Here is a 261006-nt window from a genome sequence, read left to right on the forward strand (position 1 = left end):
CTCTTACCATTTCTATTCAATATTGTACTGAAGATTCTAGCCAGGGCAATTGGGGAATAAAAACAAAGTTAGAGGACTCTCACTTCCCAATTGCAAAACTTACCCCAAAGGTACAGTAATCAAGATGTGTGTGGTACTGGCATAAAGATACAAATATACATTGGTGAAATAGAATTGAGAGTCCATGAATAAACCCTTGTATTTCTGATGAGTTGATTTCTGACATGGATGCAAAGATCACTGAATGAGGAAAGAACATTCTCTTCAATGAAGGGTGCTGTGACAATTGTATATCCATATGCAAAAGAATGAAGGTGGACTCCATACCATATAAAAAAGTAAAGTAGATCATAAACCTAAATGTAAGAGCTAAAAATATAAAACTCTTAGAAGAAAACAAAGAAGTAAATCTTCATGACCCTGGATTAAGCAATGGTTTCTTGGATGTGACACCAACAACAAAAGCAGCACAAGAGAAAATAGATAAATTGAATGTCATCAAAATTAACTTTTGTGCTTCAAATGATGCCATCAAGAAAGTGAAAGGACAACCCTTAGAATGGGAAAAATATTTGCAAATCATATATCTGATAGGGTATTCAGAATATATAAAAATACATAAATATAATTATGACTCAATAGTAAAAAGTCTAATAACCTAATTTAACAAATAGGAAGAAGATCTGAATAGAAATTCTTCAAAGAAGATATATGAATGGTCACACTCACTAGGTGACTATAATCAAAAAGACAAAATAAGAATGTTGGCAAGAATGTGGAGAAATTGGAACCCTCATACATTGCTGGTGGGAATGTAAAGTGGTGTAGTTGCTTTGGAAAACAGCCTGACTGCTCCTCAAAAAATTCAACATAGAGTTACTATTAATATATGACCCAGAAGTTCCACTGCTAGGTATATACCCAGGAGAACTGAAAACATGTCTACACAAAAACTTATACATCAACATTCATAGTAACATCTTCCATAATAGCCAAAAGTGTAAACAGCCCAAGTGTCCACCAACTGATGAATGGATAAATAAAATCTTATGTATCTATACCATGGGATATTGACAATGGAAAAGAAAGAAGTGTTAATACATGCTATAGCATTGATTAACTTTGTAATCATGCTAAATCAAAGCCACTCCCAAAGGTCCACGTATTCTATGGTTCTATTCCAAAACATGCAAATCTATAGAGACAGAAGGTAGATTAGTGGTTGCCTAGGGCTGGGGCTGGGGTGGAAGTGTGTTGTGGGGGAATGAGAAATTGCTGCTAATGGGTGTGAAGTAAGCATATTGACTATAGCCTGTGTTATCATGTGATTCATGACACAAAATGTGTTTTGTACATATCCTGAACATTGTAGTATGTTGCCAGTTATTTTCCTTCCAAGAAGTCATGCCACTGAAGTAAGAAATTGGTGTCCTCAAGCAGTTTTTTTTTTCCAGTTTTAATTATAGGAGTCTCCAACTGCTATATCCAAAGGTTCATTTACCATGCTTCAAATATATATGTATATATGTTTTAGACAGAGTCTCACCCTGTTGCCCAGGCTAGAGTGCCGTGGTGTCAGCCTAGCTCACAGCAACCTCAAACTCCTGCCTCAGTCTCCTGAGTAGCTGAGACTACAGGCATGCACCACCACACTCAGCTATTTTTTTCTATTTTTAGTAGAGACAGGGTCTTGCTATTGCTCAGGCTGGTCTCCAACTCCTGAGCTCAACTGATCCTCCTGCCTCTGCCTCCCAGAGTGCTAGGATTACCAGGTGCTAGGATGACAGGCGGGAGCCCCACGCCCAGCCATACCATGCTTAAAATATTTTTAACAGTGTTGATTAAAAAAAAAAATCTCTACAGATGCTGCTCTTAACTGTAGTCGTGAAAAATAAAGAACAAACCTTTCTTCCAGTAGTAATATTAGATGCCAGGTTGTCTATAAAGAAGAGTTACTGCATAAATTAGAAGCTGCAAGTTTATACATAGAATATAATTGTAGAGACTGTAATTTATGATTTCATAGTTAGGAGTAGGAAGAAAACTGAGATGATTTAGTCCAGGAATCAGCAAACTTTTTCTGTAAAGGACCAGATAGTCAATATGGAGACTTTGTTGGCCTAGACTTTGCCTTTGTAGTGCAAATGCAGCCACAGGCAATACATAAACAAATGACAATGGCTGTGCTCCAGTAAAACTTCATTTATAAAATCACCTTCAGATGCTGGCCAGATTTTGCCAACCCCTTGCCTATTCCAATCCCCTCATTTCTCTGTTTAGGAAATTGAGGCACACGGGGGGACATGTCTACCTCAGCCAATTTTTACAAAGTTGATCAATGGCAGAGCTAGGACTAGAACTCAGGTCACTTCTTTTCACTATGCCATGTTTAAGTGGTCAAATTAGAGGTGACTGCTTTATCCCAGTAATCTGATCATATTTTCTCCCAGTCTGAATTTATCATTTTTCAACTACTCAAGTAATTGGAATGCATAATTAACTTTTTTTCTTTTTTTTTGTTACCTTCTCCTGAGTCTTAGAAATTGATGTATATTGAGTTAGTAGTGTCAGAGTATATAGCATATTTTAGGCTTAGAGGGTACATATTAATGTTTAAGAAATGAATATAGTATTCCTCTTTCAGGGAGTTTGTAGTACAATAGGGAGTGTGACAGAAATCATAGAGTATCTTTTAAAGCCAGAGCAAAACAAGTCCAGATAACTAGCACATGTATAAAAAAGAAAATGACTTTGTAATTCAAAGATCTGTCTTAGAACACTAGCTCTTCTGCTGGCTGACTGTGTAATGTTGGTCTAGTCCCTTAGCCTGACCTGGCCTCAGTTTTCTCATCTATAAAATGGATATAATAAGCTCTTTTTCATAGATTCTAGTGAGGCTTAAATGAGATCATGAATGTGAGAGTACTTGCAAGTTGTGATGTATTAATAAGTATGCATATGAAAAGACAATTGTTTCCTAGTCAATGAGGAATAAGAGGCCTAACTTTGTGCTGTCTCTACCCTTACATATGTTTTTTTTTTTTTTTTTGAGACAGAGTCTCACTTTGTTGCCCGGGCTAGAGTGAGTGCCGTGGCGTCAGCCTAGCTCACAGCAACCTCAAACTCCTGGGCTTAAGCGATCCTCCTGCCTCAGCCTCCCGAGTAGCTGGGACTACAGGCATGCGCCACCATGCCCGGCTAATTTTTTCTATATATATTTTTAGTTGGCCAGATAATTTTTATTTCTATTTTTAGTAGAGACGGGGTCTCACTCAGGCTGGTCTTGTACTCCTGACCATATGTTTTTAAGAGCTAAGCAGAGGTATACCCTTACAGGTACTTTTCTGAGTTGACACCAATTAATGTAGCTACTAAACAAAGAAGTGTTCAGTGTGAATTTAATTATGGAATTAATAATGACCAGTGTGCCAGAAACTGGAAAATGGCATGAATAGATGCTATTAATTTATAGGCTAAGAGTAGTAATTGGTTTGGCAAGATTCTTAATTGTTTCAGCCAAAGTTAGGCCATTTGACCCCTCGTAGGTATTATAAAAAAGTCTGACTCTTCTTCAATTAAAACATTTCTTCTGAACGTGGCAACTACCATCTTCAGGAGTTGAAGGCCACGGGTTATAATTGTTTCTGACTTTAGTGTACCCAAAGGAGGGTTTAAGGAGAAAGCATGTTGGGCTTTCAGTAATAAAAGAAATATAATGTATTTCTGCTGTCCTGTCATGTTTGAACCTTGTGAGAGCTTTCAGGTATCATACTAAAGTAGCAGCCCCCACTGCTGTCACCATTAATCTTAGACCCTGTAAGAAGAGGAGCCATGTAAGGTATTCCCACGTACCACTTAACTGGCATCAGATCATTAATAATGCAACCTAGACAACTGATTTGTATTTACCTACTGTTGATGAACCTATGTAATGCCACTAAATGTTACTTATGAAGATCTTTGTACTGTGAATATCTAAGAAGCCAGTTTCTCTCCTTTTCCGCTAATTAAATTTAGTCTCTGAAGGTGGTTTTCCTATCTTCATCTAATGCTTTATTCTCAGAACATATTCTGATGTCCTTTCTGTAGAAAACCGATCCAAATACATAATGCTTCTAAATACTTCATAGTCCTGAAAGTTTCTGATTTTTTCCATATTTATCCTCCTTAATTTAGCTTGTAAGTTTTCTGGCCATACATGTTCTTTCCTTCTGTTTATTTTTCTTTTAATGGAACACCTCAAATTCATTTATACAGCAGTAAATAGCACTAGAACAATGAACCATCAACTGACTTCATGGTGGTCAAGAATTCTCAGAAATACATGAAATCCATAAATAATTATTAAATCCCATTTCACCCTTCTACCTACCAATCAGATTCATTAACATATAAAAATTGATTACTTGCCCTTTCATTCTTTTATCTCACTTTAACCCTTTGGTAGAGAGAGAGCAGCAAAATGACTTCAAATCCAGAGGAAGAAGAAAGTTTAAGGATTGATAATCTGGAAGTCAAATTTCTACCTATGGAATAATTAGGAATTAACTAAGTGAACCCTTGGTTGAACCGGTTGGTTTCCCAGCTGACTTCCCTTGTTGGTAGTAAGACTTTATTAAGCAGATACAATCACTTTGTTCCAAATGTGATAGAATTCTTGGGGTTGAACACTCAAAAGAAAATGCAAAGAACAGCATTCTAGATTTTTTGATGATTGTCCTTTCAGAAGTGATATTTCAGTGCAGGATTTTGGTTTCCCTATGGTCTTGCCATTTCTTATTGTCTGTGTTTAGGAAAAAGAAAAAATGAAAAGTATAATAATATGATATATTCAAGAGAAACCTTCATATTAATTTCAAATGGCACTGTGCCCTCTTTAAAGTCTCAGAGGTATTCTCTTCATATTTTAAGATCACATAAAATGCATTAATGTTTCTTTTAACCTGTAGTTCAAAATAAAACTTGTTTGTATGGTCTCTGTATTCATTTGTATAACCATTCTAATGTAATATTTGAAATTATAGTTAATGTTCTAAGACTCACATCTTAGATTGACATTTGATTAGCATTTGTCTCCTAAAAATACTTGTGCAAATTAAGTTTCATACTAATTTTATTGATCAGTTCTAACCCAAATATAATAGAGATTTCCAATAAACTCTTTCTGATTAACTATGAAAAGTTTTCAGATCCTGGTAACTAGGGTTTATGTGAAGGATTTCATAGTAATATCACTACTCAATAAATACCGTGGGGGGAAAATGTGAAAATGTGAAGACAGACACAGAGAGATGACCACCAAGTGATGATGGAGGCAGAGATTGGGGTGATGCATCCATAAGCCAAGGAATGCCTGGGGCTACCAGAAGCTGGAAGAGACAAGAAAGGATTCTCCCCCTAGACGCTTTGGAGGGACCATGGCCCTTTCAACGCTTTAATTTTGGAATTCTAGCTTCCAGAACTATGATGAAATGGAAGTCCTGAGTAGTTGAGCAACAAGCCCAGAGTCAGCCATCTAATACAAAGCAGAGTTAGGATCCACTGCAAATCTCAGCTAACCAATGGATCTTCAATTTTGTGGGAGTCAAAAAGCGGTTTTCAACCTCTTTAACCCTGGCTGCATATTTGAAGTACCCAAGGAGAGTGAAGAACCCAGGCCTAATAGGTGATGATTTCCAAGGATGTGATTCAGGGTATGAGCAGAAACCACTTGAGGATTCTGTTTTCAGTCCATTCAGAGGGCATCATACTACAAAGCTAATTAGGTTACATAATGACTAGAGTAAGAGACCATCAATTGAAATGGGTTATCTAATGTCTTCTTTTGGGCTTTATTACATTTAATATTTTGATCCAATCACTAGTCTGTACAATTTATCTGTCCTAAGACAATAAAGCTAAAAACAAAACAAAAACCTTGAACTTCCAGATGTTTAAATGTGTTTTCACAACTTCTCTTATTAAGGCTGTGTGGGAACTACTTATTCCTATCTGGCTTCACAGGGTCTTAATACTAGGTCCAAGAATTACAATAAGGACTCATCACACTATGCATTCGTGGAGGATAAGAAATTTATAATAAGATTTACATTTTCTAATTAGCCTAATTAATCCTAATTGGCCACTTTTATGTTCAGGTTTGAATATGGCTTTGCTAACCAAGCCTGTGAGATTTGTTTCTGGGAGTCAGGGATGTTTCCCAGCAGTGCTTAGCAAATTAGGAGCCAGAGGAACAAAATTATGAAAATTATGAAATAAATTATGAAAAAATTAAAACCATTGAAACTCAATATCCTGAGTTATGAATAACATATATAATCAATTCTTTCATTCAATAAATATTTTGAACACTATGCAAATTACATATTGAAGTATAAAAACTGATAAGCAACAGATCCTCAAAAACTTTACATTCCCATTCTTTCCTTTCAACCTATGCCCTATTTGTGGATTGTCAGCAATGCTTTTAAGAGGATTTTTAGCCTTTGGAAAAACTTTGGAAGCATTAATGAATAATTGCTCTATGTCTTATGGCTCCCCACTGATTAGAAACAATAAACTTATTTCTATTAAAAAGCCATTAGGCTAGCACAAGAAACCTGAAGAAGAGCAATGCAAATCCCAATATATCAACAAAGTAAGACATTATTCAAAGGAAGTAACAATAATGCTATCTCGTAAAGGAGGAATGTACTTTTATAAAACTTACTATATACTTTATTATCCACAGAAAAGAAGTTATGCTCATAAAGGTCAACATGTGCTAGTGTCTAAATATCAATGAATGGTAAATGTGAAAGCATTAGGATGAGTTCCATTAAAATTTTTTTAAATGAGCAGGAAATAAAATCAGTACGCAAAATTACAGTTTCTTGCCTAAAGTGCCATTCAATTAGTCACACTTTGAGACTTTATTTCTCATATGTCATGGGATTTTTCACTAATAAAAACCGATAATATTAAACTCTAGAATGGTGTTTTGAAGAAGGTGGTAGAAAAATCTCTGTCTCTAGAGATTTTAAAGAATTGGACTGACATTCATCTGTCTTAGGTATTTTGGGTAAATTTACTACAGTAGAGATTTTTATGAGTTGACTTGAATTTACTGTCAGTGTTAGAAATTTAAACTAGATGACACATGGTAAAGTCCATTAAAGTTTAACAAGTTTCTCTTAAATGTGAGGATTGATCCATTCCTGGGAGAGGAAATATCATTGCTTCTTCTAAAGACAAACTTCTAAGACCTCAGGGTACTTGAAGCACATCATCAGTTATCAGAAAGAACATTTTTTGTTTTATAAATGACCCTCCCCCAAAAAACTGCTTATGATAAAAGACATCCCAGTAAGTCAGTTGTATGAATGTCTGTTGTAGGAATGCCTGAATTCTAGGTTTTCTTTTTGTCTTTATGACAGAAGGAAGATCCTTTGCCTTTTAGAAATATTTCTTTTGCTAGTGTTTGCACACTAGATATTGCTTTTGTTAGTTTCAATGCACTGCTATTAGCAATAGAAATTTTTAATTGTTCATGGCACTTAGGAACATTTTTCTGTAGATTATTTTTCTGTTCTATAATAGAAACTGGTTTGACAAGTTAGAAGGAGGGAAGGATTGGGAACTCTGTGTGTTGCTTTGGGGAGAAAATGTATAAGCTAGCTTTTCTGTGACTGCTCTGCTCTCATTGATAATTCACTTTTAACTAGAAGCTAGGGATGGCACATCACCAAATTTCAACTGAATCAGAAGCATGTTCTAATGGGAAATAAGAGTAAATAAACCTAGGGAGGCTGATGAATAATTGTACTGTTCATCATTCACCTTCCCATCTGAGATTTCTAAGTAATTTCAGAAGATGGCCCAGTCTAATCTTCCTTCATTTTGCCAATGAGAAAACATGTAGAAATTGATGAATCAAGTGACTCCATGTCATACTGGGAAGTAGGAAGTCTAGATTAGAAGTTCTCAGAATAGGGTGGGGGAGCAGTTCCTGAAACCCTTTCAGATGAGGTCAAAATAGTTTTCATAACTATACCGAGATGTTACTTGCGTTTTTCACTCTCATAGTCTCACAAGTATACCATGTTGTTTTCCAGAGGCTACATGATATGTGATGACATTATTGTTCTGACAGTTAATGTGTGTGTTCTTGTGTTTTTGAGAATTTTAGATTTAGGGTATAAATGTGGAGGTAGATATATATATATATATATATACACACTATATATATATATATATGGAGGTATATACACACACACACATATATACACACATACACACAACTCTGTTCTCAGTACTTCTACTATTTTCTTACTAGCTATCAATAATTATACCTGCTATAATCTTTTAACCTTGTTACCCACTAAATCAATATTTAAAAATTCTAGAGTTTCCCTCATGCCTGTGTGGAGGCACAAGATGTAAGTACACTTTATTAGTCTTCTTTTGCAGTAATTTTTTTAATTTTTCAAAACCTTCTGTTTCTATTTTATCTAAAACATTTTAGAATTTAATATTTTATACTAACAAAGTTTTATTTACAATTTTTTTATATTTAGAGATGGATCACTGGCTTACAAAAGGGAGACTAGAACAATCACTTGCCCAACCCACAGCCGCACCAACCATCTCTAAAGATGCTGAAAATCGTTTTCATCTTCAAACTGACATATCAGAATAGAGTTCTTTGACTCAAGGGAGGGAGGAATATGCTCCAAAGAAACTGGGCAAAACTGTAAACTAAATTTTAAAGACTATCTTTCTTTCAGGTTTAGAAATGTTAATAATTTACCCTATTGTGTCTTATGCAACAGAACATTTTCAGATAATACTATCTATGATGCCAGTTAAATTGCAACATTATATTGAGGTTAATCTCTCAGCAATTATAGAAAAAGGAGTTGACTATTTTAAATATACATGAACAAAGCTGTTTAAAGCCAAAAATTGTTTGTTACAGCTTTACAAACTAAAAATAATGCCACCACAGCAACTTACAGGTAAATTGTCATAAATAGGCTGGAGAAACACACGATAACTAAGAGAATAATGAAGCCTTGTACAGTTGACATTGTTGAATGAATGCCTACTGAATGAAAAGTCAGTGAAAGAAATTGTGTCACTGTCATTTTCCAATGATATAATAATTCATATAATTAAATATTTAGCTGCAAATATGGAGAATGACTTCATATCATCCACAGAATTATACTTTTGCCTTGCAAATATAAAAAACTATAAATGTAGCTGAAGTTGCTGTGAATGCTTGGGAACAAACACAAGTGTTGGTGAAGTATGCAAAGTGTTGAATAACTTTTTTGAATCTCATAGTTTATCCTGGAACAACTGTGTTGACATTTGCACTGGTGGTGCAAAAGCAGTGGTAGGTAAAACTGCTGGTAGCTCCCTTAGTCAAGACAGTGGTGCCAAATTGTACTACTAGTTGTTGCATTCTTCACTGTCATGTACTTACAGTAATATTTAGAAATTGATGGTTTCATTTAATAATATCCTTAATAAAGCAGTAAAAGTTATTTTATTAAATCTCAACCTTTGAGTACACATTTAAAAAAGATTCTGTGGAATGAAATGGAAAGCATATGTACAATATTTGTGCTGCATCCTAAAGTATGATGGTTGTCTCAAGAAAAAAACACTTTTGTAGTTTTTTAAGAGCTGAACTAGTCACTTTTTTTCATGGAACACCAGAAAACCTCACTTAAAAGGAGGACTGACAGAAGAACTATGGCTATTCAGATTTGAGTATTTGACAGACATTTTCTCAAAAATTAATGAAGTGAGCATGTCACTTCAAGGAAAACAATGGACAGTATTTGTTACTAATGATAAAATTTGAGCTCTCAAGAAAAAAATTAGAATTTTGAAAAACTTATATCCCCTACTGTGAGCCTGACAGCTTTCCAGTACTTAGTAACTTTTCTGAAGAGATCAGTGGTAATATTAACAAATGTGATAGACTGGATATTTTATAATGGAATGTGACAACATTTGGAAGACCTGCATAAATCAGTGAATCAATATTTCTCATATAACCAATGCATGATGTTAAAAATCCTGCATGGGTAAAAGATCCATTCAAGCTGCAAGATAGACCGGTGGATTTTGGTGTAACAGAGTCTGAAAAATTCATTGATTTAGTGTCAGATTCCACATTACGAACTTTATGACACTACCACTTATCAAACTTGTTGTAAAATCAAAAAAGAATATACACAATTATTGAGAAAAGCTATTAAAATACTCCCCCATTTTCCAACTATACATCCATTTAAGGCTGAATTTTCTTCAGCCAAAACAACATATCACAACAGTTCAGAAGCAGATATGATAATCCAGCTATCTTCTATTAAGCCAGACATTAAAGAGATTTTCAAAACTGTAAAACAGTGCCACTCTTCTTACCAATTTGTTGTAAAATATTGTTATTTTTCATTAAAATGTTATATTATGTAATATTTTTATTATTTAAACTAAATTAATAAACAGATATATTAAACATTTTCTCAGATTTAATTTCCAATACAGGAAATATTGATAGATATAACCCATATGAACAAAAGCTATTTGGCATCTTCAGTAATTTTTAAGCATAAAAAAGGGGTCCTTGTACCAAAACATTTGAGAAATATTCTATATGTAGGATGTGGATTCATGACTTGAAGCTCCAAGTCTTATTAGAAATATGGCCTCTTGTCAAACAAGGGAGTTGGTTTCTGGGCAGAGGGAGTCACAGTCTCACCTGTGACTCAGAGTGAGCTATAGGAACTCTGTGAAAATTAAATTAATCCTTGAAAATAAGTATGGGAAAACAAATTGTTGTATGTGTTACCTTTGGACAATTTAACATTATACTCTTACATTTTTACAATGTTTTGCCATTAGCAAAGCATTTTCATATCTATTATCTCCTTTCTTCAAGATTAGAAGTATTTTTAAAGAGCAAGTTCCGCACTTTCATTTTATAGATGAGAAAATTCAGGCTCAAGAAGAGAGATGACTTATTTAATGTCACACAGTAATGTTAACCATTGCATTCACGGTAACTAGCACAATGTAGACACTCGAATGAATGAATGAATGACAGAGCTTGGAGAAACCAGAACTCCTCATTCTGAGTTCTGTATTTTCCTACCCTTACACAGCCTCCTCATATTCATGCAGAAAAAGTGTAAATGGAAAAACAAGTACCACGTGTACTCACCATTAAATTGGTATTAACTGATCAGCACTTAAGTGCACATATAGTAATAAAATTCATCAGGTGTCGGGCAGGTGGGAGTGGGGAGGTGGGGATGGGTATATACACATCTAATGGGTGCGGTGCGCACCATCTGGGGGATGGACACACTTGAAGCTCTGACTTGGGTGGGGCAAAGGCAATATACATAACCTAAACGTTTGTACCCCCATAATATGCTGAAATAAAAAAATTAAAAAAACAGTAGCAGGAAAGATTTAGATTATTCATAATACAGAAATTTTTGGCAATTTAAGGTTTATCCTAAGCTTTTATCTTAATTGAGATATCCACCTCTTTTAAGAACAAGAGGAAAACACAGGAAATTTTATACTTTATCCTCCTAGTAATCCTATTGGTCTTTCTTACTCAGAATTACAGATTTTCTTTTATATATATATGTATATATATATAATTTCAGAATATTATGGGGTACATTTTGGTTACATATAATGCCTTTGCCTCGCCCAAGGCAGGACTATAACCATGCCCTCCCCCCATACAGTGTGCTCCACATCCATTAGTTGTGAGTTTACCCACCCACACCACCCCCCTCCCACCTGACTGGCACCCAGTAAATATTCCTTCCATGTGAGCACCTTAGTGTTGATCAATTAATATCAATTTGATGGTGAGTACATGCGATGCTTGTTTTTCCATTCTTGTGATACCTTACTTCGAAGGATGGGCTCCAGGTCTATCCAAGATAATACAAGTGGTGCTAGATCACCATTGTTTTTTGTGGCTGAGTAGAACTCCATGCTACACATATACCACATTTTATTAATCCACTCATGTATTGATGGGCACTTGGGTTGTTTCCACATCTTTGCAATTGTGAATTGTGCTGCTATAAACATTCGAGTGCAGATGTCTTTATTATAGAATGTCTTTTTTTCCTTTGGGTAGATGCCTAGTAGTGGGATTGTTGGATCAAATGGTATTTCTATTTTTAGCTCTTTGAGATAATCTCCAAATTACTTTCCACAGGGATTGTACTAATTTGCAGTTCCACCAGCAGTGTAAGAGTGTTCCTATCTCTCCACATCCATGCCAGCATTTGTTGTTTTGGGACTTTTTGATAAAGGCCATTCTCACTAGAGATAAGTGATATATCTCATTGTGGTTTTGATTTGCATTTCCCTGATGATTAGAGATGTTGAGCACTTTTTTATATGTTTGCTGGTCATTATTCTGTCTTCTTTTGAAAAGTTTCTGTTCATGTCCTTTGCCCATTTATTGATGGGATTGTTTGGTTTTTTCTTGTGGATTGTTTTAAGTTCTAGATAGATTCTTGTTATCAGCCCTTTATCATATGTATAGAATGCAAATATTTTATCCCATTCTGTAGGTTGTCTATTTGCTCTAATGATAGTTCCCTTGGCTGTGCAGAAGCTTTTTAATTTGATCAGGTCCCATTTATTTATTTTTGTTGCTGCTGTGATAGCTTTGGAATTACAGATTTTCAAGTAGAGCTACCATTATGTCAAGTTCATCTTCCACCTGTGTTACAACAGTAAAATCCCATTTCCTCAGAAATAACATTTCAAATGTACTTTTATAGGTATACATATATATGTGTGTATATATAAGCGGGTATATACACATATACATATCTGTATATATGTACACACATGTACATATGTGTGTATATATATACACACACACATATACACACAAAAATTGTAACCATCCACTCACCACATTCAAGAACTTACAGCCTAAAGAAAGGATGGGTCAGTGTTCAGTAATCCAGATTTACATTCCCAATGCCTCTCTGCCTATAGGTGTCCTGTCCCAGTTGTCATAAGAAAGGATGAAATTCTAATTTATGTCATGCCTAGTACATCATAGGAGCTCAACTTATTGTTTGAATGGTTAATCTTGTAGAAATTTGACTAATAAGGTAATCTGGGCGTGATAATTCCCTATATCAAAATGGGCTCCACTTTATTAGGGAAAGCAGCTGCCAAGCTCAGTTTTTGTCCTGCCCTTTGGTGAATTCACAGGTAATATCACACACCTCAGACTTTAAAAAGTCCCTGTTAATGGTGGGACTTATTGGGAATTCAGTCTACAGTCTCTGCCAAGTCTACAGAGACTCAAGAACCCATCTTCAGTAAATTCCAATGCAATGTCTTTTAAATGTTTCCAGGGATTAAGATTTGGGATAAATAAAAATGTCATAAACAAATTATAGTTGACAGTTCCTAAAAGAGAAGATTTTACTTAACTTTTTGAAACGTAACATCTTGGGAAGAAGAGGAGTTTAAACTAGTGGAGTTTAGAGTGGGAATTAGGAAACCTACATTCCAGTCCTGGCTCTGCTATTAATTGTTGTTCAGGGACCCTGCAAAGATGACTTACTGCATACTCTGGATGATGTCTGTATCCCTGTGCCTCACAGAAATGGTATAAGAGAGTAAGAATGTATGTGAAAACATATTGAGCTCCTTAATATAAAAATTATATGCCACAGAAAGATTGAAGAATAAAGTTATCTTTTATTTTCCAATCCAAAATGCCCCATTTCCACTCCTTCATATACGCTCAGAGCTGTTAAGATAAACAAAGTATAATGTTTAAGATGTGTAACAAGTCATGAATTCTGGCCAAAAAAATCAGGTGATCCAATATAAAAACAAATGTGGAATTTTTTCTTACCTCTATTAAGGCACCAGCAACCCTTCCAGTTAGTTACCTAGACTTGTACTCATTCTGACTTTTTTTCTTCTCTATGCCACATTAGACTGTAATTACGCTCCTGGAGAGCGAGGACCATTTTGTCCACCTTTGTAACTTCTACAGCATTTAGTAAGGCCCTTGATTATGGCATTCAGTAAATATGTGTTAAAGGTATAAATTTTCAGTGTAACACTGGTTGTAGAGCTTCTTACCTTTAATTCTTGTAATAGCCTTTTAAGTGGCCTCCCTACTTCCAGTGAACAAATAAGACTCCGAATTATTTTTTCTTTCCTATAATTCTCTTTCCATCTTGTTCTTTCTATTACTTCTTACAAGTTTAAGAGGTCATCAGCCTTTTACTGTCATAAATTGAACTAAGAAGCTGTTCTATAATGGTATTTGACCATTGTAGGAAAAAAATTCTCCATGTGTAACTGTAAGATGAAAGATTCAAGGGAAACCTAGGAAGTGCCCAACTTACATTAGTGTGAAGCCTGTCTTATTTTAAACTCTAGCATCTGCTGTTCCTCCACTGATTGCCTGAAGACCTGCTCAGAACATATCTGGAATTCCCAAAGCGACATTTTGCATCAGATATATGAATGATTCACCAAACAACTCCTTCCTTTATTCTTTATCATGATTACAGTCAGCTCTGTCATCCTAGTCTTTAGAATCCCTCAAAAAATATTTTGTCAAAGTTCATCAATTTACCTTTGCTTATTCATTCAAACAGACATTTGCTCCTAAGCTATCTCCAGGTTGTCCTTTCTTCTTCATTCTCATTGCACCTTCCTATTTTAGGCTCTTATTACCTGAAACCCCTACCCCCATTTATTACTTGCAAATGGAAAATCGTAACTCTCAGAAGCGGTCTGTACCTCTACTTTCTTCTCTCTTCCAGTCCATTCCTTCCCTACTCCCCCACTGTTTCAGAGTAATCTTCCTAAAACACATGTCTAAGTTCGGGCTTCCTTCTTAATAAAATCCTAACTCCTCAGCCTGGCATTCAAGGCCCTCTACAATTAAGCCCCAATTTTTACCCCAGTATCATCTTCCATTTCAGACTGAGATGCACCAGTCTTACATGTACATTCCTTCATTGCCATCACCCAATTTTTTTTAACTTTTACCTATGACCCCTTGTTTGAGTTATTACTTCTGAATGGAGTGCTGTAGTCCCCCATACCTGGAAGTTTTATCCATTCTTCAAAGAAGCCTCAGCTAAAATCCTGCATCCTTCAAAAAACTTATATTTCCCATCTCCACCCTCGGTTGAAATTCATCTTTCCTGACTCCATATTCCCCTCACACTTTGGACTTGTGGACATAAGTAATTGTGTCATTCTCTGCTTTACTGTAAGCTTGTTAAGACATTTCCTTACTTAAGATTCCTCCACAACACCATCCAGCACAATACTTTGAACCTAATATAGATGGTATCATTAAGTAAATGTTTATAATAGCAGAATAAAATTGGGGTGAAAAATAAAATTCAGACTACCAGTCTAGCAGTTCTTGCTCATCAATACTGGGATTATATTGGTCAAGATGATTATATTCCAAGTAAATGGATAATGCTTGCCACCTCAGGTTATTTTGGGAAGATGAAAAGACCTAAAACACACATTCTTAGGGAGTACTACTAAAGTCCTTAGGCATATATGGGTCTCTAAATAGCCAGTGTTTTGTTTGTTTGTTTGTTATTATTAAAGTATAGAATCTTCAAAAATGTCTCCTCCTGCATGTTTCCCGGTCCTAACACATGTGTTAGTAGGACTTGACTTGTGATATGCTGAGTTGTGCTTTACCCATATCTCCAATTTTTCCCACAGATAGGGATGAGGCTGCCTATGGACTTTGTTCGAGTTACCCCTTCCCACCTTATCACTCAGTATTCTAATTTCCTGCTTAATAGGAACAGTGCCCAGATTCTACCCATCTCACCTGAGTTATTAATATTATTCTAAAGGTTTACATTCATAGACTCCTTTTCCCTCATTGCTTCCGGAATCAATAGCCCATAAGTAAATAACCATGGCTGAATTCTGCTGCAAATTGTCAGATGTGTACATTCAAAAATATCAATTAAGCATTTATGAAATTTCTGACCCTATTGTAGGTGATGGAGGTTACAGTGCTGGATAAGGTAGAGATGATTTTTTGGGGGCGGAGAGGGATGTATCATTGATTAGAGAGGCAGATGGAAAAGTACAAGTAAAAGATGCCAGATGAATTATTTTCTTTTAGCATAAGAATAGAAAGAAGCAATCATTTTGGTCATATTCAAACAAAACTTACTTAGAACCCAAGTGCGTGTAATAAACTCCAGTGTGGAACAGCCAGCAGGGAACCTAGGTACAAGTATAACAGTCCTTGTGGGTTCCCCAGCAGTAATAAAAACAAAAAGTTCATTAGGCAGCAGAATAACCAATAATAATTACATACAATGGGGAGATATACACAAAAATATGGGAAATGTCAATATTGAAATGAGGATAGGCACAGTTCATGAGTGGGGAACAATGGGCATTGGTCAGAGAAGGCTTTCTGAAAGATACTGTTGCCTGAAGCATTAGTAAGAATTGCTCATGAAGAAGGAAACATTACATACAACCAAAATGCAAAACATGAAAATGAGAGTGGAAAAGAGCAAGCAGTTGAGTTTATGGTTGGAGTTCAGAAGGAGAAAGAGAGCAGTGTATATGGAGAAGTAGGGACAAATCTTTGGCCACTCTTATAAGCCATGGTACAATATTTGAATTTCATTCTCAGCATCAGAAGCCACTAAAAAAGCTTTTAAAAGAGGGTTATTTTAGAATGATTACTCTGATTTTGGGAAATGATTATAAGGGATCAAGTCTGCAAACAGACCACTTTTTGAGGCTAATGTGGTACTTCAGGGGGAATCGTTAGATCATGTTTCTTCATCGATTCTGCCAATCTCTGCCTTTTAACTGAAGAGTTTGATTTATTTACATTTAAAATAGTTACTGATAAGGAAGGACTTACTTCAGCCACTTTGATATTTGTTTCCTGTATGTCTTATACATTTTTTATTTCTCAATTTCAACATTACTGCCTTCTTTTGTGTTTAATTGATCTTTTGTACTATTTTTATTCCCTTCTTTTTTCCTTTTCTGTATATTTTTAAGCTATTTTCTTAGTGGTTACCCTGGGGATTACAATAAACATCTTAAATTTATAACAATCTGGTTTGAGTTAATACCAACTTTGCTTCAGTCATGTACAAAATCTCTTCTCCTATACAGCTTCTTATGCCCCATTTATGTTGTTATTATCACAAATTACATTTTATACATTGTGTATACCCATCAATATAGGTTTATAATTATTGTTTCATGAATTTTTCTTTTAAATAATATAGGGAAAAAATTCCATTTTAGCTGAAGTATAATGGCCATCCCACACACAAATTTTGGGTAGCATGTTTGTATGTATTCTAGCTAGCACCTTGCACATTCAAGACTCCATTATATATCACAGTGACCTTGTCTAGAATAAACAGACATCAGACCTAAGTTCCTAAGCACATTTCATATTGGTCTGAGTAGCTTGTTTTGATTTTCCTGAAGTACTGAAGTTATGTTCCTGACCTTTTCATGTCAAGCACACATAGGAAATTCTAGTATTTATTTGCACAGCTTCCTGGGGTATATCACCAAGGCAGCTCACAGCTTGAATCCACTGGGCTTAAGAAATCTTGTCACTGTAGGATCTGACTCATCATCTCAAGGGCTGATGGAATCAATATCTGGTCTTATTACCTGTTCTTGGCAAACCAATTGGGAAGCTATGCTATATTTCATTCAGACTTCATTCTGGATGGAGAATAAACCAGTGAAGGGATTTTTTTAAAAAAGGAAAAACAGCATGTCCTGTTGTAGGCACAATTTTAAGATGTCCCCCAAAATTCCCCTCCCCCTGGTGTGCATAGTCCCCAGGACTGTGCAGATGATGCATTTTACTCCTGTGATTAGGTTATATCATGTGGTACAGCTGATCTGAAGATAGGGAGATTATCTAGTGGACCTGTCCTAATCACATATGTGCTTTAAAAGTACTTTTCTTCAACTAGGAGTAGAAAAGAAAGTCAGAGAGATGTGCTCCATCTGGCCTGGAAAACAACAAACACACATGTTGTGAACTGCCAATGGAAAGAGGCAGCCTGTAGGAGCTGAGAGCATTCCCCAGCTAACAGCTAGCAGAAAAACAGGGACCTCTGTCCCACAACTTGAAGGAAATGAATTTTCCAACAACCTGAATGAGCTTGAAAGTAAATTATTTCCTAGAGTCTCCAGAAAGGAATGCAGCCTGGCCAACACCCTGATTTCAGCCTAGTGAGACCCTGAGCAGAGAAACTCAGCTACACCATTCTTGGACTTCTATAGAACTGTGAGATACTAAATGGGTGTTTCTTTCATCAGCTAAGTTTGTGGTGATTTGTTACATAGTAGAAAACTAATATAGTCCCTTTCCCTGATGAGATCAGATCTATAGAGAAACCCCTCTTAGCGATAAACCTGTGAGAACAGGCACTGTAATTCAGAGCAGTACTGTGGTTACTTTATGGTAGTATATAATGAGGGATCTTAACCAGGCTTTATGTTACTAGTATATTATTGCTGTCAGGGTCTCACCTAATGGATGAGAATATTAGTTGTGTCCATCACCAATCAGTTGTGGATAAAACGTCAGATGGGAAACCATCACTGAGTAAATGACCATATAGGGTTGAGGGTGTGGGTACTTGATGGAAGAAGGGAAAGGAAGAAACAAGCATCTCACAAGTAACAGGAAATACATTGATACCTACCATATGGTGACTTGGAGAGTAACAGCCAAGCTGTCTGGGAAGTTGTATTGGTCAGTACCTGGGGGCTGAAGCACAAGTATCTAAGGAGGCAGAATAAGGCGTGGGATAGGGCTTAAGAGCCTTGTAAAGCAAGTTAACTAGTGTGGACTTAGAAACAAGTTATTTGGAAGCTTGATTTTTTTGTGTCTTGTACTTCTTTATTTTCTTGTGTTCTTCCTTCATACTTTTTCAAGTCTTTAAAAAATTTCAACCTTTTACAGCTGTGCTAAGGGAAACCAGGCAATGAGGAAATTGTTCACACTTGTGCCAGAGATTTAATGGGAAAATAGTGTTCCTCTGAAGGTCAGACGTGGCAGTTTGAGCTGGAAGAGAGGCTTCAGGGAAGTATTTCCTGACAGAGGCCATTTTAGAGAAGTTAAAACTTAGTTAAAATTGAACACCCCTAGTGTGATTGATTATAAAATGGTAGCACAAGGGAGCATCTTTCTGGCGATGGAACAGCTTTGTATTCTGATGGTGGTGGTAGTTATTTACACATGATAAAATTTCATTTTAAAAATACCCCCCCTAAAATGAATGCATGTAAAACTTGATGGAATCTGAATAAGGTCTATAGTTTAATAGTATTGTACCAATGTAAATTTCCTGGTTTTGATAACGTACTATGGTTATATAAGATGTTATTATTGGGGAAATCTGGGTGAAGGGTACATAGTAACTCTCTACTATTTTGTAATTTTTTATGTCTTACTTCAAAGTAAAAAACGTTTAGTTGAAAACACATCTGAACACCCCTAGATTTCTGAAATTGATTCCTGAAATTGCTAGTCTGATCCAGACTATGAATTAAATAAAAGTGTTTTTACAAAGTTGTAACAACCAGGTATAAGGAAAAATGCATTTATATAGGCAACAGGTTTCTTAGGCCAAACTAAGATGACTGCCACAGTGTTTTTTCCAGCTCGGTCCCCCAGCTAGCCAGCCTTCTGGGGAGACATGAGTCAGCACACTTACGTAACCAAGATGTTATTTCCTGTGTGAACCCATATAATCATGCTTTCCCATGGCATGTTGCCACTATTGTTCAGAGCCACATATAAGCGCTTGCCATGTTCTCGGCCATGCTTTTCACCACTGCCATATGCCCCCGACAATAAAGAGCATATCTCACCTGCCCACTGCCACACTGCCACTCACCTTTTCTTCCAATTTCCAAAGACTGTGTCAGAACACATACTAGCCACAGAGCTTCCTCTTCACGCCAGGAGACACTCGGGAAACCTCAGCCCTATGTCAGAATCACAAAGCACCTGGATATGAGAGGCTCTGCCTCAGGTCAATATCAGGGCTGCAAACACATTCTGAAGAAATACTAACCGTGCCTCTCAATCCTCCAACTCACCCTTCACCTTCCATCCCTAAACCAGCCAAGTCTCCTATGGGAATTTATACACAGAAGTGAGAAGCAGAAAGTGTTAAGAAAAGGTCAACGGCATCATTATTGAGCTAATTTTAAGACAAGGCCCTCAGGCCTATGATTTACTGTCCTACTGGTACATGTCATGTACCACATGACTTTGCTTATTGTCATTTCTCTTCTAATCATCTATGTGACTTGATAGCATGATGCACTGTCCCAAAGGCTAGTGCATGATGTAGAAACAATGAGAGACCCATATAGCAGAAGCTTCTATCTGCACTAAGCACCTGTTCATCAAGGTTACTTCCCTCCACTGAGAGAATGCAGGCACCTAACATATTAGGTGTTCCTGTTTTACCATGAAAGCACGCTACTTTTTGCAGATGTATGCATTTTTCCTCCCTATCTCCTTTTATATCTTCTTTAAAAACTCATCCTTGTTCTTCTTCAAAATCAAGGCTCCAAGAGCCCCAGCAACCATGTCATTCACTCCTGGTTTAAAACAAAAGGAAATGAAAATGCTTTTTAGAGGAGGACAGAGGTGATATATGTAAGAACTTTTGCCTAGGCTAGTATTGGTGTAAGGTAGGGTTTTTTTTTATTTAAAAAAAAAAAAAAACAGCTTGAGTTCTAAACTTAACCAGATGGAAATGTGCCTGCTGAGAGTTGGACCTTATTCAGAAAAGATTGTTAGCCAATAGATGAGCCAATTTAGACCAGCATATGCCAAAAATGGTCAGTCAGGTTGTCCCAAGTGTGACTCCTCCATAGCAGATGTCACTGTCTCTCTAAAGGCTTTTAAGTGTCATTCCTTAGCATGGAGGTAGGTTTAATACGTGCGCACATAGACATAAATAGATCCTGGGCCTGTAGCCACCCTTCATTTTATAGTACTATGGCCTTATCACTCTATCAGCAAAAAGCATAAGCCTTCTCTTAGGGCTTTTAAATGAACACAGATTTTGCAAATCAAACAAAAGCTATGGGCACACACAATTAATTCCAAGCAACTATCCTGATTTTTCTCATCTTTTCACATCTCTCTATTGTAAAAACAACAGAATTGTCTACATTCTCATCACCTAATAAAAGTCAATATTTCAATTTGTCCATGTTACCATCTGTTACTTGCCCTTTTGCTTATTCAACTTTGACATTTTTAATTTTCTTTAATATGGATCAGAAATGGAAATTTGCCCTCCTAAAAACAGGCACACTCTGAAAGGTCTCTGCTTTCTGAAACCTGGAAAAATAAGGGATACCCAAAATGCAATGATGACCCTTACAGTACTCTAGAGTTCAAAAGGCCTCGTCACATCCATTGTCCCATTACATCCTCATGAAAAGCTTGCAAGGCAGACAGGGCTCCAGGACACTAATAAAAATATAGGTTCTCTTACCATACCCCCTCCCTGGCTAAACCAGAACAAAAGGCCTTCCTGGGCAGAAGGTCAGTGTGAAAGTTTCAGAAGCACAGAGGTGGTTGAGGTCACTTCTAAGTGAACTGAATGACATTTGAACTGGATCTTAAAGGATGGGAACATTTGGACCTGTGGAGATGGCAAAGGAGGGAATAGAAGGCATCACAGCCAAGGTAACAAATGAAGAAAGCATATGACATATTCAGCAAACTGCTGGAGTGAAAGATACATGAAGATGAATTGTAGAAAACAAGGCTGGAGAGATAAGCTGGGGCCAGATCATGGAAGGTCTTAAATGTCGTATTTAAAAGTTCAAATTGTTTTCAGCAGGCAGTATGTTTTTTAAAAGGAAAAATAAGTCAGAGAGATTCCTTGCATTATTTGGGTTCTGTTACCCTCTAATCATGTGACCTTGAGCAAGTTAATATCACTGTGCTTAAGTTTTCTCATCTGTAAAATGGGTATAATAGTACCTACTCCAGAGGATTATTGTGGGGATTAAATGAGATAATGCACGTCAAACACTTAGAACAGTGCCTGGCACATAGTAGGCGGTCTGTAAATACTAGCTGTTATTATTATCATCATAGCAATTCATCTCCATCATCAGGCTATTTCCTCAACTGTAAAATGAGGAAGTTGGATTATCCCAATTTAATTTCTAAAGAAAGCCCTTTGACATCTTCAACACTGTTTATCATCATCATCTTCTTGCTCCATCCTGTACTATTCAAAAACCTCATCTCTGAGCTTGTTAGAATTTTATCTTTTTATAAAGAGAGAAGTTAGAAAAAGTGATCACCAGGCCTTAAATATTTTATCACATAGTCAAATTACAAGTCTTTTTTCCCATTTATTTTTTATTTGTATATATTCATGGGATAAAAGTACAATTTTATTACAATAATATATTGCATTGCAGTGAAGTCAGGGCCTTCAATACATACATGACTGAAGCAACACACATTGTACCCTCCAGACAAACTCCCATCATAGACCCCCTCCCACCAACCCACCCCTACAAGTCTCCATTGTCCATCATTCCACACTCTCCTTCTATATGTACACATTATTTAGCTCCCACTTATAACTGATAATATATGATATTTGTCTTTCTAAGTCTGAGCTGTTTCAGTTAAGATAATGGCCTCTGATTCCATCAACGTTGCTGCAAAAGACATGATTGCATTCTTTTTTACAGCTGAATAGTATTCCATTATATGTATATACCACATTTTCTTTTCTTTTCTTTTCTTTTTTGGTTAGGATATTAAGGAATTACATTTATGTTTAATACGAAACATTTATGCACATTTTCTTTATCCAGTTCTCCATTGATGGACATTTGGGTTGATTCATGTTTTTGCTATTGTGAATAGTGCTGCAATAAACATAGGAGTGCAAGTATCTTTTTTATATATTGATTTCTTTTCCTTTGTATACCCAGAAATGGGATGCTGGGTCATATGGTAGTTCTGTATTTAGTCCTTTGAGAAATCTCCATATTGTTTTCAATAGAGGTTGCATTAATTTACATTCCCACTAACAGTGTATATGAGGTCCCTTTTCTCTGTATCCTCTCCAACATCTGTTATTTTTTTGTCTTTTTAATAATAGCCATTCTGATTAGTGTAAGATGATATCTCATTGTGGTTTTAATTTGCATTTCTCTGATGATTAGTGATGCTGAACATATTTTCATATGCTTGTTGGCCATTTGTTTATCTTCCTTTAAAAAATGTGTATTCGTGTTGTTAGCCCACTTTCTAATGGGGTTAATTATTTCTATTGAGTTGTTTGAATTCCTTGTAAATTCTGTGTATTAGTCTCCTGTTGGATGCATAGTTTGCAAATATTCCCTCCCATTCGGCAGGTTGTACAAAATCAATGTACACAAATCAGTAACATTCCTAAACACCAATAACCGTAAAGCTGAAAGTCAAATCAAAGATATGCAAATTAAAATCACAATGTGATATCACCTTACCCTAGTCAGAATGGCTTTTATTAAAAAGTCCAAAAACAACAGATGCTGGCCTGGATGCAGAGAGAAAGCAATGCTTATACACTCTTGGTGAGACTGCAAATTAGTACACTCTCTATGGAAAACAGTATGGAGATACCTCAAAGAACTAAAAGCTGAGACTTTGCTGAATTTATTTGTCAATTCCAGGAGTCTCTTGGTGGAGAATTTGGGGTTTTCTAGATATGAGATCATATAGTCAGCAAAAAGCAATAGTTTGATCTCCTCTTTCCTGATTTGGATACCCTTTACTTCCTTCTCTTGCCTGATTGCTCTGGCTAGAACTTCCAGTACTATGTTGAATAGAAGTGGTGATAGCAGACACACTTGTCTTATTCCAGTTTTTATTTGGAATGCTTTCAACTTTTCCCCATTCAGTATAATGTTGGCTGTGGTTTTGTTATATGTGGCTATTATAATCATCTGATATATTCCTTCTAGGCCTAATTTTTGAGGGTTTTTATCATGAAAGGATGCTGGATTTTGTTGAATGCTTTCTCTGCATCTATTCAGATGATCACATGGTCTTTATTTTTGCTTCTGTTTATGTCATGAATCACATTTATTGGTTTGCATATGTTAAACCATCCTTGCATTCCTGGGATGAAGCCCACTTGGCCATGATGGATTATTTTTTTGATGTGCTGTTACATTTGGGTTGCTAGTATTTATTGAGGATTTTTGCATCTATATTCATATTAATCTGTAGTTTTATTTTTTTGTTGTGTCCTTTCCTGGCTTTGGTATCAAGGTGATACTGGCTTCATAGAATGAGTTGTGGAGGATTCCCTCCTTCTAAATGTTATGGAATAATTTCTGCAGTATGGGTACCAGCTTTTATTTGTAGGTCTGGTAAAATTCAGCTGTGTATTCATCTGGTCTAGGGCTTTTTTGTTGTTATTGGAAGAATTCTTTATTACTTCTTCAATCTCATTACTTGTTTTTGGTATGTTCAGGAGTTCTGTTTCTTCCTGATTGGGTCATGGGAGGTTGTGTGTTTCCAGGAATTTGTCCATTTTATCTATGTTTTTGAATTGATGTGTGTAGAAATTTTCATAGTATTCACAGGTGATATTTTATATTTCTGTTATATCAGTTGAAATTTCTCCTTTTTCATTTCTGATTGAGCTTATTTGGGTCCTTTCTCTTCTATTCTTGGTTAATCTATCAAGAAGTCTATCAATTTTGTTTATCTTTTCAAAGAACCAACCTTTTGTTTCATTGATCCTTTGTATTTATCTTTTGTTTCCCATTTCATTTAATTCTGCCCTGACCTTAGTTATTTCCTTTCTTCTGCTGGCTTTGGGTTCAGTTTGCTCTTCCTTTTCTAGTTCCTTGAGATGTGTCATTAGATTGTTAATTTGTGATCTTTCTGTCTTTTTGATGTAGGCATTTTAAGGCTATGAATTCTCCCCTTAGGATTGCTTTTGCTGAATCCCATTGATTTTGATAGTTTGTGTCCCCTTTGTCATTCAGTTTGAGGAATCTTTTGATTTTCATCTTAATTTCATGGTTGATGCATAATCATTCAGCAACAGCTTATTTAATTTCCGTGACTTTGTGTAGCATTGAGTGTTTCTCTTGAAGTTTATTTCTAGTTTCATTCCACTGAGAAGTAGTCTGAGAAGACATGGTATGATTTCTGCTTTCTTGAATTTGTTGAGACATGTTTTGTGGCCTAGGATATGATCAGTCTTGGAGAATGTTCCATGTGCTGATGAGAAGAATGTGTATTTAGCAGTTTTGGGGTAAAATGTTTTGTAAATGTCTGTTGGGCCCATTTGTTCTAGAGTCCCATTTAAGTCCAGTCTTTATTTATTTATTTTCTGCTTGAATGATCTGTTCAGTTCTGTCAGTGGAATGTTGAAGCCCCCAGCAATTATAACATTGCTGTTTATCTCTTTGCTTAGATCTAGTAGGGTTTGCTTTGTGAATCTGGGCACTCCTGTGTTAGACGCATAAATATTTGGATTGTTATGTCTTCTTGTTGAAGTATTCCCTTTACAATCATATAATGACCATCTTTGTCTTTCTTTACTATTGTTAATTTAACATCAATTTTGTCTGATATAAGAACAGCTATATCTGCTTTTTTTTGTTGTTTCCTTTTGCATGGAATATTTTTTTTCCATCCCTTTATGTTGAGACACTATGAGTTTTTGTGGGTTAGATTTGTTTCCTAGATATAGCAGATACTTGGGTTGTATTTTTTCACCCATCCAGCCAGCCTGTGTCTCTTGAGTGGAGCATGCAAACCATTTGCCTTTATTGATATAATTAATATGTGGGATGCTGTTCTGTTCACCCTGTTCAGTGGTACCTTTTTGCTTTGTTTTACCTCTTATGCTATTGTCTTATATGAGCTCTGAGCTTTAGCTTTTTGGTGGTTTTACACTGGTGGGTGTCTATTGTGCTTACACATGTACAATGCAGTTCTGAGTATTTCCTATAGGGTAGGTCTGGTCTTGACAAATTCCCTCAATGTTTTCTGGTCTGGAAAAGTCTTTATTTCTCCTTCATATATGAAATTCACTTTTGTAGGATACAGAATTCTAGGCTGGCAGCTGTTCTGTTTAAGAAGACTGAAGATGAGGCCCCAATCCCTTCTGGCTTGTAAGGTCTCAGTTGAGAAGTCTGCAGTTAACCTGATGAGTTTTTCTTTGTAAATTACTTTATGTTTTCACTTCATGGCTTATGGGAGTTCCTCTTTTCCCTAAAGATGCCTCCAAAAACTCCCAGAATTGATAAATTAATTAAAGTCTCAGGTTATAAAATTAATATACAGAAATCAGTAGCATTTGTATGCACTAGTAACAGCCAAGCTAAGAATAAAATCACAGACGTAGATCTGTGGATCAGAACAGAGAACTCAGATATGAATTCATCCTCATATTGCCATCTGATCTTTAGCAAAGCAGACAAAAACATACACTGGTGTAAAGAATCCCTATTCAATAAATGGTACTGGGAACATTTGATAGCCAAATGTAGAAGGCTGAAACAGAATCCTCACCTCTCACCACTCACAAAAATTAATTCACTATAGATAACAGACTTAAACCTAAGTCATGAGACTATAAGAATTCTATATAAAGATGTTGGAAAAACTCTTATAGATATTGGCCTATGCAATAAATTTATGAAGAAGACCCCAAAAGCAATCACAGCAACAATAAAAAGAAATGAATGAGACCTTGGATGGAACTGGAAGCCATAATCGTAGGTGAAGCATTACAGGAATGGAAAAACAGATACTGCATATATTCATTTATAAGTGTGAGCTAAACAATGGATATACACGGTCATACAGAGTGGTATAATGGACTTTGGAGACTCAGTGGGGGGAGTGTGGGGTCAAAATTTACCTATGAGATACAACGTATATTATTTGAGTGACAAGTACACTACAAGCCCTGACTTTAACACTATACAATTCATCCATGTATCAAAAAAGCACTTGTAGGCCAGGCGCGGTGGCTCACGCCTGTAATCCTAGCACTCTGGGAGGCCGAGGCAGGAGGATCGCTCGAGGTCAGGAGTTCGAGACCAGCCTAAGCAAGAGCAAGACCCCGTCTCTACTAAAAATAGAAAGGAATTATCTGGCCAACTAAAATATATATAGAAAACATTAGCCGGGCATGGTGGCGCATGCCTCTAGTCCCAGCTACTCGGGAGGCTGAGGCAGGAGGATTGCTTAAGCCCAGGAGTTTGAGGTTGCTGTGAGCTAGGCTGATGCCACGGCACTCACTCTAGCCCGGGCAACAAAGTGACACTCTGTCTCAAAAAAAAAAAAAAAAAAAAAAGGCACTTGTATCCCTTACATCTATGGAAATTTTTTAAAAAATCTTGGCTGACAGTTTTTTTCTTTCAGTACTTTGAAAATGTCACTCCATTTTTCTTCTGGTCTTTAAGATTTCTGATAAGAAGTCCACTGTTAGTCTGATGAGGTTTACTTTATAGTTAACTAGATGCTTTTCTTTTGCTAATTTTAAAATTCTTTCTTTCACTTTGACTTTAGATATTCTGAATATAATATGCTGTGGTGAAATCTTTTTTGCAATGTACTTGCCTGGGGATTGCTGGGCTTCCTATATCTGGATGTCTAACTCTTGCTAGACTTGGGAAGTTTTCATTGATTATTTCCCTAAATAGGTTTTCTAAACTTTTAAAAATCTTTCTTCCCTCTCAAGAATAACAATAATTCATAAGCTTGGTTGCTTTAGATAGTGCCAGACATCTTGAAGGCTTTGTTCATTCTTTTTTATTCATTCTTCCTTATTTTTGTCTTACTGGATTATTTCAAAGTCCTATCTTCAGGTTCTGAGATTCATTCTTCTACTTGGTCTAGTCTATTATTGAAGCTTCCTAATGTATTTTGTATTTCCTTTAATGAGTTTTTCAGTCCCAGAATTTCTGTTTGTTTTTTTTTAAGCTATCTAGCTCCTTGGTAAATTTCTCATTCTATCCTGAACTGAATTTCTAATTTCTTTGTATTGATTTTCAGATTTCTCTCATCCCATTGTGCTCCTTTAAAATCAGTATTTCAAATTCTTTATCTGGCATTTTGTGGAGTTGTTTTTGATCAGGATCTATTGCTGGACAATGCTGTAGGTCCTTTGGTGGTGTCATACTTCCTTGCTTTTATATGCTTCCTTTGTCTTTCCATTGATATCTGTGCATCTGGTATAGCAGTCGCTTCTTCCAATTTTTTTTTTTTTTTTTTTGAGACAGAGTCTCACTTTGTTACCCAGGGTAGAGTGAGTGCCATGGCGTCAGCCTAGCTCACAGCAACCTCAAACTCCTGGGCTTAAGTGATCCTACTGCCTCAGCCTCCCGAGTAGCTGGGACTACAGGCATGCGCCACCATGCCCAGCTAATTTTTTCTATATATATTTTTAGTTGTCCAGATAATTTATTTCTATTTTTAGTATAGATGGGGTCTCGCTCAGGCTGGTCTCGAACTCCTGACCTCGAGTGATCCACCTGCCTCAGCCTCCCAGAGGGCTAGGATTACAGGTTTGAGCCACTGTGCCCAGCCATTTCTTCCAATTTTTTGAAATTGCTTTTGTAGGGGTGAATTTTTCCTGAAGATGTATATATATTGTTGTTTGAGTAGGACACTTTGGCTTTCGTTTTGGGTGCCTGCAGTAGTATGATCTTTATATTATTTTTTCAGCAGTATACAGAGTCAGTGTTGTCTCTGCTTTCCTCAGTGGCTTAGGATATGATTATTAGTCAAGGTTGTGGTGAAGTTTTGCTGGGGACTTCAAAGCTAGCTAAGCCAGTCTTCAGGCCCTAGCAGTGGTAATAGTAGAGAGTGTGATCCACTCACGTCTCAGTCTCAACAACAACCTGCAGCAGAGTGGTGGGGACCTTCCCAGGGTTGCATGAGACACCCCAGTCTCCTCCTCCCTCCTCAGAGCAGTGCAGCAGCAGCAGCTGTGTCTGTAGATCCCCTATATCTAGGCTCTCAGAATGGTGCCCAGAAACCCTTAGCCAAAATTATAAAAACCTGTTTTGAAGTGTGAAGCCCTGGGGATTTCCTTCTTACTATTTTCCCACATCGAGTAGCTTCTCCTGGCTTTCCATCAGTCCCCAGCCAGGCAAGCTGCTTTGAACCCTCTTCCTTACTTATGCTTCCTGTCACTTCTATAGTGAATCCTAGCATTCTCTCCCAGATGATCTGTTCAAAATGTGAGTATCTACTTACTATTCTGGCTCCTCTTCATGGAGAAGGCACATACTACCTGTGTCATCTTAATTATATCTACTCAATCTACAACTCTTTAACCGAGAATCTGCAAACTTCCTTTAGGATAATCACGATCCCAATTTATTAAAGAATATAATCAATGTGTATAAGAAACCTAATAATATTTGCAAACCATACATCTGATAAGAGGTTAATATCTGAAATATGGAAGGAACACAAACAACCCCATAGCAAAAAAAAAAAAAAAAAAAAAAACAATTTAAAAATAGGCAAAGGACCTGAATAGACATTTCTCTAAAGAAGACATACAAACGGCCAAGTATATTTAAAAATGTTCAATATCACTAATTATGGAGGAAATGCAAATTAAAACCACAATGAGCTATTACCTTATACCTGTTAGGATGGCTATTATCACAAAAACAAAAGATAACAAGTGTTGGTAAAGATGTGGAGAAAATGAAACCCTTGTATACTGTTGGTGGGAATGTAAATTAATTTAGCCATTATAGAAAACAGTACGAAGGTTCATCAAAAACTCAAAAATAGAACTACCATATGATCCAGCGGAAAAGAAATATATCCAAAGGAAAAGAAATCAGTATGTCAAAGATGTATCTGCACTCCCACATTCATTGCACCGTTATTCATAATAGCCAAGATATGAAATCAACCTAAGTGTCCATTGATGGATGAATGGATAAAGAAAATATGATGTACATATATACAATGGAATATTATTCAGCCTCAAAAATGAAGGGAATCCTGCCATTTGTGACAGCATGGATGAACCTGGAGGTTCATTATGCTAAGTGAAATAAACCTGGCATAGAAAGACACATACTCCATGATCTCATTTATATGTGGAATCTAAAAAAGTTGAACTCATAGAAGCAGAGAGTAGAATAGTAGTTGCCAGGGGTTGGAGGTGGGTGGAGAATGGGAAGATGTTATTCAAATGGTGCAAAGTTTCAATTTAATTGGATGAATATGTTCTGGAGATCTAATGTACAATATGGTAACTATAGTTCATAACAATGTATTGTATACTTGATAATTGCTAAGAGCATAGATCTTAAATGTTCTCACCAAAAAAACAAAAAAAGGATAACTATGTGGGGTGATGGATAAGTTGCTTGATTGTGGTAATAATTTCACAATGTATACATATATCAAAATATTATGTTGAACACCATAAATATATTTAGTGTGAAAACCCAATAACTATTAGAGACCCTGGGCTAGAGAAGACCAGCTTGCTCTCAAAAACAAACAAAACAACCCCTCAACCCACATGAACTTACACAATTGTATGGATTATAAAGCATTTTCGCATTTCAGCCTCACACCGACTCTGTGAGATTAATGTTACTATCCTCATTTTCAAAGATGAGGTAATGAAAGCATAGAGAAGGAAATATCTCTCCTAAGGTCACATAGCTGCTTAGTGGTAGAACCAGTACTCAAACCCAGTTTTCCAATACTGTGCTTTTCCTTACCACCACAAATCACCACCTCCATGATGTCATTCAGAGAACTAGAAACTTGTCAGTCTGCCCAATTTAATTCAAAGAGGCAAACTGAGCCTGCCAGAGAAATGGCAGCTCATTTGGCTTTCTGTAGAAATACCAGTAACAATATGTAACAATAGAACTTTCTGGGAAACCAGTTGAAACCATTACCAAAACTAAGACTTTTTGCTTATATGAGAACTTTCTGACCTTTCCAATTTGCATGAAAACTGAAGATGGACCTAAGCTGTTTTCACTGAGAACAAATAGATAATAGAAAGATTCTGGATCCTCAGTTAAGATATATGGATTAATATTTTAAATTCATAAAGAAAATTTGCTACATTAAGAAATAATATTTCAAGACATTAGAAGATATTGACCACACTTTGTGCTAATATATTTGCACTCAGCACATTGGGCCTTGCATTTTCTTATCTCAGAACTTACTGCACCATAGGCTCCTTGAGAACAGAAAGGGTATCTTCCTCATTTGGGTCACCTATGGTGGGAGTTTGCCTTGGACTTTGCATCTAATAGACACTAGATAAATAACTACTTGTTTAGTGAATCAATCAGTGCTTTTATTGATTACAGCTTAAACCAGTGATTCTTATGCTGTTTCCCACTTTTGTTAAGTGAAATGGGAAGGCCCTCTTGCCCCTCCCATACTGAAAAATCAATCATAGAGAGAAATTAAATTTGTAAATCTAAGTGGACAGCTAAAATCTCTAGCAACCCTCATTGGATGACAATGTGATCTTTATAAGTCTCTGCCCTTTTTTGATTCTATTTAAGAACAATAAACAAAGGTATATGGAAAAGTTTAAAAATGAAGATGTTTTTAATTGAAAAAGCTACATGGTGAAAAATTCAAGCAGCTCCAGATATCAATGATCATTTGTAGTCTAAACCCTAATAATAATAATTATTATTGATCACATTATTTGGAAGAGTTATCTCACTTTTTCCTTATTACAACCCATTTTATAGCTGGGAAAACAGCTTCAGTTAATTTAAGGAGCTTGTATAGGGTCCTGAGGAATCTGAACCCCCAAGACTGACTGATATCAGAACCAGTGACCTTGACTACCTATGTTATATTCCTCTCAAAGCCTTGCTTGAAGTTTTCTACATGTGAGAGAGCCACCATATGAGAAAATTGGCCCTAAAAGAAATCATGTAATAAGGAATGATCTTTAAATAAAAATGTGTTCTGATTATATTGAAAGAGATTATAACTTTAAATTATATACAGTTCAAAAATCCTTGATTAATTTTTCTTTTGAAAACCATAGTTTTTGGTTTTAAAAGGATATTTACTAGAGGCACTTAGTTTCTGATCTGTTGCTCATTTTTCCAATGCAAGGTACTCTTCATGCTTTTTGATTTGTATTGAGAATTATTATTAACACTTTATCACAAAATGACCCGTTTTTCCTCCTTTAACTCTGTCATTTTAAAAGAGTCCACAAAACCTTGAGTATGTGCCTTTAAATTTGTCATTTGATCCCAATTCTTCCTATTATGGAAGCCATCTCTGGTTTTGTAGTGAAAGACGTTGGTAATATGATTTGATTAACAAATGCACTTTGTGGTAAGGCAGATTTTATTTAAAGTCAATATATTTAAATGACAGGTTAGGAAGACTTGATTTCATAGAACCATAAAATATTGGCATTGAAAGGCAAATAAGAAGTCATTGAGACCAACCCTCTGACTCATGAATCAGATTATTAACTACAACATCCTTGACATTTTTTCATGGAAAAGTGCTTTCTTGTTGTTTGCTATAGCCTTACTGCAGGTTCTTCAACTCAGCAGTAGATGTAGGCTTCATTTTAGAAGGCATGCACTAATACACTTTAAAGCAACAACTCATTTTTTTACTACTTTCAGATTAATTTTGCATCTACATGAAGAAACTAAATAATAATTTTTTTTATTTGCCAAAGCTAGTTGAAATAGATACTTGCAAGGTCATTGGGAGGCAAGTCATCTACTATTGAGTAGGTTAATCATCAATATTGTTTACTTATTTTTCACCAGACTGTATTTAAAAAAGAGATTGATCAGGGAAATGCAAATCAAAACCACAGTGAGATATCACCTAACTCCAGTGACAACAACAGATGCTGGTGTGGATGCAGAGAGAAAGGAACACTTATACACTGTTGGTGGGACTGCTAACTAGTACAATCTCTATGGAAAGCAGTATGGAGATACCTCAAAGAACTATAAGTAGACCTACCATTTGATCTGGCAGTCCCATTACTGGGTATTTACCCAAAGGAAAAAAAGATATTTTATTAAATAGACACTTGCACTCAAATGTTTATAGTAGCACAATCCACAATTGCAAAGATGTGCAATCAACCCAAGTGCCCATCAATACATGAATAGCTTAATAAAATATGTATACCATGGAGCACTACTCAGCCATAAAAAATGGTGAACTAATACCTTTTGTAACAACCTGGATGGAATGGGAGACCATTCTTCTAAGTGAAGTATCACAAGAATGGAAAAACAAATACCACATGCACTCACTATTAAATTGGAACTAATCGATCAACACATATGTGTTTACTTCCATATGTACACATATGGAAGTAAAAATCAAGAGAAATCAAGCACGTGGGAGGGGGGCGGAGGGGATGGGTAAATTCACACCTAAAAGGTACAATGCACACTATCTGGCTGATGGGCACACTTATAACTTTGACTCAAATTGTACAAAAGCAAATCATGCAACCTAAATGTTTGTACCCCCATAATATTCTGAAATTTAAAAAAAGAGATTTAAAGTGTTTTATGTTAATAAAACCAACCAACTTATTCTGGAGTTTTTTTCCTTTGCTAAAACATATATAATTATTTTAACAAGACATAAATATGAATACTCAAATTGTTTACTTAGTGATAGGTATATGTGCACTAACTATAATTTTAAATGAAAATCAAGTCCCTTTTCATCCAAAAAATATTTTATGTAAAGAATTCAGTTTTCATTTCCAACTTCCTATTTGTTTGTACACCTAAAGAGAAAGGCTAATATTCCTTTGAATATTTTTTAAAATTCTCTCAATTAAAAATGAATTTGGATAATGGGAAAAAATATTCCTTCTCTATCTGTATAAGAAGCTTTCTGGTATTAAAATCAAGATCCATCACTGTGGGCACCTGAATTCAGGTATTTATGAGGTTTCTATTCATTTGCCAATGTGACTTTGCTGAAAGCCTCAATAGCAAGATTATACTGTTGAAAGACTGATCATTGAAAAATATTTTCTGAATGCCCGTTTTGTACCAAGTGCTGTGCTAGGGGCTAGGGATATAAAGATAATTCCAACCCAGAAGGGATATAAAGATAATTCCAACCCAGACCCAGTACCTAACCTTAAGTTTAGTCAGAGAGCCAGAGATGTAAAAAAAAAAAAATACCGCAATACAATGTACACAATGTAGAGGACAAATTGACTACCTTTGCCTTAGGAAGTCAGGGAAGTCTTCACAAAGAAACTAACTTGTGAGTTGGACTGATGGATAAATAGAAGTTCACCAGGCATAGAGAGTGGGAAGGGCAAAAGAGAATAAAAAGAAGCAAAGAGAATAAAATGTGCAAAAGCATAGGGGTATGACTGAGCGTGGCATATTAGGGAAATTTTAAGGTTAGTATTATTGGAGAGTACATGTGTGGGAATTAAGTGGTAGGAGATGAGGCTGAAAGAATCAATCAGAGGATGCTTTGCCTGTAGGCATTGAAATGCCATTAATGGTTTTTCAGCAAGAGAATAATAAGATCAATTTTGCATTTTTTAAAAGATCACACCAGCTATGATATGGAAGATTAAATAGGGTCAACAAGACTGAAAGTAGAGAAATTGGTGTGGCTCTACAATAGTCCAGAATGAGGGTTTGACTTAGAGCAGTGGCAGTAAGAACAAAAAAAAAAAAAAAAAAAAGGAGGGGATATATTCAAGAGAGATTTCTGAGGTAGAGTAAATTTGGATGAGGGACATGAGAGAGGCAAGTGTGACTCTGAGATTTCCAGGGAGCAGGGTGGAATTGTACAAAAGGTAACAAGTTCAGTTTGAAGTGCCTGAAGGATAGCTAGGTAGGTAGGGCATGTTGGCATATTTATTTAGTTCAGAAATATATTATAGGCTGGGTGTGGTGGCTCACGCCTGTGATCCTAGCACTCTGTGAGGCTGAGGTGGGAGGATTGCTTGAGCTCAGGAGTTTGAGATCAGCCTATGCAAAAGCGAGACCCCATCTATACAAAAAACAGAAAAATTACCCAGGTGTGGTAGTGTACACTTGTAGTCCCAGCTTCTTGGGAGACTGAGGCAGGAAGATTGCTTGAGCACAGGAGTTTGATGCTGCAGTAAGTTATGATGACACCACTGCACTCTAGCCAGGGTGACAGAGCAAGACCCTGTCTTAAAAAAAGAAAGGAAGAGAAAGAAAGAAAAGAAAGAAAGAAAAAGAAAGAAAGAAAGAAAGAAAGAAAGAAAGAAAGAAAGAAAGAAAGAAAGAAAGAAAGAAAGAAAGAAAGAAAGAAAGAGAAAGAAAGAAAGAGAAAGAAAGAAAAAGAAAGAAAGAAAGAAAGAAAAGAAAGAAAGAAAGAAAGAAAGAAAGAAAGAAAGAAAGAAAGAAAGAAAGAAAGAAAGAAAGAAAGAAAGAAAGAAAGAAAACAAAAGAAATATATTCTAAATAGGGCATGGCAAGGTGCTTGTGGACATTTATGTCAGATTCTGTCTTTCGGCTTTGGCTAGGACTAATTGTTGAAAATTATTTTATAAAAAGACAGAGCCACATGCTCTAGTATGAAGGTACTTTGTAAGCCTCTGCTATCTGTTGATCTTCTGAAAAAAACTTTTCTAAGCTGTTTTACTCTAGGTAATTAGAGTAAACAGAGTAATCATTTTTATTCCATGTGAGTTTCAGGATACATTCAATGCACATACATTGGTTCCTGGGTGCTTATTGAATAAGTGCCTACTTTCTAGGGCAGGCCCTGTGTTAAATGTTAGAGGTAGCAAGATGAGTAAGTTTTAGTCCCTGAGCATTTTGTGCAACATAAAATGCTCAGGGACTACTGAGAATTATGCAGAGACCTTTCTGGGATTCCCTTAAACATTGAAGTCATCTCCCTTTTCTCCTGGATTTTAACTCTGATTCAGTAAGTAAGTTTTGAAAAGCAAAGATCGTTGTTTTTCTAACTTAAGGTTATGCCAAGATGAAATTTTCACACATAGAAACTTCAGCTTCATAAGCCATTGCTTTGAAATTTCACCAAAAGAAATTGATTATTGGTTTGGATTTAGAAATGTTTGTGTCATATAGATTTTTACCTTCATTTTGGAAGAACAAAATTCTACTTATAATAGCCAAAATACCAAGGTCATTAAGTCACTTAATATCCATCACACTGATTACATTAATATTTTTCTTTTGCTTTTCTTATTTTTCCTTTCTGTATGAGAAATGGGAGGTCTGAAAGCAAAGAGATCTTCAAGAAGGTGTCTACTGAGTGACTTCAATTGTTATGATTGTTTTTATAGCAAGTAGTGTCTCTTTTTTCTTTTTTTAAAAAACATGATATTTAATTTCTTATATTTCTTGGATTTTTTATTTCATCTTAATTGATACATAAAAAGCATTTGACAAAATCCATCACTCTTTCATGATATAAACACTCAATACACTCAGAATAGGAGGGGATGTCCTCAACAGTGATAAAGGCCACATATAAATAAACCCACAGCTAACATCATAGTCAATGGTAAAAGTCTGAAAGCTTTCCCCCTAAGATCAGGAACATGACAAACATGCCCACTTTCATCACTTCTATTGAACACTGTAATGGAAGTTCTAACCAGAGCAATTAGGCAAGAAAAAAAAGCATCCAAATTGGATGAAAAAAGTAACTATCTCTATTCACAGATGATATGATCTTATAGCCAAGAAACCCTAAATAATCCACACATATAAAAACTATTAGAGCTAATAGACAAATTCAGCAAAGTTGTAGGATACAATACCAACAAATAAAAGCAACTCATATTTTTATATGCTAGCAATGAACAGTCCAAAAATTAAGAAAACAATTCCATTTATAATAGCATCAAAAATAATAAAACACTTAGGAACAAATTTAACAAAAGTGTAAAACTTATATTCTGAAAACTATAAAACATTATTATAAAAAATGAAAGAAGACCTAAATAAATGAAAAGCTATCCCATGTTCATAGATTGAGAGATTAAATATTGCTAAGATGCCAAAACTCCCCAAATTGATTTGTAACTCCCTATCAAAATCCCAGCTGAATTCTTTACATAAATTGACAAAATGATCCCAAAATTCATATGGAAATTCAATAGATCAAGAATATTGAAAACATTTTTAAAAAAGAAAAAAGTTAGAAGACTCACACTTCCCAATTTCAAAACTTACTACAAAACTACATAATCAGGGCAGTATGGTATGGTTTAAAGATACAAATATAAATCAGTGGAATATAACTGATAGTCCAGAAAAAACCTCATACAGTTATGTTCACATTTGCTTTTCAAGAAGGGTACCAAGACAATACAATAGAGGAAAGAATAGTGTTCTCAACACATGGTACTAGGACAACTGGATATCCATCTGCAAAAGAATTATGTTAGATATCTACCTCACAGCATATAAAAACATTAAATCAAAATTGATCATAGGTCTAATAAGAGCAATCAGGCAAGAGAAAGAAATAAAGGGCATCCAAATTGGAAAAGAGTCAAATTATTTCTGTTTGCTGATGATATAATCTTATACCTAGAAAACCCTAAGGATTCCTCCAAAAGATTCCTAGATTTGATAAATGAATTCAGCCAAGTCTCGGGTTACAAAATCAATGCACAAAAATCAATAGTATTTCTATACACTGGTAATGACCAAGCTGAGAACCAAATCAAGAATGCAATCCCATTTACAATAGCTGCAAAAACAAATAAAAAGTAAAATACCTAGGAATATATTTAACCAAGGAGGTGAAATATCTCTACAAGAAGAACTACAAATCACTGATAAAAGAAATGATAAATGACACAAACAAATGGAAAACCATCCCATGCTCATGGATTGGAAGAACTAATATTGTTAAAATGACCATACTACCCAAAGCAATCTACATATTTAATGTACTTCCTATCAAAATACCAATGTCATTTTTCACAGAATTAGAAAAAAGAGACTGGGCACAGAGGCTCATGCCTATAGTCCTAGTACTTTGGAAGGCTGAAGTGGGAGCATAGCTTGAGGCCAGGAGTTTGAGGTTGCAGTGAGTTGTGATAATGCTACTGCACTCTAGCCCAGGTAACAGAGTGAGACCCTGTCTCAAAAAAAAATTCTAAAATTCATATGGAACCAAAAAAGAGCCCAAATAGCCAAACAGGATTCCTAAGCAAAAAGAACAAAACTGGAGGTGTCACATTACTAGACTTCAAATTATACCACAAGACAAGGCTACAGTAACCAAAACAGCATGGCACTGTCATAAAAGTGGACATGTAGATCAATGGAACATAATAGAGAACCCAGAAATAAAACCATATACCTACACCAACTGATCTTTGACAAAGCAGAAAAAACATACACCGGGGAAAAGACACGCTATTCAATAAATGGCACTGGGAAAACTGGATAGCTATATGCAGAAGAATGAAACTGGATTCTATCTCTCACTATATACAAAAATCAACTCAAGATGGATTAAAGACTTAAACGTAAGACCTGAAACTGTAAAAATCCTAGAAGAAAACCTGGGAAAAACTTTTCTGGACATTGGCTTATGCAAAGAATTTATGACTAAGACCCCAAAAGCAAATGGAACAAAAGCAAAAATAGACACCCCATTAAAAAAAGTGGGCAAATGACATGAACAGACATTTTTCAAAAGAAGATTTACAAATGGCCAACAAACATGAAAAAATGCTCGACATCACTAAGCATCAGGGAAATGCAAATTAAAACCACAATGAGATACCATCTTATTCCAATTAGAATGACCACTATTATTAATAAAATGTCAAAAAACATGGCATGGATATGGTGAAAAGGGAACACTTATACAGTGTTGGTGGGAATGTAGATGAATAAAACCTCTATAGAGATCAGTATGGAGATTTTTCAAAGAACTAAAAGTAGATCTACCATTCAATCCTGCAATCCCACTACTGGGTCTCTACCCAAAGGAAAAGAAATCATTCTATCAAAAAGATACCTACACTTATACGTTTATCACAGCACAATTCACGATCACAAAGGTATGGAATCAACCTACATGCCCATCAACTTATGATTGGATAAAGAAAAGGTGATACACACACACAACACATGCACACCTTGGAGTACTACTCAGCAATAAGAAAGAATGAAATAATGTCTTTTGCAGCAACTTGGAACTAGATGCCATTATCCTATGTGAAGTAATTCAGGAACAGAAAAATAAATGCTACATGTCCTCACTTATAAGTGAAAGCTAAACTATAGCTACATAAGAACACACAGAGTGGCATAATGGACAATGGAAACTCAAAAGGGGTAAGGGATGAAAAATTACCTATGGGGTACAATGTACACTATTTGAGTGATGGTTACACTAAAAGCCAAGACTTCTCACAACTATACAATATATACATGTAACAGAATTCAATTTGTACTCCCTAAATCTACTTAAAATTAAAATAAAATTGATCATAGTCCTAAATGTAAGCACTAAAACTATAAAACTGTTGGAAGAAAACATACAAATAAATCTTTGTGATCTTGGATTAGACAATAGTTTCTGAGATATAACGTGAAAAGCACAAGGGTTGAAAGCAAAAGTAGATAAATTAGTCATCATGAAAATTAAAATCTTTTGTGTGTAAAAGGCCATCATCAAGGAAGTGAAATGATAACCCCCAAAATGGAAGAAAATATAGGTGAACCACATTTTTGCCAAAGGACTTTTATGTAGAATATGTAGAGAACTCTTATAGCTCAATAATAAAAAGACATATGATCTAATTAAAAATGGAGAAAGGAGTTGAATAAGCACTTTTCCAAAGAATACATACAAATGGCCAATAATTACATAAGAAGATGTGCAACATCATTAGCCATTAGGGAAATACAAATTAGAACCACAATGATGTACCATTTCACACATACTAGGATGGCTATAATTTAAAATACAGATAATAACAAGTGTTGGTGTGGATGTAGAGAAACTGGAAGCTTCATGCATTGCAAGTGAGAATGTAAAATGGTGCAGTTTCTTTGGAAAATAGTCTGACAGTTAATCCAAAGGTGAAACAGAGTTTTCATATGATCCAGAAACTCCACTCCCAGACATATACACAAGAGAACTGAAAACAAAAATGTCTACACTAATGTTCATAGCAACATTATTTACAGTAGCCCCAAAGTGCAGACACCCAAATGTCCATCAAATGATTGATGGATAAATTAATGTGGTATATCCATACAATGGAATATTATTTGTCAGTAAAAAGGAATGAAGCTCTGACATATGGTACAAGATGGATGAACCTTGAAAGCATTATAGTAAGTAAAAGAAGGCAGTCACAATATTTTATGATCTATTTATATGAAATGTCCAGAATAGGCAAATCTATAGATTCAGAAAGTGGATTAATAGTTGCCTAGGCTTGGGGGAGAGGTTGTGAGTAAATGGAAAGTTACTGCTGGTGGGTATAGGGTTTCTTGTTTCTTTTGGTATTGATGATAGCATTCTAAAATTGATTGTAGTAATGGTTGTACAACTCCACGCGTATACTAAAAACTAATGAATTGTACACTTTAAAATGGTGAATTGTTTGGTATGTGAAGTATATACCAATAAAACTGTTATTTTTAACTAAAAAAGCATAACCAGTTGAAATTATGGAGAGAGAGAGAGAATGAGAGAAGGAGAGGAAGAGAAGTGTGAGTGTTTCTGAAAATTGCTGGAGTGACTGGGGTAGCTGAGGCTAGGTGGTCCTGTTGAATACGGAAAGTGAGAGAATATATTAGAGTGGGCAAAGTTCTATTCTACAAAGTAAGTTACTGGACAGGGATTGGAATATCATAAACTAATTCTTTCCAAGCATTGCCAGGAAATGTGTTCTCAAGCGCAGCTCTCTCAGCTGAAGTTTGTCTTCCACCATTTTCTCTCAATGCCTGGAACAAGATCTTCCCTGTGGTACTTAGCTGTAGGCCTCTGGTGTTTCAGAGCTGCTGCTGCTACAATGCAGCCACTGCCAACATCACCAATGTATAATACAGCAAAAATGGTGCTGCCACCAGGAGCTGATGTTGAGAGCTTTATTGTGTGCACCATAGATCTTCTTTTGAGCCAGGCTATGCCTGCATTTTTAGGATACATCTAATAAGAAAGCTCCCAAAGCAAGGCTGTCTGCTCTGTTTTTGGTGGAAGAGCTCTCATTGTTTTTCCTGCTGTCACACTCTCTTTAAAACTCAGCCTTGTGTGTCCCAAGATCTGAGACAAAGAACAAGCTGAGTGGAAGACACTGCAACCTGTGCTCTATTATAGAGTTTTACCTTTCTCTCTCACACTGTTCACTGCTATTGATCTAACTTTGTGGTCCTCTACTCTTTTTTTCCTTACTAAATTATTTCCCAGATGGCTTATCAATCTCTCATCTAAATATATTTATTATGAGGCCACCCCATCAGTCCTCTAGACATGTTTGAATGCTATGCCAAACAGTATGTGCTTAAGCTGAGACCCCCTGCTCCATCCCATAACTGACACAATCTTTATTCATACTTTATCAAGTAAGCAACTATCACTATCATGTGTTAGATCCCATTTTAGGCATTGAGAGGTGAACACAATGCAATCCCTGCCCTCAAGGAACTTCCATTTTGATGGGGGCAGACAACAAACAAGAAATTGCATGATTTATTATTTAGTTGTGCTCTATAGGAAAAATATAGGCTGCTGTGACAAGATATGATAGGGAGATTCAATCAAGGCTAGGGCAGCAGGAAAGCTTCCTTGAGGAAGTGATATTTCAGCTGCATATTTCAGGCTATGAAGGACTTAACCAGGTGAAGGAGGTTGAGGCAGAGAGATAACAGAGCAAACAACATTCATTCATTCATCCAGCAAATATGTATTGAACATCTACCATGTATCAAGCATTGTTCCAGGTGATGAGGATACAATAGTGAAGAAAACAAACAAAATCCATGTTCTCATGTTGCTTACATTTTAATGGGGGAGGAGCAGAAAATAAACAACAAAAGTGTAAAATAATTGGTATGCTAAATGGTGTTAAGAGCTACAGAGATTTTTAAAAAGCAACAAAAGGTGATAGGGAGTATCAGTGATAGGTTTAGGGGGGGTGTGGAGTACAATTTGCAAAGATCTAAGGTAGAGAGGCTTCTTAACACTTTCCAGAAGCTGAAAGTAGGAAGCATGGCTGTGGGACCAAGAATGGATGCTTATCCTGTTGCTACTACTAGTACTATCTTCTATTTACATAGCGTTGTTCTCATGTAAATCATTTTACACACTGCCCAGTCTTGCCCAGTCCTTTCCAGCACAGCATAGTTGACCCTTCTTCACCAAAAGCTTTTGATACAGTGTATTGTGGGGACAGTTTCCATGGGAACACGCCTTCAACTTTATAATGGAAGTCAATAGAGAATTAGAGAATTAGGATTCTCTTTACAGAAATGTGGTTTTTGCCAACTTTTCTGGGTTGCAAGTGTGTTTGTGGAAATTAATATCTTAGAGCTTTAAATTCTAGCTGATTAGGTCAGATAAAGGTGAAAACATGTTGGCAGAATGGCCAAATGTGCAAGGAAGAGAATTCTGATTTCCTTGGAAAGGCAATCTTCAGTGACTTCTGCAAAGCAGGAAAAACAGTGGGTGTGGATTTCATAGGAGGTGACATATAGCTGAGTGTTCAGAAGCCAAGTATTCAGAAGAACAAGTAGGCAAGTCATAAGCCCATCCAGCATGTTTGTGGAGAATGAGTCTATACATTTCCAGAGTGAGCTCCTGACACACTTGACACATTGCAAGGAAAAGGACGGAGAAATAGTGTAGGTGTTGGGGTTTAAAGTGGAGGAGAGGCCGGGCGCGGTGGCTCACGCCTGTAATTCTAGCACTCTGGGAGGCCGAGGTGGGTGGATTGCTCAAGATCAGGAGTTCGAGACCAGCCTGAGCAAGAGCGAGACCCCGTCTCTACTAAAAATAGAAACAAATTATCTGGCCAACTAAAATATATATAGAAAAAATTAGCCGGGCATGGTGGTGCATGCCTGTACTCCCAGCTACTCAGGAGGCTGAGGCAGTAGGATTGCTTAAGCCCAGGAGTTTGAGATTGCTGTGAGCTAGGCTGACGCCATGGCACTCACTCTACCCAGGGCAACAAAGCGACACTCTGTCTCAAAAAAGAATAAAAATAAAAATAAAGTGGAGGAGAGGCCAGGCGCGGTGGCTCACACCTGTCATCCTAGCACTCTGGGAGGCCGAGGTGGGTGGATCGCTCGAGGTCAGGAGTTCGAGACCAGCCTGAGCAAGAGCGAGACCCTGTCTCTACTAAAAATAGAAAGGAATTATCTGGCCAACTAAAATATATATAGAAAAAATTAGCCGGGCATGGTGGTGCATGCCTCTAGTCCCAGCTACTCAGGAGGCTGAGGCAGTAGGATCGCTTAAGCCCAGGAGTTTGAGGTTGCTGTGAGCTAGGCTAATGCCATGGCACTCACTCTACCCAGGGCAACAAAGCGACGCTCTGTCTCAAAAAAAAAAAAAAAATTAAAATAAAGTGGAGGAGAGGCCGGGCGCGGTGGCTCACACCTGTCATCCTAGCACTCTGGGAGGCCGAGGTGGGTGGATTGCTTGAGGTCAGGAGTTCGAGACCAGCCTGAGCAAGAGCGAGACCCCATCTCTACTGAAAATAGAAACAAATTACCTGGCCAACTAAAATATATATAGAAAAAATTAGCCGGGCATGGTGGTGCATGCCTGTAGTCCCAGCTACTCAGGAGGCTGAGGCAGTAGGATTGCTTAAGCCCAGGAGTTTGAGGTTGCTGTGAGCTAGGCTGATGCCATGGCACTCACTCTACCCAGGGCAACAAAGCGATACTCTGTCTCAAAAAAATAAATAAATAAAAATAAAGTGGAGGAGAGGAAGGAAACATTATGTATAGTTACCCAGCAAACAACTTTTAGTCTGGCTCTGTTAGGTTGCAACCTATATGAGCTTGAACAAGTCTGAGCCTCAATTTCCCCATTTGTACAATGAGAATGGGAATATACATTTCATTGGGTGTTGTAAGAAATAAATGAGACAATGAATTTGGAAAATGTTTCAGGATAACAACAGCTAATTTTTATTGAGATCTTACTATCTTCCAGGTGCAGTTTTAAGCATAAATCAACTCATTTAATATGACAACTCTAGAAAATTGATACTATTATTATTCCTCCTACTTTACAGATGGGGAAACTGGGGCTCAGAAATGTTAGGTAATTTACTCAAAGTCACACAGTAAGTAGCAGAGTCAGGATTAAAATTCCAGAGGCTATGCTCCTAACACTCACACTATACTGCCTAGGTAGCAATTCAGAGGGTGGAAGAGTTATTTCTCAGAAGGAAGGTATGAAATCTAGCTAGTAAACAGAAGAAATAGGATTCGAATTAGATCTGACCCCAAAGCCTGTGCTTTTTTTCACTATACAGCCTTCTGACAGCACAGTTATAATAGTAGCTATCATTTGTTGACTACCTATTTATCAAGCATTTTATGTACAATATCACTAATCTTTATAAGGTAGATAACCCTATGATGTAAATATTATTATACTCATCTGACAGATGAGGAAAATGAGCCTCAGAGAATTGTTCTTTGTTCAAAGTCACACAGCTCAGGGTTTGAATTCACATCTGCCTCACACCAAACCCTGTGTTTACTGCACCTTGCTACCATTCTTCTGCAGTATAAAGGGCAGAGGTGTTTGTTGTTAGTATTATATGGGTCAGAATATGTCACTAGAAGTATCAGCTATATGCTTTTGGGAACTCAGTTGATATTATTTTGCGGGAGGATGGTGCCAATTAGTTGTCATCTTCTAAATCCTACATTGTCTACCATCTGATTTAAGCTGTTACATCTGCCACTTTTTGATATTCCCTCCCTTCCAGATCTTTTTCTCCTTCCCATCTCCCCCTTCTTGTCTCCTTTTTCTTTCCTTCCCTACTCTCCTTTTTTCTCTTCCTATTTCTTCATCCAAATTTCTCTCCATCTCTAGGGCCATATGAGTTCAGGCAGAGGGACATGAGGACATCTTCAGGTTGTCTTCAGGGTCACACTAACCCCTGGAACTGAACCTCTTACAGAAACAGAGGTTCTGGGCAGGATGGCCTCATATTGAATGAGGAACCTGGCAATTGGCCCAGCCTCATTAGTTTTTTGATGAACTTGTTGACTGAGCCAGGCTCAAGAAAGAATGCACTGTTCTTCAAAGACATCCCTTAAAAGCATTCATCTATGGGGCAATAGCTGGTATAAGAGTGTGCATGAAATCTCATTCACTTATTTAGACATTTCATTCTTCAAATGTAAGTGCCTGGCACTGTCTGAAGAATGGAGAGATGGAGAGATAGAGAGAAGGAAGCAAGGTTCCTACCCTCAAGACATTAGGTATTCTCAGTCCAATGTGGGAGCAGATACATGCCCCAATACTTATAATACATGAAAATAAATGCTTTAATTGAGATTTATAGTATGCAAGATGCAATAGGAGCCTGGAGAAAATAGCCACTTATTCTTCCTGGGAAAGTAGGAAGTCAGGGAAGGCTTCAGTGAGGAAGTGGCATTCAAATTAGAACTTGACAGGTGAGTGGAAGATCACCAGGGAAGGTGGGAAGGCCATTCCAGGCAGAATAAAGAACTCATGCAAAGGCACAGAGGCATGAAAGAACATGCAGGTTCTGAGAACAGCAAGTAGTTCAGTATTTCTGGTAAAGACTCCACTCTATCACTTACCAGCTGTGTGACCGGGACCAAGTCACTTGCCCATCTTGGCCTGCTTCCTCCTCTGTTAAATACTAAGTATAATAATAGTGATCATTTTATCCACACTATGTATTTCACCAAGATTGCATGAAGAGTAAATTAAACAGTTAACATGGAATTCCAACAACATATGAGGGTGAGGATTTATCTATTCTTTCCAACCTTTAAAGGCTATGTGAGAGTAGATGTGGAATAACTTTGTAAATTGTAAAGCACCATATCCATGTCCATTGGTAATATTGTAAGTCTCATGGGCCAAACCCACAGCTCCATAGGAAAGCTCAAGGGTTCAGTTTCCAGTCACAGTTTTTAGCCACCTGGCTCCAAACCCTCCCCACCTAGTTTTGTGCTGGGACTCCCCCTTCCATTCCCTTACCCCCCATGGCTGCTTTTCATCAGTTTATGTAGGGGGATATGTGAGAAGACTATTTCCCTGAACCTGCCCACCCATCCTATTCTTGCCTTCTTATCTTTTTTTCCCTGGCCCCTAAATGGGGACATATATCCCTCAACTCTCGCTTCCTCATTCCACACTCCCCCCTTCATTCTGAGAGTTTCATAATTAATTCTCCTCCTTTATTCAAGCATCTTAATTTCACCATCTGGGACCCCAATCGTCAGTCCCGAAGTCCCATTCACAGTGTCTCTGGGGATTTGGAGGAGGGTGGAGTGTGTCTGGGAGACATCATGCAAATAGACCTCCTGGCAGTCTGCCTTAAACTTATAGGGTTTCAATATGGAATGAAGGTTTGGGTTACTCTTGTGTTTAAAAGGTTTGTGGTTAGACAGATAGAATAAAACAAGCATGTTTTACTCTGATCCATGAAATAGGCAGGGAATATGTGCCCTCAGTAATTAGTGTTGTATCACAGGAAACCCAAAGAACATGGATGTTTCAGAAAAAAGTGGTAGGCTTTCCTAGGTGACTTCATGGTTCTAAATTCTATTAAGGCACTAGGTTTTCTAATTTATCCTTGGCAGTAGTCCATCAGTTACACCCATGGGAAGATGATCATATCTGGCCCCATAAATGTCACGTATATGTGTCTTTCCTTTTTGGATAACTCTAATCTCATAAAGGACAATAGCTATACCTTATGGATTTATGTATCTCCTCATTATGCCTAGCCTAGTGTTTGGCACATAGGGGCTCGATTAATTGAATGAATGAATGAATGGATGAATGATAGCTACTTGAGAAAAATCACTAAATGCTGAAAGATATGCTAAGGCTAGGAGACTGGATGGGTGTACTCGGGGATTTTCAAGAAACCCTTGATGTTTGGACTATAGTACTACAGGGACTTGCAATTGCCTCCTGGCCCTGCTGATACCTTGATTTCAGATTTCTGGCCTCTAGAACTGTGAAATAATACATTTTCATTGTTTTAAGCCACCAAGTTTGTGGTAATTTGTTGCAGCAGCCCTAGAAAAATAATACAGGAGGGTTAAAGAAAGACACTAGAAAGGATACAACATTTCAACTATACCTTAAAGAAGAGAAGGATTTTCATGTATGGAGGCACAGAAAGGCATTCCAGGATAAGGGAACAGCCTGAGCAAAGACATGGAGATATGCCGTGGCAAATGTCTGTGTGTTATTTAGCAAAGCTGAAGATACTCATTGACTGCTCTGAATAGGTAGCCACACTGGCTGTGCGTTGCCTCCACATTTCCTAGATGCCAATGGGTTGGTTTATATGTAGCTGAAAAGGGTACTCAAGGAGCATTTGTTTTAGATGAATGGAAACATCTTTTTTCCTGCCATGTTCTGCATTCACTCTTGAAACACAGGTTCTATCCTGGGCAGGAGCTTCTTAGGACACATTTGCTACACAATCCCCAGTGCAATGTTCTTAGGAATTCAACATGAATGCTTATGTGGGTGGACCTGAAAATGCTAGTTCACGGAAGGTCAGACCTCAAACCAGCCGGTGCTTCTGTTTCTTCCTAAAGTATTCTCTCACTTGTTTTACTTGTATTACTTATTCCATGGTCTCAGCCAGTCATTATTCTCAACATTACACTATCACTATCACCACCATTATCAATATCAGTAGGAGCAGCAGTTATTAACAGGGTAAAAGGAGAATATCATAGGAACTGCTAGTGTATATAGAAGGAAACATACTTCCATTAATGACCTAGGAAAACCTTCTTGCAGGATAGGATATTTCAGGAACTTCTTGACTGCATGCATGAACAGACACATTCATTATATACCTCTATATGCCAAGCCTTTTGCCAGGTGTTTTCATACACCTTAACCCATGGACTTCTCACATGTTCTCTATGAGGTAGAGATTGTTACTGTTGGCCCCTTTTTATATATTAGAAGAATATGGCTTTAAGAAGACTCAGTAAACTGCCCAGGATCACATTAGTAAGGGGCAGAACCCAGTTTCATTTGATTCCACGTCTAGTGCTTTTCTATTTCAACACAGCTCATCCTCCTTTACTTTACCTGGGTTGGTGGGGGTGGAGAAGTGGGATACACTCTAAGATTTTGGATTTTAGATGACGAAGAGTCCTTTGAGGTCCTTTCCTTAAAGGAACAGAGGTTACCATGTTCATGAATCCCTGGATCAGACATTTCTAGAGCTAACTGAGCTCAGTCTGTCTGTGTTTCCTCACTTGGGGACTACTCTTCAAACCATGAGACTACATTGCAATTTCCAATAGTGTCATTTGGCACTACTAATACCTCTCATACTGAATAAGACCTGTAAGTCTATGCCTGAGAGAGAGCTCACACTGTCAGGTTGCTCTGGTGGTGCCCAACCCAGACAAGCCCAAAGCCCACATCACACACTCCATACATTATCCACAGAACTTCAGTGCCACTCAGGCCTGCAGCTGCATGATGGAAGGCTGCACTTCACTGTGGGGTCAGCTGGTACAGGCTCAGTGACCCAAAGTTAAGGAACTGAGGTCTAGAGGAAATCATTTCCATCTTCAGCTGCCAACAGCCATTGGAAAAGCCTCAGATGAAGCTGGGCGTGGTGGGAGCAGGGGTGGGGGTGATAGGGATCAGCATCATGCCTGCTGATCTCTGTCCATGGTCCTGTCCTGAGTCTGGACACATTTCCTTACGAACCCCACCCCAGCTTCCACCTTTCTCAGTGCTACCAAGGCTGCAAATATCTTTGCTTTACTGCTAGACTTGTGTAACAAGAGCCCTGTGTGCTGGGCTGTTGGGCCCAGCTTCATCTGGGGCTTTTCCAATGGCTTTTGGCAACTGAAGATGGAAATGATTTTCTCCAGACCTCAGTTCCCTAACTTTGCGTCACTTAGCCTGTCCCAGCATATTTCAAAGGCTCACCCTGAGAAGGAAAGTACTTAAGTGGCAGGAGCTGTCCCTGCCCAGACTGGTTTTGAACACAGCAGCCAAGGCACCTGAGCATGTGGGCAAATGGGGTCAGGACACCCCAGACAATCTGGATTGGAACAGCACTTTGCTCATCTGGCCTCAATTTGTGAGCCCTTCTGTTGCCTTCTTCCCTCAACAACTCAGCTCTACTTCCATAGGACAATGAGCTTAAACAACAGGTTATGTTGTTTGTTATAAGCCTTCAAGGAAGGAGGAGGGAGGCAAATGTTTGCAGCGGGGCACCTTGTTTGAATAGGTTGTCATGAACAAATGACATGATGTATGTGAAAGTATATCATAAATGTTATCTAGTGTGTGACCATGACCTTTCTTTTCACATTTATAAATTAGGGAGTAAGAATTTAAGGGTAAAATATCATAGAGTTCCCAAGCCTCCCCAGTCTGGCCCCATTCAACCCCTCCAAATTTTGCTTGCTCCATTGAAGAACCCCTTGATTCCAGCTACATTGGACATGTCACTGACTGCCAAATACATTGCTCACCATCCTCCTTCAGGACTTTTTCAGCTCATGCTCTTCCCCATCTCAATGTGCTCTTCCCCTTACTGCTGAACATAGTCCTACTTCTCTCCAGGGCCACCACACCTGGTGCATGCCGAGGAACTCCCAAACTCCTTTAGCACTCCGAAGCCCTGACTTATTTTCACCTCTCATTCAGCCCTCAGTCTTCACAGCCTAAGAGTGTTGCCTTCCTGTTTTTCTATTTCCTCCACTAGACTGTAGGCTCCTTTGAGGCAAAAAAAAAGTACCTTTAATTGTCTCTGTTTTCTCCTCCTGAGTCCTAATATAGGGCCCAAACCAAACACTAGCTGAATAAGTCATAGAATAGGGATCTACTTGCCCCTCTAAGGGCTGCTGAAAGGGAAAAAAATGAGGCATCTGTCTATTGTCAGCAGGGTGAGAGCTTTAGTTTTCTAATCCTGTTTAGGACAAAGGAGGGAAGTACTGAGCCAGTTTGTCAGTTCCACTGTATTTAATGGGAGCCCTTAACATGCTGGGTCCTGCCCCTCATACAAGAGGAACAGTGGATGATGGTTTCAATTCATTGACCTCTGAAATCTGGACCCCCTGAGTTCCTATGGGCCATTATTTGAAATTCACCAGGGAAAGGCACCATAAAGTCCCAGCCAGAGGCCATTATTATGATTACTATATAGCCTCTGGGCACAATAGTGGTACATTATATGAAAAATAATATGGTAGTTTTCTTCCTTGTATATGCATATGTACCATAATAATGTTATTTCTGTCATTCACCTTCTTTTATCCTTCTCAGTTAAGATAAAACATAAATTTGGGCTGAAAGACATCCTTTGTCTGCCCTCAGCATGATAGAAAGACACTTTCTGGGTCCATCTCCAGAATGGCAGCATCTCTTATGCCCCAGAAATTTCCAGACACTGTAGCTCTCTTCACTGGGAATAGGCTGAGTTGTCGGGTTATTAAAGAGGTGATATGGCAGGCTGAAAATCACACCACCTTTGGCTCCTGGTTGGCATCTGAAACGCTGTGGCCATTTTGCAATACCAGTTCCAGAGGCTAAGAATCATCCAGGCACGTAACATGGAAGTAATGAAGGGGTTAAATGTTTTCTGCAAGGAGAAACTCCAGTAAACTCTCTTTGATCTTTGTTATTAAGTTCTATTAGCCAGTGAATAAAGAGATTGTGCTCTCTATGTTCCCCATGGAGAAAAGGCTCAGAGTGATTTGGTGATTTGCTGAACATCACAGAGTTTGTTTAAGGCAGAATTAAGGTCAAAACCCAAGCTTCTAGGTCCTAGTCTCATACTCCCTCATTACCCCAGTCTGCTCTAATGGACATGCTACCATTGGCTGTTAAATAGCAGGAGCCAACTGCTTCCAAATGACACCTTTTTGCATTGAATTTTCATAGCGAGTCTCTCTTTTAGATATGCCTTACAGGGGGGTCCACTCTATAAGAGATTCTCTGTTATGTTTTTGGTCAATGAACCCCCAGGAAAAGGGACGATGGAGACTAAGACAGGCCTGACCTGAGTTCCACCCTTGACAAAGCAAATGTGGTGAAAATCCAATCAATGTTTTTATATTGAATGCCTCCGTTGTGCTGAGCACTGTGCTCAGACATGGACAGCTAAGTTGAAAGTATTTACTTTCTTCTCCGTAAATGAACAGTCTAGAAGGGGAAGAAAACCCATAAGCAGACAGTGTCAGTATCATGTGCTAAGTGAGCTGATTAAGGTAAACACAGGTGCTATGGAAGCACAGAGAAGTTTACCCAGGCTAGTCTACAGGTAGAGATGAGACCTCAAAAATTTTCTTGGAGTAATTATAGTTAACATCAGTGCCTGGCCCATTGAAAACACTCAATAAAAGTTAACTATTACCACTATGACATTACACATTGTCCCTGCCCTCAAGGAGCTCATGATCTAGCAAAGGAGAAAGTACCAATATACAACTATAATAATATGTAATTCACGCTATAATGGTGTGGTGGAGAAGACATACACGGATAATAGCTCATGTTCAGTGAAAGCTGCCTATGTGCCAAGCACTGTTCTGAGGACATTATGTATATTCCTTCATTTAGTTCCCACAGCTTTATGGTTAATCCCATTTTCCTCAATTATAGGTGAGGAAACTGAGGCACAGAGAGGTAAATTAATTTGCCTAAAGCCACACAACTAATGGATGGTGTTAAATAGTCACAAATGAGAGAGAAGAAAAAGCAGACCCTGATATCTAGAAGATCGCCTGGAACTCACAGGTAGGCCATGCAGTTCTCCTGTTGGACATAAACAATCTCACACAATACTGGCATCACAGTTACACTGAGAAGATGATAAAGTGAGACAAAACAAGGCCACTTTGTAATTTTGTCTAAGCACAGACAAAAACAAAAAGCCTTATCCCCACTTTAGTCTACTCTCCCTATAGATAAGATTTATTAAGATAAGTCACAGAATTGCTCTTGTTTTCTGACAGCATTCAATATAGAATGAATTCCCACTTCCCTAGACCCTCCCCCAAATCATCCAACCAAAACTCCAATCCTATGATAATTCCTTTCTACCGCCCTTTTTCTGAGACACCCCCTAGTTTCCTATTGTATTAGTTTGCTCAGACTACCATAACAAAATATCACAGACTGGGTGGTTTAAACAACCAAAATTTATTTTCTCACAGTTCTGGAAGTTAAAAATCCAAGATCAAGATGTTGGCAGGTTTGGTTTCTCCTGAGGCCTCTCTTTACTTGGCTTGCAGACATTCTTTCCTCTGTGTGTCCTACTTTCCTCTTCTTATAAGGACCCCAGTCACACTGGATTAGGGCCCACCCTAATGGCCTTATTTTAGCTTAATCATCTCTTCAAAGACAGTCACAATTTGAGGTACTGGGAGTCAGAGCTTCAACATATGAACAGGGTGGGGGTGGGGACACAGTTAAGCCAGTAACACCTGTGGTGAGTGTTCTCCCTCACTGTAACAAGTAATAAACCCAAATTGTTCAACTACAGGTGTGTTCCTAGTAGCCTTTTGCTGGAGGGCATTGACACAAATTATAACTGGTAACTAACAAGTGACTAACTTTAAAACGGAAGAATAGCATATGTGGTTAACACAGGTGAAAACAATGTGGTTTCCAACAATGGGAAAAGAGCAATGCATTCTGGCCATTGAGATCCAGCCAATAGATAGGTAGCATTTTACATGTTTAACTTGTTTTGTTTGTTTGTTTTTGCTTTTGAGGGTAGAGGCCAAACTTTATTTTTCTTCTTATTTATTCCAGTGCCTGAAAGATGCAAATGTATTTGCACAGTGGCTGGCAAATGCAAGATAAATAAGACATCATTAATATTCTCAAGATATGTATACCTAACTTGTGACCAGTTATCTCACCTGTAAAATGGGGCTAATAAAATTTTCTTTGTTGTAAGGATTAAATAAAATAGTTCATGTAAATTGCTTAGCATAGTGTCTGGAAGGACTCAAAAAATGTTGGTTATTTAGGGATGAGCTATTATTTATGGATGAGTTTCATAGATACAAAATGAGAGGGAGAAAGAACAACAGTGTTCCAAGCAGGTGGAATGGCAAAAACAAAGGCACCGAGATGAAGAGCTCTAAAAGCCATACAGACACCTTATAGCCCAGGGATGAAAAATCCATGGAAAAGTGCTTTATAAACACTTGATAAGGTGACCCAGACCTTATTGGCAATGGGATATCTAGAACTTTTGTCTCCTGTACATTGCCAGGGAAAGGGAAATAGGCCCTCCTCCTCCCTGTGCTGTTTCTGGGGAGGGGTTGTGTGACGGGCTACATAGGCTCTGTTGAGGGTGACAGGCGAGAAGTTGGACACGTCAGATCCCAAAGCCTAAGCCTTGGTAGCAAAATGAGGCTGTAGCTGTGGAAGCAGAAAATCCTGAAATTGGGTCTTGCCTGACTGGAGAAGCTCTGCTTTGGCAATGACTTGCTGAAGCAAGTGTACACAAAGTAGCTAGTTTTATCCCTTCTGTTCTAGCACTAACCTTTGGATCCCGTGCCCTGGCTGCTAGTGGTGATGACCCCCCGGGACTCAGACAGCAATCTCACACCCAGGGTTCCAAAAGTGCTACATGGTCTCCAAGATTGGAGTTGCTCTCCAATCTTTTGCTGTTTCCTGTTGGGTTCCCAGGACGTCTGAAGGGACTTGACTACCTAAGGGATTTTTCAATGACAGCAGTCAGGCAGATCTCATTTCCTTCCTGGTTCCCTTCTCTCCTTTATTCCAGAAAACACCCGTCTCCACTTCTCTGCCTTCCTCCAACCCTTCCAACATGACCCACCTTCCTGGGTGCTTAGGCCCTTAAGTTAAGGGTAGATAGAGGTTGAATGATTAGATGCTTGGTGGATGAAGCCATTCAAATATTCTTCCCCAAACTTCAGAGCGCCCCTCTCCGCACACACAACTGCCCTAAAAGGCGTGGGAGCGTGGTGTCCGGCTGCGTGTCTGCCAGAGGGAGAATGCACGAGTCGCGCGGTGGACTGGACCGGCTGCAAGAATGCGAGTGGGGGGCGGGGTGGGGGTGGGGAAGGGGGGCGCGCGCCCTTTATGACTGGTGGCCGCGCAGTGCGCGCTCCCGGGCGCCTGAGGGGAGGGAGGGACAGACGGACAGAGTCGGGGGCACATGGGGAAGGGATCTGAGAGAGGGTAAGGAGAGGGAGGGAGGGAGGGAAAGGGAGGACTGTGGTGGGGAAGGAGGATAGAGGGGGAACGCGTCCAGCAAGAACAGCGTGTTGGAAGAAACAATGGCAGGGGCAATAGCGATGGTGGCAGCCGAGGCAGTCCCACTCTGGCCACCTTTCTGAATGGGCAGGGGCAGCTCTGGGAGAAGAGGGGACCAGGCAGCGCCCGCAGAGGCTCTGAGAAAAGCGGCAGAGGGAGGAGAAGGGGGAGGAGGAGGAGGAGGAGGAGGAGGAGGGGGAGGAGGAGGAGGGGGAGGAGGGGGAGGAGGAGAAGGGGGAGAGGAGGGGGGACGAGGCAGGGGGAGAACCCGGGAAGGAAAACCAGTAGCATCAGCAGCAGCAGCAGCAGTCGCCGCCGCCACAGCAGTAGCAGTAGCGGCAGTAGCAGCATTTAGCAATAGCTTTAACAGCGATAGCGACAGTAGCAGCCGCCCTCCTTCTCTCTCCCTCTCGCGGACGGCCGCAGCCACCGCACAGAGCGGGCTCCAGGGGCCGCGCGCGTAGCCGGCTCGTGAGGTAGCCCCAGCCCGAGCGAGCGGTGGTGCAAGCGGAGCGCGGACCCTAGGAGCAGCCGGGCAGCCACCGAGGCTCTGAGTTTCAGGGCCAGAGCCCGACAGCTCTGACTCCATCTAGCACGGCGGCGGCGGCGGCGGCGGCGGCGGCGGCGCCTGAGGTAGCAAGCGAGGGAGAGAGGCGCGTCCACCTGGCGGGCCCGGCGCATGGAGCTAAGGCAGAGGTGGCGGCGGCGGCGGCAGCAGTAGCAGTAGCAGCGGCGGCGGCGGCAGCTCCAACAGCTGCGGCGACGGTGGCAGCCCAACCTTGACTGTGGCCGCGCCAGCTCCGGCGCTTGCTGCCTGAACCCGCCGGCGACGTGCGCCCTGGGAGTCGGCCTGTGAGGTGAGCACGAGCGCTGCCATCCAGCCCCCTGGCCTTCTCGCCGGCTCCCCGGCTGGCTCGGGTGGCGGCGGCAGGGGGTGGAACGAATGGGAGGAAGCCGAGCGAGGAGAGGAGGAAGGGAAAACAGAAGGGAGGACGTGTGTGTGCGAATGGCGTGCATGTGTGTGTCTGTGTACGAGGGAGCGAGGCCGCGAGGGCGCGAGATCCCGGCTCACCCTGACAGGCACTGCAATCTAGGAAAGGCCTCTGTGTTTGCGCCGGGGGTGGGGGGGGAGGGGAAGCGAGCGGGCTGGAGCCGCCGCGCTCACACGCACACCACCGGGCAGCGGAGACAGCAGAGTGCCGTCTCCTTTCAGGATGGTGCCCGAGGGAGCCTTGCCAGGGAATGGGGCACGGGCACAGCACGCTTTGGCGCGAGCGGGAAACCCCACGCGGCGGCCGCCAGGGCCAACGCCGCAAAGGTGCGAAGCCGCGTTGCCGGCGCCTCCCCCGCCCGCGGCTCCCGCGCGCGCCGGGCGGCGGTGGTCACCACAAGAGCGCTCCGGGGGCACGCGCCACTCAGCCGGGACCACGGGCGGGTATAAGTTGGGGACCCAACCGAGCCTCGCCCAGCTCGTCACCTTTGCGGAAATTGGCCCACGGCCCCTTCCCGCTCTCGGCGGCAGTAAAATTGACGCTTTCCTGCGTGGCTTCTGCGCTTCTCTGTGCCGCACCCCGCAACACACGTCCGCTCGCGTGCTGTACACCCCGTGGGGCGGGGAGGCGGCGAGCCGGCGCGGGGAGCCGGCCCCGCTCCGGGAAAGTGTGGAAACCGCGCCGCTGAGTTGGCGCCGTTCAGCTGAGGAATCCAGCGGTTTCAGCATGACTGCTTCTGTCTGTCTGATTCGTGAGGGACCGAATCACCCGCGCAAGGTTTTCTGTCTTTTTCGAAGTTAAAAAAAAAAAAAAATTGGCATCCCCATTTCGGCACCAGCACTCTTGATTTTTGTCGAGCTTCTGGCTGCATATTGGAATAAGTGGGTCTTATATTTTGCTTCTGGGTTTTGGCTCCCAGCATATTGTTGAATTCTGTGCACAGCAATACACTTAGCTATGTGGCCTTTTTCTAACGTTCCATTTTCAGACTGTTATCTGAGAACACATGTTTTTGTGTGTAGGGCTGGCAGGGCTGTTTTTAAAAAGCGTCTCAAACACTGTAATCCCGGGATTTGAATATCTCAGTTGTTTTTGGTGGAGGAGCAGAGTGTGTCGATAGTTCCTTGGAATATTTTGCTTGCTGAGAAAAGGTGCTCCAAAGGTCTTCTTTGAACTACTAAAGACCATTTGAGTTTTTTAAAGGGGGGGGCGAATCTTCCTTACATCTTTTACACGAGGTGACATATGACCAAACGTTTTATTTACAGCAGTGACGTTCCCATGGCTGAGGAGAATTTACACGTATTGAAAATATATTTTTAGAAGGGAACAAAAAAGTCCTAAGTAACTGTCATTTTACATATTAACTGGGAAACCGGCTAATCAAATAAAACTGGCTGAGTGTCTGAAACTCTATCCCAGTGAAATATGTGGCTGTGAATATAATTAACCATCTGTCTAGTGAGCAATTTAAATTTGGGCTGGTACATTTTTATTACAGTGTCTAATTTCTGGAAGACTTGTACATTTTACCCTGCAGTGACAACAAAAACGTATTTGCTTACTAGGTCAAAAATTTACTTGTGTGGTGGTGGGATCTCCCCTCCTAGCTTTCCTGGTCCCAACACTGCTTGACCTGGGAGGTCAAAATGAATCTTGCTTTTGCAAACTGCATTTTTACAATAGAGGAACTCAAACCAGCCCTGGAGGCTACTGATTAGACATTTTTGTTTCTTGGAAATACTTTCCAATATTTTACCTCCCATAAAACCTAGATAGATTGCATGCATTGGAGTTGAAAAGATATAATTTTTTGTGCACATGTGTTCAGATGGCATAGGGTGGTTCAACAAAATTTGTAAGACTTGAAATGACTCCATTTACTTCCTCTTATTCTGCCTAATTCTCTACCTAGCTCTCCCCTAGCTGTTCCAACTGCCGCTCTCGCCCCACAGACATACACTCACAAAAAAATACATGCTTTTGTCCTTTTAGCCAGTTTTTTAGGTTAACAGTATTCAGATCTGTGATTTTAAAAACATGCTGAGAAATTGCTTTTCTGGAAATCATAAGTGTAAAATACTATAACATAAAAGGAATTTGTACATATTTTAAAAATTTTCCCTATGGTGTGATTTTAGTCAGGAATTTATTACTAGGAAAAAAGGAATAGAGTTTGGGTGGAGATGAAATGGCATGGGGAAGATTAGATTTCAGAGACTTCCACCAAATAGCTATTGTTAACATAATATAATTAAAATGAACCACGGATTGATTGTGCAGTAAGCTAGAGAAAGTCATTTAAAGAAAAATACTTTTAAAACAAATATTTGCCTAAATAACAGCTCTGATAAATGAATAACAATTATGTAAGCACATGGCAGAATTTGACATATGTCAAGTCTGTTAAATAAATCAACCTGTTCAGTGAATAAATCTTCAATGCATCAATGCTTTTTAACACACATGCACGCACACACACATGCAAACCTGTAACACCCTGTTGCCGAAGTCAAACAACTGCAGACACTGCTTCTTTTTGTTTTACTCAGTCTGTCTCTCTTCCCTCTTTTTCTTTTTTCCACAATGGTCTGATTACCTGTAAGCTAGCCAGTGAGCAGAGAGAACTAAAGGTGTGGTGGTGTTGCAGAGAGATGAGAAAAATGCTAAGTGCTGAATTTAAAATAATCAAGGATGTGTTCATAGATCTCTGACACAATCACTGGAGGTCCTGGTCTCCCTGAAGTATTTGCTTAGGAGGACGGGCCTAACCAAAGAAGCATTGATTGCAGTTTCTCTGTTCCTAAGTCCAGTTCTAGTAAATATTTTTTTTCTTCTGCAAATCCCTTAGTTAGGGGAAAAAAAGAGATTCTAATTGGCCTTTGACTCTGTTACATTACCTTTAAACTCTTATCTGGTGGCATGTACATGGTTTAAGTGTTCCTGTGCACAATAAGCAAAAGGAGAGAAGGACCAAAGTGGGTGATAGGGAAGGGGGTTGATTCACTAAAGAATAGGTCATTTGGCTTCCTTGTTTTTCCCATCTTAGGGACTTTAGGTTTGGGCATTTTAATTTTTTCTTTTCTTATTTTTTTCCTTTTACCTCCTCTGAAAACTTGCTCTCCAGCTCCCTAATTGACAATGTTTCTACCAGAGAACCTTTTCAAACCCAAGATCATAGAGTTAGACACAAAGAACTTCTCAGGTTCTCCATGCTGCTTGAAAACAAAGAGCACTAGACAAGACTACTTGGGGCTACCTTTAAGTTTGCACTTTTTTGCTTGCCAAGAAAATTTCATGTTGGGTGGAGATGAAGATTCCTCTGTTCTCAAACAACACTGGCCTTGTGCACATCACAACCTTGGGGAAACCTGGTTTGGGATGTGATCAGCTGAGAGAGTGGAGAGTTGGGGCAAACTACCTTTTAGTGATGGTAGGGCCTTTGTGGGGCCAGCTAGAGGTAGGGGTGAGGACCTTCTTTGTCTTGTTTCCCTCCAGTCCCTCGCTGCCTGCAGTGATTTGCAAGCCTCTGCTAGGGAATGTTCTCTTTTGGTCTTTTTCTGTAGGTAAGTGCTGTGATCTGATATCTTTCCCTTTCTTGTTCTCTGGTGGAAAAGAAACTGAAGTCTTTGGGATCAACTGCTATGCACACAATTATAATTTTTCCAAAGGGCACCTCAATAGGTTCATCTTATCTATCCCCAATGTGATAATTTTGATATAAACAATTATCTACTGTTTTCTCAAGCACCCCCAAATCCCATTAAAAAATTTAAACTTCTCACCCTCAGTATCCCATTTCAAGTGCCACACAACTAGATTAAACAAAAAGCTACTCCTGATGTTTACCTGAAGAGGGTTTAGAGATTTGAGACCAAGATTATACCTTGGGTCTGACTGCTAGAGTAGTGCCATGCCATCCTCCATCAAGAACAGGCATAGAGATTTGTTTTATTTGAGGGAAGTTAAAACATTTCCTCTATGAAGGACCATAAGTAGGGTGATCATATGTTGTGGTTTATGCCTGTTGTTCCAGTATACTTATTTCACCCTCAAATGTGTGCCAGTTTAGAAAAAAATTCTGTGGTCACCTTACTATAAACCACCTTTGAAAGAATCTGTGCTTCTTGATTTCGGGAGATAATTGTATTTGCAAAACTTGGGGAGATGATGAGCTTTGGAGATGTGATAGACCCTTAATTTGGCTCAGCCTATCTTTTTCCTAGCTAATGGGTCTTTGTGGAGAAAAACTCCAGAAATGATTCAGGCTTTGGGCTTTCTTGACAGAATTGGATTATTAGCTCCAAAGGCATCCCTCCAAAATGCATGCATGTGTTTGCACGTACACATGCACACAAAGAGGTGCTATCTACATGCAGGAGAGCGGCTGTTCTTACTTTCATGAAAGACTGATAAGAGGTAATAAGCTTAAAGCTTATCAGGAGAAAGGTAGGTTTCTTCCTGACCATGGTAGTTGTGAGAAAAAGGGGTGTAGTACCAAGAGAAGTGTGAATTCTTTTTTTTCAGAGTATGTTTGAGAAGTGCACAGGCAACTCTCTGTCCTGAATAGTTTGCATGTAGTCTTGCCTTTCATGTATATAGTTTTCCATTTGCCTTTTGGTCAAGACAAATGGAAAGATGATATTTTAAACGACCTCCCAGTCTTAAGTATCTGTGATTGGCTTTTGTTGATCTAGGGCAGGAGTCAAATCTGGCCTGCCATGGAAAAAGAAATAATGCAGACAAGAACAAAACATAGATACATTTAGAGTTGCTTTTGCAAATGTTTTCAAGCTCCCCCTTCTTACTTGATCTTTACTTAGTCCAATGTTAAAATGACCCCACATTTCAGGACCATATTTCAGCTGATGTCTAGGTGTTTAGAGATTGTCCAGAGCCTGGTGGCATGGCAGAGGGATGACTCAAAAAGTGAAATCCACAGGTAAATTTGTTTGAGTTGAAATGTCAATAGTTACCTTTTCTTTCCTGCCTATTTCAGTAACCTAAAGTTTGTGGTGCTACTACATTCTTTCTGCCCTCCTTCCCAATATTTGCTGTGTTATTCCAGGCAGGCATGTGATTTATTAACCTGGAGGGAGACTAGCTCTCAGAAAATTGCTTGAACAGGAACCTGCTTTCTCTTTAGTTACTAAATAACTGGAACACATTTTGAAGATGTGCTGTTTACTGAGCAGGGGAGTAGAAAAAGTGGGCCATCACCATCTAGCCAGTGGTCCCGAACCTTGGCATGAACCCCTATGAAAATTTAATGAATGCCAAGGGTACTCTCTTCAGAAAAGTGTACATTTATAAATATAACACTTGCATACATTTTCAAGAAGTCCAACCATGCATTGTGAGTTAAAAGCCTCTGCACTAGCCTTTCCCTAGTTGTTACAGAATTCCTGTTCCATGGCTGTCATGGTCACAGTGGCTTGAAATGGAAGCCATGAAAATGACTGTCTCAGAAAAGCATGTTATTAGTATACTTATGGTCTGCAGCCCTCAGCTACTCTCACAAGCATTTTTCTGATTAGCCTTCCTGAGCATTTATTATGAAAAGCAACCACTTAGCACTCACTTTGACATTACCATTCTCACCAAAAACAAGTCAAAACTAGTTTCCCCAAATCCTTGACTTGTCAACTCTCAGATTCTTAAAAATACCTGTTCAGCTCTCACCTCCTACAAGTTCATCATTAATATATAACTACATTCCATAAAAACTCACTCACACTTGCCTGCCTCTAACTCTCTGTCTTTCCTCTGTATCTTTATCTTTCCATATTTCTCTTAGCCAAGGGCATGAAAAAAGTAGGGAACTCGTCCTAGTACCAACTGTTAGATATGGTGATGGGGTCAGAGAGGGAGGTGATGTCCGGATACCTTCATGGGGACCCTAGGGACTCATGAACCTTTTGGAGTATCAGCCATCCTGGAGAGTGTTAATAGATTTAATCCCAGATATCTAACATCATATATTAAAGGCAAAGCTCCTTAAGCTCTGTAAACATGAATATATGCCACATCTGCGCCTTGCAGTTGGGATGGTAGTAATAGGTGGTATTCTGACTCATGAATAAATATTTATTGCTTCTTTTCTTAGCAGTTTAGAATATTGCAGAGTATGAGAGTTAATAGGATTCTAAGGCTGGATGGGTCCATTACTGATCATTTATAATTTGATTCAGCAAACATTTGTTGAGCGTCTACTACATGCTAAGCACTGGGATACTGGGGACAGAGAAAATAATAAACGGATTTTCCTGTCTTATAGGGAATTAGCTTTGTTCCTGGCTGGGTCTTTTGACCATCTGCATGAATTTACCCCATCATTTTTGTAATTCAATGCATTTTTCTATTGTTTCTATATTCTACCCCTTGGAAAATGTCTTAGTCCATGTTCTATTGCTTATAACAGAATACCTGAAACTGGGTATTTTATAAAGAAAAGAATTTATTTCTTACAGTTATGGAGGCTGAGAAGTCTAAGGTTGAGGGGCTGTATCTGCTGAGGACCTTTTTGCTGGTGGGGACTGTGCAGACTCCTGAAGCAGCACAGGGCATCACATGGCAAGGGGGCTGAAAGTGCTAGCTCAGGTCTGTATTCCTCTTATAAAGCTACAAGTCCTATTCCCGTGATTACCCATTACTCCATTAACCTATGAATCCATTAATCTATGAATGGATTAATCCATTCGGGAGGGCAGGGCCCTCATGACCCAATCACTTTTTAAAGGTTTCACCTCTCAATACTGCCATGTTGGGGATTCATTTTCAACATGAGTTTTGGAGGAGACAAGTATTCAAACTGTAGCAGGAAATAAGTATAGATGGCCTGTTTTCCTAACACAGCAGGAAATTCCTCAGCAAATAGGTATCTCTAGCTGGGTTGAGACAAGATTTCCAGCCTCTATGGCACAAATGCTCCTGTTCTTATCCCTGCAGTGGCTTAGCAGGCCCCATTTAATAGGGAGTAACGTGTTTGTTCCCTGCAATTCTGAGGCAAGATTTCTATCATTGCTATCATTGGTAATGTGGAATTGCAAATAGCATTAGCCATGATGTATTGACTATTGCTTTAAGATTATGGTACAGAGTTATTATTGACTTCTGACTAATTAATTGAATGTACTCTGCAAAAAGCCAGTTGTCTGTCTTTGGGTTAGTTTTTAACCCCTAGTTGGTAGCTGTGTTGGTTTTCTACTATGGCTACTCTAACAAACTACCAAAAACTTAGTGGTTTGAAACAACACATTTTCTGGAGGTCAGAGGTCAGGAGTCTGTATTACGTTCCACTGGGCTAAAATCAAGGTGTAGGCAGGGCTGAATTCCTTTCTGGAGGCTATAGGGGAAGACTCTGCTTCCTTGCCTTTTCCAGCTTCTAGAGGCTGCTGGAATTTTTTGGCTCATGGCCCCCTTTCATATTTAAGGCCAGCGATAGGGGATTGATTCCTCATATCACATCACTTCAATCTTGCTCTCATCATTACATTTCATTCTCCAACTCTCACTGTTCTACCTCTCTCTTCCACTTATAATGATCCCTATAATTATGTTGGGTCTGCCTGGCTGGATAATCCAGGATAATATTCCCATCTCAAAGTTAGTTGGTTTGCAACCTTAATTGTATCTGCAACCTTAATTCCTCTTGTGCCACATAACCTAACATATTCACAGGTTTTGGGAGTAGGATGTGGACATCTTTGGAAGGCCATTATTCTGCCTACTGCAGTTACTTTTTTTCACTTTTAATTTTGAAATAATTATACATTCACAGGACGTTTCAAGGACAGAGAGGTCCCATGTATCCTTCGCCCATTTCCCCCAATGGTTATATCTTGCATAACTCTAGTATAATATCAAAACTATGAACTTGACATTGGGACAATGGATGTATAAAGTTCTATGTCATTTTATCACATGTGTATATTTGTGTAACTGCCCCTGCAATCAATATAAAGTACTGTTCATCACTACAAGAGATCTCTCTTGTGCTACACTTTTATAGTCTTTATAGTCATACTCATCCCCCTTCCCCACTACTCCAAACCCCTGGCAATCACTAATCTGTTTTTCATATCTAGAGCTTTATCGTTTCAAGAATGGTATATAAATGGAGTCGTAGGGTATGTGACCTTTCCAGGTTGGCTTTTTTTCACTCAGCATAATGCCTTTGAGATCCATCCAAGTTCTTTTGTGTATAAATAGTTAATTCCTTTTTTACTATTGAACAGTATTCCATGGTATGAATTATTACAGTTTGTTTAATCATTCACCTATTGAGAGACGTTTTGGTTGTGTCCAGTTTTTGGCTATTACAAATAAGGCTGCTATGAACATTAGTGTATAGGTTTTTGTGTGAACATAAGTTTTCATTTCTCTGGGAAAAATTCCCAAAAGTGTGATTGCTGGGTCCTATGGTAAATGTATGTTTAGTTTTTTAAACTAAAAACTAGTTTTGCAGTTTTTTAAGAAACTGTAAAACTATTTTCCAGAGTGTCTGTAAGTACATAACTTATTATAATTTATTAGTATCAACATTTTACCTGTTGGAGTAAATTATAGAGACCTTACCTCTCTTTAAGTCCCTTTACCTTCCCCTGCATATATTGCCTTAAATATTTCCTCTACATACTTTTAAAATCATTTATTATTTTTAATTTTATCTCCTCAAATTCCATTTACCATTTGTTTTTTAGAGATGAAGTCTCACTATGTTGCCCAGGTTGGCCTCAAACTCCTGGGATCAAATGGTCCTCCTGCCTCAGCCTCTCGAGTAGCTGGGATTATAGACATGTGCCACCATGCCCGGCTCTCTACATATATTTAGAACTACATCAGACTATAATTTTTGTTTCAACACTCAAATGTAATGAGAAACTCAACAAGAGAAGCAAAGTCAATTGTATTTACCCTTACTTTTACTCTTTTTGGTGTTCTTTTTTCCTTTGGAAGGTTCCAAGATTCCTTCTTTTATATTTTACTTTCTGTTTAGAGACTTTTCCTTAGTCATTCTTTTAGTGCAGGTTTGCTAGCAACAAATTCTCTTATTTTTCCTTCATCTGTGAATTTCTTGATTTCCCCTTCATTCCTGAAGGATATTTTGACTGGAAATAAGATTCCAGGTTGACAGGTTTTTGTTTTTTTTTTTTTTTTTTTTTTTTTTTCTGAAAGTGCTTGAAAAGTGTGCCATTTCTTTCTGGCCTTCATGGGTTCTGATGAGAAATCTGCTGTCATTTGAATTGTTTTTCGCTTGTAGGTAAGGTGTCATTTCTCTTTTGCTGCTTTCAAGATATTTTTTTCCTTTAGTTTTTAGAAGTTTGATGTGCCTTAGCTTGGATTTCTTTGGGTTTATCTAGTTCAGGATATGCTTCTGGAGTCTGTAGGTTTATGTCTTTTGCCAGATTTAGTAAGTTTTGGTAAATTTTTGAGCATTATTTCTTCAAATACTTTTTATGTCCTGCCTTCTTCTATTGTTTCAGGCCTCCTCTGGTGACAGAAAAGTTAGATCTTCTTTTTGTGGTCCTACAGGTCTCTGAAGCCTTGTTTATTTATTCAGTCTATTTTTTTCTCTGTTATTCAGATTGGATAATTTCTATCATTCTATCTTCAACTTAAGTGATTCTTTTATCAGTGTTCTCCATTCTGCTGTGGAGACCATACATTCAGTTTTTTTGTTTGTTTGTTTGTTTGTTTGTTTGTTTTGAGACAGAGTCTCACTCTCTTGCCCAGGCTAGAGTGCCATGGCGTCAGCCTAGGTCACAGCAACCTCAAACTCCTGGGCTCAAGCAATCCTCCTGCCTCAGCCTCTCAAATAGCTGGGACTACAGGCATGCCCCACCATGCCCAGCTAATTTTTTCTATATATTTTTGGATGTCTAGATAATTTCTTTCTATTTTTAGTAGAGATGGGGTCTCGCTCTTGCTCAGGCTGGTCTTGAAGTCCTGAGCTCAAACAATCTGCCCACCTCTGCCTCCCAGAGTGCTAGGATTACAGGCGTGAGCCACTGTGCCTGGCCTTACATTCAGTTTTAAATTTTGTTATTGTGTTTGTCATTTCTAAAATTTCTACTTGATTTATCTATATATCCTTTATTTCTTTGATGAGACTTTTTATTTTTAATTTGTTTCAAGGGTATTTCTAGCTGTATATTGAAGCATTTTTGTCATGGCTGCCTTAAAATCTTTGTCAAGTCTAATATCTCTGTCATCTTGGTTTTGGCACCTCTTGGTTGCCTTTTTTTCAATCAATTTGAGATCTTTCTGGTTCTTGGTAATGATGAGTGATTTTCTATAGAAATCTGGACATTTTTGTAGTATGTTATGAGATTCTGGATCTTATTTAAACTTTCTGTTTTGGCTGGATTTCTCTCACACTGCTCCTGCTCTAGGAGTTCCAACTCCAGGGGAAGGGAGTTGTTGTCTTGTTACTGCCAGGTGGAAGTAGAAGTCCAGATTTCCCACTCAGCTTGTTGATACCTAGAGGTCAGGGCTTCTTATAATTGCTTTGTAGGAGTTGGAATTCAGCCGCATTTCAAGTGCTTGGTAGCCACATATGGTTAGTGGCTACTATATTGGGCAACACATGGGTAGAACATTTCCATCACTGTTCTAGAAGACTGAGGTTGGGGGAGGGAGCAGTAAAGGAGCTTGGCCCTACAGTAATTGAGGTTTGGGGTTACTGTGGCACAGGTGGAATAAGACGAGGACCTAGTTATTGGATCTGAGGTCCATGGCTAGGGTTTAGGTCCAAAACCTGAGTTGTTATGAGTTCTAGAGAAATATGAGCACAGGGAACTTAGCTGATCATTGTGGACCCAGTAGAGCAGAGTTGGTATCCATAGTATTAATCAAGTTTCTTCCTCTCAACCCCGTAAGAGAGGTAGTGTGACATGCTGCAGATTCTAGTACCACTCCATTTGGATAGAGGGAAAGTCTTTCCTAATGGGGGATAGTTATTTTATTTATAGCAACAAACTTCACCTCCATGACTGAAGTAACCATTGATTGAGGAAATATTAACAGAAAAGACTAGGTCATGAAAAGGGTATTCATTTGGTTTATAGAATCTAGGGTTTATTTGGCACCTTAGTGGCCTTGATAGTCTAGTTCTTGAGGCTTTCATCATGCTCAGCCAGGTGGGGGGCATTTGTGAAGGAGCTCTGTCCTTCACAGAGCTCTGTGTTAACTTGTTGACACTGTTTGTCCAAGGCCTGGAGAGTTAGTAGATGCTGTTACACAGCTTCTTTGTACACTGGAATAACTGTTGCCTTCTCAAGTCTCTCTTTGCTTAGACTAGTGGGAGTGTACTCAGTGTAGGTTCAGTGTTCTCAATCTCCCCTTGGGGCAGTTCAGTTACATTTTCCCTTACTGGCTTTCTGTATTTGTATATACATCTCTATGTGCTTCTATTTATGAGCTGCCTATACACTGTATCTCTTGGCAAGGGACAAGGTGTACTCAGTGTCTATTGAATACGTGTTGTTTGTATGTATACAGGTCACATTGCCTTTTCCCATAGCAAGACCTATATGTGCAAAGTTGTGACCTTGGCATGTTGAGATGTTTCATAAATGACACAGTCAAATCTGTTTGTCTAAATAGGTGAAAGGAAGGGGAATTGTGCTAGTGCTATAGTGGGTTTTTCAGATCTATGTGGCTTGACTTAAAACTAAACAAAAACATACCCTCACCTGAGAAAGAAGCAGTTTGGGAGTTAGGCTGTAAAGAAAGAGTCATGCTTTATAACCAAAGACTAAGGTGTTGGTTATAAAATCCTAGACCATGGCTTACCAAGATCCTTCTGATATGTGTATATGTGGGGAACATGTTAGTGTGCCTGCTATGTTACTCAGAGATATGGTGATGGTATGTAGTGGGAGTAACCAAAATCTTGATTTGTCACTTTGTCTCTCAAGAAGGCCTAAATATGCCACTCAACTTTTGAAGATGGTATTCACTAGGTGTGCTGAGGGGCCAGAGAGTTGGGATATTGCTGAACAGAGCTGAGAAAAGGACTGGAATCAGCCTTCCTTGCCATTGATTCTACCATTTTCCTATAAGCCACTGTTTTTTGGCTCTAGTTCAATAATGCTTTAGTAGCTAGGCTTACATAGATTTAGCACCTGAATGAAGAGAAAGGTTCATTTGTTTATTGTCCAGATAAGGTGGCAATGTCATGATATTGTTGACCCCAGAAATTCATGATTCATTAAGTCCAGGTCACTTCTAGCCAACCACTGAAAGATGCTGAGAAGTACGTAGGTGAATTAATCTCTTCCCTTTGATTTTTACCTTTAATGTTCTACCCACAGGTATGACTTTGATATCTTCTAGCATTGAGTACCATTGGCTAATGGAGGCCTAAAGTGGATGCATTTAACATGAGGAATGGAATTCCTTTGTTTTCTGAAAATTCAGTTTATTAGACTAAAGTATCTACAGGCCTGCCTCAGACAGCCAGGCCACATACAGACAAGAGCACTTTCAAATTACACTTTGAAATCAAAGTCTATTTTGTAATAATGTGTGCTGAAAGGAAAAGTGTGCTCCTACGTATGCTATTTACTTTGCCTTTTGGACTGTCCTTTTGGGCTTCCTCAGCCCTTCTCTGATCAGCATGGCTCTGACCCCACTCCCAATAACCTTCTGGGAAGGAGGCCCTGTTTTATGTCGTCTACTTATGGCACTGAAATCATGGGTGCCACGTGGAGCATGCTCAGGGAGCAGCTGTTTCTGATAAGGAAAACCCCCATCTATTACTTAGCACAGCACCCACCTGAGACCCCCACCCCTCACAGAAGACCCACATTAGCATATTACTAACCTAACACCTGGCACATTAGCATATTACTAACCTAACATCTGGCACATCAGGATAACACTAAACCTATTACCTGGTGCAGACACTAAACCTATCACCTGGTGCAGACACTAACCTAACCTTTTACCTGGCGGGCATTAGTCACCTGAGACCCCTCCCCTTGGATCACCCCAACTTAATAAAAATGGGAAAAATTGGGTAGACGGGGCTCAGAATTTGGTGGCAAGACCCCCTCTGAGCCTGCTTGTGAATAAACCTTGATTCTCTGACTCTCCGTGTACCACTCGGTTTGTCCTCGGGACCACTCGCTGTAACACTTGCTGTAACATTTCTAGACCCTCAGGTAGAGAGAGTGCTCAAGCAGCTGAGACAGCCTGAGGTGGGAGAGGGAGCAGTGGATGATAGGGCAGAGAGCTGCCATCCCCACTGCTGAGACGGCCAGCTGCGGGAGACAGCTGTTATTCAATAGTCCTGAGAAAATAAAATCCTATACTGGTGTGTCTTCATTCAGGACACAGAGTTATGTTAAGGGACCACAGGCCTTAAGGCTGCCAATAATAATGCCTTATGATTCCATAGCCCCTCTCTTCTAAAGGGCCCAAAGGGCTCCTATGTTTGACTTCATTTGGTCTCAAAAACATCCTTGTGGACTTAGGAAAGGTAAATATTGATAACCCTGTAGGACAAGTTGCATCCCCTCCCTGGGCCTCAGAGTTTTCAAACTGTGAAATGAGGGTTTGGTCTAGAAATGATCTCTAAGGTCTTTTCCCACAGTAACAGTTTTTCATTGTGGTAACATTTTCCAGATGGAGGAATTGAGTATCACAGACTTTTAAGTGAGTTTCCCAAAGCCACACTGTATATCAGGGACAGAATGATGATTACAGGCCAAGCTCTGATCCCTTCCCTTAGATTTCTCCATCAGTGGCCTCTTTGAACAGTGAGGTAAGGGGAATTCTCACTTCTAAACACGTGATGCCTGTGCTTATCTCTTGCATTTTAGCACTCCCCCCACAGCTGACCACCTTCCCAAACTACCTCCTCTTACTTATCAGCAGGGCCTTCAACCTTCCCCTTGATGTTGCCTGGGATTCATATCTTGTTTAACTGCAGCTGTTTTCCTAGCATATTGTGTAGCTGGATGCAAGGTCATTGCTATCCTCAGAGAGCAAAGTCTGGAGCCAGCACTGAGGTTACATCAGCCAAGAGAGCCTGTGGTTCCTGGGTGTGGCAGGAGGTCAGGGCAGAAAGAGCCACTCAAAAACATCATATTACAAGGTACCCTCAAAAAGGAAGGAGAGTCTATAGATTAGGGCTGGGGGTAAAGGGCTGACAAAAGGGGCCATTGGGGAAATCAGGAGCCAGTGAATTGATAAAAGCAAATTGATTCAATGATCAATCCATATGCAGCAAAGAGACCAGGATGCCTGAGATTTCTTCAGAGTTGGGGGATAAACATGGCAATTGTGGCTGTGACAGGGATTTAGCTTGGGAGAGGGCAATAGGGAAAAATGAAAATCTTTATCTTCAGCAAGTTCAACTTTTGTAGTAAGACATTTAGTTTAAGAAATGTTGTGAGCTAAGTACCGTGAGGGAATAAATTCAGAGAACCATATTCCCCATATGATTCCTGGAAACCAGTAGGAATTTGGCTCAAGAAGGGATAGCAGAAGGTGATTTGTGGTGTTGTAACAGCCGCCCTGGAAGCTGAGATGGAAAATTTGTCCCTGAAAGGCTAGGCAGTTGGAGGAGACTCACTGGAAGTTTCTGTCCGGAGAAAATCAATGGAACAGAGAGGGGTTTTAAAACATATGGTGGGGGTTGAAGTCTGGAATACCCGGGAGCCCCAATCTGATAATAAGTCCATTCGTTAAATTCTTGGCTTATGGTCTAGAGTAGGAATTTGTTTGTTACTTTGGGTCAAGAAGATCCTGAGGCTCCCAGGGCCTCTCTCTATCTTATCTCAGTGACTCCCTCTTTCATTTTTCTTTCTCTTGTTACTTTTTTCTCTTTTCTATTTCTCCAGTTTTAAGAATAAATTCATTTGTCATTTATTAAAATAACCCATGAACATTTCACAAATACTTTAAAATATAGACAAGAAATAATCCAACCTTTTGCTTTAAGAAATTGTTTATGTTTTTATTTTGAGTAATTAGAAAAATACTGAAAAGCACTGAGAATCAAAAATATAAAAAACACACCTGGATCTCAGAATCGATAAACTGTTAACATTTTAAACATAAAGTTTGCTTGAGATTTTTTTTCAGTGGGAGAAATAAAACGTTACAGAGAAGTTAAATTCTGTCCCCTATTTTCAGTCCCATTCTTCTCCATCCATTTCCAGAGGCAAGCACTAAGATGAACGTGGTATGTATCTTCCATTTTGTTTTTGTACTTTTGAATAAAAGTGTGCTTCCTCTCTCCCTTCTCCCCTCTCCCAGTAAATAATATGTAGAACTGTTCTGTGTGTTTTTAAAATTTACATAAGTAATATCTTAATGTATGTGTCATTCTGCAACTAGTTTTTTTTCACTCAGCATCTTGTTTTGGGATTTATTCTAGTTTTCTTTTTACATTCTTCTTTTACACTCTGTGTCCTAGAACCAATGGCATGTACATTACTTGTTTATGATAAAAATAATATATAATCACATTGCAGAAAAACTGGAAAATCCAATCAATTGTTGGCTCTTAAAACCAGAGAGCTCAATGTCCTATTGTGGACTTCAATTTGCAAAGGCTGCAGGCAGCTCAGCTAGCCCAGTGATTCTGGAGATAAAACAATGAAGAGCAAAATTGGAATTGTCTCTAGGGACACTTCCTTACCAGTCTCCTACCCCATTCCATGAAAGAGTAAAACAGAGGCCCAGAGAAGGGAAATGACTTAATAAGGGCATACATTTATTTAATATTGTACTTGAGACTCCTGGCCCCCTGTCCCATACTAGGTACTTGAAACCTTTCCAAGGCAAAAAAAAAAAAAAAAAAACGAAAACCAAAAAAAAAAAAAAAAAACCAAAAAAACCCTAAAACTTCAATTTTTCATTATAAAAATTATCCATTTTAATACAGTGTGTAAAATGCAGGAGAGTAGAAAAATGAAGAAACCAAGAAATGCCCATTTTAATATTTTGATCTGATCTTTTTTGCTATACAAATTTTATGTTTCTGTGATTGTACCTTATCTTACTTTTTTCTACTTAACATTATAATGTCATATGCACATTTTTTAAAAGGCAGATTTGTACATTGAACTCTTACCACCAAATATTTTTTAAGGCACATGTTTGCTATTTAGCCATTAAGATGGTATAGGCAGGGACTTGAGTAGAGAAGGAAACAAGGACCATAGTATATTCCCCAGCAAGCTTGTTCCTGTCCTTTGGCCAGATCTTGTTCTTCTGAAACAAAACAACAACAGCAAAACCTAGATAGACATTTCTAGGATTCCTGCTCCTGAAGTAGTCATTCAGAGCAGTTTGGTTGCCCTCTGAAACGGCTTAGGGTGTGACCAAAGGGAGCTCTGATAGACCCCTCAAACTCCAAGGCAAGGGCAAGGGGTGCCCTTGGGGCCCAAAGGGAGCTCCAATTCTGGAGCTGCCTGGGTCAAAGAAGCCCACACTGAGGAAAAGACTGTGGTGATTTTCCCCAGTCCTTGGAGTGAGTTGGGTTACTCAGTTTTTCCAGAGCCTGAGCACAAAGAAGATGACAGTCATTAAAACTTCAGCACTTACTATAAGAGGAGAGGGATCCATTCCCCAACAAAGCCACACCACCACTACACACACACACACACACACACACACACACACACACACACACACACACACACACAGGGTTAGAATTGTTGCTCACAATTTTGGTTACATTGTTTAATTTTAATACACGCAAACATGCATTCAACCATCAAGACCTGCTGGGAGAAAGAGAGGTGATGATTTATTATTCTGGACAGTTCAACATGTTTGAAACAGTAAAGCACCGAGAGATTAAGCAACTCGCTCAAGGTCACACAGTGAAAAAGTATGATGCTGAGATTAAAAAATAAAGTAAAAAATGAGAGTGCTGTTATTCTTGGTCTTGGGTCTTGGAAAGCTGGACCTTAGCCTGCTGAAGATCACTGAACTTCTGCTTTAATCAGTTTAATTCATTGCTAGCTTGCCCTTGCTGCCTTTGATTCTCTTTGGATCGGCCAAATGTCAATCCGCAGTAGTTGTTCCGAAGCTCTTGACAGTTCCAATTTTTCAGTTCTAGGCTCTATTTTTTCTCTCAGGGCTGGAAAGCCACAAGTCAGCTAGCAGCTAGCTGCATGTCTGACCCACACTTGCTCAGGGCTGGGATGTGAGTGTGTGTGTGTATGCCTGAGAATCAGTGAGGACTCCAGGATTAGGAATGTTCAAGATTTTAAATTGAAATAATTAAATGAATTCCTCTATAAAGAGCCCTCTCCCCATGTAACCAAAATGTTTGTATCCCCATAATATCCTGAAATAAAAAAAAAGAACCCTCTCCCCTGCCAAAAGATTTTCTTTCGGGAGATAATTGTTTCTGCAATTGATTGAGGTTTGGAAATAGGCAGGTGAGGCTCAGCAAACATGCGATTTGCTGGGACATAGGGTGATCTTGCTTGCAGGTACTGAGAAGCCAATGTTGGAACAAGGTCCACCCTTTTCCCCTCCCCTAGCAAAGACAGCTGAGCTAAAGCAGCCTTTAATAAGGGGTAGCTTTGGGTGCTGTAGTAGCATTTCTCCTTCAAACTGGGCAGACAACTCTGTGGGAGTCAGAACCTGCCACACCTATCCCGTAGGCTTTGGAAAATGTGAAGTGGCACTTGCTGCATCTAACCTCCAAAGAACTTGCCTGCTTGCTGACCAGCTTGGCTATGGGAAACTTTGCCATTTTTTGCCCATCCAAAGGCCTCCACCTAAAAAGGTCCGAATGCGTGGGTGTAAGGGGCATGGGGGCTCTGCTGCTGAAAGCTCACAACTGTGCTTAGACCCAAGGAGGGTGGCAGTCCAAGAAGTCCATTACTCATCTGTTTCCACTATCTCAGGTAAGTGAAGACTGTAGTTCTCACTGGAAAAGATAAGAGGGGCAAGTAGATTAGATATAGGAGCCCAGAAGAGTTTCAGGGGATTTTAGCCACAGATCAGCTAAAATAGAGCTTCACAATCTTTTTATACCCTCCTAAACCCTTCTGTTACCCTTTTTAAGGCCCAACTTCAAAGAGTTGTTTTTCTCCTGAAAAACTACTTACTAAATAATATCTTCTCCATGTTCATATATACACATATATGCTCATGTGTCAGAGCTGATCAGCACACATAACCATGTTATTGTGCTTAGTTGCTATATTCTAGGGAAAAGCAAAGAAACTTAACATTTAGCTAACTGGAGCAGCTATATGATATTCTGTTTCCCTTAAAGTTTTGAAATATGAAACTGGCTTGAGGATCCCCTTTATTACCTTTTTTGTTAAGATGACCAGGGACCTTAGGTTGGAAACCACCGACCTGGTTAACTCTTTCTCCCCATTTTTGAGTCAAAAAGCAAGGCTTTTGGCCAAATATAAAGAAAGTTAGTCTTTGAGCTGGGATTAGAACTACCCCCTGCCACTGGGGGCCAGTTTGCATCCTATTACTTACATTCTCCTGTGACACTTCTAGCCCATAACGGACTCATCCATGATCAAATATCAAAAATGTCGTGAAGGGGACATTTGGCTGTGGTCTTTAATATACATTAAAGGTATACATGGTGGTTTGGAACTGCCTTGAGATTTGGCAATTTCTGGGAGGGGTATTAAAGGAGCTTTCTCATTCCAGCTATTAGAGGTTCAAAATCATTCATAGATATTATAACAAAATATACTTAAAGACTATCTATTAATACCAAATGTGATACTATAGCTGGGAGAAGAGAAGGGGTATGAGTAACAGTGAAGGAGTGGATTAGTAAAATAACCCCCATTTCAGGAAAACTATGTTTTATTAGGGAGATATATGTGCACAGGACTATTTCTAAGGCAAGGCATAAGATAGTGCATGCCTCTGGGAGTTGTAAATTGCATAACATTTTTGGGTAACACTTTGTTCAGCAGGATTCCCTGGGACTGAAAAAATGTATAATGAGACCAGGTAAACCAGCAACTGCGGTATTTCTAACTGCCTGCTAGGAGAAGACAAGTGATGTAAGTTGTGCCTCAGTGGTGCTTTGTGCAGCAAATTACAACAAAATTTAGAAGTGCTACCATCCTGGCTATTTGTATGTTTATCATTATACCTCACATTGACATATTGGCCAGTTGTTTTCTATGTCCTGGAAACAACCTAGGGGATATCTAAATCATCCTTATCTGAAACATTAATTACCTTTGTTAGATTACCTTACCTACATATATCCACAGACAGACAGTTACTTCCAAAGGCAATCCATGCCAGAAAGCCCATTCTTTTTATTTTATTTTACTATTTTTAATTGTGGTAAAATACACATAACATAAAATTTACTGTCTTAACCATTTTTAAGTGTGCAGTTCTGTGGTATTAAGTACATTCATTCACATTGTGGTACAACTATCACCACCATCCATCTCCAGAACTCTTTATCTTGTGGTACTGAAACTCTGTACCTATTAAATAACTCCCCATTTCCCGCTTTCTCAAGCCCTGGAAACCTGTATTCTACTTTTTGTCTCTATGGATTTGATGGCTCTAGGTACCTCATGTAAGTGGAATCATATAGTATTTGTCTTTTCTTAACTGGCTTGTTTCACTTAGCATAATGTCTTCCAGGTTCATCCATGTTGTAGCGTGTGTCATAATTTCCTTCCTTTTTAAGGCTGAATAATATTCCATTGTATGTATATACCACATTTTGCCTATCCATTCATCCATTGGTGGACACTTGGGTTCCTTCCACTTTTTGGCTATTATGAATAATGCTGCTATGAACATGGGTGTACAAATATCTCTTCAAGACCCTGCTTTCAGTTCTTTTGGGTATATACCCAGAAGTGGGATTGTTGGGTCATATGGTAATTTCTATTTTTAATTTTTTTATATACTGTTTCCTGTAGTGGCTGCACCATTTTACATTTCTACCAACAGTGTACAAAGGTTCTCATTTCTTCAGAGAAATTGCCAATATTTGCTATTTTTTGTTTTTTTCCAATAGTATGCATCCTACTGGGTGTGAGGTGATATCTCATTGTGGTTTTGATTTGCATTTCTCTAATAATTAGTAATATTGAGCATCTTCTCATGTGCATATTGGCCATTCATATATCTTCTTTGGAGAAATGTCTATTCGAGTCATTTGCTCATTTTAAAAATCAAGTTGTTTGTTTTTTATGTTACTGAGTTGTAGTAGTTCTTTATATATTTTGGATATTAATATTTTATCAGATATATGATTTGCAAATATTTTCTCTCATTTCATACATTGCCTTTTCATTATGTTGATAGTGTCCTTTGATGAACAGAAGTTTTTGATATTGGTGTAGTCCAATTTATTTATTTTTTCTTTTGCTGCCTGTGGTTTTGGTATCATATCCAAGAAATCACTGCCAAATCCAGTGTCATGAAGCTTTTCTCCTATGTTTTATTCTGAGTTTTACAGTTTTAGCTCTCATGTTTAAGTCGTTGATGGATTTTGAATTAATTTTTGTATATGGTATAAGGTAAGGGTCCAGCTTTTTTTTTTTTTTTGCATGTGGATATCCAGTTTTCTCAACACCATTTGTTGAAAGAACTGTCCTTTCCCCACCTAATGGTCTTGGCACTCTTGTCGAAAATCATTTCACCAGATATATGAGAGTTTATTTCTGGGTTTTCTATTCCATTGGTCTATATGTCTGTCTTTATGCCAGTGCCACACTGTTTTGATTACTGTTAACTTTGTAGTAAGTTTTGAGATCAGAAAGTATGAGATCTCAAATTTTGTTCTTTCTTTTCAAGATTGTTTTAGGTATTCAGGGCCCCTTGAGATTTCATATGAATTTTAGGATAGATTTTTCTATTTTGACAGGAAATTTCAATGGGTTTTAAATTTTTTTATTTTCAATTGACAAATACTAATCATATATATTTATAGACTACAATGTGATCTTTTGATATATGTATATATTGTAGAATGGTTATATCAGGCTAAATAACATATCTATCACCTCACATATCTTTTTTTGTAGTGAGAACATTTAAAACCTATTCTTTTGGCGATGTGGAAATGTACATTATTACTTGTTTTTTTATTTCAAAATATTAAGGGATAAAAATGTTTTTGGTTACATGGATCACTTTTGTAATGCTTGAATCATGGCTATAGGTGTGCCCATCACCCAAATAGTGCTCATTTTACCCATTAGGCAGGTTTTTGACCCTCCTCTTCTCCCCCTACCCCCTTCTTGATTTCCACTGAATTTTACTTCCCTCTGTGCACATGTGTACTCATCAGTTAGTTCCAATTTAATAGTGAGTATATGTGGTTGTTCTTCCATTCTTGAGGTACTTCACTTAGGATAATGGTCTCTAGTTCCATCAAAAATGTTGCAAAAGGCATTAATTCATCCTTTTTTATGGCTGGGTAGTACTCCATGGTAGACATATACCACATTTTATTAATCCACTCATGAATTGATGGGCACTTGGGTTGATTCCACATCTTTTTGATTGCGAATCATGCTGCAATAAACATTTGAGTGCAGGTGTCTTTTTGATAAAAAGACTTCTTTTCCTTTAGGTAGATACCCAGTAGTGGGATTGCTGGATCCAATGGTAGGTCTACTTTTAGTTCTTTGAGGAATCTCCATACTGTTTTCCATAGAGGTTGTACTAATTTGCAGTCCCACCAACAGTGTATAAGTGTTCCTTTCTCTCTGCATCCATGCCAACATCTATTGTTTTTGGACTTTTAAATAAAAACCATTCTAACAGGGGTAAGGTGGTAGCTCATTGCAGTTTTAATTTCCATTTCCCTGATGATTAGTGACATTGAGCATTTTTTCACATGTTTATTGGCCATTTGTCTGTCTTCTTTTGAAAAGCTTCTGTTCATGTCTTTTGTCCACTTTATTGGGGTTGTTTGTTTTTTACTGATTTGCTATTATTAATTATTACCATGCTGTGCAATAGATCTCAAAAACTTATTCTTCCTGTCTAACTGAAACTTTGTACACTTTGCTCAACATCTCCTCATCTCCTCCACCCCCTTCCCCTCAGGTAACCACCATTCTACTCTCTACTTCTATAAGTTCAACTTTTTTAGATTCCACATATAAGTGAGATCATGTAATGTTTGTGTTACTGTGTCTGTCTTACTTCACTTAACATTGTTCTCCAGGTTCATCCGCATTGTTGCAAATGACAGAATTTCCTTCTTTTTAAAGGTTGAATAATATTCCATATATACCAAATTTTCTTTATACATTCATCCATCAGTGGACACTTAGGTTGATTCCATATCTTGGCTATTGTGCATAAAATGCAGTGAACATGGTAGTACAGGCATCTCTTCGACATATAGATTTCAATTCTTTTGGATATATACCCAGAAGTGGGATTGCTGGATCACATGGTAATTGTACTTTTAGTTTTGTAAAGAACCCTCATACTGTTGTCCATAATGGCTGTACTAATTTGCATTCCTGCCGACAGTATACAAGGGCTCCCTTTTCTCCATATCCTTGCGAACACTTGTTATCTTTTGTCTTTTTGATAATAGCCATTCTAATAAGTATCAGGTGATATCTCATTGTCATTTTGATTTGCATTTTCCTGAAGCTTAGCTATGTGAAGCAATTTTTCATAACCCTGTTGGCCATTTGTATGTTTTCTTTTGAGAAATGTCTATTCAAGTTCTTTGCCCATTTTTAATAAGTTACTTTGTTTTCTTGGTATTGAGTTTTTGAGTTCCTTATATATTTTGGATATTAACCCCTTATCAGGTGTATGGTTCATAAATATTTACTCCCACTCTGTGGGTTGTCTCTTCACCCTGTTAATTATTTCCTTTGCTGTGCAGAAGCTTTTTAGTCTGATGCAATCCCATTTGTCTTTTTTGCTTTTGTTGCCTGTGCTTTTGGGATCCTACCCAAGAAATCATTGCCCAGACCAATGTAATGGAGATTTTCCCCTATGTTTTATTCTAGTAGTTTTAGATTTGTAGGTCTTCCATTTAAGTCTTTAACCCATTTTAAGTTGGTTTTTGTATATGGTGTGAGAGAAGGATCCAATCTCATTCTTCTGCATGTGGATATGCAGTTTCCCAGCACCATGTACTGAATACACTGTCGTTTTCTCATTGTGTGTTCTGGGCGTCTTTATTGAAAATCAAGGCCAGGCCTGGTGGCTCACACCTGTAATCCCAGAACTTTGGGAGGCCAAGGTGGGAGGATTGCTTGAGCCAGGAGTTCAAGACCAGCCTGAGCAACATAATGAGACCTTGTCTCTACAAAAAAAATTAAATTAGCTGGGTGCTATAGTGTGCACCTTTGAAGGCTATTTCGGAGCCTGAGGCAAGAGGATCGCTTGAACCCAGGAGTTGGAGGTTGCAGTGAGTTATGATGACACCATTGCATTCTAGCCCCAGCAACAGAATGAGACCCTGTCTCTAAAAAAAAGGAAAGAAAGAAAGAAAATCAGTTGACCACAGATGCATGAGTTTATTTCTAGACTGTCTATCCTATTCCATTGGACAATGTGTCCATTTTTATACAAGCACCATATTGTTTTGATTACTATAGCTTTGTAGTCTATTTTGAAATTGGGTAGTATGATGTCTCCACTTTATTATTTTTCCTCAAGATTGCTTGGGCTATTCAGGGTCTTCTATGGTTCCATATGAATTTTAGGATTATTTTTTTTTATTTCTGTGAAAAATGGCATTGGAATTTTGATAGGGATTATATTGAATCTGAAGATCACTTTGGGTAGTATGGACATTTTAACAATATTAATCCTTTTAATTCATGAACACAGGATATCTTTCTATTTACTTGTGTTTTCTTTCATTTCTTTCATCAATGTTTTATAGTTTTCAGTATACAGATCTTTCACTTCTTTGGTTAAATTTATTCTTAAGTATTTTATTCTTTTGGATGCTATTGCAAATGGAACTTTTTTCTTAATTTCTTTTTTGGATAGTTCGTTACTACTATATAGAAATACAACTGATTTTTGTATGTTGATTTTGTATCCTGGAACTTTACTGAATTTATCAATTCTAACAGTTTTTTTTTTAGTGGAGTCTTTAGGGTTTTGTATGTATAAGATCATGTCATCAGGAAACAGAGAAAATTTAACTTCTTCCTTTCCTATTTGGATGCCTTTTATTATATTTTTTTCCTGTCTAATTACTCTGATTAGGACTTCTAGTACTATTTTGAAAAGAAGTATTGAGAGTGGGCATCCTTGTCTTATTTCTAATCTTAGAGGAAAAGCTTTCAGCTTTTCATCAATGAACGTGATGTTAGCTGGGGGCTTCTCATTGGGTTTTTGATGGGCATTGCGCTGAATGAGTAGGTTTCTTAGGGTGGTTTGACATCTTAACAATGTTAAGTCTTCCAATCCACGAATGCAGGATGTTTTTCCATTTATTGGTGTCTTCCTTAATTTCTTTAATCAACATTTTGTATTTTTCAGTGTACAAGTCTTTCTATTTTATTCTTTGTGATGGTATTGTAAGTGGAATTGTTTTCTTCATTTTTTTTTCTGATTGTGTATTGTTAGTATATAGAAATGCAACTGATTTTTGAATGTTAATTTTGTTGAGTTTGTTATTATTAGTGGTTCTAACAGTTTCTTGTGTAATCTTTAGGGGGTTCCCTGTTTTTTAAAAAGCTTTTTATTTTAGAACACTTTTAGATTTATAGAATTACTGTAATGGATTAGCACAGAGAACTCCCATATACTCCACACTCAATTTCTCCTTTTTATTAACATCTTCCATTAGTGTGGTACATTTGTCATAGTCAATGAACTGATATTGATACATTATAATTAATGAAAGTCTATACTTTATTCATATTTCCTCAGTTTTCCCCCAATGCCCTTTTTTTTGGCCCAGGATCTCATCCAGGATACCACATTATATTTAGTCATCACGTCTCCTTAGGCTCTTCTTGACTGTGACAGCTTCTCAGGCTTTCCTTGTTTTGGGTGACCTTGATAGTTTTGAGGATTAATGGTCAGGTATTCTGTGCAGTGTCTTTTAACTGGGATTTGCCTGATGTTTTTCTCATGATTAGGCTGGGGTAATGTATTTTAAAGAAGACTGCAGAGGTAAAATGCCTTTTCATCACATTGTGTTAAGGGTATACTATCATGACTTAACACTATTGATGTTGACTATGATCATCTGGCTGAGGTAGTGTTTATCAGGCTTCTCTAGGGTAAAGTTACTTTTTTCCCCATTTCCATAATGTACTCTCTGGAACAACCCACTTTGGGCAGTCCCCACATTAAGAGTGGGGAGTTATGTGCCACCACCTTGAGGATGAGATATCTACATAAATTATTTGGAATTCTTGTGCACTGGAGATGTGTCTGTTATCTTTCACTTGTTTATTTGTTCAATGATTTATTTATGTCAGTGTGGACTCATGGATATTTATTTTAAACTTTGGTTTATAGTCAAATACTACTTTATTTATTTTGTTTCTCAAATTGTTCAAGCTTTGGCCATTGGGAGCTTTTTCAGTTAGCTCCTGTGTCCCTCTGACATACTTCCATTGTGTTGGTAATTTTTTTTATTTTGAGTCTGATTTTTGTTCTGCCTTATGCCATGAAAACTCTAGCATGTGACAGCCCTTCATATTTCTGAAAACATCCATCATTGCTCTCTCTAGTCATCTCCAGACTAAACATTTCCCACTCATTCCTTCAGACATTCCTCATGTGACAGATTTATTGACCCCTTACTCTCCTAGCTGCTTTCTTCTGGAAGCATTCCACTTTTTTTTTTCAGTTACTTGAACTGCCTCCTTTCACTTTCCTTACCCTCCACAGCAATTATAAGATTTAAGGGAAATCAAAGGTAGTTCTTTCGTAAACTATTTATGATAGTACCTAGTACCCAAGCTGTGTCACTGAATGAATAAATAACCCCTGTATTAGAATGGCGATCTCTAGGAATTAGAGAGGAAATATAATGCTTCTGTTTTGTATAGAGCTTAATATTTTTCAAAGCTATTTGGGAACCTATTCATTTGACTCTCCTAATGCCTTTGTGAAGTCCGTAGGGCAGTTAGTGGTATGCCCAGAAAAGCAAGGTTCAGAAAGAGTGCCTTATTCAGGGTCACCATATGAGTTTGACAGACTGGGTTCTCCTGACTCTTACTCCAGTAATCTTAACCTTTTCTTTAAACTCTGACTGTGTAGGCTAATATTTGTTTGTCAGGCCTGCAACCATTAATCAGAATTGCCAGTACATTTGCTTATGAGCTGAACTTTGCCTCCTGATATAATATGAGATATGAAAGGTAAGTCTGAAATGCAAATATTTAAGAAATGTTTTTAAAAATCAAAATCATTTTTGTATCCTAGTTGCTGTTGATTGGGTGGTTGAACCAGAACCTAGAAAGCATATGGTTAGCTTTGGAAATAGAAGTGTGAACAGAACAAAAATGAATGTTTTCTAATTGTCCTTGCTTGCTGCGGATATTAGGCAGCTAGCTTTGTGTCTTTTTCACCACTTATCAAATACTAATGGAAAGGTGCTGAGGTGTGGCTAATCCCAAACAGTGTATAATCCCCAAATAATTTATACAATAATATCCTGTCACACATACACACCCCAGTGCCCAGTCTCTGCTCTTCTATTTTGGAGGTTGCAGAGACTGCACTGGGAGATTTAGCAAATGGCGCAAACTTTTATTCCTGGGCTGTCTCTGCTCATTCACACATTAGTAGGAGCCTTGTCACTTATTCCTTTATATATGGGCTAACACAGAGTTGGGGAGAAAAAAGCTAAAAAAGTTTTATCCCTTACTACCTGACTACTCCCTCAATGTTAAAACCAATTTGTACAAACCAGAATTTGTGGTGTGTACAGAATATTTAAAATCACAACTCTCTGGAATAAATGGTTGCCATACCCAGAGTCTGCGGCCTTCAAGGAGTCATCGGTTGAAAATAAACAGCCAGCTATCTGTGGCGCCACCTACTGGCCAGGGTGGGATGGAAAAGTGGTCTGAAGTTTAGCTGGCAAGTGGGAAGGGCTGAATTTCAGGGCTGAGGGTGGGGAAGTATGGTATCCAGAGGAGGAGAGCAGCAAAGGGGTTGAGAGCTAAACTTTTCAACTTTGGTGACAAAGGATGGGGAGGAGTAAGTGGGCACAGACACTATTCCTACTTGGAGAGTGGGAGTTGTTGAGGAAGAGGAGCCCTCATTTATATTAAATCTTAGCTTTAATATTTTCAGGATCTCTGAAATGGAGGGTTGATAGAACCTAGAAAGCATGACTAAATAGTTGAATCTAGGCCGGGCGCGGTGGCTCACGCCTGTAATCCTAGCCTTCTGGGAGGCCGAGGCGGGTGGATCGCTCGAGGTCAGGAGTTCGAGACCAGCCTGAGCGAGACCCCGTCTCTACTAAAAAAATAGAAATAAAAATTATCTGGACAACTAAAAATATATATAGAAAAAATTAGCCGGGCATGGTGGCACATGCCTGTAGTCCCAGCTACTCGGGAGGCTGAGGCAGTAGGATCGCTTAAGCCCAGGAGTTTGACGTTGCTGTGAGCTAGGCTGACGCCACGGCACTCACTCTAGCCGGGCAACAAAGTGAGACTCTGTCTCAAAAAAAAAAAAAAAAAAATAGTTGAATCTGCTATGGGGAAATGGGAAGTGGGGCGGGCTTTTAATTATTCAAACCTCTGAAATTTATTTCTTTGCCACCTGAGAGAGGTTCTGAGGTGAAGTTAATAAGAAATGTGACTTCTGCTGATTCCTTCTAATGGAGAAAAACTAAGTCCTTTGGAAACTTGTACTTTTTAATCTTCCCTCACTCGTAGAAGGATTAGTCATTATAAATGTCATTAACATTGTCTAAGTTAATGGCAGAGCCAGGTCATGACTCCAGGTCCAAAAGGTCCCGAGTGACCCTGGTGGTTGGGCAGCTTTGCATAAATTTAGGAGACTAGAATTTCTGCAAAGGTCTGATGAGCCCAAGATGAGACTTTCAGGAAAAGCTTCCATACCATCCATAGATGTTATCTGATTGTGTGTACACGTTTGCTGAATATTTTTAAAATCTTCCAACTTGCCTGAATGCAGTCTTTCCATTTACATCTTGGGTGCCATGTCTCCTCATTCTCTTTCATCTCTTCTTTCTTTTCCATATTTGTTGACTGTGTGAGATTAAATATAATAATTTTAATGTTGCACACAAAATGAAATGACTTGCTTAGCTGTGACTTTAAGGCTAGGAATGAGACAGTGTATACCGGTCTTAGCTCCCTCATCAGAGGAACCTTTTAAATCTTTAAAAAACATGAGGGTGAAAAACAAGAAAACTTAGATTTTTCAGTCCACCATTTGCTCTGAAGCATAAAGACTGAGAACTAGGTGGCAAAGATAGACAGTAAACTAGAAGGGAAAAAAGGCCAAGTCCCTTTTCCTGCTTGTACCTTAGCTTCTTGAATGATAAAATAAGACACCTTTAATTTTCTCTTATCAGAAGTCATCTGCTTGGTGTATTATTCAGACTCTTGTTTCTTTATCCTTCAGCTATTCGGTGTCATTTCTACCAAAGCTTTTAAAAATATATTTTCTAATTCTACCAGAAGAGCAGTCATAGGGCTTAGGCATGTAGGGGGAAACAGAAAATTGTGGGGGCAAAATCACTCCATTTTCCAGTACTTTCATTCCTTAAGACCTATGCCAGCATCTTTATTTTAAAAAACAAATGTTTAGCTCCCCCTCCTTGCTCACCTCCTTTCCCATGCAGACATATCCTCTCCCTCTTCCCCTCCCTCCCTCCTCAGCAAGTCTGGTGGACAGACTAGTCTGTTGCCTCAAAAATACTCTAATTCTAAGAAAGAAACTAAATTCTGCCTCTGACATTCCATTCCCCCTGTGGTTTTAATTAGGTGTAAATTCTCCTGTGCTCGTTTGAAACATGCCTCGGGATCTTAGGGAGATGGCAGGCAGATGGGGTATTAATGCAGGGTGATGTTTCTCACTTCACAGTGCCCATGCAACATTTATTGTCATTAAAATAGTGTCATTCAAATGAGGTGGCTGATGTTGGATAATGAATGCGAAGTTGATCATTGTTCTGTGGGTCTGGGCTTTAATGAAGACACTGAATTAGAGGCAGCACTTCAACTCTGCTTATGCAATATGTATCTATGTATCTATCACTCAGTAGTGAAACCTTTGAGACTCTGACAGGAGGACAAAGCCTCTAAGACTATATTAGGGTCATGGGGATAAAAATACCTACCTCTCCTACTTTACCAGGCCGTGGGGAGAATGAGGAAAATAATATGTGTAAAGTGGCCAGAACACCTAGAAAGAAGAATGTGTATGTTTTATTAGCCCTGTGTAAGATCTTTGGTTAATTCCTCAGAGCCCTGTAGAGAGTCCTGGAAGCCCTGTAACAAATTTCCCTTTTCCCTCCTCAGGTTTTTGTTTTCCCCTGGTACTCAGGTTAAAGAGAAATTGATTCTTTTCTATCTTGTGTTTAGCTTTTGTCCCTCTGCATTGAGGCTTTCAACTGAGTAAACCTCTTTGGGTCTGTAGGGCTGTCCAATGATGGTTAGGCTTAAACATTAAACAACCACACAGAACTAATTAGGTTTTATGGCCTGTGGCCAAGTCAACAAATTTTGCTTCATAAAATTTCTGAGAGAAAAAAAAATACATATTTAGGACTTGGTAAAACTTTTCTTAAAATGTCTGTTGTAAATTCAAGTGTTGCTGACCCAGTGGAAATATTTTGTAGTAGCCCAGCTGGAGAATATGCCCCCATATTTCTGTACTGTAGTTTTTATGACTTCCCTCCAGGTTGAGCTGTGAAAAGGTGAGGGGAAAAGGAGCCATTTTAGAGAAGTAGAATAGACTGAATCAAATGTCTAGAGCTTGATTAATTCAAAACTGAAAGCCTGGCCTCCCCAGTCTCATGCTCCACAGCAATAATTTCTCCTTGGCCAGAGGCCTAAGCATCTGTGTCCAAGTCTCATACTCTTTTCTGCATGAATTCATCAAGTCAAACCTCAAGTTGCTTACGTTTTCTCTCCACCAGCCTCTAATTTAAGTTAAGCTTAAAAATGAGAGACATTAAATAGCAAAACAAACAAATGCAACAATAATAACAGAACATTATGTCCTGGCCCTCAGAGGTCAATTTAATGTGATTAGCAGCATAAAACTTCACAAAGGCTTTTGCTGGAGGATTACCAGAAACAGCATCATTCAGTATGTTGCCACGCGCTGCCATTCTTCCACTTAGTCATTATTTATTGATTGTAGGCGAAGCACAATATTTGTACCTATTAAACCTTTTAGTTTCCTTTCAGCTTTTCCTGAGTAAAAGTGGAACGGCACCATTATTGTTAAACTGTTCTCAAGGCTAAAAAACCTCCTGAATATTGTTTACATCCCTGGTTACAAAGGCGAGTACTGAGGCGGAGCTGCTCTGCCTGCTTTGATTTATATCAAGGGTAACATTCTGTGTGTGTGTGTGTGTGTGTGTGTGTGTGTGTGTGTGTGTGTGTGTGTGTGTGTTTTCATGCAGGAGAGGGTAGTAAGTGGAGAAGAGTTTTAAGGAAAGAGAGGGGCTGGAAGGAAAAAAACTTTCAATGAATTGAAACTGCATAATGAAAAGATTTTGAAATTTAATTACAAAAATGGCACTGTTTTTTCTCTCACCTCCTCTTCTCTCTCCTTTCCTCCTCCCCACCCTCCCTAAAAGCACCGAAGTAAAATGAGACTGTCAGATCGAAGCCACACACCCACTCTAGGTCTGTTTTGAGAAAGGGATTTTTCTCTCCCCTTATTTACTTTGTAGCAGTGGTAGTCAGTCTACTGCAGGATGCAGTGACAGCGTGGAGCCTTACCACTGTTCTGCTTGGTCCCCTCCCCTGTGCTATTCTCCTGTCTGGTGAGCAGGGTCAGAGCTTCAAATGATTGCTGTGGCCACATTTCTCACCATCTCTTGTGGCTTCACACTTGACCATTCAGTATCCAGTCACTGTCCCTCTGACATAATGGCCTGAAGGAGTTGGAAATTTAGTTTCTGAGTCTGGAAATTCTAAAGTGGAGGGTGAATTTGCCCCTGTGGCTGTAGGTTCTAGTTAGTATTTTTGGAAAAGGATTGAAATATCTGGTTAACCTAGGAATCACAAATACGTTTGAGAATATGTATATAATTCATAATGCATTTTAGGGCACACCTGCATTATTTAGTATTGGGATTTCCCTTTTATTTTTTTTTTATTTTTGTCTAGGACTCTAAAGAGTACCTATGCCTGAGTTCCTTAATATTTTTTCAGGCCAATTGTTAATTTCCAGCTGCTTTAAAATAGAGCATTTGGGTTTTCTTGGTCTTTCTTGGCTCCCACTCTTTTCTAGTTTGTGCTTTCTCCACAAAACAAACTTGTACCTAATTAATAAAGGTATTCAATTTTAATACTTTCCATGAAAGCCTGTCTCTTACACTCTGTCTGTTAGGAATATCATCCTCACCTGCAATACATACCTCTCCTGTAGTTGGTTGAGAGAGACATATAGGCCTAGGATCAAAGTTCTAGAATGGGATCAGGGTCACTGGAAATGCAACCAAGATGGGGACTGAGGCTCATGGGGCAAGAGTTGGAATGTGTGCTGTAGTGAGCTGTGGGGAGGAGGAAGAAACTAAGTATAGATTTGGTTGAGGTAGAGAGATATTGGGTCAGGAAGGACCTAAAACAAGCAGCCAGAGAGAAGAAAACTAAAATAGACTCAAGAGCAGTGTGTCTTTGATTATGGCTGTTCACCAAACAACCGTTATTGTTCTCTATGTTTTTACTGAGCTATCCTTTGGCTGTCTCTGGGATGTATACAATGTAGACCTCAATGTACTCATTCCTTTAATATGTTTTTATCACTTTCACAGTCCTTATTAACACTCTTTTTTTTTATGGCCTTTGGGAGCCCAGAACTAGATGTGCCACCTCAGTAAGAATTTAATCAATACTCTGAAAAGATGGATTTATCATTCTGGGTTGCATTTGTGTGTGATGCAACCACATGTACACTTAACAACTACCTTACTGACTCATACTTTATTTATGGTCCATTATGATCCTAAAATACTTTGAATGTTAATTTCTCAATCTGATTTTAACAGGGATTAAAATAAATAAGTAAATAAATAAATAGGGTTCTAAGGTTTGGGAAATACTATTATTGAAATTTAGAGGAGTTGGAGTTTTTAAATCCAACGATATTTCCTTTGTAATTTTGGTTCCCATGACTACTTGGTCTTTGCCACTTCTATGCCTCAACAAAAGAAAACCTTTTAACAACTGATGTTAGTAGTTGTTATCCATCCATCTCACTGTGGTTTTCATTTTCAAAGCTCAATAAGTTGCTTTCGCATCCTATTCCATTCTTGTCTACTGTTCTTCTTTGGCCCTAGGAATTAAAATATCTCATCCTGTCCCTTACAGCTTATTTCTGCCTCTCAGTTTTGCAGACAGGAGCACTAATAGAAATAACAAGCACCTTATAATTTTATAGTGCTAAAAATTTTCAAGGTACTTTCACATCCATTATCTTGTGTTATCCTCTCCATACATCAGTATATAAGCAGGGCTTGGATTATTACCCCCATTCTAGCTCAAGACCATACAGCTAAGGGCAGAGCCAATAAGGTTTCTAGATGAATTATTGGGTTATTAAGTATGAAATGTCCAATTTCCTTAAGTACTAAGTTTGACGGTTGATATTTCTGACATTTTGCTTTGAGGCTTCTTGTTTTATTTATTTTTTATTTTTTAATTTTTTTTTACATGAAGCAACTTTATTCTTACAGGTAGGCAGCAGAGGCAACAGAAGCCTAGGATCCATTGTAAGGCAATCCCCTAAGGCTCAGAAAGCTGTCTGGGGTGGAAGGAGTCTTGTCTGCACATGCCCCGATTGCACCAAGCTGAGGGACCCTGGAAAGCAACCTATCCTGGGTTTTATATCCCAGGGTCACATGACCACTGGGCTAAAGCGTTGAAGGATGGCCTGTTTTAATGGGGGATTGGTACTGAGCCCAGGCTGTCCAGCTCCCTCCAACCTTCATCTCAGGATGTTGTATTCCAAGCACATTCTACAGTGATTCTTGAGTACTACAAGCAAGAAAGGGTGGAGAATTGGGTCAGTTCATGGCCACCCAGAGAACTATCCTGCAGGGATGACCCTTCAGTGTTTCCCCAAGTTGGGGTAAAGAGGCCAGGACTCCATATCTCCATGCTGATTAGTCATTGGATGTGGACCACACCACGAGGGAGCACGATCTTAGGTGCAGTGGCTCTCTACAGCCAATGCAGTTCACTTAAGGCTTTCTGGTGGCAGCTCTCCCAGCAACTAGAGATTAAGTCATTCATTTCTGGAAGGGAATCTGTGTGGTTCATCTCTCAGCATCAACTACATCTCTCTCTCTCTCTCTCTCTCTCTCTCTCTCTCTCTCTCTCTCTCTCTCTCTCTCTCTCTTTATTTCAGCTCTTCATTAGGGTACAAAACCTCAGGTTACATACATTGTCCGTGTCCCGCCCATCCCCCTGAGTCAGAGCCCCAGGCGCGTCCACTCTCGAGACAGTGCGCCTGGCATACACCATGCAGTCATACCTCCATCCCCTTCCCCACCCCCCACCTCCCCGAGTCAGCACCTTCAAGCATGACCATTCCCCAGATGGTGCGCAATGCACTCATCATGCAGGCATGCATCCATCCCCTTCCCCCACCCCCGTCTCAGTCTGATATCCAGTTGGTATCCTTCCCCGATGTGCATTTAGGTGATGATCAGGGAAACCAATTTTCTGGTGAGTACATGTGATGCTTGTTTTTCCATTCTTTGGATACTTCACTTAATATAATGGGTTCCAACTCTCTCCAGGAGAACCAAAGAGATGTCGTATCATCGTTATTTCTTATAGCTGAGTAATACTCCATGGTATACATATACCACAGTTTACTAATCCATTCATGGATTGATGGGCACTTGGGTTGTTTCCACATCTTTGCGATTGTGAATTGTGCTGCTATAAACATTAGGGTACAGGTGTCTTTGTTATAGAATGACTTTTGGTCTTCTGGGTATATGCTCCAAAAATCCCAAAACAACACATGTTGGCGTGGATGCGGAGAGACAGAAACACTCATACACTGCTGGTGGGAATGCAAACTAGTGCAACCTCTGTGGAAAGCATTATGGAGATACCTTAAACAGATTCAAGTAGACCTACCATTCGATCCAGCAATCTCTCTCTCTTTTTTAAGATTTGGTTGTTAGGTTCTACTTGTTCAATTTTTTCTCTCTCTGATGCTGTTGTTTTCCCTTCAAATGTTTGGTGAGTTTAGGTTTCCATTTATATGTATGCATGAAGGTCTAGGGAGCTAATAAAACTAAGGAGCCTTTTCCCCTAATAAGGCTCCTCTCTGAATGGGGGAACTAATGGAGAGCTCTCTGTATGTGGTTGAGCCTGTAGACTGGCAAGATTCACTTTAAGATGCTCAGGCAGGAAACTATCTGGCATTTCTAAATGCCAGAATTGTTTTATTTTTATTTTGAAGGTACATCCTCATTCTTTCAAACTCTTGATTTGGCTTGTGATTATCTTTCAAAATTTTTTGAACAATTTTTGTGAAACCATGGATAAGTCAAAAATTCATGTTATTTTTGAATATGAGTTCCATTGTGGAACCAATGCAGCTCAGACAGCTCAAAATATCAACAAAGTGTTTGCGAAGGATGTGGCTAATGAATGCACAGTATGTCGATTGTTTGAAAAGTTCTGTTCTGGTGATTTTAATCTTTAAAATGAGCTGCATGGGCGACCTGAGACCAAGGTGGATAATGATGAGCTGAAAGCTGCAGTGGAAGCGAATCCATCTCAACCTACGTGTAAATTAGCAGCAAGGCTTGCCGTTACTATTCCAACAATATTGGACCATTTGAAACAAATCGGCAAGGTAAAGAGCCTGGATAGATGGGTACCACATGAAGCATCGGAAGAGAAATCTCGAAGCTTGCCTTTCTTTGCTGTCACGACATAAAGATGAACCATTTCTGTACCATATTGTCATGTGTGATGAAAAATGGATTCTTTTTGACAATTGCAAACATTCAGCACAATGGTTGGATAAAGAAGAAGTGCCCAAACACAGTCCAAAACCGAATATTCATCAAAAAATGCTAATGATGTCTGTTTGATGGTCTATCATTGGTATTATCCACTGCAGCTTCATGAAGCCTGGTCAATTGATTACAGCGGATGTCTGTGGCAACCAGTTGGACAAAATGATGAGGATGCTTGTGATTAAGCAGCCGAGATCGGTCAACAGAGACAGGCCAATCCTCTTGCAAGACAACACTCGACCACATGTCACAAAAACAACTCTGCTGAAACTACAGAGGCTGGACTTGGAAACTCTCTGTCATCCACTGTATTCACCAGACTTTGCACCAACTGACTACCACTTCTTCCCGGCTTTGGACCACTTCTTGTAAGGAAAAATATTCCATTCTCAATAAGCTGTGGAAAACGCCTTTTGCAATTTCATTAACACTAGCTCTCCGGGCTTCTTCAGTGCTGGCATAAACAAGCTACTGTTAAGAAGGCAAAACTGTGTTGATAGTTTAGGCGCATACTTTGATTAATTGTACTGTTTCTCGTTTGAGATATAATAAACTAAATGTTTGATTTTAAATCGGACATTTCATATTTAATGACCTAATAGTTTCACTACACTTAATCCACCATCAGTTCCCTGGCCTAATTCCTTTCCTGCTATTTTTTAGAAACTGAGTAAGTATATATAGGAATTTGCTTGGCAAATATGAGAATTTGCTGAGAGAGCAAATGTGGGAAATTGGCGGAGTCAATTGGGTCATCTGGTGCTTGAACACTTCGTGTGAAACTATGTTGAAAAAGAAGCCAAGACAATCCCAAATTAGACCATCACAGAGAAGACTCAGTACCAGGTGGCAGGGACTCTTTCCTGTTGCTTAGAGGGACTTCTGGTCGTGAAAACTCTGAACCACCTCTCTGACTCTGTACTAGAAGGACTAATAAGGGTAACTAGTTAATCTTACATCTTTTTTTGTAATGTGGCAGTTTGCATGCTAATTAGAATCTTTTTGGTCTAAGGCAGTGGTTCTCAAGGAGGGCAATTTTTCCATTTGGGACATTTGGCAATATCTGGAGACTTTTTTTTTTTGTTACAACTGGGTTGGAGGTTGCTGCTTGCATCTAGAGGCCAGGTATGCTTCTAAACATCCTATAATTCACAGGACAGCTGTTCCCTCCACCACCCCCACAGAGCAAAGAATTATCTGACCCAAGATGGCAGTAGTACCCAGATTGAGAAATCCTGGTCTAAGTGAATAAGCCTAGGTCCCAGAGAAGTTCTTTTGATTTGATCTCTGCTTTTTCCCCCTGTACTTAAGCATTCTCTCTCTCTCTCTCCCTTTCTCTCTCTCCCTCCCCCCGTGTATTAGATTAGAGTTTATCTATTTAAGTAAATGCAGGAAGGTTCCTCAGAGCACCTAAATAGTATCACTGTGCTATGAAGAAACAATTGTGCTTCATGGTAAACTTGAGGGGAGATTCACTTGGGGTACCAGGCTTCTCTGGGGTTGTAGGTACACATATGCCTGAGGACACAGAATCATCTGCCAACACTCACCTGGATGTGTCTCTTTGTTTCTCTGTGTCTTTCTTCTGACTCTTTAGCAATTCTCAGACTTCATGGGCATCAATTCCTACTTGTGGAGTGGGCAGCAGGGGTTGCTGTCAGTTTTAGGGCATAAATCTGGAAAGAAGTGCCTAGAAGCTGTCTGAAGAAGTACTTCGGGGGTTTGGATTGGGTCCTTTCTCTTAGATAGGCTGAGCCAAGAGGTGGAGTGGGGGATGGCATTTGTGATGATTGCCTAGGCTTTTCACCAACCGTTTATGTGTAAGAGGATATTGTTACAAACCCAGCCACTGCAGCTGTGAATGTGAGGGATCTAAGGAGAGAGCAGTGTACATGGGAAGAAGGGGTACAGCCATTTGGCATGCAGAAGAGATGCCAGAGCATCTGGGTGTGTGTTTGTAGTTTTGTATTTGAGATTCAGTTCAAGGCTCTTTCATTTGTATGATAAATAATTTCCTTTCCACTCCTTATTTCCATTGACTAATGGTGATTAACCTTTTCAATTTTGGCATTATATATAATAAATTAAGTTCATTCTTTTAGACTTTGCCACAGTGCTGGTGTTTTAAGTTTGAGTAGAAACAAAGGCTGGGATATGAATTCCTTATGTTCATTGTGGCTCTAAATTGTAAACTCTTGCAAAACCTCTCCCTGTTGTGTACAGAATTTTAAGGTTTGTAATGTAGGGGTGGGGCTCTGGGAGTTACCAAATGTTGTAACCAACAGCAAGTGTTGGTAAAGTCCTGGAAAACTGGCCCTAGTTTCCTCCATCTCTCTTCTCTTAGGCTGTCATCATTTTGTCACATGAAATTCATGAATGGCACACTGCTGAGCTATGAATTTTATTGCTGGTGGAAGTTTGTGGCCTTCCTTGGGAAGTTATGTTTGATTTCCACTTCTCCTTTGCTGTCCCTTATGAGTTTGTATGGGGTTTCTGCATTGGTGACGGAGGGGAAGTGTTTACCCGCAGTGAGTATAAGATAAGGTAATATGGAAATGTGATAGTCCTCTAATTGTAGTCTGATTTCCATAAAACACTGCCATTTGAAATAGATGCATTCAGATTCCTAAAGATCAGGAGTTATGGTTGAGCCTGGAAGTCATTAGCAAATGTGATACAGCTCAATGATGAGTACTTATGAATTTATGCATGCACACGTAATGTTGGGGATATGTTATTGGTATGTTAATTAAAGAATGAGTCTCAATATCAATATATGATCATTTCTACATTATCCATGACAATGGAGAAAATTAGTGGTACAAATAAGCCCAAGCATCAGGTGATTTAAGTCTTTTCTGTTGAGTTTCAAAGTATATTATGAATTTTTTAATGAGGTTCACCTATATATGTCAAGAGACTATGGTAAAATCAGAGTGGGGTTAAAAAGAAAATATCAAATCACTGTATCAGAAAATCCACAAAGGGAATAATTATGAATAACAAATAGTTAAATTATGTAGCATACAAATGTTATGGTGAGTGTTCAGGAATGGCTCAATATGAGACCACCATTCTAATGTCAGTACATTCTTGAAATGAGAATGCTCTTCACTATGTATGCTTTGCATAGCTTTCTTGAAATTTACTTCCAGGTGTTCTCACATACTAAGTACCACAGCTCTGACCTTTAAGTGATAAATAATTGTCTAAATATCTTAACTTTATCCTCCTTTATTTTTTCTTCACTTTATTGTCACTAGCCTTTTCTCTCCAATTTTTTTTAAAAATTTTTTTCTAATTCAGCATGTTACGGCGGTACAAATGGTTAGGTTATGCATAGTGCCTTTGCCCCATCTGAGTCATAGTTTCAAGTGTGTCCATCCCCCAGACAGTGTGCACCACACCCATTAGGTGTGTATATACCCATGCCCTCCTGCCCCTTCCCACCTGTCCGACACCCAAAAAAATGTTACTACTAAATACGCACATAAATGTTGATCAGCTAACACTAATTTGATGGTGAGTACATGTGGTGCTTGTTTTTCCATTCTTGTAATACTTCACTTAGTAGGATGGCCTCCAGCTCTATCCAGAATAATACAAGTGGTGCTAGATCACCATTGTTTTTTGTGGCTGAGTAGAACTCCATGCTATACATATACCATATTTTATTAATCCACTCAAGTATTGATGGGCACTTGGGTTGTTTCCACATACATGAAATTGTGAATTGTGCTGCTATAAACATTTGAGTGCAGATGCCTTTTTTAATAAAATGTCTTTTTTCCTTTTGGTAAATATGCAGTAGTGAGATTGCTGGATCAAATGGTAGTTCTACCTGTAGTTCTTTGAGGTGCCTCCATACTACTTTCCACAGAGGTTGTACTAGTTTGCAGTCCCACCATCAGTGTATGAGTGTTCCTATCTCTCTGCATCCATACCAACATTTATTGTTTTGGGACTTTTTGATAAAGGCCATTCTCACTGGAGATAAGTGATATCTCATTGTGGTTTTCATTTGCATTTCCCTGATCATTAGAGATGTTGAGCATTTTTTCATGTTTGTTGGCCATTAGTCTATCTTCTTTTGAAAAGTTTCTATTCATGGCCTTTGCTCGTTTATTGATGGGGTTGTTTGATTTTTTTCTTGTTGATTTTTTTGAGTTCTACATAGATTCTTGTTATCAGCCCTTTATTGGATGTGTAGAAAGCAAATATTTTTTCTCATTCTGCAGGCTGTCTATTCACTCTAATGATAGTTTACTTGGCTGTGCAGAAGCTTTTTAATTTAATCAGGTCTTATTTATTTTTGTTGCTGCTGTAATTGCTGTGGGGGTCTTCTTCATAATTCTTTGCCTAGCCCGATGTCTGAAAGAGTCTTCTGTACATTTTCTTCTAGAATTCTTAAGGTTTCATGCCTTAGGTTTAAGTCTGTTATCCATCATGAATTTATTTTTGTAAGAGTGAGAGGTGAGGATCCAGTTTCAGTCTTCTGCATGTGGTTATCCAGTTTTCCCAGAACCATTTATTGAATAGAGATTCTTTTCCCCAGTGTATATTTTTGTCTGCTTTGTCAAAGATTAGATGACAATATGTGGACGGTTTCATTTCTGGGTTCTCAGTCCTGTTCCAAACGTCTATGTCTCTGTTCTTGTGCAAGTACCATGCTGTTGTAGTTACTATAGCCTTGTAGTAAAGCTTGAATTCTGATAGACTGATACCTCCCAGTTTGTTCTTTTTGCTTTAGATTGTTTTGGCTATATGAGGTCTTCTCTGATTCCATAAAAACCACAGAATTATTTTTTCTAGATCTGTAAAGAATGATGATGATACTTTGATGGGGATTGCATTAATTCTGTAGATCACTTTGGGCAGTATGGACATTTTAACAATGTTGATTGTGCCAATCGATGAGTAAGGTAGATTTTTTTCATCTGTTTACATCTTCTATAATTTCTTTTCTTAGTGTTTCATAGTTCTCCCTGTGTATGTCTCTCACCTCTTTGATTAAGTATATTCCTAGATATTTAATTTTCTTTGAGGCTATAGTAAAAGGTGCTGTATTTTTTATTTGATTTTCGGCTTGACTGTTATTGGTGTATATGAATGCTTCTGATTTGTGTGCATTGATTTTGTATCCTGAGACTTTACTGAATTCATTTATCAATTCCAGGAGTCTCTTGGTTGAATCCTTGGGGTTTTCTAGATATAAGATTATATCATCGGCAAAGAGCAATAGTTTGACCTCTTCTGCCCACATTTGGATGCCCTTAATTCCCCTCTCTTGTTTAATTGCTCTAGCAAGGACTTCCAGCACTATGTTCAATAGAAGCTGTGATAGAGGGCAACCTTGTTTGGTTCCAGTTCTAAGTGGGAATGCCTTCAACTTTTCCCCATTCACTATGATGTTGGCTGTGGGTTTGTCATATATGGCTTGTGTCATTTTTAGGTAATTCTCATCTATGCCTATATTGTTAAGTGTTCTTATCATAAAAGGGTGTTGAATTTTGTCAGATGCCTTTTCTCTCCCATTCTTGCACATCATCTAAATAAAATAATTCTTGATGAATTCATCATAGATATATAATGTTTTTTGGTGTGAATCTCTTTGGGTATGTCCTACTTAGAGTTTTTTGAGCTCTTTGGATGCGAGGATTAATGTTTTTCATCACATTTGGAAAGATTTTGGCCATTATTTCTTCAAATGCAGTCATGCGTTGCTTAACAATGGGGATACTTTCTGAGAAATGTGTTTTTAGGCAGTTTCATTGTTGTGTGAACATCATAGTGTGTACTTACACAAACCCAGATGGTATAGCTTACTACACAGCTCGGATGTATGATATAGCCTATTTCTCCTAGGCCACAAACCTGTAGAGCATGGTACTATACTGAATACTGTAGGCAATTGTAACACAATGATAAGTATTTGTGTGTCCAAATATATCTATTCATAGAAAAGGTAATACATTGGGCTACAATGTTATGCCAGCTATGATGTCACTGGGGGACAGGAATTTTTCAGCCCCATTATAGTTTTATGGGACCACTGTTGTATATGTGGTTCATCATTGACCAAAACATCATTATGCAGTGCATGACTGTATTCTTTTGCTCCTTTTTCTCTCTCCTCTCTTTCCAGGGATCCCGTCCTGTGTATGTTGATGTACTTGATGGTTCCCAGAGGTCTCTGAGGCTCTGTTCATTTTTCTTCATTTTTTTTTCTGTTCTTTAGACTGGTTAATCTCAATTGACCTATCTTCAAGTTCACTGATTCTTTCTTCTACCTGCTCAAATGTGCTGTTCTACCCTTCTCGTAAATTTTTCATTTTAGTTTTATACATTTTGACTCCAGAATTTTTATTTAGTTCATTTTTATAATTTCTGTGTCTTTACATATATTCTCTATTTGGTGAAACATTGTTTTTTTTTCATACTTTCCTTTAGTTTTTTAGACATGATTTCTTTTTTTTTTTTTTTTTTTTTGAGACAGAGTCTCACTTTGTTGCCTGGCTAGAGTGAGTGCCGTGGCGTCAGCCTAGCTCACAGCAACCTCAAACTCCTGGGCTTACGCGATCCTACTGCCTCAGCCTCCCGAGTAGCTGGGACTACAGGCATGTGCCACCATGCCCGGCTAATTTTTTTCTATATATATTTTAGTTGGCCAGATAATTTCTTTCTGTTTTTAGTAGAGACGGGGTCTCGCTCAGGCTGGTCTCGAACTCCTGACCTCGAGCGATCCACCCGCCTCGGCCTCCCAGAGGGCTAGGATTACAGGCGTGAGCCACCGCGCCCGGCCTGATTCCTTTTTTTCTTTCTTTCTTTCTTTTTTTTTTTTGAGACAGAGTCTCGCTGTGTTGCCGGGGCTAGAGTGAGTGCTGTGGCGTCAGCCTAGCTCACAGCAACCTCAAACTCCTGGGCTTAAGTGATCCAACTGCCTCAGCCTCCCGAGTAGCTGGGACTACAGGCATGCGCCACCATGCCCAGCTAATTTTTTCTATATATATCTTTTTTAGTTGGCCAGATAATTTCTTTCTATTTTTGGTAGAGACGGGGTCTCGCTCTTGCTGAGGCTGGTCTCGAACTCCTGACCTCGAGCAATCCACCTGCCTCGGCCTCCCAGAGTGCTAGGATTACAGGCGTGAGCCACCGCACCCGGCCTAGACATGATTTCTTTTAGTTCATGAACATATTTCTAATAACTGATTTAAAGTCATTATCTAGTAAGTTTAACATTTGGGCCTCCTTGGGAACAGTGTCTATTGGTTGCTTTTTTGCTGTGCATGTGCCATACTTTCTTGTTTTTTTGCATGTCTCATAATTTTTTTGTTATTGTTGAAAATTAGATATTATAAATACTATAGTGTGGCATATCTGCAAGTCGGTTGCTTCTTCTACCTGTTACTGTTGTTAGTTTAGTGACTTTCCTGAACTAATTCTGTAAAGTCCATATTCTTTGTCATATGTGGCTGCTGAATTTTCTGTTTGGTTAGTTTAATGGTCAGCTAATGAATGGAGAGAGATTTCCTTAAACGCTTGGAACCAATAAATCTCCAAGTCTTTGTGAAGGGGCTGTGAGTGCATGTTGGGAGCATGCTCTCAACACTCAGGAAGGTAGTTGATAACTTTGCCTTGGCCTTCACTTCCTGCTTGCATAGAACCTCAGGGTCAGTCAGAGATGAGAGCTTAGGCCCTTCTTAGGTATTTCCTGGGCATGCACTCAGCTGTGGGAATGAACACAGCCCTGCACATGCATGTGGCCATTGAGACTTCTAGGAATATGTGAGTTTTTCAAATCCCCCTATAGACATTTCATTCCCCAGCTTTTCCTATTAAGCTCCTTGGTTTGCCTACTACTCACCCCATTTGTTGTGCATTGCCTTAGACAGCCAAGATGTTAAACAATTGCCACTGATTGTTTTTGACAAAAGCTCCTGGGGAAAAGGCTGTTTGCACTGGGATAGCTCCCAGTCATGTCAAATAAAGACAAAGCTTGTGAGTGAGATATTCCTGGGAACCACCAGACAAGTCAAATAATGGCAATTCTCTGACAATGGCACCTTTAAGGAGGTCCTACCCCTTTCTGACGCCTCCAGAGACTGCTGGCTTTCGTTGTGTTTCACGGCTGGTTTTCACTATGATTGTGGGCTTCTGGTTTTCAAGGCTACTGTGGAACTGAGAAGGGGAGGATGGGAATAAGGAAAGTTAAAAACACCACCAAAGCTTACTGTTCTTACTGGGATACAGCCCTTTCCTTGAATAAATTCTCTCCAAATTTCTGTAAGCCTTTGGTTAATTTCCAGAGTCCTAAAAATCTTGATTCTGATGCAGTTTGCCAGTGTTCTCATTGGTTGGATGCAGAGAATTTTCTGAGGTCCTTACTCCGGTCCTTCCTGCTAATGTCATTCTAAATTCCTAGATATATAACTTTACTTTCTTAATATTTGTGGATGGATGGGATAGTCCTTTTAGTGGGACCATTTTTTAACTTTTTATTTAGCAATAATTTCAAACTTACAGAATTTTTTCAAAAATAATACACAGAACACCTGTTTATACCCTTCACCCAGATTCACCTATTGTTAATATTTTGCCCCATCTGATTTGATTTATCATTTTTTCTCTTTCATATATTATGTATATAACCTTTTTCCTAAGCCATTTGAGAATAAATTGCATACATCATGGCCCTTTACCCTAACTACTTCAGTGTGTATTTCCTAAGAAAATTCTCTCAAAAAATTATAGTATAGTAATTAAATTCAGTAAATTTAACATTGATATAATACTTTTATCTTCTGTGTTCCTATTTTGTCAGTTACCCAATAATGTCCATCACATTTTTTTCTCCAGTTCAGGATCTGTTCTAGGATCATGTACTGCATTCAGTTGTCATGTCTCCTTAGTCTCCTAAATGGATCACCCTATTTGCTTGCAATTTCACAAGACAGAAGAGCCATAGTAATTTTTCTAGGAATAATATTTTAAAATATCAGCTTAAATAGTGGCCCAGGAAACTCTGTTACTCCTTAGTTCTAAAACCTCCCACCTCAGGTCCAAAAAGAGTTGTCAGGTTAGCAAAAATGGGGAGATATATAGCCCTCTGAATTCAGGTATATTCTGAGAGTCCTCTGAGGTACTGGCATTCTCTTGCCTCTCTCCTTTAGTTTTATGTCTCAAACCCATCTCCTTTCCTTCTGACTGCTTGCCCTTTGGTACCAAACATGTGACAGATATGATTTGCTTGGGTTTAATCCATCATCGTGTGTCTGAGTGAGGAGCATCACAAGATAGCTAGGGATCACAGTAAGCTTTCCTTTCAGAAGACCCTGTTAATTAAATTTTGTATGAAGGAGCCCAGGCAAACCAGCAAAGATCTTTTTTTTTTCTCAAGCCAAAATGTTGCAGGCATTTCCCAAAGAAACTTCATATATGTACTTCTCTGTGAAAATCAATTAGTGTTATGAATGTGTGATAGCTTTCCTTAAAAAAATTTCATGATGGTAAAGACTACACATTAACATAGAGAGAAATGCTTCTGTCTTCACTCTTTGCCCCTTAGTTCTCTTCCTGAATATTCCACACCACTACCAAATCTTTATTTGAAATTGTTATTTTGTAGTGGAGAGAAAGTAAGACCCTTTTCTTATACTGGATAACGTAGCCCTCTCACTGTTTTTTCCACCCTTCATTGTCTTACTCTTCTCCACCTCCCAGCAGACATAAACACACATTTATAGCCTCAAGGCAAGGACTGCCTTAGGTTAAGCAACTTCTGTTATCTACTTACCCATATTACCATAGCCTACCCTCCTTAACTTATTTTAACTAGTAAAACGCTAACTAAAATTGGTCCATTTTTTGTGTTAAAATGCCTTTTAAATTGTTTTAGTTTTACCTAATTTTGGTTGATTTAATACAAATTTGTTAACTAACAGAATTCTGTAGCTTGAACTTAGTGTTCTCATTTGAAACTTTCTATTTTTATAACACTTCTAAATGGTTAAATGTCAGGTATTCTGCTTTTGGACGACTTATTCTTCTTTGATCATTTTCTTGCCCTTTTCTGCCTGTTTCCCACACCCCCATTCTATTCTCTCTATCTATGGAATATCCATCTTCCATCTTTACCTATTGAAAGCTTTCCCATTCTTATCCTAGTTAACCAAATTACACACTCTGAGAAGGCAGAGACTTGTTTTGTTCACTTTGAAACTTTACATGGCACTAAACAATAGTGCCTTGATATAGTTGGTGCTAAATGTTGAACACCTGAATATTGAATAACCAAATTATATTGAAAAAATGAAATGTGTTTCCAAGAAGCTGTCCTTGGTAATGCAAATGATGCTCTTCTTGTTTGTATAAATTTCTATACTATTTTTACCTCTCAAGGTATTATATCACAAGCTGTTTTCAACTTGTTCCTATATATGTTTATATATATATATATATATATGTATTTAAATTATTTAAAAAGAATTTTTCTGAGGCCCTAAATCCCTAAGCATTTAAAGTTCTTCTAGATTGAGTCCTCATTAAAATTATAAAACATTTTATAGCAAACATATATCAATAAAATGGATAGGACTTTTAAAAAATTAGTTACTATATCTATGCATCCATATTAATTATTGCCAGGGTATAACAGGCTTAGCATCAACTTTCTTCATGTTTTTATATTTTTAAGATACAAAGGATTACAAACTTGCTCACGTAAATGGGATGGGAATGGAAATTTTGTTAATCAATGTAACCCAATTCTTTGAACTCTTTTGAAGTTAATTGATGTGAATCACAACAATCTATTAGCAAAATTTATTTTAATGATTTATAAGGTGAACATCTTCCTCAATTTTGTTGAAAGTATTAGAAACCATCTGCCTTACCAAAGTATGCATTGCCCAGTTAATAAAACAATTGACTTTATCAATGTGCACACTAATATTTGAAATTGTTCCTTTATTTAGTGCTCTGAAAGTTTTTATACCCTGGAACTTTGCACATGATTAAGATTTAGAATGGGTGAGAAGTATACATTTCTTTAGTAAAGAAGGGGAAAGGACCAGAGTGAAAGGGGACTCCTTAACCACACATGCTTTTTAAAACAGTTCAGATTTAGGGAAAAGTACATATGGAAGTTGAGGACCTGCAAATGGATTCCCTTAAAACTGCCATTACCTGCATACTCCTTGAAAACTCTTCATGATATAGGCCACAGTTTTAAGACTGCTATTCTACAGCATTTAGCATACTTCTGGGTTTGCAAAGTACTCCAAAAGAAGTAAATGAATGCCTATGTTTATTAGAATTGTAGAATGGAAGTGTTACTATTAGAATCCTTGTGTTGATGAGTCATGATCATCAAGGTGGGCTAGAGACCCCATCTTCATCCCAAACTGATGAGAATATCATATCATCTGTTCTTGAATACATCTGTAGGGCAGAGATGCCCTGGGTTTTCCGTTTTCTGTACTTATGTCTAGCGTATTCCACTCTCAAGATAATCTCTCATTGAAAGTCTATAAATTATGGGTCTATATTTTTGTTTTAAACATAATGACTGCTATGAGTTGTGCCATCTTTTTTATTGATACATAATAAGTGTAAACATTTATGGGGTACATATGATATTTTGTTACATGCATAGAATGTGTAATGATCAAGTCAAGGTATTTAGAGTATTTATCACCTCGAGTATTTATTATTTCTATATGTTGGGAAAATTTCAAGTCCTCTCTTCTAGTTATTTTAAAATATACAACATATTGTTGCTAACTATAATCAGCCTACTCTGCTATAAAACATTAGAACTTAATTCCTTCTATCTAACTGTATGTTGGTACCTATTAACCAACCTCTTTTCATCCCCTCCCTTCCCAGCCTCTGGTATCTATGTTTTGTTTTGTTTTTCAGAATATTATGGGGTACAAGCGTTTTGGTTACATAAATTGCTTTTGTACAGTTTGAGTCAAAGTTATAAGTGTGTCCATCACCCAGATAGTGTGCATTGTACCTGTTAGATGTGAATTTATCCATCCCTTCCTCCCCTTCCCATCTGCTTGATTTCCATTGAATTTTACTATTAATATCATATGTGCACGTGAGTGTTGATCAATTTAGTTTCAATACAGTAGTGAATACATGTGGTGTTTGTTTATCCATTCTTGTGATACTTCATTTAGAAGGATGGTCTCCACTTCCATACAGGTTATTAAAAAGGGTATTACCTCACCATTTTTTATGGCTGAGTAATACTCCATGGTATACATATACCACATTTTATTAAGCCACTCATGTATTAAGCCACATATATGAAATTGTGAATTGTGCTGCTATAAACATTTGAGTGCAGATTCCTTTTTTAATAAAATGTCTTTTTTCTGGGTAAATACCCAGTAGTGAGATTGCTGGATCAAATGGTAGCTCTACTTTTAGTTCTTTGAGGTATCTCTGTGCTACCTTCCATAGAGATTGTATTAGTTTGCAGTCCCACCAAGAGTGTAAAAATATTCCTTTCTCTCTGCATCTATGCCAGCATCTGTTGTTTTGGGACTTTTTGATAAAAGCCATTCTCATTGGAGTTAGGTGATATCTATCTCATTGTGGTTTTGATTTGCATTTCCCTGAAGATTAGAGATGTTGAGCACTTATTCATATGTTTATTGGCCATTAGTCTATCTTCTTTTAAAAAGCTTCTGTTCATGTCTTTTGCACACTTTTTAACTGGGTTGGTTGATGTTTTCTTGCAAATTCACTTGAGTTCTTTGTAGATTCTGGTTATTTGCCCTTTATCAGATGTATAGCATGCAAATATTTGCTCCCATTCTGTAGGTTGTCTATTCACTCTATTGATTGTTTCATTGGCTGTGCAGAAGCTTTTTAATTTAATCAAGTCTCCAACCCAGAGAGGGCTGGGGTGAGCCTCTTGCAGACAAGGCACTGGGCTCTCAGCTCCCTTGGTGCATGTCCCACCCCACAGACCAAAGCCTATCAGCAGGTGCCATATTGCTTCATTCTCCCCTTCCCCAGCCCTACCCATGGCTGCTTAGAGAAATAATTTAGCCATCACCTGGAGGCATCCACAGGGAATGGGACCTTTCCTTTGGGGGCCCTGCAGAGGCCTGAGGAGTACTCGGTTTGTGAGTTCCCTACACGCTGGCCCTCCTTGGATGGGGCAAAAGCAAGATATGTAATCTAAACATTTGTACCTCCGTAATATGCTGAAATAAAAAAAGATAGGAAAAAATAATCTAATCATTTATTTTTGTTGTTGTTGCTGTGATTGCCTTTGGTGTCTTCTTCATAAATTCTTTGCCTAGGCCGATATCTATAAGTGTTTTTCCAGCCTCTTCTTCTAGAATTCTTACAGTTTCATGCCTTAGGTTTAAGTCCATTATCCATCGAGAATTAATTTTTGTGAGTGGTGAGAGGTACGGATCCTGTTTCAGTCTTCTACATGTGGCTATGCAATTTTCCCAGTATCATTTATTGAATAGGCATTCTTTTCCCCAGTGTGTGTTTTTGTCTGCTCTGTCAAAGATCAGATGACAGTGTGAGCATGGTTTTATATCTGGATTCTCTGTTCTGTTTCATTGGTCTATGTCTCTGTTCTTGTGCCAGTATCATGCTGTTTTGGATACTGTAGCCTTGTAGTATAGCTTGAAGTCTGGTAAAGTGATGCCTCCTGATTTGTTCCTTTTGCTTAAGGTTGCTTTGGGTATTCAGGCTCTTTTTTGTTTTCATACAAAGTTTAGAATTATATTTTCTAGATCTGCAAAGAATGACATTGGTATTTTAATGGGGATTGCATTGAATCTGTAAATCACTTTGGGTAGCATACACATTTTAACAATGTTGATTCTGCTGATCCATGAGCAGGATATGTTTTTCCATTTGTTCACATCCTCTGTATTTACTTCCTTAATGTCTCCTAGTTCTCCATGTGGTGGTCTTTCACCTCCTTAGTTACATATTTTCCTAGGTATTTTATTTTCTTTGTTTCTATTGTGGAAGATATTGAGTCTTTGATTTGATTCTCATCTTACCTGTTGTTGATGTATAGGAATCTACTGACTTGTGTACAGTGATTTTGTAATCTGAGACTTTGCTGCATTTATTTATCAATTTCAGGGGTATCTTGACAGAATATTTGGGGTTTTCTGGATATACGATCATATCATCAGCAATGAGTAATAGTTTGACCTCTTCTCCCCCCATTTGGATGCCCTTGATTTCCTTCTCTTGTCTGATTGCTCTGACTAGGACTTCCAGCACTATGTTGAAGAGAGGTGGTGACAGTGGGCAACCTTTTCTGGTTCCTGTTCTAAGCGGGAATACTTTCAATTTTTCCCTATTTGGTATGATGTTGGCTGTGAGTTTGTCGTATATGGCTTTTATAATATTGAGGTAGGTTCCATCTATACCTATTTTATTAAGAGCTCTTATCATAAAACGTTGCTTAATTTTGTCAAATTCTTTCTCAGCTTCTATTGAAGTTATCATATGGTCTTTATTTTTGCTTTTATTTATGTAGTGAATTACATTTATAGATTTGCATATGTTGAACCATTCTTGCATCTCTGGGATGAAGCCCACTTGATTGTAGTGGATTATTTTTTTGATGTGCAGCTGAATCCAGTTTGCTAGTGTTTTATTGAGAATTTTTGCATCTATATACATAAGGAATATTGATATGTAGTTTTCTTTTTTTGTTATATCATTTCCTGGCTTTGGTATCAAGGTGATATTAGCTTCATATAATGAGTTGGGGAGGATTCTTTCCTTCTCTGTGTTATGAAATTATTTCTGCCTTTTTATTCTTTACCTTCATGAGATCCATCTTTTAGCTACCACATGTTAGTAAGAACACGTGTTATTTGTCTTTTTGTGTCTGGTTAATTTCTCTTAACATAGTGAGTCCAGTTCTACTTGTGTTGCTACAAATGACATGATTTGATTCTTTTTTTGCCAATTATATTCCATTATTTATAAATACCACATTTTCTATATTCTGTCCTCCATTGATGGAAACTTAGGTAGATTACTTATCTTTGCTCTTGTGACTAGTGCAATAAATACACAAGTGCAGTTTTTTCTTTGATATACTAATTTCCATTCCTTTGGATAAGTGCCCAGTAGTGGGATTGTAGGATCATATGGTAGTACTCTTTTGAGTTTTTGAGAAATCTCCATACTGTACTGCATAGAGGCTGTACCTATTTACATTCCCATCAAGAGTGTATAAGAGTTTCCTTTTTCCACATGCTCACTAACATCTCTTATTTTTTGCCTTTTTAATAACAGCCATTTTAACTGGTATAAGATGATATCTCATTGTGGTTTTGATTTACATATCCCTGACAAGTAGTGATGTTGAGTATTTTTTCATATACCTGCTGGCTATTTGTATGTCTTCTTTTGAGAAACATCTATTCATGTCTTTTGCCCACTTTTTTGTTTGTTTGTTTGTGTTTTTTTTTTGAGACAAGATCTCATTCTGTCACACAGTCTAGAGTGAAGTGGCATCATCATAGCTCACTGTAGCCACAAACTCCTCAGCTCAAGTGATCCTTCTGCCTCAACTTCCTGAGTAGCTGGAACTAGAGACGCATGCCACCATGCCCATCTAATTTTTCTATTTTTTGTAGAGATAGGTCTCACTCTTGCTCAGGCTGGTCTCAAACTCCTGGCCTGAAGCAATCCTCCTGCTTCCCAAAGTGCTAGGATTACAGGTGTGAGCCACTGCACCTGGCCCCTTTGTCCACTTTTTAATGTGATTTTTTTTTTTTTTTTTTGCTGTTGAGTTGTTTGAGTTCCTGGTATATTTTGGATATTAGTCCTTTGGATGAATTGTTTGCAAATATTTTTGTCCATTCAAGAGGTTGTGTCTTCAATCTGTTGATTGTTTCTTTTGCTGTGCAGAAGGTTTTAGTTTAATATAGTTCTATTTGTCTATTTGTTTATTTTTGTTTTTGTTGCCTGTGCTTTTGGGGTCTTAGTCATTAAATCTTTTCTAGACCAATATTCAGAAGAGTTTTCTCTAGGTTTTCTTCTAGTTTTATAGTTTGAGATTTTATGTTTAAGTCCTTAATCCATCTTGAGTTGATTTTTGAGAGATAAGGGTATATTTCTATTCTTCTGCATATGGCAGCCCAATCATACTAATGTGTTGTTTTGGTTACCATAGTCTTGTAATATATTTTGAAGTCATATAGGGTGGTGCCTCCACCTTTGTTATTTTTGATCAAGATTGCCTTGGGTATTTGGGCTCTTTTTTTGGTTCTATATGAATTTTATGATCATTTTTTGTATTTCTTTGAAAAATGAAATTGATATTTTGATAGAGATTACATTGAATCTGTAGATTGGTTTTGGTAGTATGGTCATTTTAACAATATTAATTCTTGTGATCCATGAGTATCAGATGTCTTTCCATTTGGTTGTGTCTTCTTCAATTCCTTTTATCAGTGCTTTATAGTTTTCCTTGTAGAGGTCTTTCACATCCTTGGTAAATTTATTCTTAGTTATTTTTTGTAGCTATTGTAAATGGGATTGCCTTCCTGATTTCTTTCTCAGGTAGTTCATTATTGGTGCATAGAAATGCTAATGAGTTTTGTATATTGATTTTGTATCCTCCGAATTGAATTATCATACCTAAGAGTTTTTGGTGGAGTCTTTAGGTTTGTCTAGATACAAGATTATGTCATCTGTGAAGAAGGTTAATTTGACTTCTTCTTTTCCAATTTGGATGCCTTTTATTTCTTTCTCTTGCTTGATAGCTCTGCCTAGGTCATCAAGTACTATGTTGAATAAGAATGGTGAAAGTGGGGATCCTTGTCTTGTTCCAAATCTTAGGAAAGACTTCCAGCTTTTCCCAACTCAGTATGATGTTTGCTGTGGGTTTGTCATATATGGACTTTATTGTGTTTATATATGTTCCTTCTATGCCTGGTTTGCTGTGAGTTTTTATCAAATGCTTTTCCTACATCTCTTGAGATGAGCATATGGTTTCTGTCGTTTGTTTTATCGATGTGATGTATCATGTTCATTGATTTGCATGTGTTGAGCCATCTTTGCATTTCTATGGCAGTAAATCCCACATGATCATGGAGTATTATCTTTTTGATGTGCTGTTGGATTAGGTTTGCTATTTTGTTTCGGTTTAGTATTTTATTGAGGATATTTACATCTGTGTTCATCAGGGATATTGGCTTGTAGTTTTCTTTTTTTGTTGAGTCCTTCTCTGTTTTTTGGTATCAGAGTAATGCTGGTCTTGTAGAAGGAGTTACATAGAATTCCCTTCTCTTCAATTTTTTGAAATAGTTTGAGAAGAATTGGTCTATAAGAGGGGAATTCTTTATAGGTTTGGTAGAATTCAGCAGTAAAGCCATCCAATTCTGGGCTTTTCTTTTGGGGAAACTTTTTATTGCCAATTCAATCTCATTACTTATTAATGTTTTCTCTCTTCCCAATTCAATTTTGGTAGGTTGTATATGTCCAGGAATTTATCCATTTCCTCTAGGTTTTCTAGTTGGTTAGTGTATAGTTATTCATAATTGTCTCTGATGATTTTTTATTTCTGCAGTATCAGTTGTAATGTCTCCATTTTCATTTCTGATTTTGTCTATTTGAATCTACTCTTTTTTCTTGGTTAGTCTAGCTAGTGGTTTGTTGATTTTCTTTATCTTTTAAAAAAACAACTTTTAGTTTTGTTGATCCTTTGTACTGTCTTTTTAGTCTCTGTTTTGTTCTGCTCTGATCTTTATTTTTTTTCGTCTACTAATTTTGGGTTTGGTTTGTTCTTGCTTTTCTGGTTCCTTGAGGTGTATCATCAAATTGTTTATTTGAAATATTTCTACTTCCTTTATGTAGGCATTTATTGTCATAAACTTCCCTCTTAGCACTGCTTTTGGTATATCCTATAGATTTTGGTGTGTTATGTTCTGATTTTCATTTGTTTCAGGTATTTTTTTAAATTTCCTCCTTAATTTCTTTCCTGACCTAGTGGTCATTCAGGAGCATCTTGTTTAATATCCATGTATTTGTACAGTTTCCAAAGTTCCTTTTCTTATTGATTTCTATTAATAGTTTTATTCCATTGTGGTCTGAGAAGATACTTGATGTGATTTTGATTTTTAACAATTTTTTGAGACTTATTTTGTATCCTGACGTATGGTCTATCCTGGACAGTATTCCACGTGCTGATGAGAAGAATGTGTATTCTGTAGCTGTTGGTTGAAATGTTATGTAAATGTCTGTTAGGTCCATTTGGTCTGAGGTTCAGTCTAAATCCCATGTTTCTTTGTTATGTTTTTGTCTAGATGATCTATCTAATGCTGAGAGTGGGATGTTGAAGTTCCCAGCTATTGGTGTATTGGAGTCTATCTCTCCCTTTAGATCCAATAGTATTTGCCTTACATATCTGGGTGCTCCAGTGTTGTGTGCATATATGTTTAGAATTGTTATATCCTCTTTCTGAATTGATCCCTTTATCATAATATAATGACTTTCTTTGTATCTTTTTATTGTTTTTGACTTAGAGTCTATTTTATCTGATATTATTTATAGCTACTCCTCCTTCATTTTGGTTTCCATTTGCACGGAATATCTTTTTCCATCCTTTTATTTTCAGTCTATATGTGTCTTTATATATGAGTTTAGTTTCTCATAGGCAGCATATAGTTGGATCACGTTTTTTAATCCATTTAGCCTGTCTGTATCTTTTAAGTGGAAAGTTTAAAACATTTACATTCAAGGCTATTATTTATATGTGAGTGCTTATTCTTGTAATTTAATTAGTTGATTTCTGATTGTTCATATATCCTTTGTTGTTTTCTTATTATTCTCTTCTTATTGTTCTCTCTTATTATCATTGTGGTTTGGTGTTTTTTATAATGGTAACATTTAAGTCCTTTCTTGTCTTTATTTGTGTGTTTGCTCTACCAATGGGTTTTATGCTTTCATGATGGTAGATATTTTCCTTTTGCTGCCAGGTGTAGGACTCCCTTAAGCATTTCTTGTAGGGCTGGTCTAGTGGTGATTAATTCCCTCAGTTTTTGCTTGTCTGGGAAAGACTTTATTTCTCCTTTATTTATGAAGGCTAACTTTGCTAGCTATAGTATCCTTGGCTGAAAGTTTTTTTCTTTCACCAGTTTTAATATGTCATTCCATTATTTCCTGTGTTCCTTTGGAGGTATCATATTTCATTGCTTTTTCATGTTTCTTAATTTCCTTTCATTGATATCTGTACATCTGGTGTAACAGTCACTTCTTTCAATTTTTCGGATTTGTTTTCATAAGGAGGAACTTTTACTGAAGATGTATCTATGGTGTTGGTTGGGTAGGATACTTTGGCTTTGATTCTGGGTGCATGCAGTAGGGTATTCTCTCTATGATTTCTTCCATGGTAAACAGCATCAGTAGTGCCTGTAATTTCCTCAGTGGCTTAAGATGTGGCTGTTAGTGGAGGCTGTGATGAAGTTTTTCTGGAGACAGGAATGCCATGTATGCCAGTCCTTGGGCCCCAGTTGTGGCAGTGGTGGGCCGAGCTTGCTTATTTTGGGGCCCCAGAGCAGTGTACACTGGTTATGGTCTTAGCAGGTCCAGGCAGGCTGATTCTTGGGCCTCCAGGTGGGTTGTTTGGGATCCAGCAGTCGCAGTGGTGGGCCAGGTAACTGGGTGGGTTCTCAGGCCCCTGGGCAATGGGCATGGCATGGATGATGACAGTTAACAGTGGTATGACAACCCTCTGACTTTCAAGCCAGCTGCACTGATGTTGGTGGCTGCAAAGTGCTGGGTGGGCCAGTCTCCAGGCCAGAAATTGGCATATGCAGGTGGGTGCCAGCTGTGGTGGTAATGACAGGCTGGTGGGCTCATCCTCTGGTCTCTGGGAAGAATGCTCAGGTGCCAACAGTGGTGGCTGAGTCCAGGCAATTCCCAGGCCTCTGGATAGCATGCTTGGTCAGTAAGGGGATGTAGAGCCAGGTTGTCTGGGTCTTTCCTCAGGCCCTCTGGTGGTACTTGTGGATATTGGCTATGTTAGGCAGGGGTGGAATGAACCCTAGGCCCCTGGCAGAATGCTCTGATGGAGACAGCAATAGTTGCACTGCAGCCCTACTGTTGGGGAGATCAAGGTTGCTTTCAGTGGCAATTGACAGGCAGCTGTGGAGTGTGTGCTTGGGCCTCAGGTGGCAGCTGAAGGCAGAGTAGCCTGTCCTCAGAGTCACTGCTGTTCAGTCATGCTTCAACCCTGACAGCAGCAGTGGGTACTGGTGGGGAAGTCTGTCCCCAGGGTATGTAAATGCCTTGTGGCAGGGTCACTGCCAGTGCCTTGTGCTTTGGCCCTGACAGCAGCAGCCAGCAGTGGCAGTGGCTGTGGGAGGGGGATGTTAATGGGGCTCCCAGAATGTGGAAATGCAGGGGCTATTGGGTGCCAGGGTAGGATGCAGTCTGGTGGGCTCTGGGCTCTCAAAATGAGCCCACGCTGTATCTTCTTAGTACTTGGGTGGAGTGTGGGACCCAGCATGAGCTCTTTCTCTGGAAAAATGCCATTGTGCAGTCTCCAGGCAGCTCCCTATGTTAGTCTCAGGGCCCCAAAGGGTCACAGGGTTCTCTTATAGCTAGGACTGTAGGAATCCTTGATGGGAATGTGGACTGCTGGGGGGGGGTGTCCCTCACTTATCATTTCCTCACATTGGGGAGCCTCTTCAGGCTCCCAGCCAATCCTGGCCAAGCAGGCTGCTTCACTTTCGTCTCCTTCCTTGCCTTAGGTGTTTTCTATTACTTCTCTGTTGAATTCCAGTGTTCTCTCTTAGATGATCTATTCTAAGTGTGATTATCTACTCACTACTTTGGTTCATTTTGGAGGAGGCAAGTAGAAGATGCCTCTAGTCAGCCATCTTGAACAGATTTGCCAGAAGACCAAGTTGTTGTAACATTTTTATGGGTAGATGTGGCTAAAGAGATGAAATTTGTGCCTGTCTTAGTCAGTTCAGGATGCTGTAAAAAAAAAACTACCATGGACTGGGTGGCTTATAAACAACAAAAGTTTATTTTTCACAGTTCTGGAGGCTGGAAAATCCAAGATCATGGTGCCAGTCGATTCATTGTCTGGTGAGGGCCTGCTTCATGCTTCATAGACTGTGCCTTCTAGCTGTTTCCTCATGTGGTAGAAAGGACGAGGGAGTTTTCTGGGATCTCTTTTATAAGGGCACTAAACCCAATCCTGAGGGGTCCACCCTCATAACTTAGTCACCTCCCAAAGAAAGGCCCCACCTCCAAGTACCATTACACTGGGGATTAGGTTTCAACATATAAATTTTGGAAGGACACAGACAGTGCTATCTTTTAATGCTCAGCTTTTTACCAAGACCTCCTTATTAGTTTCTCAGCTATTTTGATCTTTATAGGAGATGCTAATAAGTGTTTTTATGCTCTGAGTATTGATTGCTGTAGTGGACTGAATGGTGGGCTTCAAAAAGATCTGTCAGTGTCCTAATCCCTGGAACCTGTGAATGTTACCTTATTTGGAAAAAGACCCTTTGCAGATGTAATTAAATTAAGTATATAAAAATTTAAGAGGTCACTCTTAATTGTCCAGGTGGGCCCTAAATGCCATCTCACATGTCTTTATAAGAAAGAATCAAAGGAAGATAACAGATACACAGAGAAAAACAGGCATGCAGAGGAGGAGGCAATGTGAAGATGGAGCAGAGAGAGATGCTGCCACAAGCCAATGTCAACAACCACCAGAAGCTGTAAGGAATGGTTTCTCCCCACAGCCTCCAGTGGGAGGTGCAGTCCTGCTGACACCATAATTTTATACTTCTTGCCTCCTTAATTTTCAGAGAATAAATTGCTGTTGTTTTATGCCACCAACTTTGTGGTAGTTTGTTACAGCAGCCATAGGAAACTGATACAATTATTAATGTGTTTTAAATTTACAGTGCTTTGAGGACACAGGCCCAATATTAAGTATCTAGCTTCTCTGTCAACTAGCTTGAATTTGGTTTATCATGGAGGAGTTGGCCATTTGTGTTAATTACTTGCTCAACTAGTAGTTTTGCCAAAAATGATTATCATTTTTCCCATTCATTTTTTATTTGTATATATCCATGGGGTACAAGAGCAATTTTGTTACACTGATATATTGCATTGTGGTGAAGTCAAGGCCTTCAGTGCATCCATCACTGACGCAACACATATTGTACCCACCAGACAACCTCCCACCTCTCCAAGTCTCCATTATCCATCATTCCACACTCTGCTTCCATGTGTACACATTATTTAGCTTCCACTTTTAAGTGAGAACATGTGGTATTTGTTTTTCTGTGTCGGAGTTGTTTCACTTAAGATAATGGCCTCCAGTTCTTTCCATGTTGCTGCAAAAGACATGATTTCATTCTCCTTTTACAGCTGAATAGTATTCTATTGTGTACATATACCACATTTTCTCTATCCAGTCCTGCATTGGTAAACACTTAAGTTGATTCCATATCTTTGCTATCGTGAGTAGTGCTGCAATAAACATAGAAGTGCAGGTATCTTTTTTACATATTGTTTTCTTTTCCTTTGTGTAGATATGCAGAAGTAGAATTGCTGGTAGTTCTATTTTTAGTTCTTTGAGAAATCTCCATAGAGGTTGCACTAATTTACATTCCCACCAACAGTGTATAAGAGTTCCATTTTCTCAGCATCTTCTCCAACTTCTGGGTTTTTTTTTTTTGTCTTTTTAATAGATATTCTGATTGGTGTAAGATGATATCTCATTGTGATTTTAATTTGGATTTCTCTGTTTAGTGATGTTGAACATTTTTTCATATGCTTGTTGGCCATTTGTTTGTCTTCTTTTGAAAAATATCTATTCATGCCCCTAGCCCACTTTTTAATGTGGTTAATTGTGGGTTTTTCATTGAGTTGTTTGAGGTCCTTGTAAATTTTGGATATTAGTCCCCTGTCAGATATACAGTTTGCAGATATTTTCTCCCATTCTGCAGGTTGTCTGTTCACTCTGTTGATTATTTCTTTTGCTGTGAAGAAGCTTTGTTGTTTAATTCTCATTTGCCTATTATTGTTTTTGTTGCCTGTGCTTTTTTGCATGTTAATATTTTATTAATAACCATTAAGTATAAAAATTTTATAACAGGAATTTTAACACAGGAATAAATGATATATTCACTCTCTTTTATTACTTTACTGATAAAATATGGAGAATGTTTTGTGAGGTCCCCAATACCATCACCAGATTTGGTGGTTTACTAGGAGGACTCACAGGACTTAAAATATAGTCATATTCTCAGCTATGATTTATTACAGTGAAAGGATACAAAGTGAATTAGTAAAAAGAGAAGGCCCGTGGGATAAAATCCAAAGGAAACTGGACATAAACTTCTGAGAGTCCTTTTTCCTGTACAGTCCCATAGGACTTGATTAACTCCTAAAGCAACGAAGTGTGATGACATGTCTACAAGAAGCTCACTAAAGACTGAGACCCTACAGTATTTATTGGGGTCTAGTCATATATTGCCTGTGCTTTTGAGGTCTTAGTAATGAATTCTTTGCCTAGACCAATGTCCAAAAGAATTTTCCCTTGGTTTTCTTCTGGCATTTTTATAGTTTCAGGTTATACATTCAAGTCTTCAATCCATCTTGAGGTGATTTTTGTATGGTGAGAGAGAGGGGTCCAGTTTAATTCTTTTGCGTGTGGCAATTCAATTTTCTCAGCACCATTTATTGAAAAGGGTGTTCTTTCCCCAGTGTATGTTCTTGTCTACTTTGTTAAAGATCAGTTGACTATAAATATGTGGCTTTATTTTTAAATAAATAAAAATGAGTTCTATATTCTGTTCCATTGATCTCTGTTTCTACCTTTATTAATATACAAGTGCCATGTTGTTTTGATTACAGTAGCCTTGCAGCATAATTTGAAGTCAGGCAATGTGATGCGTCCAATTTTGTCCTTTTTGCTTAGGATTGCTTTGGCTCTTTGGGCTCTTTTTTTAGTTCCATATGAACTTTGGAATTGCTTTCTCTAATTCTGTAAAAGATGATGTTGGTATATTGATAGGGATTGTGTCGAACCTCTAAATTGCTTTAGGCAGTATGGTCATTTTAATAATATTAGTTCTTCTAACCATGAGCATGTGATGTTTTTGTGCTTGCTTTTTGTGTCATCTGTAACTTCTTTTATCAGTTTTGTAGTTTTCCTTGTAGAGATCTTTCACCTCTTTGGTTAAATACATTTCTAGGTATTTTATTTTTTGCAGTTATTGCAAATGGAATTGCCCTCTTGATTTGGTCCTCAGCTAGATTGCAGTTGGTGTATAGGGATACTACTGATTTCTGTATGTTAATTTTGTATCCTGAAACTTTATTGAATTCATTTATCAAGTCTAAGAGTTTTTGGTGAAGTCTTTAGTGTTTTCTAGATATAAGATCATATCATTGTGAACAGGGACAACTTGACTTCCTCTTCCAATTTGAATGCCTTTTATTTTTTTCTCTTGCCTAAATTATCATTTTTTAAATAGATAAGGACACATTTTTTAACCACAGAAGAAAAATCATACATACAGAATAATCATAACTTTGAATATTATTCAGCAGGGAGGGTATTTGTCTATGGGAAAGGAAAAGAAATTTGGTCAATAAGCAGTTGAGACCAGACATGAGCTGTATATCAGTGATTATAAGGCAAAGAAATAATTCAGCCTTAGAATTGATCAATTTAGTTAGAAAGAGAAAGAGTCAGGTAAGCCTCTGACTAGATTGCCTGACCATTTAGTTAACTAAAGAGTCATTTAATGAGATAAGTGAGATAAATATTTATGTTCAGCTAGTGTCTGACATAGTATGTGCTCAAAATTTAATTTTATATTATATTATCATTAATATTACTACTATTATTAATTTTTAACCTTGAGTTGACATAGGATACCTTTTAAGAGCTATGAAGAGGGTGTTACACAGTCTATGCACACTGCTATTTTGAAAATGTCCTTGCCAACAGGCCCTTGTAATTGAGATAGAAAGACAAAGTATATTGGCTTTGATTATAAGTAATAAATATTTGCTTTAAAAATCATTAGTTACGTATTGTTTCCTTCCAAATTGGTCATTTTAGAAAACTTATATTATTTTCACAAAACTGCTGTTACTTAAAAGTGTTTTTAGAACTCTTTGAGATTATCTCCAGAATCTGCAGTTTGTTGCTCAGAATCTACTTTGAGAAGATAGGTCTTTATCCTTTGAGGATGGAGCAGCTATGTCATTTGGAACCAAGTTCATGATTTCTAGGCTAAATTCTTTAAAAAATAGAACACTTGTATATATGCAGGTACTTGCGTTTGTTTTCTTTTTGTGGGGGAGGGGGAACTACATCTATTTTCTTATTAAGGAATCCACTTCTATGATTGTCATGAAGCTCAGCCTGAGTTAACAGTAACAAGTTCTAGAGTTAACTACATCCTACTCTGAATTTTCTGGTTTCAATCCCTGTCTTATCTCTTGACCTCAACTGAAACTGAAGACTCACGAGGCCTCAATCCCTGCCCTCCTATTCCTGGAAAATGGCTAAGCCAATTACATAGGAGGCTTCTTCAGAGGAGAAAATGACTTTGTCTTCCTAGAAGATAAACCTTCCACTTTGCTTTATGAGGCAGATAGCAGCCCCAGACCACGGACAAGTTGGGGCCTGTATAGGCCTCAGTAGGTTTGCTTTCTAAAGATAAATTCATTTCATTACTTTATGGGCACACTACATATATATATATATATATATATATATATATATATATATATATATATACACACACACATACATATATATATATATATCAGCATTGGAATGGGACATTCTGAATTTTCTAGTTCCGTCCTCCTCACCTAGTATGGGATCCTTGCCTCCAACAGTTGTGATGAAAACAGCTGATTACTTTGTAAGACACATTAGTCCATTGTTAACCAGTTATATTGTCAGAAAAACTTTTTATAATTAAAAGAGACAAGATGTGGGCAGATGCCCAATATAGTACATGGAACTATAATAAATGAGTGATAAATACGTATAACCTGTTTATGTAGCTCCAAAATGCACTTCCTTCAAGCTCTACCTTCTGGAGCAACAAAGGTTAATTCTTAATTATTCTTCTATATGACAAAGCTTTAGTTATTTAAAAATATATTTACTTGATGTGTTCCCAAAACATCTCTCCTCCAGGCCAAGCACCCTCAGGTCCCTCTGTCATCCTTACATATCAGGATTTCTGGACAGGATACACTTGAAACAGTTAGGTAATAATACTAGATGGTATATCATAAGGGAGAAATGAGTGATACCAAAAGCTAGTAAGTAGTCTGTAGGTAGGATATCCACAGACCTGAATGATCTTGAGAAGATTTTGTGGTGGGGATGGAATTTATACTGGGCCTGAAAATTCAAGTAGAATTTGGGTAGACTGAAAACAGATTGGAGTACATCCCTTCAGTGAGGTGAGGGGGCTTTTGACCTTGTCCTGTACACTGATGGGTATGTTTATTATTTGTTCTGTCTTCCTGGAGTAGAGGGTTTGAAAACAAACCCTAAATGAAAGGGAGGGAGACAAAATTGAAGATGGTTTCATCCTTTAAAGCTGGGCCCTTTGGCAAGAAGCTGTAGCAATTGAAGGTGATTGGGAGGAGAACCAGTGGTTTCTGGCAAAGTAGAGCCTTTAGCTTTGGGAAAGGAGATACTAATTACAATTGATGCTAACTGTTTCTATTTGAAAATTCTTGTGGTGGTTTTTCTGAAAACACTTGTATTAAGTAAGCATTAGGTGAGTAACTAAAATCTCTGTTGGTAACCAGTAAAGCATCTTCTTTCCTACTAGTGTGGAAAGACTCAGTTGCATAAGGAAATTATCTTGATACCTCCTCTTCTATTATACTATTCTTGGGAACTAATAAATGGGAATGTTTTAAGAGAGAAGGTTATAATTAGGGCTTAGGGGGTTTGGTGTGTAGTTTTTTCCTCTTTGGATTTTTATGTTTATTTTTAAGGCAAGGAGGAAAGACTCAATTTTTGTCAGTGGTCAGAAAGCTCACCATATACATTGTCCACTTGAATTATTGCATTATGTCACAAATAGGTTTGTATGATATTAAAACAGCACTGTGTATACTGGGAGCAGTAGAACTTGGTTCACTTTTTACTTAACCGGTTACATAGACCCATATACTTAGCATCTACACTCTCCCTTTCTTGCTTGCTCATTATCTCCTTTGCCAGCAACCCCTCCATATACCTTGAGCTCTTAATCTATATCTATTATATACCAACATGCTTGAATCTCTTGATTGGGGTTTCTAGTCCCTACCCCAAACAAGGACATACAATGTGAGTTATTTGAGCAGTGTTTCATTGGAGACCTTGTCTTTTTTTTTTGGAAACAGCTCCTTTATTCTTGTTTATTTTTGATCCATGTGTATCCTCCTAGTAGATTGTGCATTTACTGAAATGGGAAACAAGGCATAGCATGTTAGTGATAGAGCGAGGAGTGTGAATATTTTTTTATTCCATAGAGAAAATTCGATCATCCTCATTCATCATGGCTTCTACTTCTCTATGTCACTCCTCCTCCTCAGCACTGATTACCAACTCATGTACATAGTAGATACTCAAATAAGGCCTAATTCAGGGCTCCTATTTCCTGGAACCTAAGAGCACCAAATAGTTAACAAGTGATATATGTGCATGACCATTAATTCTCTCTACAAATGGCTGCCCTGGTTGGGTTTGTTTTAGGAACATTATTTATTTAGCTGCACCCATTGATATATATGTGAACCTCTAACAAATCAGGGCAAGCCCTGGGCCACTTAAAAAAAATTCATGTCAAATTGGTTTTGCTGAAAAAAATGGTGTTAGTTGTATTACTATATACAGTTAGGGAGTATCCTAATTCTCTCATGTCTGTATTCCTTCCCTTCTAACGCCACCCACCTCACCCTTCTCACATAGGAGGCATTCTGAAAATGCTTGTTGAATAATTGAGTTGAATTGGGCCTTAAGGGCCACCAAATCATTAGCAGCACCTCTTCCAAAATATTTTGGAGTTATGGTATAGTTATAGCCAAAAGTATAGAGAGGGTCTGTTATTATGGTTTAGATTAAAAAAAACCAAGGCTCTTTAGCTCACTTAAAGAGAAATCAGGCAAGTCATCTGTGGACTAGAAATCTCAGTCTCTTCTCTCTAGCGCCCCCCCGCCCCCCATATTAGATGTTCATGAGGCTTGCCAGGGGAGTTGAGGAGGTTTACTCCAAACAACTGTTCTTTGTTCTCTTGAGGTAAGTGGGGTGGGGAGGAAGGGGATTTGGGAGGAGGGAAGTACTGAAAACCCAAAACACAACCCATTAGTTTTGAGAATTTAATGATTAATGATAATTTAAAATCCCAGGTTGGATAATGAAAAATGTTACATTGTAAATAGTTTGAAGGCTCCCATAGTGATACCACCTAAGGAAGAGTATGGGGCTGGTATATTTCTCTCATATCTCTAGGAGAGGATCTAAATATCATTCTGAAGTAGGCATTGAACACCTTCTATGTGAAAATCTCTGCAGGGAATGCAGAGATGAATAGGATCCCTGTCTCCTTGCCACCTACTAGTTTATAGTCTGTTAGGTGAAGAGGAATAAAGGAACAATGGAAGGCAGATTATGTTAACTGTTCTAAATGATACAAGGTGCTGAGAAGAGGTAACAGTGATCTGTAATGATTCAGTGAGTAAGATTATCACAATGTAGGGGATACGTGTTTATTTTTCCAGGATAATTATTTTTAATGGTAACTGAACTTAGCTAATACTGACAATAGACTGCACTCTTTTGAGAAAAGGATGATTATTTATACCCTAAGTAAGAATTGAACAGGTTGCTAGAATTTTGCCACAAAACTATACAGAGGAATTAAAGTTATAGGTTTATACTCATGTATTTGCAAGTTTTCATTAGACTTTTGCCATTCCATATTTTCTTTATACCATAATGATATATGAGGATGATACTGATATATTAGAACTATATTTTCTTTATACACAGTTTGATGGGGAGAGCTCTGTCTCAATATGATTGAACTCTTAAGGCAAAGCCTTAAAAACCCAACAGTTTAAAGAAAAAGAAGGGACCCTGGAACAGAGCCAAAGCTGTATACCCTATCTGGAGATTTCAAAAGGCATCCATGTATTGTTGCCAAATGTTAATAGTACCCATCTAGGGAACAGCCCATTGATAAACTGGCCAATGGGGCTGACCAGGTCAAATATAAAGGAATCTTCATTGGGAGAATAATAAAACGTTAATCAAAATATATTATTCTATGTTTTAAAAACCTGATTTAAAAAACAAATTTAAAGTAAATTTACCCCACTTTCATTCAACTGTTGTAAACTAATTTTCTATTTAAGATAGTATCTAGTAACATAAGAATTTTTCTTTCTTAAAAAAGCTCAATTTAAAAATGTTTTAAATTCTGAAGTGATGGGACTTGAAAATAAATAAATAAAATATTTTTAAATTAAAAATTGAGGATTCTAAAGCCTTTGCTTTCCCCATGTTCAGGCTGGTTATATTTATCACCCAGATTGTACCAGGTTTGTCCATATACATGCTTAGTACATTGAGCATACGCATACACCTACATTAAGCCATCAGGAGTTTCTGGGCCCCATTCTTTATTTTTTTAATTAAAATTTACACTTACTAAGATTCCAGCTTATTCTGCACTGAAACTGGTTTTTCCTTCAGGTCCAAGAATTGTTAGTCTGTGGTATCTGCTATTTGAGACCTGTTTTTTTCATTTAAAAATTTTACTTATTATGAGTACATAATAGTTATATCTATTTATAGGGTACATGTGATGTTTTGATACAGGCATATAATGTGAATTAATCAAATCAGGGTAACTGGAGTATCCATCGCTTCAGAAATTTAACATTTCTTAGTGTAGGGAACATTCTAATTCCACTCTTTTAGTTATTTTCAAGTATACCCTAACTTATTGTTGATTATAGTCACTTTTTTTGCTATTAAATATTGTTCATTATATCTAACTATCTAACTATATTTTGATTACTTCTTCCATCTACAATGAGCACTACACTCTTCTTTTTCACCACTGACTTGGAAAACACACACATGCATGCACACACACATACATATTTATAGACACACAGCTGTATTATGCTGTTTAAATAAGACATCTCTGTGCTTTCTCATAAACTCAGGGTTTATTTTTTTCCTTTCAATGTCTGATTTATTTCTTCCTCTTATAAGAACTTGAGCTGGTAGTTACATATAACAGTTGTCCCCCTGGATAACTACTCTCTGATAGCCTGACCCTTTCATTTTAGGACTTGCATTACTGCTCTTGTTTTCCTTTATTCATAGTGGTCTGCTCATCTTTTATCTGGTGTTTGCAGTTCTGCCTTTGTAGATGAAAAAGAATCTTGGAAAAAATGCATAAATGGTAGGAGTAAAGGGGAACAGGACAAGACAGTGAAGAGATTCTTATTCTATTGTCCATTACCCTTCTGTTGGAGTGGCTGAACTATAGAATGTGACAAAAGCTGGAAACAGAAAAGTTATAATTATATACTCTGCTTCTATTAGGAGATAATTAATATTTACTTACCTCTTGGGTAGCTAAAATGAGAATCTGGTCAGTGTAAGAGAGATGAAAAAGACAGTTCTTAACATTTGCTGGCATATAAAACTGTTGGAATGTGTAGAAGATTAGAGGAAAATCAATGTCTGTCCTGCCTAGACCCATTATATGTTGCCTTTCCTAGATAATTGCACAAGGTAGATTCCCAGCATGTGCAGGTGTTGTCAATCATGAGTGCTTCAGTTTTAGATGCATACGAGAAAATAAGGTCCCTGATGAGGAATGTTGGCTGCTGATTCCATAGCACAAATGAAGAAAGATTACATGAAGGAAGAGTTCAGGGCCTGTAGTAAAGATGAGATTTTCCATTCTTCTTTAAGGGTAGGATAATAAAAACCTCAAAATAACACTGCTATCAGGCAGTGGCTTGTTGCCGTGAGTGACTTTAACTTAATTTATTGTTCCACAGTTGCCTGGTAGGCTAGAAGACCACTAAAACCAGAAACAATCATGAGCCATTTTATCTGTGAGATAGAAGCTATTACTATTATTTAAAGTCTGCTCTTTGTGAGAAGAGATTATATACCAAGAAGCAAGGGACAATCTGAAATTGTACAGCAAGTTGGTAACATTTATTTTATGACAATGCCAACCTAGACTTCCACTTTCTTTCGTATTGAAAGTCTTGAGTAGGTTGGTCAATTATATGGTGATCAGCAAGAATGTTTTAACTTCTACTGGATACCTGTAGCACAGCATTAGAATTGGAGTCTTTGAAATGTAGCACTTGGAACTTTGTGTGGTGCATATTCCTACAACCACTCTGTCATTTATTCCAACAAACACGCTATATACCTTCCACTGCAGTTTAAGCCCCATTTTCTTTTTCTATCCTCAGTGGAGATTATTAGCTAGCCACACTCCTACCTGTCCTTTTGTCTCATCCTAAACAGGTTAAAAACATGTCCAATTAAAGAATGATTTTTCTCTCTAAAAACCCACCCACCACTTTCTCTACTCCACAACCTTCTCTTTTCCATGCTCAAAGATACAAGTAACTTAAACCTATCTCCAACTCTTGTTTTATATCATTGTCTTTGTACTTTTCTTTCTATATTCTTAATTCCTTATTGAAGATGTGGTATGGGACATGCTGTTTTTTCCACCACGTAAGTAAGAAACTATATACACCAATTGTATGGAATATCTGTTTTCATTTGGTTCTCCACACATAAAGGCAATAAGACAAAAATATCTTGGGAATAGTTTTTTCTTTCTTACAGGGATGTGGTGGAGAGGGATCCGTTCTGATTTATTTCTGGTATATATCCAGTGGTGTATTGGAACTGGTTTGCATCAGCTCTTGACAATCAATTGTGCACATCTCTTCCCAACTTCATGTTCAGTGATTGGTAGCTTGAAACTGGCCGTGGTGAAAGTATTTAATCCATGGAAATCAGCAAAGCCAACATATAAGTTTTTCCCACCCCTCAAGCTTGTTGTTAAACATTTACCAGCATACAATTGACTGTTTCATAATCATTCTTGATCAGAAAGTCTATCTTAAGTACCTGTCTGCTTCTAGTACTTTGTGAACATGTTCAAAAAGTAGTTACAAGGAGTTACATATATTTATATCTCTATATCTATCTATCTCTGTATGTCTATCTGCAGATTTGAGTCTGGATGATATAAAACCAGGCATAAAGATTCAGGCAAGTAGGAATATAATGTAAGTGGAAAGGGCTATCTGCAACCCAAACAGTATATCTTTAAAACTGTATCAGGAGTGTCATTGGTCAAGGATAACTGCTGTTTAATTGAGCAGGTAGATATTAGATACTGACAATGAGTTAATTTTTTTAAATAAACCCCTTTTTATTACAGACAATTCAGGCACGGGTACATGGAAGAAGCTATACTGCAGATTTAATACAGGGTAGTTTAAGAGGCAGCACATATCTACCTCTCCCCCAGCCCCTCTTCCCCAAATACACACCAGCCTAGAGATCAGTCCCACTGAAATCTCTTGAGCATGCTGTCCTTGCAAACAGCATCCCACCCACCACTGTGCCCAGTGCAGCTAGGCAACCTGTGGGGTCTGAGGAAGTTCTTAGCCTCTACCCATAGTGGGACATGGGGAGGGTATCCTTTTATAGGTCAGGCTTAGCTGTGGTGCACTCACCAATCCTAAAACCCCTAACAGGGCATTGACCAAAATCCTGGGTTTGGTTCTAACCTGCAGTTGCTATCTTGCTACTAGGTTTATACCATCCACAGGTCTCAGGGCTGAGGAGCTAGATTTGTATTGGGCAAGGCCTCTGTCCCCAAAACTGAGAAGCAGAAACTACCCTAATAGTAAGACTTCCTGGGATTTGAAGACAGGTGGAGTGTGTGTGCTGAGGAAGGAAATAGAAGGAGGAGACATGGAAATGTCCTGCAGAGGTCTAAGGAGTGAGAACTCCTAGAGGATGAATCTCTCACTCTCAAACTGCCTTCTTCCGTAGCTCCAAATCTACAACCCAACTGTGTCTGGCTCTGTGGGCAACAGACTGGCTCTTCTGGGCACCTGCTTTTGGGCAATGATATCTGAACAGGTGGTACAGGATCTGAGCTGCTCTCTGCTTGGCATGGGGTATGTGGGGCACCCTAGTTGTGATACTGACCCCTCTGGGGATAGAGCAGGTCCCTCCCTTGATATTGCTAAGACCTTAGCCCACAGGGCCTGAACTTGATGGGCCATTTTTGCCACGGCCTCTCCAGCTTCAATAGGATTCAGAGTCTTCTCTCCTGCTACTACAACCGTGAACCTACTCAGGGCAGAGGTCACAGGAGGTAGGTATCAAAACTCACTGAGGAGGCTTCAGTACAAGGGAAGCTTCAGGCCAGCCCTGAGCTATGCCTGCCTGCTTTCCCAAAACCAGATGGGCTGGGGAAGAAACTCTGCCCTCCAGGGCTTCTGAGAGAAGCTAGCTGGGAGTGCTGCTTCAGCAGTTTTCTCCTTGCAACAGGTATTGCAGAGTTGGGGCTGAAGTGGGAAGGTGAGATATGAGAGACAATGGGTCAGGGTAGTTACTAATGCCCAGCCGACTAGTAAACTAATTAAAACAATTTAAACTGTTAAGAAAATTTTCGTGGTTTTATTGTATCGTGAGGCATTGAAACATCTGAACAAATCAATATCTGAACAGTGAGGCAGCTGCTTTCTCCTTCACTTCTTTGGGTTACTAGAGCAACTTGTCAGTAGATTAAATACAAGCACAACCTTTTGCATTACTTAAGTCTTTCCAAGGCATGCGCTGGTACAACACAAACTTCTCCTGTCAGATGCAGCTAGTCTAGTGTCCAAACATTATGTACAACACCTCTGTGGCAGCAGTGCACTGTACCCACTCCTACCACAGCCCTGCTTGTTTGTGTTTGACATTTGGAACATCTGGAGGAGTGTGAATAGATTGGGAAGAGGAGGAAACAGTGTGAGTGCCTGGCTAGGAGGTCAGCCAAAGTTGTGTAGGGCAAGCCTGAACATATCATTGGTGCAAACCCAAGCATCGTTGATGGAACATCTGTAGGAACTACATGATGGGGTCTTCATCGGCTGTAAGCTGGCCCACAACCATGCTGATGATGCACCTATCTGGTGTAGGCTGACGGTCCTGTTCCATTATGCTGTGCTGGATTTTCTGGAATGGAACGCTAGACAACTTCTCCACAATGGCAGCTTTCCCCTGGAACTGCTGTCCTTCCTACATAAGGCATGATGCATCAATATAAATTGCACCTAGTTGGGTTCTATCATTATCAAGTAACTGGTAGTAATGTTGAATGAAGCTGGATCCGGTCTGATCCCACATTGGCTTGTCTCCCATTCTGGAGCATCATCCAGTCTCATTGAGACCGGAGGGGCTGGCAAAATGGCGGCAGCAGCAGCGGCAACCCAGCATAGTCTGCAACTGACTGTTGAGTTAAATGTTTATAATAAGCCTTTTTTAAAGATAGATGAGCCATCTGAGATGCTACATATTTGGACCCAAAGGGTAATACTGGGAGAAATGAACCTGGTTCCATTATGATAGAATTTCTCTCCAAACTGCAGATTATGTACAACAGGCAATATGACCAGAACACTTTCTTATTCTGATGTTTGTTTTCTTGTGTCTCTGGCATTCATATAAACAGCTCCTCTACAAACGATTTTAGATTGCTATAGTACTCTCCAGAGCAAATCACTTATAATGACCTTTATTTATGCGTTGGAAATAAAGCTAGGATTAGAATATTGAACAGTGACTGTGCTGGTGGTTTGGGCTCTGTAGCTGCAACTGAGTGAAATTCTTCATTTATCTCCATGCTAGTCTCCCAGCAGAAAGATCTGTGTTTCTGGCAATCCTAGGTCCTATCTTTGCCTAGCAATATCTCGATAACTAGAATCTCTGTTGACCAGGATCACTGTTCTTCGCCCTTCCTGACAGGCCAGAAGAGTTATTCCAAGTAATGGAGGGAAGTTGAGTGGTGCTTTAGCCCACATAGCAGCAAGGTGCTGTCTGTCATCCTACTCGCCTTGACAGCTTAGCAACCAACTTCACAGTCTGAGGTTAAGTCACATGTAGAGTGAGCCAGACTAGGATGGCCAGAACCCTGAGACAAATGAAATTCATAAAGAGTATTGGGGAAATAAATAGAAACACATCCAGGTAAGGGGATAAACAGAGGTGATAATCTGTAGGGAGAACACATAACAAGTAGTGGGAAGCCACACATAGGAAGATGCAAGAACAGGACATCTCAGTTCCTAGGAGTACTGGGAGAACAAAACAGAACCTCAGTCCTGGAGAAACTGGAGTATTGGACAGGGATTTAGTCGCTGGATTTGGGACATAATAGAGATGGGTTGCAATGAACTAGGTAAGAACCTAGTTAATAGAACTAGGGCATCATGGTATATTAGAGGAACAACAGCTGGTTTGGATCTATGCTTCTGAGTTCTGGATCCTGGAATACTTATTTACCCTACCTAGGGGATGAAATGATCCGACAAGTGGGATGGAGTTGAGCCTGCATATTGGGGATTGGCTTTAGCTGTGGGAATTAGAGGGTAGGAGTGAGGTATAAATCAGGATTGACTGCATCCACCAGCAGACAGATTCTCCTGTTACATGTTTCAGGCCCGCCCTCCTTATTGATTCATCAAGCAGCCTGCTGGTGGAGGGTTGGTAGATCTGATCTTTCACAGGGACTATATATGAAATATGTAAACTAGCAGTTACCTTGGCTTTAGTGCTGGTAGGCTTGTGGTTATTTAGCTTGCTTGGGCTTTGGCTGATCTTATCAGTGAAAGGGAACAGATAGAGTGGACATTAATTTGCATTTATCTAAAAGAGATGATTTATACTAAGTGGGACTTATACTACGTGGGTAGATGAATGGAAAGTATAAGGCATAGTGGCAAAGGTATGACTTAGCTTTCTTGGCAAATAAGTCCCTGGATGTTAGGGTCCTATGTCTTTTGACTAATTTCATGCAGTACCATATTTGAAGAGGGATTTACTAAGTATATTTCATCAGGAATTAATCCTCCCAACAATAAATTTAATATTAGAATCATAACCCTTCAGAACTGAAAGGAACCCTTAGAAATTCATCTAGTCAAATCTCCTTTATTTTAAAACATGCATGGCTATATAAATCAACTCAAAATGGATTAAAGACTTAATCATAGACCTGAAACTGTAAAACTGCTAGAAAAAAATCATAGGGGGAAAACTACACTACATTGGTCTGGGCAATGATTCTTTGAATTTGACCCCAAAGGCACAGGCAACAAAAGCAAAAATGGACAAATGGGATTATATCAAACTAAAAAGCTGTTGCACAGCAAAGGAAATAATTAACAATGTGAAGAGATAACCTGCAGGTTGGGAGAAAATATTTGTAAGCCATACGTCTGATAAGGGGTTAATATCTAAAATGTATAAGGAATTCTAACTACTCAGTAGCCAGGAAACAAATGACCCAATTAAGAAATGGGCAAGGGACCTGAATAGACATTTCTCAAAAGAAGATATACAAATGGCCAACAGATACATGGAAAAATTCTCAACATTGCTAATCGTTCAGGAAATGCAAATTAAAAACACAATGAAATATCCCCTCACACTTATCAGAATGGCTATTATCAAAAAGATGAAAGATAAGTATTGGTGAAGATGTGGAGAAAACAAAATGCTGTACACTGTTGGTTGGAATGTAAATTGGTATAGTCATTATGGAAAATTGCATGGAGGTTGCTTAAAAAACTAAAAATAGAATTACCATATAATCTAGCAATCCCACTTCTTGGTATTTACTCAAAATATTTGAAATCAGTCAAGATGTCAAAGAGATGTCTGCACTCCCATGTTCATTTCAGCACTATTCATAATAGCCTAGTTATGAAATCAGGCTAAGTGTCCAACAAGGAATGAATGGATACAGAAAATGTGGTGTATATACACAATGGAATACTATTTGGCCTTGAAAAAGAAGGAAATTCTGTCATTTGCAGTAACATGGATGAACTTGGAGGACATTATGCTAAGTGAAATAAGCCAGGCACAAAAAGACAAATACTGCATGTTCTTACTTATATGTAGAATCTAAAATAATTGAACTTATAGAAGCAGAGAGTAGAATGATGGTTAGAGAAGCTGAGGGTTGTGGGAAATGGAGAGATGATGGCCAAAAGATATAAAGTCTCAGGAGGAACAAGGTTATTTTTTGAGATTGTTGCACAGGGTGGTGATTATAGTTAATAATAGTATATTGTACATTTCAAAATTGCTAAGAGTAAATTTCAAATGTTCTTACCACAAAACATAAGTATTTGAGATGATATGTATATTAATTAGCTTGATTTAATTATTCCACATTGTATTCATAAATCATAACATCACTTTGTACCCCATAAATATATAAAATCATAAATTATCAATAAAAATTTTTTAAAAAACAAGCCATATATGGATCTGGAGGCTCAGAGAGGGATGTAACTTGCCCAAGGTCACAAAAAGGAGTTAGAGACAGAGCTTGATACATATCAGTGGTTCTCAAAGTTTTGTATGTACCAGAATCACCTGGAGAGCTAATAAAGAACACAGAGGCCTAGACTTGTAGGATAGAACATGAGCTTTTGTAACCCTACGAAGCTTCTCAGGTAATTCTGATATCTACCAAAAATTCTTCTAGTCTGATCTAGAATACATTTCTTCTAGACTGATTTAGAACATGTTGATTTCTGTAAACATTTGTTATTTCAGTGCTTATTCTACCATGTCATTCATTATGTCAGTACAGGCCATAATGGCAGTTGTTTTTGTTTCAAGGATATATCTGAAACTGAGAGAACCTTGTGTCACCACCACTGCTCTGGTTGTCCAAATTAATCCTTTATCTTCTGTTGTACTATGTAGGAAGGACGCATAATTCAGTCCTGAAAGAGCTAGACCTATCCTCAAAGTTAGGAAGATGGTTAATATTAATACATTCTAAGATTGAGTGTTATATTGTATGGCATAATTTTAAAGTGCTGCAGGAGTTTGGGAGGCAGGGAGGAGAATGACCTGACTCAAGGAAATGGTACCCGATGGGTAGTTGTGGGAAATAAGGAAAAGACTATAAACAATGTTTGTATATTGCAAGGTATATAACGAAGATGCAGTGTAGGTTAGTGAGTGAGCTCTGAACTGGTAATGGTGGTTTAGGATTGGGTTCACAGCATTCCTGGACTGGCTAAGATATCTTAAGTTCTTTGTGTTCCTTGGATTTTCCATCTAAATATCTTGTAGCAGCAATCATGGTTCCCCACCTTACCCTTAGGGATGTTTGTAAATTAATGAGATACTGTCAGCTAGGCTTTGTTTAGCTCTTTCAATCCAAGTGCTCCAGACCTGTGGCATTACTATTATGCCCCACAGGTATCTTTCTTAGATTTTGTTGTTCCTTGGAGTGCTGTTGCATCTTGAACAGAATGCTTCTTATATACTCAATGTAGAAACTTGCCCCAGGACTTGAATGGAATAAGGATCAACTGGAAGGGAAGCAATTCAACTTTGGTAGAGAAAAGTGAATATTTCTCTAAATATTTAACTAATATTCTTTAAAATACAACTCTAAATGTGTACAGTTGATATAAGTGGGCTTTTCCTTTAATTTTTAAATTTTGAAATAATTTCAGACTTACAGAAAATTTGCAAGAATAAATTGTCAAAGAATTCCTGTATATATATCTTACCCAAATTCCCCAAATTTTAACATTTTATCCCATTTACTTTATCATTCTTCTCTCCTCCCATTTATTTTCTCATTCATAATCTTAAACAGTATTCATTCTGCCCTCTTCCCTTCTCTTTATCTTTCTCTTTTTGCCTCTCTTTCTTTCTCTCCCCCTTTTTTCCTGAACCATTTGAGAACAAGTAACATACATGGGACCTCTTTATACTCCCAAATACTACAGTGTATATTTCCTAAAAACAAGATAATTATCTTTCATAACCACAGTACTACTAACAAAAACAGAAGCTTCATCACTTGTCACAATAACATTCTTTACAGAAAAGGAAATCCCAATTCATGTGTAGCATTCAGTTGTGACAACTCTTTAGTGTCCTTCAACCCAGAATGGTTCCTCAGTCTTTCTTTGTCTTTTAAGACGTTTACTTTTTTGAAGAGTACAGACTAGTTATTTTTAGCAGCTTTATTAGCATACCATATAATTCATCCATTTAAAGCATACAGTGGAACAATGTTCTTTAGCAGTGGTCCTTACCCTTTTTTGGCACCAGGGACTGGTTTCATGGAAGACAATTTTCCCACAGACTGGGGCAAGAGGGATGATTTGGGGATGATTCAAGCATATTACATTTATTGTGCAGTCAAACCTCTCTGCTAATGATAATCTGTATTTGCAGCCACTCCCCCACGCTAGCATCACCACCTCAGCTCTACAGCAAATCATCAGGCATTAGATTCTCATAAGGAGTATGCAACCTAGATCCCTTGCATGCACAGTTTACAGTAGGGTTCACACTCCTATGAGAATCTAATGCTACCACTGATCTGACAGGAGACAGAGCTTATGTAGTGATATGAGCGATGGGGAGCAGCTGTAAATACAGACGAAAATTTGCTCGCTGGCCCATTGCTCACCTCCTGCTGTGTGGCCTGATTCCTAACAGGCCACAGATTGATAGCAGTCTGTGGCTCAGGGCCTGGGGACCGCAGTTATTTAGTATATTTGCAGGATTGTGCAACCATCACCACAATATAATTTTAGAACATTTTTGTCCTCAATAAAAGAAACCTATAACCCATTAGCAGTTATTCCCCACCACTTGTGATCCTAGATAACCACTAATCTACTTTCTTTTTCTATATATTTGCCTATTCTGGGCATATCTCATAAATAGAATTGTACAATATGTGGCCTTTTGTGTTTGGCTCCTTCCATTTGCCGTAATGTTTTCGAGGTTCACCTACATTATACCTTGCACTTCATTCCTTTTTATGGCTGAGTAATATCCCATTGTATGACAATACCACATGGTTTATCCATTCATAAGATGAATGACATTCGGGTTTTTAACAAATTTTGGCTATTGTGAATAATGCTGCCATGAACATTCACGTATAGGTGTTTCTGTGGACATATGTTCTCAATTGAGTGCAATTGCTGGGTCTCATGGTAACTTTAACTTTTGAAGAAACTGCCAAACTGTTTTCTAGAGCAGTTGATGACTAATGATGTCTAATGTCTTTTCATTTTTTTATTTCAGCATATTATGGGGGTACAAAAGTTTAGGTTATGTATTTTGTCCTTGCCCACCCCGCCCCCGGAATCAGAGCTTCAAGCATGTCCATCCCCTAGACAGTGCACATTGCACTCGTTATGTATGTATACACCCATCCCTTCCCCCCCAACATCTGCCAACACCCGATTAATGTTATTCCTAAATGTGCTCTTAGGTGATGATCAGTGAAACCAATTTTATGGTGAGTACATGTGGTGCTTATTTTTCCATTCTTGGGATACTTCACTTAGTAGAATGGGTTCCAACTCTATCCAGGAAAATACAAGAGGTGCTATATCACCATTATTTCTTATAGCTGAGTAGTAATCCATGGTATACATATACCACATTTTATTAATCCACTCATGTAATCTTTGCAATTGTAAATTGTGCTGCTATAAACATTCTAGTACAGATGTCTTTTTTATAGAATGTCTTTTGTTCTTTTGGGTAGCTCCCCAATAATGGGATTGCTGGGTCAAATGGTAGGTCTACTTGTATCTGTTTAAGGTATCTCCATATTGCTTTCCACAGGGGTTGTGCTAGTTTGCAGTCCCACCAGCAGTGTATGAGTGTTCCTGTCTCTCTGCATCCACGCCAACATGCATTGTTTTGGGACTTTTTGATAAAGGCCATTCTCACTGGAATTAAGTGATATCTCATTGTGGTTTTGATTTGCATTTCCCTGATGATTAGAGATGTTGAGCATTTTTTCATGTTTGTTGGCCATTCTTCTGTCTTCTTTTGACAAATTTCTGTTCATGTCCTTTGCCCACTTTTGATAGGGTTGTTTGATTTTTTCTTGCTGATTTTCATGAGTTCTAAATAGATTCTAGTTATTAGTCCTTTATCAGATATGTAGCCTGTGAAAATTTTTTCCCATTCTGTAGGTTGTCTGTTTGCTCTCGTGACAGTGTCTCTGGCTGTGCAGAAGCTTTTTAATTTAATCAGGTCCCATTTGTTTATTTTTGTTGTTGCTGTGATTGCCTTTGGGGTCTTCTTCATAAATTCTTTGCCTAGGCCAATGTCTATAAGAGTTTTTCCCACATTTTCTTCTACAATTCTAATAGTTTCGCACATTAGCTTTAAGTCTGTTATCCACCGTGGTTTGATTTTTGTGAGAGGTGAAAGGTGTGGGTTCTGTTTCAGTCTTCTACATATGGCTATCCAGTTTTCCCAGCACCATTTATTGAATAAGTATTCTTTTCCCCAGTGTATGTTTTTGTCTGCTTTGTCAAAGATTAGATGGCTATATGAGGATGGTTTTATATCTGGATTCTCAGTTCTGTTCCACTGGTCTGTGTCCCTGTTCTTGTGCCAATACCTAGCTGATTTAATTACCACAGCCTTGTAATATAGTTTGAAGTCTGGTAAATTAATACCTGACATTTTGTTCTTGTTGCCTAAAATTGCTTTTGCTAAAAGGGGTCTTTTCTAGTTCCATACAAAGCATAAAATTATTTTTTCTATATCTGTGAAAAATGATGTTGGTAATTTCATAGGGATTGCATTGAATCTGTAGATCCCTTTGGGTAGTATAGACATTTTATATTTTATTTTATTTTATTTTATTTTATTTTTTGAGACAGAGTCTCACTCTGTTGCCCTGGCTAGAGTGCCATGGCATCAGCCTAGCTCACAGCAACCTCAAACTCCTGGGCTCAAGCTATCCTTTTGCCTCAGCCTCCCAAGTAGCTGGGACTACAGGCAGGCGCCACCATGCCTGGCTAATTTTTCTATATATATTTTAGCTGTCCATATAATTTCTTTCTATTTTTAGTAGAGACAGGGTCTCGCTCTTGCTCAGGCTGGTCTCGAACTCCTGAGCTCAAACAATCTGCCCGCCTCGGCCTCCCAGAGTGCTAGGATTACAGGAGTGAGCCACGGTGCCCAGCCAGTATAGACATTTTAATAATGTTGATTCTTCCGATCCACAAGCATGGTATGGTTTTCCATCTGTTTATGTGCTCTGCAATTTCCTTCCTCAGTGTTTCATAGTTCTCCCTGTAGAGGTCTTTTACCTTCTTAGTTAAATATATTCCTAGGTAGTTAAATATATTCCTAGGTACTTTATTTTCTTTGTTGCTATTGTGAAGGGTATTGAGTCTTTGATTTGGTTCTCAGTTTGACTGTTATTGGCACATATGAATGCCTCTGATTTGTGTGTATTGATTTTGTATCCTGAGACTCTACTGAATTCATTTATCAGAGATGCAGGGATGGTTCAACACATGCAAATCTATAAATGTAATACACCACATAAATAGAAGCAATAACAAGGTCCATATGATCCTCTCAATAGACGCAGAAAAAGCATTTGACAAAATTCAACACCCTTTTATAAGAATGTTTAACAAAATAGGCATAGACGGAACATATCTAAAAATGATACAAGCCATATATGACAAACCCACAACCAACATCATACTGAATGGGGAAAAATTGAAAGCATTCCCACTTAGAACTGGAACCAGACAAGATTGACCACTGTCCCCACTACTATTCAACATAGTGCTGGAAGTCCTTGCAAGAGCAATCAGGCAAGAGAGCAGAATCAAGGGTGTCCAAATGGGGACAGAAGAGATCAAACTCTCACTCTTTGCTGATGACATGATATTATATCTAATGTCTTTTCATGCACTTATTGGCCATTTGTATATCTTCTTTGAAGAAATGTCTATTCAAATCCATTGCCCATTTTAATTGATTTATTTGAATTTTATTGCTGAGTTGTAGGTATTATTTACATATTCTGGATACGTATCTCTTATCAGATACAGGATTTGCAAATACTTTCTCACATTCTGTGGGTTGTTTCTCCATTTTTGGTGGTGTCCTTTGCAGCACAGAAGTTTTTAATTTTGAAGTTCAATTTATCTATTTGTTCTATTGGTGCTTGTGCTTTTGTTGTCATATCTAAGAAATCATTGTGAAACCAAGGACATGAAGAGTTGCTTCTGTGTTATTTTCTGAGGGTTTTGTAGTTTTAGCTCTTCCATTTAGGTCTCTGATCCACTTTGTATGAATTTTTATATATGGTGTGAGGAAGGGGTCCAACTTCATTCTTTTGCATGTGACTGTTTAGTTTTCCTAGCACCATTTGTTGAAAAGACTCTTCTTTCCTCCATTGAATGTTCTTGGTACTCTTGTCAGAAATCAGCTAACCATAGTGTAAGGATTTAGTTATAGATTCTCAATTCTATTCCATTGGTCTATAGTCTATTCTTGTACCAGTACTGTACTGTCTTGATTACTCTAACTTTATAGTAAGTTTTGAAATCAGGAAGTGTGAGTCCTCCAATTTTGTTCTTTTCAAGATTGTTTTTCACTATTCTCAGTCCCTTGCATTTCCTTATGAATTTTAGGATCAGCTTGTCAATTTCTGCAAAAAAAGCCAGCTAGGACTTTGGTAGGCATTGTACTGAATTTGTACAATCAGTTTGGGAAGTATTGACATCTTAATATTAAATCTTTTGATTCCTGAGCACGGAATGTCCTTCAAATTATTTATATCTTTTAAAATCTCAACAATGTTTTAGAGTTTCAATGTACAAGTCTGGCACTTCTTTTGGTTAAATTTCTTCATATTTTATTCTTTTTGGTGCTATTGTAAATGGAATTGTTTTCTTAATTTCATTTTTGTATTGTTCATTGCAAGTGTATAGAAATAGAATTGCTTTTCAAAACATTGATCAATGTCCTACAATATTGCCGAACTCATTTATTTGCTCCCATATTTTTAGTGGATTTCTTGGGATTTTCTATGTATATTATGTCATCAGTAATGAGAGATAGCTTTATTTTTTCCTTCCTGATATGAATACCTTTTTTTTCTTCTCTAGTTGCTCTGGATAGAAATCCCAATAAAATGTTGAATGAAAATGGAGTGAGTGGACATTGTTGTCTTGTTCTTGATCTTAGGGAGAAAACATTTAGTCTTTTATCATTAAGTATGACATTAACTGTGGATTTTTTTGTAGATGCCTTTTTTTTCAGGTTGAGGAAGTTTCCTTCTATTCCTAGTTAGATTGAGTGTCTTTATCATGAAAGCGTGTTGAACTTTGTCAAATGCTTTTTCTACATCTGTTGAGATAATCATGTGATTTTGTACTTTGTCCTATTAATATGGTGTATTACATTGATAGGTTTCTTGGAGATTAAACCAACCTTGGATTCCTAGGATAAATCCTACTTGGTCACAATGTATAATACTTTTTGTATGTTGCTGGCATTAGTTTGCTAGTATTTTGTTCAGGATTCTTGTGTCTATATTCATAAGAGATATTCAGACCAGTTATTTTTTTTATTTCTTTCAATTTGAAAAAAAAAGTCTCTCAATTTGGGTTTGTCTCATGTTTTCCTATGATTATATATAGATTATGCATTTTTTGGCAAGCATACCACAGAAGTGATATTATGTCCTTCCAAGTGTATTATATCACAAGATTCATATTGCCAATAAGTCTTATTACTGGTGATATTAATTTTTATCATATGAGTGTTTCTAAAACAGATTCCTTGGAGTTTTACCTGAGGTGAGCAGTTATTGGAGATCAGAGAAGTAGAGATATAGCTACATAAATAGGAGTTAGTCAATCTCTCAGGTTACCCAGGATAGCAGACTTTAAAAGTGGCTTTCCAATAGTTAATAACAATGTATTAAAGTCTTAAAAATTGGGAACAGAGTAGATTTTGTGTTCTCTCCACAAAAAAATAAGTATGTGAAGTAATGCATATGTTAATTAGCTTGATTTAGCCGTTCCAAAATGTATACATATTTCAAAACAACATGTTGTACATGATAAATATACTGTATACAGTTTGTCAATACAAAAATAAATAATTTTTAAAGTGGCTTTCCAAAGTGGTGATTACTGCTATTTTGTTATGTTGGATTGTCTGGGAAGAGTCATGATGATCATACCAACTCTCTCGAGTAGTGGGTATATCATTGGGGAATATAGCTTAAAGAATGAAAGCTCTGGAATCTGATTATTTGGATTCAAATTTTAACTCTGCAATTTATAATTGTATGAACATGGGTAAGTTACTTAACATCACTAAGATTTGGTTTTCTGACCTGTGAGAGGGCTAATTTTGGTATGCACCTCATATGGTTTTTGTGATGAGTACATTAAATGTTGTTGAGTGCTTAGTTTGTAATAAAGACTTAAATGTTAGCTATTGATGATATGAAGGTAAATTTGTGGCATCTGGTCCACAGGCCAATAAAAATAAGCCCATTTTATCTTGGAAATAAATGTCATAGATTGATGACCTCCACTCTGCCCTGAGTCTTTCAGCTCCCTTCTCTTCCAGGCTTTTATGGCTAGTCTGATAGCAAGGATATCCATCTTTTATAAGATACTTTTAGGAAGAAGCATCTAGAATTTGAAGAGGGTAAATATTTTAAGGAAGTTTAGGAAAAGGTACATAATTGGTATAAAGATGACTTATTACCAATTTTTAATCCCTCTAAATTTTATTAACTTTTTTATTTTTATTATTCCTCTGTCCTTGCATCCAGTCAATCTTGCTACTTAGGTAATAAGAGGAAAGGGAAGAGCTTGAAAACTAATGAGTTAAATGAGGTTTTGATATAGTTTTCATTATTCATTTTCTCTCTGTCCTCTGGTATCTTAGGATACTGAAAATTAGTTGTCTGTAGGAGTAATAGAAAACCAAGTGATGTGAAAGAAATGCCCTAGGGCATAAACAAAGGGCTTTTTCTGCTTTCAGGAACCACTGACCCAGAATTCAGTCAGAACCAAATAAAAGTCAAAAAGCAACTTATTTTAGTTATAGATTTTTGTAATTTTTTTCCTCATAAAACCTACATAGGGACAGACTCACCTGATTTTTTAATTATAGAATAGGAGTCAAGATAAGTATAATACATAATTTATATGTTCATTACTTTTCTATTATGGCCAGTTTAAGGATAGAGAAGAAGAAGAAAGGAGTCGGGGAAAGAAAGAAGATAATGTTGGGAAAGAAATGGAAGAGGTATAGGAAGAGAGGGCAGAAAAGTGTCTGTCTTAGAAGAGACAAACAGGTGTTTTCTACTAAATCACAGGAGACTGAAGGTTAATATTTCTACTGTGTAAGATCACCTAGAACTAAAGAGACTGGGACTATTATTATTAGGAAAATGGAGTCATAGAAAAGATTAAAGATGCTAGGGTTGTTTACCCTAGAGAAGAGAAGACTAGGAGAAGGTGGCATGATTACTTTTGTTACATATCTTAAAGGCTTACAGTAAAAAAGGAATTGGACTTCTATTTTATAGCAGAAGCTATAGGGAAACAAAGTGTCTCAACATAGGTGAGCAATGGAATGGGATGGCTACTTTCAGGAGGCGGTGAGCGCACTCTTCACTGAAGGTACTTTAGCATCAGATGGAACTTTAGTTTAGATGATTTTTAAGGTCTTCTTGACCTTAGATACCTAGACTGTTAAAGGAATCTGTTGAATTTTCTTTGTACTGTTCATAGTGATTGTTTGGAAAGCTTTCGTTGTCTTGCCTTAGTTTTCTGGCAGGTGGGCTATGATGTGGTGTGATCTCTGTGATGGCTAGTGTAGTGTGGAGCTCCTTCAATCAGAACTGGCAGTTTAATGGCACAGCATTAATGCTATAGTAATCTTCCATTCCTGTGAGTCTTTTGTAGTAGCTAAAGACCAAAAGAAAAAAATAGCAAATTCATGAATTGAATTTCTGTTTAGCTTTCTATTCCCAACACTAATTATTTGTTTCACTGAGGGCTTTTGCCTCGATTAGAAGCCTTACTAAATAAAATATCTCTGAATCTCTCAAGTTCTTTTATTTCACACCAGTGAACTTTTGTATTCTAATAGTGTCAATGAAGACAGAATATGATGAATAAGAATCAGTAGTATAAGTGGACAAATCCGATTTCAAGTTGAACTTTCAAGTGTATTAAAATGCATTGTGTAAGAACTCTATATAAAAATACATTTAATATATTAATGCTCACAGATTACATTATATTATCATTTAAGTTGTTGGAAGAGTTTAATAGGTCACAGCAGATGGTATACTATCTTAGACCCATTATCTTGCCAAGTTTTCAAATGCTGAAGAAAAGGAGTTACTTATGATATGGATATTTTGCTGTCATCCCTTCATACAAAAGTAAGAAATTTCAGGGTTAAGGATAACTCATTCAGGAATCTATGTTTACTGATGAGGTTTTAAAGAAAATCATGCCATGTGAAGGGGGATGCACTTAAGCATGAGGATTATCAAAATCATTAAAATGTTAATCTAGCTTTTAAAAGCAATGTTTTTATCTCTAAGTGTAAAGAGTGTGTTTGCTTATTCATTATCTATTCATTCTAAACAGAATAAATCATTTGGGAATTTAAAAAAGCAGGAACTCATCTTTTTCAATCTATAAAGGGAATGGTTGAATAAATTAGCTATAAAAGCCAATATTTTAGTTTCGTTTCATATTTACTGGTCTTAAAGTTCTTTTTTAAAAACTTACCTTAGATTTGTAAGATTCAAAGATGTGTTCATTTCACGTAGCACATAGATGATTTTGCTCTAAATAAAAATAGCATAAATGTACATTGTTTTTGATGACAGGGATATTCCCAGTGTAGATTTGTGAGGATCTGTCCAGTTAGGGATACTCAATTTACACAAAATAAAAAGTAAGAGATATGAGAGTCAAAGGTAGTGAGTCTCTTGGAGTTTGAAGGATTAAAGAGGTCATTATGGACTAGGGTAGTTGAAGAAAACTTTCTGGAAAAGGTAGGACTTGAATGGGATGATGAAGGAAGACTAGTACTTAAAGAAAAGAATGGAATTCCCTCTGTGGTTAATGAATGGTGTTAAGATGCAGACGGAAATGGAAATACTGTCATATGGGGGAAGATGGGGAAAGTAGTAAGTCAAACAATTTGTTAGAGGGTAAGAATTCATATTAAGGAGTAGTGGTACAGTATGTTAAAGTAAACTAGAGTCAGATGAAGTGCCTTAATGCCAGTGGGCAGTAGGAACCACTGGTTTTTTGAATAGGGATATGAGGGCATGTGCAAAGGGATATTTTTCAAGAGAGTGTTCTGCTAGCAGTGTGGGAAATGTTTTGGAGGCAAGGATAGCAGCTATAAAGCTCTTGCCTTAACCCAACTGTGAGCCAATGAGACAATAACATAGGGTATTGCCAGCTTGTAAAAAGATGCAGGAGGGATATGACTTGGTAGCTCTACTAGATTTGGAGGACAAGAAATGGGCAAGTGCTGAAATAAAAAATTGAAAAAAAGATTAAATTAAAAAAAATGGGGGATGGACATGCTTAAAGCTCTGACTCAGGTGGGGCAAAGACAATACATATAACCTAAGCATTTGTACTCCCATAATATGCTGAAATAAAAAATTAAACAACATAAAATAAAATGGAAATGGGCAAGGATGATTCCTAGTCAGTAAGATCTGAAATCCTAAAATGACTGTGCCTTTGACAGAAATAAGGTAGTAGTTTTAATTCTAGCTATTCCCCACTGACCTTGAAAGGATTTATTTCAATTAGCTTTGGTACAGAAAATAAAAAATTCATCATTTAGTTTCCTGATGAATCTGAAAAATTCATCTAAAAATGTAAAATATAAATCACTACTTTAATTATATACCTATGTACCTTCTAAAAATAAAGCCTGCATCTGTCTGAGCTATAAAGAATATGTATCAAACAAATGTGCATTCTTTATAGAAATATTGATTAAATTGAATCTTCCTGAGTAGGGATTTAAATTGACATGATTTATTCCATTAATACAAAGATTTTGTGCCCTCTGGGGGTCTGTCTGGAAGGGTGAGGCAGCTCACTGACAGCAGGGACTGGAACATTGCCAAGCCAGTCCCAGAGTTCAGCCTACTTTGTTTAGAAATTAAAGCCAATAGAAAGTTCCCTGAGGTTCCATGACAACGAAGAATGTATGGGGTGTCACTTATGAATCAACACAGAGTTAAAAAGCAGGAAGCCAATTATATATTCAGTCTCACATTGTTCTGTAATTGTTTTGTGTTAATTATATATTCAGTTGTGGATTGTTGGCTAATTGGTTTGTGTCAATTACATATTCTTTATATTGTTATAAAATTCTTTGCTTCATGTGCATCAGGCACAACATTCTTAGGTAAACTGGAAGCTGCCAGGGATAGGGACTATGTTTCTCTTTTGTTTCCCCCAGTGAATAGCATGAGACCTGGCACATGGCTAAGTGTTGAACTAGAATAAGGCATTTCAGAATATTTGCGTCTGGATCCATAGTACTATTGTGTACCTTTATAACACTTTAGATTCCATAATACTACTGTGAATGTTGACTTAGAACAGCAGCATGACTTTATATTCCTAATGGAGTTGTTTCCAAAGATACTGTTAGTGTACAATCATGGAGGATACAAACTAGAAAGTAGAAATACATATTTACCTATAAAATGAGAGGATCTGACTAATTAAATGGCCTGCTCTTGGCTTTTCCACTTGGGTCTGCCAGTTAAACTTTCTGAGCTCAGAGTTTTTCTACCTTCATAATGGGATCAGAATTCCTACCTTGCCAACTGCTCGTGATGATTACATACAATAGTATATCAATATCCTGGCAGTACCAGTTCCTTAGAGTGAGAACAGGTAACCCGTTGTCCATTTTCTTGGGATGTGTTAAAGGGATGACAATGAATCTCTCTTTCTGACAAATCTCTTCAGAAATTCTGATTCTGAGTAAAAGGATCCATGACTGATATTATGATACTAAAGTACTATCGAGCTCTGAAATGCTGTGATTATAATTTTTATGATCCCTTTTCATGTGTATTGACATTTAGAGTAAAGAAAATGTTTTCACAACCCTTATCTCATTTGACCCTCCCAACTGAAATAAATGCGTGAAAAGCTTTAATTTATTTATTGATCTCTCAATATATGCTAAATGAGCTCTTAATATATACTAAATGAATACATGTGTGTTGAGCCTAAGAAATATTGATTTATAGAAATGTCTCATATATTTTTAGATACAGATATGATTTTAGTGTGGGGGGGGAGGGGATCGAGGTATGAATACATGGCGAGTGCCAGGCGCACTGTCTGGAGAGTGGGAGCGGACGCGCTTGGGACTCTGACTCGGGGGGATGGGCGGGACAGGGACAATGTATATGATCTGAACTTATGTACCCCCATGATGAGCTGAAATAAAAAAAAATATATTAAAAAAAAAAAAAAATAGAAGTCTTATAAGGCTTTGTCCTAAAGGAAAATGTAAACGTGTTAGTTCACATATCAAAAGTTGTCTCGCCTCAGGAGGGCGTCTCAATGGTCAGTAGCAGCTACTTTCCAAGGCGAGGCTGCAGTCTGGGCCTATGGCTCTCACCTGTTTTGAAAGACAAACCAGGTCTTGCCTAGAGCCACGGGATGCCGGAGCTGATCAACAAAGACAGGCCACCGGAGATGAGAGCTAATCATAAGATATGCTGCCCGAGCTGGGCCCAGACAGAACCATGCGGTTAAAGTAAATAACATAAGAGACAATTCATGCTTAACTTCTAAAATCTCTGTTCTAATACACAACAACCAGAGCCATGATGTCTCTGTTTTTGCTAAAGTAATAGCCTTATCATAAAACTTAAAAGTTTGCCCTAAGAAGATTTTATAACTCATTGTTCACCTAAATAGAGTTAAAGGATCTGTAGTAGCCTTTTAAAAGGCCTTTGACCCTAAACCAAACTACCTATTATTATGTAAATCCCGTTACCCTTGGCAACCAAAAACCTGTACCTGTGCTATAAGTATCTGTGTAAAACTTCAGTCTGGGTTGCATTTCCACGGGAAGAGATGTAACCTTCCTTCCGGGCACCCTACTATGTCTATCTTCATAAATCTTTACTTTGTAAACTATATCTTTGACTCTGTATATTATTTTTATTTCTGTTTCCTACTATTTTTTCATACTTTGCGACGACCCCTGTCTGAGAGACCCAAACTTTTGCGGGGAACATAGCTAACTCCCCGCACATGTGCTCAATAAAACCACTGAATACTGGTGATGCTGGTGACACATCAGTGATACAGATGAAAATTCCTGCTCTCGTGGTGGATTAAACTCTTGAATGAAGAAACCTGGATTCTAGTTCTGATGTAGCAACTAGTTCACTATTTGTGAGAGAAAATGTGTGTATATATTCATGTATGCACATGTTCTTAATGAGATGCTTTTACAAGATGCTTATTGTCTCGAATAGAACACTGGTTTCCATCCTACCCATTGTCAAGGTTCACAAAACTCGTCTTTTTCTTCTTTTTTACACTTCAAAATATTAAGGGGGTACAAATGTTTTTGTTACGTGGATGCATCATGCAATGCTTAAGTCAGGGCTTTTAGTGTGCCTGTCACCAGAACAGTGTTCATTGTCCCTGATAGGCAAGTTTTTAGCCCTCATCCCCTTCCCACCCTCACCCCTTCTTAATTTCCAATGTTCTTTACAACTCTTTGTGTGTGTACCCATTGTTTAGCTCCCACTTACTAGTGAGAAAATGTGGTATTTGTTTTTCCATTCCTGAGACACTTCATTTAGGATAATGGTCTCCAGTTCCATCCAAGTTGCTGCAAAAAGAAAAGAAAAAAAAAACACCATTATACCATAAAGTACTACTCAGCCATAAAAAACAAACAAAAAAAAAAAAACTTGTCTTCAGAATGCATAGAATTTCTCTGGTCTCTGTTTGGTGGCACATGTGAGCAACTCTTGGAAAAGCACCTTGTGTTAAAGAGGGACCTGTGGACAATTATTTATCCTTTTTCTCAGCATGTTATTTTATACATCTGCATTTTCTTTTGCTTTTTGTTTTCCTTAAAGTTTGAACTTAATGCAGAGTAAGTAACGTGGAGGCTCTGAATCATTTGCTTTCTGTCTTTTTGTTTAATTAAGGTTATGCCATCTAATTATTGCAGCTCCTTAAAGAATCTCAATTGACTGAAATATTTATTTCTAAGTGTTTTCTCACCTCTCTTCTTTAGCCTCACATCCTCCCAGGGAATTTTGGGCCTGATATTATAATTGCTGTTTGACAGCAAAAGAAACTATGGTATAAAGAGTAACTATTAATAAGAAGGCCAATATTCTCTGGGATTAAAAAGCAGTCAGTGTTACTCTTAGACATGTGCTTTGTTCACTACAGCAGGTTTTCCCAAATTAGCTATCAATCACATTAGATGAAAAAGCTGCAGTTGCACTGAATGAACTTGGGGTCAAAAGACTATGGTCTCTGGTCTCCAGTTCTGCCCTTTTATGACCTTGGACAAGCATTTAAGTTCTCTGTGCTTCTATAAAATTTGGCAAATGATGGCTTTTCTTGAAACTCTCTGTTAAACTTTTCTACTCCTCACATTTCTTTCTCTTATCTTCTTTCCTCTGATTTTATTTTACTCAGATTTTCTTTCTTCCATTTCTTTTTCTCCTAAGACTTCCTGTTTCTTGCAGCTCTGACTCCTATCTTTTTTGGCCTGCCCCTCCTCCTCTTGGTATCATATTGTCCTATGTAATATTTAAGTGATAAGTTTCTTGAATCATCCTTGAATGAAGAGATAGCGAGCCTGATTCGGCATCTTTACAAAGGATACTGTACTTTAACTGATTACTTGTCAAAAGAATTAAACACAATGAAAATTAAAGATCCTAAATAGGTTGGTAAGGATCTATTTTACTTTAAGGGGCTAACGAAGAAATTTATTTAAATAAATTTTTTAAGAAGAGGCTATCAAGCTAAAGAAACTGTATATTAATTTATTGTAGGGGGACACATGTATGTGTGTGTATAGTTTTAGTTAAGTCTAGATGGTGTTTGGATATGATGTATAAATTGTTTATACCAAATGAGTTATTGCTAGTGATTAATAGTGAATAAAATAGCTTCTGAGATGTTAGTTACTATTTACTAAGCTTGAATGCTAGAAGTACTGATAGCATGAAACTCTCCTTCCTAACTCTCTCATGGTCCAATTGTATCTAATCTTCACTAAATCATAGCAGCATATTTTTCAGCAAATTATGATTTTGGCAATCTGGTTGGAGGGGGAAGGATTAATTGAATCACATAAATATTCTCTTTGAAGCTAGATTCTTCCTCTTTTTGTGTTTGGATGGGAATTTATCAAATCTACCCACCCCCCTGCAGATTTTTCTCCATGCCTGGAAGGCAAGGGCAAACAGCACAGAGGTTTCCTTGCTACAATTACTCAGGAGTTTAGCATCCTGGGACCCTATGACATACTAGGGAATCCTGTTACTGTGCTGTCAGAAGCCAAGAAAGTGGTAAGCTAGCTATATGATGCAACTGGTCTCTTCTCCAAGTGTGGGGGTATGGGTTCAAAGAATCTAACTAGCCTACAGGCTCAGAGAGATGGCTAGGCAATACCAGCTTGTTTAAGAGGAATGGATGACTTTTGCTGATAGCAGGTAAACTCAGAAAGTCTTTCCCCTGACCTGTAGTCTCCTCAGTCTAGGCTGTGTGACAACTGTTACTAGCTAAGGAATAGAGCTGTAAATGAATGTTTTAAGCTGATAGAGGATTTGGGTCTGTCTATAAGATTATGCTAAATATGTGAATTACAGTTTTAACATCAGACATAATGCCATCAACGAGATCTTGGAATGGAGACTTCAACTTTACTTCTAATAGGATACTTTCTTATATAATTCTTGTGGGAAGGAGCCAGTCCCATGACACATGGCCTACAGATGGTATGTGGAAGTGAAGGGAAAACAAAAGGGCAAGTCATATTTGGAGATGAGATTGGAAAGGTAAACATATAAGCCTTCTTGGAGGACCTTTACTGCTAGACTAAGGGGACCTAAACTTTATTGTATTAAATATATGTAGACAATTAGAGAAAGTCTTGTTGTTATCTCGACTAAAAAGGGGTAGAAGAATGTAGCTTTAGGGTTTAAACCAACCTGGCTTTGAATTCCTCTTTTTGATACTTACTATGGGACCTTAGCTATGTTACTGCTTCTTTCATGTGCCTTTCTTTTCTCCCTTGTAGAATATGGGTAATAGTAATTTCCCTTATATAGTTGTAATATTAAATATTATAAATATTAAGTGAGAAAATGTATAGAAAGTTCAATGCCTGGCATGTTGTAGATACTCACTGAATAGTAGCTACTATGAGTAATCCTTGGGCTTCATATTGCAGCCTTTTGATTTCAGTTTAATAATTGAACTTTAGAAGAAGCAAATGAGGTTGCCTTCTGTTTAGCCATTATATCACTTTCAATTTGTAGAGCAGCTGATAACCTTCTTTGTATTTCATTTGATCTTTGAAATGATTCTTGGAAGTCATTAGGACTGTTTTACACAAGAGAATACTGAGGCCCAGAGGAGAAATGGATTGTCTAAGGTGACATAATAATGTCAGAGCTTGGTCTAGAACCCATGTTTCTTAATGTTCAGTTCAATTTTTTTTATTGCACTATATTCCCTAAAACTAGAGTTTAGATTATTTTTACTTTAATTTTTTTCTGCCAAGCCTATGGTAGACCACATTGGGTATCTTTTAAACTTAGAGCTACTTGAATGACACAAGATTAAGCTAGAAGAGTAATTTATATACCAATATTGTATGTTATTTATGGTACACCCACTAGAAATCCCTTCCCCCACATCTCTCCCTATTTTATTCTTGAAGTCTAGCATTTATTAAAAATTAAAATGAATAAAATACTTCTTATCCTTGAGATAAGCTTTCTACAATTATAATTTTCTAAAAAATCCTAATTACAAAGAATTGCACCTTTCAAGTAGTACAAGGATGATTCAATTTATAACTTGCAATCATTATCTTACTCTGTCTAGAGAAGAAAACACATTGAAATTTTCTTCTTTTCAAAAACACCAAAGCCACATTGATATATTTTCTTTCTTCCTTTCAATGGATCCTACTCTCATAGAATTATTTCGTAATCCTGTTTAAAAGCCAGTTCAACCAATAACGGACTTTGAGTTTCCTGGGTTTAACTGTTTATTACTCAGCTCTTTTATTTCTGTTCCTTTGCATACAGTAAACCAAACACCCTCATCATGCAGCCAAATAATGAGTATCTACTGCGTGCTAAACAACACACAAGATGCAAGTGTGATTGATAATGGCGTGGAGGGGGATGCAAAAGCAGTGTGTATATAATAAACTAGAAAGAACAATGGATTTGGCATCAGGAAACCTAGATTCAAGATCCAGCATGTCATATGTCTCAGTTTCTTCATCTATTAAGTGAGGCCACTAAACTAACATCTCTACTTAGTGTTTTTTGGACCAATGTTGGCCCAAAATTCTTGATTGGGTGCATCAGGCTTTTAAACTAAACTTTGTAACTCTGGGGTTGACCAAATCCTCTGAGGGTTTTATAAATGAATAAGAAAACACAATGAAAATACAGTTATTTAATTTTTCTGGGAATTTTCTGTTCAAATTTCTTGTGAATGCAGTATTGGCAGGGCCCCATGGTTCACACCAACTCATATTCCCTAAAGTAGACAGTTGCTTTTGCCTTCATCTGGGCATAAGACATAGTCCTACAATTTTAATTACATTATGACTTTCATTTTTGCCTTTTATTCTTAGTAGAAATAACCATCTGGGTGTAACAAGGAAATGTTAATACTTTTTTTAAAACAGTGCCTTAGTCCAGCAGTCCCCAACCTTTTGGCACCAAGGACCAGTTTCACAGAAGATAATTTTTCCACAGACTAGGGGGCGGTGAGTGGGGGAGGATGGTTTTGGGATAATTCAAGTGCATTACATTTATTGTGCACTTTATATCTATTATTATTACATTGTAATATATAATGAAATAATTATACAACTCACCATAATGCAGAGTCAGTGGGAGCCCTGAGCTTGTTTTCCTGCAACCAGATGGTCCCATCTGGGGATGATGGGAGACAGTGACACCCGAATGGTGTTGCTTATGTCCACTCTAATCCGTAATCTCATTTTGGTTGTTGTCACTGCAGAAAGCCCTGCTTCACAAAGATAGGATGTTGGAAATGGAAGCAGGCTTTTCAGTGCTTTGTGGCAATCTCAGGATAGTCCACCTTGACTTTAATCCAGAATGTATTGAGATTTGAAGTTTTCCCAAACATACTTTTAAGGCCACTGTCATTTGCTATCTCAGTTGATCCTCTTCTAGCACAAAGTTGAATCACCTGGCTTATTCACAAATGGGTCATAGATCTGTTCCTTCCCAATTTGGGAGTCTTTTATGGTTGGGAAGTAATGCTCAAACTCTTGAAAGCTAAGATAGGTGATCATGCACCAGCTGGGAGAAAGAAGGCCCTGGCTCAGTCTCTTTCAAAATCTCTGCTAATGTTTGCAACATGTCAAATATCCCAGTGTTCACTCGTCACCCCCATAATTCCAGTTTGGTTTTGAATGCAGCCACTTTATCTGCCAACTTGAGCACAATTGTCATTCTCCCCTGAAGTAGACAGATTGAGTTCATTGAACAGGTTGAATATGTCACACAGGTAAGCAAGTTCTGCTACCTATTCTGTGTCACTGAAATAAATGTGCTGGCAGTGGTTACTGTTTTTTTAAGGCAAATCTCCGGAGCAGCTCTCATAACTCAACACCTCTGGCAGTGATCTACCTTTAGAAAGCCATCTCACTTCTGTGTATAAGAGAAGACGAGTGTGCTCTGTGCCTATCTCCTCACAGAGCTGCATGAACAGACATGAGTTAAGGGTATGTCCTTTAATGTGGTTGATAATTTTAATGACATCCTGCAAAACATTGGTTCAGGTGACATTTCTTGGCTAGCCAGCATTTCTCTATGGATGACACAGTGCATAGACTCACATTTGTAAGTGACCTCCTTGGCCCTAGTAGTGAAACCAGAAAGCCATCCAGTCATGATAGCTACTCCATCCGTGCATATACTGACACAAAATCACCAATTCAGTTTTTCCGATATATAATTATTCAAAGACTTGAATGGTTCTGCAGCTATGGTGTTGGTTGGCAACAAAAGGTCACATAACATATCTTCATGCACATCCTCCTGAAAAATATATTGCACAAAAACAAGCATTGTTGCCTCATTGTCAACATCAGTAAACTTGTTAACCTGGATTGCATACTACAGTGACTCATTAATCCTCTCTAACAATTGTGCCTCAATATCTTCTGCTATTTCATCAGTTCATCTAGTTATGGTGCTAGCCAAGAGAGGAACGCATGTCACCTTTTGAACTGCAGCTTCTCCTAAAAGTTCATGGCAAATGTCCTTAGCAGCAAGCAAGATAAACTCTTCACCAGTAGTAAAGGGCTTATTAGCTTTAGCAATGCAGGTAGCCACTAAGAATGATGCTCTCAGTGCAGACACATTTGATGAAGTGGTGGCCTTCAATAATTGCTTCTGTTATTCATGTTCATATTCTTTTCTTTTGAAAAACTTCAAAGGCTTGTCTTTAAATTGCAGGGTGCTTGGTCTCCATGTGGTGAATAAGTTTTGAAGGTTTCATGGCTTTGTTGGATAGCTGGTTGCCACATACACAAAGTGGGTTTGGAGAATGTGAATCCCCTGTTGCAATGAACCTGTAATTTAAGTAGGACTCTTGGTATTTTCTTTTAAATGCAGCTTTCATTTTGTTGGCAGTCTTAGAGTCTTCTGCTGTCTCATCATTGGGTCTTTCCCCCTTTTCAAACAGGCTCTCCAGTGATGTCTTTTACTCATTTTTGCTGGGATTAGCTTGTGAGCTTACCAAAACTGTGACTGAGACAAGTGCGCAGCATGGGGGGAAAAGGTGTGGGCGGAAGTGGTAAATAAAGTGATGGGCGGGCCACGCATGGACTAAAATAAGTGTCTGATTCTGACTTAAAGCCTGCTACCAGATGCAGCTGTACAAATGAAGTACATCAACTCACTTGCCACTATAAAGCCTGCCACCAGATGCAGCTTAATTGTCACTTGCCACTCACTGATAGGATTTTGATATGTATCTGCAAGTGATTGATTTATTATGGGCTCTGTGCAGTCAAACCTCTCTGTTAACGATAATCTGTATTTGCAGCTGCTCCCCAGCACTAGCATCACCACCTCAGCTCCACCTCAGATCATCAGGCATTAGATTCTCATAAGGAGCGTGCAACCTATATCCCTCATGCACACAGTTTACAGTAGGGTTTGCACTTCCTCTGAGAATCTAATGCCTCCACTGATCTGACAGGAGGTGGAGCTCAGGCAGTGATGCAAGCGATGGGGAGTGGCTGTAAATATAGATGAAGCTTCGCTTGCTCACCTGCCACTCACCTCCTGCTATGTGGCCTGGTTCCTAACAGGCTACAGACCAGTACCAGTCTGTGGCCTGGGGGTTGGGGACTGCAGCCTTAGTCCATTTGTGGGGCTATAACAGAAATACCTGAGATTGTGTAATTTATAAAAAAAACAGGAATTTATTTCTCACAGTTATGGAGGCTGAGAAGCCCAAGATCAAGGTACTGGCATCTGATGAGGGCCTTATTACTATGTCCCCACATGGCAGAAGATGGGAGGAGGGCAAACCCACTCCCACAAACCTTTTTGATACCAACATTAATCTATTCATGAAAGCAGAGCCCAAAGTCCTAATGACCTAAATACTTGTCATTAGGCCCTACTTCCCAACACTGTTGCATTGGGGATTAAGTTTTCAATACATAAATTTTGGAGGGGACAAAAACATTCAAATCATAGCAGGCAGAAACCAACTCCCTCCTCCAACAATAACAAAAAAGCTCTTTTCCATTTTGATAGTGAATGGAAGGGATCATCTTTATTTAGAGGTGAGATAGCTTTGGAATGTTTATGTAAAAATAATAGATTCCATATATACTAATGAAATTAAATAAAAAATTAACCTTCCAAGACAGAAAACACCAGGCTCAGATTAGTTCACTGGTGAATTGTACCAAGCACATAAGGAGGAAATTATACCAATTCTCTACAACCTCTTCCAGAAAATTGAAGGAGAGGGAATATTTCCTAACTCATTTTATAAGACCAGCATTACTCTAATACCAAAACCAGAAAAAGACATTATAAAAAAGGAAAACTACATGCCAATATCTCTCATGAACATACATACATAAATCCTGAGCAAAATATTATCAAATTAAATCTAACAATGTACAGAAAGAATTATATCACACCAAATGGGATTTATTCTAGGTATACAAGGCTGGTTCAGCATTTAAACATAATTAATGTAATATGTCACATTAACATGCTAGAGAAGAAAAATCATAAGATCATATCAATAGATGCAGAAAAAGCATTTGACAAAATCCAACAGTAATGATAAAAACTCTCAACAAACTAGGAAGAGGGGAATTTTGAAGAACTTGATAAAGAACATCTGCAAAAAAACCTACAACTAACATCATATTTAATGGTGAAAAACTAGATGCTTTCCCACTAAGACTGAGAACAAGATATGGATATTCACTCTTACTATTCCTATTCAACATCATACTGGAAGTCCTAGCTAATGCAGTAGAACAAGAAAAAGAAAAAAAAAGATATACAAATTAGAAAGGAAGAAATAAACTATCTTTGATTGCAAGACATGATTGTCTATATAGAAAATCCCAGAGAATCAACAAAAAATACCTCCTGGAACTAATGAGTGATTATAGCCAGGTTGCAGGATTTGAGATTAATATACAAAAAGTCAATTGCTTTCTTATATACCAGCAATGAACAATTGGAACTTGAAGTTAAAAATACAACCTAGCAAAATATGAACAAAATCTGTATGAGGAAAACTATAAAACTCTGATGAAAGAAATTAAAGAAGATATAAATAAATGTAGAGATACTCCATGTACATAGCTAGGAAGACTCAGTGCTGTCAAGATGTCAGTTCTTCCCAACTTACTGTTTAGATTCAACACAATCCAATCAAAATCCTAGTAAGTAATTTTGTGGATATCAACAAATTGTTTATTCTAAAGTTTACATGAAAGGTAAAAGATACAGAATAGTGAACACAATATTGAAGGAGAAGAACAAAGTTGTAGAACTGACACTATGCAACTTTAAGACCTACTATTAATGTAAAGCTATAGTAATCAAGACCATATGGAATTTACAAAAGAATAGACAAATAGATCAAGGGAATAGAGTAGACACACAAATATAGCCAACTGATCTTTCACAAAGCAGCAAAGGCAGCTCAGTGAGGAAAGGAGAGCCTTTTTAACAAATAGTGCTGGAACAATTGGACAACCACATGCAAATAAATGAATCTAGATACAGACCTTATACCTTTCAGAAAACTTAACTTAAAATGCATCATATACCTAAATGTGAAATGAAAACTATTAACTTTCTATAAGAAAACCTAGGAGAAAATCAAGGGGGCCTTGAGTTTGGTGACAACTTTTTAGATAAATCACCAAAAGCATGGCCCATGAAATAAAAAATTGATAAGTTGGACTTGATTAAAATTAAAAACTACTGTTCTGAGATAGACACTTAAGAGAATAAAGAAATAAACCACAGAGTGGGAAAAATATTGGCAAAACACACATTTAACAAAGGACTTGTTTCCAAAACATATAAAGAACTGTTAAAACTCAACAATAAGGAAACAAACAACCCAATTAAAAAATAAGCAAAAAATATGAACAGATAGATACCTCATCAAAGAAGATATACTGATGGCAAATAAGCATATGAAAAGATGCCGAACATCATACATTATCTGGAAGTTTTAAAATAAAGCAACAATGAGCACACCCATGTTCACAGCAGCACTATTCACAATAGCCAAGAAGTGAAAGTAGACCAAGCAATCCCTCTTCGGGGTATGTACCCAAAAGAGATGAAATCATCTTTTAAAGATATCTGAATGTTTATTGCAGCATTATTCACAATAGCCAAGATATGGAAACAACCTAAGTGTCTGTCAATGGATGAATGGATAAAAAAAATGTGTGTGTATATATATATATATATACACACACACATATATATATGCAGTGGAATATTATTTGGCCTTTAAAAAGAGGGAGATCCTGCCATTTGCCACAACATAGATGGACCTGGGGAGCATTATTCTAAATGAAATAAGCCAAACACAGAAAGAAAAATATTACATGATCTCACTTATATGTGGAATCTAAACCAAAAAAAGGTCAAATATACAAGAGATAAAGAATAAAACAGTGGTTACGGCCAGGCGTGGTGGCCGAGGCAGGAGTATTGCTTGAGGCCAGGAGTTCGAGACCAGTCTGGGCAACATAAGTAGGCCCCATCTCTACAAAAACTTCCAAAAATTAGTTGGGCATGGTGCTGCATGCATGCCTGTGGTCCTAGGTACTCAGGAGGCTGAGACAGAAGGATCACTTGAACCCAGGAGTTCAAGGCTACAGTGAGGTGTGATTGGGCCACTGCACTTCAGCCTGGGTGACAGAGTAAGATCCTGTGTCCAAAAAAAAGATGAATATACAAGAAAAAGTGGTTACTAGAGTTGGTAGGGGAGGAAATGGGGAGATGTAGGCCAAAGGACGCAAAATAGCAGATATGTAGCATGAACAAGTCTAGAGATCTAATGTATAACATGAGGACTATAGTTAATTAAATTGTATTAGGGATTTTTGTTAAATAAGTAGATTTTAGCTGCTCTTCTCACACATGAAAAATTAACTATGTGAAATGATAGATATGTTAATATGCTTCACTATAGTAAGCATTTTAACATCTATATGTATCCCATAATATCATGTTGTAAACCCCAAATGTATACAATAAACTATTTTTAAAATAATAAAAATATATTTAAAAAAATCAGATGTTCATTGATAGATGAATGGATAAACAAAAGTATATACCTACAATGGAATACAATGCCACCTTGAAAAGAAAGGAAATCTTCTCACATGCTACATAAATGACTCAAGGACATTAGGATAAGTGAAATAAGGCAGCCACAAAAGGGTTAATATTGTAGAATTGCACTTATATGAGCTATGTAAAATAGTTAAATTCATAGATATAGGAAGTAGAATGGTGGTTACCAAGGGCTGGGAGAAGGGAGCAAATGTTAGTTGTTGTTTAATGGGTATACAGCTTTGGTTCTACAAGATGAAATTGTTCTAGAGAACTGCTTCACAACAATGTAAATTACTTAACACTACTGAACTAAACACTTAAATGGTTTAGAAGGTAAATTTTATGATATATATTTTAAGAATAGCTATGCTATGGTATTAATGTTTATGTCCCTCAAAAAGTCTTATTGAAACTTAATCCCCAATGCAATAGTAATAAATGGACCTTTAGGAAGTGATTAGGCCATGAGGGTTCTACCCTTATGGGTAGGATTAGTGCCCTTATAAAAGTGCTTGAAGGAGTGAGTTCACCCTTTCCCATCCCTTTTGCCCTTCTGCCATATGAGGACATGTAATAAGGCTCTATCTGTGGAGCAGAGAGTGAGCCTTCACTAGACACTGGATCTGCTAGTGCCTTGATCTTGGACTTTCCAGCCTCCAGAACCATGAGAAATAAATTTGTATTATTTATAAATTACCCAGTTTAAGATATTTTGTTATAGAAGCCCAAAGGGACCCAGACAGGCTGTTAAAAAGAGAAAGATACCACTATGTACTTATTTAAATGGCAAAAAATCAAAATGCTGATGGCACCAAATGCTGGTGAGAATGTGGAGCAATGGGATCTCTCATTCGTTGCTGATGAGACTATATAAAATGATATAGCCATTTTGGAAGACAGTTTGCCAGTTTCTTATAAAAGTAAACACATAACATACTCTTATTGTATGATTTAGTAATCATGTTACTTATATTTATCCAAATGAGTTGAAAACTTATGTCCACACAAAAACCTGCACATGAATGTTTATAACAGCATTATTCATAATTGCCCACCAAGATGTGAAAGGGTAATAATTGAAAAGATAAACACATTGTGTTACATTCAGACAACGGAACATTATTTTAGCACTAAAAAGAAATGAGTTATCAACTCACAAAAAGACTCAGAGAAACCATAAATGCATATTGCTATGTGAAAGAAACCAATCTTTAAAACAAACTACATACTCTATGATTCCAACTATACAACATTCTGGAAAAGACAAAATTATGGTGACAATTAAAAGATCAGTTACCGCCAGGGGGTTGGTGAAGTGATGATGGAGGCATGAATAGGTGGAACACAGAGGATTTTTAGGGGAATGAAACTATCCTGTGATGCTGTAATGATGGATATATATCATTATACATTCATCAAAATACATAGAATGTGCAACACAAAGAGTGAGCCTTAATGTAAACTACGGAGTTTAGTTAATAGTGTATCAACATTACCTCAGGGGAAAAAAAAACAGGAAAAAATTACTAAATAAATTAACTTTAGCAATAAGTTTACTAAATAAATTCTATTGTATGATTTATACATACAATAGAATATTTTACAGCTATTAAAAAGATGAAACATTCTGGAAAGACAAAACTATAGGGACAGAAAACAGGTCCATTGTTACTAGGGACTGGGGGAATGATTTGCTATAATGGGGTAGCTTGAAGGAATTTCTGGGGTGATAGAACTGTTTTGAATTTTGACTGTGTCAGTGGTTACACCTGTGTTCACATTTGTCACAACTCATAGGACTATACAACAAAAAGTTATTTTTACTATGTGTAATTTTTTAAAGTAAATAAAAACAGGATGAGGAATCTTTAAAAGCTAATAGTAGCCTTACAATTGTGAAAGTTCTTAGAACATTCAAAGATATTGCTTTTAGTGAACAAATGTTTCACTTAGAATCAGATTGTTCAAGACAGAAGGGTCCTTAAAGGTCATTAAAGCCCCCACATGCACCCTCATTTTAGAGAAAGAGAAACTAAGGCCCCAAAAGAAGGGAGTTTCCCAAGGTTACACACAAATTAGTGAATACTTTGTATGATTTCAGTTTTTTCAAGTTTACTGAGACTTTTTTGTGGCCTAACATATGGCCTGTCCTAGAGAATGTCCTATGTGTACTTAAGATGAATGTGTATTCTGCTGTTGTTGGGTCTTGCATTCTCTGTATGTATGTTAGGTCTTGTTGGCTTATGGTCTTGTTCAGGCCCTCTATTTCCTCATTGATCTTCTGTTTAGCTGTCTATCCACTACTGAAAACGGGGTATTGAAGTCTCCAACTGTTATTATAGAAATGCCTATTTTTTCCTTCAGTTCTATCAGTTTTTGCTTCATATATTTTGGAGTTCTGTTTTTAGGTACATATATGTTTATAATTGTTGTGTTTTGATGAATTGACTCCTTTATCAGTTTATAATGTTCGTTTACTGGATTTTGAGAGTTCATTATTGTTTTAAGCCAGCCAAACCCCTCAATTTGAGGAAATGTATGTGTGTGTCCATGTGTACATTCATGTGTGTGTATGTGCTGCTGACCAATGTGGTAAATAGCAAGGGGCAAGAGGGATACTTTGTCTTTAATTCCATAGGAATTCAAAAACATTTTTTTTGTTGGCAGCTCTGATGCCAGCACAAACTGGTGTCATTAGCTCCCTATTCTAATAAGATTTTATAACAGGGTTGAGAATGAGTCAGTGGACTCATTGTGAAGGAGAGCCAGGTCTTTACTGAAGCCTTTGTGAAATCACCCTTTACACACAGATAGCAATTGAAAATCCAATTTACTTTACACGCAACAACAAGTCTTAGGTCTACAGTATCAATAGTCAATAAAATTAAAAAGCAGTAGCAATTTGAGTGCTCTCTTCATTGCTCCCTGTTTCACTGTCATGTTTTTTCTTTACTGCTTCTATTTCTTCCTCTGGTTTTTCTCTGTTTTATTTCCCCTATTTTCATTACATCATTCCTTTTTTCGTCTCCACTTCCCTGTTTCTTTACCATTCCCTCCCATGTATCTTTCTCTCTGATTTCTCCTTTTCTATATTATTCCATTTACCCTGTGACTGTTGCATTATTGCACACTGGCAGTTGGACTAAATCTTTTAAGTTAGCATCAATAGAGATATGTTAATAGAGGGAATAGCCAAAGTTTTGTTTCTTTGTGGGAGAAGTATGCACATTAAAATAAAAGGTCTGTATTCTATTACCATCTAATTGGAGCTTCTGTGCTGGCAGAAAATGTACTGGAAAAAAAGTGAACAAAAAAATACCTGGTAAGAATATTATAGTAGCTGGGCCCTAATGTCCATCTTGCTCTTTATTAGAATTATCTAAATACAAAGATGAAAGTGAGAAAGTAGTGCCCTAAGAAACAACCTCTGCAGAAAGCCCCTTTGGCTTCAAAGCTGTGAACTTCAGAGGAAAGCCAGAGTTTCTCGGGTTATCTATCATACTGATAGTTGGATCTGTTAAAAGTTCTGACTGAGGGAAGAAAGAAATATAAAAGCAACTATTGAGTTTAAGCATAGCTAAGTGTGGTGGTGGCCGTGATAGCCTTGCGTGCTTTCCTAAGTTAGGCACTCCTTAATTCTCTTGCAGGCTGATAAGATTTGGAATTCTCCATTGAATGTTAGGTTTATTTTGTACCTCTATTATTTTAATCTTACCTTAGGCTGTAGGCAGCTGGAATGGGCTAGAAGATTTTTGGTGGTTTAAATCTTTTACAAGATGGTGATCTAGCCCTTTAGTTTTGAGGTTGGTGTACTGTGTGTGAGTATACATATTTATCACACACAGTCACTATCTTCGAAAGTGAGGGTGCACATCTTTCTCAGCCATCTCTTTCTTGTAAAGCCATTGAAATAATGTCAAAGTCTGAAGCTAGGGCATTCTGGTTCTAGGAAGTCAAGGGTTATTTCCTTGAAGGATCTGGCCTAACCAAAGACCTTCAAGAGTAGGGAGTAATAATAATGTGATTGCCCTGAGTTGCCCCAACTCTATTCTGGGAGGTAGGCATCACTTACTCTTGAATATCACTTCCCTGATTCTGGTAAACAGAAAGAATGCCATTTTAAGGTACCTCAGTTTACTGGCAATGTGTCCCTGCTTAGTGAGTGTGGTTGAGCAGCCATGGCTCAGGAAGAAGTTACATATATCTTAAGCATAGAAATTCAAGTTCATTGTCCCTTTTTAAACAACCCCACCTTTGGTTTGGCTTTCACATTGCCTTCACTTCCTAGAGAACACAGAACAGTGCCAAGAAAGGAGCCTTATACCATGTACAGTTCTATCCTGCTTCTTACTGAACCCTTCTCTCTGGGATTGCTGGTGATTGAAACTCACATGGAACATTCTACTTTGAGCTTGTGTTGGTAAAACAGCTGGTTTTGTTAAGCAAACCCAAGGGAAGCTTTTGGGTTCTGCACCTACCACCCACACAACCAAAGAGAAGCCCAGGCTGGGTAGAGGGCTTTGGAGACCATCTTGTTCAACTCCTTATGGTACAGATGGAAATCTCAAACCCAGAGTTGAAAAAAGGAACTTTCTTAAGGTCCCACAGTCACAGAATGGTTAACTTCTGACTTTAGAAGATTGTTCTTCCTCCCTGGTTGTATGTTAAGGAGTAATCTGATAGACATCTGTTTAAACTACTAACTCTTGTTTGTGCTTCTGTGTGAGCATTTCCATATATTCCACATGGTTTAATTTTTAAAAAACCTTCGTATTTGACTAATTTTATATTTACAGAAAAGTTGCAAAGCTAGTACAAAGAGCTCCCATACACCCCTCACCTAGTTTTCCCTAAGGTTATCATCTTACATTATTATGGTACCTTTATCAAAACTAAGAAACCAACATTGGTATATTAATATTAACTAAACTCCAGATATCATTCAGATTTCACTAGTTTTTTTCACTAATATCTGTTTTTATAAAAAAAATAAGTATCCAATCCAAGATAACACATTGCATTTAGTCATGATGTGTCCTTAGTCTTCTCTGATCTGTGGCAGTTTCTCAGTTTTTCCTTGTTTTTTCATAACTTTAACACTTTTGTGGAGTACTGATCAGGTGTTTTGCAGAGCATCCCTCAATTTGTGTTAGTCTGATGTTTTTCTTATGATTGCACTGGGGTTTTGAGTTTTGGAGAAGAATAATACAGAGGTAAAGTGCCATTTTTGTCACATTATATAAAGGGATACATAATGCCAACAAGTTTATCACTAGTAATATTACTAGTTATTTTTTGGGTAAGGTAGTGTTTACTGTGTTTTGGTTAAGGTAGTGTTTGCAATGTTTTTCCAAGATAAAGTTACTATTTTCCCCTTTCCATTCTCTATTCTTTACAAGTAACTTTAGCCCACATTTAAGCTCAACCTCCTTGTATTATTTGGAATTCTTCTGTAAGGAAGATCTATCTCTTCTCCAACATTTATGTATTTATTTGATCATTTATTAATATTTATACTGTATGTGCATGGGCTTGTATATATTAATTTTATACTTTGGATTTTAATTTGCTACAACCTTATCTATTTTGTTATTCATGTCATTCATGCTTTGGCTATTGGGAAATCTTTCACGTTGGCTCCCGTGTCCCTTGACATGTGCCCCCTTCCTTTCTTTTGTTTTTTAAATACTTGCTTATCTTCTAGTACCACAAGATACTCCAGACTCATCTTGTATTTTCCCTGACCTAGCCCTAGAATGCTATTTCTTCAAGGAACCCTGGTTCCCTTTATTGGAGAATGGTATTTGGAAACCAAGATTTAGGAGTGATCATTATTACCAAGCTATCATTGCTTCTTGTCTTAGTCCATTTGTCTTGCTATAAAAAAAATACCTAAGGCTGGGTAATTTATAAAGAAAAGAGATTTATTTGGTTCATGGTTCTGCAGACTGTACAATAAGCATGCTGCCAGCATCTGCTTCTGATGAGGGTCTCAGGCTGCTTCCACTTATGGCAGAAGGCTAAAGGTGCAGAGGTCACATGGCAAGAGAGCGGACACAAGAGACAGAGGGGAAGGAGGTGCCAGGCTCTTTTTAATAATCAGTTCTTGTGGGAATTAATAAAGTGAGAACTAATTACTACAAGGATGGCACCAAATCATACATGAGGGATCCACTTCCATGACCCAAACACCTCCCACCAGACCCCACCTCCAACATTGGGGATCAAATTTCAACATAAGACTTGGTGGGACCAAACAACCATTCTCAAACTGTAGCACTTCCAGACCACTTCAGTGGACAGAGAGAGCTAGGTAATAAATGTTTGTGTACTAACCTTTGTATACATACATATCTACAATTGTATATCCATCCATTTGTATATACATTAAGGTAAACATGAGTTCATATTGGTGTCTCCAACTCTAATCCAGGTCTACAGAGGTCATTCTAGCCCTTACTGTCTTGTATATCTGTAACTTCCCTCTACAACAGTGAGAAACATGGCTTCCATTATCCACCATCCCTTTACTTATTTGTTCAACCTCATTACATTTCAGCTAGTTTCAGAATTGTTCACCTCTACCCCCATGAGAAACAAATTTACCTACTACAGTACAGTGTTTATATATGGTTCTTTGTCTTTATCCTTATAGGGTTTTTTTTTTTTTTTTTTGAGACAGAGTCTCACTCTTTCTCCAGGGATAGAGTGCCATGGGGTCAGCCTAGCTCACAGCAACCTCAAACTCCTGGTCTCAAGTGATCCTCCTGCTTCAGCCTCCTGAGTAGCTGGGACTACAGGCACTCACCACCACGCCCAGCTAATTTTGGGGGTCTTAGTCTTGCTCAGGCTGGTCTTGAATTTCTGACCTTAAGCAATCCTCCTACCTCAGCCTCCCCGAGTGCTAGGATTACAGGCGTGAGCCACTGTGCCTGGCCAATTTATCCTTATAGTTTCTAGTCAAAAAACAATTTTCCAAAGTTAAATCAGCTTCATTCCCCCCACCCCCAGTGCAGTAATGTCACACATTTGTAATACAGTTAGATTCATTTGCCACAGTCTACATTCCATCCTGGGATCCTCTGATATCTGGTTTATTTTTAAATTTACATATATTAAGGCATGTCTGTAGGTTTTGACAAATGCATAGTGTCATGTACTCACCACCCCAGTACCATACAAAAGAATACCATCACCCTGAGAATTCCTCTGTGAAACCATTTTTATCAACCAGTCCCCCTCCCATAACATCCAGAAACTACTGATGAGTGTTTCATCCCTATAGTTTTAGCTTTTCCAGAGTGTCATATGAATGAAATAATACAATATGTAGCCTTTGGTGTATGGCTTCTGTCTCCTAACACAATGTATTTAAGGATTATTCGTGTTGTGTGAATCAACAGCTCCTTTTAAATAGTTCCTTTTTAGCACTGAATAGTATTCCATTGTGTGGATGTTTGTTTATCCTTCCCTTGTTGAAGGACATCTTGATTGTTTTTAGCTTTGGGAAATTATGAATAAAGTTGTTATAAACATCCACATGCAGGTTTTTGTGTGGATGTACGTTTTCAGTTCACTTGGGTAAATACCTAGAAGTGCACTTGCTGGATCATATCTGTTTAAACTACTAACTTTTAACACAATTCATTTCTAAGAAATCTGGGATGAGTAGGTGTGTATGGTGCAGTGGGATATCTATTCCTGAGCTGCACTGAAATAGTGATCACTCTCATACCATATTCCATATGGATGGAAAATGGAATACCCACAGGATGTCTCCTTGCCCTCCTACCAGGAAGATGAAGTTTCTGCAAATGACCACCAGATGGCAGGGTACTTGCTGGCACTTTGGGAGCTGGAAATCTTTGGGAGATTATGGTAGACTAGTAAAATTGTATCACTTTTCCCCCTTCCCTTTTCTCGGCAAAGGGATATTCTAGCCAAAATCAGGAAATAGAATACATGATTTCTGACACTGGCATGTACCTATCTACTGATTCAAGAGGTTAGACTAGGGTTTCATGTTGGCAAGTATCCCAATAGATAAATTTGTGTGATGATAAGCTTTGGGTTTGATAATGAGTTTTGACCTGAAATAGGGCATGCAACATCATGTCATGTTTGTGCCCCTTGCTGACCTCATTGCAAAGTAGAAGCCACATGGAGCCTTGATGCCTGGGTTCTACTGCCAGCTATGTATTGTCCTACTTCTGTTGGCCTCAATTCATCATCTGTAAAATAGGATAATAATACCTGCTTATTCATGCACACAAGGTTGTTGGAAGGGATCAACATAAGATAAATAATATGAAATATATTGAAGTACTTTGTAAATTTAGCATGACACAAATGTGAATTATTAATTATTAACGATCAAATCAGACAGAATATGAAATGCTACACATGTTAGGTGGTATCATACATTAATAAATCAGTCTTAAAAATACAATCTGTTTCCCTTGCATCAGGAGAGGTAGATATTTAGTTTCTGAAGTGACTTAGTATTTTTTCAGAACTTAGTGGGTGGATAATTTTTTATTATTGATTGATCAATTGATTGGTTGGTCTAGCAGTTGTAGAAAATACATCAGCTTAATTCTAGATTGAACTGATTTTATACAGTAATTCCTCACTCTCACAAAATCCGCATTATTTCAGTTTACCAAGTAAATATTGGCACATTCGGTAGATAATACTGTTTTGGATTCCAGTTGGTACTCATGGTTGGCTCTGTTGTTCTGGACCTAGGTTATCCTCTTCCATTGGTTATGCCAGGGTCCAGCAAACTCCAGCTCTAGAGGTGCCTTTACCTTTAGCTTAGAAATCATCTTTAGTTGCTCTGGCTCAAAGCTCAAAAGGAAATTTGGCTTCTTAGGAGGAGTGTTCTCTCTCTTCCCAGCAGTGCAGAAACAAATAGTCATCAAAGCACTGTCACCGTAACTGTGGCCAGATTCTTTTAGACCTTGCCAGTGTAACTTAGCACTCCTCTCTCTCCAAAAGAGGCAAGCCAGAGAAAAGAGCACCTACTCATTATAATCTTTTCAGTTTATTTATTTGTATTTAGAAAGCCTTGACCTTCTGAGCTCCCCTGCCTGTCTGAGTCAAAAAGAAAAGCCCCATGTGTATGTGTGGGCCTGTATGTAAGAAGTAAGTCTTGAACATATCCCTGACATCTGTCATGTGGCATATGCAATTATTTGTAATAGTGTCAAAGAACCATAGGATATTAGCTGGGAGGTCCACTTCTGTCCCTTCCTTTTATATTTGGGGAAACTGAGACCCAGACCAAAAGCAATAATTCTAATTAGCTAAGAAGGTCTTGCTTTATTACTGGTCACATTGAGTGAATCTTAACAGTAGCCAAAGTAGGTACTGGGCAAGTATAGAAGGAACTCTGTAATCCCCATGGCTTCAATCTTTATCTTTCTCCAGTGAAGGGAGCTTAGCCTAACTGAAAACAATTGATGCAATGTAGAGCATGGGAGGGACAAGTGATATGTGTGTGTGTGTGAACAACCTTATTGTCAATTACCTACTTCTGTTTTGCCCTAAATTCTGCATATTTCCCCTCCTCCTGTCAGAATCATATAGTAAATGTGTGCTTTTTGAGTTTGTAAATGGAGGCTGGATTAAAGAGTGTTCTTAGTTTAGGAATGTTGTATGTTCATCTTATTAGGTGTGTGTGGTTGTGTATTGGGGCTTGTGCTGGGTTCAAAATAGTAATATTCCTCAAAACTGGAACTTTATAATAAGAGCAAATGGTCTGCCTTTTTGCTTGCAGATCCCAGTTTTATTAACTGATGTGACATGCTGTGTGCTTGCTAGTCTGTGCCTGAAAATACCTCTATAATTGAGCTGCCTCTTCTTCCTTTGTCTCTAGATATTCCCTTCCATGTATGATTAAAAAAAAACCAATCTTGATGTGTTTATCTCTCCTTTTAGGACTTTATCAGGGTTTTTTTCTATCACTTGAAAAGACAAATCTACCCCCCCACACCCTGTGCAAGCAACCCAACATTCTCTGCATAGACAAACAAGCTTCTTTCCTGAGTGATATAAATCTGTGAAAACTCGCACACATTGTATTGAAACTGAACTTGCTGATTCCAAACTGTGAGCAGAAAGACCCTCTAGGAAGCCATTGCCAAGGAATAAGATTAATTGTTACACAGGCCGGTATTTGCCCACTTCCCCTGCTCAGTGGAAGATTTTGCCCAGCATAACAACAAGAAAAAGCTCAGCTCAGGGCTTTAAACTCACCCAGTGAGATTTTAATGTTGGGGATAAAAGCAAGGCTGTAAACTAATTCATTCATTTGCATTAGTGTTCAGTTTAAAATATAAAATATATATTTTATCAATACCAAATTTCATGAAAGGGAATTTATTTCGTAAGTTTTGTCTATTATCCTATCTAAGCACAATCTCTTTCCTCATCATTCTCAGAGCCTACAGCTTAGTTAGTGAGACAGACTACACATATGTATGGGGAGTGTTGAGTGACAAAGCTAGCCTTTTGGGAGTTTAGAGCAAAGTAAGGTTATGTTAGCAAGGTCAGGTCAGAGAAGGCTATAAACTTTCCCTTTCATTCTTACCCTAATAATGACACTGAACAAACCCAACTAGGATCTTTCTCAAATTCATGTGTACAGTTTTTGTTTGTCAAGGACTAGGCAGGATGCCTGAGGGAAGACATATATAATAGAACTAGTCATTCTTTAAAGTGTCATTTTCCTTGCCCATACATTTTTGTAGAGTGTCAGTAGAGCCCTGGACACCCTAAAACAGAAGCGAAGTGTGCATAGAAGAAAAGGGGGAGATAACTTGAATAAACTTTGCATTTTTTTTAGTTTTACTTCCTCATTTTTTCTCATATGGGCTTCAAACATATAGTTAGTAACTGTCAGAGCTGAAAGGGACCTCTTATACCATTTTATCTACCCCTTAACCACAACAAAATTTATATAGGTAACAGTTTAGTATGGCATAAAGAGCATGGGATTTGGGAAGAATTGAGTTCTAGTACCAGCTCAAGCCATTTGATCTCTCCAAAACTTAGTAACTCAGTTTCCTTATATGTAAAATGGAGGTGATAATCTTCATAATGACAGTGTAAGACAGTGTACTGGTAGTCCCCAGTACCATCCCCAGGTTCAATGATTTGCTAGAAGGACTCATAGGACTCAGAAGTAATTATAATCAGGCTACAGTTTATCATATCAAAAAGATAGAAAGCAGGATCAATAAAGGAAAAATGCACATCAGGCAGACTGGAAGATACCAGGTACAAGCTTCAAAAGTCCTTTCCCAATAGAGTCACACAGGTTGTTCTTAATCCCCAAATAATGAACTGTAGAAACACATGCAAAGTGTTTTTTGCCTGGGAAGCTTGCTTGAGCCTAAAATCCAGGGTTTTTATTGGGGTGACTATAGTGATTGACTGGAGTTACCCAAATTCCACATCCCTCAGAAAAAAAGAAGGTATTCACCATAAGTCACATTTTTTGCACAAGCTATCTAGACAAGCTGTTACAATATGGTTCAAGGCTTCAAGCATACACAATGCCCTTATCAGTTATTAGCATAGGGAATATTCTAAGACCTCAGTTCCCAGGAGCTGGCCAAGGGCCAATCACTTAAGTAAGTCCTTCTGAAAATGTACAAGATTTGAGCAACTCAGGCCTGCTGAGTTAACTCTTTCTTTCACAGATAGGTATTAAAATTATCATGTGTGTCAGATACTATATATACATGTGTGTGTGTGTGTGTATAAAATAAAGCAGTACATTAAAATGTGAGGGATTATTATTATTGCAAATGAGTAACAAGAGTTAGAGCTGTTCTAGGGTGTGACTGAGTACAGTAAGAATGTACATTTGCAAGGCAACCCCCAGATCAGTGAATGAGGAGACTATAAAAAAAATCCCACTGAAGATTTTATTTTTCTCTGTGATCAAAGATAATTTTGTCACCAGCACCATTCTGTCCCTCATCAGTTTCACATTGTACTTTCTTATTAGTAGCTATATATTTCTTGGGGCTTTTGCACAAGCCAAATTTTTCTACCACCCACGATGGAGTTTTGGCAAGGATATGACCCTCCCAAGGAAGGTGCAGAATTGAGCCTCTGGAGAAAGACATAGACAGGTACTTCCCAGCAAGTCCTGGTCAAGTCTCAATGAAAAACTATGGTTAATGATACTGTGATAATGGTAACTAATGCCAGCAGTGAATTTGAGTCTGAATTGAATTGAAGTAAATTTATATGAACCTGAATACTACTGAAGTATCATTTTGAGCTAAATATTGGGCTAGATGCCCAGCCCAGCCCTGATCATTTTTCGAAAAAGTTTGCCCTCTAAGGATGAAAAAAGAAAAAAAAGACTATATAAAGGAAGTTCTGGCATTGTACACTAGGAGGATTTCTGTTTATAGAGGGGACATCTTGAGGAGGTGCACATACTCATACCTAAAACTGCTGAAAGTATTTACCAAGGGATAGTCTGTATTCTCTGAACCCAGGTAGTAATGTCAGCCAGTAGATCAGAGAGCAGCTTGAAGTGGGGAGTGTATCTTACAGATGGACAACACACATCCTTATGGAACTTTGGTAAGGGAGTGCATGTTGACAGCATTTTAGCTGTTGTTGGGCTCCTCCTCTGTTTTATATCCCCATAGGTGCTGTAGCCCTCCCACAACCCATAAGTGGAGCCTCAGGCAGTTGCCTTTATTCTGTATATAAGCTAGAATTGGCTAATTTGTCTTGCTGGTATATTCTGTCACCCTTTACCTTGGAGTCATGTCAATAGTTCTCCTCAAATTGGCCCTCTGCTGTCAGACCTTACTGAGCCCTATCTGAGGCTCCTTCTGAGCTCCCTGCTCCAGGTGGCCCTGGAAACTTCACGTACAATGTAATGTAGGATTTTTGGTGTGCTAGTAGAAAAGGACAGAGATTAGATGGAAGCCTTGCCATCAAGGGAACTCATTGCTTCTTATGAAGTAAAGTATTTGTCAGATTGTGCCTAAAGAATTGAGGAATTGAATCACTCATTGCCCCTTCTTATCTTTCCTTAGAACAGCTTCTCCTACCCTTCACCCCAGTTAAAATGTTAATACTAGCCCTTGCATTTGTATCACATTTTATATTTTTCTAACATTTTCCTATGTATTATTCAATTCTTATAATATTTTTGTTCATGCTCCAAGGTCAAGCTCAAATGTTTTTTCTACAGTGGGATTAACTTTAACTTCCTCTGACCTCTTTAGGAACTTTCTGTGATGCTGTCTTGGTATTTAACCACATTTCCTAGTTTTTATTCTAATTATTTATCTACATATCTCATTTATTAGATTCTAAAATCCTCAATGGCAAGATCTAGATAGCATTCATCAACAATTAACATATAGCAGACAAGTAATGAATAATGAAGAAGAGAGTAGAAAACAAACAAATGCTTGAAGCTTAGATAATTTTGCCAGTTATTTACTCCAATTACTGGCAGACCTGGCACTTGAATTCAAATGTTCTCCTAATTCTGTAGTACTATTTTAAATTCTCCACCACACTTCCTGCCTTATCCTGGCCAGACCACATTTACTTTTCAGAAGAAGGGAGATCAGCTAAGTCTCTAATAGTCAGGAAAGGCTTTAAGGAGGAGGTGGACCTTGACAGATGAGTATAATGTCACTAGATGAAATATAGATAGAAAGTGGTTGGTCCAAGTGCAGTGGTATTTACAACTAATTGATCACAACCAGTTACAGATTCCTTTGTTCCTTCTCCATTCGACTGCTTCACTTGACCAGCTTAAAAAGAAAAGAAAAGAAAAAGAAAAAAATATAGATGGAAAGGTGTTACAGACAGACTAGCCATGAAAGCACATAAGGAGGGTGGGAGGAAGACCATGGTGTGTAGAGTAATGAGACCAAGCATAATAACCAGGGCAGCAGGAATTGTTTGGTGCAGGTCTTGAAAACCATGCAGAAATGTTAGAATGTGATGTGGTAGGAAACGAGGGCCCATGCAGAAGAGCTTATATGGAGGAATAGTCTGTAGTAGGGAAGACTTAGGGCTTTCTGGTCTGCTAACTCTTTAGGATGCTGGAAATGATGGCAGGGACCTAAACCCCCAAACCTCCTGCCTCCTGGTTTGGTTAATTCTGAATATGAAGTATATTTTATTAAAATATTCTGACTTGCTCAGTAGCATTTTATATTAGTTGCCAAACTTCCAAACCTGAGCTCAGAGGGGGCCCTCTTGCAAGTCCAAAAGAGTTTCAGAACTCTTTGTCATGGTAATAAGGATTTTGCCTAGCCCAGGAGAAGCTGCCAACTCCTAGAGGCCTCTCTCTGGCACTCTAAATCAGAGGAGTTTAAAGTAAATGTAGCTCCTGAGAGAGAGCATGAGTCCTTAAATCACCCTCTGCTCATCCTTTTTAATCTCTGGATTTATCCTCTGGAAACACCATTTGGTTCAGGGCTCTCAAGTTCTTGCCTACTGTCTGTGTCATTTTGTTGGTTCCATATGTACATTTTGAGAATAACAGAATTTTAGTCAGTCAGTCAATGAGTCCCTTCCCTATCCTCAAGAACAGCAAGTATTGAAAAACCATTGCTCTCCACTAAACTGAGCTACACCACACCCTGGTCAGTGGGTGAATCTTGGTATAAATTTCACATACACAAAACCTAAGGCTTCCCTCTTGTTCTCTCTCTCACCTCTCTCTCCCTCCACTCTTCCTCTGATTCACTTGCTGAAACATACTTCTTATGGTTTGTTGTTTGATACCAACTACACATTTGGCAATGGACAAAAAATACAAAACACCTGCTCTCATTTGTTCATATCACTAACCTCCTGATTCAGTTCTCTCTGCAGGAAATCCTAGCAACCTCTCCCAATGTTCATTTCCAACCAGTATTCTCTTACTCTTTCTCTGGAGAGCAGTGGAACTTCATCAAGGACTACTTTGTAACTATTCCAAAAGTTAGCCTCTGAAAGCTAAAGGGAGAAGAGACAGAAGGTGGTTAAGTGGGAGCTGGGCCCTCAAAATAGAATTATGAGAGAGAGTGTGGAATAATGGAAGGAGCACAGGTCTAAAGACCTCATTTTGGACATAGTTTTCTTTTAATTAATAGGTCCCCAGACTTTACATATATTTCTCAAATATTTTTGTACCTTTAGGGCAAGGACTGTTTTCATATCTGTATCACCTGACAATACCTAGCACACAATTGATGTTCAGTTAAGTCACTAGGGTCCCCACTGTACTGTACCCTCCCTTTCCTGCCCAACTTCTCTACACCCTGGGTTCAGGTCTTGTTTCTACCACTTCCTAGCCTTGAGGCTTTGGTAGGTTTCTTAACTTCTCTGACTTTGTTTCATCTTCCTCAAAAGAAAGGTAATACCTGCTTCATAGTTTTGTTGCACAGATCAAATAAAATAACAGATATAAAATGTTTTATAACCTATAAAGTGCTGTGAAAATGTAAGGTGGTTTTATCAGATGAGTCAAGAAGTGTCAAAAAGCACAGAATTTTATCACATCCATGAACCATGCCTCCAACTAGATCATGTGGTATAGTTCCGGGCCTATTTATAGACCTAGCCTTGCTTAAGTTAAGCTCATTTGGACCCTTTAATTAAAGTTAACGTTAGGAAAGAAAAAAAAACCCCAACCTTTCCCTGCTTTTGGTACAAAGGCCAATAGCAATTACACCACTTGAATGTAGTTAGATTTCATTTTCCTTTGGTATATTGGTGAAATTCCCAAAAGAATGCACAGGAGTAATTAAAGCAGACTGGCTCTGGCAGAGGAAGTATGTTAAAGGCAATTAGTACAATGTAACAAACTTAGATGAAAACCAAATCTACATTCCCCCAGCCATTTCCAAGTATAAACTATATAAATCTATGTTCCAAATTCCCCAAATGAGATATTTTGGGGAATTTAGCAGCAAGGGATCTAGTGGTCCCTTGTTGCATGCCCAGCTCTGTGCTTATGGGCATGGTATGGTGGTAGATGTAAAATCCTAAAAGCCTGCTTTCCAGGAGCTCATATTCTGGTTGGGTCCACAAAATATAGAAAAGAAATTAAGTTTTTTGTTAGAATAAATGAAACAATCTAACATAAAATAGCATCAGGTGTCAAATAGTATGGAACAGAAGGCATTCAGGAAAGGTGGAGATGAAGTGGGCTGAGCCTTGAAAGAGTCAGATTTAGAGAGGCAGAGAGGAAGAAGGCAGAGAGATCTTGCCTATTTGGGGAGAGTAAGGGAAGGAGCCTCTCAGAGATGGAAGGAGCATGTCAGGTGCTGTGCATGGTGTTAGATAAGGCTACTGATATGTGGTGGTGCCAGGTTACAGAAGGCCTTAAAGGCCTGAAAGAGGAGACAGGATTTGATATGACAGGCAATGGTGACTCATCGTGAGTTCTTGAGCCAGGAGACTGAGGAGAAAACAGTGTATTAAGAAGCAACATGCAGGGTCAATTTGAGTAGAGACAGGCACCCACTACCAGAAATCCATTTTTTAGCTTCCATCTTAGGATGTGGTGGTAGGCGTGGAGAAGGACCATTGAAAACAAGATATGGCCAAAGAAAAGAGAACAATAAGAACATGGGGGGGGGCCAGAAGGTCAAATTATTTCTTATTGAATCAGCCAGAACTCTGGCATCATAGGTAATTTTAGTGAAAAACATATATATCTGTTGGAAATGAATTTTTAACATTAAATGGTTAGCTTATAGGCTTAAAATGTAATAGGTTCCCAGAGTTGAATCAGTGAATGGCCTCTGCGTCTGACCTGTTTCCAGCAGCAAGAATGTGCAAGAATCTTTCTTCTCCAGGCTTTCCCAGAGCTAGAGGACACAGCCAGCATTTGTATTAGTGTGACTAGGTTAAAATGAAGGCCTCCGTTGTCTAAGCAAAGAAAGGAAGGAAGTACCAAAGACAAACTCAGCAAAACACCAGCACAAAAAGACTGCAAACAAAGAGGGAATTACATGGAAAATAAGAGAAAAATATTGAGTAGCAAATTGTTCTTAGTTACTCAGGAAAATGCTGTTTACTTTCACACACACACACAGGCATCTCTTCCCTTCCTTAAAATGTCTATAAGTGATTTGATAATATAGTAGGGAAATTATATTAATAGTTAGCAATAATTTGTTGTATATTTCAAAATGGCTAGAAGAACTGGAATGTTCCCAATGCAAAGAAAAGTTAAATGTTTGAGGTAAGGGATACACCAATTACCCTGATTTGATCATTATACATTGTATACATGTATCAAAATATCACATATACCCTAAAAAGTATGTACAACTATATCAGTTTTAAAAAATTAAAGATTAAAAAGGGTCAAAAAATTGCTATGTGACCAACATATTGGCCGAGAATGATGGTAAGGCTGTGTGACTTTGAGCAAGTTACTTAAACTCTCTGAGAAGCTTTAGTTTTCTCATGTATAAAATAGTAATGCTAATCCCTACCTATTTCACAGGGTTTTTGTAAGGGTTAAAACCAAATCAATATAAAGTTTCTAGCACACAGTAAGAAATTGATAAATGTTAATACTCTTATCATTAGACATCGTGAGGGGATGGGTCAGCTTAGTGTTGGGACACAAACTTGCATTCATCTAAATGCAAACACTTCCCCCAGCTTGCTGTTTAAATAGTTGCTAATATGTAGAATTTAATCCAGCCCCATCGGCAGCTGCTTAAATAGCAGCCTGGGTTTTACTTTAATTGACTGCCTACAATTTGGTTGAGGTTAAGTTGGAGAAGCGGTCAGCAGTTACTAAATCTAATGTATTACTTGTCCTAGGGAAATACTGTATTTTTAACCTTAAAAAGTTAACTTACTCTTTGGAATATGAGGTAGTCCAAGTGAGCCACTCCTAAGGGTGATAAGACTCCAGTTTAACTGGTTCAAAATCTACATCTCTATATTTCCCAATGGGCCTTGACTGTGGTGTAGCTTCACATTGGAACAGCTCAAGAAAAAATGAAAGTTACCATATGGGAGGCATTGACAGTGAGAGCTGTTTATTGCCATTCACCTGCAAACACTGTCTGTGCCGCCTATTCGAGCACACCAGTACGTTATCTGCAATACGTGGAGAAATGTTGACATGCTCATATTTTTAGAGAAATTCCTCTTCTTCTTGGATAGGTTTCCTTCTTTATTCAGCAGGGCCAAGATTTGATCTACAGAGTACAAAGGCTACCATGCCTTTTTCAGGTAAAATTCTGCGTACATCTGCCCCCTTGCCGTTGATCACTTTTATGGTTAAATGAATGAGTAAATAAAAGTAAAATGTGTTTTTCAAAATAAATAAATCATTCAGAAAATACCAAAGAAATCACTAGCTACAATTAAGTGGTTGGAGATCATTGGCTCTAAGGTGCCACATTATTCTCCACAGTAATTTAGCAGGTAATACAATGTTGAGCCTATTGTGGCCTCTTTATCAAAATGAAATGAAATCACAGTATTGCCTCATCATTCCATAGCTTCCCGGTGACGACTGTTTGGGTGACTGCAGAGATTTTAGTTAGTGTAAGCAGCAGGAGCTGCCACCCTGAGGTGACAAGACAGAGCTCTAGTGTATTGGGGCTGGGGGCAGGGGTAAGAAGTAGCAGCAAACTTTGTCATGTTAACCCACCTAAAAAATGTTCAGCTTTCCATACCAGTTGACAGGAAAACTCTAGCTCCTTAAGTTTCACTTATTCATATTCCAAGAACCTAAGACTGCCTCTCTGGCAGGGTAAACTCAATAGTGAGCAAGATATTAACAAAATGACAGGCTCTAAACTGATTCTCTGAAGTGTTTGCAAACGGCAAGTTGCCTTCTATTAGATAGTCTCAATAGGGGCTCCAGATCTTTAATTACTTCATCAGATTTAGGGTGCTGTCTTTATAATAATACTGGCTTTCACCTTTTCAGAGGCCTAGCATCCTGGCTAAAACCATCAATCTAAACATTGTAGGGTAAGGCATAGATGAGAATGCCCTATCTGAATGTGGTACAATTATTTCAGAACTGTTGTAAATATGTTGGAACATTTTGTGAGCAGAAGAGATGAATGAGAGCACAGAACTGGTTGAGACAAGAAAACTAGAAAATAGTTGGAGCAAAAATGAAAATGGGCCAGTAAAGGATGGGACAGGAAGAGGGGAATAAAAACAACTTGGGTCAGGATAATAGTCCCCTTTCTCACTCCAAAAATCTTATCCATAGTTCATAAGATGGCCTAACAATGGACTCATCTGATCTAGGTATATAATGAAATTTTTATCTTGATATATAATGAGAGTTAATTAAGCTGTCTCTAGCACCAGGAAAAGGTCAAAATGTGATTGTGGAGATTTTTTTTCTTCATCCCTCATGCCATAATGGCAGATGATAGAAGGCATTTTGCTGTACCTCTCTTTCCTTTGACTCATAACACCTCTATTCCTGCCTTCTTACTAGTATCTTGGCCTTTAAATGAGGCTGCTTCCTTTGGACCCTAGTGATTCCTAGAGTTCAGAGGAAATGGACTAGGTAATAAGGGAAGAGTCAGCAATACCACCACATTCACCTAATTCTCAACTAATTCAAACAAAGTACCTACATAAGGTATTCAAGAGCTACAGAACATATTTTAAGGTGAGCTGTTGTCTTATTTCTTCACAAAGAATGTTTTAGATTGATATGACAATATACTTATGTATCATAAATGACAGCAGAATGGATGATCCACAGAATATTTATTAAAAACTGACTCTAAGTCCTCTAGTTACCAAAGGTCTGATTTCTTTCAAAGTAGCTGTTGACATATTGGACACTCTTACATACCTTATTTCTTTCATCTCAGCCCCCAACAGCCCTTTTAAGTAGAAGTGGTAGGGATCATTATCTTCATTTTGCAGGGTCACACACTAATAAGGTAATAAAGTTGTAACTTGAATGCAGAGTCCCTGACTCCTAGTCCAGCATTCTTATTGTCTACAGTTCTGATTCTTTTGATTCATCCTGAGTTGACTAAACTTCCTAAAGTGCCACTTTGATCATATCACTCCACTACTTAAAACTGTGCTGAAGAGAGGATACCACTCATGGCCTTCAGAGTTCATCCAGCCGCATCTCAGCCACTTGGTATTATTACTTCCCAGGTCCTTAGTTTTCTCATCTGTAAATTGAGATGACAGTTGCTTTTTTCCTGTCCCACAGTGTTGTAATTTTCAAGTGACAGGATGGATGTGATAGTTTTATTAAACTGTAAAGTGCTGTATAATCCATATTCACTTATTAATTCCTTAACTTTAATTAGAAGTGGCATTGGAAAAAATAATAAATATGACTTTCTTAGCTGTGCAAAAATCTTTTCATGGACAAGACATTATTATATTTCCTTTGGTAAGTTTGACCTGACAAAAATACCTTGAATAAATGCTAACTTTTGATTATAGATACTGTTCAGGTTCAGAACTTATTGTAACCTCTTCTCTCCTTTTCTTATTACTTTTCTATCAAGGGATTTTTATATGTAAAGAGTTCAACTTCATTATTTAGAGCAGCATGTTAATGAGTTGAAGTTTGCCCTAATAGTCTTGGGGTGAGTCAGTACATACACTTCTATGGCCCCACTAAAGACTGAACCCTGGCCCTCATCGCAGTCACCTCAGAAGCCTGCGATTGAGTGGCAGGACCGTGAGCTTTGGAGTATCTCAATGCTGGATTTGAATCCTGATTACTCTCCTGCTAGCTAGGTGGGCCTGAAAGAGTTACCTAACTTTTGCTGAGCTTCCATTTTCCTATCTATTAAAGGAGATAATAATAACTATCTCATAGGACTATTGTTTGAATTAAAGTAATAAATATATTAAAATGCTTAGTAGAGTATCACCCAATGTTAGTCTCTTTCCCTTCCCATACTGTGGACATAAAGTGTAACCAGGTGAGTTTGTGGATGGATCAGTGAAGAATCCCCCTCCCCCCACTCCTCAAGAAAGTTTTTCTGAGTGTATATCTTAGGAATAGGGAGAGTTACCAGCATTATATCCGAATACTAAGGGCAGCATTATTATAGATGTACATGCACGGCAAAGACATTATCTTTAACAGCTGTGTTTAGTTGAGTAACAGATTTAGAAAGTGCAGACTTTAATCTATGTTTTCTCCTGGGATTTCATCACCATCTGATTTAATTTTTTCTGGCTAAAAATTATAATTGTAGCTTGATTCCCTCTCCCCCACACACACACCCTCCAGCTATCCTCTCAAGAAATAGCAGCCTTTTTAAAAATCTGAATAAGAAACTGGATAAGCATTTGAAAGACATGAGAGCAGGAGATACCTGAAGAGGTAAGAACTTGAGGACTTCGGCCAAGCACAGTGGTTCATGCTTGTAATTCTAGCACTTTGGGAGGCCAAGGTGGGAGGATAGCTTGAGCCCGGGAGTTAGAGACCAGTATGGCAATAGCAAGATCCTAGCTCTACAAAAAATTTAAAAATTAGCTGGACATGGTGGCATGCGCCTGTAGTCCCAGCTACTGGGGAGGCTAAGCAGGAAGATCACTTGAACTTAGGAGTTGGAGGCTGTAGTGAGCCATGGTGACACCACTGTATTTGGAGTGAAAGCTTTAATGACTAATATCTTTTTTTCAAAAGATCGTGTTACCTTAATGTCTGCAACGAACAGATGACTCTAGGGATATCACATCAAGGTTTGACTTCTCTTTGTTGCATAGCTAGGTGGGGCAATAACCAAGATTGAGGCTGTGATTGAATAAAAAAGACTAAATGGAGTAGATCATGGAAATTGAGGGTTCTTTCTTTCCCCAAGGAAGGGCTAGAGAGGAAAGGTAGCAGAGACTTTTGTCATTAGCTTTCTAGGGAAGAAACTGTTGATTCCTTTCTCCCCAATCCTCCCTCTCCACCTAAAAACCTAAATGGATTCTGGATTCTACCTTGGGCTATTTTGAGATTTGATAGCATAAGCTTGTCAGGATGTGGGAGAAAAGCAAGGTGTGATCTTCCAGGATAGCCATGGTGGGGAGGAACTGGAAGATGGAGAGATAAAACATAGGATTATACTCAGGCCATCTGAGACCATCCAGGCTGTAGCCATGGGGGAGTTCAGCTGCATGGCAGAGGGCAAGGTTTTTCAATTTATTCTAAACCATGTTCCACCATGTTCCATAGCCCGCACCTCACACACACACACAATCAGCAAATACTTTGCAGGCACCAGATAGGCTGTAGGAACTTTACCATTCTCATTACTTTGGGCACCACAAAATGTCTTAGAGAACAAGAAAGATGAAGGAAGGACTAAATTGCCCCATTCAGGTAGCTCTCCTTTACTACCCTGTTTAGTTGCTTTGAACACTGGTTTCTGTGTTCACCTCCTTGAATTACACTAAGATCCTGGGGACTCCACCTCCCAATTTAAGAGTGTCCTATCTGGAATTTTTAAAACAGTACTCTGGAAATGAGGAGGGAGAAGAAGATGAGAACTACAACTTTTGAGGCCCCACTATGGGCCAGGTGCTGTACGTACTGCTTTACAAATATATAAGAACAATAGTTATCTAAGGGCTGTGTACAGTGGCTCACACCTGTAATCCCAGCACTTTGGGAGGCTGAGGTGGTTGGATTGCTTGAGGTCAGGAGTTTGAGAACTGCCTGGGCCTGGGCAACATAGCAAGACCCCATCTCTATAACAAAATTTTTTAAAAAATTACCCAGGTATGGTAGTGCACACCTGTGGTACTAGCTACTCAGCAGGCTGAGGCAGGAGGACTGCTTGAGCCCAGGAGTTTGAGGTTGCAATGAGCTATGATGACACCACTGCACTCCAGCCTAAGTGAGAGAGTGAGACCTTGTCTCAAAAAATAATAATAATATTTATCTTATAGGGTTACCGTGAGGCACAGTAACCCTATGAGGTAACTACTATTTTTATTTGACAGATGAGGAAACTGGAGCTTGGAGAGTTTAAATGATTTCCCCAGCATCACATAGCTACTAAACGGCAGAAATGAGACTAGAAGCCAGCCTATGGACTTCATTCAATACTGATTAACTTCTTTTTCTCCCCACCCCCACTTCTACCTAGCTCCAAAAGAAGAAAATACTACTTAAGTATTAGCTATTATTATAATTATCACTATTTTTTTAATTGTACAATAATTTTATTTATCAATCAGAGTTTTTGTACATATCAGATTTTACTAATTATAACTTTCTGCAACTGTCAGTTTTCTTTTTATGCCTATTGCCAAATTCAATTTTCCATTTAGGCAGTGTTTTATTTTGTGTTGATATTTACTGTTGATACCAGTAACATTCATTATTTATTTTTATTTCGGCATATTGTGGGGGTACAAAAGTTTAGGTTACGTATATTGCCCTTGCCCTGCCCCCCGAGTCAGAGCTTCAAGCGTGTCCATCCCCTAGACAGTGCGCATCACACTCATTATGTACACATACACCCATCCCCTCCTCCCCCACATCTGCCTAACACCCGAGTAATGTTATTCCTAAATGTGCTCTTAGGTGATGATCAGTGAAACCAATTTGATGGTGAGTACATGTGGTGCTTATTTTTCCAGTCTTGGGATACTTCACTGAGTAGAATGGGTTCCAGCTCTATCCAGGAAAATACAAGAGGTGCTATATCACCGTTGTTTCTTATAGCTGAGTAGTACTCCATGGCATACATATACCACATTTTATTAATCCACTCATGTTTTGATGGGCACTTGGGTTGTTTCCACATCTTTGCAATTGTGAATTGTGCTGCTATAAACATTCAGGTGCAGATGTCTTTTTTATAGAATGTCTTTTGTTCTTTTGGGTAGATGCCCAATAATGGGATTGCTGGATCGAATGGTAGGTCTACTTGTATCTGTTTAAGGTATCTCCATAGTGCTTTCCACAGAGGTTGCGCTAGTTTGCAGTCCCACCAGCAGTGTATGAGTGTCCCTGTCTCTCCGCATCCACACCAACATGTATTGTTATGGGACTTTTTGATAAAGGCCATTCTCACTGGAGTTAAGTGATATCTCATTGAATTATCACTATTATTATTATATCTTGTACCACCTGCCTTTGGAACCGAAATAGGTATAGAGTAAAAAAGGGAGAAAAAGAAACTAAATAGATATTTACTAAGCCCTGAACTAGGCACTGAGGGGACGTATAATAGTAACAGGTAGCTACATTTGAACTATAGCCCTAATATTGATTTGGGATTTTTGATTTCACAGCCCAGATTTATAGGGCTATGTAATCAAGGATTTCAAACCAACCAATCTAATGCTCGTCCACCACCATCATGTTCATACTGGAGCCATTCTCTAGGCCACAAAGTACCTCTGTCCTGTCAACACACAGGTTCAAGACCTGAAGATTGTCAACAGTCATGATTTACTGGGTGACTGGGGCAAAGAACATTTGTTGTCTTGGAAACCTAGAGCAGCCATTGCCATTAAATAATATTTATAAAACCAACCTTTTAAGACATCTTGATTATAAATGTGCTAAAACATAAACAATTTGATAAAGGTGTAGATTATGCAGATGTGGGAGATGATAGAATGTTATATAACAGGACTGGGGCTGCATTGCTAGGCTAAGAGCAGGTTCTTCTTTCTTTATTCCCCCCGCTTTTATTTCTTCATGGTTTCTGTGGGAGCTTTTAGTTTCTTTTCATAGTGTTGGCATTTGATTTTCATTTTAATTTTCAGGGTATGTTTGCACTTAATTGGCACTGTGGCAAGTTCACTGCCTGTTGTTTGCCTTCTGCAAACCTTGATTGTAATCGAGTCTGGGCTAGAAGGGAAATTGAAGAGTACAGCAGGCAATAAAATCCAGCCAAGTGGAGTGTCATTTCATCCAGCTTTCAAACTCTGTACAGAGCCCTGGAGAAATGTGACAGAGCCTTCCTAGAGAAAACACTTTTTTTTTACATGGGGGAGAGGTGGTGCCAAGGTGCTAAAAGCATGAACCCTCATCTACCTAGGCCAATTTATATGTACCTTAATTGCTTTAGAAACACTGTCATTACTTTGGCAGAGAAAAAACTATAGATTGGTTCTTTAAGATTTTTAAAAACCTACAGCATTCCTCCAGTGCCCAAAGCCCCTTGTTCCTAACAGAATCTCTCCGTCCTTTATAAAAATGTGCCCCAACGTGGCTTGAGTCCATGGGAAGGCCATGCTCCTTGTTGCTATGAGCCCATATCCAAGGTTGTACTTGCTGCCAGAGTGTGGGAATATCTTCTATTATTCTCTTTCTCACACACATGGCTGAGTAGCTTGAGTAGGACCCAATTTTATTAGCTTTGCTGTATTTTCTTTCATGTCTTTTTAAAAGCCCATTGAATTGGTTTTAGATTTATACAACTGATTCTCCTGTTGTCACATAAAGTCGTGTAGTCCAGCTTCTCCATCCAATATTTAAATCTGTTCTTTAATGTTGCCAAATTTTTGTCCAGCCTCTGCTTGAGTACTTCCAGTAACAGGGAGCTCACTTTTTTCCCTGTGCCCCTCTCCTAGCACCCATTTCATCTATGGACATTTCTGTTGATCCATATGTTGAGCTACAGTCTTCCTCCCTCAAGTTACTTTCCATTGTGGTCAAACTAAACAAGTTTAGTTTCACTCTTTTGTGATAGATCTTCAAGTATCTGAAAACACAAAGCACATTTCTTGAATTTTCTCCCCTGAGCTAAACATCAGTTTTGAGTCCTCTTGTTCTGGACTTTTTTTCCTCTAAATTAGTTCCAATTTTTCTATACCACTTACCAAAGTTGATTAGAATATAGATTCATTTTGCTTCTGCCATCTTAATGACATCATGTGTGCCCTGTTCAGTTCCTTCTTTGTATCTCTGTAAATTATTAATTTTCTAATGTTAGATCATTAGCAGTAACAGATGATTTTAATTAAAACACATACCCACAACCCCTCCTTCCCACCTATCCTCCTCTCCCCCAGGAGGCAAACATTCTAATTTGGCATGACATTATCTGGCCTAACAGGGCCTGGCATATGAAGTGCCTAAAAGGTCATCTTCCGTTGTTTTAGCCTTCTGGAGTAGTTGAATTAAGTTCAAACTCGGGATGTTTTTGAAATCTTTAATCTCTCTGGGGATGTTTTTCATAACATCTTCAAACTAGATAACACTACAATAAATGAAATATGCTGCACTGGATTAAAAGGTTATTTCCCTGGTGTGTCAAGCTAACAGAGAACATGAAACCTCCCATCAGGCCCTGGATGTCTCTGGCTGTCAGTATAGCAACCCTGTCTCCATTAGGTTCCTAATCTCCACTGCTCAGAGAAAATTTTAGCCAGGAAACTACCCATCACACTGAATCTTGAGTGGTAGCAAAGCAAAGAAAAGAAGATGTAGGAAAAGTCAGAAATAAACAAAAGAGATAAGTGAATTTATGAGATAATAACCTAAGTCCAGGTAATCAAAGCCAAATACCAATGGAAAACCATTATTTGAAATTAAGAATAAGGAAGAAACCTCATGTAGGATCAGAGCCAAGCAAAAAATGGACAATGATCAATAACAGGCAGAGTAATATGAGTAAGAATATTGAAGGATAGTACAAAAGTCTATATTACAGGGAGTTAAGATACCCACAATTAAAACTGAGGTCACACACCCAAATAATGAGTACTTTTGGTTATGATTTTCTTTGAAGATTTTCTGTGGCGCCAAGAACTCCAACAAAGAATTCTGTAAAGTGCTAGGCCAGGCATCCTGGGTGTCTATCATAATGCAAGGAAATAGGTAAAATGTGGTGGGTGCATACCATAGAGCAGTGGTCCCCCACCTTTTTGGCACCAGGGACCGGTTTCATGGAAGACGATTTTTCCAAGAGGGGGTTGGCGGGGGTAGAGCTAAGGCAGTAATGCCAGCGACAGGGAGCCCAGCGGCTGTAAATACAGATGAAACTTCACTGGCTCGCCGGCCGCTCACCTCCTGCTGTGCCCTCCACCTCCATTTCTATGGTTCCTAAGTTTCATGTTTCAGGGAAGACAATTTTTCCACGGATGGGGTTGGAGGAGAATGAAGCAGAGCTCATCAGGCAGTAATGCGCAGCCCAGTTCCTACTAGGCCATGGATTGGTACCGGGCTGTGACCCCAGGGGTTGGGGACCACAACCATAGAGCATTATACAGCAGATAAAAGCAACAAATTAGATATGCACATAGAAATATGAATGAGTCTTAAAAACATGGTTAGTAATAACAATTAAAAGAATGAGATATCTAGCATACCATTTACATAAAATTTAAAATATACACATACAATAATACACCTTTTAAATGAACACACATGAACAAAATACACATTTACCACATTAGAATGGTTACCTATGGAAGAGTATAGAAATAAACAAGAATAAATGAATAATAGCACGAGAGAAGTTTTTCTTGGATCACTAATGAATTGAGGAATATGATGACATCAACCCTCCACACTTGAGACCAATAAAATAAATAAAATGCTAGGCCAGCCCACAAAAATAGAGAAGGTGACTAGATAATTAGGGAGTAAGAATAACAGTGCTATTTAGTAGAATTTTCTGTGATAATGAAAATGTTCTGTACCTGCTCTGTCCAATGTAGTAACCACTAGTCACATGTGATTACTGAGCACTTGAAATTTTTCTAGTATGAGGAACTGAAGTTTTAATGTCAGTTAATTTACATTTAAATTTAAGTGGCTACCCATGACTAGTGGCTACCGTATTGGAGGTTAGATGTTGCAAGTGAGCCCAGATCCCGGCACAGAAATGGTAAAGCAGAAAGCAGTCATTTTAACACTTGGCCCTATCAGTAGATGAGAAGACTGCAAAGAAACCTAAGAAAGCCAGGATCACTAGGAAAGAAAGCACTTTCCTCGGCCTCTCCAGGACTTGTTTTTCCCATCAGTAGGTGAACTTCTAGAAATTTGGCCCCTAGAAGTTCTTCCCTACTCTGGATTTGGCTGCTAGAATTGGGAAGACTCCCACAGAACCGACTGTTGCTGTTCAACGAATGTGGGCTTTGGAATTGCACGTGCAATGGGTGTTTCCTGTGCAGACTTTAATGAGCACAGGGCCCCAGAATGCCATCTGTATGGCTTTGGGCATCAGCCAGGATTGGCTTGAGTGCTGGGGAAGATTCCTTGAGGAGCTATTTCAGACTGTGGTGCTCTGAGGGCTTTTTTACTGCCTTGGGTATGGGTGACATTAATGATTTGTGGGGGGGTCAGAATAGAGAGATGATAGAGATAGGTGATTGCTAGGCTATTACAGAACTCTAACTAGAATGGCAACATACCTGTTCTTAGGCCCAACCCCTCTTTTTTTCTGATGCACCCCCCCTCATCTTGTACCTCTAATATTTCTCTTGTTCCTGGATAGCCCATTCCTAGTTCCATGTAGAAAATTAAAGGAATGTGAGGAAAGTGCTTCTAATGGGGGTGGAGAGACCCAGCCTTATAAATGTATGTTATAGTGTCCCTGGGTGCTTTTGTGCAGTTATTGAAATTTTCCTTTCCTGTGTTGAATAAAAATTTTGTAACAAAGTATTTTGTAAATGGCCAAATTCATCTTAAAGTATTTTTCTCCACATATAAGTGGGTAATAAAGAGATACCCCAGTGGAGTCCACTTACTAGTGGAGGATACCTGAGTCCTTTGACCCTTAGCAGAAACAGGTGTTTCATATGAATTCCCAGCTCTGCTCATCTTCCAACTTCTGGTCCTTTGTGCAGCATCCTGCTTCCACAATGGAAGAAGAAAGACACCATGATTTTTTTGAATGTGCACAATGTGTGTGTGCATGTGTGTGTGTGTGTGTGTGTGTGTGTGTGTCTAAGGGGGAAAGGTGGTTCTTGGACTGGTATGCCTCAGGGTGACAACACAGAGCTCTAGAATCCAGAAGCTGGAAGAACAGTGCCTACTTCCCAGATGGATTTGGGCTTTATCCCCACCTCCTTCCACTCCCCATCTTGGGATAAACAAGGGCAGCTTTCTTAGTTGTGACACATTTCCTCCAATAAAGATAAACATAAAGTTAGTAGTCCTCTGATTAGTGGTTATTTTTATTTATACTTTATATTCCACCTGGTAAGTAACTTGGTACCACGGGGATATTTCTGGACTAGAAGGTAACACACATCCAAGTTTCTGTATATGTGTTACCAACTTACTGTGCAACATTGGCAAGTGGTTTCCCCTTTCTGGGACTTTGGTTACCCCATTTGTAAAATGGGGAGTTTGGGATTAAACTGTCTTCCAAGATCCTTCCAGCGCTGTGGTTCAGTGATTATATTTCTGAAAAGAATTTAATAACATTTTTTAGAATGCAATTAACAAAATAGATTAGTAATAAGAAAAGAGATTAGAAACCATATACAGAAAGTTAAAAGATAATTCAGCCTAAAGTTACTGCACTCAAGCATTGAATGTAACTTGGTGCTGCCTGGCAACAAAGGCACTCTGCGATTAGGACACAGTCCTTGTATAAACCCATTCTTATAAAGGGCAAAACTACAGTGGCATGGTCCTTCCAAGCACTCACCATCTTGCACACATCAATGGGTGTTCTAGGTTGGTCTCTCTGTGCTTAATATGCCATTATACTGTCAATATGGGTCTAGAGTCAAGAATAAAAGTGACTCTTTGGAAAGAAATACCCATCCTTTACCTGACAAACAGTGATTGGACTCCTCTACCACTCTTTCCTTGGACTTAAGAAAGAAAGCAGGCAGAATTCCTGAGAGTAAAATTCTCTTACAAAGGCAAAAGAACTCTCTGGGATGTGCCAGTGAAGTTGAGCTACCTAGAAGTCTTAAAGTTTAAAAGTTAAGTGTGGGGAGGCTGGCTATTCCTGACTTGAGCCTATTAGTGCCTCTGCTTATTCTTTCTTCCCCTAATTCAGGTTTTAACGAATATTCTGTTTTCTAGCATTTGTATAGTATTTTAACATAAACAATGCATTTTCACAGACTGTCACATTGATTTATGGTCTTATGCACCTGCTCTCCTTGAAAGTCTCTTTAGAGTAATGTCACAAAGATGCTGCAGATAAGAATGGAAGGGGAAGGGAAAAAAGGGTGAAGGGAGACCCAAATGTTGAGCCGCTGAGCTAGGACAAAAATGCAGCTACTATTGTTTCTGCCCAGGAACCTGATGGTAAAGAGGGCCCCTGTTAGATTGGTGGTGGCCAAATGAAGGCAAGTAGAACATACAGTGCCCTGTCATCAGCAGCAGCACTGTACTTGCTGCCTCTGACAGGACTGGGGTATGAATGTATAAAAATCAGAGGCATAAAGGAAGGGACATGAGGTGGAAGGGAGTAAAGAGTTTCCTCAAGTATATAACTTAAGCTAATCTCAATATCACACAAAACTTAAATCAGAACTCCTTCGTGTGTGTCAATTTTTCCTTGTACATGTAATTTCAATTTTTAAAAATTGGAAAAAACAAAATTAAATGAATTTCAGATTATTCAGAGCTAGAAGAACCCTTAGATATAATCTAGTTCATCTCCTTTATTGTATAACTAATAAAACCAGTGAAGGGAAGGAGCTTGTATGAGGACACCCAGCTAGTTAGTGGTTGTACTCTGTCCATTATATGACATCACCTCTTCTATATGAGTTTTTGCATACATTTTTTGAATTTTGAAATCATATCATGAGAGATGAAATAGATTCATACTTTACCTTTGAGATATATAGAATTCTTTGGTGTGTAACTGTTATCATCTCTGTTTGATGTCTTTTGCACACTTAATATTTTTAAAACTTGTGCGGTTGCTCATTTACACATGTTTTTTGTACTTAAAAGCATCATACCTGCATATTTCTTATCTAGGGTCTTGAAATCCTGGTAGATATCAGAAAATGGAATTAACCAAGCAGAATTATGAATAAGAATATGCTCTCTGTACTGTTGCTGATTCTGTCATTCATTATATTTTCTGGAACTGGACTAGGAAGAATCAGACTAGATAGAACTAGCTGGGCTAGCCTGGAAAATCTTCTGTGGACCTGTTTGCTACAGCAGCACCATCTCTTTGCTTCGTCACAGTCCCTAACCAAACCTGTAGAGTCCCCATCTGTAACAGCTTGCTGGTCAGTTGCTTCTTTTCCAGTGTGGTAGCTAAGGTCCTGGTTAGCTTTATTAGCCATGTTGGACCTGACAGGCTTCTTACTCACCCACTTTGCTTTATTCCCAAGAATTTCCTGGCACCAGTATTTCTGAGGCTACTCTGTCCTGGAATCCAGCCACCCATGATGTTCCTTTCACAGCTATCTGTCAATTCCTTGACTTCTCTCTTCTCTATATGCTGACTACTGCTCCCTTACGTGTCATTATATCTAAATCATTCTCCAAGTCTATACATCACACCTCTGCAGTTGGATCTGAGTCTAACATCTCCTTTCTATTTCTATTTCCTCTTCCCTAATTCTATTCTTCTTGACATCTCACACCTGAGCATTGTCTCCCAACCTATCTCCCTACCTCTGTCTCTTCCACTTTCAGTGGTCCTAATGTTCTCCACTGCTCAAAACCCTTCAGTGCCTTCCTCAATTACAGTTTGATTGGTCTCCACAATATAGCTTCAGTTTATCTTGTCAGGCATATTTTGTTCTGTCTACCTATTTCAGTCAAACACTTACTGTTCCCTGAATTCTCCCCCTATCTTTTCTTACCAGTCAACATCATTGTTTGACTGATTTTTACAGTACATACCATATTATAAGAACTATGTGAGCAAGATCCAGTGGAGTTGGGGAGGCGCTTAGTCTTTTAGGGGTATCAGATATAAAGAAGTAATGTTTGTATAAAGTCATAAACACAGAGGAGATCAAAATTCTTTGAGAACACAGAGGACAGAAACTAATTTTGTGTGGAATGGGTAGAGTCAAGGAATGCGTCAAGAAAAATTGAGTAGGGAAGAGGACAGAGAGGTGAAAGGGAGGCTGGGAAAGGGAGGGAGGGAAGGAATAGGGGAACAGGAGAGGGATTCCGAGCAGAGAATATCACATGCAAGATGCCTAGAAACAAAAAAAAAATGGTATTGAATATTAAAGGAGCATAAAGGGGTAGAATATTTGGGAGGATATGGGGGAAATAAACAGAATGAAAAGAGGATACAATTTAAGAGGTTGAGGATTGAGACTGGTGTTGTATACAATGCAAAACAGAAATGTTTAAGGTAAGTTTTCAGGCCTATGATTCTATAGCAGTTGTTCAGAGGATAGGCAGGAGTGTTGGGGAGACTCGTGGCGCTTCATGAAGGTCCCTCAGCCTGGAATACCTTTCTTTACACTGTACTTCCCCATTCCCACCTCCAGAAAGGTCATCCTTCAAGCTCCTTCTTAAATGTTGCTGGTTCTAGTGAAGACTTTCTTGATCTCTCCAGAAATGGAATAATTTCTCTCCATTTGGGACTCCTATAAAAAACTTTCTGCCTCTCTTTCAGTATATTGTACTTATATTATGATTTGTATATGGCTTGTTTTCCCCACTAGACTCTGAGCGCTTTGAGAACAGGGATCTAGTCTCATTCATCTGCGTTTTCTACTTCAGTGCCTGATACAATACCATGACCACAGGTAGTATCTAGTAAATTTGTTCAATTGATTTAAACTGGCATCCCAGAGATAGGCACTACTCAAACCCCAAAGGCTATGTTGTTCCAGGCCCATAAGCAAACACATGATTTACTTTTTTGCCTTGCTTTTTCTTCACAGTTGGGAAAAGCCAGGGACAACCCCCAACACAGATGTTGATGTGAGTCATCTAGACTCTGAGATCTAAGGCTTCAAGGCCTCTGTGGAAGAGCATAGCAGCCTACTGGGACAGAATCTATGAGCCTTCTTCAGGCCCAAGTGAGGGGAAGGGCAAATAGGAGGGATTGCTTTTCTAGTTTAATTGAGCATTTCCTTGCTTCAAAATACCTGTCTTTGTGCTATTGTTATTTTAATGCCATTATGCTGTGTGAATTACTATGATCAGCAAAGCAATTTGTTGTACATTCTTCCAAAAGTGTTAATCAATTTTAGCTCAAAATAGATTTTTAAAAACCCACCTAATTTACTGTCCTAAAATGCCAAATCAGTGGGAAAAAGCTAAAGCAAGCCCAGAGCTCTTTGTATTGTAACTATGAGAAGTTATAATCCTTCTCCAAAATCATTTTTATAAGCAGCCAAGGTATAAGTAAATAAAAATGTAGGAAACTATGTACATTTAGCTGTCTCGTTTAGAGCTAAGATTTGAAAACTCATAGGAAAGGACTACAGGATTGTCTGCTCAGGGTCTAGCCTTCTAATTCTGGAGAACAAAGGACCAAATTATTGATAATCATTAAGTTCATATCTATATACTCAGTTTTCCCTTTTGAAAAAAATGGGAACCTAATATAACCAACCTTACAATTATATATCCAAAATGAAGTAACTTCTGTAATTATATGTAGCCTAACACCTAGTGAGCATTCATTCACTCCTTTCCACCTCCCAACTCATCAGGCTCCCACATCCACTGCACCTCTTATTTATCTCTTGCCAAATTGTATCTCTGTTCTATTCTCAACCCAGTAAGATTCCTTTTACTTCAAAGCCATAAATCCTGGGTGCTTGGTCAGATTTTTCCATTAGAGAAAATTTATGTTCTTAGGGAAATAACATCCTAGAGTAAAGTTACAGAAGCACTAATATGTCCCATGATGTAGTATTTGTGTCCTGTCTGACAAGTTGGATAATTGTTGATACTTAAGTATACTGTTTCTATATATATTTCCTGGTACATTAATTTTTACTCATGGTCAATACTTGTCTGAGGCAGCTGTTCTTTCTTTGTCTCATTACCTGAAAGGGGGTAGAAGTATAGATCAGTAACATGTGGAAACTTGTATTTCTGTAGCCCTGTTTTGGCCAGGGGTTGAAAGTGGTAAGAATTATGGGGAAGGCATTTTGTGTTTTAAGAAAAAAAAAACACCTGTTCTCTTGGTCAGGAGACTTGGGTTCCTTTCATAGATCTATCATTATGTTGTTTTAGACCTCAGCTATCACAGCCTCTCTTTCTGTGCCTTGGTCTTCCTGGTGATAAAAATGGACTTACTTGTAGTTAACTATAAATGTAAAGGACAAGAAGACATTAAATTATTGAAATCTACAAATAATTTGCTCCTATCAAGTCCTTGCCAAGATGGAATTAGTGGAGGGGTAAAAGAGGGGTAAATGATACCTGAAGTTCTACAGAATTCCTTAAAAAAGAAATGCACAGAGCAATCCATGATGGCAATTTGATTCCATCTGACCCATAGGGTCCTCTTTGAAGCAGAGGCAGCTATCTGATGTGTTCATTTGATTCCATTACAAATGAGCCCTCCTTGCCAAAAGGTGGGGATTTCAACATTGCTACCCACTCCTTTCCACCTTCTAAAACTCTCTAGCCCTTCTTTTGTGTAAATACATCTTTTTCTCTTTTCTCTGGCATCCATGGTTTATTGGCTACTCATAAAGTTAGGTCTCATATAAAATGAGAAGAAAATTTGGTAATTCTAATATGTAAGTGTTAGGGGAAACCCAGAGTCATCTAACATTTTCAAAACTGGGAGCTTACATAATACAGATTTCTTATTTTATAGATAAAGAAATAGGCCCAGATAGATAAAAATGTCTTATAGATTGAATAATGTGAAACTCTTACTGCTTCTTGTTCCCTCAATGTTGGACCCACCTTTTATAGTAATGTGCATGTATTAGGATAAGTGAATATACAGTTGAGATTCTTCTAATAGCTGCTTGGCTATCAGTGGCATGTGTTTTTAATAAAGGGATAGATACTTGGCTGGGGAGGAGGTCTAGGAGACAGGGGACTGGAATAAATAGGGATTTATAGATGTTGTATTGGCACATGGTAGGTATCTCAATCTTGTCTCCTATAATTTTGTATATACCTACCACTCAGGTAGGTAGGTGGACAGGAAGTCAGAAGCTATAGAAACTAAGTCCTAAAGATACCAGATGATGTTGGATCCTTTTCAGAAAATCTAGATCTTTGTAGACACATTTTAAAATCTTGCTGAGAGCTTGGAAGGATTCTTGTTAAAATCCAAGTTAAGTTTCTGAACATTGAGAAGCCAAGGGGAATTCTCTATCTCCTTTAACCTTAGCAGTCAATTTTTAAGGCACAGAGAGAGAAAACCTGAATGTGATGTATATGTGGGTATATGTATGAATTGGTTTGTTTTTGAAGAACTTCTGATCATGTGAAGTATACATGAAGCAAATAAAAATAAAGCTCATCTCCATGTGCATACACCCCTTATCTCAGTTTAGTCTGAACTCTGCTTTGCGTGTTTCCTAATTGGGCATTCATGATTAGGTTAATTTTGGTACTATCTGGAAGAAGGGGTAAGTTTGCCTGCTTCCTAAGATTTCAGCTTTGAATAGTATAGTGACTTAGAGGGGATAGAAGGATCTAGGATGTATGAATGAAGTGTGAGTTTCCAAATTGATTTATATGGGAGGTATAAACTATGAAACAAAAACACAAGCAGTAATGAAGCCAATCTGGAAACAGATAAATTCTAGTGAGCCTTTTAAGACCCCTCTAGCCTAAGTAACCTGTAAATCACAGAATAAAACAAATTTAATGACTGACATTATATATTTGAAATGTGCAGGTTGGACAGCATTTGGACTTGGAATGAAACAATAAGAGGTTACATTCATGGATAACCAACAAGATAAGGCTATTGTTGCCTCAGCCAGCGGAGAAAGCACTCTGATTAATGGGGTCAAAGAAAATGGTAAGAGAATTTAATTACAGTATATAATATCTCTCCCAGTAGTCCTTGGTTATTACTATGGATTTTCAGTATCCACAAAGTTGGGACAGGTTGAGTCCAGAATGCCTCTGAGATTGATGTTAATTGTAAACTTCGTTCCACCAAATCTCTAACTGTGCTAGAAGCATCTCTAAGAGGCATTGAATCTGACCCCCTTGCCCTCCCAAATCATCTATGTCAGATGAAGTTCCTCAAAATTCCTAGTGATTTAGAAATATGCTCTGATGTGAGGCTTGGAACTTCTAGAATCACTAGGAGCTTCCAGAACATGAGTCTGCAGGATGGTCCTGAGCCATATAGCTCAAAACTATAAATGTCCCATCTGAGCATTTTCCCCCAAAAGCCTTGACTTTGCAATTGATCAAGCAGTCCAATTCTTTCCTCATTTCTATGGAGGACTCTGTCTTTCTCTGAGGAAGAAGCTGGGCCTAAAGAATTATTATTTTTCACTTGCATGAATATTCAATGTAAAATCAAGGTTGTTTTTCAATGTTGTGGTTTTGATTTCCAAACTAGAGAAGTGGAAGTTTAGCTTATAATAAGATCAAGTACCAGAAACTGATCAAGGGGAAGAGTGTTAATTACTCTGGTCTAAGACCCTTAACTTTATTCCTGTCATTTCTTTCCCTTTTCTCTAGACTCAGAGGACCAGGATATGGCAATGAAGTCATTTGCAGCTCTAGAAGCTGCTGCACCAATCCAGCCTATACCGGTGGCACAAAAAGAGACCCTGATGTATCCCAGGGGTCTCCTGCCTCTACCCTCTAAGAAGCCCTGTATGCAGAGCCCTTCCTCTCCTTTGGGGCTGATTGAAGCACCTGAGCATGCTGCTAACAGTGCTTCTGTTAATGCCATCTCCCTCACATCTGGTGTTACAAAAGGCCTGAATACATGGTCACTGCCCAATGAGTGTGAGAAAGCTCCATTTGCCATAATGGAGCCTGCAGGCATGTCAGCTCTGAATGGGGACTGCCTCATGCAGCCAAGCCGGACTTGCTTGGGCTGCTTCATGGAATCCAAGGATGCAGTAGATCCTGAGCCAGGGATCAGTCTGAAAGTTGGTGATCTAAATAGGGATTATGAAACGTGTGCAGTCTCTGATATAGGGATTCAGTGCATCAATGCCGGAGAAAACATGAAATACGGAGAGCAGCTGCTCTCAGACCAGCTCCTAGGCTTCCCCCTGCATAAATCAAGGGTAGGAGATAGACGAGAAGCTGAGAAACCTGACATCGACTTGGAGGATCCAGCTCAGAAAAGTTATTATGAGGCATTACTGTTAGATAAGTGCAATACAGAAGAAGCTTTGCTTGCAAATCCCAGTCAGGATTGGGGTTACTTTGAGACTTTCATTAGTGAGAGTAAGATTGAACTACTTGACCTCTGTTCCAAGAATGAACTTTCTGTCAACCTATTCTCTGAAGAAGATGTGGATAACTACATGTTCGATGATGATGAGTCAACACTGGGCAGTGATGTCTGCTCCCTGAAAATTCGATATGAGTCCTTTCAGGACAATGTTCGTGACAAGACTACCCTTCTGATGCAGGAGGATGCCCAATTCAACTTTTTCCCCAATGTCTTTACTACCTGTCCAAAGCGTGAGTCTAAGAGTGGAGCACTGAAACAGAGCAGTGATCTTTCCCAATTCAAGGTCCCTGACATGAGCATCATCTGGGGAGAGGAAGATAAAATCTTGGACAAGAAGAAAGGCAAAGAAGAAGGACAGGAAGACAAAGGTGCAGAGAAAAAAGATGGAAAAGATAATGGAGAAAAATCTGCCTTAAATAAACCATGCAGTGAGACTGAGGTAGGGCAATTTAAGAATCCAAAACAGGACCATCTTGCTAATTCCTTGGAGACATCAGGGAATTTCAGTGATGATAGTTCCTTCATTGAGGTTTCATATGATTCCATGGGTGAGATCAAGGACTGTAGCCGCTATATGGCTCGGGACACTAATTCTGGCAGCTCCTCCTCCCAGCAGAACTATGGGCTGCGAGCCAAGAGAAAAGTCAGATACAGTGAAGATTATCTATATGATGTTGACTCACTAGAGGGTGAAAAAGTAAATGAGAGGAAAGAATGGCTGCCAGGTGGTTCCAAAGAGGAAGATGATGATGAATGGTGTCCCAAAAAGAGAAGAAAAGTAACCCGTAAGGAGCCCCCTGTTATTATCAAATATATTATCATCAACCGCTTTAAAGGTGAGAAGAACATGCTAGTGAAGTTGGGTAAGGTGAATGCCAATGAGACAACAGTGAATTTGAGTGAGAATCAGCTGAGCAAATATGCCAAGCTGGCACCCTTGAAGGGCTTCTGGCAGAAGAAGAAGAAGCAGAGAAACAGCAACACAGACTCCATCAAGACACCCTTATGCCAAAAGCAAAGCTTTGAACCAGGTAGCTTTGAGGTGTCATTCCTGCCACCTGCTCGCAAACGGAAATCTAAACTTGGCAACAGGCACAGGATTCAAAGAATCCCATCCATGGAAACTTCAGCAAGTAGTAAGCAGGTTTCATTCTGCAATGATCAGAAGCAAGCTAGTAATTGTAAAGAAGATGGAGGCCTAAAAGGTACACTGAAGTCAGTACCTCTTGCTGCCCCCAGCTGTGCAAATGGATCACATTTAAATGATCTCACAGGTCCTGACTCAGTGAAAGTCAAAGCCCAAGACACAGAGTTTAAGGGGCCAGAGAGGAAAGTGCTTAATAAAATCAAATTTAAAAGTGAAGCCAGGTTAAAATCCAAGAAAATTAAAGCTGCTGGGCAAGAAAGCAAGCCAATGGTCCAAATGAGCCCTCTCTTGGAAGACCAATCCTCCAAGGCTAATTTAAAGAATGAAGTTATTCCTGGGATCCCAAACAGTTCCCATCTATCTGAATTTCATGAGGCAAAGGCTTCTAAGAATTCCACTTTTCTACCAACCACCTGCTCTTCTGAAATTCCTCTATCATCTGCTAGTGTTGCCACTAATATACCTGTTATCCCTGGAGGGTATCTGCAGACATTGTTAGATGCTTCTGACTTGTCAAATAATACTAGTATCTCATACTTCACCCACCATCCTCCAGAGCAAAATGAAGACAGCCTCACTCAAACTGAAAAATCATTTGTACCTCTCCAGCCTGCCCAGGACTGTGTGCTCTCCTCATCCTCTGACTCTGAGCTGCAGCAGTCATCTCATAACTTCAAAATGGAATCAAACAACTATGGAAACGTGTGGCCCAACAAGGCTACTTCTGGCCCCCAGGAATTCATGGCTGAAGTCTCAAGGGAGATATCTCCAACCCAGTCCAATGAATATGGAGCCTCCCAAGTAGTCCCCATGGAAAATAACCTCACAGTTTCAGCATACAGTCCAATCTGCCTCAATAGTGGTGGCAGTAGTTGCAACAAGGTCCTATATGCTTCCGTGCAAGATACCCAACTCCCATCTGATAACTCTTATCAATTATGTCACTTTAGTAATGGAGAGATCTGCTTTCCTTTCCAGCAAGGCCCAGTCAATATGGATGATGGTCGGCTCTTTAGCTTTGAGTCAATGGCCCCACTCTCTGTCAGCTCAAGCAATTATTGCTCCCTAAGCTTGAAGCCCTGTGAAAAAGATGGTGATGATGATATCACTGATGACTTCCTGGCCCATTGCAGCCCCAAGCTGGTGATCCAGCAGAGCATTGATGAGATAGCACCATTAAAGGAGTCCACTGACCTCCTGGATATCTCTAACTTCACTCCTGACAAATTCCGCCACTCTTCCCTTTCAGAGATGTCGCCACCTGACACCCCCAGTCTTTCCCCTCAAATTACCAGATGCGAGAGTATCAAGACACTAGGAACACTGAAGGGGTTCCAAGAGGGTGTCCCAGGACCATTGGGAAGCATGGAGAAAATCAAGTGGGACTGCAGTACCCTTTCACGGCAGGTCCAAGTGGATGATGGATTTACTTTAAATAACCATCAGTTTCAGTTCCATATGTTCAATGATGAAGATTCTGTCAGCCTACTCCCAAAAAACGCTTGCCTGTCAACATTTAATGATCCATCTGGTCAAATTAGTACCAACAACAAAGTGTCAAAATCAAGAAAGAAAAGTTCACCCAGCAAGAGTGGGGCTGTGAACCAAAGCTCTTCTCAGAAAAACACCAGGAAAAAATCCCTCAAAGCCAACAACAAAGGGATTGAAAAGCCACCTGGCAAACCCTCCCGCCAGGTCCCTAAGTCAGCAAAGAAAGGGAAATACATAGCTGCCATCAATGGAGAGAAAATGCAAATTGGCATTGGCCGTGGGGAAGGCCAAACTAACAACATATCTTCCACTGGGAAGACATTGGCTGAATGTATCCAACATGGTGGTCCTATGGCCTCTGTGAAGATGCCAAGTCAGAAGGGACTTTCTGGAGATTGGGCTTTGGGGAAGGAAAGCAGCCCAGGCTGGAGTGACATAAGCATGGGCACCAACTCCAACAGCCTCCTGGATGATGACCAACGGGAATTTCAGGAGCCTTCCTATATCTTGTCCAACATTGCCTCTGGTATGGCAGATGTACAGAGATTCATGATGGCCTCCATAGAGCCCCTTTGGGAACCCATGGAGCACCATGGGGACCCCAACATATTCTACTCCCCCGAGTCCAACAGTCTAAAGTTAAAAACCCTCAAAATATTGGCTGGGACACCACAGGAGTCTAAGAAGAAGGTCAACAGTGGGTCTCCAGGAGCCACTAAGAATCACAGGTCAATCAAGGGTGTGAGCAAAAGCAATGGGAAAGCAACAATAGGTGATCCTGGTTGTACAAACATGCCTGATTATAACGAGGACTCTCGCTCTGCCTTCTTTGATAAAAAGTATAGTAACACGAGCACTTTAGGCAATAATGGACCGACACACAAAAAGTTATATCGTCACAAATCCAGCTCCAAGGCCCTGAGAGATGAGAAGTGTAAGGGAAAGCACATGGAGCGAGAACAGGTCCACAAGGATGAGGCTGGGACAGCTTCTTTTGAAAAACCGAGGTAATACTGCACCAAAATGACTGAGATGATGCACCCTTAGCTTTCCTACTACCTGCCAAATCCGCAGTCCCTCATTTTTTCCCTCTGGAAAGCAAAAGTTTGCATGAAAGAAACTGTCCCATTCCTTTCTTTTTCAGATTAAAAACAAAAGAAAAAAGTGCATGAAAATCTCTATATCTTTACGCCACCCAAAAGATTGGGCAATTTTGTTGTGGCTTGACTAGGGATAAGTTCTAACAAGGCTACTTTTTCTTCTGCTATTCAACATTGTTTTTTACTTATTAAGAAAATAAAACTAAAATTTGCTCTTGAATGATTTTGGGAAGGAAAGGGCTTTGCAGTAAGACAGATTCTGAACAACAGAATTAAAAAGTCATTAGACAAAAAGCCAAGATCATTTAAACAAAAAGAGCATAGTTGGAAGACGAAATCTCAACATGTGGCAATTAGGAGTGCTTTCTAGTGCCCCCTGCTATTTGTATCTTTCTCTGCATCATACGGCATCTAGTATGATGTTAACAAATTGAGATTGTATGATCCCTTTGTGGGACTTACACTAAAACTAACTAAGATGGCATAAATTGTTTGATTTTTCTGCAGGGATTCCGACTACAATCTCCTAAAAGCAGAAACAGCATTTTGGGTTTTACCTGTGTTTGAAGAAGAGACTCACTTTTTCCAGAAAGACATTTGATGTTTGTGTTTTCTTTCTTTCAAAATATGCCTTGTGGTATGTATGTTGACATGTAAGTGCTTAAAGAAAAGAATTTTAAATTGTGGGAATAAGTCTTTGGAAGCAAACTTTAATCTGATGTTCTATGTAAAAGACTTAAAAAATCATACAGTTGCACAAGTAGTTTATGCACTATTTACCCACAAGGGAAAAAATGGAAAACATTGTGCCAAACTACAAACAAGTGACTGTACTGTATATATTTTTACTTCTATATCAACATTTGGTTGTGAGTATTTGGGGAGCTTGTCCCTTTTAATTAACTAGAAACATTCCAGTGATTCTTGCTATTAACCACCCCCACTTATGTGGATAGCACCTGTAGATCACAGTGGAAAAAATGTTGTGTTACACAATTTACCAAAACTTAAAGGATACTGTTTGAAATGTGCCAAATTTCCTTACCTCATCTCACAGATTCACCCCACAGTTTAAAGCTCATTAATGGATTTTAAATGTATACATACATATGTGTGTGTATATATATATGTATACACATACACACATACATACATACATACATTCTTTTAAAGTTTTAAACTCTACTGTACTGTGTGGAAACATGAACAGTTAAACAAGGCACAATTAAGATTTCTTTGTTCCATTGTCTAAGGGTTAAAATGTTGGAAAAGTCTGAAAGTCACAATAGCTATGTCCGTCAGGGACCCAAGTATATGCATTTATAGAACCTTTTACAAGAAAACAAAACAGCTGCTTCGAAAGTTTGTTTTCTAAAAGTAAAATCTGTAGCTGAAAAATATTTAAAGTGCAAAGTTATATTGCTGATACTTTATATCTCAGTTTTATATATTTTATAATAGTCTGGGATAAATTATAAAATAGCTATAAAATCAACACTAATGATAAATGAAGTACATAGATTGCTTTTATTTAAGTAGTTTTCTAAATGTTTTATTCCAGTTTTGTCGAAAGTGCACTCATATCATGGCTTTAGTGTTCTTTAAATGTTTAATCTTGCAATGCCAATGTCATTGAAAGAAAATGTTAAGGCATCTCAGTTCAATCAAATTTTTCTTTCCATGAGTTAAATACATATATCAGATAAGCTGAACAATTTGTGGAAACAACTAATTTGGGCCATATATACTCAGTCTGAGGATGACTAGTATTTGATGCCATACACTAAACTTAAGTATCAATTTTTAATATAAATTTTTAAAATCACATTTTTATTCAGTCCTCCCCCCATTTTAAAAATTTCACAGCTCCAGCATCCCTCACTACTAGCCTTTTCTTCCCCTTTTTTCACCACTTGACTTCTAACATTTGATCTCTTTTCCTTGCACAGTTGAAGGCCTGTGTGTCTGATGACTGATGCATTATGGCACAGATGAGATAATGGATGTGAAAGCGCTTTGTAGATCGTAAAGTGCTATACAGATATAGGGGATTAATATTATTAATGTTGTTGGTTGTCGTTGTTGTTACTATTCTTACTAATATTGTTACTAACCTATTAACTTGTGAATATATAGGCTGGGGTGGGAGGGTGGAAAATAAGTGGGTAGGGGAAAAAGGGAACTTAACAAAAAAGAGAAGATGTTTCAAAAGGAAAAATTTAAGCAAAATATGATCCTACCTAGTCATTGCCACCTAAATATATTCACAAACAGAGGAGCAACATTTGAAAGTAGTCAGAGAAATGGAAGGAAGCCTGTCACGTATATAAGTATACACACTTCTCGGTCCATGATTCCTTTCACCAGCCTGCTCTACTACTTACAGCTAGGTAGCGTAATGAACAAGCCTGTGTTCTTGATTGTGTGTGTTCCCAGCATCAGTCTCTTCTGTCTGTGGAGATGAGTGTATGGAGCATTTTGTGAGGCTGGTTTAGGCCCATTCCTAGGTTTTGATGCTCTGTGCATAGTGAGCCCTGGAAAATTACTTAGTGGAAAGGCACCAAGTGAAACATGTCTCCTGCCCTACAGCTGCCATCCAAAAGGGAAAATAATCAAACTGGAACACTTTCTTCTATTTCTCTATTCTGTTAGCTAGCTGTTTGTGCTAAATGCTATGAATGCTATGGCTGGTTCCTAGGAACTGGTCTTTGTTTTGTTTTGTTTTGTTTTTGTTTGTTCTGTTTTACAGCTGAATTTTGGCTTGGAATCACTAACTTTGCCTGTGTTGTGATCCCCAGGACTCCAAACCTCAAAGTCACCTGCTGGCTTACAGGAATGCAGTGCTTTCTGTGTAATCAAAAGGTGGCAATTAAAGAAGAAATAAAGAAAATGTTCCACGGCTACAACATGTTTTTATAAAAATAAATATGGGAGCAGTTGTCCCCGTTTTGTTTGTTTGTTTGTTTGTTTGTTTGTTTTCAATATCAGTTTAGCTTTGGAGAATGGGATGGGAGTGGGGAAGGACAGCCTGAGACTGTTGGAAACCATTTCCTTGTCAAAACTTGCTATCATGAGTCCTTTGGAGTGAATGCTCTTTTCAGTTGCTCCTATAGAGCCCATTAAGGGACAATTCTAGGGCATAGTTCTTCCCTTTCTCCAAAGAGAATCACTATTTTAAAAGACCTTTTTTATTGGCCTGCAGTGCATTATATGTTTTTAACATAGAAATTAGTGACTCATACCAGTTATTTTGAACTGAAACATAACAAGAAACTGAGTTTGAGAAATGAGCAGTAGGCCAAGGCAGAAGATGCTTATTCTCTTAATTGCTTTTAATATCCCTCTCAGTACATTATGTTCTGGGTTGTTTAGCATTTAGCATTCTGTTGATCCTGTCTCTGCTCTCACAATTCTTTTCCTTCCTGTCATAACATAGTAGGCTGGACTTACTCGATCCCTTATTCAACCAGCTGCCTTAGTGGAGTGAGGACCAATGTATAAAAATAGTGTTTTGCCCTATCACTGATATTTTAAGTCAGAAATATTGTATTTTCCTTGGTCTGAAATTACTGATTACTACTCTTCTCTTCTGACCTTTCCTCTCTGAGAAACTGCTTCCTATTAATGCCTCCCGACCAGAGTCCCATTTAATCTTTACTTTCCTGGAAATGATATCCTCCCTTACTCTTCTTACTTAATCTCAGACCTTAGTTTTAGACTTTTTCTTCTTTTAGGGTCTTATATCCTACCTCCCCAAATTGTCAGTGTTTAAGAGCCTTAGCCAGGTTGCTTTCTTCTAGCAGTTCATAAGGGAGCTTTCCCTTTTTTAATTACCTTTAATTGCCTTGGCCATTTTCAAATCTAATTTTAAGCACACACTCACACGCATGCACACGTGGAAAAACTATATTTCATGGCTGAGGAAAGTTGGAAACTCTTTTTTTTCTAATCTGTAAGAATAGGTCTGATCTCCTGCCCTGGTTAGGTGCTGTACCATGTGGAGCAGGGTGCTGAAATAGTGCCCCTGCTCAAAGGTCTTCAAGACTTTGGAAGTCATGTTTGAGCTGTGATAACTGGCCTGAACCAGTGGCCATCTTCTCTGCCTCTCCAGCTTCCTCCCATATTGCTGCTTCCTCCCAGCTTTCGCTTCACACTTCTTGTTACTCAACTATGAGTTAAGGCCTTACCTTTTCCTAAATGTTTTCAAACCTCCTGCACTACTTTGACCATCACTTCTTCAGCCATCTCCCTGAAGTCCTTGGTGCTAGGTGGGCTTTTGTGACAACTTTCACCTTCTCTGACATTTTTTCCTTGCTGGGAAGCATCTGTGTGTGTGTGAGGGGGGCAAGGGAAGGGGGTAAATGTGTGTGTGTGTAAGAGAGACAAATAAAGGATTCTTCAAAAGCTGTAAACAACTCTAGCTAGCATCCTAAGTCCTATTATGTGAGGTCCTGCAGTTCTAGTGAATTTTCATGTTAGTGGGTTTGAATTAGAATTTACTGCCTAAGGGATAAAAATCATATCCAAGGACCTTTTATCCAAGCTTGCTCTTACCAAGCTGAACCGGTCTGATGCAGATCCAACACATTTTCAGTTTACACATGCTCTCAGAACAGTTCCAAGAATTGAAGAGAGCTAAGTTTCTGTGCTGAAGAAGAGAATGGATCACTAGCTAGTCCTAACTATTGCTAGAACTAGAAATGTTTGTTTTCTCCTGTATTATTGAAAAATTATCTAATTTAAGGAGTTTTCCTTTTCATTTAGGGATTTTTTTAAATGACTGTCCATTACTACAGAAATATGTCCTTTTTATAAAATAAAATTAATGTGAGGTTGGTTTGTTTTCTAATCATAAAATTCACTAAGCCTATAGTTGTATGTAGAAGGCTTGGTACCAAAATCAAACATTTTAGTAACAAATACGAATCTTGTCAACACAATGTAGGCCAGGGATTTTGTGAAGGTTTCTCAAAGACCCCAAAAAGGGAGAAAAAATTTTAGTTGGGCTGTTTAACTTGGGAAACATTGTCATCATCTTGAGGGTCCTCAACCAGCATGGGATTATTTTTATGACAGTACTCAGGCTACACTTTAAGGCACATTTTTACTCAGCATTAACCAGTAGCTACAGTCATAAAGCAGAACTCTCATTGCAGCTACATACTTGAGATGTACTCTTGGTTTCAGAATCATAAGAGGTAAAACATTGGAGAAAGACAGTGTAAAAGAGAGGCTTAGTACAAAGTTTAAGGTGTGAATGAGGCTTTTAAAATCAGCACCTGGGTAATAGATAGTAAAGACACTGAAGAAATACTTCATCCACATGAGATGGAAAAGATGTCTGTCCTTCTAACAGGCTTAGAGATTTCTGAGTCTCTGAATGACATCCCATTCAAAAAGAAGAAAGGAGACATTTGAATCATTCTGCTTCTTTGAGAGATGCCTGGTTGTTTACAGCACAATAGAAAAGGCTTAGAATGAAAACTAGAAGAGGCCTTTTGTTTTTTACTCCCAGTGAGGAGTGTAGAAATCTTAGGATGCTCTACTGGGATACCTGTAGCACTGACTGGAGTTTGCTGCCTACAGAGTTTTGAATGTACTAGTCCTTAGTTTCCATAGAACTGAATGCACCTCTTTAGTAAGTTACTGATTTATGGTGCTAAAGAAAACGATTATCCCCATTTCTTTCTTCTCCCCCAAGTCCCTTGAGCATTTAAGAAGATTTAAAATAAAAGCGTTAGAGGCCCTTTTTATGAATGTAACCTAAGTTTCTGTTTGACATATGACACTGCAACTTTAAAATGTTAGGAAATTATTTGCCTTTTTTTTCTTTTAGAGTTAAGCTTTATAAATAATCTGTAGAGTCAATTGAAGTATAAAGCTTAAGGATCACTCTTAAGACGCCTACAAAATCTTGTATATTTTTAAGTGTGCCAATTTGTAACATATTTTGTAAGTGTATATTTTTCTTAGAAAAGTGCTGTGAAGTGTCTGTATGTGAGAGTTTTCCTTTTTCTGCACCACTAGGTGCTAATAAAAGGATATTTACTTCAAAGTTTCTGGTTTTAGAAACCACAATACCAAGAAAAAATACACTTTTGTTGGAAATTTTGTAACACAAAACATGTTGTGAAAGAGTGTAGTGATCTTGTGCAAAAGAAAATGAACATTTGTGAGCTTCTTGCTGTTTTATAGATTTTCTTGTAAATTATTCTTGTAATACTTCTGGTTTTGTTGTTCTTGTTGCAAAGGTTTTAAATATTTGTGACTGAATGTATGGTGAAACTGTCATAATGTTACCTAGCTGAATTTTGTTATTGTTTATGGAATAAATAAAAAGAAAAGTTTAAAATACTGCTTTAGAATCATATGTAACAGAAATCAGAACCATTTCTAATTAAATTTATGTCCGAAATAAAAAGTTCTTTATCATCTAGAGCAGTGCTTCTCAAACTATCTTGTGGTGAGGGATCAATATTTTTTGCAATCCATCATAAATCAATACTATTATAAAACACAATAAAAATGAATTTCTAAAAAAAGTAAAATGGAAAGACATGCAAAATAAAGCCCAAATATATTAGATTCAAACTGTAAAATTACATTTCAAGACAAACATAACATAGGGAAAAAGAAAAGAATTGAAAAATATTGGTACCCTATTTGAGACAAGTTCACGCATCAATATCAAATTGCTATAGAAGGTTCTAACCACACTTTGAGTAACACTTTGAATAGGACTAACAGCATTACTATCATCTTGGAACTTGTTAGGAATGCTGAATTTCAGGACCTACAGCAATTCTGGTGAATCAGAATCTGAATTTTAACAAGATCCCTAGGTGTTTCATGTGCATGTTAAAGTTTGAGAAGCACTGGGCTAGAGTTTTGTGTAGGGGATTCCTTTGCCCCTCAGATTGGGAAATCATTATCTAGTGTATCCAGTCTTCAGGACCTTAAAACAAATGGTGTCTTTGTTTTGTGATCCAGATGGATTCTGCAGAGATGCAGTCCTCTCAAAGTGTCAAAGCTGTTTATTGAAAGTAATAAATGCTGATTTGCTTGGTACCCAACAGATGTCAGATTTTCCATAATTCCCTACAGTTCCTACCTCATTTTACTTACCACTCACCTATGGACCCTGTTTCCTTTAATCAGGACTTTCCCAAGCTCTATTCCTACTGTCCCCATCATTTTAAAGTATTTGCTGTGTCTAGAAAAATTGGGCTTTGCTTTCAAGTGTCTAGATCATTTGAGCCACCCATCAGAGCCTGGAGCCCTGGCTAACCACAGCTAGGGCGTTGTGGCACATACAAGCCAACAGCCATTTTCTTGGTTTTGAATACCGTTGCTCCAAGAAATTGAAAAATGTGTATCAGGGAGTAGCCCTCTTCTCATGAGATGACCCTGTCCACTTCTCCCCCTTCAACTACCACCTAGATTTCCATAAATCTCCCCCAAGATCCTGGCCTATGTTTTCAGTTATAGGCTGGCTGTCTCCACTTGGACATTCTGAAATATCCTCAGACTATTTATTCAAGATAATTTCATAATCCCTTTACCTTCTGAATGTGCTCTAGTTGAGTGAATGGTGCTGCCATCCATCCAAGCCAGCAACTCCTGAATGTGAGGGCGATCTGGCTGCGACATCTGTGATCCCATTGATTGCCAGGGTTGATTCAGCTGGTCTGGCTGCCTAGGTGGGTGTCCCCTTCCTCCCTAACCGCTCCATGCGTGTCTCTCCTGAAGCTGCGTGCTCAGTCAACGAGGATGACCTTCCCTGATAGAGGACCGATCTTTGGTCAAGGGTATATGAGTGGCCACGCTACCCTGCTAGAACCTCTAAACAAGCTCTCAAGCCAGCAACTCCTATCTCTTCCATTTTCACACCCAGTTGGTCACTCTCAATTCTCCTGCCTTTCTATCCCTGTTGCCATTGCTTTCATTAAAGCTTTCATGGTATTTCACCTGGACTATTGCAACATTGTTCTAATTCAGTGATTTCCAGACTTGGATTCCACACCTGGAAATTTTTTAATAAGGAAAAAGAAATGGAAAGGGGAGTCTCCATAGAGTAGCCAAATTTTTATTTTGCTAAATAATGGCATTTAAAAATAAATTTATTCATTATCAGTTCACAGAAGATCATTTAACATCAAAAGACAATCAGACAGTCCTTTATTCAAAATGCACTGTATTATATTTCTCTCTTCACCATGGACCATGAGAGACTCAAACCAAACTCCCAACCCATTACTTTAAAGAGTAAAAAGAAGTTTTACATTTCAGTGCTAATGGATGGGAGAGGATAGAGAATGAGGGGCAGAGCAGTTGAAGCCCCCATGATCAGACCCCCTCTAATGGTCTGAGGCTTTATTTCTCCCAATTTCTGGAAGTTTCATATGTGATAGAGGTTCCAAATGCATATTCTTCACTCTATGCACGATTGAGAGGTGTATTCTTGTGAATATGGCCTTAGAGAAAGATTCTTCTTTAACTATACTAGGGGTGGAGTTGGGGTGGGTAAATGGTCCCATTCCTTTCCCTGTGGTGTCACACCTCTTTCTTCTCTGGCCAAAGTTGAGAAAGGACCAGAGCTTAGGGGAAGAAGGCAAGTCCTTTCACTAAAGACATTTGATCTGTCTTTGATTTGAGCTTTTGATGAATTTAATTTGGGAGAGGGGCAATTATGGCACTGTTCCAATAGAATTTTCTATTTAAAAGTAATTGGAGCTGTAGTTATTAAACTTTTCAGGCCACATATCACTTTCAGAACCTTATAAATCAATGGGCCTTCTCTCCAGAAAAATGAACATACTCAGAATTTTACGTACAATTTCAGAAGGTTCACAGATTAGAAACTACTGTATTAGGGGTATGGACTCCCTAAAACATCTTCTCCACATCATAATGGAGTATCTTAGTCTATCTCCCCTTTACCGACCCAAAATAACTATCATTTATTTATTGCCTACTATGTGCTAGTCACTTTACATTAATTATAATTTCTCACAACAACCTTGGAAAGGAGGCAACTTTCCTATTTTATGTATAAGAAAATTGGGACACGGAAAGGTGCAGTAAACTTCTTCAAGGTCACACAACTAATAATCTTCAAAGACTTTCACCACCAAATCTGGCAAAACCCTTTGTGTTTGTCCCATCACACGCCCATGTCTCTAACTCAAGACACTATTTCCAGCATAACCATATTAACTATACTATATCAAAAATAGAAAGATAAATATTAATACTGGAACTAGACATTGTTCAATAAGTCATTGACTCTGTGTCAGGTATTATGCTAGATGCTGGGAAAACAAATAATTTAAATATAAAGCAAATGCTTTGCCCGCTAAGAGCCCACAGATAAATCAGACAAGGTACAATTCAATAGTTTAAATTCAAAAACACCCAGTGGTCAGTTTAAGATGAATAATCACATATAAAGTAGCTAATTATTTGCTGTCCTTAAGTACTTGAGAAGAAAAAAATTCTATCCACTGTTATGGATGAATCAATGTCACAAAATGCTACTCCCAGTAGCCAATATCTCATCTTCCACTCTTTCTCCTATTTTGGAATCAGAATCGAAAGTGAGCTTAGATCCATCACTTACTAGCTGTGTGATTTGGGAACAAATGACTTTAATCTTTCTGTATCCCAGATTCTCTGCCCTGTAAAATACGTAATATAACAACACTATCATTCCCATACACTTGTCATGAAGATTTCAGATCACACTCATAAAGTCTTGGCACCAGGTGGACAGTCTGGTCATTCTTAACACTTGCTATTGTTTCGTAGATATATTCAAGTGTTTTCCTAATAGTTCTCATTTTGATCCTTTAGAAATAACTCTGGCTCCCTACTCCAAATATTTCTCTTTTTATTAGGCTTCCAACTAAGAAAATTAGTAAACTGGCTCAAAGAACATTTGATATTCATTTGGAAAAAGATACCATTGTAGAGATAAAATTAGAAAAGCCAGTACATTAAACATCTATTATTAGAGTTAATTTATTATCAGTGGCAGAGCGAGGGAGTTAAAACTACAAATTATTAATCAAAATTACCTGGCTTCTGTTCCTGGCTTTGCCACTAAATTGGTTTAAGAACTTGAGCAAGTCACTTCCCTTCTGGGCCTCAATTTCGCCATCTGGAAAATGAAGAGTTTGGGCTAGACAGCATTTAAGAGCATTAAGTGTGAAGTCAGAATGCCTACGATTGAATCCAAGCTTTTTCTGTTGCTAACAATAAGACCTACCTCAATTTCCCCACCAGTAAAGTGAGAATAATTATCATACCTATCTCACAGGATTTGGGGAGAATTAAATGGGATAATGCATATAAACATTTTAAATGGTGGCTGGTACATGTATAAAATGCTGAAAAAATATTATCTATTATTATATTGGAGGGCCCTTCCCTTTAATTTAAGACCCATGATTCAATTTATTATCTGGGCTGCTGTGACTAAATTAGAATTTAATGAAGTGACTATGGATATTTGTTCATTATTCAATTAATTCATTCAACAAATTATTGTTGAGCACCATTTGTGTGCCAGCAACTGTGCTAGATACTGAGGATGCCATGGTCAGCAAAATAGGACTTCTACTCTCTCCTCATAACACTTATATTACTGAAAAAAGCATTTTGATTATGAGCATATAATTTAAAACTAAAATAAGAACTCTGAAGGAAAGGAACACACTTTTATGAGAACCACTGACAAAGAAACTTGACCTGATATTAAGGCTGGCCCCCCAAGGATGAGTAGGCTATACCTAGGTGGAAAGGAAGTTGGAGGTGGGAGTGGGGAACATCCCAGAAAGAGCATATGTGAAAGTCCTTTGGCAGGAAGAAGCATGCAGTACTCAGTACTCAAGGAACTAGAAGACAGCTAGCATGGCTGGAAAGGAGTAGAGAGATGAGATCAGAGAACAATGCTTCATGTGTTTCAATTTGGTCACATTTTATGGAAATTTTAACTATGCAAATTTGAAATAGTACCATACAAAAAATACTGAGAGCTTGGCTACGTGTGCAACTTCTGAAATCATTCAAATTAAAAATTCATTAAGAAGAGCGTAATTTCAAAGTAGGCAGGTATGTGAAAGATAAGCTATGTTATACTATTGCCACATTTTGATATCACTTTGGTTATTAAATAAAAATGCCTTCAGTCTCTTGTCAGAATTATACCGGCTTTGAATTAAGCAAGCCATTCATGAACACACTCCTCACATAAAATGCAGACAGACCTCACTTGTCTTTGGTTTTGATTTAATCTCAGTGGGTTTAATTTTCGTCCTCTCATGGTTGGACCTCCAAGTTTCCTTCCACCTCAAGCATTGTTTCTAATCATAAAATACATAAACATTAATGTACAGTAAGTTATATCAGTTGAACTTAATATGCCGAGCTACTTGAAGCTTAAAATATTTAAAATATGTATCTGGTTCTGTATATTTTCTCAAAGAGTTCTAGAAAGAAAACAACCCCATCACTTTGCATTTTGTAAGAGAGTTACTCAATTAACAACTCAGTCACTGAATGCCCTCAGGAAAGTGAGTGTTGGGATTGAATTTGCCTCAGGTTCTCAGAAAACAAACGCACTTTCTTTTCTTCCTATTTTAAGCTTAAAATTAAACAAAGAAAACATATTCTCACTACATAAGCTCATGTTAAGCAGGTACAATTGTGCAGATCTCAAAATTTCTTCTTATTTACATTTAAACTGCTTAAAAATATTTTTAAAGTATTGAAATTACCAAAATTGAGAAAGTAGATTTACAATAGAGCAACTAAATCATAAGGCAGCATCTGCTCTTTTGCAAATCAGCAACTTAGCATTTACTTACCATCTCTTCCTAGACATGTCCTGTTGACCAGGAGAGCACACGATCATTTTAGCCTTTCCTATTGATAGTATAGTAGAAATAACTTTCAAATAATTTGTCCTTCTTAAAATAAAATCTTTTCCATTGATTATTTGGAAAGAATTATTTGAGAGGTGAGTGATTTCCTGCTGATTCTATAATGGATGATAAAAACTTTTGGGAATCAGTTGTTCTTAACCTCACAGCTATGGCTTACTCTGCTTGTCCCATTGACTAGGTGGTTGAAAAATGGAAGTCTGAATGATAGATTCTTTAAAACTGTATTGAGATATAATTTACATACCATAAAATTTCCCCTTTTAAGTGTAAAATTCAATAATTTTATCAAATTTACTAAATTAATTATCACCATAATCCAGTTTTAGAACAGTTTCATTACCCTAGTAAAATACCTTATTCCTATTTACATTGAATCCCTGTTCCCAGCTCCATGCAAAAGCAACCACTAATCTACTTTCTGTCTGGATAGATTTGCCTTTACTGGACATTTCATTTAAATGGAATCATATAATATGTGGGGTTTTGTGTCTGACTTCCTTCAATTAGCATAAAGTTTTTGAGGTTCATCCATGTTTATAGCATGTATCAGTACTTCATTCCTTTTTATGGCTGAACAATATTCCATTGTACAGTTATAGCACATTTTGTTTATCCATTTATCAATTGGGACAATTGGGTCATTTCTGCTTTTTGACTATCATAAATAGTGCTGCTATGAACATTCATGTATGAGTTTTTGTGCAGACATATATTTTCGATTCTCTTGGGAAGATACCTAGGAGGGAATTGCTGGGTCATCAGGACGTGTGTGTGTGTGTGTGTGTGTGTGTGTGTGTGTGTGTTTAATTTCAAAATATTAAGGGGGTGTAAATATTCTGTGTTTAATATTTTGAGAGACTGCTAAATTGTTTTCCAAAGCAATGACTGTTTCAGTTTCTCCACATTATAATCAACATTTGTTATTTTGTTGAGGATTTTCCACTTGTATTCATGAGGGATATCAGTCTGTGATTTTGTTTTCTTGTGAGATCTTTGTCAGGATTTAGTGTCAAGCTAATACTGCCCTTATAGAATAAGATGCACAATGTTTCTTCCTCTTTTGTTTCTTGGAAGAGTTTGTGGAATATTGGTATTATTTCTTCTTTAAATGTTTTATTGAATTTACCAGGGAAGCCACCTGAGTCTGGGTTTTCCTTATGAGAAATCTTCAATTAAAGATTAAATTTCTTTAGTTGTTATAAATTCATTCAGATTTTCTGGGTTTTTAAAAACATCTGTGTGGGTAATTCACACCTTTCTAGGAACTTGCTCATCTAAGTTTTCTAATTTGTTGGAATAAATTCATTTATAGTATTCCTTTATAATCCTCTTAATTTCTGTATGTTCTGTGGTGATGTACCCTCTTTTTTCCTAATTTTGGTGATGTGTATTTTCTCTCTTTTGTCTTGGTCACTGTAGTTAAAAATTTCTCAGTTTTGTTGATCTTTTAAAAGCACAAACTTTTGGTTTCATTGATTTTTCTCAGTTGATTTTGGTTTTGTATTTCATTTATGTCTATTCTAATCTTTATTATTTCCTTCCTTTTCTTTACCTTGTTTATTTTAGTCTTCTTCTAGTTTCTGAAGGTGAAGATTACTTATTTGAGAACTTCTTTTGTAATACAGGTGTTTAATGCTCTATATTTTGCTCTAAGCACTACATTAGCTACATCTCATAAATTTTGATATGTTATATTTTCATTTTCCTTCAGTTCAAAATACTTTATATTCTCCTTTGTGATTTCTTCTTTGATCCATGGACTATTTATTTAACTTCCAAGTATTCAGGGATTTTCCAAATATCCTTCAGTTGTTGATTTCTAATTTAATGTCCTTGTGGTTGGAGAACATATTTTGCATGATTTTAATCATTTTAATTTGCTGAGGCTTATTTTATGGCAAAGCATGTGGTGTATCCTGAGGAATGGTTCATGTGCACTTGGAAAGGATGTGTGAATTATACTTTGGTTGGGTGGAGTGTTCTATAGATATCACTTAGTCAAGTTGTTTTATTGTGCTCTTCAAGCTGTTTTTTTAATACTTTCTGAGTAACCATCTGGCAGTTCTATAAATTTAGGGTGGGGTATTGCAGTCTCTATTATTGTCCAATTGTTTATTTCACCAAATTCTATCAGTTTTGGTTCATATGTTTTAAGGCTTTGTCATTAGGCATAAATATGTTTATAATAGGTATATCTTTCTGATAAATTGATAATTTTATCATTATAAATTATTTCTCTTTGTCTCTTATAACAGTTTTTGTCTTAAAGCTTACTGTATGTGATATTAGTACAGCAATATCAGCTTTCTTATGGTTACCATTTGCATGGTATATCTTTTCCCATCCACTTACTTTTAACTTGTTTGTGGCTTTGAATCTAAAATTTGTCTCTTGGATGGTCATGGTGGCTCATGCCTGTAATCCCAGCACTTTGGGTGGCTGAGGCAGGAGTATCACTTGAGGCCAGGAGTTCAAGACCAGCCTGGTCAACATAGCAAGACCCTATCTCTACAGAAAATTTAAAAATTTAACCAGGCATGGTGATACATGCCTATAGTCCTTGGTACTCAAGAGGCTGAGGAAGGAGGATCACTTGAGCCCAGAAGTTTGAGGCTACAGTGAGCTATGATTGCACCACTGCACTCCAGTCTGGGCAACACAGAGAGAACCTGTCTCAAAAAAAAAAAAGGGTGTCTCTTGTAGACAGGATATAGTTGGATCTTGTGTTTCTTTTATCCAGTCTGACAAACAATCTATGTTTTGATTGGGTTGTATAATTCATTTGTTTAATGTAGTTTTCATGTAGTTGGATTTATGTCTACTATCTTGGTATTTTTTAGTAGATATCTCATGTCTTCCTTAGTCCTCTCTTCCTCCTTCACAGCCTAATTTTATGTTGAATAGATATTTTCTAATGTACCATTTTAATTCCTTTGTAGTTTTCTTTAGTGTATTTTTGAGTTATTTTCTTTGAGTTGTTCTCAGGATTACAGTTTGCATCTTAATTTAAAATAATCTAGTTTGAATTAATACTAATTTCACTCCAATATAGAAACTTTGCTCCACATAACTCACTTCTGTCTACCCTCCTTGATACTAATGTTGTCATTCAAATTACATCTTTATATGTTATATACCCAACAATACAGTATTAAATTGTTTTATGCAGTGTTTTAAAAAATAATGAAGAGTAAAATATATATTTATTCTGTTATATTTACCTATGTAATTACCTTACCTGTGCTCTTTATTTCTTCATATGGATTCAAGTTACCACCTAGTATTATGTCTTTTTAGCTTGAGAACTTCCTTTAGAATTTCTTATAAGGCAGGTCTGCTAGCAGTGAATTCTCTCAGTCTTTGCTTAACTAGGAATGTCTTTATTTCATTTTCATTTTTGAGAGATAGAATTCTTGGTTGACAGAGTTTTTTTCTTTTAGCACTTTGAACATCATCCCACTGCCTTCTGGCCTCCACAGTTTCTGGTGAAAGGTCAGTTGCTATTCTTATTGAGGTTCCTTTGTGAGTCATTTTGTCTTGTTGCTTTCAAGATTGTCTTTGTCCTTGTCTTTCAACAGTTTATCTATGGTGTGTCTCTTTGAGTTTATCCTATGTGGAGTTTGTTGAACTTCTTGAAAGTGTAAATTAATGTTTTGCCATATTCAGGGAGTTTTCAGCCATTATTTCTCTGGATATTTTTCTGTTTCTTTCTCTCTCCTCTCCTTCTGTTATCCTATTATGCATATACTTAACTGTGTTCTGTATTTCTCTGAGGATTTGTTCATTTTTCTTTATTCTTTTTTCTCTATGTTCTTCAGAGGGCATGTCGCTTCAAGTTCACTGATTATTTCTTCTTTCAGCTCAAATCTGCTGCTGTGCCACTCTAGTGAATTTCTTTATTAAGTTATTGTACTTTACAACTCCAGAATTTCCATTTGGTTCTATTTTTATAATTTCCATGTCTTTATTGATATTCCCTATTTGATGAGTCATTGTTGTCATACTTTCCCCCAATTTTGAAAACATGCCTCCTTTTACTTCTTTGAACATATTTACAAGAACTGGTTTGAAGTCTTTTTCTTTTTACTAAATTTGACATGGTTCCCCTTAGAGACAGTTTCTGTTCATAGATTTTTATTTCTGTGTATGAGCCATACTTTCCTGTTTCTTTGCATGTTTCATAAATTTTTGTTGAAAACTGAATATATTTTAGATAAAATATTGTACCAAATACCAACTACGTCCTTCTTCCCACCCCCAATTAACAAATTGTTGTTAATGTTGCTGTTATTTTTGTTTGTATGTTTAGTGACTTGCCTAGACTAATTCCATAGTGTCTATCTTCCCTCCAATGTGCAACCATTGAAGTGTCTAATCAGTTGATTTTATTAATTCTTGTTTTTATTTTTAAGCCTGGCTTCTGCTATGGTCTGAATGTTTATGTCCTCCAAAATTTATATGTTGAAACCTAACCCCCAAAGAGATGATACCTTTGAGAGGTGATTAGGTCATGAGGGTTCTACCCACATGAATGAGATTAGTGCCCTTATAAAAGAGGCTTGAGGGGGCCCTTTTGTCCTTCTGCCATGGGAGGATGCAGTGAGAAGGTTCCATCTTTGAAGCAGAGAGTGAGCCCTCACCAGATTTTGAATCCGCTGACACCTTGAACTTGGACTTCCCAGCCTTTGTAATTGTGAGCAATAAATTTCTTTTGTTTACAAATTACCTAGCCTATGGTATTTTTATTATAGCAGCCCAAATGAACTAAGACAGCTTCCTAGGAGTCATCCCTAGGTCGGCATTGCTTAGTGGCCAACTAATATTTGGTCAATGTTAAACACGTTGTACTTAAAGACCTTAAGCTAGAAAAGTTTCCACTCTTTTCTAAGATGATTTTAGAGTTGGGACATGCATTCAGAGTTCAGGCAGTTAGTTGGTCTGCCTTGGCTTTCACTTTTGCTTATGTAGAGCCTCACTATCAGCTGGGAGTGAGTAGATAACTGGGGCCCTCTCTGGTCTTCCCTGACTATGTTCTTAGCCCTGCACATGCACACAGACTTCCAGATCCCTCAAGAATATGACATCCTTTTCAAAACCTTCCATCCACAGTTATTTTAGTCTCCAGATCTCCGTTTAAAAATTTTGGCTGATCTCTAGCTTTCTTAACCAATATTGTAGCCTCAGACATCTATGATATTGGCCTTTAATTTTTTCATATGGATCACTATTGTTTTCAACAATGCCCCTAGGCATTTGGACTTCAGCAGAGCTCCAAATCAGGTCAGCCACCTTCAGCCAGGTTAATGGTCCTCATAGCTTTTTGGGGGAAAAGATTTATTAAGGTCCTCACTCTGCCTGAATTATAGGTTTTGTTTCATTTTTTAAAAAATCTTGTTATGCCTCCTGCTCAAAAATCTTACTTATTTTTTAATTGATAGATAAGATTACATGTATTTATCACGTACAGCATGATGTTTTGAAGTCTATATACATTGTGGAATGGCTAAATCTAACTAACATATGCATTACCTCACATAGTTATCATTTTAGGGGTAAGAACACTTAACATCCACTCTCCTAGCAATTTTAACACTTTAACTGCCATGTCAGCTGTATTTAACTCACATTTATTTTGAGCCCAGGGCTTCATGAAGCATATGTAACTCACACATCTCTTTACCATGACAACATGTATGCTACCATGCTGTAGCATACCTGTTACATGATGGGTGGCCCCCTGGACAAAACCCTGCAGTTGGTTCTTAAAACCTTACTTGTTGATGTTCTTATTGATACAATTAATATTGACAATTTAATTGCATATAACCCACTCACAGAAAACAATAAAAATACCAAATTTTTCATTAAATTATGATCATTTTGTTTTCAAAGTTTTTATCCTATTTTTGTAATAAAACACCATGGCCCCAAGGAAAAATTTTTTTTCTGGTGTGGCAGCCCATGTGTTAAAGAATACAATATTGATGCCATGAGCTGTGCCTTAGACTTCTCTAGCATTTCTTAGATGGCCTGGTATAGTGCTGAACATAGATCAGACATGCCTGGAAGGTTTTTTGATCACTTGAAAGCCACCATAGATTATTCTGTCCAATGAAGAATTGATAGATTTCCTGCAAAAATAACTGCACAGGAGTGCAGAAATAATGTCTGACTTAATGTTTCTTCTCCATATTCCTCCCAATACATTACATTGTACCTTTGAAAAAGGCCTATAGGTCATTCTGATGCATAGCCTGGGGTATGAGCCACAGGTATATGTTATGTTTGTGTTCTACTTTAGAGTTTTCAAAGCACTTTTTTCTCCATGATCTCACTGATCCTTAAGACAACTCAGTGAGGTAAGTAGGGGAGGTATTAATATATATCTCTGTTTTTTATTTGAGGAAAATTTGGAAGGCTCAGATACATAAAATTAGTGTTAGCATCAGGGCTTGAAATCAGGTTTTCTGTCTCTTTGAGTCTCTTATCAGTCTCTTTTCCATACACAGAAAAAATTTCACAAGTTCCAATGTAAAGTTGATAAGAATAAGAACAAACAGTAATAATAATAATTTAACAAAATGTAAAATGTTAGCCTTTAGGTTTTCTTGAATTTCACAAAGAGTACTTAAAGACCAAGAAAAATAAATGTCAAATATATTCCTGTCAGGATAGACTAAAGTCTGTGAAAATAAACACCCCCACCCCAAAATATGAGTGGTTTGACACACAAAAGTATATTTCTCATTGGTACATTACCAATGTATATCAGCAAGGGGGCTCTACTCAACAACTACTTTTATGGCCACTGCAACAGGGGCTCTTAAAACTGCTGGCTAGAAGCTTTTCACTCACATTTCATTGGCCAAAACAAGTCACATGAGCTTTATCTGACCTCATGGTAAGCAGAGATATGCAATCGTATTCTGTGCCAAAAAGGAGGAAAGATGTAAATATCTGGTGAAGAGCATGAGTGACTATTTCCACCACCCCAAATATCATTAAGTGAAGTACCAAATAACCCACAAAGACATGATCAGAGAACTATTAAACAGAATTAACCCATCACCAAATTCCCATCTACTTAAGGAGTTGAGGTTAGAGAACCCTAGTTGGAGGATTTCTTTGGAGAATTGTTGGTGCACTGAGTGTTTCCTTTCTCTGCCTCTCATGGGGGACCAGATAGGATATTTTCCCTCACCTCAAGCCAAGTGAAAGGGGACTCAAGGGGTGGGTCATTTGCATAATAAGTGTCCCCTGGAGTTGGGAAACATAAGGTCTAATATTTAATTCACACTTGGGAAGACTAGAAGTGCAGGGACATGGTTGTACTGCCAGTTCCACAGCAGAGCCATGGGGAGAGACCAGCACCTCCTCCAAAGAGCAAGACAATAGGATGTGCTTTTCTTGGTAACAGATGTTGTTCAGGAGTTAGGGAGCTAAACAGGGATCACTTTTTAAAGAAATACTGCCTAAGAGAGGTGAAATAAGTGCAAAAGAGCATTTGTGTGGGACGGACTGAAGCTGAGGTAGGTAAGAAGTGGGCAGCCTAAGAGGTGTCATCACCGTCAGGGGAGCTAGTCAGAGATCCTCAGAGAGAGGCTCTCCAAGAACGCACAAAAGTGGCCCTTGAGAGATAAAAATGACCAATCAGCAAGCTGTTTGACAAGCTTCATACTAAGTTCCTTAAACGTATCAGTTAATGTCTCAAACCTTATGAGGTCAGTTCTGTTATTATCCCTGTTTTACAGATGTTGAAAAAGAGGCATAGAGAGGTTAAGTAACTTGTCCAGAGTCACACAGATAATAAGTGACAGAGCCAGAATTGAGGTAATATTGTCCAGTTCCACAGCACAGCACCTAACTATCTAGCCATCCTTCCTGCCTTCTACAATGATGGCCCATGTGCATCACCAATGGGAAGTTAAGAGCTTTGTACAGACTCAGTTTGACCAGGTGACCTGACTTTAACCAAGATGATCTGTGAGGCCAAATCAAAATCTAGGCCAGGGAAATCAAGAAACACACATTTTAGGAGGCTCTGCTACCTTTTATTATAGTGTGATATTATGAAAGTTATTTTCTTTGCCTTTCACCTGAAAATGAAGCAAAATAGCCTTGTAAGAAACAGTATAGACATTCATAAATTACAGTTGACTTGGAGTTAAATGAGTTATTTAAAAGGAAAATAACGTAGGTTACTCTAAGTCCTAAAGTATTTAGTTATACATGGGCCTAGAGAGTTATACACATACACACATATAAACATTCATACATGACAAAATGTACAAGATGCATGTTATAGTGTGTAGTCTCATTAATTTCATGACCACAAATATCAAATGCATACTTCATACTGCCCTACTCCATTCCTAGCAACCCACCATATTCCCCTAATAAATTTTTCTCCCATTCTCCAAAGTAATTATTTCACTTTGTCTTCTCAAACTTCCCCCTCCCTACCCATTATCACTCTCAACTCATGAACAGAACTTCAGAGACCTGTGGAACAATAATAAAATATCCAATATTCATATCATCAGAGTCCCAGAGAAGAGGAGAAAAAAAGAGAGTGGGGCATACCACTTTCCAGTACCAAAATCTGTATTAGTTTCCTATGGCTGATATAACAAAGTACCACACACTGTGTGTCTTGAAACAACAGAAATTTATTATCTCACAGTTCTGAAGGTTAGAAGTCCAAAATCAAGGTGTTGGCAGGGTCACGCTCCCTCTGAAACCAGTAGGGGAGAATCTTTCATGCCTTTTCCTAGCTACTGGTGGTTTGCTGGTAATCTTTGGTGTTCCTTGGCTTGTAACTGGAGTACTTTAATCTCTGCAATTACAACATCACATGGCATTCTCCCTGTGTGTTCTCTGTCAATGTTTCTCTTGTTCTCTTCTTATAAGGACACCAGTCATATTGGATTAAGAGTCCAGCCTACTCCAGTATGACCTCATTTGCAATAACTGTATTTTCAAATAAGGTCATATTGTGAGGTACTGGGAGTTAGTATTTTAACATTTGGGGAAGGGGACACAATTCAACCTATAACATATATGATGGCTGAAACAAAAAAATTTACAGCTCCATCTGATACTCAAGACAGTAATATTTTAAAGTAAGGAAGGTACAGGGACCTAAATGAAAGTTAATTTTCCACATTTCACTCAAGGTGGTAAAACTTTGATACCACAAGGCTATAAGAAGTCATATAAGTATATCGTGATACCCAGAGCAACCACTAAGAAGGCTATGCAAAGTAATACACTCAAAAACACTATAAATAAATCAAGATGAAATTGTGAAAATTGGTCAAGTAACCCACAGGAGGGCAAGAAGAGAGAGACAGAGGAATAAGAAACAGTGTACACAAACAGAAGACAAACAATAAAATGGGATACTTAAGCCTTCACAAATAAATAATCACCTTAAATGAAAATAAATGGTCTAGATACATCACTCAAAATGCAAAGATTGATCAAGTAGATAAAAAAATACACACAACCTATGTGCTGGATCAATCCACCAAGAAGACTTGAGGATCCCAAAAGTGAACATATAAAAAAACTAAGACTCAAAATTCATGAAGCAAAAATTTATAGAGCTGAAAGGAGACATAAACAAATCCACAATTATTATTAGGGACTTCAACACTTCAACTCTTAGCAATTGATAGAACCACTACACAGAAAATCAGCAGGGATATAGAAGAAGTGATCACCACCATCAACCAACAGGATCTAACTGACATATATAGGAAACTCCACCACCAACAGAAAAATACAAATTTTTAAGTGATCATGAAACATTCACAAGATAAACCATATCCTGGGCCATAAAACAAACCTCAACAAATTTAAAGGAAATGAAATCATACAGAATGTGTTCTCTGACCTTAATGGACTCAAACTAAAAATCAACAAAAGAAAGACAAGAGGAAACTCATGAAACATGTGGAAATTAAACACACTTCTAAATAATCCATGAGTTAAAGAGGAAATCTCAAAGAAAAAGAAATATGTAAAATTAAATGCAAATGAAGATATAAAATATCAAAATATGTGGGATGCAGCTAAAGCAGTGGTAAGAGAGAAGTTTATAGCACTAAATGTTTACATTAGAAAACAGAAACGGTCTCAAAACAATAATCTAAGATTTGACCTCAAAAAACTAGAAAAAGAAGAGCAAAACAAACTTAAAGCAAGCAGAAGGAAGGAAATAATAGAGATAAGATGAGACAATTAAAAAAAAACAAACTAAAAAGCAAAACCAAAATCTAGCTTTTCGAAAAGAGCAATAAACTGCATGTGAATCTACATTATCTTAAAATGAAAAGTTTAATTATAAAATAAATTGTAGGAGTACTTTTTTAATGCACTAAAAATAAAAAGTATAAACTATTGGTAGAAATATAAGTGGTACTCAAGTGTTACCTTTCCTGACTATCCTATTTAAAATTATCCCTCTACACTTGTATCAGTGAGGGTTCTCCAAAGAAACAGACCAATGAGAGATAAATAAGTAAATATATATATATTTATAAATATATATAAGACATATATAAGATACATATATTATAAGACATATATAAGATTTATTTTAAGGAATTGGCTTACATGATTGTGGGGCCTGGCAAGTCTGAAATCTGTAGGACAGGCTGGCAGGCTGGAAACTCAGGCAAGAGTTGATTCTGGAGTCTTGACTTGGAAATCTGTAGGGCAAATCAGCATGCTGGAAACTTGGCAGAATGTGACGCTTCAGTCTTGACAAAATTTCTTTGCCAGAAAACTTCAGGTTTTTCTCTTACAGCCTGAAACTCATTGGATGAGGCCCATCTACATTATCAAGGATAATCTTTATTTCAATTGTAGATGTTAACTGCACTTATAAAATGCCTTCACAGAAACACCTAAATCGATGTTTGATTAAATAACTGGACACTGTAAACTAGCCAAGTTGACGTATAAAATGAACCATCACAATTCACCCCTTGCCAAATTGGCACCCACACACATATCTCCAAACAAAGACAATAACAAAGTCATACTTCCACCTAACAAGGCACAACTGTCCTACATACAACTGAAAATGTGCTAACCCTTTCCCCTTAAGAGGATGCAAAGTCCTAGGGTGATGTTCACTCTTCTCCTTGATATCCTGTAACTTAAATACTGTGATAGAAAGTTAACTGTTATTAATACATTTTATTTTATGTAAGAGAATAAGAGAAGGAAGAAAAAAAGATATTTGATATACATATATACACAAACAAGCACATATATATAACAAAATGAGGAAATACTCATGATAATTACAGTCCTTATTTCTGCAACTGGTCACATGTTAAGAGCTGTTATTTATTAATAAAACAATCTTCTTCCACCACCCATTCCATATTCCCTTTGCCCTCAGCAAATATCTCAGCTTCCCATGGTTCTTTGCCTGGTTGGGTAACCCAAACCTTTATTCATGGAGGATCTAGAATTAGTTAGTAGTTTTGTTGAATTGTATTATTGCAGGGGTTTTGTTTTTGCTTGGTTTTTTTGGTTTTAGAGATAGAGTCTCACTATGTCACCCAGGCTGACTTCAAACACCTGGACTCAAACAATCCTCCCTCCTCAGCCTTTTGAATAGCTAGGACTACAGGCACCTACCTCTATGCCTGGCTGTAGTTTTCTGTTGACCTTAATCACAGGGCATGGTGGTATTAAGAGACACCCTTTAAGGGACCTACTGTATTCTAGACATACTCTTCCTTAAATTTCCATTGTGGAGTAAAAGCCCCATAAGTTGCAAGCTTTCCCCTTGGTAATCAGGATCAATCACCCCAGCCAGTACAGTAATTCTCTTCATTGCCTGTTGACTTAGAGGCATGAAGAACCCAAAGTAACACGGTGACAGTCTTGACTTCCAGTCCAGTGGAATTATTGTTGTATGTCCTGGTGAAAGTATCCCACCCTTTGGAACTAAGACCTGAAGACCAGAAGAGCATAATGTCATGAAGACAGAATGTAAACATGTTGCTAGTGGATAACTAGGGTATACTGAGTAATGCCACTCTCATTTTTACCCCTTGATTCTTGGATCTGGGAATCCTTGCTACAGGAGAAACAGCACCATATATTGGACACTGACTTAGAGCATGTACAGGCTCCTAAATAACATGCCCCAGCTCTGCAAGGTATTGTCTCCTAGTTAGTACTGTAACTGAGTCTTCAGAAGGTCATTTCATTATTCTATCAAGCCAGCTGCTTCTGGATGATGGGGAACACGGTAAGGCCAGTGAATCCCATGAATATAGGCCTCTGGCCGCACTTCATGTGCAAACTGGGTTCCTTGATGAGAAGCAATGTTGTGTAGAATACAATTGTGGTGAATGAGGCATTCTCTAAGTCCACAGATGGTAATTTGGGCAAAAACATTATGTGCGAGGAAGGTAAATTCATACCTAAAGTAAGTGTCTATTCTAGTAAGAATAAAATGCTGCCCCTTCCATGATGGAAGTGGTTGAATGTAATGAACTTGACACCAGTAACTTCCTGATCACTCTGGGGAATGACTAAGTGATGGTCTCTGCTGCTGGCAGATTGAGCTCTCAGCAGGGGGTATAGCCAGGTCACCGTTTATGAACTGAAGTCCATGTTGCTGAGCTCATGGATAACTACCATTCCTACCACCATGGCCACTTTGCAAATGAATCCATTGGGCAATGACAGGAGTAGCTGAGGAAAGTGGCTGACTGTTAGCCATAGAACAGGTCATCCTATCCACTTGATTACAAAAATCCTGAGGTCATTCTTTGGTGAGCATTCACATGGGACACAAATATCTTCAGGTCTTTTTGCCCATTCAGATAGGTCTACTCGGATACCTTTTTCCTATACCTCCTCATCACCAATTTTCCAATCATGTTCCTACCAAGTCCCTGACCATTCACCTAACCCACTGGACATAGTCCATGAATCAATATACACTTATATTTCTGGCTATTTCTCCTTCTAAGTAAAAATGAATGCCCAGGTTCAATGTGCAATGTTCAACATTCTGCCCACTGGGAGGATTTCCCTCCACTATCTTTCAGAGATGTCCCAGAAAGGGGCTAAAGAGGTGGAGCTGTCCACCTTCAGGTGGTGCCTGCATATCGTGCAGAACCATCTGTGGACCACGCTTATTTCCTTTTCTTCATTCAACTTATCATAGAGAGCTCCTGTGAGGATGTAGGTGCAGGCTGGAAGAGAGGAGGTAGTATAGCAAGAGTGGGGCCATTGGCATTTGAGCTACTTCTTCATGTAACTCACTTGTACCTTTTGGGGCCTACTCAAGCCCAACCTCATATATTGCTTCCATTTGATGATTGAGTGCTGGTGTCCATGCCCAACTTTATGGCTTGGTGGGTCAGATAATAGCCATGATGGGCAGCTCAGGTCACATGGTAAATTGGTAGCCCAAAGTTAAGTGTCCCGTCTCTACAAAGGTCCATTAGCAAACCAAAAGCTGTTTCTGAAAAGGAAAGTAGTTATCTGTAGAGGACAGCAGGGCTTTGCTCCAAATTCCTAAGGGTATGTGCTATGATTCACCTATAGCGGTCTGTCAAAGGCTCCAAGCTGAATCTCTATCTGCCACTGACACTTCAAGCACCATTGGATCTGCTGGAACATATGGTCCAAGTGGCAGAGTAGCTTGTATGGCAGCCTAGACCAGTTGCAGAGCCTTCTCTTGTTCTTGGCCCCACTGAAAACTAGCAGTTTTTTAGGTCACTCACTAAATGGGTCAGAGTAGCACATCCAAATGAGGACTGTTGCCTCAAAAGTTTAAGGAGGCTTACTGGGTGTTGTGCAACTTTTTGGTTGTAGAAAGAACCAGATGCAACAACTAACCTTCACTTTAGAAAGGATCTCTTCAAATACCCCACACCACTGGAACCATAAAAATTTCACTGAGGTGAAAACCCCGATTTTATTTTTGATTTATTTCCCACCTCTGACATGCAAATGTCTTTACAACAAATCTACAGTAGTTGCCACTGCTTGCTCATTAGGTCCAGTCAGCATAATGTCATCAATGCAATGAATTAGTGTGGTGTCTTGTGGAAGGGAAAGGCAAGCAAGGTCCCTGTGAACTAAATTATGACATAAGGTGCAGAGTTGATATACTCCTGGGATAGGACAGTATTGCTGTCTTTGCCAGATGAAAACAAACTTCTTCTGGTTGTCTTTACTAACAGGCATTGATGGAAAAAAGGCATTTGCCAGATCAATAACTGCATACCAGATACCAGAAGATGTATCAATTTAGTTTAAGCAATGAAACCACATCTGGCACAGCAGCTCCCATTGGAGTCACCACCTGGGTGAGCTTATGATAATCCACTGTCATTCTCAAAGATTCATTGTTTTTTCTTTTTTTAAACTGACACATAATAATTGTACATATTTTTGGAGTACGATGTGATATTTCAATACATGTATACATTGTATAATGATCAAATCATGAAATTAGCATATCTATCACCTTAAACATTTATCATTTCTTAAAAATATGAAATGCTTCACGAATTTGCATGTCATTCTTGCACAAGGGCAATGCTAATCTTCTCTGTATTGTTCCAATTTTAGTATAGGTGCTGCCAAAGTGGGCACAAGATCCATCTATTTTCTGCACAAGCCAAATAGGTGAGTTGACTGGGAATGGGGTGGGAATCATCACCCCTGCACCCTTGAAGCAAGTCCTTGGTGGTGGCACTAATCTTTGCAATCCCTTCAGGAATGCAGTATTGCTTTTGGTTTACTATTTTCCTAAGCACAAGCAGTTCTAGCAGCTTCCACTTGGCCTTTCCCACCATAATAGCCTTCAATCCACAAGTCAGAGAATGAATGGGGTGATTCTCCCAATTGCTGACTGTGTCTGTTCCAATTATACATTCCATAACTGGAGAAATAACCACAGGATAGGTTCAGGGACCCACTGGGTCCACTGTGAGGTAGACCTGAGGTTAAACTTCATTTAATACCCTAATCTCCATAAACCCTTACTCTGACTGGTGGAACATAGTGATATTTTGGGTCTCCTAGAATTAATATCAGTTCAGAGCTGGTGTTCAGTGGTTTCTGAAAAGTCTGATTATTTCCTTTCTCCCCCTGTTCTCTTTACCACTGTAAATAGAGTCTTTAGTGCATTTAAACCTAATCAGATCAGAAAAGCAATTCCAGAGACTTCAGAACCAATTCAGAAAACTCATCCTTAAGATTCTGTTCCTTTAGAACCACTCTTGGTATCAAAATCTGTATCAGTCAGAGTTTTCCAGAAATATAGGACAAATAGGACATATACATATATCATATTTATAAATATAAGAGATTTATCTTAAGGAATAGGTTCATGCAATTGTGTAAGGGGAAGGCAAGCAAGGTCCCTGTGGGCTAAATTATGACAAGTCTGAAATCCACTGGGCAGGCCATCAGGCTGGAAACCCTGCAGGAGGCAATGCTGCAGTCTTGAGGCAGAATTCTTTCTTCTCCAGGCAACTTGGGGTTTGCTGTTAAGGTCTTCAAGTGGATGAGGGCCACCCACATTATTGAGGGCAATCTCCTTTACTTCAAATCAATTGATTGTATGTGTTAACAACATCTATAAAATAGTTTCACAGCAACAGCTAGAGTAGTGTTTGATTAAATAACTGGGTAGTGTAGCCTAGTCCAGTTGACACTTAAAATTAACAGTCACAACACTATATACAGGTGGTCCCCAGGTTATAGATGAAATACATTCCTGAGAACATCTTTAGGTCTGATTTGTATGTAACTTGGATCCCTGATGAATGGTGCATGTGCAGTAACAATAAGAATAATAATACTATAACAGCTTATATGTGGTGATAATAATACAGTGTAATACTATAATAATAATAATAATAATAATAATAATAATACCCCTGTGCTGTAATAATAAGCTACAGAAACTATTGTGGTCTTTCTTTTAGTTCAAACAAACAGAAAATAAAAACAAACTCATACAAAATGTTTAGATAGGAGATAGAAATTTCAGAAAAGAATATTAAAGGTTAGCACTCACCTAATGTTGCATCAATGCTAGGCTAATAGGAATGTTATGTTTATTTTGATCATCCAACCAAATCAATAATAACCTTTCCATTTCAATAATTAATCCACTACACTGCTTAGTGATAACTGATGCTTTCATTGGAGCACTACCTTTTACATGTTCCGTTATTCTCACTTTATCCTTTATAATTGTTCCGATAGTTGAGTGACTGAAGCCTAATGTTTTCCCAGTGAATGATGGCATCTGGCCTTTCTCTGAACACTTAATTATTTCTACTTTCATTTCCAGTGTAATCACCTTTCTCTTCACTTCAGGCAAGTCCTGGACTTGCAGAGGACTTTCAGTTTGGAGGCATGGTCATAAGAGTAAACGCAGCATGTAGTTGTCCACGTTCTTCACCTCCTACTCTGGGAGCAGAGAGCCAGGAGGTCACCCCTAATCCTCCATTGTTTCAACTCACAACTAAGGGTCACAGACACGGTGAGCATTGTAGAGGGGAAGGGCATGCCTCTAAACCTCACTTGGGTGAGGCAAAGACATAAAATGTAACCAGAAGATATTTGCACCTCAGTGTTTATTGCAGCATTATTCACAATGGCTAAATTATGGAATCAGCTTAAGGGTTTATCAAGGGACGAATGGATAAAAAAGATGTGGTGTATGTACACAATGGAATATTATTTAGCCATGAAAAAGAAGGAAATTTTGTCATTTGCAGAAACATGGATAGATCTGGAGGATGTTATTTTAAGTGAAATAAACCAGGCACAGAAAGACAAATATTGCATTTTCACACTCATATATGGGGCCTAAAAAAAAATTGATCTCAAGGAAGTAGTGAATAGAATGATGGCTACTAGAGATTGGTAAGGGTGGTGGGAAGGGGTAATGAAGATATGTTGGTGAAGGGGTAATTCTGTTAAATAGAAGGAATAAGTTCTGATGTTTAGTGGTACAATGGGGCAACTATAGTTGACAATAGTTTATTGTATTTCAGAATAGCTAGAAGTTTTCAAATGCCCCCAACATAAAGCAATGATGAATGTTTCAGGTGAATCATGTCCCAGTTACCCTGATTTGATCATTGTATGTTGTGTGCTTGTATCAAGATGTAACATGTGCTCCTTGAATATGTATAATTATTATGTATCAATAAAAAATTTAAAAAAGAGTAAACACAGACTCACATAATTGAATAAAAAAGTTAAGATGAAAGTGATGCTGTGTGTAAGCAACCATATAAACAATGAAACTAGCCACTAACATAAAGATGCTGCGTCAATGAACCACTTACATCATGCGGGTTTGTTTACATGTGCGTTTGTTTACATGTGCGAAAGAAACTAGCTCCCTAATAATTAATTTAATTATTTACTTATAAATTATCCTTATGGGAAGCCTTGGGAGCCTATTTGTAAATATGGAATGCCATAAGTTGGGTCATCCATAACCCAGGGACTGCCTGTATTTCCTTTCCTTGCCTTATTTTTCTCTAACTTATCTGAATATAACGCATTCTATATTTTATTTAGGTATTTTGAGTTTTATCTGTCTTTTCCCAACTTCAATGTAATCTCCAAAAGGAGGAGACTTTTGTCTACCTCGTTCACTGTTTGCTCTGGTTTGAATGTGTCCCCTCCAAAATTTGCATGTTGAAACCTAATGGCCAGTGTGATGGTATTAACAGGTGGGACCTTTAAGAGATGCTTAGGTCGTGGGGGCTCCTCCACTCATGAATAGGATTAAGGCTCTGAGAAAAGATTCTTCACACAGTATTTAGTTCACTTGCCCTTCTACCTTTCCACTTTCCACCATGTGAGGACGTGGTGTTCCTTTCCTCTGGAGGATGCAGCAGCAAAGTGCCATCTTGGTAGCAGAAAGCAGCCCTCACCAAACAACTGAACCTACTGGTGCTTTGATCATAGACTTTCCAGCCCCCACTGTGAGAAAATAAATTTCTGTTCTTTATAAATCACCCAGTCTTGGCCAGGTGCGGTGGCTCACATCTGTAATCCTAGCACTCTGGGAGGACGAGGTGGGAGGATCACTTGAAGTCAGGAGTTCGAGACCAGCCTGAGCAAGAGCAAGGCCCCATTGCTACTAAAATTAGAAAAATTAGCCAGGTGCCATGGTGTGTGCCTGTAGTTCCAGCTACTTGGGAGGCTGAGGCTGGAGGATCACTTGAGCCCAGGAGTTTGAGGTTGCAGTGAGCTATGATGCTGCCACTGCACTCTACCCTGGATAACAGAGTGAGACTCTGTCTCAAAAAAAAAAATAATAAAATAAAATAAATTACCCAGTCTCAAGTATTCTGTTACAGAATCAAAAACAGACTAACACACTGTTGTATACATAGCTCTTAGAATAGCATCTGGCACATATTTGGAAGTAAATAAATATTTGTGAAATAAATGAATGAGTGTGTTGGACTTATTCAGAAAGCAATGTGGTAATATCCAGTAATATTGAAGATATGTACACAGTGTGTTCATTGCAACATAGTTTCAAATACCAAAAAGTTGAAAACCAACCAAATGTCCAGTAATAGTGGAAGGGATTTTTAAAAACTTTGTTATATTCATACAATAGGTTTCTCTTGTTCAGTTAAAGTGAGTTAAATAAAACTACATGTAAAAACATAGCTAAATTTCAAAAACAAAATATTGAATAGAAAAAAACAAGTTGTAAAATGGCGCATACCCTATGATACTATAAAATTTAACAATGCACAAATCAATGCTATATAATGCTTATGGATGCATATGAATATAGGAGGGGATACACACCAATATCAGGTTATCTGTAAGGAAGGAAGGAGATTAATGAGTGGGGAACTTAATTTTGCTTTTAATCTTTTTATTCTTTAAAAAATGAAAAATATAATAAATTTTGACATTCATTAAGTCTAAGTGGTAGAAACATGGATGTCTGATTTTTTATACTTTTGTATGTTTCAGATATTAATAATTGACAATAAAAATTTAATATAAAATAGAAAAGAATTCATTTCAAATAGCAACCGTTATACAAAAAAACTCAGGACTGAAAAATATGAAACCTAAAAGATCTGTATGAAGAAATCCTTTATGCACTTCTGAGGGATACAAAATCTTCAATAAATGTTCCATTACTGGGTAAGATAACTCATAATATACAGATGTTAATTCTTCTCTTTATATTAATCTGTAAGTTTAATTTGATACTGACCAAAACACCAGATTTTTCAAAACTAGGCAAACTGAATGTAAAGTCCATATGAAAAGAGACATTCAAGAAAGGCCAGAAAAATTGTATAAGAGTAATGAGGAGGGATTGGCCTTATGAGGTATTAAAATATCCTATAAAAATACAGACACTAAAAGAGTTGTGTGATACTGATAATGCATTAAATCCCAAACCATACCTCGGATCTGACCACTCCTGTCTATACTGCTGAACCTCCCTAGTTGAAGTCACTATTTTTTCTCACCTAAATTACTACAATATCCTTGTAAATGGTCTCTCCACTTGCATTCTGTGCACTCTGCTCATTCCTCCAACACACGGCCCATTCTCCACACAGCAGCTAGAATGATCTTTTAAAAAGTTAGACCACAGACTCTTCTGGTTAAAACTATGGATACACTGATGAAACCAAACTGAATTCGGAAATAGGTCCAATGCCTAAATGAAACTGGTATATGATAAAGGTGGAATATCATATCACTAAAGATAAATTATTTAATAAATAGTATTGGGACAACTAGAAAGTCATACAAAATAAAATAAAATTTGATCCTGGACTCATTCTTTACCAAAAAATGGATTTTTAGAAAAAGTCATATAAAAAATGAAGCCATACAAAACTAACAAACTCCTACATGGAAAGGAGTGGACAGTGACTACATGGGAGCACAGAGTGTGCATCTAGGGTATTGGTCTTGTTTAATTTATTATCTGGGTGCTGGTTACATGGAATTATTCAGTTTATGAAAATTCACTAAACCATACTTATGATATGTGTGATAATGTGCACTTTTCTGTACATTATATTTCAATAAAACTTTAAAAATAAATAAAATAATGAAGGTACAAATGGAAAATGATTGACAAATTTGATTATATAAAACCTATTTTTTTTAGATTCCACATATAAGTGAGATCATGCAGTATTTGTCTTTCTGTGCCTGGCTTATTTCACTTAGCATAATGTCCTCCAGGTTTGTCCACATTGTTGTAAATGATAGAATTTCCTTCTTTTTAAAGGCTGAATAGTATTCTATTGTGGGTATATATCACATTTTCTTTATCCATTCATCCATTGATGGATATTTAGGTTGATTACATATCTTGGCTATTGTGAATAATGCTGCAATGAACATGGGAGTGCAAATATGTCTTCATCATACTGACCTCAATTCTTTTGGATATATACCCAGAAGTAGGATTGCTGGATCATATGGTAAAGGGTACAAAATTTTAGTTAGATGGGAGGAATACATTTTTGAGATCTATTGCATAGCAGAACAAATCAATTCCAGGGTTACTGTAGTTAATAATAAGGTATTGTATATTTCAAAAAAGCTAAGAGAGTAAATTTCAAATGTTTCAGAACAGAAAATAAGTGAGATGATAGATATGCTAATTAGATTGATTTAATCATTCCACATTGTGTGTGTGTATATATATATCAAAACATTACATTGTAGCCCATAAATGTATACAATTATGATTTGTTAATTAACACAAATAAATAATCATTTTTTCCTACATGGGAAAATTCTATAAATAAAATCAAAAGACAAAGAGAAACTGAGAAACTATTTGTAACACATATAACAAAGTTAATTTCCTTTATAAATAGTAAGGGAAGTGATGAAAATAGCAAAAAATGGGCAAAATATCTGAATTAACACTCATAGTAAAGTATTAATATCTACAAATGGCTTTCATACAGATGAAAAAGTACACAATCTCATAATAGAATAAATGTAATTATAAACTACCAGGAGATACATTTTTTTATTAGCCTTTCAAATTTGCAAAGATTTTCAAACATAACAACACATTGTATTACAAGAGTGTAGGGAAACTGGTACTTTGTGCATTGCTGTTGAGAGCATAATCTTTATGGTGGTTAGTTTGGTAATATTTTTTAAATTTTAAATGACATATCCTGAGACCTAGTAATATCTAAAGATAAATTCCAATGTATTCACAAAAGTTATATACAAAGATATTTGTAGCATCATTGTCAACAAATGGCAAAAGATGGGAAACAAATGTCCATTTGTAAGAACCTAGTTAAATAAAATTTAGTATCCTCATACTATAGAATACTACACAGCCATTAAAAATAATCAGACAGTACTACATGTATTTATACAAAAAGATCTCCATAAAACAAGATTTATTTTACTTTTTCCTTTTTTATTTTATTTTTTCATCTTTAATGAGGTATAATTGACAAATAAAAATTGTATATATTCAAAGTATACTACTTGATGATTCAATGTATGTCTACATTGTGAAATGTTTATCCAATCAAATTAATTAACCTATCCATCACCACAGTCACCATTGTGTGTGAGTGTGTGTGTCTGTGTGTGTGTATGTGTGGTGAGGGCACTTAATATTAATATCTATTACTATTCTCTTAGAAAATTTCAAGTAAACAATAAAGTGTTATTAACTATTGTCACCATGCTGTATATTCGATCCCCAAAACTTATACTAAAAGGGTATAAAACCATGAATAGTATGGTACTAACATTTGTACATTTCTAAGTCCCTGAGGGTGATACCACTAAAATACTCCATTCAAGGAAAAAAAAAAGAAATTGGGCTGGGCATGGTGGCTCATGCCTGTAATCCTAGCCCTCTGGGAGGCCAAGGTGGGAGGATTGTTTGAGGTCAGGAGTTAGAGACCAGCCTGAGCAAGAGTGAGACCCCGTCTCTACTAAAAAAAAAAAAAATAGAAATTAGCCAGGCAACTAAAACTATAAAAAATTAGCTGGGCGTGGTGGTGCATGTCTGTAGTCCTAGCTACTCAGGAGGCTGAGGCAGGAGGATTGCTTGAGCCCAGGAATTTGAGGTTGCTGTGAGCTAAGGTGATGCCACGGCACTCTAGCCTGGGCAACAGAGTGAGACCCTGTCTCAAAAAAAAAAAAAAAAAGAAAAGAAAAAGAAAAAGAAAAGAATTGAAAAGGAAAGTTTTTCTGTAGAAGAACGGCAGCTAATAAATGTAGAAGGATGACAGATTTAGAAAATCATCATTTTGCAGGCCTAATGTCATAATGGATTTAGGTGAGGATCATCAATGGATGCTAAAATTATTGGGTGAGAATTTTTGTTTATGCATGAAAAGCACACGCATAAAGTCTCAAAGTATCACTGCCCCCTGATAATTCACTGATTACAAAGGAAAAATGTTTTTGTCAATGGAGAAATCTTAGCAAAGTGATTAAACTTAGCACCACTATTATTAAGACAGTCCAACATTATTATGTGCCTCCTGATATGATGCAACATGAAGTAAACAACAGCACCTATGAAACATTGCCCCAAATGTTTAATCTATTTTTTTTTATTTTCCTGAGTCGTTTTCCATATGACAAAATACCACAATTTGTTTATCTAGTTTTGTTGTTGCTGTTGTTAATGGGCATTTGGGTTGTTTCTAGTGTTTGACTATTATAAATAAAGCTTCTATATATATTTTTTGGACATATCCTTACTGTATAGCACAGTGGCATGATTGGGATACCATAGCTTTTTCCTTGATATTATACCTTTCCTCCATTCTGTTTCTCTGTCATGGCTGCAGATTTAGCTTTGGTAGGTAAGGATTGATTGGTGCTTTAAGTGTTAGTAGCTGGTACCAGTTGCCTATATTATGTTGTTCTTTACCTTATTCTGAACTACATTCATTGTCAAAGAGGGTAACAGTGTGACTCACCTAGAGATGTGTATGACTTGTATGCCTTGCTTCTAAGGCCCTCTTTCCTTGACCACAAACTATTGAATTGGTTCTGATTGTTCCTTTAGGTAGACCCTGATCCTGGTTATGGATTTCAAAGACTCAAAAGGATGATGAGCTTTATTGGAAACCAGATCAAGAAGTATAAGAGCCCTGAATACATGGAGAACGTGGCTGCTTTTAGGATTGAAATGGCAGGAAAAAAACCTAATGAAATAAAATACCACAAAATCCAAAGGGAACAAAATCAGAACAAAAAAAAAAAAAACAATGCACTAAAAAAAGACTGTAATGCCTTGGCCTTGAGAATCTGGTTGGCACAGCAACAGCTTAAGGACCTTGGCAGCAGGCAGAGAAACTACAGCGTGTTTTAAATGAACAGAGAACCACAGCCCAGGAGACCGTTTTAGCTTTAGAAATATCAGAAAGCAAATCAAGGGATTATTGGGAAATGAAGGTAGAAAAGGCTTAAGATCTTAGTGGTCAAACTCAGCCTATGTGAAAAGGAAAAGAGGGAGGGATGTACCCCCCCAAAATAGCCCCAGGCCTAAAAGCAAGGTGGATGGACGGATAGATAGAAAGATAAATTGATTGATTTAAGAGTAGATTGTAAAGGCATACAACATGATGTTTTGATATAATAATAGGGTATATTTTCTGTTATTAGGTACAAGAAGGTAACTCAGACTGAGATTTAATGGAAAATAAAAAGAAAAATATAAGAACAAATTGGAATAACCTCCCATTACCCCATGCCTTCATATAAAGGAACCCAGATTCAGAAAACTATTGAGGTGCCCTCTGAAAACTACAGACAAAATGTCAATAACAAGAGCAGGTTTTAATCCTTCTCTTGATGACTGATTGCAAAACATTTGGAAAGAATCAAGAGAGAGGAAGACCACAATGAGCAGCATAGGATATGTGAGGTATTGTTTTTTTTGTTTGTTTGTTTTGTTTTGTTTTTTTATTCTTTTTTCAGCATATTGTGGGGGTACAAAAGTTTAGGTTACGTATATTGCCCTTGTCCCCCTGCCACCCCCCCAAGTCAGAACTTCAAACGTGTCCATCCCCTAGACAGGGCGCATTGCATTCATTATGTATGTATACACCCATCCCCTCCCCCACTCACATCTGCCCAACACCAGATCAATGTTATTCCTGAATGTGCTCTTAGGTGATGATCAGTGAAACCAATTTGATGGTGAGTACATGTGGTGCTTATTTTTCCATTCTTGGGATACTTCACTTAATGAGTTTTAGGTGACACAGTAATTGTCATTTGAGAAACAGGATTGTCTAGGCCAAAAAGGAAGCTACTCAAGGGCATTCAGAGAGTTAGGATGCTAAGGGAAGGGGAGAGAAGATGAAACTCTCTAAAGCAGGATTTCAATATATATGGGTCTGGTCTGGATTAAATAATGGAATACCTCTTAGAAGAAATTATCCTACTTAGGAATGTGAAGGTAGGCAAACAGGTTTTACTAGGTCATTAAATATGAAATGTTCAATTTTAAATCAGAAGTTTAGTTTATTATATCTCAAACAAGAAGCAATATAATTAAACTATGTGCCTAAACTATCAACATAGTTTTGCCATCTTAAAGGTAGCTTGTTTATGCCAGCAGTGAAGAAGCCTAGAGAGCAAGTGGTGATGAAATCGTGAAATTTGTTTTCCACAGCTTGTTGAGACTTGAATATTTTTCCTTGCAAGAAGTGGTCCAAAGCCTGGAAGAAGTGGTAGTCAGTTGGTGCAAGGTCTGGTGAATATGGTGGATGACAGAGTTTCCAAGTCCAGCCTCTGTAGTTTGAGCAGAGTTGTTTGTGTGACATGTGGTCGAATGCTGTCTTGTAAAAGGATTGGCGTGTCACTATTGACCAATCTCGGTTGCTTAATTGCAAGCATCCTCATAATTTTATCCAATTGGTTGCAGTAGACATCCGCTGTAATCAATTGACTAGGTTTCATGAAGCTGTAGTGGATAATACCAGTGCTGGACCACCAAACAGACACCATTAGCTTTTTTGATGAATATTCAGTTTTGTACTGTGTTTGGACACTTCATCTTTATCCAACCATTGTGCCAAATGCTTTCAATTATCAAAAAGCATCCATTTTTTATCATATGTAATAATACGGTATAGAAATAGTTCACCTTTATGTCATGACAGCAAAAAAAGGCAAGCTTCGAGATGATTTCTCTGCTGATGCTCATTGAATTCATGTGGAACACATCCTTCCAGCTTCTTTACCTTGCCTATTTGTTTCAATGGTCCAGTATTGTTGGGATAGTAACGTTAAACCTTGCTGCTAAGCCACATGTCGGTTAAGATGGTTTCACTACCACTACAGCTTTCAGCTCATCATTATCCACCTTGGTCTCAGGTCGCTGACATGGTTCATTTTTCAAGATTAAAATCATCAAAATGGAACTTCTCAAACCGTCGACATACTGTACATTCATTAGCCACATTCTTCCCAAACACTTTGTTGATATTTTGAGCTGTCTGTGCTGCATTGGTTCCAGGACAGATATCATATTCAAAAATAACACGAATTTTTGACTTAGCCATGGTTTCACAAAAATTGCTCTAAAAAAATTGACAGATAATCACAAGCCAAAACATGCATTTGTAAGACTAAGGATGTACTGTCACAATGAAAATAAAACAAGAAGTGTCAAAGTGAAATGTCAGAGAAATCAACTGTCAAACTTAGTACGTAAGGAAATAGGACATTTCATACTTAATAACCTAATATTTGAATAGTGGATGCTTTCTGTAGTCCTAGAATTCCTTTTCTTCATAGCTCTCACTATGGAAAGGATCCCATAAAGCAAAACCTGAAGGAGTATGTTAGGAAAATATATGTCAAGATCACAAAACAAAGAAAAAAGAAAGGACAAAAGAAACTATGATCCAGCAAATAGTGTTAGTCTTACACAGATAGAGAAGACACAGGACCTTAAGAAATAAATAGGGGAAAAACAGAAGGAAATTAAACTAGAGGCATATGCCACTGATTCTGGAGGAAAAAAAAAGAGACAGCCAAAAGAATGTTGCACTACAGGTTACAAAAGACCTAGAGAATTTAAAACCCAAGAGAAGGCAAGGTTTGGGGAAAAAGGACATGGCTAAGGATATATTGGTGCTCGCTGGGTAGAACAGCCTTTGGAAGCATCAACAACAAAAACAGCTTTGGTTCAAGGATTTCTTGAGGGTATTTAACTTACTGAGTCAATTGTGTGAGGAGAAGGGAAAAATCTCCCTGAAAAGGCAAGTTTTGTTAGGCCAAGTAACCTATAGTAGACAGCAACAACAGCAGTAACTGTGGCACAGAGCAAACCCCTTGAAATCTCTCTCACTGGAGACACACACAGGTATACAGAGATGAGCATGAGATTGAGACTATGAGGACTGCTAAGCCAGGAATTTCACTTGGAGAGATGCCTGTTATAAATGGAATACCTTCTCACAAGAAGAAGTAGATTAGATTGTTAGGAATGCAGGAGTGAAAATGTAGATACTTTAAATATATAGGATGGATAATGAAGCAAAAGAGGAAAGGACTTAGAAAGGACTAAGAGACTAGAGAGGCCACCACAACAAACATCTAAATTCTACAAGAAGACAGGAGGCCAGCCTTTCCATCTCAGCTATCTGAGTCCAAAACTTGTGACCTTAAAACCCATCTGGAGAAATCTATAAGAGAATTATGACCATCTACTTCCCATGCCCTTATGAGGTTATCCACCAATATGTACAACTTCCTCTCTCAGAATGGTTGTTAAGCACAAAGTCATAATGAAATAAAAAGATTACAGCTTCCTCACACTCCCTCCCTCACTCAAGGAGGCCCTAGTAAAGAGAATGGCTTAGATTCCTTGAGCCATGCTTACTAGTGTGGTGGGTAGGGTCACTATGGGTTAAAAGGACACATACTATAGATGGCTTTCTCTGTAGCCATTTGGAATGATTGAAACACTAAGCTAGACCCTCCTGGGTGCCCAGCCATCTTTTCTTGCCTCTTTCATTTGATTGCTCAGGTACTTAGTGTTCTTATCAATTCAGTGATCAGCTTCTGATAAGATTGGAAATTGCCAGGAAAGGTGAAGCTCTTTTTGGATCTTGAACCTAAGTTATGTGCTGAAACCCAGCTTTACCAGAGAACCCTGTACCAGTGTACTGGGCACTAATTCTGCTTAACAGAAAGTGGTATTTTAATTCCGATTGGTCCTATCTGTCCTTGTCCCTTGTGTGTATGGCTTCTTTATGAACCTTACATGAAAAAGGTAATGAAGTTAAGTGAAACTGTCACTACTCCTGAGTCCTTACCCATGATACCAAATTATTACCATCAAAAATCATACCCGAGTTCCTGACAGGTCTTATGGGATTAGGGTTGGCAGGTCTGGGCACATCCATTTGGATATAATCAGGTAACAGACTAGAAATGAGGTGAAATGAGGTTGGTCCCTGAAACCACCATCACTAAGAAATTATTTTGTGGTCTCTAGTTAAAACTTGCCATAGAACCCTTGTCTTCCCTAGTTCATTCTTTTTTATGACCATTTAGTCTCTCTCTCAAAACTCCCACATGAATGAAATCCTGGTGGAAATGAAATTAGCCTCTTATTACCAGGCTAATCAATCAATGAGAGATGGATAGAGAAAGAGTTGATTTTTCAGTAACTGGAAATAGTGTTGTTTTTCTTTGCCATTGCTGCTATTGTTTCTTGAGGCCTCTTGGTGGAGAGATGAAGGGTGATTTCTTTCTTTATGTATACTTTTCCATATTTGCCAAATTTTCTATAATGTGTATTTATATCTTTGATAATTAGGGAAAAGTTTTAAAAAGAAGAAAAAAATCCATAAATTTAAAAGATTGAATTAAGAGAGACAGAGACAAAGACAGAGACAGACAGAGGCAGAGGCAGAGATTGAGTCTTCCCTTTCCCTATAATTCCAATCTTGTCTTAGAAATCAAAGTCATAACCCTCAGAGGACAATGGTCAATATGGAAATTCTATTATGAGGAGTGTTGCCCATCATAACAAATGACAAATTATGTATAATGTATATTACATATATTAATAATATACAATGCATATATTATATATTCTTATTGGATATATTTTTATATGTTATATATATAAAGTATGTTTAATTCACATTTTTAGCTCAACTTGTCCATAAATTGTTTTCTACTCCTTCTAAAACAATCAGTTGCTATCTCAAAGGATAAACACTCTCTGAAAAACAAAACTAGTTATTAGATTCTATCTTAGTATTACTCAGACTTGATTGCCCTGTCTACAGGTGGCGGGGTTAGCAAAAAGGTATTTTCAGTCATCCTGAGTGCTGTAAGGGCAAAACATAGTCCTTAATAGGTTGGTGGAAGATCCCAGATACTAGTAGGGTACGGGGCCCTGATAATGTCAGGGTGCAAAATAGGAATAACAACAGTTTCCCATCACAGAGCAAGACTGAGTCATATTCAAAAAAGAGTTTTGACATCCAGGAGTAAAATGTTGAGTTTGCTATTATCTGTTCTTACGAACATGGAGGCAGACTGCACCTTTAGCTGATACCAGAATGGACAACACCCAATCTAAATTTGGAGGTCCTTGTTACTGTGGGTAAAGAATCAGTTAGCCTACATTGCACTGCTAGAAGACAGAGTTCCTGGGATGGCCTCAGAATTCTTCAACTGAGTTTTTGTCTTTCACCAAATGGAGATGAAGAAGCCCTGGTTCTCATCATTAAAGGGCAAGATTATAAATTTTACTTTATGTCTACAGTTCAAAAAGCACTGAAATATATATATTCTCATGTAACTGACATCCCCAATCAACACACAGAACATTTCTAGCACTCCAAAAAGTTGCTTCACGCAGCATGGCAGTCAGTCTCCTTCCCTAAACCCCAAGCCCCAGGAAGTCACTGATCTGTTTCTGTTACTATCAGTTAGTTTTGTCTCTTTTAGGATTTCAGTAAGTGAAATGATACAGTATCTACTGTTTTATGTCTGGCTTCTTTCACTCATAAAAAGTTTTGAGATTTATCCATGCTGTTGTGTGTATCCATATTTATGCCTTTTAAAAACAGCTTTATCAGAGTATTATTTACACATCATGATATAAACAAACTGTGGTATGCTCAAACAACCCCATCAACAAATGGGCAAAAGGAATGAACAGAAACTTTTCAAAAGAAGACAGAATAATGGCCAGCAAACATATAAAAAATGCTCAACATCTCTAATCATTAGAGAAATGCAAATCAAAACCACAATGAGATACCACCTAACCCCAGTGAGATTGGCCTCTATCAAAAAATCCCAAAACAACAAATGCTGGCGAGGATGTGGAGAGACAGGAATACTCTTACACTGCTGGTGGGACTGCAAATTAGTGCAACCTCTGTGGAAAAGAATTTGGAGATACCTCAAAGAGCTAAAAATAGAAATACCATTCGATCCAGCAATAGCACTATTAGGCATCTACCCAAAAGAGCAAAAGACATTCTATAATAAAGACATCTGCACCCGAATGTTTATGGCAGCACAATTCACTATTGCAAGGATGTGGAAACAACCCAAGTGCCCATCGATTCATGAGTGGATTATTAAAATTTAGTATATGTATACAATGGAATATTACTCAATTATAAGAAATGAAAGTGATCTAGCACCTCTTATATTTTCCTGGATAGAGCTTGAGCCCATTATCCAAAGTGAGGTATCACAAGATTGGAAGAATAGGCACCACATGTACTCACCATCAAATTGGCACTGACTGTTCAACACTATGGTGCTCATATGGTAGTAATATTCTCCAGGGATTAGGGGGTTGGGGGGTAAACTCACAACTAATGGACGTGGTGAGCATTGTAGAGAGGAAGGGCACGTCTCTAATCCTTGCTTGGGTGAGGCAAAGACATAAAATGTAACCAAAATGTTTGTACCCTCATAATATCCTGAAATAAAAAGAAAAAAAATCTGGTATATACAGTCCATAGAATACTATACAGCAATAAAAAGGAATGAGCTTGTGCCTGTAATCTCAGCTACTCAGGAGGTTGAGGTGGGATGATCATTTGAGGGCATGAGTTTGACACCAGCCTGGGCAACATAGCAAGACCCCCATGTCTTCATTTAAGAAAAAGGAATGAAGTGGAAGGGGAGAGCATTTGCTGAATTCCTAACTCCACCATTCTGAAAGTCTATCTCCTTCCAGCTCACTCCTTTATATTGCTACATATATAATTTTTGTACATGTATGGTGTGAGGTAGAGGTCACAGTTCATTTTTCTCCATATATTAATAGATAGCCAGTTGTTCCAACACCGTTTATTAAAAAGATTATCAGGTCTCCATTGACTTGATTTTGTAACTTGTGTCAATAATCAATTGAGAAGCCAGGCATAGTGGTGTGCACCTATAGTTCCTCCTACTCAGAAGTCTGAGGCAAGAGGATTGCTTGAGCTCAGGAGTTTGAGACCAACCTGGGCAACATAGTGAGAACCCATCTCTTAAAAAAATCATAGGTCTTTCCTAGGAAAATTAGAAAAACAAACAAAAATCAACAGAGAGAAAATATTTGCAAATCACATATTCAACAGAAGACTCATATCCAGAATATATAAAGAACTTTCTAAACTCAATAGTAAAAAAACAAAGAACCCAATATTTTTAAATGGGCAAAAGACTTGAATAGATATTTCACCAAAGAATAAACAGTTGGCAACCAAACACATGAAAAGATATTCAACAGCACTGGCCAGGCCGGGCGCGGTGGCTCACGCCCGTAATCCTAGCACTCTGGGAGACCGAGCCAGGCGGATCACTCGAGGTCAGGAGTTCGAGACCAGCCTGAGCAAGAGCGAGACCCCATCTCTACTAAAAATAGACATAAATGATCTGGACAGCTAAAAATATATATAGAAAAAAATTAGCTGGGCATGGAGGCACATGCCTGTAGTCCTTCCTACTTGGGAGGCTGAGGCAGAAGGATGGCTTAAGCCCAGGAGTTTGAGGTTGCTGTGAGCGAGGCTGACACCACAGCACTCTAGCCCAGGCAACAGAGCGAGACTCTGTCAAAAAAAACAAAACAAACAAACAAAAAAACCCAGCACTGGCCATTAATAAAATTCAAATTAAAATCACAGAAAGATGTACAAACGACTAAAAAGCACATGTGAAGGTGCTCAACATCATTAGTCATCAGGAAAATGCAAATAAAGACAATCACACACCTATTAGAGTGGCTAAAATATTGCTTCATGATTCTGGATGAAAAAATATATAGAATGGCTAAAATAAAAATATTGATAATGTCAGATGCTGATGAAGATGCAGAGAAACTTATCTCTCCTATATTGATGGTAGGAATGTAAAATGGTACAGCCACTCTGAAACGTAATCTCACAATTCTCTAAGGTGTTAAACAGAGAAATTGCATCCAGAATAGAGGTGTGAAATGTTGCATGGACACCTTCCCCAGAGAAACAACCATAACTGGTGAAAATTATTTTTGAAAATAATCATTTAAAGTCTTCAGAAATTGTCCCAGGGGCATAGAACAAATACGGAGATATTTATTCAAGAAAATCTTCTAAATCTTAGTAAAAAAAACACAGTGAGAGTCTCAGGCTAAATGATAGAAATTCCACTCTGGGCAGGTAGTCAAGCAGACGTGGTTTCTCCCCAGGAGAGGTAGGCAACCATCATTTCTCATTCTCTACAGCTTCATGTTACAGAAGCTGTATTCCAACCAAGCATGGTTGAGGGGGATTGGGGCTCCCTTTCTCCAGCCAGCTTTAACTCATAGGATGAACACTCTAACCCAGGCATGGCAGGCCAAAAATACTGGACCCAAATCACCCTCATCCCAGCTAGCTCATGGGATAGCCTCCACATTGAAGAGGTAAGACACACTCTACTTGTAAAGGAGATGTGTCATTCTGAGAGAAGCAAGCCACTGATCCCAACCCCAGCTCTAGTTTTGTCCAGGGGTAGAGGTAAGCTGTGAGAGCAGGAAGGTCTGAAGATCTTCCCAGAGAAACTGACTTTATTTGGAACACAGTGTGGAGAAGTTTAAGCCAAATTGTGCTCTTGAAACAATGGAGATTTTGGTGGTAAGCAATAAAGAAGAGGCTAGTAGCTCCATGAGAACAACAAACTAAACTATAGGCCAGTTTACCAGAGAAAACCATGGAAAGAGATAGCTAAGAAAAGCCCTCCTGGAGTCAGAACAAAATTCAAAGGCAAGCAACAAAAACTACCTCTGCAAAGGGGCCCAAATTTAATTGCCTCATAGTAAGGAACAATTTATTCCTCCAGGCACTGTCAGAAAAAGTAGAGCAATTAGCCAGCAATTAGTGGTACCTAACAGCTCTGTGTGTTACCACAAGAAGCAGATAACAGAGAGGTCAGGTAAAGAGACAAAGAGAGCCCTGCTAAAACCCCTGTCATCTTACAGTGACTTCATACATGTCCAAAGCTGTGCCCTCTGAGAAATAACACTAACGTCTGCACACTTGCAGGGGAAATAGACCTCACTAAAATAGTTCATGCATATCACTAAACAAATAAACAAGCAAACAACAAGAAGAAACCCTGGATGGGGGAGAGTCCATATTCAGAGTTGCTGCAATATATTATCTAAAATGTCTAGTTTTTGAATAAATATATGAGATATTGGAGTTGAAAAGCACAATAACTAAAATGGAAAATGCACTACAGGGGCTAAAGTGTACATTTGAACTGGAAGAAAAAATAATCGGTGAACTTGAAGATAGACTGATAGAGATTACATAATCTTAAGAACAGAGAGAAAAAAGAATGAAGAAATATGAACAGAATCTCAGAGATGTGTATGACAATATTAAGTAAACATAATAAAGGGAGTATCAGAAGGAGAGGATAGAGAAAAGGAGCAAAAAAAATTCAAATAAATAATGACTAAAATTTTATGAAATTTGATGAGAAACATTAATCTACACATCTACGAAGCTTAACAAACTGCAAGTAGGACAAATGTAAAAAGATCCACACCAAGATATGTCATAGTAAAAATGTTGAAAGACAAAGAGAAAATCTCAAAAGTAGCAAGAAGAAAAATGACTCATCACATACAAGGGAACTACAGTGAGATTAACCACTGACTTCTCACCAGAAACCATGGAGAGCAGAAGGCAGTAGGATGATATATTCAAAGTGCTGAAAGAAAAATTCCCTGCTAATCAAGAATTTATATCCAGAAAAGCTGTCTTTAAAAAGGAAGCCAAAATTAAAGGCATTCTCAAATAAGCAAAAACTGAGAGAATGTGTTGCTCGCAGACCTGCCTTACAAGACATACTAAAAGAAGTTCTTCAGCCTGAGAGAAGGTGACCCCAAACAAAATTAACTGCTCTTAACATCTATTATGAATATAGACACAAAAATCCTCAACAAAAAAACTAGCAATCAGAGCCAGGTGCCTTGGTACATGCCTGTAGTCCCAGCTACTTGGGAGGGTGAGGCAGGAGGATCACTTGAAGCCAGTTCAAGTCCAACCTGGGCAGCACAGTGAGACCCCATCTCAAAAAAAAAAAAAAACACCTTAGCAATCTGAATCCAGCAACATATAGAAAGGATTATATATCATGACCAAGTGGAACTTATCCCAAGAATGCAAAATTGGTTTAAATATGAAAATCAATGTAATACATCTTATTAATAAAATAAAGGACAAAAACCATATGACCTCTCAAGAGAAATGGAAAAGCATTGGACAAAATCAAATATCCTTTCATGATAAAAACACTCAACTCATCAGAAATGGAAGGGAACTTCCTCAATCTGATAAACAGCATCTACCAAAAAACCCACAGGTATCATCATGCTTAATATTGAAAGACTTAAAACTATCCCCTCAAGGTCAGGAACAAGACAAGGATGTCCCTCTCACCATTTCTATGCAATATTTTAGTGGAAATTCTAGCTAGAACAATTAAGCAGGAAAATGAAATAAAAGACATCCAAATTGAAAAGGCAGAAGTAAAACTATCTCTATTTGCAGATGGAATGATCTTGTATAAAGAAAATACTTAAAAATCTTCCAAAGAAAATGACTAGAGCTGGCCTGGTGCAGTGGCTCCTGCCTGTAATCCCAGCACTTTGGGAGGCTGAAGCTGGAGAATCTCTTAAGGACAGGAGTTGAAGACCAGCCTGGGCAGCATAGTGAAACCCTCATCTGTACAAAAAAAAATTAAAAATTATTTATCCAGGTGTTGTGGTGCACACCTGTAGTCCTATCTGCTTGGGAGGCTGAGGCAGGAAGATTGCTTGAGCCCAGGAGTTTAGAGCTGCAGTGAGCTATGATCACACCATTGCACTCCAGCCTGGGCAACAGAGGGAGACCCTATCTCTAAAAAACAACAATAAAAACCCACAAAAAATCTAGGGCTAATAAATGAGTTTAGCAAGGTTGCAGAATTGCAGAATACAAGATCAATATATGGAAATCAATTGTATTTCTCTTTGTTAGCAATGAATAATCTGAAATGAAATTAAGAACATACTTCCTGTTACAAGAGCATCAAAAAATACTTGGGAATAAATTTAACAAAAGAAGTGCAAGGAAGGCCGGGCGAGGTGGCTCATGCCTGTAATCCTAGCACTCTGGGAGGCCGAGGCGGGTGGATTGCTCAAGGTCAGGAGTTTGAGACCAGCCTGAGCAACAGTGAGACCCCGTCTCTACTAAAAATAGAAAGAGATGATCTGGTCAACTAAAAATATATACAGAAAAAATTAGCCGGGCATGGTGGCGCATGCCTGTAGTCCCAGCTACTCGGGAGGCTGAGGCAGGAGGATCGCTTAAGCCCAGGAGTTTGAGGTTGCTGTGAGCTAGGCTGATGCCACGGCACTCACTCTAGCCCGGGCAACAGAGCAAGACTCTGTCTCAAAAAAAAAAAAAAAAAAGGAAGTGCAAGGCTTGTACATTGAAAACTACAAAACACTGTTAAAAGAAATTAAAGAAAACCTAAATAAAAGGAAAAGAAATTTCATGTTCCTGTATCAAAAGACTTAAATATTGCTAAGATGGCAATAATCCCCCAAATGACCTATTTATTCAACACAATAACAATCAAAATTCCAGCTTGCTTTTCTGCAGGAATTAACAAGTTAATCCTAAAATACATACAGATATGCAAGGAATCCAGAATAGTCAAAACAATCTTGAAAAAAAGAACAAAGTTGGGGGACTCACATGTCCCAATTTTAAAACTTATTATAGAGCTACAGTGCAGCAATTAAGACAGTGTGGTACCAGCATAAAAATAAATATATAGACCAATGGAATAGAACTGAATGTCCAGAAATAAATCCTCAAACATATGGTCAGTGGATTTCTGACAAGAAGGCCAAGACAATTCAACAGGGAAAAACATGTCTCAACAAAGACATGTGCTGGGACAGCTAGATATTCACATGCAAAAGAATGAAGTTGGAGCCATTCCTCATACCATACACAAAAATTAACTCAAAGTGGATCAAAGACCTAAATGTAAGAGCTAAAACTATAAGGCCCTTAGAAGAAAGCACAGGAGAAAATCTTTATCACCTTGAGTTTAACAATGGTTTCTTAGACATGAAACCAAAAGCACAAGCAACAACAACAACAAAATGGATTAACTGAACTTCATCAAAATTTAAAATTTTTGTGCTTCAAAGGATATCATCAAGAAAATTTTAAAAACAACCCAGATAGGTGGCAGCAGCTGTGAGCGGCGGAACCGTTACCTCTGAGGGGTGCCCAACATGACCAGTTCTAACAAGTTCAAGCTGAAGCAGCCACCCGAGGATGGCATCTCCTCGGTGAAATTCAGCCCCAACACCTCCCAGTTCCTGCTGGTATCTTTCTGGGACACGTCTGTGCGCCTCGACGATGTGCCGGCCAACTCCATGCGGCTCAAGTACCGGCACACTGGTGCGGTCCTGGACTGAGCGTTCTAGGATGCAACACACACCTGGAGTGGGGGATTAGATCATCAACCGAAAATGCATGATTTGAACACTGATCAAGAAAATCTTGTTAGAACCGATGATGCCCCTATCAGATGTGTTGACTACTGTCCGGAAGTGAATGTGATGGTTACTGGAAGTTGGGATCAAACAGTTAAATTGTGGCATCCCAGAACTCCTTGTAATGCCGGGACCTTCTCTCAGCCTGAAAAGGCGTATATCCTCTTAGTGCCTGGAGATCCACTAATTGTGGGAACAACAGGCCGCAGAGTGTTGGTGTGGGACTTATGGAACATGGGCTATGTGCAGCGGCGCAGGGAGTCCAGCCTGAAATACCAGACTCGCTGCATCTGAGCATTTCCAAACAAGCAGGGTTATGTATTAAGCTCTATTGAAGGCTGAGTGGCAGTTGAGTACTTGGACCCAAGCCCTGAAGTACAAAAGAAGAAATATGCCTTCAAATGTCACAGACTTAAAGAAAATAATATTGAGCAGATTTTCCCAGTCAATGCCATTTGCTTTCACAATATCCACAATACATTTGCCACAGGTGGTTCTGATGGATTTGTAAATATTTGGAATCCATTTAACAAAAAGCAACTGTGCCAGTTCCATTGGTACCCCACCAGCATCGTATCACTTGCCTTCAGTAATGATGGGACTACGCTTGCAATAGCATCATCATATATGTATGAAATGGATGACACAGAACATCCTGAACATGGTATCTTCATTCGCCAAGTGACAGATGCAGAAACAAAACCCAAGTCCACCTAATCATCTCCTGAAAGTGGTTTCTCTATGGAAAGCTTTCTTTGCTTCCTACAAATATATGTTTATCTCTTAAGGGATGTGTTATAGTCATTGTGGACACTTTATTTAGTATGTGGATTTCTCTGTTCTTACAAGAAACCTGTTTGTGTACCCTTTAATACTTTGTTTAGGATGAGAAATCTTTGTGTCCTTGTGCAGTAGTCTGAAGAATTCCCCTTCCCACCCCCAAGCAAGCCCAGTTGCTGTTTATGAGCATTTGAGCTCTTTCTGTAATATAACCTAAACCTGTTATTTCCATGCTGTCTAATAAATCAGAGATTCAGAACCTTTAAAACAAACAAACAAACAAAAACAACCCAGATAATGGTAGAAAATATTCACAAATTATATATCTGATAAAGGACTGTATCTAGAATATATAAAGAAACTCTAATAACTCAACGATAAAAGATAGGTAACACAATTTAAAAACAGGCAAACAATTTGAATAGCTATTTCTCAAAGGAATATACACAAATGGCCAATAAAGCACATGAAAAGATGCCCAACATCTTTAATTATCAGGGAAATGCTAATCAAAACCACAATGAGATACAATTTCCCACCCACTATAATTACTATAATAAAAAAGACATACAATGAAAAGTGTTAGTGAGGATGTGTAAAAATCAGAAAATCAGAACCTTCATAAATTGCTGGTTGGAATATAAAATCATGCAGCCACTTTGAAAACAATTCAACAGTTCCTCAAAAAGTTAAACATAGAGGTACCATATGACCCAGCAATTCCAAAAGAAATGAAATTCCAAGAGAAATTAAAACATATCCCCACACAAAAATTTGTATACAATGTTCATAACAGCATTACTCGTAATAGCCAAAACAGTGAAAACAATTCAATTTTCCATCAATTAATGAATGGATACACTATTTGTGATATATCTATACATTGGAATATTATTCAGCCATAAAAATGAAGGAAGTGCTGATGCATGCTACAGATGAATGAACCTTGAACACATTATGTTAAAGGAAAGAAGCCAGACACAAAATACCACATATTATATGATTCCATTTATATTAAATGAGTAAGCAATATGTGAAGACAGAAGGCAGATTAATGATTGCCTAGGGCTGGGAAAGGGGAGGAGGGAATAGGCAGTGACTGCTAATTAGCATGGGGTTTCTTATTGGGGTGATAAAAATTTCTGGAATTAGTGATGATGGTTGCACAACACTGTGAATATAGTAAAAACCATTGAATGCTTAAAAGGGTGAATTTTATGGCATGTGGATTGTATCTCAAGCTTTTGAAAACACAATGAAATATCAATTGTGATAAGGTGAATAATGCCTCCCCCCACAAGGTCTACATCCTAATCCCTGAAAGCTGTGAATATGTTACCTCAAATTGTAAAACAGGGTTTTCCAGATATTATTACATTAAGGATCTTGAGCTGGGGAGATTATCCTGGATTATCTTTATAGGCCCAATATAATCACCAGGGTCCTTTTAAGATGGAGGCAGGAGTCAAAGGGAGATGTGGCAACAGAAACATAGGTTGCAGTGATGTGCTTTGAAGGTACAGGAAGAGGCCATGCATGAGCCAGGGAATGTAGGTGGGCTCTAGAAGACAGAAAAGTCAAGGAAACAGAGTCTCCCATACAGCTTCCATAAGGAATGCAGTCCTTCCAGCACCTTGATTATAGCCCCATAAGACTCATTTTGGACTTCTGATTTCTAGAACTCTAAAATAATACATTTGTGTTTTTAAGTTACTAAATAATTTGTACAGCAGCAATAAGAAACTAACACACCATTTTGCATCCAATAAATACATAAATGGCTGAAACAAAATATGCTGAGCATATTAAGTATTGGTGAAGTGTAGAACAATTAGAACTCTTATGTCCTACTGGTGGGAATGTAAACTGGTATAACCACTTTGGAAAACAGTTTTGCAGTTTCTTAGAAAGGTAAAACATATATCTACCATATGATCCAGCCATTTTATTCCTAGGTATTTACCTAAGAGAACTAGAAGCATATGTTCATACAGAGACATATACACAAATGTTCATAACAGCATTATTTATAATAGCCAAAAAGTAAAAACAACCCAAATGTCCATTAACATATTCATGGATAAACAAAACTTGATATACAATGGAATACTACTTAGGAATAAAAGGGAATAAACTATACGCAATACGATATGGATGAATATCAAAATAATTATGCTGAGTAAAACAAGTCAGAAAAAGGAGTACTAAGTGTTTGATTACATTTACATAAAACTCTCAAAAATGTAAAATAAACTAAAATTGTGACAATGGTTGCCTATAGACAGGGAATATGGAGGTGGGGCTTGGAAAGTGGTGAGAGTTACAAGGCAGTGATTAAAAAGCAGCATCAGGAAACTTTGGAGGTGATGGATTTATTCCTTATCTTGATTTCAGGGTTTTACAGAGATATACATGTGTCAAAACTCATCAAACTTTATATGTACCGTTTATACCCTCTCATGGGTATACAGCAGCCAGAAGCACAATTAATACTTATAAAATTGATTCGTATCATATGAAGAAAAATCAAATCTCTAAGAACAATGACATACAAAGGTGGACAACAGATGGATTAGAAAACTAAAAGTGAAAGGTAACTGTCTTAGTCCATTCTGTTCTGCTATAACAGAGTACATGAGACCGGTTAATTTAAGAAGAACAGATATTTATTTCTTACAGTTCTAGAAGCTGGAAAATCCAAAGTTGATGGGCCTGCATCTGGTGAGGGCCTTCTTGCTGTGTTATCCCATGGTAGAAGGTAGAAGGGCAAGAGAGCACATGTGTGCAAGAGAGAGGGGAGAGGCTGAGAGAAGAGAGGGAGAGAGAGAGAGCATAAAAAGGGGCCTAATTCAGTTTTATAACAAACCCACTGTTGTGATAACATCAATTCATTCATGAGGGCATAGTCTCTTAAAGGTTCCACCTCTCAACACTGTTGCATTGGGGATTAAGTTTCCAACACATAAACTTTGGGGCACATATTCAAACCATAGCTGTAACACTATAACTTTAATAGAAGTTATAAAAAATCATATTTGTGACTAGGGAAGAGGGTCGATTGGGGGAAGAACTTTTTAAACAAAATCCCAAAAGCAAAATCATAAAGCAAATCTTTGATAAATTTCAATATGTTAAAATTAAGAGTTTCTATTCAACATAGAACATCACAGACAACATTAATAGAAAGATGATAAAATTGGAGAAAATATCAAAGTCTAAAACTGACAAAGAATTAATACCTAAAATATACAAGAATTCTGGCCAACCAACAACAAAAACTCAGAAACTCCAGTAGAAAAATGAGCAAGTGATATGTACAGGCAATTTACCTAAGAGCAAGAGCAAATGACAAATAAGTATATGGAGAAATGCTCAACCCATTCCCAATCACAGAAATGTAAAATTTCGAAAAACAATGAAATATCCGTTTGTAACTATTAAACTGACAAAACTTAGAAAGCAGGGTCATGCCAAGTGCTGGTGAAGACTGGAGCTATAGGAACTCTCAAGCAGGTAGGAGCATAGATTTGTACCATCATTCCAGAGAACTAACCAGAGTCAGTTAGTTAAATTTGATTCTTGTCCCATGCCTCAGAAATTTTGTTCCTGAGTCGGTATCCAAAAGAAATTCTTCCATAGGTTCAGGTACAGGTATGTTCACTGCAGTATGGTTTGTGGTGGTGGGGAGTTGGAGGTGCTGGGAGAGTACCGTGCAGCAGAAAAAAGCAATGGACTAGATTGGACATACGGACATAGCAACATGGATGGAGCTTTTAAACAGTGCTGAGGGGAAAATGAGATATACAACACAATGCCATTTACATACATTGAAAAATCAGCACACATGATCACACATACCCTGCAAGAATAACTATAAATTAAAATATTAATATATACAGCAAACATATTGGAATAGTTGTATATGGAGTGGAAAAGGGAAATGGGAGTCAAACATGGGGATGGAAAGCAGTAACTAAACAAGGATGAGCACAGCCCTTAACAATGGTGATGTAAAAATAAAATACCAGAATATAAAATAATTCAGCCAGGAGGCAATAAAAGCAGCCAGTATGTAGATTTCAAGAACTACAAAGACCATATTTCTTACTCTTCAAAAATCTGTAGGATAAGGAACAAAAGGAGGTGAAGTGAGTGGCTTAGCCTAGAAGCTGAACTGCTAAAGAAAAATATCTAGCATTAATGTCCTAGAAAGAGCTAATATTGTCAAATCTCAGAGTGACATGATTCCTTTCTTTTTAGGGATTTTTTCTATCTTCTCTATATCTGTGTTTAGAGACAGGAACTATTTTGAATCTACAGGCATATACTTGTGGAGCTGAGACTATAATCTCTGTTTCTTGAGCCCATGAGTTTTGGAACTTACATGCAAGAAAGAATTTTATAATAAAAAGGTTACTTAAAACTGGCCCAAATGATTGAGGGAGTTTGTTTCTCTGACATCTTTAAAAGCAGAAAATATTTTTCCAGGTCAATTTAAAATCTGTGGTTCATATAACATTTCCATATCTCTACCAAACCTAACCATCACTTACTTGACTTACCCCATGAGTGATCATTCTGAGACTACTCCACTAAGCGGAATATGCAAAATAAGAAATAATGTAATTCCTTTTAGCTTGAGGTTTTGTATAGATCAGGAAATAAAAGTAAGGGAGTATCTTTCCCTCAGGGATAATTTATCACTTTTATTTATAAGTAAAGAACAACAATAAATATGACAAACGTGCTTGGGTAGGTGCTCAGATGCTCAGTGGTCACTTCTAGACAACCTCTTTTTCAAGGGTTGACTACAGTTGGCCACATATTTTAAGATGGACTATGTTTGGAAATCTCACTTACATAGTATTCAATTTAACACAGCAGGAATTGAAAAATACTATCTTTCTAGATTCAGTTATTCATTCATCTAACAAATGAACATATGTTTAAAGCCTGATATTGAGGGGTGAGACTGTGTTAGAGTCAGTAGATTAGAAGCTGTGAGTATATTTTATAAGGGTACTGTCTTTGCCAATAGTATAAGACATTCACAGGACAAGGGTATGAGCGGAGCCATTAGCTGTTGGACAAGAAAAATTATTTTCTAGTAAAAGTATTGCTTAGAAATTCTAGAATTCTCATGGACCCTTGTACCAATCCCCACATTTTCTTCCTCACAATGATACCCTGTACATCTCCCCACAAAATGCAAAGTATGGAATTTTTAGCAGATGTCATTCCCAATGTAAGATCTGATATGGTTGAGGGGCCTCAAAGTAGGTTAGGGTATTAAGGGTTTTAATTATTTACAAATAACACTTTCTGGTTAATTTGAAAAAGGAGTAAAGCTGGGTCACATGAGGTCTCACTAGTGCTCTTTGCTATTAAATCTTTGCTGAGAGTGGGAATCCTGCTGCCAGGATTTTGGTGTGGGAGACTTAAAGGGTTTGCCGATGAGCAAAGGGAATATTAAGCCAAGGTCTGCTGCACAGTGCTTTGGATTTTAATGGTGACATTTTATATCTTGACAGCCCAATAAATATGTAAGGAGACAGTAGCATTAGTGTGTCCCCAGATACAGCCTCCAAGTGTTAACATAATGAGGCAGTATAAATTCACAGTTGGTCAATCTGCCCAGATTTCTAAACTCGCCACTTTACTGTGTAAAAATTTCCTACAGGAGATTTCAGAATCAATAATTCTCTATCAGAGGTTTGAGGAAGCAAAAGAAGTCCTACCCAGTTACCTGCTGTTTCTCTGAGGGACGGCCAGAGTCATGATTAAGCCCCAACCCATCTCCTCAGCTCAGCTGTAGCTATAATTAAGTATAAGCCATAATCTGCCTTTAAAATGCCCTCCACTTTCCATGCCTTCCTTGCACAGGCGTAACTATTTTAAAAAATCATATCATCAAGGGCTCAAATTGGGTCTTTATCCTGTCCTCCTATTTCTGATATCAAATGTGTAAATCCTTGAGCTCTGCTGTCTGATTCTGAAGAGCCTGTTCAAGTGCTTTTTAATAATTTAGTGGTTTGAGGGATTTTAACACTCATTCTCTCTGGGGCACCTGCTGATATTCTGAAGTACAAATTTGGTACTCTTATCTCAGCTTTGATGCAGAGTATGGAGTTCTGGAGATGACAAATGAAATGTCCTTTGACAGATCTGTGAACCTGTCCTGCTTGCCAGCTTCCCAACAGGACAAGATCCTTGTCACTTCAGCTGATTTGATACTGGCTGCAACAAGGAGCCCAGAGTATTCAGAGATAACCAACCCATTTACCAGTTGCACTGGTACGTGGTTATTTATTTAAACATTTTCAGTAAAGTGCCCAGACAGGCTAATTAGGAGAACCATAGAAAAGTTGGACCCAATCTCACCCAAACAGAGATAGTCCATGAAAATAATTGCTTGGGCTGAAATGAAGAAACTTGACTGGTATGACCCCAAATCTTTAATGGTCACTCGGTACCCTTAGCCTTGGCATTTTTCTATCTTCTCTATATCTGTGTTTAGAGACAGGAACTATTTTGAATCTACAGGCATATACTTGTGGAGCTGAGACTATAATCTCTGTTTCTTGAGCCCATGAGTTTTGGAACTTACATGCAAGAAAAAATTTTATAATAAAAAGGTTACTTAACACTGGCCCAAATGATTGAGGGAGTTTGTTTCTCTGACATCTTTAAAAGCAGGAAATATTTTTCCAGGTCAATTTAAAATCTGTGGTTTGGCCGGGCGCGGTGGCTCATGCCTGTAATCCTAGCCCTCTGGGAGGCCGAGGCAGGTGGATCGCTCGAGGTCAGGAGTTCGAGACCAGCCTGAGTGAGACCCCGTCTCTACTAAAAATAGAAATAAAATTATCTGGACAACTAAAAATATATATAGAAAAAATTAGCCGGGCATGGTGGCGCATGCCTGTAGTCCCAGCTACTCAGGAGGCTGAGGCAGTAGGATCGCTTAAGCCCAGGAGTTTGAGGTTGCTGTGAGCTAGGCTGACGCCACGGCACTCACTCTAGCCCGGGCAACAGAGTGAGACTCTGTCTCAAAAAATAAATAAATAAATAAATAAAATAAAATCTGTGGTTCATATAACATTTCCATATCTCTACCAAACGTAACCATCACTTACTTGACTTACCCCATGAGTGATCATTCTGAGACTACTCCACTAAGTGGAATGTACTGTTCCTTTCCCATCATATGGCAAAAGACTGGTAGCACTTCTCAAAAACCTGCCTTTCACTTTGGTTTCTCATTACTGATGAGAAAGAAATTGTTATATTTAAATATGCATGCCCACATAGGTACATAGGCTTATATGTATGCATATGCACAAATGCAGTTAGGCAACATTTATTGAATGCAGAACACTATGTGGCAGGAAGTACCAGGGGAAATTTTAAAAAAACACCTAATCTCTGCCCACATGATAGTTACAGTCTAATGGACAATTTGCGATGCATAGGAAGATGAGCAAAAATTGATTACTCTAGAGATAGAAGCCTCTCTCTCGTCTGTAACATTTATTTTTATTCTCCTGAGTAGAAAAGTAATGCATGTTTTTCACAAAAACTTTAGAAAGTAATCACCTGTAATACTAGTACCCAGAAATATATAATATATTTTATATTTAAATTGATTAAATTATAACATTTAAATATATATCCTTCAGCCTTGGTTTTTTCTATGTTCATAAAATGTCTTTAAAACTAAATTATGAATATCATTTTATAAACTAATAAACTAATTTTTCTCATTTGACAATGTCATAAACATTGTCCCTGTCATTAAATTTTCTTCTAAAATAAGGTACTTAATGACACTATTTTATCAAATATATGCCATAATTTATTAACAAATACTCTAATTCACAACAATGTGAATATACTTAACACTACTAAATCACACACTTAAAAAATGGTTAAGATGGTTAAAAAAAACTTTGAAAAACAAACCAAAAACTACCGTAATTATTGAAGAAAGTTAGGCCATTTTAACTTTTTGCTATTATAAACAATTCCACAATGAAAAATCCTTGCAGGTTGTTTTGTATAGGTTCATATCCTTGATTCTTTCTTTGGAAAAAATTCCTAAAATTGGAACTGCTAAGCTAAAGTGTATGAAGAAAAATAGAAATGTCCTTATTGCTTTTTATTATTTTAAAAATAATTCATGCTTGTAATTTTTTAGAAAATGTCAAAACATAAAAAAGAAAATAAAAATTACCTTTAACCCCACTATTCAGAGATAAACACTATTAATATATATTAATACTTTTCTCTTCATATATATTACTATATATACTTAAAATAGGAGCATACTGTTATATGTTTGATAATCTACATTTTCATATTACAACATATCATAAATATCTTTCCATACCAATAAATGTAGACAGAAATAATCATATTTAATTTCTGTAATACATTTCACTGTACAGTTGTACCATAAGTTATGTAACCAATACTGTATTTTGAATATTTAGCTTTTCTAGTTTTGCATTATTATTAACAACGTTTTGATGAGCAGTCTTATACACACAGCTTTGTGCACTTATGTGATTATTTCCTCAAGATAAGTTTCCAAATGTAGAATTGCTAAGTAAAAGAGCATGCACATTTTTAATTAAATTAAATTAAATTTTTATTGATCTGTAATATTTATACATTTTGGCATGCATATTTTTAAGGATTTTGGGATATAATGCCAAATTTTACTTCGAAATGGGTGGACCACTGTACACTTTCACCAGTTGGAGGAGTTTCATTTTTTATATAACATGGTTTTATCTATATGAATACTATTTTTGGACTTCTTTTGCTCAAAGCTAACTAATTGTCTAAACAGCACTGATTAAAAAGTAATTTGGTCTGGGTACAGTAGCTCATCCCTGTTGTCCAAGCATTTTGGGAGGCCGAGGCAGGAAGATTGCCTGAGGCCAGGAGTTCAAGACCATCCTGAGGAAGAGTGAGATCCCATCTCTACAAAAAAATAGAAAAATTAGCCGGGTGTGGTGGCATGCACCTATAGTCCTAGCTCAGGAGGCTGAGGCAGGAGGATCACTTGGGCCGAGGAGTTTGAGGTTGCAGTGAGCTATGATGACACCACTGCACTCTAGCCTGGGTGACAGAGCAAGACCCTGTCTCAAAAAAAAAAGTAAGTTATTATTAAGTTGATTTGAAATGCCATCTTTATCAAATACTTACTTGGAATGTTTATGTATGATTGGGGTTTCTATTTTTCCCCTACAATCTTATATCTGGCACGACTTCTTTGAAATTCTCTTAAAATAATAGTATCTCTTATCTGCTCCCAGTTAAGTACTTCTTTAGGTACTCAAGTCCAGAGTATCCTCACCTCACAATTTGCTCTGCCCCCCCTCCAAAAGACCTCCCTTCTGGTTACACCAAAGTTCCCAAATGCACATTCAAATTACTTGTTTTTTTTTTAAATACAGATATCTTCACTCTACCCCCAGACCTACTGAATCAGTAAGTCTTGCTTAGATTTAGAGCTTTGGAGGCCATTAGTTTCAAGGAAAATGGGCAGCAATTATCTCAAGAAAGCTAGAATTAAAACTCGTATGTATTACCTGGAGTCTCTTCCAATCTTCTCTCCTAAACTGGAAATTTGTTTATAAAATTTGAGCTAGGCAATAGGTCACCAAGGAGGCTTTAACCCTAAGAGGAAAAATTATAGAACTGGCTTACTTTGGAAGGGAAGGAAGGAACATAATATAGTAACTTCTAGACAGCAATGGGTTCCAGGTCAGGAAAGTCAATCCATAAAGGTTTCCCTTGCTTATGTTAGCTACCATATTAAATGTAGTTAGCATAATCTTTGGTAATATTCAGCGGAACATTCTATATTTTAGTAATTATGTATTGATTTTTCTGACTGTTCTCCACTCATGGCAAGTGATACTGGTGTTCCATTTATAATAGTGATACAAAATATCCTTTTTAATAAATATATTTATGTATCAAAAGAGAAGGAAAGAAAAATAAATAAATAAATAAATAAATAAATTTACACCTAAAAAGTGAGTCAATTTTTTAAAAAATCAGCAAGGGGTTATGATAAAAGTTTTAAACATGGTTAGGAATAACTAGGATTGGGTAAACACTGATTGGGAGATTCCTGGGGTAGATGTTTGGAAGTCTAGTTAGGGGAGGAATGCCAAAAGGACAGCCAAAATAAGTTTTGTCTATCTGGCAACTTTGCTCAGGATCAGAGCTAATATCAACTATATTTGTGTCTCTTAGGTTCCCCACTTGATCTTGTATCGGCTTGTACTGCATTTATTCAACGGGCAGCACGTCAAGCTGTACAATTTCAACTCCACACTAATGGGAAATGACCAGTCCATCTGTGCTGCTGCCTAAGTCTGATGTTCCATTTATGACCCTAGGCTTCTTGCTAAATCAAGTGCTGGACCAAAGAAGAGGGTAGGGAATCTAATTATGTGTCTTAGCATGATGATATTTATGTTATTGTGTATCTTTTCGTGGAAGATTTTCTTCAAAAAATGGAACAGTAATCCAAGACTGGCATCCACAATCAGAGAAATTGCTTATTCTGCTCTTCAAGAAATAGGCTCACCTCTATCAAGAAGGGGGGCTTGTAGGAGTTCCAAATCAGGTGGATTCAAGCAAGAATCCTTCCTTCAAAAGTACAAATGTGCTGTTCAGTATGGGAGTGACTGAGCAGCCATGATAGAGAGGAGAGTGCACTGAATAAAAAGGAGCACGAGATATTTCCTTTTCTTCTCTCAGTGCTCAAACCAGTGCAGGTGAGCCACCCTTCAACATGGAAGGGCTATAAGGAAGGCGGAAGCATTTAACACTTGAGAAATGAATGCATCTGTTGGCCCAGTGCTCCGTGGAGAAAACAAAAGCATACAAAATAAAAATACTCTATTCTGCTCCCTATTCTGAATCATGTGGGTGTGATTCTTTAATAACCCATGTGCAGTTCTTTTTCTGTCTAAGGTGTGCTGTTTTCCTGAAAGGTTGGTTCGTGGAGGTTAGATAGAGTGCTTAAGCACATGGTTTGTATCCCTGGCTTCTCCACTTACTAGCTGTATTGCCTCATAGTTTCTTTAAACTTCAGTCTTCCCAGCTGTAAAATGGGTATAATAATACTTATGCCACAGGTTTATTGTGAGCCTTAAATAAGATACTTAGTACAAAGCCTGATATATTTTAAATGCACAAGAAATATTACCTTTATTATCTATTTACATATGTAGATAGAGTCATGGAAGATTGATAGCCATTTTCTCACATCTGGATTATCTAGAGTGCTTGAAAATATGTGCTTGAACACTGCTGGTGCTTTCCTGAAGTCAAAGACTGCATCCCTTTTCTAGGTATTTCCAAGTGCTTTTGTTCTACCAAAAAGAAAAAAATAACGAACCTAGCCAAACAAATATGTGACTTTGGCTGATTTCTGCAATAAAGAGAGTAAAAGGAAGAGGAGTGGGGGTCGGGGTAGAAAAAGAGAGAGAGACAGAATTCATATTTGAAAAGACCATGCCCATTCAAGATCTTTAGTATTATAAGATATACAGCACAGAACTTCTGAGGAATGAAATTGCCAGCAGAGCCATGTTTTCCATCTTTTAAATCTTTAAGAAAATATTTTTAAATGTATGATTCATTTGAGGCCTGGTTTAGGAGCTAGGAGATCTGGGTTGTCAGAAGCAGCACGCACTTAAGAGTCCAAACCTATCTCCCTTATTTACTAGTAGTATGATCACGGATAAATTTTGTTTTTGCTGTTGTTTCTCACTGCTTTGGGCTTCATCTCCCTCACCTATAAAATACTCATAACATCTCACAAGGTTGTTTTTAGCGTGTGTGAGAGTTAAATGCAATAATGTGCCTGTTTCTGGCACATAGTAGGGACACAATAAATGGTAGCTGTTATTGTTTTAACAAAAGTCCATCTTCCAAACACTTTTCTGCAGATAGCCTGCATCTGAATCTTCTGATGAGTTTATTATTTAAAATGAAGTTTCTTGAGTTCCACCCTAAAACGTCTGAATCATAATCTTAGGACAGGGCTGGAATCTGTCTTTTCTTTTTTCTTCTTTTTTTTTCTTTTTTAGAGACAGGATATACTGCCCAGGCTGGTCTTGAACACCTGCCTCATCTTCCCAAGTAGTTGGGACTACAGGCACTTGCCACCGCTCCGGGCCTGAAATCCGTATTTTAATTAAGCGCCCCTCCCACCTCTCTATCTGGGTTTGAGATGTGAAGGATATGAGTCTACACTTTAAACTTTTTTCTCTCTGCGAGTCCTTGGGGAAGAGGAGGTCTTTTGGAAGCTGGCGCTTTTCAGTCAAAATGCAGAGGAGAGACTTTTCTACCAAGAGACTAAGAAAGCTGGGGAATGTATTAGTATTGAATGCACGGTCCCAGAGGGCTTGGTGGTCAGTGTTGGGAATGTGGAGAACAGTGCAGGTGGAGATGGAAGTGGATTTATAGCTGACCTCTATGGATATGAGAGTTTAGGTGGGTGCAGGGCCAGATAGACTTGAGGTTTTTATGGTGACTGAGAAGGATCAAGATATGAAGCAGGAGTGGGGTCATTTTGTCTCCAAAGAGAAACTTGGTATGAAGATGTTTGATGTCAGAGACGGTGTATAATCAACCTAGTCTACTGTAAACATTTTATTCTTCCCAGTTTAAATAATTCAATAACAGAGAACCTATTTATTAAAATAGACTACTAATTAGAGATAAGATATTATATTATATCTTCTTTAAATCCAAGACTTTTGTCTTTTCCCTGTCATACTGGTCTTAATTTGTTACCGGAAGATTACTGTCTGGTTGCTTTAGCATGAGTTGGAAACCTGCCCTGTGCTTTCTAAACCAGAGCACCTGACACCTTTATGTTTGGATATGTGAGGTGCTTGATATTGCTTCACTGGGTAGGTTACTTTATATTCCCAGAATATAGCACAGAATGTAAGGAGAAACCTTTCACTGCAGCTGTAATAGCTGGGGAAAAAAGACATGACAGTAAGTCTGCTCTGAGTTTCTCTGATATTAAAGTAATTAACCAGGCATCAGTACATATTTTGTTTCTACTATGTCTGAATATTTGCAATAATTTTTCCTATTTCTAGAGTATATTTTACTGGAAGATAACAACCTCAGTTAATTAAGTTACAAGGCACTTGTGGGAAGAGCAATATATATCACAGCATAACTTTTTCAAAGAGATAAAATGAACTCTGGAGAAACTAGAAGGTTTTCAATAATTATGCCAGTATCAACAAGGCATTGTGCTGCTAGAAACAAAAGCAGTTTTAATCTTTCCTACTGGTCTAAGGCAAAAATACAAGATGCTGTTTTTAAGGCTTTTAGGTTAAAAATACTTTCTACAGATGGTAAGGAATAAAAGGGCTTTACTCTTATGCTTTGTTGCTTTACTCTCTAAACTTTCATTTATTTTTAAGACCTCTGACATTCTACAAGTACAAACTTGCGAATGACTTCCTAAAGAGTGATAACCGAGCACCTACAATAGGACCAATGCATCAGCTTTAGCTAATATTTACTTTTAAAAAATGATGGTAGATGAAACTACATCCTTCCAGAATTCCTTTCTTCTCCTGGTCTGTGAACCTGCTCAGGACATAGATTATATCTTTTCTATCTATAGCCTCAGGGCCTATTACAGAGCCACAACACACAAAAGTATTTGTTGAATGAATGACTTAACTGAATGAATAATTTAATGAATCTCTGATTATCTTTCACTTGTCTCTTTCCATCTTGCTATTTCCTACCTCAGTGAAAACTGAAGAAAACATTTAGAATTCATTCATATCTTGAATTTTATTGTGAATTCCTAAAGGAACTTCGGCAAAACAGAAGCACCAAGAAGCAGACATTGGTTTTCTGGTTAAATTGATTTGGGCCAGTGATTCTTATTCAAAAGATTAAAAAAGCTGCCTCAACCGTAGAGGCAATATCTAAACAAACAAAAAAAATAGATATTTTGTGGGTGTCTTATTTAAAAACAAAGCCAGTCAATTTTCTTAATGATAAAGGAATGCTGAAATCTTCAAACATTGAGCTTGTCCACTATAAAGAAAACTGTAGTTTCAAACACATAGCAGTCAATAGCAGCCATAAAGATCTTTAAAAAAAACAAACAAACAAAACAAACCTTCTAATCAGACCATATGGCTCTTCTTTTCAAAACTCTTCAACAACCTCCTATTGCTCTTAGGATAAGATCCAAAATCTCTAATTTGAACTACAAGCTAATTTGTTCATTCTTTCAAGAAATATTGATTGAGTGCCCACTAGGTATTTTAGGATGGGAAAATACAGCGATGAGAAGGCGGGGCAAAGCCTCATTTCTCACGGAGCTTACACTTTGAAGGGTAGGAGTGGGCCAGTGGAAAGACTGACAGATTATAAACATAAATAAAATCAATAAATAAAATAAACAAATAAAGACGGTAAATTCAGTTGTGATGAGTGCTATGAAGAAAATAGAATATTTGCTACAGAAAATAAGCTGTTCTTTCAGTTCCCCAGGCTCGCCTTTCTCACCCCAGGTAATTTGTACAAGTTATTCCCTGTCCCACAGTTCCTCCCTCATATTCCTCCTGTCCTGAACCATCATTTTTCCTTCAGACCTCAACTAAAAATGGCAGCTTCTTTTGGTTAAATGTTCCTTTTATATACTCTGCATTTTACCTGCATGGCTCCCTTGTAATGATCCTTACATTTAAGTATCTGTTCAATGTCTGTCTTGCCACAGAGCAGGATCTTCCAGTCTGTGGTCTACTAATATACCTAGTGATAGATCCCCAGCAACCAGCATATAGTAGATGATCAACATATTTGTTGAAATGAAAAGAAGCAAGACTGGGAAATTCATTTCCTTTTTCCTGTTAAGGGCTGCTTGATCAATAAGGGGTAAAAATCATTTGAAGGTCACACATACATACAAAGAACATGGGAGGTCAATGTAATTAGGCTGAATGGAAACTGAATCAGTATTAGGTGCTTGCTTCGGCAACACATATACTAAAATACGAGCAATACAGAGAAGATCAGCGTGGCCTCTAAAAAAAAAGTATTTAGTAGTTGTTTTGTTGGGTTCTAGAGTGGCACCGAATGCCACCATGGGATAAATTGTTTTGAGAAGAATTTCCTAGATAATGGAAGTAAGCAACTCCATGCTTATAAAAGAGCATGGAAGAATACGTGGTTAAAAAAAAGAAAGTGTATATATATTAGAAGCATGGAAGGAATAAGTGAGTAGGAGAGATACTTTTTTTTTTTTCAAATTCAGACAAATTTTTCTTTTAAAGTGAAAATGGCTCTCCCCCTTTCCAATACCAAATAATACATGAACATTGTAAAATATTCAAGACAATACAGAACAGGGGAAAGAAGAAAGTTAAAATGACTAATAATCCTATCACATTTTATTTGCATGTATACTCATCTAGACTTTTTTCAGGCATATTTATGTATGTATTTAATATAAAAGTGAAGTCATACATGCTCTATTGTAACTTGCTTTATTCATTAAAAATGTAACCTGAACATATTTCCAGCTCTAGCTACCCATTTTTAATGGCTATGTAGTAGTCCATTATGTAGACATATTGTATTTTTTTTTTTTTGAGACAGAGTCTCGCTCTGTTGCCCAGGCTAGAGTGCTGTGGCATCAAGCTCACAGCAACCTCAGACTCCTGGGCTCAAGCAATCCTCCTGCCTCAGCCTCCCGAGTAGCTGGGACTACAGGCATGCGCCACCATGCCCGGTTAATTTTTCTATATATATTTTTAGCTGTCCATATAATTTCTTTCTATTTTTAGTAGAGACGGGGTCTCGCTCTTGTTCAGGCTGGTCTCAAACTCCTGAGCTCAAATGATCCGCCCGCCTCGGCCTCCCAGAGTGCTAGGACTACAGGCGTGAGCCACTGCACTGGGCTCGACATACTGTATTTAACTATTGTTGAATAGTTATTTTTTCGGATTTTTCAATATTTCAGTGTTATAAACCACATTGTGATTACCATCTTTGTACATGCATTACATACATCTTTGCAAACTTGTCCACTTCCTTCCTTAAAATAAATTTCTGCACGTGGACTTGTTGGTCAAACAGTACGAATATATTGAGTCTTTTGATACACACTACTACATTGCCTTAAAAAGCTTATATCAATTTGTACTACTAGCATACCAATGTGTCCACTTCATGGGACATCAACACTTAATAACATCAGTTTTTAAATCTTTTACATTCTGATAGGCAAAAAGAGAAATCATTGTTTTTATTTTCATTTCTGATTACTAGTGAGATTGAATATATTTTCATATACCTATCAGCCAAGTATTTTCTCCATTTTTTGAATTGTCTGTTCATGTCTTTTGCACATTTTAAACGTGGGGTATTTATCTTTTTAAAAATTAATTTATAATAGCTCTTTATAGACTAATGATATTAGCTATATGTGGTTATCATATGTGTAGCATTTTTGCCAGATGTCATTTGTCTTTTAATTGTATTATAAAGATATTACTCCTTAGCTGTCATATGTCATGTTGAAATTTTTTTTTCGGTTTGTCATTTGTCGTTTAACTTTACTAACCTTGTAAAAATATTGACATGCAGAAGCTTTATGTTTGTGAAGCTGTATTTATCAATCTTTCCCTTTATGGATTTTGTGTCGTGTTTGGAAAGTCCTTCTGCATTCCCAAGGCCACAGAAATACTCATCTATATTTTCTTCCACTTCTTTTATGATTTTATATTTTACATTAAGCCATATATGCCTCAAGAATGTTAAGGAGTGGCTAATATTTTTGCTATAACCTGAATATCAGGCTTAATGGCAGTTACAGGCCACTGAAAAATTCATTTTACACATTCTAGGAAAACAGTCTAGTACACGATTATGTAAAACAAGACAAAAACTGAGTAGAGACACAGCACCTAAATCAAATATCACACCATCAAAAATGACAGTATCAATGAGCCTACTGGGAAGTTGAGTAGTTAACCTTGAGGGATAGTGTTTTAATTGCTTGGAGTGAAATACTTTACTTATATTCCGGGCTAATATAATGTCCATCATGTTGAGGGGAGAATTCTCTCAAAATATATTTGAGGGCTTACTATGTGGTCTGTGGTAATACCACCGTGAACAAAATAGAGGTTTACTACTTTTAAATGGTGAGGTAAACAAAATAACAACATGCTTCTCAGAGTAAGTACTTTAAAGAAAATTAAGCAGGTAAGGTAAGGGGATGGGGGAAGTCAGGGAAGGCTTCTCTGGGGAGGTGATAATTACGAGGCTTGGAAAGCAAAGATATGAAAACAAAATATTCCAGCCTCGGTAAAAGTAGTTGAGGTGGGAACAAGTTAGGTTTGTTGGAAAAATAGTAAGAAAGCCAGAGTGGCTGGCATGTTATCAGAAAACAGAAAAACGGGAAAAGAAACAGAACATCCTAAAAACTTGGGTAAGTTTTCCTTTAACTGTCACAATGGGAGTGGCATGCTGTGTTCTGCATTCCCTCGATTCTTTCAGGCTTTACTATCTAAGAAAGGCCTTCCTTAACTGCCCTTTTACAAATTCCAACGTTATCAGATTTTCCCAGCCTTTTACAATCACCGCCCTTTTTCAAAGTACTTCTGAGAGTTACCGTCTCAAAGAGACCGTCTCTTCCCACTCTTCCAAACATGGTAATTCCCGTTTGCCCCTACAGGGCACTCTCCCGTCCCCCTTCCTCGCTTTATTTTTCTCCCTAGTTTTATCACCAAGTAATGTGACATGTGTTTGTGTTTTAAAAAAATTGTCTCCTGCCCCTCGTAGCTTATAGATCCACGAGAACTGGAATTTTTATGTTTCATTTTGTTTAATTTCTCAGTTCTTAATTTTGGTCTCTTAATTCTTAAGCATTTTACAATCGCGCTTGACATACAGTTGGCACTCAATAAATGTATGTTTAATACAACGTAGAATTCTGTATGAACTGGGACGGACTGCTTGTGTGACTGCCTGCCAGGATAGACTAATACCACGTTTCTCGCTCTCTGAAAAAGGCTTCAAG

General features: G+C 37.9%; 1 protein-coding gene, 1 non-coding gene and 2 pseudogenes across 2 annotated transcripts; 2 read left to right on the plus strand and 2 right to left on the minus strand.

Moving 5' to 3' along the window:
* Positions 1-54875: 54875 nt before the first annotated feature.
* On the plus strand, positions 54876-197010 carry NEXMIF (neurite extension and migration factor). The gene is made up of 5 exons (XM_045538313.1): positions 54876-55449; positions 188811-188936; positions 189614-193991; positions 194592-194721; positions 196883-197010. The coding sequence occupies exons 2-4, from the start codon at positions 188858-188860 to the stop codon at positions 194683-194685; spliced, it is 4551 nt and encodes a 1516-aa protein (XP_045394269.1). The 5' UTR covers positions 54876-55449; positions 188811-188857; the 3' UTR covers positions 194686-194721; positions 196883-197010.
* LOC123628547 lies at positions 124877-125249 on the minus strand (annotated as a pseudogene).
* Positions 197011-220565: 23555 nt separating the features above from the next.
* Positions 220566-220672, minus strand: LOC123628941. Its single transcript, XR_006731820.1, has one exon. It is a non-coding gene; the product is annotated as a U6 spliceosomal RNA (small nuclear RNA).
* A 21181-nt stretch (positions 220673-241853) lies between these two features.
* On the plus strand, positions 241854-242840 carry LOC123628122 (annotated as a pseudogene).
* The last annotated feature ends 18166 nt before the right edge of the window (positions 242841-261006 follow it).

The sequence above is a fragment of the Lemur catta genome, chromosome X (assembly GCF_020740605.2).
Source record: "Lemur catta isolate mLemCat1 chromosome X, mLemCat1.pri, whole genome shotgun sequence".
Taxonomy (NCBI): Eukaryota; Metazoa; Chordata; class Mammalia; order Primates; family Lemuridae; genus Lemur; species Lemur catta.

Excerpts from the sequence above, each read along its gene's own strand:
- NEXMIF (XM_045538313.1), top strand. The coding sequence starts at position 188,858 with ATGGATAACCAACAAGATAAGGCTATTGTTGCCTCAGCCAGCGGAGAA. Across the intron at positions 188,937-189,613 it reads TAATGGGGTCAAAGAAAATG|ACTCAGAGGACCAGGATATG; the intron begins GTAAGAGAATTT and ends CCTTTTCTCTAG. Across the intron at positions 193,992-194,591 it reads GCTTCTTTTGAAAAACCGAG|GGATTCCGACTACAATCTCC; the intron begins GTAATACTGCAC and ends ATTTTTCTGCAG.